This window comes from Muntiacus reevesi, chromosome 2 (genome assembly GCF_963930625.1).
Source record: "Muntiacus reevesi chromosome 2, mMunRee1.1, whole genome shotgun sequence".
Classification (NCBI taxonomy): domain Eukaryota; kingdom Metazoa; phylum Chordata; class Mammalia; order Artiodactyla; family Cervidae; genus Muntiacus; species Muntiacus reevesi.
In genome coordinates this window covers 59,448,938-59,701,515 of record NC_089250.1, presented here as the reverse complement: position 1 = coordinate 59,701,515, position 252,578 = coordinate 59,448,938, and the positions used below count along the sequence as shown (strand labels likewise).

The 252,578-nt window shown below is 47.2% G+C and overlaps 6 protein-coding genes and 1 long non-coding RNA gene across 22 annotated transcripts; 1 reads left to right on the top strand and 6 right to left on the bottom strand.

Annotated features, from left to right (window-relative positions):
- Positions 1-3,979: 3,979 nt before the first annotated feature.
- On the bottom strand, positions 3,980-18,845 carry MYLK2 (myosin light chain kinase 2). Its single transcript, XM_065921798.1, has 13 exons — positions 18,699-18,845; positions 18,502-18,601; positions 17,515-18,016; positions 15,633-15,934; positions 13,764-13,869; positions 13,111-13,204; positions 10,917-11,026; positions 10,690-10,831; positions 7,369-7,439; positions 7,118-7,246; positions 6,617-6,769; positions 6,338-6,470; positions 3,980-4,950 (listed from the first exon to the last, which is right to left on the bottom strand). The coding sequence occupies exons 2-13, from the start codon at positions 18,551-18,553 to the stop codon at positions 4,870-4,872; spliced, it is 1,875 nt and encodes a 624-aa protein (XP_065777870.1). The 5' UTR covers positions 18,554-18,601; positions 18,699-18,845; the 3' UTR covers positions 3,980-4,869.
- A 15,983-nt stretch (positions 18,846-34,828) lies between these two features.
- TPX2 (TPX2 microtubule nucleation factor) lies at positions 34,829-81,557 on the bottom strand. Of its 10 annotated transcripts, none has more exons than XM_065921790.1 (19): positions 81,293-81,557; positions 78,366-78,477; positions 70,339-70,413; positions 69,213-69,390; positions 64,113-64,232; positions 61,221-61,347; positions 57,141-57,269; positions 56,126-56,254; positions 54,290-54,411; positions 53,151-53,302; positions 51,575-51,746; positions 49,536-49,674; positions 48,667-48,883; positions 42,238-42,333; positions 40,437-40,613; positions 39,628-39,774; positions 38,051-38,162; positions 37,259-37,446; positions 34,829-35,324 (listed from the first exon to the last, which is right to left on the bottom strand). In XM_065921790.1, exons 4-19 carry the CDS (start codon positions 69,316-69,318, stop codon positions 35,214-35,216), a joined length of 2,244 nt encoding a protein of 747 aa, XP_065777862.1. In that variant the 5' UTR covers positions 69,319-69,390; positions 70,339-70,413; positions 78,366-78,477; positions 81,293-81,557; the 3' UTR covers positions 34,829-35,213. The 10 variants fall into 10 exon arrangements, with proteins under 10 accessions (XP_065777862.1, XP_065777866.1, XP_065777861.1 ...); XM_065921794.1 differs by having other exon boundaries at positions 78,433-78,477; XM_065921789.1 differs by lacking the exon at positions 70,339-70,413 and having other exon boundaries at positions 81,250-81,557.
- Positions 81,558-94,714: 13,157 nt separating this feature from the next.
- On the top strand, positions 94,715-145,243 carry BCL2L1 (BCL2 like 1). 3 transcript variants are annotated; one of them, XM_065921785.1, is made up of 3 exons: positions 94,715-94,898; positions 96,326-97,001; positions 143,588-145,243. In XM_065921785.1, the coding sequence occupies exons 2-3, from the start codon at positions 96,438-96,440 to the stop codon at positions 143,723-143,725; spliced, it is 702 nt and encodes a 233-aa protein (XP_065777857.1). In that variant the 5' UTR covers positions 94,715-94,898; positions 96,326-96,437; the 3' UTR covers positions 143,726-145,243. The 3 variants fall into 3 exon arrangements, with proteins under 3 accessions (XP_065777857.1, XP_065777856.1, XP_065777855.1); XM_065921784.1 differs by lacking the exon at positions 94,715-94,898 and adding an exon at positions 95,402-96,018 and having other exon boundaries at positions 96,308-97,001; XM_065921783.1 differs by lacking the exon at positions 94,715-94,898 and adding an exon at positions 95,404-96,018.
- An 11,293-nt stretch (positions 145,244-156,536) lies between these two features.
- On the bottom strand, positions 156,537-163,223 carry COX4I2 (cytochrome c oxidase subunit 4I2). 2 transcript variants are annotated; one of them, XM_065921787.1, is made up of 5 exons: positions 163,160-163,223; positions 161,954-162,035; positions 160,450-160,614; positions 159,507-159,536; positions 156,537-158,116 (listed from the first exon to the last, which is right to left on the bottom strand). In XM_065921787.1, the coding sequence occupies exons 2-5, from the start codon at positions 162,033-162,035 to the stop codon at positions 157,980-157,982; spliced, it is 414 nt and encodes a 137-aa protein (XP_065777859.1). In that variant the 5' UTR covers positions 163,160-163,223; the 3' UTR covers positions 156,537-157,979. The 2 variants fall into 2 exon arrangements, with proteins under 2 accessions (XP_065777859.1, XP_065777858.1); XM_065921786.1 differs by having other exon boundaries at positions 156,546-158,116; positions 159,507-159,638.
- An 18,341-nt stretch (positions 163,224-181,564) lies between these two features.
- On the bottom strand, positions 181,565-182,737 carry ID1 (inhibitor of DNA binding 1). The gene is made up of 2 exons (XM_065919744.1): positions 182,194-182,737; positions 181,565-182,023 (listed from the first exon to the last, which is right to left on the bottom strand). The coding sequence occupies exons 1-2, from the start codon at positions 182,614-182,616 to the stop codon at positions 181,982-181,984; spliced, it is 465 nt and encodes a 154-aa protein (XP_065775816.1). The 5' UTR covers positions 182,617-182,737; the 3' UTR covers positions 181,565-181,981.
- A 20,144-nt stretch (positions 182,738-202,881) lies between these two features.
- LOC136157956 (uncharacterized) lies at positions 202,882-209,524 on the bottom strand. Its single transcript, XR_010661289.1, has 3 exons — positions 209,410-209,524; positions 209,080-209,342; positions 202,882-203,889 (listed from the first exon to the last, which is right to left on the bottom strand). It is a non-coding gene; the product is annotated as an uncharacterized lncRNA (long non-coding RNA).
- Positions 209,525-213,347: 3,823 nt separating this feature from the next.
- On the bottom strand, positions 213,348-251,625 carry HM13 (histocompatibility minor 13). 4 transcript variants are annotated; one of them, XM_065921782.1, is made up of 13 exons: positions 251,333-251,625; positions 243,624-243,722; positions 238,491-238,573; positions 232,023-232,111; positions 230,141-230,226; positions 229,917-230,042; positions 229,169-229,226; positions 226,240-226,323; positions 223,287-223,323; positions 220,946-221,048; positions 216,760-216,845; positions 214,680-214,826; positions 213,348-213,772 (listed from the first exon to the last, which is right to left on the bottom strand). In XM_065921782.1, exons 1-13 carry the CDS (start codon positions 251,513-251,515, stop codon positions 213,673-213,675), a joined length of 1,281 nt encoding a protein of 426 aa, XP_065777854.1. In that variant the 5' UTR covers positions 251,516-251,625; the 3' UTR covers positions 213,348-213,672. The 4 variants fall into 4 exon arrangements, with proteins under 4 accessions (XP_065777854.1, XP_065777852.1, XP_065777853.1 ...); XM_065921780.1 differs by lacking the exon at positions 214,680-214,826; XM_065921779.1 differs by lacking the exon at positions 213,348-213,772 and having other exon boundaries at positions 214,636-214,826.
- Between the last annotated feature and the right edge of the window lie 953 nt (positions 251,626-252,578).

The following is a 252,578-nucleotide window of genomic DNA, read 5'->3' as shown; positions in this document are numbered from 1 at the left end:
CATCAGCCGGTCTCCCTGACGGTGTATTAGGTCTGCAGCTCCCTCTTCCTGTCCCCACAGTCCTTACAGCCCCTCAAGCAGTCATGCCCCAACCTCCCTCTGGCCTCTCCCTGCCTCCGGTCTCTCTCTCCCACTCAGTGATGTCCCAGACTGCAGCGATCCTTCGAAATCACAAATCTGATCATGTCCCTCTTTCATTTGAAATCCTTCCATGGCTCCCTATGGCTGGGGTTCAGCCTGGCATTTGAGGCTCCTGCCAACTTCTCCAGACTTATTTCTTGCTTCTTCATCTGCAAAAGTCCCCTGGGATGCTTCAAGACTAGCTTGTTCTCAGTTCCAAGTCTTTGGAGCTGCCTGGAACAACCCGCCTCACTCTATCTGGAAAAGGTCTGCTCCTTGTTCGCTCTCTGCTTGGCTGTCACTCCCACTGGAGAGGAGAGCATAGAAGCAAGTGTCTTCTTCCACGCCCTTCTAGCTTCACTACAATCCCCAACCTCCTGCCCCAGGGGTTCCAGAGACTGTGAACTCCCCAAAGACCGAGGCCATGACTAATTCATCTCCAGGCTCTGGCTTAAGGCCAGGCCCAGAAAAGGGTCTCAAGAAATAGCAGTGAAATTCATGTCAATGCATGGCAAAAGCCACTACAATATTGCAAAGTAATTAGCCTCCAGCTAATAAAAATAAATGAAAAAAAAAAAAAGAAATAGCAGTGAAGTGATAGGATGTGTCTGAAGTCAGGCCACCTGCTTTGCACCCTCAGCCTACTGTGTACTGGCTGGGAACCCGTGCACTTGTCCATCAGCTCCTTGTGCCTCAGTTTCCTCATCCCTGAACTGCTGAAATACACACTCACAGGGTGGGATGAAATGAGTGCACACACGGGAATCGCTTGGTACGGTGCCTGGTGCTCAGTAAATAACACCCATTAGAGTGAAGGAAGGAACAGGTGTGTGGGCAGCTGCACAAACGGATGCTTGGTCCAGGTGGGCACATCCCTTAGGACAGCCCTGGCCGCTTCACACCCTCAGGGCGGCCCTGTCACTGGCTGAATCTTTTCCCACAGCTGCCCTGCTGGGTTCCGAGGTGGCTGGTGGAATTCAAGGCCACTGGATGCCGACAGGAAAAGGCAGCGTCACCAGCCCTGGAGTAATCCAAACCAGATGTGGCCTCAGACCCATGGGGGTGGTCACTGCGGGCCTGGCCAAGGCCCAGAGGCAGGAAATAGTCTTGGAGAATGCTGCTCTCTGCTCTGCTCTCTGGGACCAGAGAGCTGGGACCAGTCGGAAGGAGCTGTCCTGTTGAGGGTGTTAACCCTTCAGAGCCCACGGTAGGGGGAGGGGTTTGCCTATGATGGTGTGCAGGAGCAGCTGGTGGCCCTGGCCCCATGGGGCAACAGAGCTGCTTGCAGAGAAGGTTACAGCATCAGCATCATGATGGGCACTGTGCAGGGGGAGCCCACAGCACAGGCACTGGGGTGGGCAGGGCACGCCAAGCAAGGGGCAGGGTCTGCCGCCCGGGACTTGCAGAACCCCAGCCCCAGCCCCGAGCTTTGGGCCTGGCTCTGGCTCCACTCCCTCCATCAGGGCAGCTCCGAGGCTGCTGGGGATGGGAGCGCTAGTGAAGGTCACGGGGCTGGATCCCAGCCTCAGACAGGCAGAGATTCAGTCCCACACCAAGGACTGCCACCCCAGCCTTCTCCTGGGTGTGCTCTGTGGCCCTGGGGGAGCAAAATCTCTCTGAACCCCCATTGTTTCCGTATTGTCAAGTCCATATCCTTTACCTCCAGGGACCAGGGGAAACCCAAAGGAGGCACCCAATGAATCAAAAAGAGCTTTCTAAGGTGTGCTCCCTGGAGGGAATAGGGACAGAAGAGGCAGTGATCAGCCCTGTTCCACGGCTCTGGGTGGATTTCCTTCCCAGGACACGTTCATTTGCTGTGTGGCCTCAGGCAGATCAGTTTCCCTCTCTGAACCTGTTTCCTCACCTGTGAAATATGGTGACTGAGCCCCCCTGTCCCTCCTCTCACTTATCACAATGGCCCTTGGGGTGGCAGAGGACAGTGGTGCTGAGGTTGTCCTCTGAACCTTTGTCCTTTGTCCTTGGTTTCATAGAAGGGGAAATGAGGCCTGTGCTGGGAGTTGGGGTCCCAGCGTTCTAGTCCCAGCTTCTCCTGTCCCTACTGAGCAGCCTGCCCATTTTGGCCTTGGTTTCCCCCGCTGGATCCCAGCCCTGGATCTCGGTGCTGGCTGGACCTCATTTCCTTACCCCTCCACTATGGCGGTGACTCATTCCTCATCATCACGCTGTGTGGCCGAGGCTCAGCCTGGGTGGGGGCCAGCACGGCTGAGAGAACGCAGAGGAAACCACAGGCCTGGCCCAGCTAGCAGGTGGCGGGCAGACAGGCAGGCAAGGGATCCACGGCCCTAGGGTCCCTGCCCATAACACATCTCCCACCAAGAGCCTAAGCCAGGCTCCCCCAGGCGCACTCCCCCCCCCCCCCCAGCCCTGAGTGCAAGCCCAGCAGGCTCAGAGCCCAGAGCCCCCCAATCCTGTCCCATGTGGCACCTGCGGCAGGGGAACTCCACACCCATCTGCTGGAACAGGGCAGGGTCGGGTGAGGACCTGGCCTTGCCCTCCTGGCCAGCATTCATGGAAGCAGGGGCTGGAAGGCTGAACGGTCAAGGTCTCCATCCAAGATTTCTCAGAGGCAGATAGTGCAGCAGTTCAGAGCAGGGGCTCTGGTTCCAGACTGTCTGGGTACAAACCCTGGCTCTGCCATGGGCTAGCCATGTGACCCTGAGCAAGTGGCATTGCCTCCCGAGGCTTGGCTGCTCTGTCAAGAGAAATGAACTTAATACAGCTGCCCACCGAGTGGGGTCGCTGGGACCAGGGTCACTTGAACACACAGCTGGGCCTGGGCCGTGCCACCCCCTGGAGCTCACTGCATGGGAGCTGCTGTTCCTGCCATTCCTGGGGAAGCCCCGCTTAGGCCTCAACTGACTCAATTGTCCTCATAGCCAGAAAGGCTGTACCCTATTAGCATCAAGCTCTCTTGCCCTCCAGCAGAGGCCTGGGGTGAGGAGGGCTGAGGCCCGTGGGTGAGACTGGAGAACAGCTCTCTCCCTACGCCTCCCAGGGGACCCCCATCGCTGCAGGCCCGAACTCCTGGCTCCACTTGGAGACTCTGCTATCTGCCTACACCTTGTTCTGGTGAGAAGCAGGGAGGATTTGTGGGCAGAGCCTTGCTGTGGGAGGTGAAATAGTCCATTTCAAGCCAGCCCTAGCTTCTGACTTGTTGAAAAGCCTTCAAGTTCCTTCTTCTCTCTAAGCCTCAGTATCCCTCTGTATAATATGAATAATATATACCTCGTGACCTCATAAATGAGTTAATAGACATACAAGCGCTTAAATAGAGTCAGACACAGTGCTGTGCTGTGCCTAGTCGCGTCTGACTCTTTATGACCCCATGGACTGTAGCCCACCAGGCTCCTCTGTCCATTGGGATTCTCCAGGCAATAATATTGGAGTGGGTTGCCATGCCCTCCTCCAGGGGATCTTCCTGACCCAGGGATCGAACCCAGGTCTCCCACATTACACGCTGATTCTTTGCTGTCTGAGCCACCAGTGAAGCCCAAGAATACTGGAGTGGGTAGCCTATCCCTTCTCCAGGAGATCTTCCCGACCCAGGAATCGAACAAAGGTCTCCTGCATTGCAGGTGGATTCTTTACCAGCTTAGCTACCTGGGAAGCCCAGACACACAGCAGTCTCCCGTAAATGTTGGCTGGTGCTGTGACCTCTCACAGAGGAGCGCATTAAGGTACAAGGCAGGCAGCCCAGATCAAGCACTGGGTGGTCTGGCTCCTGAGGCTGCATCAGTAACCACCACAACATACTCGAAGCGCTGCTAAAGTGACTGGCCCACGGCAGTGCTTCGTGAACTGTGGCCAGCTGTGACCTCACCCAGGTGCACACACATAGAGGGAAGGGGGGCCGCTTCCAACCTGTACATTTATTTACATGGCACAAGCTGACAGCAGGTTGGGGGCTGCCCGACAGCCTTCCCACTCCTCTGGGCCTGCCGACGCCATCCTCTGAGGCCGTGGGTGACCCCTGGAATGGGGGCCGGAGTGGCTGGGTTAGGCTGGCTTGGCCTTCAGGCAAGCTCGGGGGTGGTCTCCCCTGTCCCCCAGGCCTCTCCCCTCCCCCTCCACCCAGGCCCGGGCTGGGCGTCTTCTCTCTCACACAGAGTTCCTGCATGTTGGTGGTCGCGAGGAAGGTGGGCGGGGGCCGGGCCCTGCACCAGATGGTGTGTGCTAAGCCTTATCTGTTGGGAGTGGGGAGACGGGCGACTGGGGACACGGAGGCCCTCCTTCACAAAGCCTGCTCTGTCTCCCCTGGCAGCTGCGCCTCAGAAATCGGCCGTCTGCCGTCCTGCCCCACCGAGGCCTCCCACCCACAACTGCAGAAGCCCCACATGCCGGGACCCCCAGCCCTCCCACCCTAGCTAGGAGCAAGCCCAGGCCAGGGATGCCCCAGGTGAGGCCAAGCCGGGGTCACCAGAGCAGCAGTTCCAAGAAGGGGAGCCAGGCGGGAACAACAGGGCCCCTGGCGTCCGGGCTGTGCTGGGGGCCAGAGCCCTGTCTGGGGAGGCGCTAGCAGGATGGAGTCAGGCCACATCTGAGGCGGCTCACGTCGGGGAAGCAGTCACCGCGCTGGGGCGTGGGAGCCCCGAGCCTCCCAGCCTGGCGCAGCCTCGTCCTGGCCAGCCTGCCCCGGCGATCTGGCCCGTCTGCTCCGGCCTTCTGGGCTGTGTGGCCTCAGCCCTGGCCACTGCGCGGCTGCGTCCAGGCCTCAGCTGCTCCCGGGGCTCAGACCCCCAGAGCCATGAGTGCCCCCGAGCTGCTGATCTTCTTGAAGCGGTTGGCAGCGCTGACAGCAATGAAGTTTTTCTGAGGGAGGAGGGAGAGGGGTCCCCGTCAGCAGCGGGGCAGGCCGAAAGCTGTAGGACAGGCTGTGTGTCTCCCGAGGTCCCCCTCATCCCTGGAGGGCCCCTGGCCAGGGAGGCTGCAGTGCCCAAAATGGCCACAGGAGGCGCCAAGACACCACAGCCTCCAGGATGCCCTGTCTCACTCAACAGACCGGTCAGCAAACCCGAGTCCCGCTCCCCTCATGGCGGTCTGTGTGTGCATGCTAAGTTGCTCAGTCGTGTCCGACTTTGTGTGACCCCATGGGCTGTAGCCCGCCAGGCTACATGGAATTCTCCAAGCAAGAATACTGGAGTGGGTTTCCGTGCCCTCCTCCAGGGGATCTTCCTAACCCAGGGATTGAACCCGCATCTCTTATGTCTCCTGCGTTGGCAGGCAGGTTCTTTCCCACTAGCACTACCCACCTGGGAAGTGGTCCACTGGTTCCTATTTCATTCCAAGAAAAAGCCCCTCACCGTGGCTGAGTCTCTCCACGCCCTGCCTCCCCATCCTCTCAGACACCTCTCCTGCCCCTTGCTTAAGTTCCACTCAGAGGAACTGGCCTCCTACCTGTTCCTCACACTCCACAACCATGCTTCTGCCTCAGGGCCTTTGCACCAGCTGTTCCCACTGCCTGGGGACATGCCCTCCTCCGTAGCAGTCTGACTTAGCCCTCATCTCCTTCAGGTTTTTGTTCACAGGCTCCTTCTCAGTGCGCTCTCCCTGGCCACCCTATTTAGAAGCACAGCCTCTCTCCAGCACTCCTGACCATTCTTATTTTTTTCTAGTAAGTGTAAGTGCTAGTCGCTCAGTCGTGTCCAACTCTTTGTGACCCCAAGGACGGTAGCCCACCCGGCTCCTCTATCCATGGAATTCTCCAGGCAAGAATACCAGAGTGGGTTGCCATTCCCTTCTCCAGAGGATCTTTCCGACTCAGGGATCGAACCTGGGTCTTCTGCATTGCAGGCAGATTCCTCGTCTGAGCCAACAGAGCCCTTCCTTAATTCTTTTTAATAACTCCCCACCCTCTAACAAAAGTAAGTTCATGAAGACTGAAATCCTACTCTCTTTGCCCATTGCTGTGTCCCTAATGCCCAGAGATGGTAGATGGTCAAGAAACATTTGTGAAATGAAGGGAAGAAGCCTGAGATGGGGTCAGAGACTTTTTCCTGAGCCCAAGCCGTAAAAGGATGCCCCTCCCCAGGGTGGAGGGGTGGGTGGAGGGCCACCACCCAGGGCAGGAGCCAGCCCAGGACAAAGAGAGAAAAGCCAATTCTGTTTCCCGGACAGAACCGGCAGAGACGGGGTTAGTGGGGCCAGCACCCTGCCCACCCTGAATCCCTCTCTCTTCCCCGCCTCAGTCCAGTGGTACCTTCCAGCGCCTCTTCATGAGGTATTTCTTAAGCAAGATCTGGGACTTGAGGCGGCGGTTACAGCGCTTGGCCTTCTCTGCCAGATTGTTGAGCCAGGGATGGGCGAGGCACTGGGCAGCGCTCATCCGGGCCCTGTGGAGAGGGGGTGGCATGGTGAGAGGAGGCGGCAGGCCTGGGAGGCACCGCTCCCGCCGGCCTGCCAGCCCAGTTCCCACCCGGCACACGCACGCACTGGGCTTTGTACACACGGGGTTCACGTCCTGGGGGGTGAGCCTCACCGCTGGTCCTTGACGATGAGGTTGGAGACGAAGTCTTTGGCCTCCTCTGAGACAGCCTCAAAGGTTTCCTCATCAAAGTACCAGTTGCTTGATAGAACGTTGTTCAGGGTCTCTGTGTCATCGTCTCCCAGGAAGGGGGAGAGACCACTCAGCCTGGAGGGAGGCGATGGCAGGAGGCAGGGAGGTAAGATCGGGTCGGGGATGCGACAGATCCTGAGAAGCAGCACCGTGAGCTGAAAAGACCCCAGGCCTCTCAAGAGGGACAGACCTGGATTTGAATCTGGCTGGGTGACCTTGGGCAAGTCACTTCCCCTCTCTGAGCCTCACTCTTCTCATCTGTAAAACGGCCGTAATCATCTGAGCCTCCCAGGGTTACCGTGAAGAAGAGGAATGATGAGTGCACCCCCAATGCCCAGCAAACCCTGACTGAAGGAGTGGGGAGGTGGAAGCGATCTTGGCCTCAGCTGCCCGCCCATGTGCCCCGACCGCATCAACACTCACAACATATAGGTGATGACCCCCAGGCTCCACATGTCTGTCTTATCGGAGATTTGGTCGTAATTCACCACCTCAGGGGACAGGAACTCTGGGGTCCCAAAATTCACCTTCAGCTTCTCATTGGGGTTATACCTGGAGGTCAGGCCAAGAGCTCAGAGCACAACTCCCAGCCCATTCCCAGACACCTTCCCACCTTCCCCTGGCCCCAGCCACCCCACCCACCCAAGGTGGCACCCGCCCACCCAAGGTGGTACCTCCGTGCCAGGCCGAAGTCAATGATCTTCACCAAGTGGCCTGTGGTGTTGACGCACAGGATGTTCTCTGGCTGAGGAGAAGGGGGTGGCCTGGATTGACCTTTGGCCCGGCTCACCCTCCCTCTCCATCCCAGTCTATCTGAGGCCCAGGCTCCCTGGACCAGAGGCCCAGGCTGCCAGAGTGGACAGCCCCCCATCAGAGACCCTCGGATCTGCCTGTTTCAGACACAGAGGGGGATCTGGAGGCCCAAGAGGGACTCTTCTCCAGGCGTCCCTGCTCCCCACCCTCAGCGTCCAACAAAGCACCCAGTAGGTGCCCAGTCAAGACTCCTGGAATCTGGCACCCCAAGCACGGGTGAGCATGTGAGGTCACTGAAGGGCTAACCCCTCCCACGCTGGGCCTCCATCTCCTCCTCATGTAACACAAGGACACAGGACTCATCTGAGGTTGTGGGGCAGAAATGTAAGTTGTTAACGATGGCTAAAAGGCAGGTTTTGCACAAGAACCCTGATTTTCAGCACCTCCTGAAAGACTGGAAGCCCTGGCCATATGGCCACACACGGCTTGGAGGGACTTGGTGCTGACCGCTGAGATGGGCGGGAGTCCTCCAGTTCCCCCAGGGCCTCCACCTCCTGACCCAGCTGGGTTCTGAAGAACAGGGTTCTGTTCTTCACCTGGGCTTTGTGGTATCTGATCTGAGGCCCCAAACAGGAGGCTTTCTGAAGGTCCTTTCACACTGCTGCACTCAGAGCAGGATGCTAGTGACTTCAACAGCCCAACAGTGCTCCACTGAAACACGGGAAGGATGGAAAGGCCCCAAGGAGGGCTTCCTTGGTGGTCCAGTGGTCCAGTGGTCCTTGCAATGCAAGGGACACTGGTTCAACCTCTAGTCCTGGAAGATCCCACATGCCTCAGAGCAACTGAGCCCATGTGTCTCAGTTAATGAGCCCATGTTCTGGAGCCCATGAGCCGCAACTACTAAAACCCATGCACATAGAGTCTGTGTTCCACAACAAGAGAAGCCACCGCAATGAGAAGCCCTCGCTCCGTAACTGGATAGTGACCCCTGATCACTGCAACTAGAGAAAGCCCAAACGCAGCAATGAAGACCCAGCAGAGCCAAAAACAAATTTTTAAAAAGTGAAAAAATATTATTAAAAAAAAGCTCCAAGGACACAATTGGCAGGGGAAAGCAGATAGATCCAGATATCTTTTTGGAGAATGAGGACAGGGGATCTCCTGAAAAACCCTGCAGCTGGGACCCTGGGAAGGGTCTTCAGGCTGCGGTTCGCCCAGCTTACTCAATCATGAAACCATTTACTGATGAAAAACTTATTGCTATCCTGAAAAAGATCACATGTGGGATACAGAGATTTAAGTTGAACTTCTTCCCAGGACACTGCATTTTAATCAGGGACCCTGCTCTACCCCAAGGAAAATGGCTTTTACCAGAAAAGGGCAGCCTCCAATGCCATCATGCAGGCTTGAGTTCTGCTGAAAAACTCAGGAGGCACCTGCAGTCTTTCCATTCCCTCTGCCCTCCCACATCCAAACCATCAGAAATCCAGCTGACTCTATTTTCAGAATGTGTCCATCATCTGACCACTTCCCATTCCTCCCCCACTGCTGTGGGTTCCAGCCCCATCATCTCTCCTGGCTTATTATGCCCACCTCCTAAATTCCCTGCTGTCAGAATAGCCCCACTGAAACCCATTCCCTTACCCTCCGCGCTCCCTCACTTGTCAGTGGGAATGATGACAGCACACCTGACCCAAAGGGCTGTCACACACTCTAAACACATCCTGAGTGGCTCTGACCCCTAGCAAGCACAGAGGAGGGGTTAGTCCACAACAGCACCAGTAGCATCTCCTGTATCAAGCTTGAATGCTCCAGCCTTTACCTTCTTCTTCAGTTCCACCTTGTATGTCTCCCCATTACACTCACGCACTTTTTCAAAATGCTTTTAGTGGTTTAAATTGATCTAAGGGACTTCTCTGGCAGACCTGTGGTTAAAACTCGGCACTTCCACTTCAGGGACATGAGTTTGACCCCTGGTGGGGGATCCAAGATCCCACAGGTTGAGTGACACAGTCAAAAATAAAAATTAAAAAAAAATTTAACAAAAAATAAAATGACCTATTCATTGAGTCACTACGTCTGATTCCACCACCGACCCCATGGGCTCCAGGGGATGGGGTCATGTCCTCACCATCCGGAGGGTAACAACCATGCCCAGCACTGTGCACAGAGGCACAGAAGCAGGTGCTCAGAATGTATTTACCAAATGAATGAATGAAAGTACTGTCCACTTTGCCGACGGGCCTTCACCCGCCTCCATGTTCAGATTTCAACTTCTCCACTAGCCTTTCCATTGAGTCCATAAACACGAACGCCTGCCATAAGGATAGGGCTACCTGGCACTCACGGGGCTCCTGTCCACTCCGCACCACGGCCACTGACAGCTGATCAGACGTGGAGGGATTCATAAAATCTTACGGAAAAACCCAAACGAGCTTTTTTGCCCACCTGCTATGTGCAAGGTATGGAGCAAGAAGAGCATAAGTGTTCTCTCAGCACACGTCTTTGCTAGTGCCTGCCACGTGTATACTGCTGCACTGACACTGCACTTTGTTCTTGTTTTATTTGCTAAGTCGGGTCCCACTCTTTGGCGACCCCATGGCCTGTAATCTGCCAGGTTCCTCTGACAATGGGATTCTCCAGGCAAGAATACTAGAGTGGGTTGCCATTCCCTTCTCCAGGGGATCTTCCCAACCCAGGGATTGAACTCGAGTCTCCTGCTTGGCAGGCAGATTCTTCACGGCTGAGCCACCAGGGAAACCCAATACTATACTTACTGATGTGTCTTCCTGATTCCCCTTCTAGAACATAAGCTTCATGAGGGCAGGCATTTTTATCTATTTTGTTCACCACTGGGTCTCCACCACCTGGAACACTGCCTGGCATCTAGTGGGCCCTCAACACGTATTTGTGAAATAAGTGAACAAACATTAGCAGTGCCTATCAGGGGCCTACACAGAGGCAGGCGCTCCTGCAACACTGATTAGCTAGTGTTATATGTGGGGCTCACAGGACTGCAAGAGACCCTTTCAACTAGTACTACAGCAACTCCAGACTAGGAGAGGGCTGGGACCAAGTCGTTCTTGCTCTCTGATGTGTCCCCTGTTTTGATCCTTACAGCTGGAAGGACTGGATGGAGGAGGAGAAGGAGTCACGGGGGACGGAGGGATGGTTGGCTGCAGCAGCGATAGGTGGTCCGATGCCACCCCGACCCCTCCCAGGAGGCCGCCCACCCCTAGTACCTTGAGGTCCAGATGCAGAACCCTCATCTTGTGCATGAAGAGGATGCCATCGCAGATCTGCCTGACAAACACCATGGTGTCCACCTCAGTCAACTGGTAGTCCTCGTCCACAATCCTCTCGAAGAGCTCGCCGCCCTCGATGCTGTGTGCACAGACCCCTCTACAGGCTTGCCTCTGGGCCCGCCGCCCCCCCCCTCCCAGGCCCCCACCCCGCCGCCGACACTCACTACTCCATGAAGAGGACGATCTCGTGTGGGGTCTCAATGGCCGCGTAGAGCTGGATCAGGTTGCGGTGGTTCAGCTGGTTCATAACCTCAATCTCCAGCAACACCATTTCCTGGGGACCAGGAGCATCAGGGGTACCATCTGAGCATCATGCCTCCCTGCCCTCCAGCCTGTTCGGGGTGGACCTCGCCTGGACCGCTGCCCTCCCCCTCCTCGCTGGTCTCTCCGCCTCCCATCTCTCTCCCAACCCTCCAGCCTGTGTCCTTACCACACAGTCATTTCTGCTGGGACACCTTTCCTTTGCTTTGCTGGTTCTTCTCCTCCCGCTGGCTGAATCCTGGGCCCCATCCTTCCCACTCAGGCCTCCCTGCTCTACACTCTCTCCCAGGGCATTCTCAAGTCCCATGACTGGAAATTCCATCCAGATGTGACCGATTCCCAAATACATATCTCCACCCACAAGTGCTCCTTTGAACTCCAGACGCCAGTCCCTCCCCCTTGGATGCCTAATAGGCATCTCAAATCTCTCATGTCCAAAATTAAACCCTTGATACCACCCTTTCCTCACAGTTGATTTGCCTGCAGCATGTCCATCAGCAAAAGGCTGTCATTTTTAACCCCGGTGTTCAGGACAGAAAGTTAGGAGCTTTCCAGGGTTTCTCTCTTATTCTTGCTTCCTCACACCCCCTCATCCAGCCCATCAGTAAATCCTTTGACTCCACCTCCAAAGTAGATTACAAATCCAATCATTTCTCAGCTCTCCCATCACTGCCTTTCTAGTTTCAGCTGCCATTATTTGTCACTTTCAGAAAGTCTGCCAGCCAGTGGTCACATCTGTAGCTTGAAATCAACCACGGTAGGAATATTTACACCAAGGAAATTGGCAAATATTACAGATCAGATCTCTCCCTAGACCTGTTACCCCAGAGCACTGGATCACTGCCTGGACTGTTCCATTTTCCATTATTCCATTCCTTGGAATATCTCACCTTTCACACCACTTCCTCAGAGAAGCCTATTGCCACCTGATCCTATGTGAGTGGCTCCACACACCCTGTTCCTTCCTGGCTTTACTTTTCTTAACACTGTCTCTGCTGCGGACACCACACTTTTTATGTTTTGGTTTGGTTTTAGTTGTCTGTTCCTCCTCTCTAGCATGTTAGGACTTCTTTGATGCCATTTCCCTAGCACCTGGTACAGTGTACAGCACAGAAAAAGTACCCAATAATTAATCAATCAATAACTGACTCCAATTAATTTACATATCACATTTGAGCATCTCCACTGAGCCAGGTCCATGACAGAGGCCTGGGACCCAAGCCCCATTAAGTGGAAGCAACAGAGAAAGAGTCACATAGAAAATCTTTCTGATTTCCCAGCACTCCTCTGGAGCTGCTTCTCCTGCTCCTTCTGGGCTCCAGGCCTCTCTCTGCACATGCTGTCTCTGCTCCCATGGCCTTGACCTTGACTCCAGGGTTCCCACCTGCCATTTCTGATCCTCAGGCCTTTCTATCCACAGTCCCCTCTGTCTGAACATCTCTCCCCTGCCTTTCCCACTGGAAAACAGCTCCTCCTTCTTCAAAGCCTTCGTTCAGGAGACTCTTTGCTGACCTGCTGGTGGGTCAGGAGACTCCACCGTGACAACCCCTCTCCCCACCCTCCCGTCCTAGCTTTTCTAAGTTATATAGCTCTCACTGCGCCAGGCTGCTAGGCTGCCATCACCTCCTCACACACCCGACTCCCGCACTCCACATGAGTCTATGCCTCATTCATTCATTCACTCCTTGAGTGAACACTACTCTGAACCAGGCCCGGGCTGCTGTTGAGGCCTGTTTCCCTTGCTGTTCTCGGGGGGCGGGGACCCCCTGGCTTCCCTTGGGGACCTCCAGTGCACAGTATAGCATCTGGCTCAGAGCCGGTGCTCATCAGCACTTCCTGACTGGAACCAGAGGGCTTGAAGGGGAAGTCCCCAAGATAAATTCACCACCTGTGGGGTCAAGTTTATGGTCAGTGGCATCAGGCCCCTGTGGCAGTCCTCTCCGCCTGTCTATCTGTTGATCTGTGTGATTGATGTCTTTGGAGCATCAAGCTTTGTACCCCTGGCCCCTGGTGCAGATGTGTGGGTGGAGGGAGGTGAGAGGCACAGGCTCCAAGCATCCCCTCTCCCTCCCCCTCCCCACAGCCAGACCGCACTACCTTGTCTTTGGGTGTCTGTTTCTTGATGACCTTGGCTGCCAGCTTGAGACCTGTGGCCTTCTCTGTGCAGGTACAGACTGCTCCAAACTTGCCGCTGGAGAGAGAAGAGGCTGAGAGTAAGCGAGTTTCAAAGACCAAGTGAGAGGGGGGCCTGTGCTCTGCTTCCTGTGAGATGGGGGAACCCCAGCCAGCTCCAGTAGCCTCCCAAAATGTGAGCTCTACCGCAGAGACCACGGCTGAACTGCACAAGCCACAGGCTCAGGAAGGGTAGGCTCATCAAAGGACAGCCCCTGATGGGCACCTCACAGGCAGGCAAGGGCACCAGGCCCCTGGGGAGGGAGCTTCAGGACGTCTAACAAAACAGAGGATCACCTTGAAGGGGTCAGTGTGGTACCCCAAACTGAGACAGACAGGACAGTATTACGTGATTCCTATGGGAAACACCTAATGACCAATGGTGTGTTTGTGTGAGTGACTGACACACCAGCCATGTGACAGCCTGCACACAGACAAGTGAGACCACATGGAAGCAACCGTGACCGTACGGCTCACGTCTGATCAGAGTGTCTGGGCCTCCCATGGGACAGATGTAAGGCCCAGGGGCTCCATGCTCTCCCACCCTTGGGCCAGGGGCTCGGGGCCCCAGCTCTCACCCGCCCAGTGCCTCCTTGGAGTTCAGGCTAAATTGACTGTTGATGTTCCCGGGTCTCAGCTCCACAATGCGATGGGGGAAGGGGGCTGGGGGCGGCGGGCAGTCATCTGTGGAGCAGAGCAGAGCCATTTTGGTCAGTGCTTGGGCTGCTAAGGACTCACCCTGGCACCATGCCCTCCTGCCTGGCCTGGGCCCCATCCAGGGACGTTCACCAAGTGATACCTGGGGGACAGTTGCTCCAGGATAGGGGCTAGGGGCCCAGTTTCCAATGTCAGCTCTGCCACCAACATTCACCCTCCTTGGGAGGCCTCTGCCTCTGTCAGAGGGAGGCTCAGCTTCTCCCGGCACAACAGTGGGGACAGCTGATTGGACTCCTCAGACCCTCCCACACTATAAGGTATGAAGACTCCATCTCAAAGCTTTTGCATTTCCATTTATAAAAGGGCAGAGGGCGGGGGGCGGGGCGGGCGCAGTGCACAACTGTGAGCTCCCCTGGTGGCTCAAAGGATCTGTCTGCAATGCAGGAGGCCAGGGTTCAATCCCTGGGTCGGAAAGATCCCTTGGAGAAGGGAATGGCAACGCACTCCAGTATTCTGGCCTGGAGAATTCCATGGATAGAGGAGCCTGATGGGCTACGGTCCACGGGGTTGAAAAGGGTTGGGCAGGACTGAGCTGCTTTCTTTCTACTAACTTTCACTTTCAACTATAATGGTGGAGCACCATGCCAGATAGGCGTTACTGTGTCTGAAGGAGTCGAGGATGGGACCTGCCTACCACCCAGTCTAATAACACCACGAGCTCTCACCCACGGGCAGGGGTGGGCGGGGAGGAGCCGGGGATGGAGCTGTTTGGTAGGGACCTGCTGCCACCTAGTGACAATATGGGGAACAGCAGGCCCTGAACGCCGACAGGCTGAGTCACCGGGAATGGAAACCTCTTTATAAATAGCAAAAGGCCGCAGGAAAGCCGGCTGGTGATAAATCAGACGGCCCTTGGAGGTTGTTCAGGTCCGTCCCTCGAGGATGTGATTGCCGGGCCGAGTGGGCCCTGGAGGTCTGTGCCGCTGCTTGGGGGAGGAGGCAGGGCTCCTGGCTGCCGCCCAGCCGCCAGGCCCTCCCACCCTGTCTGGGTGGCACTGCGCCGCTCACCAGGCGGACTGGCAGATCTCCCAGGGCACCTCGGCCTGGAGGAGGGGGGTTGTCAGGACACGCCGGGCTCTCCTGACCCCACCTCACCCCACCCCCCCAGGCCCGCTGCACCCTTGCCCGGGCTCTTTCCCTATTCACCTACTGGCCAAGCTTGCTCATGCTCAATGGCTCCCTGCTGCTCGCTGAATAAACCGTCAGCACTTGAAGCCACTCGGGTCCTGCCCATCTCATGTGCCCAGCTTCCTTGTTCACCGCCTCCCTCCCCCCTCCATGCACACACCTGTGCTCCTCAGTTCACGACCCTCTGTGGCTCCCATGACCCTCCCTACCCGTCCAGGATGCAGTTTAAAGCCTGGCATTTGAGCCCTTTTACAGAGTAACTTCAAACCCCACTGTCCAGAGAACTGGTGGTGCTCCAACATGTCTGATTTTTTTTTTTAACTCCATTTTAGCCAATGTAGAAGAAAGTAAACAAGAGAACTCTGGAGTCAGGTTCATATCCTGTTCTAGCTGTGGGTTTGGGGTGCTCCCTTTTCTGAGCCCCCATTTCCCTGTCTCTTGAAGGGGACTAGGAACTCGGACTTCCTGGGGTTGGAACACTTTGATGAATCACCCTGGGTGAGGTGGCTCAGAAGGGTTTAGTGCTCTAAGTGAGGAGGAGATGGGGGAGACATGGGGAGCCCCTGCCCTCCTCCCTGGGCTCCAGGGCAGCCCCGGCCTACCCAAAATCTGGAAGCAGTCCTCCTCCCTGGCTGTGGGACTGAGGGCCTGCCCCACCTCCGATCTCTCCGAGGGAACGGCCTGGAATTCGATCCCCTTCGAGGTGTCCTCTTGCACCCCAGCCTGGCCAGCCTGGCCTGCAGCCTTCTCTTCTCCTTCCTTCTGGCTGCCTTCCGGGAGGTTCTTCTCTCCTTCTGCTACCTTGGCTGTCTCAGTTTCCGTGGGGCCAGGGGTCACAGGCACCCCTTCAAAGATGAGCTCTAATGTCTCATCTAGGGGCTTCTCGGCCAGTGGCTTCTCAAGGCTGAAACGTGAGAACACAGCAGGGTGACACCCTTAGCAGCCACAGCCAGCCGCCCCCCCAAACCGGCAGGCCTCCCAGAACCTCGTCTGCAATCTAGAGCTGCTACAGCCTTGCCCCCACCCCAAACACGTGGGATGGTGAATCCAAATTCACTTCATATAAAATCTGGGGGTGTTAATAATACCATAAATGTCTGTGGTGGTGGTGGTTTTTTCTTCCCGGCTATGCCATGCGACTCACAGGATCTTAGTTCCCCGACCAGCGACCAACCCATGCCCCTGCAGTGGAAGTGCAGGGCCCTAGCCACTGGACCACCGGAGAATTCCCATGTCTCTGTTGCTATCTTGAGTATCAATGCACTAAGAGATCATTAACAACTGTTAATAGGATTGCTGATTTGGTTAATCATTAGAAAGTGAAGTCGCTCAGTCGTGTCTGACTCTTTGCGACCCCATGGTCTGTAGCCTACCAGGCTCCTCCGTCCATGGAAGTTTTCCAGGCAAGAGTACTGGAGTGGGTTGCCATTTCCTCCTCCAGGGGATCTTCCCGACCCAGGGATTGAACCCGGGTCTCCCACATTTCAGGCAGACGCTTTACCGGCTGAGCCACCAGGGAAGTCCTGGTTAATCATTAGGTGTGACAATTAGGAAGGTTATGTAGCTCTAGATTCATAAATTGTGGTGATACAATTGATAACATATTAATGATATTAATTTATATTACCATATGGTTCAAACTGATATGGTAAGTGTTATTATTGTGATTTACAATAAATATATCATTAATAACCTCACTTATATCATTGGCATTCAGGTTAAGCTAATGGATTGCACCTTGAGACTGGTGCTGTATTATAGCTCTAAGAGAATAGTGGGCTTCCCTGATAGTTCCGTTGGTAAGGAATTCACCTGCAATGCAGGAGACCCCGGGTTGATTCCTGGGAAGATCCTATGAAGAAGGGAAAGGCTACCCATTCCAGTATTCTTGGGTTTCCCTTGTGGCTCAGCTGGTAAAGAATCTGTCTGCAATGCAGGAGATCAGGGTTCAATCCCTGGGTTGGAAAGATCCCATGGAGAAGGGAAAGGCTACCCACTCCAGTGTTCTGGCCTGGAGAATTCCATGGGTTGTATAGTCCATGGGACTGCAGAGTCAGACACAACTGAGTGACTTTCACTTTCACTTCACTTTTCACTTCAAGAGTATTAGTAATGATCTATCAGCCTGATTATTAGTCATATTTCCATATTATACCAATAACTGTTTTAACAAGATGAGCTATCTTTTCCTCCTGACATCTCAGTCCTGCCCTTGGTGAGACTCAAGTCCATGGGGTAAGGGGGACTCTGGACTCCAGACGCCTGGAGAAGGGTCTTTGAGGTCCTCTGCTGCCTGACACTCCAGGCTTCTGTGAACTATCACATATTTCTGATCTCTGCAGGAAGACCAGGCGGTCGGGCCAATGCCTAGGACAGAGGGAGTTGAACATCGGAACTACCCAAGCCAGCACTGAACGCGGTGACGGTGGCCGAGACAAATAGTAATCGCAGACCCCTCCCCGCTCCCAGGCAGGGGCCGTTCACCTCGAGATGGCGGCGGGGCAGCTGGGGCTGTGCAGAAAGGCGGGCGTGCCCTTCTTGCTCACTGCTTGGCCCTCTGCTACCTTCTTGTGCACCATGGCTTCTCCGGAGTCCTGGCTGCCCGGGGTCCCCTGCTCAGCCTCGGGCTCCTTGAAGCTGGCCTCGGCTGTCGCTGTCTCCTCAGGCAGGGCTGCCGGCTGCCCAGCAGAGCCCTCCGCAGGCTCTCCCTGCAGGCTTCCTTCTCCCTCAGGGCCCTGGCTGCTGGTTGAGGGTTGGGCCGAGACCCCATCCCCTTTCTCTGGGGCCGGGGCTTCAGTATCTTTCGTTGAGTGGAGGGAATCAGGTTCTTTCTTTGGTTCTGGGGGTCCAAGTTCTTTCTCTGGGTTTGGGGGACCAGCATCCTTCTCTGGATCTGGGGGCCCAGGATCCTTCTGTGGATCTGGGGGCCCAGGGTCTTTCTCTGCAGCTGGGGGTCCTTTGCCCGCTGCACCCTTTGGTGCCTCGTCTGGAAAGGAGGTGAAACATGTCAGGATTCACCCTCCTACCCCTCCTTCCCCAGCCAGGCTGGCCAGGGACCGCTTCTGGGCCCAGGTTCCCACCCAGGCCACAGTTTACAAGCACTTGTCCCGCTGAACTTCTGGGGCCATTCCACAGGCTCCCAATATGAGCTGTCTGGGCCTCGGAGGCCCTGGGTGCAAGGCTCCGGGCATCTGGTGGGCCTTGAGCCCACCCCCAACCCTTGCTGTGAGTATTCAGGCCTCATCCATGGGGACTTCACATTTTCCCAGTCTCTCCGGGGAAGGCTTCCTGTGGGCCCTTGACCCAGTCCCACCCTATCCAGAGATAATTCTGATTTTTGGGTCCTCCATGTGCCACACAAAGAAGCCTTGGGCATAGAACTCCCACTTTGAATCCAGAGCACTGGCCCAACTCTGGATTCAAACACCCCTTCCCAAGCTCCTCCCTCCACCTCTGGCCCCCGGATGGCACCTGTTGATGAGCTCGGGATTTCCAGCTCCGCTGCTCCGTTTTCCGTCGCCATGAGGTAGGGAGGCGTGTGCTTCTGCTTGTCTAACTCAAGTCTTTCCAGCTGCAGAAAGAAGAGAAAGGTGTGTCGGGGTGCTGGATGCCTCCTCCTGTCTGGCTGAGAGGAGACAGGGGCCAGCCGGCGGAGGGGAGAGAGGCACCTGGAGCAGAGAGGGGCGACCTGGTGTCTGTCTCGCAGTGGCTGCCCGGGAGCCGTCCTGGGCAGTTGTAAGGGCCGGGGCCCGGTGGGCAGAGGCGGAGGCAGGGGTGCAGGCAGAGGAGGCGGGGACGGGGGAGAGGATCTCTTACACCAGGGGCCATGCAACTCGGACTGCCACCACCTGTCACTCTTGGCCCCCATTCAGAGGACACGGCATTCTTCCCGTGGACCGACTGGGGGGAGAGTGGTGTTGGAACAAGCAGGAAGAGAAAGCAGGAGGGGGCACCTGGGGCCCTGGGGGAGCAGTCTTCTCCCAGACCTTGCCTGGTATCTCTGACTTGGGACAAGATAGATGAGGGAGCTCTCAGACAGGGCTGAAGGGCAAGACTATGCTCAGGCCAGGCTCCGGCTCTGCCAACATCTCCTGGGGTTCCCCGGAGCCTGGTTGGAACGACACAGGCCCAGGGATAGTCACCCTGATCCCAGCGCCCAGCTCTGTATCCACAAGCCCTGCGCCTGGCCTCCAGACCAGCGTGGAGCATCTTTGAGTAAGAAAAGGTCTCGGGGGCACTTGCTCAATTTGCCTGTGCGCCTGAAAGCCGTTTCTTTTGAAAATGTCTTTTTCCTGGGCTCCTGGGGAGATGGATGCTGTCCCAAGCAGCTGTGAGAGATGGTCAGTGTTTTTGCTCCCCTGAGCTGATGCAGGCCTTTCCAATGGCCCACTAGAAAGTGGGGCGTCTGGCTGGTGGAGAGTCTTCCAAGGAACCTCCACCACAGTGGTGACCCAGAGGCCACTCCAGCCCAAGGTGTTCAAGCAGATATGGGATGGGGAGAGGTACGATCCAAAGGGCCTTCCATCACCCAGGCGTGCCCAAAGCTTCTCTGCAGGCCACCTTGAGAACTAGCCCCAAGCTGAGTGTGTTGGAAATAGTTCTGGAGTGGATTCAGGACTTGGTTCAGGTCTTGACTATGGTGACCCATCCGGTCACTCCAACCCTACTCCAGGGCCCAGCTCCTCCAATGATCAAATAGAGGAAGCAACTCTTACCCTCCATTGAGACAGGGAAGGGGGGAAATGGCTTGAGAATACAGCACATCTGAACAATAGGAAGTTGTGTAGCTGTAAAAAAGATGGAAGAAGCTGTGAATGAATTGACAAGAAGCAACCTACAAAATGGGGGGACAAAAAGCAAGGTGCAGAATAGTATGTAGAGGGTGCTATCATTTGCACAAAAGGGGGTACAATTTATAATAGTGAACATAACATATCTAATATATACAATTTCCCTTTACAGGCATGAAGTTTTCTTTGACAGACTAAGAAACTGGGAGCCAGAGGTGGGAGAAAGATGTCTCCGCATTCTCTTCTACTTTTTTATTTGAACCTAAAATTATGTGAACAGATTACTATTCAAAATGAATGATGTTTTCTTAGGTGAGAAAATGTTGGGACTGTCAGTCCAAGGCTAGCAAACACCAGAGTTGGAGCCTCTTCCCCAACTTGCTGCCTTTTATTCAGCTGTCCTCCTCTTCTGACCTGGCCTCCCCTCTTCCATTTCTCTCCTTCCTAGCTGACAGCCTGCCTCTTCTAGGAAGCAAAAATACTAGCACCTATAGAGTACTCGCCACGTGTGTTGGCCCTTGTTCCAAGGGTTCCTGTGTAGACTCATTCATGTGATCTTCGGTACAGCCCACTGAGGTAGGTACCATTACAGATGGTGGAACTGAAGCACAGAGAAGTCAAGCAGCTGACCCAGAGCCATCGGGCTTGAAAGGGGCTGAGCTAGGATCTGAACCCAGGCTCCCTGAAAAGACAGGAGCTCCCATTTTTCGAGTGCCTATTAGTTTTATCCATACTGTCTTAAAACATCACCTTGGAACATAGGCAAAACACTCTCCGACATAAATCACAGCAAGATCTTCTATGACCCACCTCCCAGAATATTGGAAATAAAAGCAAAAATAAACAAATGGGACTTAATGAAAATTAAAAGCTTTTGCACAACAAAGGAAACTATAAGTAAGGTGAAAAGACAGCCCTCAGATTGGGAGAAAATAATAACAAATGAGGAAACAGACAAAGGATTAATCTCAAAAATATACAAGCAACTCCTGAAGCTCAATTCCAGAAAAATAAACGACCCAATCAAAAAATGGGCCAAAGAACTAAACAGACATTTCTCCAAAGAAGACATACAGATGGCTAACAAACACATGAAAAGATGCTCAACATCACTCATCATCAGAGAAATGCAAATCAAAACCACAATGAGGTACCATTACACGCCAGTCAGGATGGCTGCTATCCAAAAGTCTACAAGCAATAAATGCTGGAGAGGGTGTGGAGAAAAGGGAACCCTCTTACACTGTTGGTGGGAATGCAAACTAGTACAGCCACTATGGAAAACAGTGTGGAGATTTCTTAAAAAACTGGAAATAGAACTGCCATATGACCCAGCAATACCACTTCTGGGCATACACACTGAGGAATCCAGATCTGAAAGAGACACGTGCACCCCAATGTTCATCGCAGCACTGTTTATAATAGCCAGGACATGGAAGCAACCTAGATGCCCATCAGCAGATGAATGGATAAGGAAGCTGTGGTACATATACACCATGGAATATTACTCAGCCGTTAAAAAGAATTCATTTGAATCAGTTCTAATGAGATGGATGAAACTGGAGCCCATTATACAGAGTGAAGTAAGCCAGAAAGATAAAGAACATTACAGTATACTAACACATATATACGGAATTTAGATAAATGGTGGCGATAACCCTATATGCAAAACAGAAAAAGAGACACAGAAATACAGAACAGACTTTTGAACTCTGGGGGAGAACGTGAGGGTGGGATGTTTTGAAAGAACAGCATGTATATTATCTATGGTGAAACGGACCACCAGCCCAGGTGGGATACATGAGTCAGGTGCTCGGGCCTGGTGCACTGGGAGGACCCTGAGGAGTCGGGTGGGGAGGGAGGTGGGAGGGGGGATCGGGATGGGGAATACATGTAACTATATGGCTGATTCATGTCAATGTATGACAAAACCCACTGAAATGTTGTAAAGTGATTGGCCTCCAACTAATAAAATAATATTAAAAAAAAAAATAAAATAAAATAAAAGTAAAAAAAAAAAAAAACATCACCTTGATAATAACTCTGTGAAGGATCTCAACCTGTCTTCTAGGTTAAGACGGCAGAATCAAAAGAGTAACTTGCCAAAAGTCACTCTGCAAGGAAGGGAGCTGGGCCAGAAATGTGCTGCTTTATGGCTCAGAGTTCTCTTTCTTGCCTAAAATTTCCCAGACTGTGTCTCACCCTGGCTCCCTGCTGGGTACTGGTTTTATGCGCCTCCTAACATTCTGAAGGCTGAAATCTTCTTGTCTGTGCCTACAGTATGGACCCCTGGCCCTCTATTTGGTTGTCCCCACAGCATGCTCTGGTTTAGCTCGAAATGTTGGACTCCCTCCTCTGGTTCCTTCAGTTCCAGACTGATCCCACCAATGACTGTCTGAGAGCCCGAGGGCAGGGGCTGTATGATGCTCACACCTGTCCCTGGCACAAAATGCACTTGCCGATCGGTGCCTGTTGAGTAACTGAGTCCAAGGCTCTAGACCACGTTCGTGGGATTACTCCATCGTGATGGCCCTCGCTGATGTCTTCTCGTTATGACTGTGGTTATCAGTACTGATCGTTTATTGAGTGAGTGCCCATGAAGGGCCACTAAGGGCTCTGCCAGGGACTTTGCTCAGTTCGTTGGATCTTCACAAGGGGCTCTGGGGGCCAAGTGCTAGACTCTCTTAACGATGCGGAAACTGATGCTGAGAGAGGGTAAGAGGTTTGTCCCTAGAGTCACAGCTATTGAATAACTTTGAATCACCCAGATTCACATCCACAGCCACCTTTTGAGACCAAAATCCAGGCTGGGACAACATAAGGGGCTCTCACTGCTACATTTGTTACTGTTATGATTCCCAAATAATAACTCTTACCAAGTGGGCCAGGCCCCGTCCTCATTCTATCCTTACCACAGTCCTGTTGAGCAGTGGCTGAGGAGCTTGGGCAGTGATGCTCTCAGATTAATGACTAAATCTTGGGCAAATGCCTTCTCTTATCTTTCATTTATAGGACGAGCCCCTTCATCACAGGGAACTATGTACATAAAGCATTAGAACAGCGCATGGGTACTTAAATGCTATATAAACATAAGCTGTTTCATCTCCATTTCACAGATGTGACAGCAAAACTGAGTCACAGGGCAAAGTCACAAAGTTGGGTTTGAACCACCTAACACAATGCCCAGCTCATAACTACTCTGTCCCATTTCTTCTCTCCCAGGGACGGCTGGGAGCATTTAGCAAGCACGTGGAGTTAGAGTGGTTGGCCCAGTGCCTGCCGCACTGTGGGGTCTCCATCACATGGACACCCCAGGTGGAGGCTCATCTGTCCCTGAAGGGTTCTCCGCACTCGCTCCTAAGTGAGACGAGAGCCTGGCCTGCTTCTGGATCCACAGGGTTGCCTGCAGCTTGCTCGCCCGTCGACATGCCCATGCCGGGGCTGAGCTCAGCTTGGCCAGCTGCTCCCTGGGAGGCACAGGGGCGGGGCACCGGGGAAACCTCCTCCACCCGCCTGGGGGCTGCCAGAGCCCCTGCCCACCCTTAAGAAGGGGCTTTCCCACCCTGCACCAGCTGTGCAGCCACGCCCCCCCCGCCCCCGCCTCTACAGCGGCAGGACAGGAAGTGGGGTAATGCCAGGGCCAATTAAACCGGCCAGGGGAATTAAGGTCAGGAGGATGCAATTATGCCTGTTGGATTTAACAAGGCCAGGGAGAAGGTTTCTCCAGCCAGAGTTCACGGCTCCTTAGGCCTCTTGCCCTGGAAGGCTCTGCATTCCAGAAGCCTGAGCTCCCAGGCTCAACCATCCCTGGGAGAATTCCTTGGGCATGGAGGAGTTAACTCCACTCGGGCACTGCTTCCCTGGCTCCTGGAGGAAACAGATTTAGCCAAGAGGCTTTAAAAGGACCGGCTCAGAGGAGACATTTCCCGGCCTGACCCTCTGCCTGCTCGGCTGTGATGGAAAATCCAGGGAGTTGAGCAACGACCTTACTGACTCCAAAGAGAGCAGCCAACTCTCCTCACGACTTTCCCTCCAGTCCTGATATGGGAGCAACTAAGGGCTGTTTTCTTCTGCCCTCTCCCATCTAGGGTCCCTGAGCCTGGGGCTTTGGCAGTACCTCTCAGCCCCGGGACAGGCCTGATAAGGCTGCTGTCCTTACTGCAGACCCAGTCCTTTCCTCCCAGGAGGGTAAGCAGAGATCTATGGACATTCTGTGTGACCAACTAGATGTAGATTTCTGGAAGTTTAAATGACACTCACTGTTCAACCCAGAACTGTTGAGTTTTATTGCCAAGATTATTACTAGGTGCTCTACTCTGAAAGTGTTAAGTCACTCAATCCTGTTAGACTCTTTGAGACCCCATGGACCTTAGCCCCACAGACTCCTCTGTCCGTAGGATGCTCCAGGGCAAGAATACTGGAGTGGGTTGTCATGCTCTCCTCCAGGGGGTCTTCCTGACCCAAGAATGGAATCCAGGTCTCCTGCATTGTAGGCAGATTCTTCACCATCTGAGCTACTAGGGAAGCTCTACTCTGGCAAGAACTAAATTGGTCACTTTGGGGACACAGAGATGAAGGTGAGGAAAAGCTTTAGAATCACCATATAGTGCATTCTTTGGGAAAATAAAAAGACTGCAAAATTCTTCATGAAGTGGGTTCTTTTTGTTGCTAAAAATATTTGTAGAGGAAATATTTGGGGGGATATGTATGCATATATACATATATACATGCAGGTGTGGGAGGAGAGATTATTTTTATGCTTTGTCTGAATTTTGAGACATTTTTGAAATGGCTATTTGTAACTCTTAGGTGATAAATTCAAGATATCAATATAGATACAGATTTCTACAATTCAAGACAGAAAATGGTTAGAGCTACATATGAGATATGAAACACCATGGGGTCTCAGAGGTAGTTTTTGGTACTGATGACCACAAGTGACTTCTCAGCTGTGGCAGGCTTTCTCAGTGCCTAGGCCCCAGAGTTTGTTTAAAATGAAGCCTTCAAAAAAATAAATAAATAAATAAAATGAAGCCTTCTTCAAATGGGGCCCCAGGAATCTGTCTTTACAACCAGCATTTCAGGGGGGTTCATGCACTCCTGAAATTTGAGAACCCACGAGTCAGAGGGCCAACTTTGAGGCAGTCCTGAGGTAGTCAGCAGGGTACTCCCAGGACACACAACCTTTTAGCCTGGGCTGTGTTCTCAACCCTGATGCGCATGGGAAAGTCTGGAGAACTTTCATGACTTCTAAAGTCTGAGCCCCTCTTGAGCTCAAACCATTGAAGCAGCACATTTGGAGGTGGGGCTCAGAGTGTTATTTTTCAAACCTGCCTAGAAGATTCCGATGTGCTGTCAGAGTTAAAAACCACTGCTTTGAGGCTCTCCCAGAGCAAGAACTTCACCTGTTTCCCTGGAATGCTCCCACAAGCTAGGGTCTGGCAGTGCACATGGGAGGTGTTCCCTTCTGACTTGCATTGACTGCGTGCACTGCCCCAGTACCTGGGGCTCTAGGGATCAGGTGCCAGCTCAGAACAGATCAGGACCATGTCAGTCAACCTTACATCCCAAGGACTCAGTACAAAGAGTGGTGCTTCTGTTGTTAATAATAATAGCCCCTAATATTTATTGTGCGTTCACCCTGGGTCAGACGCAGATATGAACTCTTCTAATCTTCATGGTAATGTTATGAGTAGATACTATTATCAGTCCTGTTTCCAAGAGGAAACTGAGTCACAGAGGAGGAGTAACTTGCTCAAGTTTTCAGATGTGGGATTCCACTGGGACTAGAATTCAAACCCAAGCCATCAGGCTCAGAGCCCTCGCTCATCATCACTGTTCCACACCACCAAGTAAACGCCTGCTGAACAATGAATTTGTGGGTGAGTGAAGAATACTTAGATTATGTCACAACTTGGTAGCTGCGGGGCCTGACATTCAGTAGGTGCTCTGTGAATGCTGAAGAATAAATGCTCCTACTTTGGTAGGGCCCTGGGACGATGAGAAACTGAGACCGACCCCTCTTTCATGCTTTCTCCCTCTCGCCCATCCCAGCCCAACTTCTCTACAGCACAAACAGCAAAGCCAAAAATAGCCATCTAATGACGTCAGAGGAACAAGGTCATCTGAAAACTGCCCATGGCCACTGGATACCTCCCTATAGGATCATGTAGCAGGAGGGTACCCCAGGCTGGTGCAGCTGTTCCAAGAACAGGAAATGTCCCAGGAGCAGACTTGGAAGCGCCGCCTTCCAAAGACACGGCCCGTGGGGGTGGGGGACAAACACAAACACAGGAAGAAGCAAGGCTCAAGGGCAGAGTGCAGACCCTGGAGAGGAGAGGCATCGGAGTTTATCTGCAGGAGTCACTCCCGGCACACGATCCCAGGAAATGGCTCCAAAAGCGGGGAATGCATGTTCTGTCCTGGTGCACCGGTTGGCTTCCTGGCCTACCCCTGAGCTATTTATAACCCTCCAGGCCCGTCTGCTGAACTGGGTTACCACATGAGCCGGGGGTTGGTGACGAACTCTGAGAGGCTGCTGGGAGAAGAGGGTCCCATCTGGGACGGTAATGGGGGTTTCAAATAAAGGATGAGGGGTGGGCTGGGACAAAGCACCTTCTGGCTGCACTCACTTGGCACTTAGACCACGCTGGCTATCATTCAGGCCTGCTGAGGCTTGTGATTTAATTGACCGGCAGCTGCCGCATCCCGAACAGGAACGTAAGCATCCGGCTTGGTCTGAGGAGACGCCTGCTGGGTGAAACTGAGGAGAGAGAGAACCCCGCCTGCTCCCAGTCTCGGAAGCGTAGCAGGAGGTTCCCACAAGCAACATCAAGAGTTCAGTGAGGGCTCCAGCCCACAAGCTTGCTCCAAAGTCCTCAGTTGCTGGCCATGGTGGGTGACAGAAACAATCTCTTCTTTACCCATGGGGCTCTTTGATCAAGTGTCACTCGGGTCCCAAAAGAGCTAGGCCCTGTCCTCCAGGAGCTCCTGAAAATGTCCATCCATCCTCTCATGGGATGTAACTGGTGTGGTGCAAAGGGCACTTGAGGGCACAGACCTGGGTCCAAATTCTGACTCTGCCACTTACCAGCAGTGTGACTTTGGGATAGTAACTTAAACTCGGAGCCTCAGTTTTCCTCATCTGTCTTATGACTTGTTGGAAGGACATATGGAAAAGCATTCTTCCTTCCATCTTTATTCTGGTAATGGAGCCTTGGCTAAGGAGATAAACACTTAAACTCAGCAGCTCTCCCCGGTAACATGAACAGGCTGCACAAATGTGACTCTCCAGGGAGCTCAGAGGGGAGGCATGTTCCTGCTGTCCACATGGGCTCTAGGTTTGGCCTGGATACTGAGGGTCACAGGAGAGAATGGCTGCAGATTTCCTGATTCATAGGGAGCACTGAGTTGGGAGTCCTGTTGTCCACTAGGACAACACCTCCTGACACAGTGGTCCTCACCCTTGGGGGTACCTCACAGCTCTCTGCAGGGCTTGTTAAAACACAGTGTTGGGTTCCATGTCCATAGTATCTAATTCAGGGGGCTGGAGAATTTGCATTTCTAGTACCAGTGATGCTGATCTGCTGGTCTCCAGGCCAGCCTGAGGACCACCGCCCTAGAGAAAAGTTCCCTAACTCTAGTGGCTGAGCTTTCAAGCCTGCTAATTTCCACCCATTTTCCTGGGGGAAATGGGAGTAGGAGTAGGAGTGTTTTGGTATGTGTGTGAGGAAGACACAAACACTAAGACCCTGTGGTCAGTACAGCTTGGGAGATGCACCAAAAGTTGTTTAGTGAAGGTGGGAAGATACTGACAATCCCTCCCAACTCCTATGTTGCTTCACATATTAGTTTTCTATAATTGTAGTAACAAATTACGAGAGAGAAAATGGCTAATGTGCAAATAAGAGTCAAGGAGGCTACAGTGTAGACATCAACTTCCAGACCAGTGAGAATGAGATTCTACAAGCTCAACTAAATTTCTTTGCCTCTCTTGCTTATGGCTGACTAGTAGCTGCTGGCCCTGTCCTATCAGGCTGCTAGCTTTTGGTAAACTGCAGGGGCCTCTGGTGACACATACTGACAATTAATATTGAATATACAACTCAAGCAGGGTCACACTGAATCATGCTGGCCAACACAGGGATGAATAAGTGCCCAATGTGCCAGTCACCATGACGGCCCAGAGTGCTTTCTGGTCATTTTCCAGCCAGGAGCAAATTCTCATTCATGCAGCCAGAGAAAAGGTCCTTTCTAGAAACGCTGTTTTAAACTTCTAAGATGGAGAATTGAGACCCACAAAATGCAAATGACATGCTCAAGACCATAAAACCAGAAGCTGGTCTCCCAATTCCCAATCTGAGGTTCACTCCACTAAACAATTTTGTACTCCTCCAGAACTCCGTGACAATTATCTCAAATCCATCCAAGGTCCCTTTGATCACAAACATTATAAAAACTGAATTGCAGCAGAGAGAAATAGCAGAGCAGCAAGGCAAGGTGATATCCTTAAACTGCCTCTAACAATTAAAGAACCCTACATCTTGGAAAAGCCAAGGGTGGGAGGGACTTCCTTGGTGTAGTCTGTTAGAATTCATTGAGCATTCTGTGCTGTCTCTAACCAGTTCCAAGGTCAAGAGAAACATCAGAAAATATGTGTGTGTGTCAGAGGACATTATTCAGAGATTAGTCCCCTGGAGTGATCTGGGCTAGATTTCCGCTTCCAGAACAACCGTTGGAAAGTCCTCAACGAGTTAGTGCACCGGTCTCCAACATACTTCACTGAAGTTCAAATGGAAATCTAGGGGCAGGGAGCTTGCTAGAAGAGCCCTCTTGCAGTGACTGAGCAGCTGACTATAGAAAAATATAAATCTGAAAGCAGGGCTAATATGATTAAAACAAATTGCCTAGGAAAAAAATCTGAAAATATTCAAGCTGGGAAGAACCTTATTTATCTTTCTAATTCAATCTCCTCTTTGACGATATGGAAACTGAAGTGATGTGGAAACTGAGGTCCAGAAAAGTGGAGTGCCTTTTTAAAGGCCACCCACTGTGTCTGTGCCAGAAGAGAGATTATATTCCTGCCTCTACTCTTCCCAAAAGACACCATCATAGCCCAGCTAGTTAAGACAGACAAAAGCAGTCCGAAGAAAAATCTCAACAGCTTTGAGACAATCTATTGGATAAATCCGTCTTAAGACATAGAGTTCCAAAACTTTAAAACAGCATAACTAGAAGTCTCTCAATAAAGGCTTTGCTAAGGGCCAATAAACTTTTTCACTGGGTACCAGTGCCAGTAACATTGACATGTCAGCCAAAAGCTTTCCAATTTGCAAACGTGTATGCCAGAATGATGTCATTAACTATGATTTCAGGAGGGACTTACATTTCCTTTGAACATTTTAATTACAAAGATTGACTAAGTGGTTTGAAACAGCCATTTAAATTTTAGAGACAGATATAATACATTAGAGGGACAAAGAAATCTGTCTTATAAATAGCCTAGAAAAATCTTTTGCAAAACAAACATTTTCAATGGGGAGAAGTAAACTCAAGACAATGGAACAGCATGTTGCTATTACAATTGGTATTTATAGAATATGCAGTAATACAGGAAAAATATTTGAGTTGCTACTCTGAAAAAAAAATCGGAATACAAAAAATACATATAAACAGAAAACCCCTACAATGTAGAAAAAAATTTTTATAAGAGAAGATTATACGTAGAAACACCAGTGTTCAACACAGGTGATGGGACCATGGGTTTTTTCCTCCTGCCATTACCAGGTATTTTCTGAATTGTACATAATTAACAATAAATCCCAATTTTAAAAACAAAACACTGCAAAATCCAGTTGAGATTTTTGCATACAGCAAATTCAAGGAGTATGTAAGACAGTATGCTGGAACACTGTGAGTGGAGTACGTCAGCATCAGGTCAGACTCAGACTTTTCATCGCTCCTTACCGGCAAACTTGATAATGCTGCCCCAAAATGCTTTTCAAATAACAATTTATAACCACTGACTATATAATATTTGACCCACTGAAAAACACCCACCTTGGCTCCCAAAGAAGCCCTGAGAATACTGTGTGTGTGTGCTTAGTCACTTAGTCGTGTCTGACTCTTGCGACCCCATAGACTGTAGCCTGCCAGGCTCCTCTGTCCATGGAATTCTCCAGGCAAAAATACTGGAGTGAATTGCCATTTCCTTCTCCAGAATACAACCGGTGCTGAAACAAGCTGATGAACAATTCTTAGCCCGTTCACACACCTGCCTGTGAGGTTCTGGGATACTAGTCCCATAATTACTTGGGTTTTGGCAGATCAGACAGGCCAAATTTTTATTTCCCTTCTATTTAATAAAATTTTAAGAAAAAGAAAGAAGGTAATTGATGCCCTCAGGCTGGGCTTACTCTGGCAAAATAATTTCTGATAAAACCTAGGATTTTCCTAAGCCCCTCCAACCATGATTTCTTAGAGTATGTTAGCATTTGTCAAGCCCTTTCAGGAAGCTGATACCTTCGGCATGTAAGAGCCATGTTTTGACCAGAGCCCTGCCTCTTATTCTCTTGCAAGAAAGAGAATAGCAAACAGCATCAGACATTGTTTTTGATGTCAGCAAGCTTCACCACAGCACTAGAGAACAGAATGGGTATGCAGGAAGACAAAAACACGGAAAAGGTATGTCCCCAGGCTTCTTTTTTGTAGCAACTACACAGGCTTCGGTTGAATAACAAATTGTCCTGGAATTCTTGGCATTGGAGCAAACATGTCAGCTCCCTGGTTACGCCTTCGTCACTGCTCAAAGTACCACACACTTTAACCTTCCTGCTCTTTCCATAGGCCTGGGTTTGTCCTGTATCCAGGAAACTTTATATGTTGTCTAAACTGAGCATCCCAGCAGGCTGCAAGGCAGATTCAGAATGCTGGCCAGTTTCTACCTGGATCCACACCACCAAGTTGTTACTCAGCCTGCCTGTGCAGAAATAGGAGCCCGGCCATGTGGCTGACAGCTTTTTTAACTGCTACTCTCAGCAATGAGGAACTTCCCCAGCAGACAAGATTCAGAAGGGAACTGAAAAGGAAGCGCATCAAGATTTACTGGAAAGGATACACAGGTTTAACCAGATACTCAGGCCAATAAGCCCTCAAGGTTTCAGAGAAGCCAAGAGGAGCTAAAAGGCTAGGTGTTGCTGACCTGACCTCGAGCCCTTGGGACCTCAGGTCACTTGGCCAGGATGTCACACAGAACTAGACCCCACTCCAGGTCTGCCTCCACATCACTAGATTCTCCTAAGAGGGTTCATACTTTCTCCAGGGAGAAAGCTATCACAATGCCCAAGGTAGCACCTAAGTCATATCACCCAATGCAAAATACATATGAAAAGAGCAAGGTGCAGAGTGTAAATTATGACACTGTGTGGAAAAATAAGAGAGGGCAGATAGGAATACATCCATGCTGAAGCCATCTCTGCAAGGGAACAAACGTGGCAGCACCAACTATACCTCGAGTGGGGAACTAAACACCTTTGCAGCTTTCGAATTTTGAATAACGTGACATATAACCTTCAAAGAATAAATTAAAGGCAAATGCGTAATGCTATCATCTTAGTATTTAAAAATGCTCTGTGACTGTGTGTGTATACAAAAAACATTCTGGAAGAAAACACAACTGTTAATAATGGGTAACTCTCGGGGAATGGGACGAGGGACACAAAAGGAGACTTTCAGGTTTTATACAGTTTGTACTATTTTGTTTCCAAAAGGCAGTACAGTCAGCCCTCTGTATCTACAGGTTCCTTATCTGCAGATTCAACCAACCACAGATCAAAAATTAAAAAAAAAAAAAAAAAAAAAGAATTCCAGAAGTTCCAGAAAACAAAACCTGAATTTGCTGTACAGGGACAACTTTGCACATACCATTGACATTGTATTTACAACCATTTACATTGTATTAGGTCCTGTAAGTAATCTAGAGATGATTACAAGTATATGGGAGGATGTACATAGTTACACCCACTTCATATGAGACTTGAGCATCTGTGGATTTTGGTATCCACAGGTCCTGGAACCAATCCCTTGTGGATACTGAGGGATGACTGTACTACTTTCACAATTTTTACTTCACTTACTTAAAAAAAAAAAAATTGCTGTTCTTTAAGAACAGCAATCTCACCTCAAACAAGAATTTCTAAATTCCTGCAGCATTTTTTCTGTCTCCTGTTACTCAGTCACATCCTATCTTGTATGACAACTATTTGTGTACAAGACTTATCTCCATTAAATGCTGGAGCAAATAGCACTGAGGCCTGTCTACCACTTAAGCTGTACTTTCCAAGGACAAAATTCTGTGGAGAAGAACTGATAAGGAATAAAACAGTAGTCAAAATGGCAATAAAGCAATTACACAAGAACAAAATGATCAAATTCAGAGTGAACAATAATTTCATATTAATTAGCATAAAACTACCAGCAATGGGGAACCATGACCAAGTCAAAACAACACTGAAAACAAGAGTCCTTCCCAGAAAGTGTGGGAATTCCAATAATCTGCATGTGCACATGTGCTAGGAGTTTTACAAAATTGCCAAGCCAAGTATGGCCACCAGATTTCTCAGTAGAATTCAGTAAATTTTTATTAGAGGTCCAGTTCCTTGTTTAGGAAAATTCCAGGGTAGCTTGAGTATTAAAAGTGAAGCTCCCTCTTGGACAAGTCCTGAAGGAAAAAATAGAACCCAAATTTCTCTGTAAAATAAAAGCAGTTTGATTTTCAGGGAAAATGGGAGGCTTTACTAGAAAAATGAAGGTCACGTGAGGTGGTCCAAAAGAAAGGATTCAATACTAGACGGACTGTGCTGAGAAGAGATAGCCGCCCAGAAATTCTGGGAAGCAAGGGCATCTTAATTTGAAAAGCTGTTCTCTCTGAAGTAATATAATCCCTCCTTGTTATGTCTAAGAGACTGTCACACATTACCACCCTGATGCGGGTATGTCCAGAGCAGGTAATCCAGGCTGGAGCAAACGGGGTGGAAAGATCCCATAGGTCCACAATTCTTGACAACACTCTAAAATTCTCAACTTGAGGGCCAGATTTATTCTTCTAACTGAAACTGAAACAAAAAATGGACAAAATATGTGAAAAAATGATTTTAGATGGTACTATATGAACGACAGCAAACTGTTAAAGAGAACTGCTGATACACGGGAAGGAGAAAAGTCGAAAAGAACAAACACAGAGAGGGGATCAACATGACTAGAAGTAGAAAAACCAGAAAGGTGGCAAGAAACATGAACGTCCTCCTCACCCCCTGAGAATCCACGAGAGATACAAGGACTGGGGTAGAACTGGATTTTTCACAGCACAAGGCCTGGAGAACTCTCTCTCTGTTTGAGGTGGATACCTGAATGCCCTTCTCTACCCTCTCCATGTCCAATCAGTAAGCAAATCTTGTCAGTTACAGCTTGAAAACCCATTTAGAATCCATTTCTCATCACCTCCACTGCTACCACTCTAGCCCAAGCCACTACCAGTTCTCATCTAAACAACAGCAAGAACCTCCACTCCTTCCTGTTTCCAATCTCACATGCCCCCAAATCCCCATCTCAGTCTATTTTCCACACAGCAGTCAGTCAGAGAAACATTTATCACCTGACAGAAGAGGACAGTTACTTGTTTATTGTCTGTCTCCCTTCTAAAAGGTAACCTCCATAAAGTCAAGGTCTTCTATTTCTGTTCATTGCTTATATGCCCAGAGACTAGAACAATGCCAACATATATATAACTAGCATCAAATCAATCTTTTGTAAATGAACTACACAAGTTGTTACAGAACTATACACCACATATCTCTAGGAAATGAGTAAAAGAATTGCACTTTGTATCAGTCTGTGGGCCTTCAGGAGACCCAAGGATCTGCAAATCACACCACCTCACTTTGTTGCCCATCACTAAATCTGCAATGGACTGTAGATAATGCTCACCAAATGAATCAACAAAAGGAATATAAAATAGATCCAATATCATATATACTGCCTAGGACTGACTGGCCTCGGCAGAATATGGATACAGCCTTTAACTCGTGGCACAGAAGTAAGACTGGTACAGAGTAAGAGTTTATAAATGATATCAAGTCTAAATGAAAACAAACTATTTCACATGAACCTAGCAAATTCTGTGCTAACAGAATACAAGGACCACAGATGTGATTACCCTTATTTTTATCTTCAAAAAATAACATACTTTAGTTATCTACATCTCTACTAGTTTGTAAACAAGCCCAAGTAACTCAGTGGTTTACCTGTTCTACTAGAGATATATACATTAAGAAACATCTGGGAGGCACAAATGAGGAAGTTATCATCCTTACCGGACGAGACCAGATGGTCAAGGAAAGATTTATGAGAAAGAATTCATAAGGAAGAGTTTTACCAGATGAGAAAAAACACATTTGAAGAAGGCACAGTCTGTTTCGAAGGAATAACAGGCTTCCAGAGTTGTTCCTAGGAAGGAGTTAACAAACAATGGAAGGATTCTGACAAAGGACAGAAAAGAGCACTTTTCCTTTAGGGACCAAGCCTATGCTTTTAAAAGCTCCTGGACTCTCCTCTCACAGTACCCACTTCCCCAATAAGATGTGACCTCTAAAGGGGCTCGACAGATGTAGAAACATCAAATAACAAAAAATCGGGGCTATGGGGAAGGAGGGGAAAGACAAACTTTTATTCCAGTCCAGGTCACTGGAAGACTTAACACATGCACTGCTCAGCGTTCTATTATCTACAGCACCAACAAGGGAAGAAATCTGTCTGAACAGCAGCCCTGCCTGAAGCCAGCTGATGGCCACTGTGAGGTTCCCGTCAGTCAAGTCTCTTCCTCATCAGGCGGTTCATGAGGCTTCCCCACTCATAGTGATGGGCTCCTTAACTCTAAATTCATTTTGCACTGAGAAGAGGAAAGAATCTGACAAGAATCTGATGGTTCCAATTTAATCCATGACTTAAATCTCTCAGTATTTAACTATGTTTATTTTATGATTAAAATAGAAAGAGAGGTGGGATAAGGGCAATAGAAATTATACTGCGCTGATACAAAGGCTTAAATTCTAGTCAGAATTAAGGTCCATACTGAAGGTCAACCATCATACTGATGGTTCCAAAGAGTCTGGTTGAGACATACATGAGCTGAGTCTCATTATTAGCCACGATAATACAGGAAAACACAACTCTCAATGAAATCGGGAGTCCACACTTGTCAGGCATGCTCTGTCAGGCACAGGTAGGAAAAAGCCTGAAGAAATGGATTCTCTCTATGCCCCATGACAAAGACGGCTCCTGGTTTGATGGAAAAAGCAGCTCAGGTTCCCAGATGGTATCTGCAGCTCAAAGCCAAGTTTAGCACTGGAATCGGGTAGAGAACTTGGGTGAGACGGGCACCGTCAGGGGCTGGTCACTGGACTTGACTTCCACACCCTGGTATCTTCGTATTGGATTTGCTTTGTGCACCTGTAGAGAAAAATGTAATTACCATTGATAAGGATGTTAGAGAACTACACTTATGGGTGTTTTTCTTTTTCTTGAAAACATTTTGTATAGTATTGCACATCCCAGTCACTAATTAAGAGAAGGGGGGGAAAGGCAACACAGTCTAGCAGCAAAGCATTAAGAGCTCTGGAGCCCAAGTAGATTTCATTTCTATTATTTTTTAAAGATAATTTTTTTTAAAAAATGTGGGCCATTTTAAAGTCTTTATTGAATTTGTTACAATGTTGCTTCTGTTTTTCATGTTCTGGTTTTTTGGCCATGAGGCATGCGGGATCTTAGCTGTCCAACCAGGGACTGAATCCTCGCCCCCTGCACTGGAGGGCACTGGACCACCAGGGACATCCCCCGAGTAGATTTCTGTTCTGGTCTTGCTGGATTCCTCAGAGTGCACTTCCAGTCTGACTGTTCAGTACTGGGGTAGAATGGGGGTGTACTCGATTGCATCAGAGGGGAGTCACACCTTAAGAATCTGCCAGAGTAGAATCTTAATTTTACTGAGTCTTAATATTCACCAAAAGCATGGACTTTAAAGCAAACAAACAAGCAAACAAAAAACTAGGAAGTGTTGCTGGGAGAAGGCATGGTCCCATCCATTCTTAACCCTGAATCAAACCAGATTATTAAAGAGCTCTACAATATGGATAAACACAAGAGGCAGGACTCAAGCGGTGAAGAAAAGTCAAAACACTTGAGGCTGGCTTTGTGAGTGTATCTGGACTGAGGATTATATATACGTATTTTTTCATCTAACCAAGCAAATGGTAGCTTGGTTTTGTCAAGAAGCTATTCCCTTTAATATTTTGTCCCTAGAGCCTTCCTTGGCATTGTCACCTCTACCAACAGCTATATCAACTGCTCGCTTAGCTATTTTAGACAGAATCTCAATAAGTTCTGTATTTCCACAGTCATCCTTTTATTACACTAAGCATTTGAAGTTTCATCTAAAACGTTCCTCATTAATGTAGTTCATGTGGCTTGCTACCATCTGAGTGAAAGGGTCCTTATGGTGAATTAAGCTTTCTTTTTGGATAACTAATATTTAAATCATTATCTAGTGATAGGATGGAACGTCACCTGGATTATATGCACTGTAACTCCAAGGAATTTGAATCAAGAATTAGGAGGAAAATGAAAATACAGTTGTCACACAATTCCATGCCCTTCCTTACCTATATATTCTAATTGTAAAACACATTGGTTTCCTTATTACTCCTTAAGCCTTAAGGCAATAATAAAAATAAGTTAAATAAAGAGTCCTGGGACTTCCTTGGTGGTATAGTGGATAGAAGTCTCCCTGCCAATGCAGGGGACATGGGTTCAATCCCTGGTCTGGGAAGATTCCACATGCCGTGGAGCGTAACTACTGAGCCCAAGTGCTGCAACTACTGAAGCCCATGGGCCTAGAGCCCATGCTCTGCAATAAGAGAAACCACCACAATGAGAAGCCTGCTCACAGCAATGAAGACCCAGCACAACCAAAAATAATTTCTTTAAAAAGTCCTACAAATGTGTTACTGTGCACTGGCATAGCATGTGATGTTCTCTTTACGAAGAAATTCTGACTGAATCTAGGATCAAAGAGAAATGTATTTTTAAAAATAACAAGCTTGTTTATATCTCTCAACCATGATAAGTTCTGCAACTGACAGGTTGGTTCCACAAAGGGCCAAAATTATAGTATAAACTTAGGAGATCCATGGATCACAATATACACATCTTTAGCCTCGTTCACTTGTCAACTTTGTCACCACCCTTGGTTTGTATGACTTCTTGGTTTCACTCATCTTCAATGCGTCCTTGGAGGCCACCTTAGCTCTCTTCTAGAACAAGGCAACGTACAGACAAACAAAACAGATGCAATCATGGGTTAGTCAGCACTTAGGCTGCCTAGTTACCAGTTCTTTCCGTAGTCTGGCCAACTCCTCCTTCTGCTGCTCTTCCTCCTGCTGCCTGGCTTCCTCTAGCTGCTGGGCTTTCAGGGTCTCCACCTCAGCCATTCTTTTCTCCAGCTCCTGCCGCTCCTTGGCTCTCTTCTCTGTCGCCAGCTGAAAAGGTTCCTGAACTAGAGAACCAGAAAGGCCCTCTGAGTACAGAAACAGAGAAAAAATTGGTGCACAAGCACGACTTGTGGAACCCTAGCCCCATAGACCCAACAAGCATACAGAGATGCATCGCAACAGAAAGGCGGAGCTCAAAGGAAGCCCAAGCGGGAGAAAGGTGAAGTATACCACATACAAAAAGTCCTCAAATTTTCAGGGTTGTAAGGACCCCTATAAATCATCTAATTAGGAGAAAAGCAACACCCATACAGATAGTGGCTTGCTCAAAACTACACAGAGCCTGAGAGACAGATTTAGGAGAAGAATCCTACTTTTCTAGAAACGCAGCTCAGTTCTGAAAGGAATCAAATGTTTTCTATCTAAGACTAGCTTTATGGTGAAGTCCAGAAACAAGTCCTGGCTCTTCCCTCCTTACTTGCTACTCTCTGGACTGGGAAGTAAAATTGTTAAAATGTCAGCTGCCTCCACCCAGACGCTGTTCTGCTACATTCAACAAAGATCTAAGGAAGAAAGGCTAGATCTCTATACTCAAATGCTTCTGGTTGACACAGCACTGTACTGACACAACTCAGTCCTAGGAAGTCTCACAATTCTTCCCCAATCCCTCAAGAACACATAAAATACTACCGATAACGGATTTTTTTTCTCGCTTAGGAACAAAGGGCTCCTGGGAGATGACAGTGTTTGGACGAGCCTTGAAGCAAGCTGCTTCTTTCTGCTGTTTTAGTTCTTCATCCAGCTGTAAGAAAGAAAATCTGTCAGACAAGCAACCACCAACTTTCCATAACCACTACCTCAATTACTCAAGTTTGAATGTTTTTGAACTGTTTCATCTATAAAGATAGCAGGTGATTATTAATCAATACCATGCGAACACAATGACCAAAATCCAGATTGTAAAATCTAGAAAGGATAAACAATCCCATTTATTCAACATATAAAATGCACATAGAGCAGCCTATAGATGAAAAGGGATTTAGAGATTTATCAAACAATTATAAAATATGGATCTTTTCTCAATCCTGATGTGAACAATTCAACCGTTTTAAAAATGAGAGATGGAGCTATATGAATGCTATTTGTCACTATTAAGAAATTACTCTTAATCTTTTTAAGTGTGATAATAGCATTGGAGTTATGAAATTCTTTTAATCCTTACATTTTAAAGTTACACACTGAAGTATTTTTGGATAAAATGAGATGGCACCTAGGATTTGCTTCAAAATAATCTTGTATAGGCAGAAATATCCAGTATAGAGATGAGTAGGTAGAAAGTTAGATGAAATAAGATTTTCCATGTTTTGAGCACTAGAAAACAGGGTGACAGGTTCATGGAAGTTCATTATACTATTCTTTCTTTTATATACATCTGAAAAACTTAAAAAACCTTTTTATTATGGGAAATACCCCCCACATTCTATGTCATGATTGCTTTCAAAGCAACAGCCCTAAGTTCTCCTAGAGAATAGTGCCAACAAGGGGCCTAGGTTTAGTAACTTAATCAATCATATCTCTTGGGCTTCAACAGGGGAGACTTTCTACAAAGATCAAGCCAGAGCCCCTTTTGGACAGATTTCAAAATAAGACATAATATCAACACTGACAAACTTAGGAATTCAGGAGATTTTTTTCCAGACAAGGCAGAATTAGATCCCAACTAAACCAGCCAACAACCAATTAACTGTTTCAAATCACCTATCATCTATAAAGAGCAAATAGCATACTATGTTGAGAAAAAATACTCTATTGAGAATCTATTCTCACCACAGTTTCTTATCAAAGCACCAACAGAAAAAAGTGAATATTTAATGAACAAGTCTAATAGATGAAATAGGTGAGATCTTTAAGAATCTCCTGTCACAAAAAGTCTCTCATTCTCCAGATGATCACTTACAAACTTAAGCTGCAGACCAAATCCAGCTTGTAATGTCTTTCTATACAACCCTTGGGCTAAAGATGGTTTTTATATTTTTAAAGGGTTGAAACATACAACATGTGACAGAGACCATATGTAACCTATACAATGTATAATACTTAATATATGGTGCTTTATAGAAAAAGTTTTCTGACCCCTGACTATAGTGAGAGTCCCTAAAACAATCCAGTGTGTTAGTTCCCAGATGAAGCCTGGTGTAGCGGGTCTACCTACTGTAACAAACCAACAGTCAAGCAATTCACATTTTAGCTGCTCTCCGCATCCCCACCTGGTGCTTCCAAGTCTGGGCCTTCAGGGCACCTCTTCTGTCTGTCTCCAAGCAGAATGGCTCAACCTGCGTAGTATTCTTCACCTTCTTTTCTGGCAGGTTAATGGTGTCAAAGTGAGGCAAAGGATGTGCCTTGAACTTGGGCACCTAATAGAAAAGAAAATGTAAGATTTAAGATAAGGCCTTTCTAGTCAGAAAGTCACAGCTGCTCCAGAATATTTGGATGAATCTGAAAAATATGAAAGGCAAGTTTTCAAACCAGCACGGTACAGAAAACTAATAGGCTCAACAGGAAATCAAGGTTTTCCTCCCAATTTTGCCAATAACTACCAGCATGATCATGGGCAAGTCACTTAACTTCCTTGTGGTTAAGTGGTTAAGTTAACCTTCCTTCCTTCCAGAATGGTTATTTAAATTACTTGCCCTATTTATACTTCATAAGGTTCTTAGAGGTATCAAAGGAAATTAGTGATTATACGTGAAAAGTACAACATAAGGAACTTCCCTGGTGGTCCAGTGGTTAAGAACTGCCTTCCAGTGCAGGAAACACAGGGAACTAACATGTCATGGGGCAACTAGAGAGCCCACACGCTCTGGAGCACATGAACCACAACTAGAGTCCATGTGTTTCGATGAAGATCCCGCAAGGTGCAAATAAGACTCGATACAGCCAAATAAATCCAGTTTTTTAAAAGTGCAAGATAAAAAAAAAATAATAAATAAAACAAAAGGTGCAAGATAAAAGATTACCTTTGAGAGATTAAAGACTAGTATTAATATTATACTATTTATAGATATGGAACACCTACCTCTCCTTTCTGGAGTTCTTTTATTTTCTTCTCTTTCTGTAACTGACGTTCTTTGTCTCGGGAATCAAAAGAAAAAGGGCATACTTCCACAGTTCTTCCCACTGGGATCTGGGGCTTAAAAGGCATTCCAAAATATGGCACAGGTTGAGCTCTTATCACTACTGGCTCCTCCTCTTCCTAAGGGAAAAAATTGCAGTTTAGAGACAAGACTTCTCACTCTCTCGCCTCCTCTGAATGTGAAGTCAGAAGACAATATATGAAAGAAGTCATTAAGGCAAAGTCACTCAACCTCTCAAGTGTCTTAGCTTCCTTTTCTATCAAAGAGGGATACCTACCAACTCACCAACCTACTAAGTCATTTATTAACTCACAAGGGTGAGATCAACGTGAAAGCATTTGATAAATTAACACAATTACTTTTAAAAGATCTAAAATTTTTCACAGGAAGGTTGAAAAAACTAAATGAACTCAAACAGTGTGAGTAAAATGAACAGAAGAAAAGTACTAACCAAGCATATACCTTGGCCTCTTCTTTGACCCAGCCTCTAGACTCCACTAAAACATGTGACTGGGAGTATTTCCAGTTGCCAAACCCAGAATAGGACCAAGTAAGTTGACTGGGTTCAAGCTGGTAACATAAGATTACTGTGTATTCTAGTTTCAAATTAATCTATAAAAAGGTTTATGCTTGAGATATGCTATAAAATTACCCTAACTCTGGATATTTATAGATAAAAAGGGAGATGTAACAAGAAACTAGCCTGATCAATGACAGTTTATATATTCCAACTTCATGAACCATCACCACATAGTCACCTCTTTAACCCTTGGGTCAATGGAGATAGGACAGGGCAGATGTAACTACTTAGTGTGAATTTTAAAAATCCTTCACCAAATGATGACAATAGTAGGCAAAATAGAGTGTAGGTCTTAAAAAAAGACTTATTTTCCAATCCAATGGAAACAATCCTAAGTCGTTACGACCAGTTACCACTGAAAGCCAAAATGACTCATCATTGTCATTCAGTTGCTAAGCCATGTCCAACTCTGCGACCCCATGGACTGCAGCACACCAGGCTTCCCTGTCCTTCACTGTGCCCCAGAGTTTGCTTAGATTCATGTTCACCGAGTTGGTGATGCCGTCCAACCATATCATCCTCTGTTGCCCCCTTCTCCTCCTGCCCTCATCTCCCAGCACCAGGGTTTTGTCCAATGTATCAGCTCTTTGTATCAGATGGCCAAAGTATCAGAGTTTCCACTTCAGCATCAGTCCTTCCAATGAATATTCAGGGTTGATTTCCTTTAGGACTGACTGGCTTGAACTCCTTGCTGTCTAAGGGACTTTTAAGAGTCTTCTCCAGCACCATAATTCTAAAGCATCAATTCTTCGGCACTCAGCTTTCTTTATGGTCCAACTCTCACATCTGTATGTGACTACTGGAAAAACCATAGCTTTGACTAAACAGACTTTTGTTGGCAAAGAGCCTCATACACTTACTACTTTGTTCTTGGAAGAGCAAAAATAGATGATCAATCATTCATACCCATTGTTAAGACAACTCCAGGCAAGAATGACTGCCTTTGAACTCCTCTCTGTTTAAGAAAGAGTAATGCTTAGATTTGGAGACAGGCATGGTAACCCTCTCCAGTATTCTTGCCTGGAGAAACCCATGAACAGAGGAGCCTAGTGGACTACAGTCCATAGGATTGCAGAGTCGGACACAACTGAAGTGACTTAGCATGCACACAGTGCTTAAATTGATTATGCAGAAGGAGTAAAGATCCCATCCTAGGGAATCACCTCATCTTCTTTGGTGGACATTCTGATTCTGTTCTTCAGAGTAAAGGCTGGTGACTTTGGAACAGTGATTGGAAGCTCTTTCTTTTCAGGAACACCCTGAAGGGAGTAAGCAATTCAATTAGATATCCCAGAGCAATCTCAACTAGGTTATGTGATGAAATTAATACTTTTCTTAGAACTTCATGTATCAGAAATCAAAAAAGGCTAGTTGTTATTTATCCACCTAACACAGGTATGTATTAGTACTCCCAAAGGTGGATTAACATGACAGAAGATCAGCAAAAAACATAGTTTGAGTTGTATATTCAATAAAAAATGAAACTCATCAAAATCTTTTTTGGTATTCTTGAAAACCACCACAAAACAAACTAACATCAATATTTTATTGTTTCTCTCCCTTTTATACCCTAATCCCTTAAAAACAAAATCAGAAAGGATTTCCAAATGTTAACTAGGGACAGAATATGGTTCATTCTCCTAAACCTATTTCACATACAGCTCTACAATAAGAACTTATATTTTAAAATGTTACCCTCAAAAGGTGAATGGAAAAAGGCACTGGGCAAGGTCTAGCTTAATTTCCTTTTGCCAAATAACTGGACAAAGAGCAAGAAGTTACCAAAGATACACAAGAGGCTTAATCTCAAGAATTTTAGAAACTATAATCAGGCATTTTTCACCTAAAAGATTGAGTAATACACTTTAAAGATTGATTAATACCAGTGTTGGTTGGCATGTGATGAGAAGTGGGCAGTCACATACAGCTGGGTGAGGTATAGGACACAAGCTGGTACAATCTTTAGGAATTAGCTATTAAACCTTTAAATGGTCATACTCTTTCACTCAGTATTACACCCTAATATCTGATCTCTAGTTTAGTTTTTAGCTATATTTCAATATAACATTTTTAAAAAGAATAAAAACTGGTTAAATCCTTTCTTAAATTGTGGTGCATATCCACACACTAGAATATTATACAGTCATCAAAAAGAATAAAACAAATCTTTATTACTGACACAGAACAATATATATAATTCATAATATTGAGAGAGGAGGGACAAGTGGCTGAAACAAAAAATATTTTGTGTTTTTAAAATGTACATGTAGAAAGACAAATATATGCTATCACTCATATGTGGAATCAAAATTTTTTAAATAATATAAATGAACTTATTCACAAAACAGAAACAGACTCACAGATCTCAAAAATAAACTTATGGTTACCAAAGGGGAAACAGGGGCAGAGGGGTGGGGGGTGGGCAGGGATAAATTAGAAGCTTGGGATTAACACATACACTACTATATATAAAACAGAAAATCAACAAGGACCTACTATATAGCACAGAGAACTCTACTCAATATTCTAAAATAACCTATATGGGAAAAGAATCTGAAAAAAATGACTATATGTAGATAACAGAATCACTTTGCTGTATATCTGAAACTAACACACTGTAAATCAACTATACTCCAAAAAAATTTTAAGAAGTCAAATTAAAAGATACCTGCATATACACTAAAAATAAAACAAAAAATATATATAATTAATCTAAGCATAGAAAATAAAATATGAAAAGAATACCAAACTGTCAACTCTCACATCTCTTTGAGAACAGATTAAAAGAGGCTTTTAATCTCTATATTCCTTAATTCTTTTTTTTTTTTTTTTATTCCTTAATTCTTATACATTCAACTCCTTGGAAGATTTTCCTGCTTTGTGATTCCAAAACACTGCCAACATTTCAAATCCTTTCTGACTGAATTATGTGTATCATACTATGCACGTGACTCAAAACTAATGTATTTTAGAAAGCTGTTCCATAAGTATTTTCTAACTCTGCTAGAGTTTACCCTCTATCATGAATCTGGTGATCTCTAGGGCTGTTGTTCTGCATAAAGAGTATGACCAGATCAATTTTTAAAATATCTTAAAGACATCCTCAGTAACTCCTTATCTGTTACACTCACATCCATACGCTTCCCCCATCAGCTCTCTATTCCACTTCTCTAATTCTTCACTGTTATGCCATAGGCCACACTATCTATTGCCTGTACCATTCCACTAGCCCACTAACAGCTTTCAGCATCTCATCTCATTCTGCGAGTCCATCTTCTTATACAGTCAAAAGATCTGATCATGTTACTTCCTGATTTAAAATTCTTTAATGGCTCCTAATGTCTACTTACAACAGTATAACATATTCCTTAGCATGAAGGACAAGGTGCTTCATAATTTGGTACCCTGCCTGACTCTCCAGGCATGTCTCCTGTCCCTCTTTAGGCACCAGCTTCCAGCCACAATGAACTACTGGCAACTGCCAAAATTTAACACTGGTTCTCATACCACTCCAGTATTCTTGCCTGGAAAATCCCATGGACGGAGGAGTTTGGTGGGCTACGGTCCACAGGGTTGCAAAGAGTTGGAACACGACTGAGCGACTTAACTTTCAACTTTCTAACTTTATGTCCTCTCTGAAATGCTCCAGCTGCTGGGAAGTATCTAATTTTTCTTTTCAAGCCTCCACTAAAGCATCTCCTCTCTTATAAAACCCTTCAATAGATCACTCCCTGAACCTACTGATGCCACTCTCCCTTGTACATAGTCTATTATGGTACATAAAAAATTCATTGCAGGACTTCCCTGGTCGTCCAGTGGTTGAGAATCCACCTGCCAATGCAGAGGACACAGGTTTGATCTGGGATGATCCCACATGGCACTGGGTAACTAAGCCTATAGGTCACAACTAGTGATGAAGTGGAGCTCCCTAGAGCCCGTGCACCACTAGAGAAGAGCCCCCATTCACATCAACTAGAGAAAGTCTGTGCACAGCAACAATAAATAAATTTGTTTAAAAAAATCCTTCATTGCACTTGTTGATTTAAGATATTCATCTCCTCCTACTATGAGTGCTTTGAGAGTAGGGACTGTTATTCCATCAATCCCTAATACCTAACAGATCTTGGCAAGCATAAGGCATTCAGTAAATGTTTGTTGAACAAATACTGTAAGCATGAATAACAGAATTTATACCGTGGACTTGAGGACTCTTGGACTCTAATTTATACCTTGGGAGACACTTCTTAATCCCAACAATGCTGCAACTGCTCCAAACATGTTTGGAATGTCTTTCTTGGAGTGGCCTTCAAAGCCAGTTTTAGGGCCAGCCAAGGCAGTTGCTCACTCTTTAGTTTTAACTAAGCAATATTGTTTCCAGCTCTATTATTTTGGACTACTCTGGAGTTTTAGTTCTGAATGACTTTAGACCAACTTTAGACTTTAGACCAACTCCTAAAAGCTAATTAATCTTTAAAGTATCAAGACCTGGTATTGTTGAAGAGATCCAAAAAACTGCCACAACATCCAAGACAAGTGGCTTTTCCAAAGTGGTTTGTACACTATCAATCTTTGGAAAGAATACATACTCTCTCAAGGTGACTACTGCAAAGGGGAGCTTCAATCTGCTGTGAAAAGTTGTCACACACTTCCCAAAGAAAATCAGAATCACTAGTATAGTAAAATTTAATACAGAACTTATAACCAGACTGACAAAAGTTTATGAAATGGGTTTTCATCTAATGCTTACCAGAAAACAACAAAAATCTGTTGTTCTACATCCTGGACAGGTGGACACCAGCCTGGAGCTTGAACACAGCCAGGACAGGTGGAAATGGAAAGAACACTGAACAAGAAGTCAGAGGTCTGTTCTTGCCCAGCTTTCATTCCAATCTGTATAATGTGTCTTTGGTTGTTTTTCTTTTCATAAAAATAATTGAAATAAATACCTGAGAACTCATTTAGTTCTAAAATAATTCCTCATTTCCTACTTTTCCCCTCTGTCTACATCCTCCCAGCAGAGATGTGCATTTTAAAAGAAATCTCTAACAAGTAAGTCAGGAAAGAGATATTTATATGAGTGGGATCAATCCTCATATTACTTAGGGGAGAAGGAAAGGTGATTTATGAAAATCAACTTTGCAGCAATTATTTATCCATACCCCATCTCCACTGCAATCAAAGCCAATAGCGGGCTCATTCAGAAATAGAGATAAAGAAACTGGGTTTCTAGAAACAGAGAAAGCTTCTTGTTGCACTGTATTAAATTGTTTTTAGTTATAAGCTCCCTGAGGGTAGAGATACTGCCATTTGCATTCCTTTGCATTCTCTACAGCACCTACAAGAAGTAGTAATTGTTAAGGGAACATATGTTGATTAGTATTACTGTCCTTATTTGTCTATATGCCAATCTGCTCTTTCAGACTGTGAAAGCTTTGAGGATGAAGGCTGTGTCTGATTTCATTCGATTCCCAGTGTCTAACACAGGCTGATGGATTTCAGCTTGTATTGTCTCTTACACGGTTGTTCAATACCCCAGTGCCTATGCTATGCTTAGATGCTGGGGAAGCAGCAGTGAACAATACAGATAGACATGGTCCTTGCTATCTGGGAGCTCACACTCTGGTGGAGGAGAGACAAGACAATGAAAAAGTAATAAACCAAGTATTTCTTGATTTTCACAAGTGCTCTGAAGAAATCCAACAGAATATGGAGCTGAAGGAATGGGGAAGCTCTGAAAGGAAGCTGAGGGAGGGTACTTCTAAACAGGTGATAAATGGGTATAAGTGGGAAACGTGGATGGATAAAAGATACATTTAGGAAAAGCAGCCCGGGATGGGATGTAAAGGGTGAGCATGTCTCCCTAAGGCAGATATACCCCATGTGCCCTAGGACAAGTTATCAGGACTGTCCCAGAGCAATTAGGAAATTACCATGAAGCAATGTTATCTCAGGGACCATGAAAAAACAATTTTTAAAGCCTGCTGGTCTCCCCAAGTCCCTAAAATATCACTGCTAAAATTACTCACTGGCCTCACTGATACCATATCCACCTCTGTGGAGCCCCAACTCCCCACTAGATGTCGGCACCAAGTTCACATTTCACACCCTGGAGCTCAAGGCTTTCATCACTCTACCTCGGCCCAAGAGCCCTTTTCTCATCCCTGCCTCGAGGCCCACTGCTGCCCAAGCCCATCTCTCATCAGCCCCGTTGTCTCCTTGCCACCTATCAACAACTGGGAGAGCACAAGAAACACTCTAAGGACACAAGGAAAGAGAGCTTCAGCATCGAGGGGACACAGATGGAGACAAACAGTGGCAGACAGACAGCTGCACCCAGGCTCTGGAGGCACGTTCTTCTGCTTTAAATAAGAGTCCAGCAACAAAAGTTAGGACAGCTAACTTCAGTTCTGCCACCAACTTTTAAAAATGTTCCTATGGGCAAGCCACGTTCTTCCTTCAAAGAAAGCCCCCCTTTTCTAAAAAATGAAGAGAGTAGAAGGAATAAATATATCTATGACTCCTTCAATGCTTTGTTTTTTCTAGAATCCAAAAGTTGACGTCCCTGGAAATTTCAGTAGGGAAAGAGCTGAAAACAAACTCAAAACTGCACTTGCCAGAATAAACAATGATAACAGCACTGTGAGGTAGAGAAACACAGTGTTTAAGGAGATGACAGGTTCAAATCCTGGTTCTGCATACTAGACACCTCTTAGCATCTCTTTGCTAATCTGAAAAGTAGGGACAAAAACAGAACTTATTTCCTAAGAGTTGTTATGAGAAATCAATGAGACAATCTACGTAAAACGCTGCACCATGTAAGCATGCAACAGTTATTATTATTAACAACACGACTGCTTACTCTGTGTCAGACACTAAGGTCTTCATCCAGGCTCTCTAATCTATGCTGCACCTGACAAATCAAAACTCCAGGGGTGGGGCCCAGGAATCTGTTTATGTAACAAAATCCCAGAGGACTCTGAGGCCCAGTTGATTTGGCAATGACTACCCTACAGCATACCATATCAGTTCAGTAGCTTCTTATTCACCTAGTGTTTTGCTGATTCGTTTATCCAGAACTCACAACAACACATTACCCAGTACGACACTACTCTATGATCTCACTTAACTAACTCCTAATGAACTCTAGTTACCCTTCCCCACTTACCACTTCACCACAACATTTCCAAATTACAACAAACTACCAAACCAATTTCCTCAATCAGTGTTTCTAAAAATGGAGTTCAGGTAATACTGGTGATATTTAGGTAGGATGTAGATAGTTTTTTAAAAAATAATCACACATTTTCCTAAGAACCTTTCATTTTAAAAGGTACTTTCTATCTTAATACAAGAGCATGAACCTTTGAACTATACTACCTAAATTCATATCCCAGCTCTGCCATTGGCTACTTTATGATACTATACTGGACTTTCGGTTTCCTAAGAGCAAAATCCACCTCTGACAAGTCTCTTTTTCACCCAGAACTCCTAATATGATGTCCTGATCACAGTATCCAAACATGTGTGATTGGGTAGATATGTGGTTGTGAACATGACACTTCTACCAGCTCGCAGGGCTTCACCACTCTTACCACAACATCTTCCAAGATCTTAGTAGGGCAGGGCCTGGAATGAAATTCATAATGTTCCTCTTCCAATTTCTTCTTTGACTCCCGCTCCTGGATCCTTTTCTCAATTTCTAAATCAAAGCCAACAGGCTGAGTAGGTGGCTTCACAGGCGGTTTCTTAGGCAAAATGGGCCCACCTTCAAGAATTCTGGGATCAAGTTCCTGTGCTTTGAATTTGTATCTGTGAGAGTTTAAGTGATAACCATACAAAAAAATTTTTTTAATAAAATGAAAACTAAACAATAAAGTAGGCCAAAACCAGGGGGGAAAAAAAGTAATTATTAAGATTATCCATCATGTGCAACAAAATTCAACTCTCTCCATAGCCATTATCCCTGCCTCGAGAGCAAAGGAAAAACAAGACAGTCTAACATCCCCAACACTGTAAAGATTGGGGTTTCTCTTGTACTTCTTTTGAGAAAAGAAACTCCCCCTTCCCAAAAGAAGTACTAGAAGGGAGAAAGAAGGCTACAAGAGACAACCCCCAGACTTAACTCACGTTAAATTCCAGTTCTCTCCACTGGTAACAGTTGTAACAATCCCTTGGGTAGCCATAAAAGGGTGAGATTTACCTAAACCTCAAAGGCCACTCTTTACTGGAATCGTAAATTCTCCCACCCCATTCTCTGATTATTTTTTTTTTAACCAGTTTACACTCCAGGACAGCTCCCTACTCCCACTATCAATCCTTTCACCACAGAGGCAAGGCACAACCTGTAGCTCAAATACCATAATTCCCAAGGCAAAAAACAGGAACTGACCCCCTTACAGAAGTGAAAAGGAAGCAGGCAGGTTCTTGGAACTCTTCCTCAAATACTGCCAGTGGAACTTACTGTTGCTGCTTCTCAAGCTCCTCAGCTTCCAGATCTGCTGCACTTTTGCAGGTCACAGGCCGTGTACGATGTTTGGTTTGCAGCACTGGAGTCTGTGGGTCTCTGCATATTCTGACCACAGATTTGGAGGGTAATGGCACTGTAAACCAAGATCACAGACGTTTACCTAGCTAAGACCCCGTTTACCTGTAGGTGCTGACTCAGCTAGGCAGCCCAGAGATGCTAAGCCACAGAGTGGCTGGCCCCTCACACTCAGCTCAGCTCACATCAAGTCAGGCTGACAAACATTCACTATCACTCTTTATTGAGAGGTGATGATAAAGGTAGCCTGTGGGAACTCTGCTATCAACTTCGGAATCTAAAATCCCTTTGTGTCTGATGGATTTCTTATCACTGCAGAGGCCTGCACTTCCTTTCAACTGACAGTGCCAACTATTCTGCATGTTATTGACATATAAGATTTAAAATAAGGCATTTTAAAAAATGTAATAATTTCCAATATTATGAACTTCTTAAAAGCATCTATATCAAAACATCAAGACTATCCCCCACAGAAAGTCAAACGGAAAAAGTAAAAAAAGAAAAGAAAAAAGAGCTATGTCAAAGCATCAATATTAAGATCATCATCACCATTCACAGAAAATACTATTTACCTGGCCAGAAGCAACCTTGTCAATTTTCATAATTACCCAGAATGAATTTTCTAATTTAGGCCTTACCACCTAACAATTGGAGATGGAAACCAAATCTACTTATTTTAGAAATAAGCCAGGCTTCAAGTATACATATAACTATTATTGAGCTATAATAGTCCAAAATTATAAATAAAAATTACTTCTGACTGGAAGTAAAACTCAAGGACCTACATCTCAAAGGAAGAAAAATTGCAGAAAATAATTTTTCTTTCTATTTGCTAGGACTAAGATTCTAAGAGCAGAATACCAGACTCTAAGAGTCATATATATTTGCAAAGTCATGGTTAATACTTAAATTTACATTAGAATAAAAAAGACTATTTTCATGATATAAAATTTACAAATGGCTACGAGAACATAATAACATTAGGAAATGCTGTCCTTACAGGAACTAACTCATCTGTTACCTAAAATAGCACTAAACAGTGCCCAGGCAAAGGCAGGAAAAATTTAGAAACCTTCAAAGTCAAACAACCAGATTTTGCTTTATCCAGAATACTACCCTGCACTGTTAACAACTAGTTTACACCACACCTCCAATCCTCAAACTTCTTTTAGGAGTTATTTTCATAAAGATAGACATTGTTAGATTAGCTTCCTCTCATCTGTTTACCACCAAATCTACAAATTAAGCAACATTTGCACTCACTGCTCTCTTCTACTCCCCTTTCAAAGAACAATCACCCACCCATGCTAAGTATCCTTCTCCTACCTGCACATGGTCTTAACCATTGGTTAACTTTTTTCTCTCTTGTATTTCCATGCCTGGACTTCTCAGCACACAGACCTGCTCTCCCTATCTCGCACTTCCTTTGATTCTTACATTTACATACACATTCACAGCACTCACAATAATCTGTGATGACCTGTTTATCTCACTGAATTACAAACTTGATGTTGAGTAGCACCAAGTCTGTTTTGCTCACTTCTATACTGCCTACATCACACAGAGTGTCTGCTTCGTAGTAGTCAACATTTATTGAATCAATGAACAAAAAGCACACAACATTAAGTGAATAGAAAGCTTTCATTTTCTGTAGATAAGTGTGCACCTGGACACATGGCAAAGATAACCGTGATGTGTCATGCCATCTCATGTTACCTTAATTCCCCTCAGCCAGTTACTGACTGGGAGGATCAAGGTGGTTGATGGGTGTAAGGGGACAGACAGCTACGTGTTTTGAGAAATGTTCAGCTATGGGTACATTTGTGGTCTGCATACAACATATGCCATGCTTTAGTTCAAAAACTAGAATCAACTAAAGACAAATTTGTACCTAAGATGCAAGCAAAGGGAATTCTAGGGGAGGCTCCAGCCAGGTATGATACTAGAAAGAAACTTACTAATACCATCCTTCCTGTTCCTCAGGTGGTATCTGGTAGGAGTTCGTTTATGGAATGCTTCGACCTGCTGTGCAAGGGGAACATATGTAGAAGCTGTCTCATCAAATGTTCTTTTCTTTCCTTGTGACAGATTGAAAGGCATAACAACGGTGCATCCCTTAGTCACTCGGGCCTGAAAAGAAAGAATTCATTCCCTAAATGAAATGTTATGGAAGAGCTCAGATCCACCACAATCCTCAAACTCAGCAGAGGATCAAAAGGAAAAGAATCCATGGAAAGCCAAGATTCTTCTTAAGTTGTCGGTCCTTGAGCATGGGTTATAATCTGTATACTCCCATCTTTTAAAAAGGGGGAGAAAGCATCCAGCACTTAACAAATTGTCTATTCTGTACATAAGGTGATTTTTCCCAAGCATGCTCATGTTTTGAAGCAATCAAGAACAAGTTTTCTTAGAATTAGAAGTGGAGAAAAGCTGTACAGGTATCCCACCCCAAGTCATTTAAAAATTTTAACTGGGCTTCTGGATCAGCTCAGGCAGCTACCTGAATCAAATTCTCTTCTCATATCCTACCCCAAAACTGACTAATGAAGAAGTCTACTCCTTGGGTCATCAATTTTTATAAAATTAGTTTCTGACTGGAAGTAAAACTCAAGGACCTACATCTCAAAGGAAGAAGCACAACTCCAGGATTTAAGTCTGCAAAGGACTGACTTAAACAAGTAATGATGGTGGACTTCCCTGGTGGTACAGTGGATAAGAATCTTCCTGCCAATGCAGGGAACATGGGTTTGATCCCTGGTCTGGGAAGATTTCACACATTGTGGAGCAACCACAACTGAAACCTGTGCCCACTAGGGCCCAAGAGTCCCAGCTACTGAGCCCATGTACTGCAACTACTGAGGCCCATACGCCTAGAGCCTGTGCTCTGCAACAAGAGAAGTCGCTGCAATGAGCAGCTCATGCACCACAACAAAGAGTAACCCCTACTTGCCGCAACTAGATAAAGCCCACACACAATGATAAAGATCCAGTGCAAACAAAAATTAATTAATTTTTTAAAAAGAGACTAACTTACTTAAAAAAAAAATGATGATGGTAATTGCAAATGCAAGTAGAAATTCTTAGTGCTAGATTTTTTATTTAGGATTATTACTGCTTTTGTTAGTGCTCTGGTAACAAAACTGCATAGGATTTGAGTGGTCTGCCCCAATTTGACCTTCCCCATAAACCCATTATATTTTGCACAAAACTTTGCAGACACAAGATTTTTTTAAACAAATTTTTAATAGCACAAGCTGTAACAAGTCTGTACCTACAATTTGCCACATGTAATTCTATGTGTTTTATGTACATTCTCAATTCAGTTTTCACAGAATTTGATACGATGCTTCCCAGAGACAGTGATTTATTCAAGATTACACAGCTAACAGGGGGCAAAGTAAGGATTTAGATCTATTGTTAACTCAAAAACACATTTTTCTCTCAAGTACATTACTATAAGTAGTGACCATAAATACTACACCAGAATCTTCACTGAATAACTAACAAGAATATTAATTTAGTCAGTCAACTTACAGGAGATGCAGGATGCTTTCGCAGTTCCGATGTAAAGTTCACTTCCTTATACTCCTCCTGGTTTTTAGGATGTTGTTTGATCCGCTCATCTGTGCGGAAGTGGAAGTCAACTGATTTGGTAACCTGGCTCACTGATTTCTTCACAGGTTGCCCTGAGTAAAAAGTACAGTAAAACATACAGGTAACACTAAGAATACAGAACATACATGGAGTAAGTCCCTTTTTATTCAGTCCTTTGGGTATTTCTATTACCATGGATTTAACTTTATTTACTCTCTGCATATAACCCAACTTGAAACAGTCCTCAAGGACACCAATATATGTGCCTTATTCATTTAGTACTATTGAGTTTGAGGCCCTTCAGTCAGATGCAAATTGTAATAAGGTAGCAGAGGGGAGAAGAATCCCATCTCCCAGGTGTGTTCACAGCTCTGGAGACAGAGAAACTGGAATACCTTTGACAAGAAAAGCTATGAAATGACTTTAGAAACACACTTAACTAAGCATCTCTAAGAGGGAGACCCCATAAACTCCAAAGATGCTTTTCAACCCAGTAAGCAGAGCTTTACAGCTTTGACTTCACCAATATAATCATGCTAAAGCAAAGCAGAACTCTAATCCCTTCAGCTCTCTCAGGTATACTTTCTTCCCCAGCTACAAGTGGATTCACTCAACCTTCTTCTCTTCTGCCTAGGATAAAATAGGAAAAAAAAAATTGGTCTGTCCAACTGCTCTATCTTCTGTCTTAATCCTAGTTCCTTCTTTTTCCAATACAAAGACAAAGAATTAGGACGAAAAAAGAGGGAGAGATTAATTCTACTTGAGAAAATGAGGTAAGGACTCATGGAAAAGACCTCAAAAGATGGGTGTGGAAAAAAAAAAAGATGGGTGTCCCTTCTACAGTTAGAGATGGAGAGGAATGACAGCATGCTCTAAGAAAGGACCAACGTACATAAAACATTCTAGGGAATGATCACTGGGATATGAATGGTACCCATGTCCAGCTTCCTAAATAAACACATCTTTTTATGCTGACTACTGACCAAGAAAGACATTTTTGCTTTTGAGACTTTAAAAACTCTAACAAGGTTATGAGAAGCACTACCTCATAAATCAGACTCAATCAGAACCAAACTGACCTGCTCCTGAAAGAGCAAACTTTTTGAATTCTTCATTCCTTTTCCGCATCTCTACCACTTCCTGCTGCATTTTCACTCTCTTCTCCAACTCTTGCTCCTCAGTACTTTTTAGAATCTTCTGCCTAAAGGGCAAATAAGTAAAGGAGATGAGAGAGGAGAGGAGAAAAAGAAAGGTTCAATGGTAAAAAAAAAAATCTAAAGGCATTATATAGATTAGATTTTTAACCTGGGATAAAAATAACCATTAAAACCAGAAAGTATTATCCAAGAAATCATTATTAACTTAGATAACACTATAAAAAAAAGATGCAAAATTTATTCCAAAATATTGAAAAAAATTTCAGAAAAAAAGTTAAAACAGACTATAGAGGATTTTACAAAATATCCACAAATTTGACTGTATAATGATTAACTTTCATGCCACAAGAAAAACTGAAAAACCAGTAGTAATATTTTCAATAAACACAGCAAAAGGTTAATATACATAAAATATATACTATGATAAACAGAAAAGCCTTAGGAATAAAGTCAACCAAAGTTCAAATCACAACCCTGTTGTTTCATTTCCTTCCTATGTGATCTTGAGAAAACTATTTAACCTCTATGACCCTCAGTGTTCCCCAATGTAAATGGGTAATACAAATACTTGTTTTCATAGAATACTTGTGACTATTAAAAACCAGACAGTTTCTAAAATAATCGACATAGCGTAAGTTCAATTTAAAGTAGCCATTCTTAAGAAAAAACAATAACAAAGTAGTCATTCTTAGTAATGAAACATCACTAAGACCACTTACAGATAAATAAAAAGGAAACAACTTTGGAAAAGATGTTTACAGCAACAGTAATACAATCCTGTTAACAAACAAAAATTAAAATAATTTGATGCCATCAACATTATATCAGTTAAATTTGAAACAATTTTTAAAGTAAAAAATTCAATACAGGTGAGACTACAAGGAAATAAAAATGTTCAAAGTTGATGGCATTAAAAATTTACACATTCATTTCAGAAATAAAACTGACAATAAAAATCAATAGCCATAAAAAGGATCATACTCATAGACCAAGGAATTTATCTTTCCTTATCTTGAGGAGACTACTCAAAGAAAAGAATATCTCTATAAAAATGTTCACTGATTCCTTGTAACAGTGAAAAATTGAAACAGCATTTTTAACAGGAAAGAATTAATATAAAGAATGTTAACCATCTACCAAAAGGAAGGATAAATGTGAAGATTTTGTAGCAGTTACAGAAAATAAGAGTTTCATAGTGAGTGAATAAAGCAGAATCCAAAGACTGCTTATATACTGACTGTAAAAATAGGTATTTTACTTGAGTAAAGTCCAGAATAGAGCTTGACAAAGTAAATACTGTTCAATTTAGGTAACTGGCCACCTAATGTGAAGAGAGGACTCAGAGGAAAGACCCTGATGCTGGGAAAGACTGAAGACAGGAGGAAGACACAACAGAGGATGAGATGGTTGGATGGCATCACCGATTCAACGGACATGAGTTTGGGCAAGCTCTGGGAGACTGCGATGGACAGGGAGGCCTGCCAAGCTGCAGTTCGTGGGGTCGCAAAGAGTCAGACATGACTGAGCGACTGAACAAGAACCTTTACTAACTTTTTTCTTTTATATTTCTTTTACATTTAATAGTTTATTTTTTTCAATGTATAAGACGAAAGCACCCACTAGGATATAAACAATGTACCTTACCATGGTGACAGCCTTTAGAGTTTCCCAGGCTCCATGTGCTTCAAACAGACTGTAGTTGTACACATTTGTAATTTTACTCTGACTCTAAAGATGAAACTCAGGAAAGTATCATACCTTACAGGTGGGATACAAGGTGCAGTTTGTCTGCCCTTGGCTTTTTCTGGGGAAGATTCATTCTTTTCAGAAATATCTTGACAAGCATTGCCTTCTTCCTCTTCTTCTAACTTCTTTTTATTGTGAGAGCTTGAGTTGAAAAGGACAAAAAATATCTCAATCCCCTACAGCATATAAATATCTCAATCTCCTCCCCAGACCTACCACACATGGCTTAAGTTTTCTCATTCTTTAAGACAACAGCCATACTTCAACAGCCAAGATTCTTCCAACAGTGTCATCAGTTTATATATACCAATAGCTACAACAAGCAAACTTTGAGAACACCAAGAGAAGTCAGGTAAGAGTTGTCTGGTGATGGTTCAGGAAGGTGGGAAGAGATTCCAACTGCTCATCAAATGAACAAATGCAAGACAGTTTCCTTTCCAAAATTTATGTCACTTTCTTTCTTATTAACAGAACTCTAATTTTGTTTGGGGCAGCCAACATATGAAGGTAAAAGTATTGTACTTATTTCAGCAGTCTCTACTGCAACTAGAGGGGATCCAATTTACAGTTCAGTCAACTAATGTATAAACATAAGCATTACCGGAAAATATTTTACTTTCCTATTATAGATGCTACCCCTCTTTCTTCATCAGACCCTTCTCTCAAACACAGATATGATACCTAAGAGACAGAGAAGCTACCATGTGATAATGAGGCAACAAGCCCAAGGAAGAATCTAAGAAACACAGAGCAGCTATCGGGAGCGGCAAGTGTGGGGGGAAACCCACTAAGACTCAGAAATGTCATCGAACCAAAGCTAGCAGCAAACTACTTTCAGAATTCTATGAAGCAAGTAAATCACTGCTCTTTAAACTTCTCTAATTAAACTGGCTCCCATATTACCTTCAACAAAACACACTCCTAACTGACAAAAATAAGAACAAGCACCATGTGTTCTGCTTGCTATTACCATAGGAGCAAACAGGGGTAAAATCTACGCCAACTGACAGAAGCTGTGGATACTTACACTTTCATTTTTTTGGAGGGTGGAAATTCATTGATGATTACAGGAGTAGCACATCTCTTGGCTTTCATTTTTACATGATGCTTTTCTTTCTGTTCCAAATTCTTCTGAGCAGAGAGTCTGAGAGATCTTCTATGGTAGAAGAATTGACAAAACTTATCTGTAATGAATACATCTACTATATATGATGCAAAATGTGAAAATATGTCAAACTACAAAGGCTATTTGTACAAACTACAAAAATGGTATTATTTCTACTCTAAAAATCTAATGTCTTATTGATAGCTTTTGAAAATTCACCATAAAATGTTGGTACTTTAAGTGCATTGGTATTTGTAAATCAAACCTCAATAAAGTTGATTTAATTTTGTAAAAAGGCACTGGTACAACTCCCTCCTTTTGAATGAGTAAAAGTTAAAAAAAAAGATAAGGTGACTTGACCCTGTTACACAGCTAACTAGTCAGACTTGGAAGTTAGAAAGAAGATCTCCCGGAAATTTACTAAAGTGTTTATTTTCTCCTCTTTCTTTTAGTCATGACCCCCTATTTTTCTTGAAATATGTAACACATAACAGAAAGTACACAAAAACCAAGTTAATGATTACAAAGTGAAGACTCATGAAATCACCACCTAAACTAAGAAACAAAACACTGGCAGCAGGTGCTATCTTGACTTTTACAGTAATGATTACTTTGCTTTATCTTTTTTACCATATAAACATGCATTCCATAAACACAGTACGTTGGTTTGAAAAGAAAACAAAAACTTTATACATTTTTTCTGTCTTGCTTTCTGTCTCAACATTATGTTTGTGAGATTCAACCAGTTATTCATGGAGTTCTAATTCACGAATTTTCAATGGTCTATAACATTCATTATAGGAACATACCACTATTTATCCAGTCAACTGTTGATTCTCGAATATGTTTCCTGATGTACACATTGTTGTTACAAGATTGCTAGGTCACAGGACATTGGTTTATTAACTAAAGTTATTTACCAAGGTGCTTTTACCAATTTATGCTTACACTGGCAAATTTATAAGAGTCTGTATTGCTCTACATTCTCCTAAATACTTAGTACTGTTGGATGACTTAATTTCAGTCATACAAATTGGTATATATTAATTACAGAGCCTCACTGTGGTTTTAGTTTCCTTTTCCCAGGGAGATTGAGCACCTTTTCACATGTTTATTGGCCATTTGGTTATCATCTTTCATTAAGTACTAGGTTAAGTCTCTTGGTTGCTTTCTACTGCATTGTGAATCATTTTCTAACTGATTAGTAGGAATTCTTTATACACTGTGAATATGAGTCTTAAGAGTTTTAAGAGTTACAAATACTTCCCGCCAATCTAGGGGTTGACTTCTCACTCCTTTTTTTTTTGGGGGGGGGGGGGTGGTTTCTCACTCTTCATGGTATCATTTGATTAGATAGTGAGTTCAAAAACCACTTCTTCCCAAAAAGCATGTCAGTGCTTTTCTGTGTGGATTCTATTTAAGAAATCTTTCCCTATTCCAAGGTCATGAAGATATTCTCCTGTATTTCCTTACTTGAGCTGTGTTTTCACATTTAGATCTACAATTCACCTAGTACTGACTGTTTTATATGGAGTGAGATAGGTGACAACTCCCATTTTGTTCTATTTGGCTATCCATTGTCCAATCATTGTTTACTGAAGGGGGAAAAATAAAAACACCCTCTCCTCATACGCATGCAGTATCACTTTTGTATATATTGTGTCCATATATGAGAGAGTAAGCTTCTATATGATTCCATCAGGTCTCAGCATTGGGCAATATCCAAATTAATACAAAGCATTAATTATTATAGGTTTATAATATGACTTGCTATCTACAAAATACTTTAAAAGTATCTTGACTACTCTTGGACCTTTGCATTTCTATATAACTTTTAGCATCAACTTATCAATGTCCAAAATGAAAACCTTTGGGACTTTTGTAGAGATCACATTGAATCTATAGGTCGGGTAAGGAGACTTGATATTTATAGTATTGAGTCTCTCAAAGCATTAACATGGGGGCTTCTCTGGTGTCTCAGTAGTAAAGAATCTGCCTGTCAATGTAGCAGACAAGGATTCAACCCCTGACTTGGAAAGATTCCACATGTTGCAGGGCAATAAGTTCATGAGCCACAACTACTGAGCTTGTGCTCTAGAGCCCAGGAACCACAACTACTGAGTCCACGTGCTGCAACTACTGAAGCCCACGTGCCCAGAGCCCATGGTCTGCGACAAGAGAAGCCCGCACAACTAGAGTAGCCTCCACTTGCTGCGATCAGAGAAAAGCCCGAACAGCAAAGACTCAGCATAGCCAAAATAAATAAAACATGAATGTAGTATGTCCCGTCATTTATTTAGATCTTGTTTAATTTTTCTCAACACTCTCTTAAGATTTATTAGTATATATTCAAATTTTTATGAGTGCATAGAGTACCTAATTTAAAAATCTTTATCACATAGAATTTAAAACATATTAAAAATGGAGAATAATATAAAGAACCAATAGGTACTCATCATTCAGCTTTAAAAATTACCAACTTATTAAAAAAAAAAGTTTCCAACTTATAGCCAATCACATTGTCAACTTTCTTTTCATTTACCGATCTTAGATTCTGAAGCAAACCCCAAATTTCATATCTTTCACCTGCAAGTATTTTCATATTAATCTCTAAAGGGACTCATAAAAACAAAAATATGGAGAGTAATGTAGAGTACATTTATCATGCAAATCTTCTTGCATATTATTACAAAATGTACACAATATATAAAAATATGACTATTTGAGTGCACTGGAAAGTGACCAAAAGCAGGTAGAAAACAGGAACATTTATCCATGAATAGCAACGACCAAGGTTAAGAGCTACGAGTTTTCTGCCTGTGGGCACGCCCCAACCGTGGCAGCTCCAGCAGCAGAGAACTCTACTCTCACTGGTTTTAAATAACAGAAGATAGAATTCAGGCCGGTACAGGAGTTAGAAACTTGGAGGAAAGTCCTAGAAGAAAAAGAGCTACAAAAAAGGTATCACTCAAAATCTGAGCCAAAACTCTGCAAAAATTTCCTGTTACTATATATGCTAACTATGTGTATTTAGGGGAGACCAAACATGCCCAGTGAAGAAAACAGAAATTCGTGAGGTGTCCATCCTTAAAAGACAAGTGCACTAGGTAAGACTGGTGAGTTTGCTGGGTTTTTTTGATTCAGTGCATTACCCAGTGTGCATATAGTAGAACAGCACACGACTCAAGTCTTACTAGCCTGAGGTAACCGAAGCAAAAGTGAGTGAAGTCTCTCAGTCGTGCCTGACTCTTTGCGACCCTGGGGACTGTAGCCTACCAGGCTCCTCTGTCCATGGGATTCTCCAGGCAAGAATACTGGAGTGGGTTGCCATTTCCTTCTCCAGGGGATCTTCCCGACCCAGAGATTGAACTCGGGTCTCCCGCATTGCAGGCAGACGCTTTAACCTCTGAGCCCCTGGAAATTCAGAGGCAAAACTCCAGAAGTAAGAGAACCACAAAGAGGATGAAAACTTTAGCTTGAGTATAAACTCTACTTGGTTTTGGCTGACCACTAAGATCTTCAGGCATAGGGGAGACTCCAAGAAGCCAGATTTTCAAAAAAATGATATATGTAGACATATGAATGGCCAGAAACCACATGAAAATGTGATGTGATCAACATCATTAGTCATCAAGAAAATGCAAATTATAAACATAATGAAATATCAGTAAAAAGACTGCTAATACCAAGTGTTGGCCAAGATATGGAGCAACTGTTACTCTAATACTATCCTGCTTATGGAAATGGAAAATGGTATAGTCACTTTGGAAAAATTCTGGCTATTTCTTATAAACAGTTTGAATCCTGTCTCTGAAACAAATCTGCCCTGGACAAGCAACTTTAGCACCTCTGAGCCCTTATCTATAAAATAAGTATATTACCTACAACTCATTAATGTTATGAAGATTAAATAAGGTAACATGAAAAGTCTAATGTACTATGGGAAACATAACCCTTCTCTGAACATTATTAATATAACCACCACTTTTGAACACCTCTTACCTCTGAGGCTGAGCTGGATTATTTCTTGATGTCGTTCTTTTGACTTTCATAGAAGGACATTCATTTGATGGAATGGACTCTTCCACCAGATTTTCTTTTTCTGCCTGTTTGTTGTAAGTATTATCAACTGCAAGAGAACAAAAACTAGTCTGTACTCAAATCCCAAGGAAATATATGTCTATATATACATATGACTTAATATAGAATTCTAGATAGAAATATGTGTGTGTGTGTATCCCTCCTAAGCAGTGGAACCTTTTGTTCCACTGAAATCTTATGCAGAAGACCAATTTATAAAAGCTACTTTAGTTGAAGCAGAAATGAAATAACCAGGGCCCTACCTATTTACTAGCCTAAAGCACCTCAAAAAAAAGTGTCCCAAACCCCTCATGACACTGTTTTATTATTTATCTGGCTGCACCGAGTCTTAGTTGCAGCATGTGGAATTGCTGACCTTCATTGTGGCATGTGGGATCTTTAGTTGTGGCATGTGGGATCTTTAGTTGTGGCATATGAATTTTTAGTTGAAACATGTGGAATCTGGTTCCCTGACCAGGGGTCAAACCTGGGCATCCTTCACTGAGACCAGAGTCTTAGCCATCAGACCACCAAGGAAGTCCCTCTCGTGACATTTCAAAATTATAAAAATTCTGAAAGCTTCTGTGAGAAAATTAAATCACCTAAGTAAGGAAAACAGGATAAGCTGAATTCCTCATCAGCAACAAAGGATGATAAAAGATAATGGAATAATGCCTTCAAAGAAATCAAGAAAAAAATCTTTTAAACCGCAATTCTATATTAAGTCCAACTTTCAATAGTAAACAAAGGTGGAACAATGACATTTTCAGACATATGAGAACTCAAAGTTCTCTTCCTACACCTTGTTTTAGGAAGCTCCCTGGGGACGTACCCCTGCCTAATGAAGTACAAATGAAAGAATATAAAAAAGAGGACATAAGACTCAGGAAACAAGACACTAAGAAGAAACTAAGAAAAATAATGCCATTCTCAAATAAAGCAGTGTAACTTCCAAGGATCATTGTTCAATATGTAGCAAGCTCAAATGTGACAAAATTTTAAGTAATTGATCAAGTTTAAAGAATCTACCTGACCCGGATGTCAAGATCATCTTTATGTGGTCAAGGGATTGTGACAAATAACACCAAGAAGAACCAAGAAGAAATGTAGCTGCATCACAGTAACTGACCTGGCATTGAGTAATATTTACATAATCAAAATAATGTAAATATTTCTGTAGTAATCATATGACCAGACATTATAAATACAACCCCCAATTCAATTTAAAACAATAAGAATTTTAAAATGCAGCATCTAAGAAAAGGGACTGTGTATGGGGTGGGAAGAGGAAGGAGATATTTTATCAAAGGATTTTGATGTTACTATGGACATCATAAAACAGAAGCAGAAAAAAAGTGCTGAGAATCTGAGAAAGAAACAATCAAGTTGAAATTAAAATAGAGGTCTGGGGACTTCCCTGATAGTCCAGTAGTGAAGACTGTGTTCCCACTGCAAGGGGGCATGGGTGTAATCCCTGGTTGAAGAACTAAGATCCCACATGCTGTGAGGCAAAAAAAAAAACAAAAACCAGAGCTCTGAAAAGTGCTTTGTGAACACAAATAAGGGGCATCAATTGGAGGAAAAAAAAGATATTTAAGCTGGAAACTGAATGATGATAAGAATTTTTCAGTTAGATTAAGGGTAGAATAGCAGGATGGGGGAGCCTGGTGGGCTGCCATCTATGGGGTCGCACAGTGTCTGACACGACTGAAGCGACTTAGCAGCAGCAGCACTAATGAGACAGGTGAGAATGTGTACTAAGAAAGAATAAAAACACTGTGGCTGAGGAGTATGCATGAGTGGAAGCAGTGTATATGGTTTTTGGTACATGATAGTCCAAGCAGAGGTGTCCTGCTCTGGGGCTCACCGCCAACAAATAATTTTAAACTGAAAGTGGTCCAGACAAACTAGGTACCATCACATCCTCTTTCAATTCAAGAAGAGCACAAAGACCATCAAAGCAACAAAAATCTTCCACACTTCTGAGCACCTCAAGTGAAATATGTATACATGGTTATAACCTCTTACACAAGAAAGATGGATACTTGTCCAGACCCCAAATTCAATAAGATATCACCTGTGTTTGAAAGTCAGCCTAGCAACTGACACTCTGGAAACAAGTTCACTGAAAATACAGTGACTTTCTGATATGGCCCTCTGGTTAGTGCTGTGATCGGAGCGAGTTTCAGATTAACCCATAAAATTAGTTCTCAAATGTTCTAAATTGATTGTGGGGATTGCCCTATTCCATGAGCATATGAAAAAAGACTGAAATGTACACTTTAAGCAGGTGAATTGTATGACATGTGAATTATATCTAAATACAGCTACTATTTCAAAACAATCATTTCTGAGGATTTATGACCTCCTAAAAGAATACTTTTTGTTCTAATCAAACAGACAGTATTTTGTATATTTAGTAACTATTAGTTAAATGCCAATCATCTTTTAAAATCAGATACAAGACTCAAAGAATCCTTGCACAATTAGCAAGCAGTACGTTCTTCTCTCCTGCTGTTTTGTTTCCCAGCCAGACTCAGGTTAGGTTACATTAAATCTAGTCAAAAAAGAAAACAGTTATATATCTGGCAACAAAATTCTATGTTAGCTTAATTTCCCAAAGTTTGAAAAATGAAAAGAACAGCACATCATTAGTTTTCAACTCACCATGAAATGAATAAATGAATTAGCCCATTTCACCAATTAAAAACAAAGGAATACATCATTTAGGTAATTTCCCCAGGTCCCTCAGGTTCCTAGTATACTGCTCCACCATTCTGCCAAGGAGGTTTTTTCTAAGATGTTCTTTCTTACCTGGCCTCAAAGGTGTGACATCTTGATGAAGATTAGCCTTCCTCAGAGGTGTTTTGCCCTGAAAAAGCCCTCCTGTACCATCCTTCCCAGGAAATTTATTCTCCAAATTAGCCTTCTCATCTGTGAAAACGTAAAATCATGATCATCTAAACAACCAGCAAGGAAGCAAACAGAAGAGTGTCATACACTTAAAATGAGGCCTAAAGCCTCCTACTGGTACACTTAGAACTCATTTGGCAAGTACCAGCAGTTTCAGTGATTAAAAAAATTAAGTACAGATTATATAACAGAGACAGCAACTGCAAAAACTATCTAAAACTATCACTATCACTAAAACACTGAACAAAGTATTACAGAAAAGGATAAGTGCAGACTCTGCATTGTGAATAGCTCTTTATCTTTGCTTGATACATATTTAGGACCATATAATCATAAACTGGCCTTATCTACTGCCTAAATGCATCATGTTCCTTTTAAAGAAAACTGTAATCAGTGAAACTGGTGAGGCTTACAAGGGATATCTTGCAGTCTAATTAAGTTGAGGTTCTTCCTCAATTAAGGCAGTGTGGGGTGCAAGAGGATGGAATAGAGCTAGGTTCTCTCAGGGAATTATATCTTAGGTTTTGCCATGACCAAAGCCAGTACAAGCAGTGAAAAGCGTGTTCTATCAACAGCCTACTGATACAAGTTTTAGGAATGTGCTGAGTCCCACTATGAATGTATACTCTGACTATGTAAAAAGATGTGATTATCTGGAAGAAAATTATAAAGGAATGCATTAGAACTTGTGTAGACCACAACAAACTCTGGAAAATTCTGAAAGAGATGGGAATACCAGACCACCTGACCTGCCTCCTGAGAAATCTGTATGCAGGTCAGGAAGCAACAGTTAGATCTGGACAAGGAACAGACTGGTTTCAAATAGGGAAAGGAGTACATTAAGGCTGTATATTGTCACCCTGCTTAATTAACTTATATGCAGAGTACATCATGAGAAACGCTGGGTTGGATGAAGTACAAGCTGGAATCAAGATTGCCAGGAGAAATATCAATACCCCCAGATATGCAGATGACACCACACTTATGGCAGAAAGTGAAGAACTAAAGAGCCTCTTGATGAAAGTGAAAGAGGAGTGAAAAAGTTGGCTTAAAACTCAACATTCAGAAAACTAAGATCATGGCATCCGGTCCCATCACTTCAGGGCAAATAGGTGAGGAAACAGTGGAAACAGTGACAGACTTTATTTTCCTGGGCTCCAAAATCACTGCAGATGGTGACTGCAGCCATGAAATTAAAAGACGATTACTCCTTGGAAGAAAAGCTATGACCAACCTAGACAGCATATTAAAAAGCAGAGATATTACTTGCCAACAAAGGTCCGTCTAGTCAAAGCTATGGTTTTTCCAGTATTCATGTATAGATTTGAGTTGGACTATAAAGAAAGCTGAGTGCCAAAGAATTGATGCTTTTGAACCGTGGTGTTGGAGAAGACTCTTGAGGGTCCCTTGGACTGCAAGGAGATCCAACCAGTCCATCCTAAACGAAATTAATCCTGAATATTCATTAGAAGGACTGATGCTGAAGCTGAAACTTCAATACTTTGGCCACCTGATGCAAAGAGCTGACTCATTTGAAAAGACCCTGATGCTGGGAAAGATTGAAGGTGGGAGGAGAAGGGGATGACAGAGGATGAGATGGTTGGATAGCATCACTTGACTCAATGGACATGAGTGTGAGTGAACTCCGGAAGTTGGCAATGGACAGGAAGGCCTGGTGTGCTGCAGTCCATGGGGTCGCAAAGAGTCGGACACAAGTGAGCAACTGAAATGAACTGAACATTAGAACTAAGATGATTTTGAAAAAACAGTGAGATCCATTTTTTCTTCCAAAGTATATTTAAAAGTACTATTACACTAATATTTCCTTTCCTATTTTCAAGAAAAAAACTTGGGAAAAGAGAGACAGCCCAGCTATTTCCTCAGGGTTTCAGTGGACCAAGGGCATGGAGAAGACCTTCTGTACAGCAGCTGGCTTTCTTATCCACCCTTCCTCCTATACACATCCAATAGACCCACTGGATTTCATTAGAGTTCTTTTCCAAGAGAATGGCATATGCTATCACATTTGGACACTGCACTGTAAGTGTTAAGTACAGCTGCAATGGACTCATTTCTACCCCCATCACATACTGATTTCTCTTAATGAGAAAGAAAAAAATGAAGACGACCCAGCAATAACTAGCATGACACATCACTGGTCTCACATATTTCCCCAGTAATATAAAAACAGAGAACAGACTTATGGGCATGGGGAGAGGGGAGGAGAGGGTGAGATGTATGAAAACAGTCATGGAAATTTACATTACAATACGTAAAATAGATAGCCAAAGGGAATTTGCTGTGTGGCTCAGGAAACTCAAATAGGGGCTCTGTATCAACCTAGAGGGGTGGGATGGGGAAGGAGATGGTATGGAGGTTCAAAAGGGAGAAGATATATGTATACCTATGGCTGAGTCACATTGAAGTTTGACAGAAAAAAAAAAAAATTCTGTAAAGCAATTATTCTTCAGTAAAGAAAAAAAACAAACCCACATCCTTATTTGCTGACGATGTCAAAGTTTGTGTCATATCACCTGACCCAGTATCAGGGAATCCTATCTCTATGTGGAGACTGGGATCTGAGTAGCATAATCCCTCCATATAAAAATGAGCTGGAAATGGCAACCCACTCCAGTATTCTTGCCTAGAGAATTCCATGGACAGAGGATCCCCAAGGGCTACAGTTCATGGGGTCCCAAAGAGTCAGACAAGACTGAGTGACTAACACTTTCACTTTCACTGTGACTTTGGGCTGGTTCCATAAATCCTAGAAGCCTGAATTCTAACAACCAAAGCAATTTTGAGAAAGAAGAATGGAACTGGAGGAATCAACCTTCCTTACTTCAGATTATACTACAAAACTACAGTCATCAAGACAGTATGGTACAAAAAGAAATACAGACCAATGGAACAAGATAGAAAGTCTAGAAATAAACCCATGCATCTATGGGTACCTTATTTTTGACAAAGGAGGCAAAAATATACAATGGGGCAGAGACAGCCTCTTCGATAAATGGTGCTGGGAAAACTGGACAGCTACATGTCAAAGAATGAAATTAGAACACAGCCTAACACCATACACAAAGATAAACTCAAAATGGATTAAAGACCTAAATATAGGACCAGAAACTATAAAACTATGAGAGGAAAACATAGGCAGAACACTTGATGACTTAAAACAAAGCAAGATCCTCTACAACCCACCTCCTAGGATAATGGAAATAAAAACAAAAGTAAACAAGAGGGACCTGATTAAACTTAAAAGCTTTTGCACAGCAAAGAAAACTATAAGCAAAGTTATAAGCAAAGCTATAAGCAAAGTTATAAGCAAAACTATAAGAAAAGACAACCCCAGAATGGGAGAAAATAATAGCAAATGAAACAACTGACAAAGGATTAATTTCCAAAATTTACAAGCAGTTCATATAACTCAATAACAGAAAAGCAAACAACCCAATCAAAAAGTGGGGAAAAGACCTAAACAGACATTTCTCCAAAGAAGATATACAGATGGCTAACAAACACATGAAAAGATGCCCATCTTCGCTCATTATTTGAGAAATGCAAATCAAAACCACAATCAGATATCGCCTCACACCAGTCAGAATGGCCCTCATCAAAGTCTACAAACAATAAATGCTGGAGAGGGTGTGGAGAAAAGGGAACACTCTTGCACTGTTAGTGGGAATGTAAATTGATACAGCCACTATGGAAGACAGTATGGAGATTTCTTAAAAAACTAGGAATAAAACCACTATATTACCCAGCAATCCCACTCCTAGGCATATACCCTGAGGAAACCAAAATTGAAAGACACACATGTATCCCTTTGTTCATTGAAGCACTATTTACAATAGATAGAACATGGAATCAACGTAGATGTCCATCGACAGATGAATGGATAAAGAAGTTGTGATACATATACACAAAGGAATAATACTCAGCCAAAAAAAGGAACACATTTGAGTCAATTCTCATGAGGTGGATGAACCTAGAATCTATTGTACAGGGTGAAATGAGTCAGAAAGAGAAAGATAAATACTGTATTCTGAAGCATATATACGGAAATCTAGAAAAATGATAATGAATTTATTTACAGGGCAACAATGGAGAAACAAACATAGAGAATAGACTTATGAACATGGTGAGAGAGGACGAGAGGGTGAGATGTATGGAAAGAGAAACATGGAAACTTACATTACCATATATAAAATAGATAGCCAACGTGAATTTGTCGTATGGCTCAGGAAACTCAAACATGGGCTCTGTATCAACCTAGAGGGGTGGGATGGGGAGGGAGATGCGAGGGAGTTTCAAAAGGGAGGGGATATATGTATACCTATGGCTGATTCATGCTGAGATTTGACAGAAAACAGGAAAATTCTGTAAAACAATTATCCTTCAGTAAAAAATAAATTAAAAAAAAAAAAATGAGCTGGGGAGAGGTAGCAAGTGAGGTAAGTATAGTTCTAAAAGGGGAACACAAGGATCCTCATGATGTTAGAACGGTTTGATATCTTGACTGTGGTAGTAAATCAATGAACCTACGCAGGTGATAAAATTACATAGAACTTAATACACATGAAAATAAGTACAAGTGAAACTGGGGAAATCTGAGTAAGATTTGTGGAGTGTATCATTGTCAACATTCCAGCTGTAATATTATACTCTATGCTCAGTGACAATAAAGCAAGTTTTTATGTGACTGCCCTCACTACAGACATGTAGTTGAATTTCACTCAACTTTTTTCAACCAGATTTTACCATATGCTCATAAAGCTTAAATAGTCTTCATTTTTAAATGCAAAACTTTGATTTCTAGTGATAGTCCATTTCCAAAACAGTGGACATTTCAACTATTTCTATCATATCATGGATGACAAAGTCTCTAAGTGCAGAAAGGAATTTATATTTTAGTTATCTACAATCCATTCTTCTGAAAGCTGCTCAGCACAAAGCAAGTCACTAACCCTTAAAACAACTAGAAAAGCAGACACTTACCAAACCAGGAATCTATGTTTTGTGTATCTTCCTCATCAGTCAAAGATGAAAAATTGATGAAGTCCATTGGAGCATCATAGGAATAAGAGGTTGTGACTTGTGACATTGTGTCCCACCCTTGGTGCAAAACAGTAGGTTATTTCCAACGTTTGTGTCACTTTTCTCAACAGGTCACTTCCTAAGGAAATAAATGGTTCAGAAACTTGGTTGCACATTTATCTAAGGTACTGGTTCCCTATTTTGCTTTTACAATCACATGTGCAATTCTGAAAATAACCTGGGCAATATGCCTTACTTTTCAAATCACATTAAAAGTAAAGTTTACTTTTTCAGTAACTTGACACTCCTTGAGGTAAATACACTGGAATCAGAAAGAGGCCAAATTTAATGAACACCTACAATATATCATGTACTGTGCTAAGTCTTTTACATTCATTATCTTATTTTCCTCAATCTACCATTTTCTCATTTCCAGTCTCATCCACATCCAATGCACTTTCTCTTTGCCCTGAATAAACCATTTTGTGAAACACATCATAGCTATCAACCAAAATTTTAATCATTCAAAGTCCAATTCAATCATCTCTAAAATCTTTCCCAATTTTCATCTACCGTTCATTACTGTTGCCCCTCCAAAGCCATTGTGCTTTTATACCATCTAATTTTATATTAGTTAACTATGCAAATCTCTCTCCTAGTAAATGCTAAGCTCCTGTAGACAAGGATGAATTCTACTCACTTGTGTATACCTCATCCATTAAGGTGCTTAGAACAGTATCTTATACAAAGTAAAAAATCTCGACAGTGTTTTGCCAAGTACACGTTTCCTCTTTAAAAATACTTTTGTAAAAAATACTAATCCTGGGCATAAAGAGACGTATTTTTAAAAATACATGAAAAAATAAATAAATAAATAAAAAATACATAAAAGGGACAACATCCAGATTAGGTTAAAAAAAAAATGTCAAAGATGTGGGCCCATCCTTACTTCCGCATACTTTGTACAGAAGAACTGTCCTGTGTCCTTTGTCCTATGGAAACCTGTGTAGGAGTGTCAGCCCCCACTCCAACCCAATGTGGTTAAAAAAAAAATAGCTGAAAGTAATAGCCTAAAGGCTATACTCACTTGGCAAATAATTTCCCTATGAAACCCAATGAATCATTTGTCTTTATTATAGAATGACATGGACTTAAAAGTATTCTGTATCATGGAAGACAAGTAGACATCAGTTAATGACTTAAATACACATTTGCTAATTTAAGTACTTTCTTTAAGCCTTTATGAATACATGCTCATTTTTAAAAACGAGATCACAAAAACCGCTTTCATAAAAATCCACAATGCCATACTACTTCACACACCCACACAATTTCTCTCAATCTCTACACACACAACACATACACACACTTAACTTTTACTTTCTTTTTCAAATGGGATCATTGACATTTTGAATCTGCTTCACATATCGCAAGCATCTTCCATGTCAATATAGATATATCAGCAACTAATGACTGTGCCCTAATTTACTTATCCCCTATATTAGGACTGCCCCAATACTTTCACTTTAAAGATACTACTAGAAGAATATCCATGAAGCTAAGTTTCTGTATATATACTTAATTCTTCCCTGAAGACAAATTCTAAAAGACAGAATCACTGACTATTGACACATAATGTGAAAACATTTCTCAGGACAGTAATATCCCCTTGCATTACAGAGAGGTGTGCTAGTTCTCTTCCAGGTACTAATAGCCCTCAGTACTCATTTTCTCTATATTATACCACTATACCTATGCTCTGAGATAAATTATGAGATTAGGTCCGCCCAAACTCATTGTTGCTTGGTGGTTTGGCCAGCAGACTTGGGTAATTTCTCTCAGTGGACTTGGGTAATTCAGAAGGAATTTGTTCTATTTGGTTTACATAGTGAAATCAATCTACGCACCAGAGACCCTCATCTTCCCATGGTCTCCCCTATGAACTCACTGAAGCTATACCTCCACAGGTACCTTTATAACAATGCTCCAGCTGAAGTACTAAGTATAGAAATGTGACATTTTGGAGTTGGGAGGAGTTTTAAATAACACCTATATTTTTCAGTTTATAGATAAAGATTAAATAAAGCAAAATGAGGTCCTCTAGGATCATACAACAATACTACTAATGATCATGACAAAAACAAGGCACCAAAGGTGCTTACACATGCCAAGCACCATGAAATATCAATACTAAATACACACAATTTTAATACCCTCAATAATCCTCTAAAGCATCAATTATTCCCATCCTAGAAGAGGAAGCTGAAAGTAAGGGAAATTAAAAAAGACTTGCCCAATATCATAAAGTTATATAAAGGAAGAATCTGATCTAGAACTGAGGCTCCTGACTTTAGTACAATATGTTTTCTACATCATCTGCCCTCACCCTATGAATTAGAGAAGCATGCTAATGTAGTTATGGTCTATATTTGCATAGGAAACAGTACTGTATAGGAAACAGTACTGTATTTCTTTCCAAGTAGAAATAATCTTCATAGTCTTTTACCCTGAATAGAGGATTCTTTATCATCCTCAATTCTTAAGTTTTCACACTTCCCCATTTCTACTTTCATTATTCAATTTAACTCAGTAAGCTATGTGTTAGCAGTTCATACTTGCTAGGGGCCATAAATCTGGGCTTGATAATACTGGAGCTCCTTTCTCACTAATATTCAAGGATGAGACACTGTCTCATACAAAAAGTAGAAGATCTAGTCTCAGACACAAAGGAATTCAAAATCTAGACAGGAGGCCTATCAGATTTAAAAGATGTGCTGTGCTTAGTCACTCAATCGTGTCAGACTCTTCATGACCCCACGGACTACAGCCTGTCAGGCTCCTCTGTCCACGAGATTCTCCAGGCAAGAATATTGGAGTGGGTAGCCACGCCCTCCTTCAGGGAATCCTCCCAACCCAGGAATCAAACCCAGGTCTCCTGAATTGCAGGTGGATTCTTTACCATTTGAGCCACCAGGGAAGCCTAGACTTATGTTTAGACTATTAATTAGACTTAAGAGATAAGACAGTATGAATATGTAAATCATATAGTATGAACTATAAGCATAAAGAAAATTAGAGGTTAAAATGGTTTAAATCAAGCTATGATTAAATAGTTTTCATTGAACACCATCAAAACAGTAAAAAGTACTCTAAGACAGAAATCACCTCCTTGATCACCAAGTTTCCAAGTGTGGAGTAGTAGCCATGGGACACTTTGGCCAATAAGAACAAAGTAGGAATCTGCTGAGGGATTCATAAAAAAATTCATTCTTTCCTAATATAGATACACGACAGCCCTTGCTCCTCCCCTTTTCCTTCACCTTGCTTCTTGCCCTGAATGCAGATGTAATGGCTAGAGCTATAGCAGTCATCATACACACAGGAGTAAATAGCCGAGAGTAACAGATATCACTGATCAGTGGTGATCAAACATCAGCAACCACCTACCTCCAGACAATAAAACTCTTTTCATATAGGTCCTTACTAAGCAATCCCAACATGGAAATACAGAATTCTAGGCCTCTCCCTGGCATTACTTGATGTATATGACAACGGGGAAGTCACTCCACCTTTCTGCCTACCTACTTCTCATAAACAAGTAAGAAGTTATTTTGAGTACTATGATATTATCACTGCCTTTTGACCTACTGATACCTTTCCTCTTCTTGCCATATTTCTATTCAAAGGATCCTACTGAAAGATTCTCCAGCAACTGACAGTGGTTAAAATTCCTCTGCTCTAAGAAGGAAGTTTTCCTATTCTTTGAACAAACATACTAGAAAACATGGGAAAATCTTGGATTCCCATGATCTTAATGCCTAACCCAGGTCACTGGGAAGACTTCCCAGGCAGGAATGTTACAAAGACAAGTAAAGTTAGGGGGAGGGAAGAGGCAGGAATGTAATATGCAGCAATCCCACTTAGTCTTCTAAAAATCATGATTCCACCAAAGCATGCTGCTGAAAACCACCTGGAAAGAATTCAAATTTAACCTTTCACAGCCTTTTTTCTTGTTTTTAAATTTTAGAAAGTAATTTGCATTTTTCTTCGATAGATCTTGCCAAAAGTAGAAATTTATCTTATAAACATGTATCTATGCATATATAAGAATATTCACAAAGCATTGTTCATAAAAGCCAAAAAAACTGAATATGCAAATTTGACCAATAGATTAGTTGAATAAATTATGGCACAACCACATATTAAGATATTAAGTAGCTTTAATATTAAATAATGTTACATATGTGATTTCTACAGAATGAGCTCCAAGAGCTATTAAATAAGAAAAGCAAAATGTACAAGTGTGTGTTCTCATTCAGGTTAAAGAGGAAAGGGGTAATGTATACTCATGAATACCTTTATATATACATAGACTATTGCAGAAGACACAAAAGTGTTAACAGCATTTGGGACTGGGAAGAAAGCTGGGAGGTCTGGGTCAGGGGAACACTTTTCACTATATTAACTTTCTTATTCTATTATTTCAATGCATACCTTTTCAGTTTAAAGAGTTAGTTAACCAGTATTATTATCCCCCGAAATCTATGGTGACAGTCCAGAAGTCATTAAGTTCTCTGGGATTTGTATTAAATACTCTTATAATCCAGCAATAACTGTTAAACCTTTTGATTTTTGGAAATAAGGCTTCCCATTTACATGGTCTATAAACTGGTACTAACTTCACATATCCAAATGATAAAACATTTTCTTTGTTAATATTTCTGTATAAAATCCTATGTATTGACCTAATAAAAATTTTGAAAGCAAAATTAAAAATAGTTAAAAATAGCAAAGTTAAAAATAGTAATAACTATCAATTACTGAGTACTTATGACAAGTCAGACACTGTGTAGTGTTTTCAAGTATTAACTCCACTAAATTCTCAACAGTAATTCTATAAAGTGGGTGCTATTATTAATTTCACAGATGAGGAAACTGAGGCACAGAGAGATTTACTATTTGTTCATGGTCATACACATAAGTAGCAGAGCCAGGATTTGAACTCAGACAAGCCCTAAAGGAAGTGTCCTTATCCACCACACTATCCACTGCCTCTCCTATTTGCTTAAAAATAGATATTTATGTAGATAAATATCAAATGTCAAGAGTGAGAGACAATTTTATTTTTTTTCCACTTCTTTTTGTCCCCCCATTTATTTTTATTAGTTGGAGGCTAATTACTTTACAATATTGTAGTGGTTTTTGCCGTACAGTGACATGAATCAGCCATGGATATGCATGTGTTCCCCATCCTGATCCCCCCTCCCGCCTCCCTCCCCTCCCCATCCCTCTGGGTCTTCCCAGTGCACCAGCCCCGAGCACTTGTCTCATGCATCCAACCTGGACTGGCGATCTGTTTCACACTTGATAATATACATGTTTCGATGCTGTTCTCTCAGATCATCCCACCCTCGCCTTCTCCCATAGAGTCCAAAAGTCTGTTCTATACATCTGTGAAAGACAATTTTAGATAATAACTTCCAAATACTGATTGTGTACTACAGGCCAAGCACAAGCACTTTACTAGGCACTTCATATATATTATCTCATTTAAACTGTATTAACAAAACAGAAAGTAGATATCATCATCAGTTTTACAAATAAGGAACTGACTCAGTTACTCCCTGGTGGCTCAGATAGTAAAGAGCTCACCTGTAATGCAGGAGACCCAGGTTTGATCCCTGGGTCAGGAAGATCCCCTGGAGAAGGAAATGGCAACCCACTTCAGTATTCTTGCCTGGAAAATCCCATGGATGGAGGAGCCTGGCAGGTCCATGGGGTCACAAAAAATCGAACACGACTGAGCAACTTCACTCAGTTCCTCCAGGATCCAAGCTACTCCAGGATCACAAACTGGCAGGTAGTAGCACTGAGTTACAAGACTATAACTTCTTGTAACGATAGAATTAAAAAATCTGAGGTCACTATAATATACAGGGTTTTCCTATCAATATTCCTTCAAAAATGAGGAGCCTGTTAGACAAATACAAAAATAAACTATTCTCTACAGAAAAATTAAGCATTTTTAACAAGTTTTGCAAAAAGAACACTATGGTAAATTAAAAACCCTATTCTAAGTATACCAAGAAAGCTCGGAGCTGAATCTTCTCATAGACTAAAACATCACCCCTTAATTTTTTTTCCTAAGTTTTTACTCTTGCATATAAATTTTTGCTATAAACAAGATGGAGGTTTGTCTGAATCTCTCATTGGACAGTTCAGAGTAAAAGGGACTACTTAAGCATCAGAAGGAGGAATGTGCTCTGAAGTCTAGAACTGCTTTTTGATCAGTGGGGGTTAAAAGGCAAAGGGGGCTCAAACCCAAATATACCTAATGTTTATGTAGGTTAAAAATTTAAAACCAAAATACTAATTTTTAAAATGATCTCTTTTTCAAAAAATCTTCTGAGCCATCTTTTGGTCTAGTACACCTCTCTACCCCATTACCAAAAAAAAAGGAAAATAAATATATACCCATTGAGAAGTCTGACTCGCCTCAATAAAGAGTGACTGCACAAGTACATGAACAAAACGAAAAGTAACTACTGGCAACTGATAGCTTCATTACAGCGCCTCTCCCACAAATATTAGGATATGAAACCTTCAAAAACTAAAAGCCTTGTGGGAACTGAAACAGGCCAAAGCCAACTGTTTAAATGAGAGCCCCAAGCAGGGTGGAACTGGATGCCTTCCTGCACCCCTTAATCAAGATTGAATTTCTGTCAACAGGTTTCACTGAAAAAAAAAAAAAGGCACATGCGTCAACCACATTCCCCAACACAAATCAAGCTGCCGCAAGAGAATTGGCTTCACATTTCAAAATTACCTGAATCCACCAGACTTCTGCAAGCTTCAGACTTCTGCAAAACTAAACATTCTGTGTGAAGAAATAGTTCTTCCTGACCAATAATCCTATGACAGACCCGAGGAAAAGGCTTCTCCTACATTATAAACTAGTTAGGTTCCTTTTAAAACTGCCTATTGAATGCCATCCATCATATCACATAGCTTATTCTTGTTTCCAAAAAACAAAGTCTGAAAAGATACATATAATCCTTCCCCTTAAGGAACTCACAGTTAATTGTGATACAGGGTGATCTTTGCACTAACAAGGGATAAACAAACAGCACTGTGGAAGTGAAGAAAAGGGTAACAGATGAAGGAGAGTCAGACAAGGCTTGCTGGTGGAAGTGATACATAAAAGATACAGACAGACATGTAGAGTTCTGCAGGCTAAAGATGAATACTGACTTTTTCTAGCAGAAGAAATAAATGGAAAAGGAAAACACATACTGGGAAGCTTGTAATTAAGAAAGATTGTAAAAGAAGCAATGTAACTTATTTCCACATTCAACTGAAATTAACCTCCATGGCTCCCTGTCTCTCTTCACTCTCCAACCAAAAATAACCAGCCATGACAAGCTCTATAAATCAATAGGTGCAGGTTCAGAGTAGGGTGGAGGAAAGCTGGAAAAGGGTGCATTCTAAGCAAGGCTGAAATAGCAGACCAGCAGCTCCTGGGAAAAACAAAAACTTTGGTGTGATAGATGATCTCAATACCTCACAGTTCACTTGTGAACTGTCTTGCCTCGTTCTGTTGGAGGAAAATCATGAGTTAAATAAATGGTAATACAATAGAATAAATAGAGTAAGTCAAGACCTCATTAGAAGTATAGTTAAAATGGTCCCATCCCAGGCAGTGCCATTTCCCCAGGGACACCCTCTCCTATTTCCACAAGGGATAAGAGATCTTGTTACACTACCACAAGTTAGAGTTGAGTTATTTTCATCTTACCCAGGGAGAAAAGACTTACATTCTTCTTTTCTTTTTTTCCTATACATAGGATTAGCAAGAGATGGCAAATGGCAACATAATCCAGACTGCAATTTTAATTGTTAATCAAAGTCACAAACCAAGTCTGAAGAAAGTTAATGGACTTTGTGTTTCTACAATTGTTTGCTAACTTCTATGTTGAAATCAGATCTGTTTACAGAAACAGATCTATGAAGCTTCCAAAATTGGGTCAATTTAAAATCCAATGACAATCTCTCACTCTCCAAGCTCTTAGAAGTCAGCACAGGACACAAGGACATTTGTTCTAATTCATCACTGTCCAGAAATCTCGAGCAAACACACTTTTCTATCATTTTCCTTCCAAACTTTCATATTTCATTTCTGAATGATTACAAATTCAGTTCCACTTTTTTTTATTCATCCACAGAACTCTATAAAACCATAATTCACTCTTAAATGACTAATAGAACCTGGATAGAAATCAAAGATGCCATTTACCTCTAGGCCAAATAACAACTCTTACCTTTACCAAAGTGTTCTGATGTTCCAAAAGTAAGAAGCTGAGAGACTTTGTAAGGGCTGACAGTGGGGCTATAGGAGGTTACAATACTAGCCAAATCTCACTCAGTCTTATAGAGAATGATATCCCTCAAAAGGTGTCTGGTTTGGAAAGCAGACACCCCAAAAAGTGATTACCAATGAGGTGGCAAGGGGTGAGATAGACAGTGACAGGGTTAGAAGATTTTGAAAGCTAAATTTTTTTATATTACTTTGATTTTTGTACCTCGTGAATCTAAACATTAAATATTTTAGAAATGTAAAATTGTGCCTGTGTGGTGTACACTGCCAGTGGATAGGTAAATCAGCACAATTATCCTATGAGGCAATATGGTGTTTCATACAAAAGTGTTAAAAATATGCATTCTTTTTGACCAGTGATTCCACTGGGTAAAATACTACAGCAGAACCATATAACGGAATAATAGCCATTAAAATTATGTTATAGAAAATTTTAATGAAATGACAAAATTTTCATAGCCTAATTATAAAGTGGAAAAAAATGATAGTTATTAGTGCATGATTTCTTAAAACCAAATATACATTACCCACCCATCCCACATTGGAAGGAAATCTACCAAAATGCTATCCATAATTTATCTGAGAAGCAGGATAGTGGGTGACATTATTTTCTTTTCCATGTTAAATAAATTTTCTTCCAAAATGTTATGTTATAAAGATGAATGAAAATTATGTAAATAATTTTTAAGCTATTAGCACTCCCCTTATTTTTCAATGTAACACTGTGACCACAGCCTTACCTGTGGTTTAATCTGGTCAGTACCCCTGACTACAGACTTTATTCAAAGATGCAATATACTCTTTCACCTCTCCTGAAATTCTCAAGTCCAGAAAATACTTCTTTTCCAGAATCTGAAAGAAGCAGAAAGATGATGAAACAGGTTCAAGTTCTTTGTAGCAAAAAAGGTTAGCAGAGAACAGAAGGTGGTATAAAACACCAAGGATAACCATGCTTAAAACAAGAGTACTCCTGAGAGCTAAGGTCTAAATAGCATGATGCCCCCTAAACGCCAAACTCAACAGATTATTGTTTCATTAGTGTAAAAGTGTTCTTAAAGTTTTTCAGGGTATATGTGCTATGTCCCTTTGTTTTTGCTGTTACATAACTTCCACTTCAAAGCAACCTCTCCACAGCCTGAAACTGAGGAGCACTAACATCAAGGGGTCATTAGTGTGTGTCCTATTCAAATATCAGGACAAAGAGTACGCACCCTGTATATGAAAAAAAAATTTTACTACCTTTTTAAATTTAAAAAAGTAGAAAGAGCATTTTATTAAAAAAATTTCTAAAGTTTGCTCCTACATACAATTTTATACCTTTCTCACTAACCTTTAATTTCCCCCAATCAAGTTCCTTTACACAAACAAACAAAAACAGAACCCCTTCCAGTTACCTATATTTTTTTCACAAAGTACCTTGGCAGGTGATCTGTCTCAAACACAGATCTATTCACAGAATTGATTGGGTTGTTCAATGTCCCTGGAGTAAATTCTGCTTTCTACGTTTACCCATGGCAAAGAAAATTCATTTGCCAAAGGACTTTTTCATATCTCCTTCTGGGGACCTCCCTGGTGGTCCAGAGGTTGGGAATCTGCCTGTCAATGCAGGGGACCTGGGTTTAATCCCTGGTACGGAAACTAGGATGTCACATGCCATGGAGCAACTACGCCTACAAGCCACAACTACTGAAGCCTGCATGCCTTAAGGTACCCAAGAGAAAACACCCGCACACCACAACTAGGGAAATCCTAAGCACAGCAAAACGAAGAGCACATGTGCCGCAATGAAGATGCAATTCAGCCATAAACTAAGGATAAAAAAAAAAACAAAAAAACTCAAAACTTTCTTAAAAAAAAAAAACAAACCCACAAAACTCTTCTCCTCATTTCTTCCCCAACAATTCCAAAAGAATTAGGGAAAGGCTAAAGAAAAAATACACATAGGAAATACGGGAGAACTCTGACCCTCTCCTGGTGCCTATACAAGAAATAAAGGACCCTTCCACTAATCCTGTCACCTGTTGAAGCCTAACTGCAGCTACAGGACAGGCAACTTTATTAAGGTCAGAATGCACAGACTTAAGCATAAGGCTGCCCAAAATAACTATTTTATCTAAATGACTTGAAGGTTTAAACAAATTTATCAACCTAATTCCATATATTCAGTTTTTCATACCTGAAATTTTGTAGTCAATTTAAGATAACACCTTCTTGCCTTTCCAGTTCAACAGATATTGAATGGGTGGTTTCCATGCACCAAGACTGCCCTGGTTCCTAACTAACCTCTCTTTATCAAGAGCAGTTTGTGTCCCCCCTGCTTCACAAAGCTACCTTTGCTTGTTTTAAGCCTCAACAATCTCCCTTACCTCTAAACTGCCAGGGGCTGACAATACAAAAACTAGAATATGCAGATGCTATCTCGTCTTGTTCTAATTGTCACTTGTCAATTTGAATCAGACTTTTGTCCTCAAGCATACCAGAAACCCTTTGACTGTACACACACATTATCTTACACCAATCTGAGCACAGAGTATAACCTCAAAGATCAATTAGTTAAGTGAGCTGGGAGTCACAATAATTTTGATCCCAAGAGTGACAACCTAATACCGAATTGACACACCCCACAGTACAAAACCGAAACAACCAACCAAAGGGACTCAAGTTTGATTTAGGGGTGGCTTGACAGGGGGTGTGATACACTGAGGCCGCAACACAAAAATATCCTTAGTATTGCAGCAAATAGTTCGAATTTTGACATCTCATGAGACAATTTCAAAGACAGACCATAGATTATCAAGACAAGGTAAGGCTGAATCAGGGCAAACTTCAAGTGATGATCTTAAAGCGAAATCTGTAGAGCACTCCGATGCTATCTTGTCCTAAGCAGGACTGATTGAAAGTTCTTGGTACCTAAGTACTAGAAAATTGTGCGAAAAAGAAACCACTAATGAAGAAAACCGGAGAAGGAAATGGCAACCCACTCCAGTATTCTTGCCTGGAGAATCCCGTGGACAGAGGAGCCTGGTGGGCTCCCGTCTATGGGGTCACACAGAGTCGGACACGACTGAAGCGACTTAGCAGCAGCAGCAGCAGCAATGAAGAAAACAGGGAGAAAAACAATCTTACAATATTATAATCTGGTTCACTTTTTCTTTCCACTCCAATCTGTTAAATGTCTTAGGACAGGAAATTAGAAAGACAATAATACCCAGTGATGCACACAAAGGGGGAGGGCTGATAAAATCGAATGAATTTTAAATCCCCCGACAGAAAGTCAACTCCAAGTCGAATTACACGCCTTCAACTGTGTTCTCATTTCCTTTACCTTTCTATTTTACAAAATAGTTATGAGATGCAGTTGTTTCGTGGCTACACCTGTTTTCCTCCACCAAACGCCACACGTCTTGAGGACGGGCTACTGTATCACCCATTTCTAGAAATTTATCTAGATCACGGGCCTCATTTCCCTCCTATAAAAGACGGCTAAGACTAGCAGCGACTTCACTGGCTTGGGGAGAAAATTAAATGAGAAAACACCCAGTGCTGAGTCTAGTAAACGCTTATTATTGCCTGTGTGCTGGGTAACGATACGGTAATTTCATTACCCTAAGCCCACAGCCTCACCCTAATTCCTCCTTCTATTTCCCACGTTGGCCTCCGCCTCTACCTGCAAACAGCCTGCTAGACCTGGTCCCGCCGAACTTCACGGGGAAATCCTGTATGGAAGGGAGGCCGGAAGCTCAGCTCCTGCTCCGCTCCAGCTCCGCGGGTCAGGGCGTCACCCCCGCAGTACACGTCCCAGTAGCTGCGCCCTCCACGCGGAGACCTCCAGTCGCTTGAAATTAGGGTGAAGGCCGCCGGGCGCCCCAATTGCTCCTCTTTCCTCCTCACTGCTCGCCTCAGCCCAGCGCTGTCAACCGACCGCCGCGAAGATCCGCCGCGGAACTCATTCAGTACCGTTGAAAAATTTGAACGCAGACTCTGCACAAACGCACCAATCAGCGTGCCGGGAACCGGCAATCCCAGCCTTCCGGTTGGCTCCTGAGATGCTGGCGACGCCGGAAGTCAGGGTGAGGGACAAGCAAACAACCGGCCCCGAAGGCTTCTGGGAAATGTAGTGTAACTGCGAGAGCCGGTTGCAACAACTCGACAAAGGAAGTTACTGCAAAGCCCAGAATGCTCCGCTACAAACTATTTTGGGATAGGTGGTTAAAAATCCGCCTGCCGACGGAGACCTAAGAGACACGGGTTCGATCTCTGGGTTGGGAAGATCCTCTGGAGGAGGGCTTGGCAACCCACTCCAGTATTCTTGCTGGAGAATCCCATGAACAGATGAGCCTGGTGGGCTAACGTGCATAGGTCGCAAAGAGTGGGACACGACTGAAGCCACTTAGCACGCACCCTTCAATGCAACATAGACTGGCCCTTAGATACTTTGCCAACTGTGGAGTCTGTCAAACTCTTCATTCAAGTCCACGCCCGATGGATGTTAGTGCCTGAAGCCACGGTTTTTAAAGGATTGTTCTTTTCTCCTTTAATTCCACCAACATCCTTGGTTTTATTACCCTCATATTGTAGAAGAGAAAACAAAGGCTTAGAGAAATTGAGTAAACTTGTTTAAAATCACATTTTTTTGAGTGGAGAAGATGGGATTTGCATTAAGAACATCTAGTCCTATTTATCATCAATAATCACTTAGGAGGTAATAGCAGCAACAAGAACAAAAAGATCAACAGTCACACACACACACACACACCCCTCGGGATTTTGTTTTAATTAGTCTGTGGGGCTTGTGCACTGGCACTTTCAAGTGCACAGGCAATTCTCATATGCAGCCGGGATTGAGAAGCATTACTCCAAACCAGTAGTTCTCAAAGGACCAGATGATCAGTATAATTGGAAACTTATTAGAAATGTAAATTTTAGGTCCCACGTGAGACCTATTGAATCAGAAACTCTGAGAGTGGGCACAGCAATCTGTTTTCTATCAGCCCCTCAGCTGATACTGATGCCCACTGAGTTTTGAGACCCCTGCTCTAAACCAAGAGACACTGGCAAAATCTCAGGCCTCGGGACCTATTTGTGTTGACAAGAAGGGTTTGAGCCAGATGGTCTTGGCTCTGGGTTCTCCCAGGACCCCTGTTATTCCACCCAGCATTCTGTGAGGCTGAGATGCCTGCTGCAGATTCTGGCGCCGTGTTACCCGAGTGGCCCAGGAATCCTAGGTGTGGAGGGATGGTCCACTCTGTTGCTGCGTGTTACTTCCTAAAGTCATCTGCGCCCGCCTGAATATTCTCCGTCTGTAGCAAGAGCCCGGTGCATTTTCCAGGAGTGCCTTGCCCACCTAGAACGACCACACACCAAAGAACAATGTCACTGCCACGCTTTCCCACTTCACACTGTGCCTCACGCTGAGCACAGAGGCTCTGGGGCACCAAGAGCACCTTTCTCATGGCAAATATTATTAGAATTCAGATGTCCCTGTCTAAGAAAAAAGGAGATAGTCACTAAAGCATAAAATCTGGATATATTTTAACAGCTTTTAGGAGCCCTAGGAGTAATACTCATGGCAGACCATAGCCTCTGTCACAACGATGAGCTTTGGGCTCTCCAGAGAAATTTCTGGCTCCTTAAAGGTAAGTTTCACTGACTTGACCTAGTGTCTCAACATTTTCTGGTCATGGATGCTTTTGAGAAGCTAATGAACTCTCTGGATCAGTGCTGCCCCATAGAACTTTCTGTGGTAATGAAACTCTTCTACCCTGTGTGGTCCAACACAGTGACACCACATGGCTACTGAACATTCAAAATGTGGAAAAGGCAACTGCAGAAGGGAACATTTAATTTTATTTAAACTTAACCAATTTGCATTTATTTATTTATTTTTCTCTTTTTTTGTTATTTTTTTTTCTTTTATTTTCTATTTTCCAATTTGCATTTAAATATTGTATTGGACAGCTTGGGTCTAGAATTCCATGCACCCTCAAAATATGCATGTGAATATAAACACTGTACACACAGTTTGGGGGGTTTTTGGAGAAGAATGGATTGTCAAACTTGGCCTCCAACACCCCTCAGGGTTCCTCAGGGGAGGGTGGAAGGGGGGGTCCCCTTCTCAACCTGAGAAATTTCTTTTTTTAAAATACGTTTTTTTAATATATTGGATTTTGTATAATCTTAAGTTTGGGGTGGGGATAAACTAACTTTTTCTTTAAAAGGACACAAATCTGAGGAACTTTCTGGAGTGATATATATGTTCCATATCTGGATCTGATGATTACACTGATTTATAATAGGTAAAATTTGGTAAGTTGTACCTTTAAGATTCATGTATTTTACTATATGTAAATTATGCTTAGTAAAAATACATAAAAATTATTTAAAAGATCAGTGTTCATAATAAAAAAACTACAAAAGTTTTAACAAATAAGCCTAAAACTTTTACAGGAAATTTTAAAACTGAAACTTTGTTGGATAACTATAAAAATAAATAAGGCTTGGGTGTCCCTGGTGACTCAGGCTGTAAGGAATCTGCCTGCAATACAGGAGACCTGGGTTCAACCCCTGAATCGGAAAGATCCCCTGGAAAAGGGAATGTCTGCCTGCCTACTCCAGTATTCTTGCCTGGAGAATTCCATGGACAGAGGAGCCTGGTGGGCTATAATCCATGGAGGAGCAAAGAGTCAGATATGACTGGGTGACTCATGCTTTCATATACCTTATTAATGAATGGTGAGCTCTAATACTGTAAATTCTCCATATTAAAAGTTAAATGCAATTCTAATGAAAATCCAATACATGTTTGTCATGGAATTTGCCAAATTGACTTTAAAATTCACATGGAAGAAAAAAATAGAAGACTTGGCATCTGAATTTTGAAAAATAATAGGGGGAATTGCCATAAATATTAACATATTACAAAATTATAATTTTTAAAGTATCATTAATTGATTCCATGGGGATACAATCAGCAAAATCCAGTTGGGACAACTGGACAGCAAAAAGACAAAAGATATAGTTTTTTAAAAAAAAAAAAACAGAAAAAAACAAGCAAAATACAGCAAGAGTAGAGTTTTTTGGTTTGTTTTTGTTTTTCAATATTTCTAGAGATACATATAGAAATGGTGAGGATGAAATAACTCTAGAATTTGCTTCAAAATAATCTGGAGTATGCCAAGAAGAGAAGATGGGAGTATAGCTGAAACAAGGTTAGCCACAAATTGACAATTATTAAAATTGAGTAACAGGAGATTTTCCCTAGTGGTCCAGTGGCTGAAGACTCCATGCTCCCAATGCAGGGACCCCGGTTCAATCCCTGGTAAGGGAACTAGATCCCCCATGCCACAACTAAAGATGCCGCATGCTGCAATGAAGATCAAAGATCCCATTTGCCCCGACTAAGACCTAGTGCAGTCAAACAAATAAATAAAACATTTTTTAAAAACCTGACTGACAGGTTCATGATACATATAAACATGCGTGCATGTGTGCTAAGTCATTTCGTGCCTGATTCTTTGCGACCCAATGAACTATAGCCCATCAGGCCCCTCTGTCCATGGGAATTTCCGAGTTAAGAACACTGGAGTGGGTTGCCATGCCCTCCTCCAGGGGATCTTCCTGATCCAGGGGTGACAGTTGCATCTCTTATGTTTCCTGCATTGGTGGGAGAGTTCTTTACCACTAGCAACACCTGAGAAGCCCACGTATATACATATTCAAACATATGTGCATTTGAAATTTTCCACAATTTTTTAAAGTAGGATACTGGCATAGAAATTTTTTTAACAACAACAAAAGATCAGTAGAAGAATTTAAGAGTGCAGACCCATGGATATCAGAATTGAGTAAATGCTGAGTAGAATTTCAAATCAGATGGAACAAATAATGAATTTAGGACATTTGCTATTCATTTGGGGAAAATATTATGTTAGATTTTTATCCAATACTATTTACAAAAACAAACTTCAGATGAATTAAAATCCTAAAGATATAAAATTATTAAAATTTTTACAGCTTAAAAAAATGACATCATATAGGAAATTTTAAAGTAAGATAAAAGAAAAAAACTAAGACATAAAGGAAAAGACTGACCAAATCAAAACATTAAAATTCTGTTTGACAAAAGAAAAACAAACAGGGACTTCCCTCCTGGTCCAGTGGTTAAGAATCCACTTGCCAATGTACTGGACACAGGTTCAATCCCTGGTCCAGGAACTAAGATCCCACATGCCTCAAGGCAACTAAACCCCACTGAGCTCATGAGCTCTAAAGCCCCTGTTCTGCAACAAGAGAAGCCACCACAGTGAGAAGCCCTTGCACCACAACTAGAGAGTAGTAATGAAGACCCAACACAGCCATAAATAAATAAATAATAAAATTATTTTTAAAAAAAAACAATAAAATCAAATATTTCCAACACATCTAACAAAATGCAAACAAACAAACAAAAAAACCCTCCTAAGAATCAGTGATAAGAGGACAAAAGCTCAGTGGGGGTGGGAGTGGGAGGGAAGGCAATTTGTAGAAGAAATAACAAAACTGGCCATTAAAGACATGAAAAATGCTTGATCTCAGCAGTAATGCTGGAATTTAATTTTGAATTTAATTAAACAAAGAAGTATTGTCTTTCACCCATCAGATTGACCAAAATTAAAAGTGTGATGGTATCAATAATTTACAAGGTAACTCAGAAGATGGGAGAATGGATGGGTTCAGCTGTTTTAAAGGGCAACTTGGCAACATCTATTTAAAATGTCAAACATGTGTGCCCTGCAACCTAGGACTTCTATTTCTAGATTTAGTTCCAAGAGACACACTTATCAACTTTCACATGAAGACACAGTATCTGCAACATTTACTGAGCGCCTACTATGTGTCAGTCGCTGTGCTAAATGAGGGGATGCAGTAGTGAAAAGACAGACAAAAATCTCTGTCTTCAAGGAGCTGATATACTAGTGGAGAAGACAGACACTAAACAAGGTAAATAAGTAAGTAAATGATATCTCACAATAGGTGATAAATGCAAAGCTGTCTGCTCACCAGGCCCCTAAGGGTGGATGAAAAGAAGAGGAGAAACAGGGCTGGACAAAGGGAGGACAGGGCCTGCCTAGGCTTTGGCTGTTCACCGACCTCCAGGTACATGCAGGGCCATGAGCAGGGAAGGTAAACATGCTCATTTTATGTTAGAAGAGAAGGGGTATCAAAGCTGTGCTGTGTTCAGAGCCTACTAGGCAGAAGGGGCTCAGTGAATGAATGAACCAATGCCAGGAGGCTGTGTACAAGAACTTCCCAAGTCCTCCCAAATTAACAAGAGGTAAGCCTGGCCCCAGAGAGTCCTTCTGCATCCATTAATATGGAATGATGGGTCTCAAATTTCCATTACTTATGAATAGGAGACATCAAGGTCTGAAATCACCAAAAGTAGAATTTTAGACCTGAAAGAAACACAGATACATCTGGTTGGCTCTATCCACAATTTCAGTCATGACTCTTTTGACCTCATCCATGTAAAAGGTTAAGTATAAATAGGGTAGTTCAGGGACATTTGGATAAAGACCTGAAGAAGGAGGAGTAAGTTATGCAGATATCTTAAGGAAGAGTGTTCTAGGCAGAAGGAACAGCTAGTGCAAAGGCAAGAGCAGAGAGGCATGCTTTAGAAATAGCTAGAAAGTCAGGGTGGTTGATGGCGAAGGAAATGGTAATCCACTCCAGTATTCTTGCCTGGAGAATTCCATGGACAGAGGAGCCTGGCAGGCTACAGTCCATGGGTCGAAAAGAGTTGGACACGATTAAGCGACTAACACACACACACGGGGTGACTGGATCAAACAGAAAGGAGGAGAGTTTCAGGAAATGAGGCCAGAGGTATTCCCAGGCAGGATGCAGATAGTGGGCCTTAGTAAGGAAATTCATTTTTACTCTGAATAAGGTGGGAGTCCTGGGAGGGTTTTAAGCATTGATTAACTTTCTACTTCTAATGGGATAACTCTGCCTGCTATGCTGAAAACAGGGGGATGGGGAAGGAGAGCAGAAATAGGGATATCAATTAGTAGGCTGTTGCGTTGTAGTTGTGAGAAACTGGAAACCACCTAACCGTCCATTAGTAGGGGGGGCTATTTCAGTAAACTGTCTATAGGATGGAACACTAAGCCTCAGTTCAAAAAGAGTTCAATAGATCTGGACTGATAGGGAGGTATCTTTGAAGCACATTATTGAGTTAAAACACAAAGTGCTGATTGTGGGTTTGTTTGTTTTTTTCATTATGAAACCATTATGGGTTTTTTTTCTGGACCTTAAGTACTTTTTTTATTGAAGTATAATTGATCATTATGGTTTTTTTTTTTTTTACTATGCAAAACAGTGCAACACTTTACCCACAGGTGTGAAGAAGTAATAACAGCTAGCATTTACCTGGCACTTACCACATACCAGGCACTCTTTGAAGTACTTTGTGCATAACTCATTTCATCCTAACAATAACCCTGTGATGTAAGTAATGTTGTATTTCCGTCTTATAGATTGAGGAAATTGAGACTCAGAGAGTGGGAACTTCAGAGGGAAGGAGCTAAACAGGACACATCGATTGGAGATTTATCTTTAATTTTTTAAAAAGAATATATCCATGTATTATTAATATTTGTGTGCTTTGAGTTTATTATTTCTTGTAACAGAAGAGGAAAGATGTCTGCAAAGGAGAAGTGCAGGAAGCCAAGCTCTGTATTTAAAAAGTGAGAAGGAAAGACCCAACATTTTACTCCTACCCCTTCCAAATCTTCTTCATTCCATGTCTGTCACTCCCTCCACCATCCAACCAGGTCACCAGGCCAGAAATCTGGACCTGCCTTTCAGCTCAGTAGAGACCGCCTACTTCATGGAAAATAGACAACAGCTGGTCATTGGCTCTAGGTGGTGGAATAACCCTCGGACACCTCCAGGCGAGGTGGTTGTGATCACCCAGTGACACCCCCGGAGAAGTTTACAATTGTGAGCCATTGGTGACAGTCATCAGAAGGATCTGTCTTCTACAGTTCCCATCCAACCAAACACAGGGAGCTCTGTGGGCGTCCTGGTCTCTTCCTGGCTGATGTGGAATCCATTCTGGAGGAAGGATTACAGATACCTCATTGTTATTCTTCAATTGCTAAGTTGTGCCTGACTCTTTTCAACCCCGTGGACTGTAGACCGCCAGGCTCCTCTATCCTCCACTATCTCCCCGAGTTTGCTCAAATTCAGGTCTATTGAGTCAGCCCATCTTGGGTGGCCCTGCATGCCCTGGATTATAACTTCAAGTTACACAAGCCCCTTTACCATGACAAGGCTGTGATCTATGATTACACTTTGTGTGTTAGTCACTCAATCATGTACGACTCTTTGCGATCCCATGGATTGTAGCCCACCAGGCTCCTCTGTCCATGGAATTTTCCAGTCAAGAATACTGGAGTGGGTAGCCATTCCCTTCTCCAGGGGATCTTCCCTTCTCAGGGCTCAAATCTGGATCTCCTGCATTGCAGGCGGATTTACCGTCTGAGCCACAAGGGATGACACTTTGGCACACAGAAATTAAATTAGCACACAGTAATTAAAAGCAATGAAATATAGGAAACAACTAAGCATCCACCAACTGATGAATGGATAAATAAAATGTGGTAAATCCATAGAGTGGAATAGTATTCTTTAATAAAAGGAATAAAATACTGATATGTACAACAAAATAGATGAACCAGAAGCATTATACTAAATAAAAGAAGTCAGACTCAAAAGGACAAATACTGTATAATTCCATCCATATGAAATTTCCAGAATAGGCAAATTCATAGAGCAGAGGAAAATGAGTGGTGCCTTTGTATTCTTCACTTCCCTGGAGGCTCAGCTGGTAAAGAATCTGCCTGTGATGTGGGAGACCTGGGTTCGATCCCTGGGTTGAGAAGATCCCCTGAAGAAGGAAAAGGCCACCCACTCCAGTATTCCGGCCTGGATAGTCCATGGAGTCGCAAAGAGTTGGACACAACTGAGCAAATTTCACTTCACTTTCACTTTTGTATTCTTCTCCAAGTTGGAAAAGGGAAATCACTTGAAATTCCATCCTGTGCATTTGCAGTGGACCCTGGCCTAGGTCAAGGTACTTTAATATTGGAGACTTTTTCTATTTTAAAAAAACTTTCTAAATTACAAAAAAATATATATGCTTATGCATCTCTTATGTCTCCTGCACTGGCAGGTGGGTTCTTTACCACTAGCGCCACCTGGGAAGCCCATAAACATACTACCATTTGGTTAATTGTCTGCTATAATGAACAACTGGATAGTTTCCATATTTTTGCTATAACAAGTAGTACTGCTAGAAACATCCTTATACCTGCATGTCACACATGTGTTAAGAGTTATTTTAGAACATATATAAAAAAATAGAATTGCTGGGTCATAGGTTGTGGGCATCTTCAATTCTACCCTATAACAATACTTTTTTCCCCAAAGTTACTCCGTATTCTTTTTTTTTAGATTACTTATTTTTTTATTTTTGACTGTGCTGGGTCTTTGCTGCTGTGCAGCCTTTCTCTAGTTGCAATGAGCAGGGGCTACTCTCTAGTAGAGGTGTGTGGGCTTCTCATTGTGGTGGCTTCTCATTGCAGAATACGGGTTGTAGGCGCATGGGCTTCATTAGTTGTGGCACACGGGCATAGCTGCCCCATGGCATGTGGAATCTTCCCAGACCAGGGATCGAACCGATGTCCTCTGCAATGGCAGGCAGATTCTTTACCACTGGACCAACCAGGGAAGTCCCTATTCCATATTCTTGAACCATACTTGATCTTATCCAATTTTCCTCTCCCAAGGTGAGGGAGATGCTGGCAAGCAGGCAGCACCATTCCCTCCAGTTCCTGCAGTAGATTGATGGTTTGCTTTCTGAGAGTCGACTGAAAGGAGCTCTAGAAGTCAGTCAAAGGCAAGATATTTACCAAAGTTTAGGACATCATTAAAATAATCTGGACGGAGGAGACAAGATGGCAGAGTAGAAGGACTTGAGCTCACTGACTCACGAAAACACCAAAAATAAGAAGTAACTGCTGAACAGTCATCGAACAAAAAAAAGACAGTTTTTCTCATTTGCCAATCTGATGGAATTTCAGATTTGCCAATTTGATGAACGTGAAATCGTATCTTACTGAGGTTTTCATCAGCATTTTCCCTGAAAACTAGTGGGGTTGAGCATCTACCTCAATGTCTGTGGTTTATTGGCCACTCGTTTCTGTTCCTCTTTAGCATCTGCACAAGGGCTTTCTCCATTTTTCTTTTGTCTTTATCATATTGACTTCCCAGCCTTTTTTCTTATGCATGGTATTTAGAGTTGAGATGTCACAAATCTAATTTTGTGTATCTTTATCTTCATTTAACATTATAACATAAGCATCTCATCATCTAAATCTCAGCAGACGTGTTTTTATAAACAGTATTTCCCAATTTTACAAATATAGTCATGTTTAGATAATACAAAAAGTATAAAAAAGAAAATCAAATCATCCATAATTTGACTATGTAGCAATAACCACCTTTTTGCATCCTGGTATAATCTTTTCTACTATATGTTGCATGTAATGTACATTTTAAAATAAATTAGAATAATTCTCAGAATAGCTTTGTAACCTTCTTTTTTCAAACTTCTATGGTATGAGTATTTTTCCACATCATGAAGTATGGTGTGAACTTAATCTATTTAAAGCATCATTCTTTTTACTGAACTTCTCAGTTTTTCTATCCTGTGCTATAAATAACCTTGTATGAACATTTCCGTGGATAAACTTTGGTTGCACTTCATGTTTTTTCTTAAATTCAATTCCAATCAAAGATTATTTTTCAATGATCTTTCCAGAGTCTTTTTTTTTTTTTTTGATCATGTCATGCAGCATATGGGATCTCAGTTCCTTGTTCCCTGATCAGGTATTGAACCCTCGCCCCCTACATTGGAAGTGTGGAGTCTTAAATACTGGACCACCATTGAAGTCCCTCCAGAACCATTTTTAAGGATCTTAATAAATCTTGCAAAGTTTCCTTCCCCAAATGCTCTATCTCCCCCAAACATGAATCTCTTCATGTCCTTTCCGTTCAAAAAGGATGGCTGGCTCCTCCAGTGCCTATTTAGTGTTCAGCACCCTCGGAAACACATTTGCATTGTTTCCTTTGCCACCACTTCCTCCCAGCCATCTTGGTTTATTTGTAAGACACATCTGGACCCTCTTGTTAACACTCCACACCTCTGCTCAGGCAGCGCCTTCCACCTAAAATGCCCCTCAGCTACTCTGCCCTATGCTGGGCTCCCTAAGCCTCTCATAGACCTTCAGAATAAAAGTTTCCACGTTGAAATGATTGTGACACCACAGGTTTTAATAAAGGAAATCAGATCATGTGCTGTGCCAGTTTAAAACCTTTCCATGGAACATAATAAAAAGTTCAGAAATTGACACAAATACACTTGGGAATATAGACAATGGTAATGAGATATTTCAGGTGAGTTGGGAAAAGATAATGATACTGGGGTAACTGGGTAGTTATTTGGAAAAAATTTACGGATTCCTGCCTCACATCTTACACTGAAGGGAATTTATGATGGAACAAAGATTGAAATGTAAAATATGAAACCAAGTAGAAGAAAATAGAGTATTTTTATAGTATCAAACTGGAAAAAGTCTTCATAAGAATGACATAGAACCTGGAAATCACAAAGGAAAAGACTCATACATTTAATTATATAGAAAGTAAAAGTTTTCCCATGGTAATAAATAATACATTGGGAAACTATTGATAACCTATATGTAGGGGAGAAAAAAAAGGATAAACAGTCTACAAATCAATGAGAAAAAAGTTCAACAGAAAGACCAACCGAAAAAAAGGGCGAACAAAATGAACAGAGAATTCATCAGGACAAAACCTCCCCCCTTATATAAGACTCATATAAATATGAAAAGTTGCTCAACTTCACTCTTAATCAAAAGAAATGAAAAATAAAAGTTCCTCTCAGTTTTTACCTATCAGATTGGCGAAGATAAAAATGTCTGATAACACCCTGTGTAGCTCAGAATGTGAGGCAATAATCCGTCTCATGCTTCAATGGTGGGAGGACAAACTGGTGCAGATGCTATGTAGAGCATGTTGCCAATATCCATTAAAACAAAACAAAAACAAATTCATATACTCAGTTACTGGCAATTCCACTTCCAGGAATTTCTTAACAGTTAAACTCCCACATATGCAAAATAACCAATGAACAAGTTATAGCTTTATTTATAATAAGATAAGACTGGAAACTACCTAATTGTCCCTAAATAGGGGATTGGCAAGTAAATTACGGCATATCTTTATAAAGTGTTAGTCACTCAGTCGTGTCCGACTCTTCACGACCCCATGGACTGTAGCCCACTGTCCATAGACTTCTCCAGGCAAGAATATTGGAGTCAGTAGCCATTCCCTTCCCCAGGGAATCGTCCGTACCCAGCAATTGAACCTGGATCTCCTGCATTGCAGGTGGATTCTTTACCGTCTGGGTCACCAGGGAAGCCCATATCTTTATGAAGTTGTGTGTTAATTTAAAAAATTAAGGGAGAGTTATATGGGAAAAGAATCCAAAAAGAATGGATATATGTATAACTGACTTTTTTTTGCTGTACATCTGAAATAAACACAACATAGTAAATCAATTATACTTAAATATTTTAAAAATAAAACAAAAAATCAGGGTAGACTGAAAACATAGAGCTCAGCAAAAAGAAGCGAGATGTAGAAGTGTTTATAGCAAGTTACCAGTTGTGTAAAACATTTTTACATACACATTTGCTTGTGAATACAGTGACCATCTCTGAAAGACTACAGAAGAAAGGTTTAAGAGTGATGCTCTCTGAGACTTGCCTGATGGTCCAGTGATTAATTCCCTGTGCTCCCATTGCATGGAGCATGAATTCAACCCCTGGTTGGGGAACTAAGATCCCACATGTCACACAGTCAGCAGAAAAATTAATTAATTAATTGTGATGATCTCTGTGAGGGGAAGCAGGGATTAGAAAGCAGGAGTGGGAAAAGGACTTTCTATGCTCTTTGGTATATTTTTAATATCCTATTTTTAATCAATTAAATTATCACAAAATAAAACTTTTCAATGTTTAGAATCAATTCCAAATCATTCCCATGGTAAACTTCTCAACCTCCTCTCACATCGCATTTGCCTGCCCTCAGTCACAGTGCTTCTCCTTCAGTTTCTGGGACATGCCAGAAGCTTCCTGCCTCAGGACACGTTGTACAAGCCAGTTCCTCTGCTAAGGTTGATTTTCTCTACACTCCTTCAATGGGTTGGCATATTCTTACACTTCTGGTCTTGGGTTCTATGTCATTTCTTCAAAGAGGCCATCTCTGGCACCCTACTCAAACAATTAAAAAACAGTTGAAACAAAATGTCTGTTTCCCTCACTGGGCAGAGAAGGCACCCATTTTAATGGACCACCTCTTCCTTCACCCTCTTTATGACAATACCCTGATTTGTTTTCTTCAGAGCCCTAGTCACTATTTGAAATTACCTTGTTTGTTTTCTCAGTTGTTTACTGTCTCTCTCCACCTCAAGGGTTTAAGTCTCAATGAAAACATGGGTCATGTCTTGTCTTGTTCCTAACTCTCTTTTCAGCAACCGGAACAATAAATAATTGCTGAATGCATTTATGCAGCACAGACCATGGACTTCACAAACAACAACTCTAAAATCACCACAATAAATCAAGGAGGGAGGCTAGTTTATACTTTTTAGAGTTAAGGATAATTGAGGCGCGCAGCAGTTGAGTAACTTGCCAAATCGTCAAGACTAGAATCCCAAACACAAGGTTCTTAGCCACAAGGCAACGCTTTTTCGATATGCAAACTGATCGGTGGATTAAACTGACCAAAGGAATGGAAATGTGAATGTAGACATTTTCCCCCTTGTGTCCGGAATCCTCAGATCTACCGCCAAGGGGCGCTCTCGCCCAGTTCTTGACGCCAGTCCTCCAGGCGCGCACTCCCTCTGCGTCTCGGGCTCGCGCGCGCTGCCGCGGCACCGGAAGTGACAGAGCTTGCAAGTTCCCCCGGTCTCTTCAGGGAAACTGAGGCCGGCTCGTTCGGAAGAGAGAGCGCGAGCCGTCAGCCAGGTAGGCCGGCCCCAGTCCGCGGCGCGGAACTTGGCCGCGAAGAGCGCTCGCGTCCGGAAACGACCTGGCCGATGAAGGGGGTATGTGGCCCCCCACGGCTCGCGGGGCTCGCAGGTGAGAGCGCCGCCTCCCCCGTGCGTGGCAGGCGCTGTGCCCAATGGGAGCCCTCGCCGTTCTGCTTCTTTGCTACCTAGGCTCATTGATTGGCTACGCCGGGGCGGGCCGCCGGGGCGAGACCCCACCTCCCAGAAAGGTCTAGGGGGCGCCCCTGAGGGAGAGCGGTTGCCTAGCAACGGGGCGGTGGCCAGGCGGGTACCCGGCCTAGCGCGCGGAGGAAGCCGCGAGGCCGCAGCCCACCCACCCGGGGCTCTGGAGAGGTGCAACCCCGGGCCTTTAAGCCCTCCCGGGGGTGCCAAGAAGCCGAACTGGGGCTGTCCCCAGGAAAACGTAGTCTCAGTTGTGGGGGGTCTCGAGCAGGCCTCGACCCTTGTCTCTGACCCGTGGAGAAGCTCGGCGCCTCACCCTCGCCGGGTCTTTGTGCAGGGCGCCGGCGGCCATTGTGTCCGTGCGGGGAATGGAGGACCCGGCAATCCCCCACCGCCACCGCCACGACCAGGGCCTTTGGGGAATTCAAAGAAAGCCAGCGGCGTTTCTGGGGGGTCTCCGGCTTTCAGCCTCCCAGAAAGGCCCGGGGATGGCCTTTCCAAAGTCAGACCGCAGATCCAAGGCAGTGTTCCCCTCCCTCTGTTTCTCTTCGAAACCTTGAGCCCCATCGAGAAGTCCCTTCAGGATTTCTTCGGAAGCCTCACCCAGGGCTGATACTGAAATAGAAAAAAACAAAAAGACAAACTAAACCTCACACCAGCCACCTCCGAGAGAGTTCTCCTAGCTCCCAGTAGGAGGCGGAGAGCCAAGGGGCGTGCAAGAGCGAGGGGGCTGGGCTCCCGGGTGGCAGGAGGCCGCGGCTGCTGAGCGGCCGCCCTCGATCGGGGCGATGGAGGAGGAAGCAAGCGAGGGGGCCGGTTCTTGAGCTTCGTAATTCCTGTGTCGCCTCCTGAGCTCTCAGTCCGCCGGGTCGCATGATCCCTCCAGCCGGAGCTGCTTTTTTTGCCAGCCGCCGCCGCGAGGCCGGTTGACTTACCGGCATCCCCGCTGCCACCTCCTCTCCCACCTATGATACAAAAGATCTTCCGGGGGCTGCACCTGCCTAACGTCGCCTGAGACGGATTTGAATGTAGGTGGTGAGGGGGTATGGGGGTGGGGGGCAGACTGCCCATGGGAGTGACTTTTCGAGGAAGACATTTCAGAGAAAAGGGGGTGTCTGGGATAAAAGGGGAGGAAAAAAAAAGGCCGGTGTGATGATTCAGAGCCCACTGGTGCTTTCAGATTGACTTCATTGAAGTACCTGGGAAGCTAGACCCAGATCTTCCTAAGAGCGGCAAAGAACCCAGTTCGAGTACCTGGAGTGGGGAATGGGATGTTGTAGGTAAATGGCTTGCATATTCATTTTTTTTCCTCTGAAGCTCTTTCTCTCCCTTCAGAACCTTATCTTGGCTTTGGATCTTGGAAGAGAACCACTAAGCAGAGACCAGACCCAGTGAGTGAGCAGGTGTTTTGGACAATGGACTGGTGGAGCCCATCCTTATTATAAAAATGTCTCAGAGCAACCGGGAGCTGGTGGTTGACTTTCTCTCTTACAAGCTTTCCCAAAAAGGATACAGCTGGAGTCAGTTTAATGATGTGGAAGAGAACAGAACTGAGGCCCCAGAAGGGACAGAATCAGATATGGAAACCCGCAGTGCCATCAATGGCAACCCATCCTGGCACCTGGCAGATAGCCCTGCGGTGAATGGAGCCACTGGCCACAGCAGAAGCTTGGATGCCCGGGAAGTGATCCCCATGGCAGCGGTGAAGCAAGCCCTGAGGGAGGCAGGCGATGAGTTTGAACTGAGGTACCGACGGGCATTCAGCGACCTGACGTCCCAGCTCCACATCACCCCAGGGACAGCTTATCAGAGCTTTGAACAGGTAGTGAATGAACTCTTCCGGGACGGGGTGAACTGGGGTCGCATTGTGGCCTTTTTCTCCTTCGGTGGGGCACTGTGCGTGGAAAGCGTAGACAAGGAGATGCAGGTATTGGTGAGTCGGATCGCAACTTGGATGGCCACTTACCTGAATGACCACCTAGAGCCTTGGATCCAGGAGAACGGCGGCTGGGTAAGAACCACGCCCCTTGTGTATTCCTTTTCCTTGGCTTCTTGTCAAATCCCCAGCGACCTTTCCCCTGTGTCTCTTTTGTGCTGGGTGATTATTATTGTTTGTTAAGGAGACATAACTGGCCTTGTATCACAGAGGTTAACTGTTCTGAAATATAGATGACCTAGTTCTGTGAGGACCAGACATCTTCATTCTGGTCTTCCTCGTGACCCTACTCTGTCATACTTGTGTTCCAGTTTCTCTGCAGAAGATAACATAGACTGCGTATTCATTTGGCCTCAAACCTTTGAGAATGCAAAGGTAACAGATTACCCCTCACCCTGACATAATAGTTCACAACGTTAAGGGGTGATGAGTGGAATGCCTGGAGGAGAAAGTGAGTATCAGTGACCCACCAGCCCCTTTAGTCTTACTCCCTTGAGATGTCAATCCTGTCCTGGGCTTCCCTCCTCCAAATCAAGTTCCCTTTATTTCAGAGTTTGCATGGCCAGGCTTTGCATCCCTCTGGCCTGGATGGCTGAGGATTGTCTGATTTTAGGTTGTAAGCTGTGCCAGTGGGCCAGTTGTGTTTGTGCTATGCCCCATGTTTATTGGCTCTAAAGTATGCAACTTTTCTGTGTGGTTGGCTAGTTTGCGGAGCTCTTGCTGTGTCACCCATAAGCGCAGGGACTTTGCACCTCACTGCCTGGGGTTGGTTGGGGAGCTCCAGCTGTTACGCTTGTCACTTTTCTGCCACAGCCCTGGGGCCTCTTCACTGAGCACTATTTGCTGGCAATGTAAGAACCTGGTCTTTGGGGCTCCTTGGGACATTGAGATTCAGTGACAGACTTCAGAAACCAACTGACACAGGGTGAGTCCCAGCCCTGTCACATAACTAGGTATGTGACCTTGGACAGGCCAGTTTACCTTGAGCCTCAGGTTCTTCCACTAAAAAAACATGGCCAACCCTCCTTACCTTGCAGTCCTTGTAAATCTTGGAGCTGATGTGAGCACAGTGACAGGAAGTTTGCTCTAGTAGTTATTGTCAGACCCAGGTACACTTTCTGAACCCGAGTCGTGCCTCATTCCTTTGCCAGGGAAGAGAATTCCCTTGCCCTGATATCACCAAGTCAGGATGAGCTGGTGTGGAGGGACTCTTTACCTGTGGTCACTGTCAGCAGCTTTTGCTCTTCTGCAGTGAACTCAGTTGTATCTCCTCGCATATCTCCCTGCCTCAGGGAGGTGTAGGGCCTATGAGAGGTATTCATTCTGTCCATCAGAAAATTGAGCAGGCTGTGGAAAATAAGTCATCTATTGAAGGAGCTGAGGTGGAAAGAGCCACGCACCATGGACTCAGGAATGTTAAGAATGCAATTATCCAGAGGCTGGGCCTAGGGTGTGGCAGCCACTTCAGTTTACCACTGAGCAAGGGACCTCCAGGTACACCACCCCCTGTCTTATTTCCCATTTCTTTGCAACTTCATCAACTCTTCCCACTGCCAGTTCTTGTAAAAAGCAGAGTAGAGGTCAGGTGACCGGGGTGGGGCTGGGAAGGTAAAGGTGGAGGGCTTTCTTTGGCTAAGACTAACCCGACTTGAAAGCCTTTCAGTAAATGAACTCCCTGGGGGAATAAATGATTAAATAGTTCCTGTTGGTTTGTGTGATGACCTGTCTTATTCCCTCCTCCTTTGATTCTCTTTAGGGGCAAATATTTGTTTAACTTACTACAGGAGGGACAGGATTCCAGCGTTTCTGACACACCCTCTGAGGCCTAAGTAGAGACTTGGGCCTTTTGCCCCTCACTGTTATCTCTGGCTGGTGGTCCTAATACCATGTGGGTTGTGGCCAACTGTTAACAAAAGGCGATGTGGGAGAGGTTCCTGGCCTGCCAGCCAGTGTCTAAGAGGGCCACCTGGACCAAGAGTTGTTAGTCAGTCACCCAGTGTTGCGTGTAGAAAGAGGTCTTCGACACAGAAACATTGGGCAAAATCATTAGATCACCACTGGATTGACATTCCATCTTCTGCTGTCTCTTTGCCCAAGAGTTATCAGAGCCCATTGGACAGCATACCATATGTTACTTACTCTTGGTGGACAGAGGGGATGTGTGCAGAAGAGCCAGTTACGCCAGAACCATTTCTGGGCATGTGTTCTTCCCAAGGCCAGGAGGTAGAGAACTTGTGACATTGGGATCCTTTGGTTAGAAGGAACCCGCCCACTTCCTCTCAGGGACCATTCTATTTGAGCTGCACACTGGTTCCTGGAGGCTGTGCCTGGGGGATCCAAGAATGTAAGAATTATGGACCATTCCACTCTGGGATACGCTCTAAATTTAGCATCCTTGCAGGAAAGGAAAAGGAAATGAGCTTTTACAGAGTGTATCTTATGCATGAGGCATTGTATTAGGTCTTTTACTTATGCAGCCAAAATTCACTGAGCATCTTCTATGAGGCAGGCATGTGCTAGGTATTGGCTATAAGCCAGATATGGTACTTTCATGGAAATGACATGCTATTTCATATATTCCACACAATAACTTTCTAAGGTAGGTAGGTTTATTCTCAGTTTATATGTGAAGCTCCTGGTAGCTTAAATGATTGGCCACAAGTATCCATCAGCCAGTTAAGTGACTGAGTGAGAATTTACCCCAGGTGGGCGTGACTCCAAAGCCTATAATCTCTTCCCCTCCATATCACATTGTCTTAGGAGTAATAATGTGAGCCAGAGATGCTGTTCGGCCAAGCAAAACGTGCCTGTGGAGGTGTTCACTTGAGTCTATGATGCTGGCCTTATTCAGGAACTGCAGGAAGAACAGCCCCTGTGTTGGTGGTAGCAGGCTGTCAGAGGCATGTATGTAGCTTCTAGATTTTGTCACTGGTAAAACTCAATTCAGTAAAAGGATTTTGCCCAGTGAGAGTGGGCTTCTTGTTAATTTTTTGTTAAAACTTCTGGCCCTCCCGGTAGGTAAGAATTGTACGCGTAAAGGGAGAAGATGGCCTGTTCCAGGTATGTCTACTTAATTGTGGGTGATGCCCCAAGGACTGGAATTCCTCATCTGTATAGCCATACCACTGCCTACCTAGAGTCCCCTGGCAAGATGCTGAACCTGTTTGTCTCTCTTGTCCATTCATCTCTCCCACCTGTAAAATGAACTAATGATAGCCACCTGCCATAGCTTGACTCTAGTAAATGATGTAGAACAAAGGCTCTCCTGGGCCTTAATTGTATGGTGGAGGCACTTCTTTTAATGAGTGGGCTACCTGCCTCCAAAAACTGAACTTTGCCCCCAGAGTTTCTCGAGACACAAAGCCAGCTCTTGAGATACTCAGCCAGAATAGTAGAGACTGAATGTTTCTGGGGCTTTCCAATGGGAATGTGGACAGTTAGGTGGTAGGACCCAGGTGGGCCAGGCCATTTTGGGATCACTGTCCCTGGGAAACCCCGTAACTTAATGGAAACACCATTGTTGAACAGTTTTTGGGGGGTGGGGGAAGAAAACGTCGTTTGGCCTTTCCCCAGGCTGCATGGCTCTGTGGTCTTCTAGTTTCTGTAGGTTTCTTCTTGACTGTTCTGGCTTCATTGGCACTGATGTATGCTTTGCTGAAGCACCTCAGCGACCTTTGCAGATCTCAGCAGCTGTTGGCAATTCTGCGGTTTTCTTGGGGAAACCCCATTAGAAACCCCAAACGTGGAAATTTTTAGTAATCTCATTCAGGTCCCAAAGTGAGGTAGAAGTGTCTTGGGGGCTCCCCCTCAAAACACCCAGTTCTTCTGGAGGTACATTTGAAGTTGCCCTTAAAACTCCATCACCATCACAGGGTTTTCCAGGCTTCCTAGGATTGATTTCCACAGTAGCCCCACAGAGCCCTTCAGCTTCTGGTAGAAAATTACCCCAGGTTTTTTTCAGGGGCCTTCAATGGAACCTGCAGGGTTTTCTTGGTTTTTGTGTGGGCTACCGGAAGGTGCACTTGTTAGTTGTCCCTTCCCCAGCTGGTATCTGTCCTGAGGCTAGAGGTTTGAGCATCCTTCCTGGTTTCTTCCGGTGCCCTCAGCCTTCCATCACAGGGCTTTCTTTCAGCGGCCATGATTTTGTCTGGGTTTACCATGGATAGATTTAGGGGTAATTCCCAGTGAGCTGCTCTTCTGCGGAAACATAATCTCCTACTGCCTTAATTAGCAGTGCTCTGTCCCCACCCCCATCCTCCAACCTAATTCCGTGGAGTCCTCCCCAAGGACTCTCTCTTTTCTTTGAAGGAGTCAGTCTGCTCCTGGATCCGCTTCTCTTCTCTCTCCCCGGCCGACAGTCTGTCTTTCCTGTTCCCAGTTGGCAGATCTGAGTCAGACAGTCCCAATGGGTTTTTTTGTTTAGCCTGGGGACAAGAAGACCCAGGAGACCACGATCTCTGGTTTCAAATATCTGCAGGAAGAGGGGCTAAGCCTTTTTTATTGGTATAGTATAGGAGAATTTGGATAGGTAAATCGCATTGATAGAGCTTAAATTAGTGAAGACATTTCTAACACTACCATATCTCTATCAGGTTTAGGACTTTCCTGAGAGTAGAGTCCATGTCTTGTCAATACTTGTTTAATTGGCATTGAGCAGAGGCCTTAGGCATAGCAGGTATGTAATGAAAGAGAAGCCCACTAAATTTCTGAAGAAACAGACACTTACCAAACCAGAATAATAGTAATGGGAATTGCCCTTTATTTAGTTATTCATGCATTGATTCAGATAGTATTAATTGAGCTCCTATTGTGTGTCAGGCTGTCCTAGGCACTAGTGGTACAGCATTAAATAAAATTAAGTTTCTGTGTCGGGAGCTCATATTCTAATGGGGAGAAACAGACAACATGTAATTGTGTTGTTTAGTATCTAAGCTGTGTCCAATTCTTTGCAACTCTGTGGACTATAACCCTCCAGGCTCCTCTGTCAATGGTATTTCCCGGGCAAGAATACTGGAGTGGGTTGCCATTTCCTTCTCCAGGGTGTCTTCCCAACCCAGGGATCCAACCCAGATCCCCTGCATTGGCAGGCAGATTCTTTACTTCTCAGCCACCTGGGAAGCCCCAATTATATACATACGTAACATATATCAATTGATACTAAGTGCTATGAAGAAAATAAAGTACATTGAAGTACAAGGCATGCCTATCAAAGGAGATAAGGCTGCAGTTTTAAAAGAGTGCCTAGGGAAGGCATCACTGAAAGGTAATATTTGAGCCAAGACTTGAAGAAGGTAAGTTGGTGGTTGATGTGGGTGCCTTTAGAGAGTGTGTTATAAGCAGAGGGATGGACTCAGAAGGGAGTGTGCTGGCCAGACTCAGGGATGAAAGAGAAGGCCAGTGCAGCTGGAGAAGATACAGCAAGAGGGAAAGTGGTCAGAGGGGAGAGTGGGTGGGATTGAGGGGGCAGAGTAGCCAGGGGCCCAATCTCATAGCATATGACAGGCCATGATGAGGACTTCACTTTGGTTGAATGAGAGGCCAGGAAAAGATCAGGAGCAGGGATGAGTTCCACAAGTTCTGAATTCCACTGGGGAGCCCAGAGAAGAGGCTGGTGTAGCAGTCAAGTGAGAAAGAAGAGTGGCTTGAATCAGGAGATAGAGGTGGAAATGGTGAACAGGGACTGAGGAACAAGACCAAACTCACACGGCTTATTGGTGGGTCCGACCACCATGAAAGCCACGTTTTTTAACCACTTAGCAATCATAGAATCAGGTTTAAGTATGCTAGATGTTTTTTGGAGATAGTCTCTTCAAATGTGGTATCCTGAATGGTCCTTCCCTCTAGCATTCTTGCTTCTGAATAATTGTACCATGTCTGTCTACAGCCATACCACCCTGAACGCGCGCGATCTCGTCTGAATAATTGTACCGTGTCTGGATTGAGGTCCCAGATCACCTGTGTCTAGCTCTGTGACCTTGGGCCAACTTCTTGAACTCTCTGAACCTTAGGGCAGGTATTATCTGCTTCACAAAAGATCTGACGAGATCTGCCTGAGATGCATAGTGTCTGGCAGTAGTTGGTATCTTAATTCTGTCCATCTTTGCACAGAGCTTGTGTTAGAGACCTGTTCACAGAGTCTACAGTATCTGTTCTCCCTTGTTTGGACTCCACAGTGACCTTCTGGCACATCCTCCGGGCAGGCAGGCAGGCCCCGGCAGTGTTCCTGTCCTGCCAGGAGCTCTGTAGTGCTCTTTTGCCATGGTGGTCAAATGCTGGTCTTTGTTAGGATCCCAGTTCTAGTCTCAAATCTGCCTCAGCTCACTGTCTCACCTTGGCCACATCACTTCTAGGCCCCAGTTTCCCATCTGTGAGATGGAGGTTTGAAGTTGAGTCTAGGAATCCTGCTTCTCAGTGGCCCTAGGCCTTGTGGGTTCCACCACTGTGGCATATTTCATGATGGTTAAGCTGTTGGATGGCTCTTTCCAGGGATCGGACCCATGACCCCTGCAGTGGAAGCTCGGGGTCCTAACCCCTGGACCGCCAGTAATCCCCCCACCTTGCCTTTTTGATGCTTATAACCAACAACCCTGGAGGTGAGCATAGAGGAATCAGGCAGAGAAAGATAAAGTGATCTGCCCATTGGAAGAAGATGCAGGGTTTGGGCTTTCAGGTCTAGATTTGACCACTTGTGTGCTATGTGACCTGGGGCAAGTCTTTTACCTTGTAAATGACTGTACTAATGGTGCCTTATTCTGAAGATTCAGTGAGTTAATTCCTGTCTGGCTCTGCATAATGACGGTTAGTATCAGCAGCAACCAGCGGTCACATCCTAGGGTTCCTTCAATCACATCACCTGGCTTCCCATTTATTACACTGATTTTTGTATATCGTATTTTTGCAGAAAGAAACTGCCTTTGGAACCTTCTGCTATATGGTTTCACCCCTGATGAGACTCAGGCCAAGCCAGAGCTTTAAGACTGGCTCCACGCTACAGGGCTTTTTGGTCAGACTCCAGAGCTCCCCTCGGAACTAGAGGTTTTTTTCTCCCTCTTCAGGAAATGCCATTGCAGTGACTTCCATGGACTGCTTCCTGTCCCAGCCCTACAGCCGGATTCTTGCTGGCTAGAATGTGGAAATTGGAAAGTAATATCCCTAAAGGCTCTCCCCACATACAGACTCCTTTTTTGCCCATGTCTCTCCCTTTCCTCTTGTCAGTTTCTTTGTTCCCTCCCCTTTGACCCTTCGCCTGTCTTCTCTCTCTTCTCATGATCATCCCTTAGAAAATGCATTTCCACTGAGTTCTGTCACACCTTTCCACCCACCCTTGGAGGGGGGTTGTCCAAACTCCTGGATTCTCTCCTGGCTCCACACTGAGTAGCAGTTTTAGTCTTGGACTTACCCGAGAGGGACATGAAACCTGTCACTTGCGGTGCCCTAGGTCATCCATTAACCCTCAGGGGTCCCCACCCCACCCCTGCACAGGCCTGGGACTCCTCAGAGGTTTGGCAGGTAGAAATCCTACCTCCAAGAGACAATTGATAGAGGGTTCAGTGGAGCCTGCCAGCCCCTCCCCGCGGTCACCTTCCAGGAGGAAGCTAAAAGACTGAAAACCTTGTTGGACAATCATCTGAGGAATGGGAGCTAGCCTGGGAGGGAATTGGAACGTACTCAACTATGCCTCAGATCCTTTGTTCCGCTCTTGAAAGGGAAACATTCCCCTCCCTCCTCCCTGGCCACACACACGTGCCTTTGTTCCCCCGAGTCAGGCGGGGCCGGGAACACTGTGTCCTTCCAAGGAGCCTGACTGGCCTCCCCAGAGGCTGGCCTCCTGGTCAGCAGGACTGAGGTTTTTGCTCAGGAACCCCCAGCCTCATGTCCTTTCCATAGAAGAGTCTTTCTGCCAGAGGCTGAGAACTTGCCTACAAATAGCTGCCCAGGGACTTCCCTGGAACTCTTCCACAGGATGCCCGTGTCCCAGGATTATACAGTCCCTCCCTCTTATTCCACTTGGTGATTAATATTATTGTTAATGTTGCTATTAATAGCACCTAACATTTATCAAGTGCTTATTCTATGCCAGGCATTGTTCACAATGCTTTACATGTATTAACTTATTCCATTCGTAGACAATATTCTGAAGCTGTTACTATTATTATCCCTGTTTTTCAAACGAGGCAACTGAGGTACAGAGATGTTAAGCAGCTTATGCAGGGCAGCATGGTTAGTAAGTGACAAAGCCTATGAGGATAACTTCCAAGCTCCCCCTTTTAAACACTACACTGCATGCACCCCCTTCCCCAACTGAATGGTTGTTGGCATTTATCCAGTGCTTACTATGTGGCGGGGCTTTCCCCAGCTTCATTTCTGTGTTACTGTCCAACAACCTCAGCATTACTGGACAATGAGATTTGGGGGGACTCAGCTAGTAAGAAGCAGAGTTAAGATTTGAAACAACGTCTGTCTTACTCCAAGCCTGTGTTCTTTATCTCTAAACCATCTTAAAAACCCTGCAAGGTAAGTGGTGTCATCTTCATGGTAGAGTTGAGAAGACTGAGTCTCAGAGAAAAGTGGCATGCTCGGAGCCTCACAGGCTAGTACCAGGATGACCCGGGATTCAAACCTGAGGTACCTTGGGCCATGGTGGTTTTCTGCCATCTGAGTCAGGCTGTGTGCAGCGCCCAGCCGTTCCCTCAGCTCCCAGACATACCAGGCAAGGCTCGTTACAGGATGTATTGATCACTTTCTACAAAAGTTAGATAAAACTCTGCACTCATATTTGAAACTTAGCTTAATTTCTTGCTGGTGGTGCAGCACTATGTGAATCAGCTTTCCAGGCTCATCCACACATCTGAGAGAATAGTACCAGCCCTGCAGAGTAAGCAAGGCTCAAATGAGAAAGTGAAACGCAGTGGTCGTTAGTAATAATGACAGATGCTGTGTGTTGAGTACTTGCTCTGTGCCAGGTGCTATGTTTATGCCCCTGACATAATCATCCTCTTTGGTTCTCATAACTGCTTTGGCGTGAAGATGGAGAATTCAGGGCTTCAAGAGGCTCTATAACATGTCCAAAGTGATACACCTTGTAAGAGGCAGAGCTGGGTCTTGCACTCAGCTGTATCTGATACCAAAGCCTACCCTCAAACCACAGCGTCATTGTTTCTTTGCAGGCCCAGACTGGCTTATTTCACCCCGAGTACCTGGCACAGGGCCTGGGGTTGGGCACAGGCTCGGCCAGGATTTGCTCAATGAACATGAAGGGTTGTTATTATTAGATGCAGGTTAGGCTACAAACGGAGAAGGCAATGGCACCCCACTCCAGTACTCTTGCCTGGAAAATCCCATGGACGGAGGAGCCTGGTAGGTTGCAGTCCATGGGGTCGCTAGGAGTCGGATACGACTGAGCGACTTCACTTTCACTTTTCACTTTCATGCATTGGAGAAGGAAATGGCAACCCACTCTAGTATTCTTGCCTGGAGAATCCCAGGAACGGGGGAGCCTGGTGGGCTGCTGTCTATGGGGTCTCACAGAGTTGGACACGACTGAAGTGACTTAGCAGCAGGCTACAAAAATGTCTCTGTCTTTAAGGGAGCAAACTCATTTAAAGCAGTAGGAATAGACTCACAACCCTTGGTGAATGGCTCCAGGCAAACTGTGCCAAATCTGTAGTGCAGGCTTCAGAAATGGAAGAGGACAGACCCGCTGGCACATCCCACGGGTACCCGGACCTCTGCCAAACCAGCCCACTTCCACCATCAGCTACTCAGTTGGTGACTGCCCAGTGGCCTACACCCTCAGCCTGCATCATCCTGTGCACCTTCTCCCGTGCCAGCTGCACCGCCAGCTCAGACCCTCTTCTGTGCCAATAGTGGAAAGTGTCAGGAAGGAGAAAGTTCACTAGAGGCTTGAATGATAGCTTTCCTAGCAGTAGGACTTTTTGTGCAGTTCACACCAAGTCCTCAGTTTCCTCATCCATAAATTGAAAGGTAGTAATCATCCCTTAATGAAGATAGCAATGGTGATCTCTTTTACTTGGGCTTGCCTGGATCACTCTTCCCCTAAATCTGATCAGGGCTGTCTTAGCATTTAGGTCTCAACTCAAATATCACCTCTCCAGAGACCACCTGTGTTTACCTCCTTACTGTCTGTCTCCTCTTGTAAAACCTAAGCTCCCAGAGTACAGGAGTTTTGTCTCATGTTTCCTTCATCCCCAGCATCTCGCATAATGCTTGGCACAAGGGACTCAGCAAATACTTACTGAAGGAGTGAGTGACTCTAGCCCACCTAGCACGGTGCCTGAATACAGTATGCTCAGTTAGGCATCATTACTACCTCTGAGGAAGATGTGGAACGTGAAGGCTTACAGTAGGTGAAAAAATGTGGCAAGAGCAGCCTTGGTAGGTAAGAGCATTCCAGACAGAGCTGGAGGCTGAGATGTGTAGGAAGCATTTGGGCGACAGTGAGGAGACAGACTGGCAGAAGAGGGTCTGGGTTGTCATAAAGCCGGTCAGGGAGAAGGGAATGGTGACTGATGGTGGGGGCCTGTGGACAGAGGGATGGGATAGTTGACATTAGAGGTGGGCCAGTTGGGGAGAGGCCCAGCACCAGAGTGATGCAGCCAGGTCCCTAGTCATCATGGAAGACGATCCTTTGCCAACCAGGGCTCAGCAGACAGAGCTGCAGGGAGAAAAAAAGCCAGAGGCACCTGCGACCTGTGGATCAGGTAGGCTGTGCTGGTTGTTATTTTGGGGCTCTGGGCCAGGTGCAGATTCAAAGGCTTGATTGAAGCCTTTTGGCAACTCTGGTCTTAGCCGGGTAAACATCACCTGTCTTCTGCCACCTGCGGCAGCAATGCCAGGAAGGTACCCTGGGCAGGCCCAGAGGGGCCCAGCTTTCTTACTGCCCTCATGGCATAAGAAACCCCCCAGGAGAGGCCACTCCTTCCCTGCCCCACAGCTTCTTTTCCAAAGGGCTCAGGTAGCAATAAGGTACCTCCTGTCCAAGAGGCCCCTGTGGTTCCCGCCCCTGGAAGGCAGGGGTGGGGCTTTGGGAGCCGTTGACAGCTGGGCCCAGCTGGGGGGAGGGGTCAGTTTGGGAGCAGGTGCAGATTTCAAGGAGGGCGGGGCCTGAAGGGAAGTAGGGATCTTGGTAGGCTGCAAAATTTCCCTCCCATCCCCCACCCCCCAGTCACAGCTGGCTTCTCCAGGAACCTGATGACCTAGTTACAGTGCTTAGAAATTGTTAGCTTAGCTTGCAGTTCAGAGCTGTGCCAGTCTCTCGTCTCTGAGGCTTCTTGGGTCCAAAAGATACCCTGGCATTTCCCCGAGGGGCGTCCATGTGCAAGACATGCACCATGTCACGTGTGCAGACTTCTTGTCCAAGAGAGGAAAGAACCAGTCAGGCTTCTTCCCTTCTTCCCAGGTGGGCCCACCCCTCCTCAAGCCAGGAAGAAGACTCCCCTGCCCCTTCCTCCCCGCCACCCCTGCTTCTGTCTGTCTCTGAGGGGTTAGTGAGTGGCAAATGAAGGTCACAGACTTCTTCCCTGTAGGTTCGGCAGAGACTCGTGTTGCCCTAGGGATAGCTTGAGCATACCTAACCCTTGCCTCCTTACCTTTCCTCCTTGTGCTGGTGTTCAGACCTGATAAACGAGGGCGAGGAAGAGTCTGTTGGGAGCGCTTGAGGCCCCAGCCCTTCTAGGAAGCACCTGGTCTTGGTATTCTTGATGTTTGCCTCTCCTGTGCCTCCCTCGGAGAAATTCTGTCCCTGTTAGAGCCAGATTAATCTCTCTCAGCCTTAGTTTTCTCATCTTTAAAGAGGCTAAAATAATGTAGTACTTTTCTTGAAAGACTCTTTTGATCATGAAAATATGTGATAAGATACACGGAGCACTTAGCATGGAGCCTAGCACGTGTAGTTACTCAGTATGACACCCACTATTACAGCTGTTTACTAGCAGGTTGCCGTCACAGGTGATCAAGAAGTTGTGATCACAATTGGAGCTACTCTCCAAGAGCAAACTTTTAGGCTAACAGAGTACGTAGATACGCTTTGAACCAAGAGCTGGGAGATTTTAAGGTTCCTGAAGGTGGGGACTGCAGCTCCTAACCTTGTCCCTCATATCCTCCACGAGAGCCCCTATTCATGCTGTACACTGTGGGGGTTCGGCCAGTGTTGCTGACTGGGCATCTGGTAATGGGGCTTATTTTCTTCGATCTTTGCCAAGTACCTCCAGAAAGTTAGGGATCTCCTCCTCTGCTTTATTTACTGCTCTGTCCCTGGATCCTGCCACAGAACCTGAAACATAGAAGACAGGCATCTGTTGACTGAGGCAATACTTAATGAGTTGAATATTTAAAGAGCATAGGAGCATGCCTAGCACATAGTAAGTGCCTGACTTGTGTCTGAATGATTAAACAATGTTGTGGGGACTCTGGCATTTTCCAGGGTGGCCTCACTCCTTGTTTGCTGTGTGGTTGTAAGCCTGTTGCCTCATCTGCTAGAGAAAGATAACACCCACCCTGCCTCACTCTCGTGCTAGCTGAGAGGCCCAAGGAGATGATAGATGAAAAAGCACTTTGAGAACTATAAATGTTTGGTCTTGTTGCTGCTCCTTCCTTGACTGAGGTCAAACCATAACTGTCATTCATTCATTCATTCAACCACCAAGCACTTTTTGGGTGGAAGCAATATCCTAGCTCTTTGGCTTATCTAATTTCATGAATTTGGACAAATTACTTCTCTAAGCTCGGACATCTATAAAATGGCATTAATAATCATTTCACAGGATTGTTGGGAGAAAGACTAAGCCAAGCACTCTGAGCTTATTGAGGGTGGAAACTACATCCCATTCACTGCCATTAGCTACTACCAGGTTGAGTGTTTAGTGTCCAAGTTGATGAACATTCATCATCATTTGAACAGTGTATGTAAAGTGCCCTGGCACAGAGCTTGGTATGGAGTAAAAGCTCCCCAAATTCAGGGTCTTTCCTTTTCCTCTTACTGCGAAGTTTGGTCATTCCTTGATTCAGCCTTGGTTGCCTTCTGCAGTCTAATTACCCAGCAAGACCAGACCTCTGAGTAATACTCAAATGGGAAGGCGAAATGACTACTAACTCCTCACCCCTGGATGTCCTCAGCCGCCTTGGCCAGACTGCTGAGTGGGAACTCTGACTGGCCAGGATCAGTGCTGCTTAAATATAAAACGGGAAGGCACCAGTGGGCCTCACCCCACGCTCACCTCTGATTCAAAACAAGAACAACCACCCCTTGTTCTACCCACTCCCTGTCTGCTACTCAGTGAGAAAAAATTTCCCTTTGCTCACAACACCCACGTTCATATGGAACCCTAGGGATTACCATATCAAGGAAGTCCCCAGGGAGTCACTGAGAAATGGCCCTTCGGGGCAGGGTCCCCTGGGACTGAGTCCAGCAGCAGGTGCAGGCAGGAGGCCCCAGGCTGGTGGCTAAGTGATGAAACTGAGAGACAAGTAGGGCCAGACAAGAAGTCAGCCCAGAGGAAACTGCCTGCCTGTCCATGCAGGTGTCCAGGCACCTGGGAGCAGTTTCTGGCTCTGATTTAGTGGTGGAAGATAGGGTTCCACATTAGTACCCCAGGCTTCAGTATGGAGAACCCATACAAATCCAGAGCAAAGTCTACACTTGGTCCCCAGGTCAGTGTCCTTTGAACCCTTCTCAAACCCCTTCAAAGGTGAAAGAAGTGCTTCCGCTGGGCATCACAGCACCTCCTGCTGGAAGATCTTCAGGAACAATGGGATGGTAACCAGCGGCTTTTGCTATGTTTGGGGCCCTGTACTGTGCTGGGGGCTTTTGAAGAGAGTGAGATCATTTCATTATCGGAAGTATGGGCTCTGGAGTGGGACAGAGCTGAGTTTGAATCTGGGTTCTTCACATACCAGCTGTTTGATCTTTGACTCATTCTTCTTTCTGAACCTCAGTTCCCCTGTCTCAACAATGGAGACGATAATACCTGATTTGTAGGGTTTTTGTAGGATGAATTGAGATCATACATGTCGAGCTTGGCACAGATGTTATGGTAATTTTAATAATGAAAAAGTGAAAATCACTTAGTAGTGTCTGACTCTTTGTGACCCCATGGACTATAGCCCTCCAGGCGCCTCTGTCTGTGAAATTCTCTAGGCTAGAATACTGGAGTGAATAGCCATTCCCTTCTCCAGGGGATCTTCCCAACCCAGTGATCAAACCCAGGTCTCCTGCATTGCAGGCAGTTTCTTTACCATCTGAGCCACCAGGGAAGCCCAATTATAATAATAGCTAACATTTACAGAGCACTTATCCTTAAGTGTTTCATATGTACTCATTGAATTCTCAAACAATACCATTGAAGTAGGCATTCTTACTATAATTCTCGTTTTACAGAGGAGAAAAGTGAGACATAGGGGAAGTTAAGGGGTTTGTAGAAAGATGCTAGGTTGGTAAGTGGTGAAGTGGTGATTGGAACTTCCGTCTGGCTCCAGAGCCCACAGTGTTCTACTTCTGGATAAAGAGGGCCTCATCGGTGTTGCTGCTGTTACTCTTGTATCCAGCATTGTAGCTGTCTGTGGTTTTTGGTCCATCTGCTGAATTCTGAACTCAGTGAAGGCAAGAAACTCATGTTAATCACCTTGTATCCCCAGAGACCCAACATAGTACTCATTAATATTTGCCTAATGGCTGGGAATATTCCCTTTCATCATTAATCAATCAGTAGCTCTTTATCGACCATTTCCTGTATGCTAGATTTGAGCTAAATCCTGGGAGGAATGCAAAGTACAATTCTGGCCTCTGTAAACCTAATCTGGAAGATTGGGTGTGTGGGGGTGGGGAGAGCATTCCACAGCACTGTGTCATTGGGCAGAAACTTCCACACAGGAGGCAGAAACAATACAGGTGGCTTGGCGATGCTGTTTTCCAAGCTGGGATTCCCACCCCTCCCTGACTGGGCCACTCCCTCCATCTGCAGAACAAGGTGACACAGATTCTTTGCTTCTGCCCCAGAGCTGAAACTGCTCCTTCTCTTTGAGGTGGATCCTCCTCTTGAGGTGGATCAGGCAACCAATTCACCGGAGCCTAGAATGACAGGGGAATCAGATATCAGAGCTTAAGAATACCTTAAAAAATCACTTCTTCCCAAACACTGCAGGCAGAATGATCTTTTGGAAACCAAATTCAGATCTTGTCACATTCTTGCTTACAACCCTCCACCCACTTGGAATAAAACCCAGAGTCCTTACTGAGGCCTTCCTAAGGCCTCACTTTTCCCTCTCTGCACTCCTAGCTTGGGTACTCTTGCTCTTCCAGGCTTACCTGTTCCTGCCAGAGGGTCTTTGTAGTCTGGTCCGTCTGCCTGGAGTGCTCTGCCCTTGGTGTTTGCCTTGCTGGTACTTTCAGTTGACTCAGTTCACAGGTCACCCCCTCTGAGCGGTTCTCTTTAACCTTTGATCTAAAGTAGCCAAGCTTTTGTACCACTTAATTACTCTCTAGTCTTTTGCCTTCTTGTATTTTTATCACAGCACCAACCTCTGAAATTTTCTTTTTGTTTGCTTGATTTTTTGTCACCCTTCTACTAGAATATAAGCCCCATGATTACAATGACTTTAGTTTGGTCATCATTTTATCTCTAGTACCTAGAACTGTTTCTATAGGTAGTAAGCATTCAGTGAATGATTTTGGAATGAATGATTCAGCAAATGAACAAACCCAAGACTTTTTTTTCAAGACATTGTTTTTATTTTATACATGAGAAAACTGAGTTAGCCCAGAGAAAAGCTAGTAAGAATTGTGAGGTTCTTTCAAGTGAACCTTTTGAATGCTCACTAAGTGCGAAGCACTCTACTTAGTGATTCATGCATTATTTTTGTCACTCATCTGTGCCATAATAAAAGTGTTTGGGATGTTGTTTTTGTGTACCATTGTAGCATTTAAAAGAGGAATGGACCAAGTCATATTTTATTAGAACCTTACTCTGTTTTACAAAAAGTTGAAAACTTAGTTGGCAACTTAGAAAATTTATATGATCAAAGGATGAAGTAGCGAGTGGAGCCAAGGGAAAGGTGTAGATAAGATGAGGCCAGGACTAGGCTTAGTTCACAGAAGCAGATACCACTGAGTCCTTGAAACTGAGCAAAGTTTTTCTATCATTCTTTATGATTGGTAAGTAAGTTATGCACAGACTTGTGAAAACGATGGTATATTTTAAAAATCCAGTCATGTGCATAACCTTGGGATCATCCCAGACTCCATGTGATAGTCCGGGGTTTGTTGGCTCCCTCACTCCTGGGCTAAGGCGATGTGATGATCTCTTCCGCTTCCTTCACCAAAGGGGCCTGGCCAGCAGGAAGGAGCCTGGACCCAACCCTCTCTGGACCCAGTCAGCTTTGTTTCAAAGAGAGGCTTTTCCCCAGATTTATTAATTGTGATATCACCATTTGAAGAGCCAGTTCTGCCCTTGAAGTACTTCCAGTTGAATTAGAAAAGATGTTACGAACATGACAAAGATCTTGAGAAAACCAACAATAAATGCTAAACGCAAAATAAGAGCAGTACGTCACAGAAAAGCTGAGTTTTGTGCTGGGACTTACTGCAGAGACAGGGAAAAAGGGGCTGGTGCTCCACAGGACCTCAGTTGTGCAGACTGGGATGGACTCTCAAGGAGGGAGAGACCCATAGGAGTGGCAGTCTGTTTGGAGTGTGTCTGGAAGGGTCGCTTATTAAGTAATAAAGACAGAAAGGTCAGCTGAAGCCAGACTTGTAGGAGAGTCTGAGGCCCTCCTCAGCAGTCCTGGTATCCCCATATATGAGTTATTGCCAGGTGTGGATGCCCATTCTGGCCACCTGTCGGTCCGTTCCCAGGTAGCAGTGCCAGCATCTGGAATGAGAGCCAGGGCCAGATAGCACAGGAGTGAGTGTGGGGTCCTTGTCAGTGTAGCCCTTGGCCGTTGCAGGTGCATTCATTCATTTGTTGATTCAGCAGATGTTTATTGAGCACCAGTATATGCCAGACGTGTGCTAAGGGCCAGGGATGCTGTGATGAACAGGACAGTCAAGGACACTGCTTTCACAGAACTATTATATTAGCTGGGAAGCCAGCTGCCCCAAGAAACAAATAAGATGATTTCAGATGAAAATGAGACTGAGTAATGCAGTCTCAGGGAATCTAGGGAAGCAACATTAGATGAGGAGGTCAGGAAGGCCTCTCTGAGAAGGTGACTTTTGACTGGAGTGTAGATGAAGGAGAAAGCCAGCCTGAGAAGATCTGAAGCGAAGATTGTGCAAACAGAAAATCAAGGCAGTTTAAACTTGGCTCGTCCAGGCTTTGGGCCCACATATGTGTTCGGCTCTCACACTGGTGGGCCCAGTATGGGCATTGCTTTCCCTTTGTGGTATTGGTATTTCACTCTGACCCGAAGGGAATAATGGCGACCATCATTTACTGAGCACCTTTTCCCAATCAGGCACTCTATGTCCATTGTCTTGTTTATTCTCCTACCCGGCCTGTGTGATGAGTGGGCTCTTAGCCCCTGTTTCTTTTCCATGAGGAAGTTGAGGTTGAGAGAGATGAAGTTCCATGCCCAGGGTCCTGTAGCTTGGACATGGTGGAACCTGGGTTCAGCTCCACCATGGTCTGGCTCCAAACCCAGGCTTCTTTCTAGGGCTCCACCCTCGAATAAGTGAAGCATTGTTAGTTCGGGATGTGCAGAAAGCTGCTGAGCAAAAGGAGAGTTAGGGCAGTATCTCGGCATGATGGTCTTGAAGGACACCTACTATCCTGTCAGCTGTGAGGACTCTTTTTGCTCAACTGCAGGAAGATGCCTCCAGAGCCTGGGGTTACTGTTGGCCTTTGCCAGAGGCATGTTCGGGCTTAGCCAGCTGAGTAGCCTCCAGTTTCCTGCTTTTACCATCTCAGCTGCTGGTCAGGAGGTTTGGGAAGGTGACATCATCTAGCTGAATCAGCTGCTGCTTCTAGACACATTAACGGGAACTGAAAGTCATTGCCTCTTCCTTCCCACTCCGCAAGTCTCTTCAGAACAAGACTGGGGTACAGACATTCCACCTGTCTGCAGGGTGTTAGCTGAAACAGTGCTCCCCGCTTTTAAAGAGTTGAAAGGTGCATTTTCTCGGACAAAAGTGTCCTCAAGGCTTCTCAAGCTAAAGGAACTGTGCCCTCGAGGTGTAGGATTCACAGGGGGGCCCCTCTCCTCCACCTTCATTTAGCCCTGTGACTTTGACAGGAACTCCTGACCCTTCTCGTCTCCTTTGCCCAAGTCCAAGGCTCAGGTCCAGTGCTGTAGGATGGGCAGACAAATGTTATTTGTGGACTTTGACCTTAAGGCATTTAACATCAGGTCAAGGGGACAAAAGATAGCTGATATTTTAGAGCAGAGCATCCACAACACTATGATCTATTAGATATCTTCCATTGACCCAGTGACTGAAAAGGAAGAAAATAGAGAAAAAGAAAAATAATAAAAAGATGGCTCAGTGGCAGGTGAGTAGGACAATACGCTTACTTGTTCTGTGACTTTGCCTCTCTCAGCTTCACTGTTCTCATGTGTAAAATAGAAGTCACCAGGGTATGTGACTCCTTTGATCATTGGAATATTACATAACACAGGTACAGCATTCAGCAGTGCACTTAGCACCCAGGGAGTACTCAGTGAATGGTAACTCTGTAGACAGGTCCTCAAAAGAAGGCCATTGAGCAAGTTTGGGATCTGGGCTTTGGAGTCTGGTTAGGCTAGGATGGATGCTGGCTGGAAGCAGACGGCTGTAGAATCTTGACAGGTGACTTTACCTCTTAGCGCCTCCGTTTACTTCTCTGTAAAACTTGGGTACTGCTAGAACCTGCTTCACTAAGACTGTTGAGGGGGTTGATGAGGTGCTTTATTCATAAGGGAAACTGCTGAGGAAGGCCCCAGCATGTGCTGTCACTGTTTCTCATTTGGCAGGAGAACTTAGTCTGATGAAAGGCCAGCAATGGGAGGTGAGAGGGCAGAGCTCTTGCTCATTGCCTCTCCCACCTGGACAGCTCTACAGCCGCCTCCCTGCTTCTGCCCTTGTGTCCCCCCGCCCCCATCTGTTATCCAAATAGCCACCACGATTCTTTTAAAGTAGAGATCAGATCTTGTCATTCTTCAGTTCACAACCCTCCATTCTGAACCGATGAGTGACTTCATTCATGAGAATAAAAACCACCGTGTATATAGTGCAGGGCCAGTCCCCTAGACACATTCCTAACCAGAAGTAGCTCTTTCCCAGCTCCGGTGTCCCAGTGTGTATGTGCATGTGTGCAGGCACCAGTCGATGACACAGCGATGATGCTCTGCACCCTGGACATTTCATAACAGGGAAGGACATTGACCACTGCCTCGGGGTACCAGAGGTCATCTTGGCTGAGAAAACTAAGGACACTTAGGCCTTCCTCCCTTCTGAATCTGAGTCATTTCCTGAGAGATGTTGGTCATTCATTCATTTGTTCATTAATAACTATTTTTGAGTGGCTGCCATGTGTTAGGCATTGAGTAATAGGTTGAGCATACGGTATTAAACAAACCAAAGTCCCTGTATTCACTATGTGAGCAAGAGTGGGAGCATGAGGCCAGTGAGAAGCCGGGCAGGTGATGAGGGTGGTTTGTACGAGGTGGAGGCGTGGTCAGAGTGGTGAGCTGTGGTCAGTGTGTCAGTATGATTTGAAAGTCAGGTCCTGGGTACTCTTTCTGCCCCCTTCTGATGTCTATGTCAGAAGCTTTCTGTATCTCCTTTATACTTTAATAAAACTTTATTACACACACACACACAAAAAAAAAGAAGAAAAAAGAAAGTCAGGTCCGCTGGATCTACTAATGATTGGATAAGGGGTGTGTGAGAGAGAAAAGAGTTTGGGTTTTTGGCCTGAGCAACTGGAAGGAGCTTGCTGCCGTTTATTGAGAAGGCGAAGATGTCATCATGGCCAGTAGTTTCTTGCAAGGGTTGCCTGGATGCAAGGCCTTGTTTGTTTACTATTTGACTTTTGGGCAAGTGTTTACTTTACCAAGCCTGTACTTGGCATATAGTAGGGTCTCAGTAAGCGCTTTGATCATTATTATTGTGGAAGACAGGGAATCCCATGATCAAGCAGGCATCAGTTCCCACCCCACCTCCACCACCCTCTCAAGGAGCCCACCCTCCAAAAGACAGCTCAGACACCATCTGTCCAGCACAGAAAAGCCACAGGGAGACAGCTTTGGGGGGGGTGGGGGCACATTAGAGAGATGAGCCTGTCCCAAGAAACCTAATCTCATTCTCAGCAGGTGCTAATCCCAGCAGCCTCCGGTGATATCTGAGCCCAGCCCACCCAGTTCCTTGCCCACCCCCACCCTGAGTCCCAGACCCTCATCCCCTCCTCACCAACTCTGAACTGCCACCAGGATACTTTCTTACCAGATGGAGGGACTCCTAAAGGAGGAGGCGGCTACCATCCCTCCAACTGGGCGCAGTTCTTTACATGGACAGGTCATCAAGGGCTTCAGGTGCCACCTGTCTGGAGACCGCCCCCCCAACACACACAGGTGCCAGTTCCTGGGCGTGGTGCTTGATCCAGGCAGATCTAGGCTGGAGCCAGCTGGAGCCAGGGACTCCCACTGTGCCCCAGCTGCTGCCTGCCCTCCCACCGGCAGGCCAGAAACAGGCTTAACTCTTTGGACACCACACATGTAGCCAGAGCGAATGGTTGCAGTTCTGACTCCAAGTATTGCACTGTTTCAACATACCTTTTTCTTTTTTAAAAAAGAAATTTATCATAAATACAACAGAAAATATCTTATGCATGTATAAAGTTTTAGTAGGAAAATGATCACCTGTAAACTGTAACCGAGTTTAAGAAATCACACTTTTATGAATACCTCAGAAGCCCCTTTTGTGCCCCTTCAGTTACAGTCATGCCCTGCCCATTCTCCTGAGATTTGTGTTTACCATTCCCTTGCCTTTTTTTAAAGTTTTAATGTGTGTGTATGTGTGTGTGTGCTTCTGCATGCTTTTAAATTTCATTTAAGGGGGCTTCCTTGGTGGTGTAGTGGTTAAGATTCCGCATTTCCACTGCAGGGGCTGAAGGTTCAATCCCTGGTCAGGGAACTAAGATCCCGCATGCTGTGTGTTGCAGCCAAATAGAAAAAAATTTTTGAAAAAAACAAAAAAAAATTTCATTAAAATGTCATACTGTATGTATTCATCTGCAGTTTACTTTTTTCATTCAATATTATGAGAACTGCCAATGTTATGTGTATAGCTGTAGTTCATTTATTTTCATATCCCTTTGTATGATTGTGTCTCAAATTATGTATCCATTCTATAGTCAGTGGTTATTCCGGTTGTTCCCTTGTTTTTGCGATTTCAAACTGTGATTTTGAACAACATCTGTGTGTGTCTCCCCCTCACATGCACGTGTTCAAGCATCTCTCTTGGGCAGTGGTTCCTACCCCTTAGCTGCTTGTCAGAGCCAACTGGAGGGCTTGTTAAACCACAGATTGCTGGACTCCACCCCTACAGTGTTTCTGTCTGTCTGGTCTGGGGCCCTGAGAATTTACATTTCTAACAAGTTCCCAAAAGATGCTGCTGCTGCGGGTCTCGGGACCACACTGGGAAACATTGCTCTAAGGTATATACTCAGGAGTGGAATTGCTTGATGGAAGGTAATGCCCAAATGTTTCCGTATGTGTTTGTAAGAATTTATACTGCGAGCAGCAGCATGAGTTTCCATTGCTTTACATCTTAATAATGCTTGATTCGGTCAGACTTGAAAATTTTTATATAGCTGGTGGGTATGAGATGGTATCTTGGGGTTTTAATTTGCATTTCTCAGATTTCAGGTGGAGTAGAGAATCTTTCCTTACATCTATTGACCTTTCATGATTCCTCTTTTGTAAAATATCTATACAATTCTTTGCTGTTTTCTGTTGATAGGCCTTTTTCTTATGGATTTGTAGGCATTCTCTGCGTATTCTGAACATTAATCTTTTGTCTGCATGTGTTTTGAATGTAGGCTCTCAGTTTTGCATTTTGCCTTTTCACCTTATATGTGATATCTTTTGATGACTGAAATTTCTTTTTTTTTTTAAAGTCTATTGTGTTTGTTACAACACTGCTTCTGTTTTGTGTTTTGGTTTGGTTTTTTGGCCCAAAGGCATGTGGGGTCTTAGTTCCCTGACCAGGGATTGAACCTCTACCCTCTGGACTGGAAGATGAAATCTAATCACTGGACCATCAGGGAAGCCCCCTAACATGTCTTAATTTTAGTGTAGTTAAATCTCTTCTTCCACGATTTACATGTTTTGTGTTATGTTGAAGAAATTCTTCCTTAATCTGTAGTCCTATAGACAGTTCTATTTTCTCCTTAAAGTTTTGCCTTTCATATTTAAGTCTTTAATAGATCTAGAATTGACTTTCATGTCATCTTAATATTTTTGTTGGTGGAATACCTTTATTTCAGTAGGCTTTAAGCATCTATAAATCTGAATTATTTATAACTTGAGTTGTACCTAGAGCTTATTATATACACTGCATTAATATTTCATGTTGAACAAAGGTGCCCTCTTTGGGAGTTTTGATCACATTTAAAACCCTTCCATGACTTCTGTTGGCTTTCTTCAAATTTCAGATACGATAATGGTATTGCAGTTATGGAATTTTTTTTCCTTTTTTAGAAGCACATATTAAACTATCTCTCGAATTTGCTTCAGAATAATACAGGGGTAAGGGAGGGTGGGTTTTCCAGGTGGCGCTAGTGGTAAAGAACCTACCTACCAATTTAGGAGACACGGACAGGTTTGATCCCTGAGTTGGGAAAATCCCCTGGAGGAGGGCATGGCAACCCACTCCAGTATTTCTTGCCTGGAGAATGTCATGGACTGGCAGGCTACAGTCTGTGGAGTCACAGAGGTGGACACAGCTGAAACAACTTAGCATGCATGCATGCAAGGGAGAGTGGAAACGTGTGAAATCAGATTGGTATGAAGTTGATAATTGTTGAAGCTGAGTGGTGGTGGTTCATTTTATCATTCTGTCTACTTTTGTACGTGATTAAGTATTCTCATAATCAAAAGTTAAAAATATCTAAGGACTATTTCCAGGGTTACTTATGAAGTAAAGCATCTTTTCCTACATTTTATTAGCCATGTATATTTCTTCCAGAGCCAGTTGGGTCTCCATTTACTTCTAGGAGTCCCTGATAGAGTATTTTTTTACCATGCAGGCAGATTGTTAAGGAAAACAGGAGGAGAAGGAGTGGTTGGGGGCTTAGGGGAAGAAAGGTGGGAGGAGGGGGGTAGTTTTCAGGCCTGCTTGCCAGCCCTTCCCCTAGAGCCCGACTGCCCACATTCCTCCAGAACTAGGTCCCCGCTTTTTCCTTTTTTCTCCTGAGACTATCAGGGATAATTTTTACTTTAACTGGAACCTTCTTTCCCTGTTATTCTACCTGGACAAACTTAACCTAGAGGACAGAGAAACTTCATCATGGCTCCTGGTCCTTTCCTGGGGCCAAAGGGTCAGCGATGGGGGCAGCCCCAGTGTAGCTGGTCATACAGTAGTGGTGCTATTTTGGTGTCACGGGACGCAAATACCAGAATTGTCTTTTTTTCTGATAATGTGATAACTGGCCATGGAGTCTGTCTTTGGGCAGTCCCAACTGTTTCTTATGGGAGAATTCATTTCTCTCTCTTTCTCTCTTCTGTCCTCTCTCAAACCACCCTGCCCTTAACTTTTTATTAGTTTTCTTGGAATAGATAATGTATTCATGGGGTTCAAATTTTGAAAGGAACAAATGTCTCCTTCCCACTTTTTTCTCCTAGCTACCCAGTTCCCTTCCTGGGAGAGTGGACTCTGTAGACAGAAGCAATCAGATATATTTCTCCTGATATACACACAGTTATGTGCTATAAATACTGTTTGGTACCTTGATTTTCCCACTTAACAGTGTCTCTCAGAAACCATACCATATCAGTCCATCAAGAACTTTCTCATTCTTAATAGCTGCAGTGTATTCCATACACAGTACTGTCATTCACTGAACCAGTTCCTAGTGGTAGGCATTTGGGAGGCATTTTTTTAGCCCCATTAGGGGCTCTGAACAGCCCTCTATATTTGTCGTTTGGCCCACGTGTGACTACAGGGTGTCTGTGGAGGATAAATCCCTCGAAGTGCAGTTGCAGGGTCAAAGGGTGTGTGCTCTTGTGATTTTGATAGACATCACCAATGTGGACCAGTAGCAGCAGTGCCAGCTCACAGGAACATCTTACTCCTTGCATCCTCCCACCAGGGCAGTCAGGGCTTGATTCAGCATACTTACTGAATGCTTTCCCATGCCAGGCTCTAGATACAAAGATCACACTTTCGTGTATCAAGTGAAATTGTTACTATGTGCCAGACCCAGTAATACAGCCAGCCAACAAGGAACATTTTTAGATGAGAAAATTAAAGCTCGGGAAGATTTAATAGTATACTATGGTCAGTGACCCAAGCTAGTAGGTTGGTGCAAATGTAATTGCAGTTTTGGACCGTGAATTTTAAATCATTATAACTAGGCTCAAACACATCTTTATTAGTCAAAATAGGAACCATTACAATCAACACATTTTTGTCAATGAGAAATAACTTTGTTTATTCCTGTAGCGTAAAAATCCATGCTTTAGAATCAACGAACTCTTAGAAAGCGTTTTCTGCCTCCTGCTGGTTGTGGAAGCGTTTTCCCTGCAAAAAGTTGTCAAGATGCTTGAAGAAGTGGTAGTTGGTTGGTGAGAGGTCAGGTGAATATGGCAGATGAGGCAAAACGTCATAGCCCAGTTCGTTCAACCTTTGAAGCATGGTTGTGCAGCGTGCGGTTGTTGAAAAGAATTGGGTTCTTTCTGTTGACCAGTGCTGGCTGCAGTTGCAATTTTGGTGCATCTCATCGACTTTCTGACGATACTTCTCAGATGTAATAATGGTTTCACTGGCATTCAGAAAACTGTAGTGGATCAGACCAGCAGCAGAACATCAGTGACCATGACCATTTTTGGTGCAAGTTTGGCTTTGGGAAGTGCTTTGGAGCTTTTTCTCAGTCCAAGCACTGAGATAGTCATTGTCAGTTATACAAAATCCACTTTTTGTCACACATCACATTCTGATTAAGAAACGGTTTGTTGTTGTTGTGTAGCATAAGAGAAGACAACACTTCAGTGTGATGGTTTTTTTGATTTGCGGTCAGCTGATGAGGAACCTGCTTATTGAGCTTTTTCACCTTTTCAGTCTGCTTCAAATGTCAAATGACTGTAGAATGGTCAACGTTTGAGTTCTTTGGCAACTTCTTGTGTAGTTATGAGAGGATCAGCTTCAGTGATGCTCTCAGTTATCATTGTCAACTTCCGATGGTTGGCCACTGCGCTCATCATCAAGGCTCTCTTCTCCTTTGCAAAACTGCTTGAAACACTACCACACTGTACGTTTGTTAGCAGTTCCTGGATCAAATGTGTTGTTGATGTTTCGAATTGTCTCCACTGCTTTACAATCCATTTTGAACTCAAATAAGAAATTGCTCAAATTGGCTTTTTGTCTAATATTATTTCCATAGTCTAAAATGAATATAAAATAAATAGCAAGTAATAAATAAGTCTTTAGTGGTGGTGGTGGTGGTTTAGTCACTAAGTCATGTCTGACTCTTGCAACCCCATGAACTGTAGCCCACCAGGCTCCACTGTCCATGGGATTCTCCAGGCAAGAATACTGGAGTGGGTTGCCATTTCCTTCTCCAATAAGTCATTAGCAAAAAAAATAAATAAATAAAGTGAGAAATGCACGTTAAAATTATGTTTAACATAACCACATTTATTTAGAATGTATTCCAATATTAAAAGGTAAATTTCCATAATGCAAAAACCACAGTTACTTTTGCACCAACCTAATAGTAAGTTGCAGTGCTGGGATTCAAACACAGGTTTAAATTCTCTAACACTTGTGCTCTTAAATAACACCCTGACTGCCCCTCAGGGGGAATAACACATGATCTAAGAGTCTAATACAGATGAGAAATCAGACTGAGAAAGTAACTGGCCTGAAGAACACACATCCAGGAAGCTGTGGAGTCCCAGGGGGGACTCACATATGTCTGAGCTGAGGGTCTCTGGTCTGTTTTGAGCTGAGAGTTCTGTAGTTTCCAAATCTAATCAGGATTCTGTCAAGAGAATTTTCTCCATCCAGAGCTCCAGTTGCTATAGGGAGCCATAAGTCTTACTGGTTCTTGGTGTGCAGTCTCTTGGCTGGCAGAGGGGCCCATTGACATAAACCATCTATGATGAATATACTAGTGAAACATAATTACTGACGTTTATTGAGTACCTGTTATGTGCAGGATGCTGTAAAATGCACTGTGTTGTATTTTTAAACCCTGACAGTAATCTTGCTTGGGAAGCATTCTGTCCCTATTGTCTAGATTAGTGAACTGAGAGTAAGACAGGTCAGATGCTAATAAGGACAGAATCCAAGTACAATCTAGTAGACTCAGATACACTCACTCTAGTGTCCATGGATATCTCTTGACTCTCTGCCTCTTGCACTTCTCTGTATTGTTTGATGCCCTCTCAGATGGAGAATCTGGCTTCTCCACCTCACAGTGACTGCTTTAGAGGAGAGGGTCTACAGCTCCCCTCTACCTCATACTCTCCACCCCTGTCCCCACCGTTCAGGACAGGGTGTCAAAGAGTGGGCTGTAGTGTGATGCCGAGGATTGGTGAGTGGTTGTTGGCGATGGTCTCCCACTGATGTTGCCTCAGAAAGACCCCTCTCCCAATCATATAACAGGTGCGCTTTGCACACCTGTGATGTGCTCACTGCTCTCATGGGAGAGAAGAGATGTATAAAGTACAGGCGTACCTCTTATGAGACTGTAGGTACCTATAAGTAAAGATGCTGAGACTCAGAGTTTAAGTGACCAGCCAGAGTGCACAGCAAGTTAGTGTCAGATTCAGGACTCTGAGCCCTTCCACGACCTCTCAGGGAGAGCATTGTGGGCTCTGTCCTGGGTGGCCTGGAGACTCCAGGTAAACGGAGTCTGGAAGGATGGACAGGTAGGGCTAAGAAGAGAGAGGCCAAGGTGTTCAGGACAAAAGACTGAAAAGTGGAGCTGTTACACCCCTAAGATATTACAGCTGTGCCTACCACTCTCCTTCATTCTCTGGGGAAACCCGGGCTTGGGTCACAATGTAATAGCATAGGGTCATTGACTGAATTTTGTCCAGTGCTGCTTGGCATCCGTATAATATATCACAGGGGCTTCCAGATGGCTCAGCGGTAAAGAATCCACCTGCCAATGCAAGAGATGCAGGTTCGATCCCTGGGCCAGGACAATCCCCAGGAGGAGGATGTGGCAACCCACTTCAGTATTCTTGCCTGGAAAATTCCATGGACAGAGGAGCCTGGCGGGCTATAGTCCAAAGGGTCACAATGAGTCAGACACGACTGAGCAACTGAGTGCACATGCATTATCTCACTGAGCCTCTGATTGTGCCGGGAGGTGTAGAGGAGGTCTTCCTCTCAACCATGAAGGGAACTGAGTTCTTCTGACTCCAAGTCCCAAGTCCTTTCCACCATCCATGCCACCTCCACATTTCTGTAGTTGGAGAACACAAGCTCTGCAGTCAGATAGAAGGGGGCTAGAGGGGGGTTCTAACACCTTCTGTTTTGTGTCTTCTCCTTCTGTTTTGTGTCTCTATGGTCTTATGATTTGCAGGTTGAGGCAATTGCAGGTGAAGAGCATGCCCTTTAGGAGGCAGGTGTATGCTAAGGGGTCAATGACATAGGGAGACACAATAACACCAGAGTTCCTGTGGTGCTTTTTTCAACCCACTTTCAAGTCTTTGATTTACATGTGAAAAAAGTGATGTGCCCCCAGAATTACAGTAACTTGCCCAAGACTACACAGTGAGTTAATAAATTGCAACACTGGGTTAGAACTCTGGTCTCTTGTCACCAAAGAGAGCTTACTTTTTTCTTACACAATGCTGCTCCCCTACCATAATGGGGGTGGGGTGCAGTCCTGCCAGAGGAAGGCCTCGTGGGTCAGATCAAAGCACTTTGGAGCTGAAGGGAGAGCCTTAGAGATCCTCTGGTTCCTCCTCCACACTTGATAGATGAGAAGAGCGAGGCCAGGGTGCTTAACTGACTTGTCCACAGCCAGACAGGTCTGCCCACCACAGAGCAGTAATAAACCCAGCATCCTGACGCTGATTTCTTTTCTTTTCACACTACCTTGCAAAACTGGATTCCAAATTGCTTTTTTTCTATGCAAACCTAAAACCTCCATCCAACTGCCAACAGTTTACAATTAGAACAACTGTTTAGTTTGGGCAGTTTTTTCCCAAGTATAATTTCATTCTCGTTTTCTCTTTCTCTCTCAATTCTCATTAAGGGTGATATACTAGAAAGGGGAGCAGGAGGAGCTTCAGTAGATGACCTTGGTAGAAAAAAGGTAAAAATTTGATAAATTCTCTGAAAGCTAAGGAGGTCCTCAAAGCCAGGAAATAATTCAGAGGCCAGCCCTAGCCTGTCCCAGCCAGCTTACCACTTGTCCCACCCCGCTCACAACAGGCCTTCAAAAGGCCCAGCCTTCCCTTGGCAGCTGCATTGGGTGAACACCAACGGAAATCCCTGGTATTTTTCTTTGCATGACCAACCATGGAGATGTAGGTCAGGCGTTGCTGGCCTGGCAGTTATAACAGCTCTCGATCTACCCCCTGCACCTGCAGCCATGTGTGCTCAGCCCTGTGGGGGTGGGAGAAGAATGTTCCCCTATAAACAGGGGTCTGATCCTCAAGGGCCCAGGTAGATGGAGCTGGCTAGGACTTAGGAGGGTGCTGGAAGAGACCATCTGGATGTGGGGACTAGGAGGGTGTCCCTGTCTCTTTCCCTGCTCATATCTAAAGCCTGCTGTGGTTAGTAGTGGCAGGGTTGGCAGCGCTCTGCTCAGGGCAGCTTGGTGTCATCATCACTGTTGGAGGAGAATGGGAAGGTCTCATCTTCCCTCTGGGCTCAGTTGGGCCCTTAGGCCTGCACCCGAACCCTCACGCCTGTCTGGTGTTTACGGGATTGAAGCTACCACCCTTTGGGACCTAGCCTGTTTTCCTTTCTGCTCTCAGCTGTCTGGTCTCCATGGACCTTGCCTACAGGTTTATGCATGCCCGTCCCCCACGGTGCCGCCCCACGAGCCTCCTCCAGCTTGGCCTTTGTTCTCTTCAGCAGAGCTGCCAGTTCTGTGCCTGTCCAAGGGGTGAGCTTTCCTGGCCCCTCAGATAGGCTCTACTGGCCCAGCCTAGCTGTGCCCGTCCCAAGATCCAGTCTCTTCACCTGCACTCTGGAGGGCAGTGCTGTGGTTCCAAGCCAGGGAAAGGGCACCTGTGTGGCTGCTCTGAACTGGCCTCTAATTGACTGGCTGATTTCTTCCTGAGCTTTCTCCGCCAGAGACCTCATGTGTCTCCTTTATAAAGATGTGGGACCAGGATCGGTACCAATTATCTTCAAGATAACTTACAGATGATATGCAAATAAACATTAAAAAATTTTAATAGTGCTTTTATTTTATGTTGATTTTCATTTGTGGCAAATGATATTAGTTTTCTGTTTATATCAATAATAATATGTTGCCTTTTCATTCCAGTTTTTCATTTAGCAAATACTTACTGAGTGTCTGCCTATGCCAGGCACCGTTCTAACTACTGGGAGATCTGCCTTCATGGAGTTTACATTCAGAAAAGACAGGGAATGGTGGTTGGGATGGAAAGTGGCTAGGTAACACTTGGTATTTGTTTGTTTTAATAAAGAGTGATTGGGAAAGGCTTCTCTGAGGAGGAGCCATGCGAGCAGAAATCTGCGTGACCTGAGGGAGTAAACCATATGACAGTCTGTGGTAAGAACATTCTAGACAGAGGGAACAGGTGCAGAAGCCCCAAGGTAAGAAGGGTGTGCTTGGCATGTTTGAGGAAGAGCAGAGATGAGTCTGGCTAGAACAGAGTGCACAAAGGAGGGTGGTAGAAGAGAGGTTTGTGTAAGCCGTGGTGAGACACGGTGGCTCTTCCTCTGAGTGAGATGGGAGGGATAGGCAGGGGAGTGTTTTGAGCAGGCAGGTTCGGATCCTACTGCTTTTAGAGGACTCTTCTGCTGGCTCTGGTGTGAGCGACCAGAGAGGGAAGTAAGAAACGGAGAGGTCAGGAAGGATGTGGTTATAACAACACAGGCAGAAAATGATGTTGGCTCGGACAGTGGGGGTGGTAAGAAGTGGTGGAATTCTGGATAAATTTTGAATATATATTCAGGGGAATTTGCTGACAGGTCAGAGCTACAGAGGACTTAAGAGTGACTGCAAGGTGTCCCACGCTTCCGTACCTGGACAGATGAAACTGCTATCATTCAGTAAGAGGAGGAAAGATGCGGAAAGAACAAGCTGGGGAGTAGGTTAAGAATTTTCCGTACATCTAAGTGTTTAAAAAGTGAGTCAAACTTGTGGACACAGCGGGGGAAGGAGAGGGTGGGACGAATGGAGAGAGTTGCATGGAAACAAATACACTACCATATGTAAAATAGATAGGCAGTGGGAATTTGCTATATGACTCAGGGAGCTCAAAGCAGTGCTGTGTGACCACTTAGAGCCGTGGGAGGGAGGTTCAAGAGGGAGGGGACATATGTATAAAGACCTATGGCCGATTCATGTTGATATATGGCAGAAACCAGCCCAATATTGTAAAGCAATTATCTCCATTTAAAAAAAATTTTAAAAGAGTGAACTCTAATGAAAATAAAAAGTAAGTCAGTTGATAGGAAAATGTTCATAATAATCATGACACATAAGTAAAACTCAAACAGTGATAGCTGAAATTGTGGATAGAGGGGGCCAGACGTGTCTCTGCTTCCTTCCAGCCCTGAAATTCTACTTTGGTGATTTCAGATATCGAAGTCTGCCATTCATGAAGAATGGGAACTTGAGACTCAGCCTAGAATGTAATGGATGCAAAAGGAAAGCCGGGAGAGGAATCCCTTGGGCCAGGCTTCTTTTGTTAATTTGGAAGGACCTGGAACGTTCTTGTACACATCCTGGCCTCCCAGTGTTGCCTCATTCACTCACTCACTGAGCAGTTTCTGCCTAGCAGGCCCTAGACACACACAGCACAGCTCTAATGCCCCATCCCTCCCCTTATCAATAAAGCTATGCCCTTCCTCGCTGGATCTGGCTACTTCATGATCCTGCGTGTGCCTGGAGGTCAGGTGAACAAACGGCTTTGACAGCAGAAGTGGTTTTACCTCTTTTTTCCTCCCACAGGGTTCCCATAGTTATCAAGCTGAGAAAAAAATCCTCAAAGGCCTTTTACCCTGCCTATTGTAGATGAGAAACAGGGCCAGAGAAGCAAGCAACTCTCATGGTCCATATCCAATCTATTAGGAAATCCCTTCAGCTTTACTGTTAAGAAATAAATTCTGAATCTGACTCCTTTTCTCCTGGCACCATCCTGGCTAAGCCACCCTCATGTTCTTCCCAGGTGGCTGCATCAGGTCGTCACCAGTCCCTTACCCCTGCAAATCTCCACCCAGCAACCAGAGGGCCTTTGTTAAAATCAAAGTCAGATCATGTCTTTCCCCTGCTCAAAACCCTGCAGTGTTCACCCAAAGGACAGGCTCAAGTCTTTAAATGGCCTTCAAGGCCCTGCACATTCTGACCCTTGGCCACTGCCAGACCCCACGCTGTCATTCTCCCTTCATTCACTCAGCTTCAGCCACACTGACATCTTCTGTTGTTGGAGTGCCCCAAGTGTGTTGCTGCCTCGGGGTCTGGCCCTTGCTCTTCCCCTGCGTTTCCTTAGATCCTTGCAGTGCCTGTTTCCTCACTTCATTCAGGACCCTGATCAGATGTCACCTCCTAAGGAAGCTTTCCCTAACCAGGGTTTTAATTCTGCCCTCTTCAGTGTTTCTTTTTAACCCCTTCTCTCATTTAGTTTTCTTTTTAGCACTTAACCACCGTCTGACATTTGTTTATTTCCTGTCTCGTCCCATTAAATTATAAACTTAACACAGGTAGGAATTTTCTTCTAATTTAGCTGCTGTTTTATCTCTAGCATTTAACATGGTGCCTGGCATTTAGTGGGCTCTTAATAAAGATTTGTGGAATGAATGAGTGTCCAGAGCTAAGCAGGGAATCCTCCTACAGCCCCACAGGTCAACCCACAAAGGGATCATGGTCTATCTTGGAACTCAGCCAACAGCTCCACCAAAGCTACTAGGCATGACTTTTGTTTCCAAGATAATGACCAGATGGAGGGAGGGGGGTCTCTTCCAGGACTGATTTTGCAGAGCCTGGGTTAGGAGACGATAGGAAGCACAGAGCAGCCATCTGCATACTTCTCTTCTTTCCACCAAGAAACCCAGGGGGTTACCAAGGAACATGCCTCTGCCCTGGCCTCAAAATGGTCTCTGATCCAAGGCTCAAGATCCTCAGCAAGTGGAGAAGGATATGGCATCGTACTCCAGTACTCTTGCCTGGAAAATTCCATGGACGGAGAAGCCCAGTAGGCTACAGTCTGTGGGGTCGCAGAGTCGGACACGACTGAGTGACTTCACTTTCACTAAATCACAGTATACATAAAAATAAATTCAAAATAAAGATCTAAATATTTAAAAAAAAAAAAAAGAAAAGATCCTCAGCAAGTAGTAGGCATTGGGTGGGTGAGAGGGGAAGGAAGGAAGAGCTTAGTCACATCCTTCTGCCTCTGTCCTATTGCACTGGCAGACTTAACGGGCTGTGGAGTCAGACACCCTCACTGGGTAACCAGATCTCAGACAAAGTTTCCTCACCTCTCTGAGTCTTAGTTTCCTCTTTGGTAAAATGGGGACAACACCTACTTGGAAGATTTTGAGAATTCAAGTAGAGGCTAAGTCAATATGAGCTGTGGGGGTTTTTTTGTTGTTATTTGTTTGTAGCTATAAGTAATGAGACTACAATATGAGAAGCACAAGTGGGGCCATTCATTTTTAGCTGTAGAAAAACAACAGCTAATGATTATTGAGCACTTTCCATGGACCTTTTAATTCTTGCTGCTAAGGCTGTGATGACAGTATCCTCACTTTGTAGATAGTACCCTGGGCTTGCAGAGATAAAGGATCTTGCTCCAGGTCCGGCAGTCACAGAGCGGGGGTTAGAACCCACACTGTTGGACTCCAGGAGTCAAGACGCCTTGCGAGGGGGGTCCCTTTACCTCCTCAGGTCCCCGTTTCCCATTTGTTCAGTGTAGCAGTTGAACATGCTGGTGGTGGTGGTCTTCTGCAGCTTGTTGGTGCTGTGGGCATCGGCTGTGAACAGCAAACCTCCAGGTGGCCCCTCCCTCAGTATCCCGGCTACAGAATCCTCCAGCTTGCCTGACACCAGTCTCAGGCATCTTGCTATTCTGCACCTTGAGGGGGCTGGTGGACTGCAATGAAGATGAAGTGGGGAGGCTGCAGCCTGAGGGAGCCTTCCGCTCTGAGGTTTTTGGTTACAAGGCTGTATGTGAGGAGCTTCCCTGGTGGCTGCGACAGTAAAGAATCCGCCTGCAGTGCAGGAGACCTGGGTTTGATCCCTGGCTTGGGAAGATCCCCTGGAGAAGGGAATGGCTATCCAACTCCAGTATTCTTGCCTGGAGAGTCCCATGGGCGGAGGAGTCCACGGGGTCGCAAAGTGTCAGACACGACTGGGCAACTTTCACACGCTGTATGTGAGAGCATTCATATGTGGTGGGGAGCAGGGAGGGGTTGCAGGGATTTGCTCCCATCCCCAAATCCTCCAGCGCTGTTGCCTTCTGCTGTGGAATTCCAAACATTTCCGATCAGATAAAGGTGGCTGAAAATACCCGGACTTGTCTGGGCTAGTTGGAGGCGGTGCTGGGGTGAGGGGGTTGAGGCCACTGGGGCAGAGCCTGGCAAGGTCTGGCCCTCTGAGGAGCTGGCCCTGGTCACAGATATGCCCAATGCCCTTTGCCTTGGAATCTGCAGGCTGGACGGCAAGGCTCAGCAGGCTTTGAAGTGGAGGCAACAAGTCCTTCTACTCCATAATGTTGCCTCTCACCTTCCACACTAAATGCCTGGCTCTTTCGAATACCCCTGAGAGAGAACACAGGTAGTCACTTATTTGCCCATGTGTGAGTTATTTTCATCTTCCTCACGCTGCAGCACTAATGAGAGTCCTTTGAGATGATCCCCTTCATTGTACAGACGAGGAAAGTCCCAGACTTTCCCAGCATCCGAAACAGCAGAGTGGACTCACCCCCAAGCAAGCCAGTGACTGCGCTGGGACACAAAACCCACACCTGCTGACGCTCAGCCCATTGCTCTTCACAGCACGCAGCCTTGATCAGTGCCAGAGTAGGGCGGCTCTGGGCAGAAAGGAGGAGGGGATGGCTGCTTTGGACTGTGGAGTACTCGGAGGCATAGACCCCAGAAGGCAGCGGAGTTTTAGGAAGGGGGTTGGCCCTAGAGCTCAAACTTCTGTTCCTTATCAGTTGCTATCCTAGTATCTCCTTCCTGTTGTGTCAATACAGTGCAGAAGATGTCTTTTCCAGAACTTTCTCCTGAGCCTGGGAGAACTTGGTGTCTGGGGAGCCCCAGGTACCCTGCCCAAGTCACCTGGTATCTTGGGGCCTCCTCCTAGTTTTTGTAGGCGATGAAGGTGAGGCTTAAGAGAGAGGGGACTGGCCTTCTTTCCTTCCCACCAGTCAGCCTACTCAGCAGCGCCTTCTCTGGGCCTAGCACTGGACTGTCAGCCTAGGGGACAGAGCTCATGGTCAGAAATGAGCAGCTCAGCAAATGGGTGAGAGAGCTGAAGGAGACTTGGAGCAGGAGAGCAGAAGGCCTCCTTAAGGCCTGCAGGTTGAAACCTAAGAGATAAGTAGGAGAGAGCTCGGCATAGGGACCAACATGAGCAAAGATCCTGAGGCTGAACAGATTGTGGTGTGTTGAGGAGTAAGCAACCTGGCCCCAGACAAAGCTGGGGAGACCCTGCAGACCATGGAGAAAGCTCTAAGACTCAAGCTGAGCCTAACAGTAATAATTACTTAAATTACTGCAAGTCTGCTAGGTGTTACATACAGTTCTAAGTCCTTTATATGAATTACTATTGAATTTTCACAATGTTCTTGTGAAATAAGCACATCTTTAATTCCCATATTATTAATGAGGTCCAAAGCTAAACATCTTAGTCTAATTGCAAGACTTATTGGGTTCCTGCCAGCTGTTTGCTGTAGGAGCCCACCTTGGTGGAGAAAAAGAAGATAACTTGTCACCATCCTTGGCCTCATCTAGATAGCACCGCTATTTTATAAATGAGGAAGCTGATACTCAGAGAGCAGCAGGACCTGGCTCAGGGCCTTAACCTTTCTCTGCTAGCTCGTGTTACCTTCTTGGTTAGCCCTTGGAAGAGTTGGAAGAGAGCAGCAGAGGAGAGAGAACCAGAACTAAGGCCAGCCAGGACAGGCGGTAGAGGGAAAAAGGCAAAAAGTTTTCCATTAGATCAAAGGGAAAAGTTTTCCAAAAGAGCTGTTCAGAAATGAAATGATCCACACAGGACGAGGGGAGCCCCTTCTCACAAGTGTGTGTGTGTTGTTGTTTAGTCACTAAGTCTCATCTGACTCTTGCGACCCCATGGACTGTAGCCCGCCAGGCTCCTCTGTCCATGGGGTTTCCCAGGCAAGGATGCTAGAGTCGGTTGCCATTCCCTTCTCCAGGGCATCTTCCTAACCCCGGGATGGAACCCGTGTCTCCTGCATTGGCAGGAGGATTCTTTACTGCAAGTGTGTAAGCAGGCAATGCCCTGTAGATAACGCCATGGTTGTGGACCGTCTGGAGTGAAACAGATCTACTGTGTGATCAGGACGCTCCAACTTACCTTTTGTTTGTTTGTTTTCTTTTCAGTTTTATTGAAATGTATTTGACACACAGTACTGTAAAAGTTTAAGGTTTACAGCATAAAGATTTGATTTCCATACATCATGAAGTGATGGCCACAGTAAGTTTAGGGAGCATCTATCATCTCATATAGGGGGACTTCCCTGGTGGCTCAGACAGTAAAAGCATCTGCCTACAACGTGGGAGACCCGGGTTTGATTCCTGGGTCGGGAAGGTCCCCTGGAGAAGGAAATGGCAACCTACTCCAGTACTCATCTCATTATCATCTCATACAGGTACAAAATCAAGTAGAAAAAAATTTTTTTTTCTTATGAGAACTCTTAGGATTTATTCTCTTAAGAACTTTTATATGTAACATAGAGCAATGTTAATTATATTTATTATTTTGTACACTACATCCCTAGTATCAATTTATAACTGGAAGTTTCTACCTTTTGGCCACCTTGTTCCTCCCCCTTCCCCTCATCCCCCCAAACCCTGCCTCTGATAACCACAAATCTGATCTCTTTTTCTTTCTTTTTTAAAAAAATATTTATTTGGCTGCACTGGGGTATGCAGGATCTTTAGTTGTGGCATGTGGGATCTAATTCCCTGACCAGGGATTGAACCCGCCCCTCTCCCCGCAGCCCTCTGGTCCTCTACATTGGGAGCATGGAATCTTGGCCACTGGACCACCAAGGAAGTCTCTGTTTGATTTTTAAATATAATTGACCTACAACATTATGTTAGTTCCTGTTATATAGCATAGTGATTCAGTAATTCTATACAATGCAAACTGATCACCGCAATATGTGTAGTTAAGATAAGTCACCATACAAAGATGTTACGTAATTATGGACTGTATTCCCCACACTGTACATTTCATACTCATGAAGACTCATATATTTTGCAACTGAAAGTTTATATCTCTTAATCTGTCTCAGCTATTTCTTTCCTGTTCCTACCCCGCTCCCTTTGTCAGACACCTGTTTGTTCTCTGTATCTATACCTGGTTTTGTTTTATTTTGTTTTTCATTTGTTTTGGATTACAGTCCACATATAAGTGAAACTATACTGCATTTGTCTTTCTCTTTCTGACTTATTTCACTAAGCATAATACTCTCTAGGTCCCTCCATGTTGTCACAAATGGCAAGACTTCATCCTTTTTTAATGGCTAGTATTTAGTGCTGTGCATTTGTATCATATTTTCTTTATTCATTCATCTGTTGGTGGGCACTTAGGTTGCTTCCATATCTTGGCTGTTGCAAATAATGCTTCAGTGAACATAGCGGTGGGTTTATCTTTTCTAATTAACGTGTTTGTTTTCTTCACATAAATATACAGAGAGTGATATTGCTAGATTATGTGGTGTGTGTGTGTGTGCGCGCGTGCACGCTCAGTCATGTCTGACTCTGTGACCCCATGGACTGTAGCCCACCAGGCTCCTCTGTCCATGGGATTTTACAGGTGGGAATACTGGAATGGGTTGCCAAGATCCCTTCTCTCAGGGATCTTCCTGACCCAGAGATCGAACTTGCATTCCCTGAATTAGCAGGCAGGCTGGATCATACAGTAGTTCTAGTTTTAATTTTCTAAGGAATCTCCATGCTGTTTCCATAATGGTTGCACCAATTTACATTCCCACCAATAGTACATGAGGATTCCCTTTTCTCCACATCCCCATCAATGATTGTTATTTGTTGTCTTTTTGATAATAGCCATTCTGACAGGTACGAGGTGTTAGCCGATTGTGGTTTTGATTTGCCTTTTCCTAATGTTTCTTGATGTTGAACATCTTTTCATGTACCTGTTGGCTATCCGTATATCCTTGGAAAAATATCTGTTCAGATCCTCTGCCCATTTTGTAATCTGGTTATTTGGTTTTTTTGATGTTGCGTTGTATGAATTCTTTGTATATGTTGGATATTAACAGCTATATCATTTGCAGATATCTTCTGCCATTCAGTAGGTGACCTTTTAGCTTTGTTGATAATTTCCTTCTCCATGCAAAAGCTTTTTAGTCTAATGTGGTCCCATTTGTTTATTTTTGCTTTTGTTTCTTTTGCCTCTGGAGGTGTATCCAAAAAATATGTTACAAATCAAAGAACATACTGCCTGTGTTTTCTTTTAGGAATTTTATGGTTTTGGGTCTTACATTTAAGCCTTTAATCCATTTGAAATTTATCTTTGTGCATGGTGTGAGAAAATCATCCAGTTTGGTTCTTTTGCATGTAGTTGTCCATGTAAGTGTGGGTTCATTTCTGGTCTCTCTGTTCCATTGATCTATATGTCTGTTTTTTCTGCTGGTACCAAACTGTTTTGATTACTGTAGCTTTGTAGTATAGTTTCAAATCAGAGAGCATGATACTTCCAGCTTTCTTCTTTTTTCCTCAAGATTATTTTGGCTATTGGAGGTCTTTTGTATTTCCATACAAATTTTTTTATTATTTGTTCTAATTCTGTGGGAAATGTCATTAATATTTTTATAGGGATTGCACTGAATATATAGATTTGTACTCCATCTTTCTGAACCTCAACTGGGAAGTGAGGATGTTAGGGGCGTGCTTGAGCATCACATGGAAGGTTGGATGGGCATCTTTTAAGGTCACTTTTGAGTCTCTGATTCTGTTTCAAGGCTGAGCCTTGGTCCTTCTCACCCTGGACACTGGGAGAAGAATGAAAGGCTGTGGCCGTCTACTCATGAAAGATAGGAAGTTCGTACTGAAGCCTGCATACCCTGGAGCCCGTGAGCCACAACTACTGAGCTTGCATGCTGCAACACCTGAAGCCCATGCACCTAGAGCCTGTGCTTCACAGCAAGAGAAGCCACTGCAGTAGGAATCCTGTGCACTGCAACTAGAGAGTAGCCCCACTCTCTGCAACTAGAGAAAGCCCACACACAGCAATGAAGACCCAGTGCAACCAAAAATAAAATAACTAAGTAATAAATAAAAATACCTAGAAAAAAGTGAATAGGGAGTTAGTTACCAAAGATGAGATAAGGTTGAGATGAGGGGAGTTTTCAGATTTCCAGGGAATGCATGCATATGAGCAGGTAGCAGCTGCCCAGGAGCCATTAAGCCTTTGGGCTCTGGAGCCATACTGCCTGGATTCAGATCCCTGCTCTGCCATTTGTGAACTGGATGGCCTTGGGAGGTCGCGTGACCCCTCCGTGCCTGTTTCCTCATCTGTAAAATGGTGAGTAATGATAGCACTTACTTCATGGGGTTCTCATGCGGATTCAGTGAATTTACATACACAGTGAAGCTCTTAGCACCATGCCTGGTGCTTGGTAAGTGCTCAGTAAATCTCAGCCATCACTCCCTGGGAAGGAGATCGAGAGCCCCTAAATGAGCATCTGTGCCCCCAGTAAATGCTTTTCTGAATTACCTCTCTCTGCCTCCAAGACTGGTACCCTGCTTCTGAGCTGAGGAGGTGGAGAGCCTGTGCTGCACTGCTGGGCCTGATAGCTTTCTCAATTCCCTAGCGGAGGTGTTATCTCCTCCCGGCACAACCACTTCCTTTTCTGAGAAATGAGCACATCTGTCAGGCTTAGCTTCTTAGAACTAATGGAGGGGGAGGAGGCGGGGGAGGAGAGGCTGGCAGCTGACAGGGGCAGACTTAAAGAAAGATTACCAAGAAGTTTGCTGTGAGGATGCCTCCAAATAGCCCCGACAGCCCAGATGGCTGGGGCTCCCCATGCCACCCTCTTCCACCATAACACCAAGGTCACTTTGCTTCACCAAGTGCTTTCATCCCCTTTTCTCATCATCACTGCCTGTGAGGTCAAAGCAGGAGAAACTGAGGTTCAGAAGTAGAGAGGCCCGCTGTGCCACCCACCAGCTGAGGTATCAGCCCAGCTGTCTAGCCACCCATCTCTTTTTCCCTGCCCCATGGAGCCACCTCTCTGAGTTGCCTACATCCAGGCCTGTGGTCCCCAGGGTAGAGGAGAGAGGCTATGTTCCTCTCATTTTGCTGAAGCCCACACACAGCCTCCCACCTCCAGCCCCCGCCCCCCGGGAAAGCCAAGGGAAGTGGATTCCAACCACAAACCTCACTTCTTCCGAGTCTCCGCCTGCAGCTCCCTGCCGAGAGAGTGATAAGGCCTCTTCGTTTGCCCCACTGCCTACTTGCCTGCCATCTCCGTGAGATCTCCTAGCAAGGCCTCATTTGTCTATTCCGCTGGCATTTGTCAGCCTCTACTTCAGGGAAACTGAGTCCAAGAGCAGAAAGTGACTCATGGCCTGCCTGTGCAGGGCTTTGATGAGGCCGGGTAAGGTACATTCTTGATGTTCCTGGCACTTTCCCTGGGCTGCTAGGAGCCCCTTCCTCTTCTCCACCTACCTCTTTCCAGAAATAACCAAGTAGGAAGGAAGCAGTGGGCCTGGGCCCTCCAGAGTCACACTAGAGGAAGGAAGGGCCCGTCTGGCAGCGGTGCTTGTTCTCCACTAAAGCCAGGACGGAAGGGTTTCACTTTCTCTCCTGGCCTTCGTCACATCCTTTTCCTGTGGCACCCAGTTCCCCTCAGCTGGCTTGGGGCCAGAACTCATTCATTCAGCTGGTGCTTCAGGCCACCTTCCTCCTCCTGAAGGGACCCAGGTCTATAGGCCTGGCCCCAGAATATGAGCTGGTTCTTCAGTTACCCACTTGAGACAGGTCTCTCAGTATCTCTGAGCCTCGCCTACCTGAGCTCGGAGTGAGGACCTCCTTCAGTAATAGTGCGTGCACCTGGCCCGTGATGGGGCCTTGAGAACAGTTGTACTCTGTAAGTGAGCAGAGTACTGTGTAGAGGCTAGGAGCAAAGGCTCTGAGGCCAGACTGTTGGTGCAGACAGCCCAGTCATGTCCCCAGACCACTGTGTGACCTTGGGCAAGTCACGGGTTATCTGTGGGCCCACCCACTGGCCCTCAGAGCATAGAGACAGTTTAATGAACCAGTCCACAGAAAGGACCAAGGAGAGGGTCTTTCTAGGTAAGTGCTCTGGAAATGTCAGCTGCTGCTGCTGCCACTGAGGAGCCTAGTTCTCTGTGGGTGGAGACAGCAGGGACCCAAGATGGCAAGATTGGACCTCAGAATGAGCAAGAGGCCAGAACTCAGACAAATCCCAGTCCTGCCCCTTGCTGGACAGGGATTATGGGGGACACTGAAGCTGCCATCTTGACATCTATAGAATGAGGCTCCGATGAATGTTCTGAGGGCTGACTGAACGTAGTCATTCATTTGTTCATCTCAAATGGAGTCATTTAGAATGGCACCTGCTGTGTTCTAGGCACAGCACCAGCTTCTTGAGGTACAAGTGACAAAAACCACACACAGTCTAGTGGAGCAGACAGGACCAGGTGAATGTGACTGTGCATGTGCCCAGGGAATACGGCCTCCTCAGAGTAAAGTGCTTTAGCTCAGTGCCTGGAGCAGGCAAAAATTCACTTGTGTGATATAAAGGTCAGCTGCCATCATAACAGATACTGTGTTGTTTTTTTTTTTCTTTTTGGCTACACTGGGTCTTCCTTGCTTTTTCTTAGAATTTCTCTGTTGGTGGTGATCTGCGGCTGCTCTCTAGTTGCAGTGTGTGGGCTTCTCTCGTTGCGGAGCGTGGACTCCTGGGTCGCGGGCTCAGTAGCTGTGGTACCCGGGCTCATTTGCTCCGCGGCGTGTGGGATCTTCCCAGACCAGAGAGCGAACCTATGTCCCCTGCATTGGCAGGTGGATTTCTATCCACTGCACCGCCAGGGATGTCCCAGATGTTATACTGTTGTTTAGAAAGTAGGACACTATGGGCTCGAGAAGCGAAGTAACCTGCTGAAAGCCACACCGCTTGGAAGAAGCATGGAGATGTGGGAGGTGAGAGGGAAGGGTGAGTAGTGGAGAACTGACGGGGTTAAAGCAGGAAGTGCGCTCCAGCCCCTGGCAGGCCACGTGGTCCACTGGCACTTGGACCGCTGCCCAAGGACAGTGCTGTGCCAGCCTTTCTCCTGACTTCTGCAGGATTGCAGGTGGCTGCAAGGTAACCTTCATCGTGCAGTTGACTTTCTCTGGGCAGAGATCTAGCTGAAGCCAGTCTGTGCCTGTCTGGATGAGCCCCTGGCTTCAGACATGTCAGTCTTGATCCCTGCCGATACCAAGTCCCTGGACTGATACGCGAGACCACCATACAGAGGGCCTCAACCTGCAGACGCCGCTGCCTCTCCTTCTCACCTCAGGGTCTTGGCACTTGTTACTTCTGCTGAAACATGCTCTTTTTCACTCAGGATTTTTTCTTTTTTTCATTTGGCTTCACTGGATCTTAGTTGTGACACATGGGATCTAGTTCCCCAAACAGGGATCAAACCTGGGCCCCCTGTGTTGGGACTGCAGACTTAGCCACTGGACCACCAGGGAAATCTCATCACCCAAGATTTTTGATCCTCCCTTGGCCACCGCCACCTAGTTGTTCAGGACTCAGTTTAGACCCCCAGCTTCCTCCAGAGAGGCCTTCTCTGACCACTCCACCTAGGTCAGTTCACTGGTATTCTTTACCGCCTGCCCAAAACCCCATCATATCTGAACTTGTCTTGCTGCTTATTCTCTTTGCTTCTCTCTAGGACTGTGTTTCTCAACCTTACTTTCTCCTCACCACTCCCTACTAAGGAGTCTTTTTAGACATGTTTGTCTTAATTGCCCTGGCATAAGTCTGAATACCACAGCTGTGCTGTTCATCTCTTTCTATGCTGTGTCCTCACCCCGCCCCCATGGAGAATGCGTAGACTAGGGCGTAAGCTCTGAGAGCAGGGGCCTTATTTGTCCTGTTCAGTGCTGGGCCCAAGGCACAGTAGACAGAGTAGTTACGGTATGAATGAAGGTCCAGAATCTCTGGGAGCACAAAGGAGATGTTCCTGCTGGAGTTGAAGGCAGGATAAGCAGGGAAGTCTTGGAAGACAGGACTCCAAAGTAGTCACATAAGCTGCGTAGGGTTGGCTGTTTGAGGAAGGCAGAGGTGGGGAGGGTTACCAGTTAGAGGGCTCAGAGCTGGCCAAGGCTCCGGGGCCTGAAGCACTCTGGACTGTGGGGCTGCGGCCGTCCCATGCTGGTGGCCGGGACTGCTGGAGGCAGGACCTTGAAAGTGATCCCAGCCTTACTTGTCCTGGGGACCCTGATTCTTGTCTCACCACTCCGAAGGGCCCCGATGCTAGATGGTAGAGTCCAAGCTCTCCCACACACTGGCTCTTTGAAACTGTAGAGTAGGTGAGCAGGTGGGCCTTGCTGACTTGTGGGTCTCTAGCCTCGGAGTCCATGGTTCTCCCCTGGAGGTCATCGGTAGCCACCACCTATCCCCAGGGGTCCTGAAAACCCCTCCATGGATCCCATGGTAGCGGTCACAGCTACAAAGAGCAGCTTACCCCGTTTTGCCCTGCCCCACACTGAGGATGCACATGGTCCTTTAGGCTGGGTCTCCTGAAAGCCTCTGGGACATCAGAGACTGATCACCCTGCTGCCCACCTTAGATCTGACCCCCTGTCTACCACAGCAGCTCTGGCTCAAACCAGTGGGAGCCTCTGAGCACCAGTGGGGGCTTATCTCTGCTTTTCCAGACCAGGGCAGCTCCGCAATCCTGTTTGTTTATCCAGAGCAGCCGCCTGCTGAGAAAATGGCTGTGTTTGTTTCCAAGTGTGTCGTGTGAACCGTGGGCTAAATATACCCACACCACTGCTTCCCCGGCACCCGCCCTGGAACAGCACGCCCCGTTTTGCTCCTGCTCTCTCTGTGAAAGCAATCCCCAGGATCCTCTCCCCCTCCCTAGGAGGAGCTTCTGAAATGGAGATGAAGATTGGACAATTCCTAGCGCGCAGCGGATGCACGGGTGGGGGCTGGGCCGATGAGAGCTGTGTCTCCGTGGCACCGAGAGGAGAATGCTCCCTCCTCCCTGGGATGACTGTTCCTGGACAGGGAGCGCTTTGTGCCCTTGCAGGGACGGGGCCTGTTTACTCCAGCTCAGCCCAGAGCTGAAAATTTCCCGTGGCTGCCAGCCCTCGACTCAGGAAAGTTCCCATCGAGGGAGCCAGGCCTCTCCCACTTTGGCTGCAGCCCAGTGTCCCTGGTTTCTTGTGGGACATTTGGCCCCTTGGGATGATTTCTGGCCATGGCTCCCTCTCCCATGCTCCTCACAGCCCAGGACTCTCCCTCATCACAGATCAATCTTTTTTGTGGCTTCACTTGGGGCCACCTTCGCTTAGGACCAGAAAAATTTCAGTTCCTGTAAGAATTTTCTGGTCCAACAAGAAACCCATGGAGGCTAAGCAGGATGAAGGCCAAAGAGTAGGGACGCTGGCTGCTGCCACTGCCCTTCTCTTTCCGGGCTCAAGGCCCCCCCCACCCCAGCCGCCACACAGGGAATAGTCCTGCTGGAGCAGCACCCCTTGTGGCTCCCCTGCAGTGCGGGAGACCTGGGTTGGGCAGATCCCCTGGAGAAGGGAAAAGCTACCCACTCCAGTATTCTGGCCTAGAGAATTCCATGGACTGTATAGTCCGTGGGGTCGCAGAGTCGGACACAACTGAGCGACCTTCTCTTCCACAGCAGCACCCAGGCTGGGGCCAGGCGGTCCTGGGCTTTGATCCAGGCTCCGCGCCCGTTTGCTGAGTGACCGAGGCAAGGTCTTCCGACTCTATACCTCAGCTGTTTCATCTGTGACATGGGGCTCAGATCGCTACATCTGAGGATTCTGATGAAGGTGAAGGGGATGACAGTGTCTGGAACTTAGGAGGCATGTAAAACCTTTGTTCTCCTTATGTGTTTATTGACCACGGACTCTGCCAGACACTGTTTTGGGTTCTGAGTATATAGAAACAGGCAGCCTCTCTGCCTCGTCAAGCCATGACTACTGCAGGAGATCAGTCAAAGCAAAGACCCAACAGGGCAGGCTCTGCTTCCAGAAAGTGCTAAGAAGAAAAACAGAACACGGTGAGGGGATAGGCAGCAAGAGATCAGGGTGGGGGTACCACAGTAGACAAGGTGGCCAGGGAAAGCTCCTCTGAGGACATGGCGTTTGAACAGAGTTAGGAGTGAAATGAGGGAGCCTGGGGTCGAGTGCTCCAGGCCACAAGGGCTGTAGGCCCTGAGCTCAGCAGATGTTGCAGCGACAGCAGGGAGGCCAGTCTACTAGAGTGGAGCGTGCAGTGCGGAGGGGCTGGGGCCTGCTGGGCCTCACTGGCCTTGGTGAGGACTCGATTCCGTGTGTGATGGGGAGCCTTGGAGAGCTCGAGAACATGGAGTGACAGGGGCTCAGTGGTGGGGTTTCCCCCACCTGCCCGCCTTCCATCCCAATACCTTTCCCCCTTTCTAGAAGGACTCTGCTCTGGCTCACGCATCACTGCTGCCTCCCTAATGGCTTAATAAATATAGAGGGTTCTTTGAGTCAGGTTCAGTTCAGTGTGTATTACCCTCTGCTAGGTACCAGGGACATGAACGGACATGACACTGTCATTCTAAGTGCAAGGAAAAGCTGTTGGTGTGCCACACTCTGACCTATGTTTTAAAAATCTTGGCATGGAGTGAGGGGGTGTCATCAAGACTAGAAGTAGGGCCCAGCAGATAGCGTAGTGAGCAGACTGTCCAGGTGGGACATGGAGCCAACCAGAAATGGCAGACGTGGTTTGAGGGGGCCACCCAATGGCTCAGCCACTCTGGCCCAGGTAGTGTGGGCCCACGGTGTGAGTTCATGGTGGAGAAGCAAGAACACAGTCTCTGGAACCAGCCAGTGGTTCCCTCCCTGGGCAGTCAAAGCACACTGATCCTAGGTGCCAGACACCAGTTTTCGATTCTGGTTCCTCCAGAGTTGGGTGACCTGACCAACTTCCTCTGCACTCAGAGGCCAGGCTTTCTGGTCTGCCAGTGGGGAGAGGCAGCCCGCACTGCAGCATTGTTGAGAGGATTAAAGGACAAATGGGGTGCAAGGCGCCCTCATTAAAGGGTGCTCTGCCTGCCCCACAGATTGGTTCCACCCTAGGCTGGGTCATTCAGCCCGCAGCCCCTCCTGCGTGGTATCACGTGCTTCCCTCCTGACTAGCTTTGGGGCAGAGGACTCTTGCTCACCTCCTCCTGGGCCCCGGGTCATGCCCCCTGGGGTGGGGGACAAGGCCTCATGGACCCCATCCCAGTCCTGCACTGCTGTTACCCTCTCCACTCCACCCTGCTCTGCCCACCCATCAGCCTGCCCTGGTCAGAGGCTCCCTGCAGATCTGCCCTGCCCCAGAATCACTCTGGGAGTTTCCCCTGTCTCTTTTTCTCTCCCTTCCTCCCTCTCTCGCTCCTTTGCAGCAGTAGAAAGCCTGGGGCCTAGTAGTTCTGCACTGCCCTCAGGCTCAATTCCAGCTTCCTCCAAGCTTCCAGCCCACAGGTGGTCCAGCTCTCACTCACCCCTTCAGGCTCATCTCCCCTCTCCTCCTCTCCTGCTCCAGCCCCTTGGCCTCCCTCAGTTCCCTTCCCATCTCTTTCCCATCTCAGGTTCTGGAAGGACCACTTCCTAGCTGGCTGGCCTTGGACAGAACTCTTCCCCCACTTTGCACCTGTTTTCTCCGCAGTAAAATGGGTTGGTTATCCCCAGCTGAGGGTCAGGAAGAAGAGCAGCCCTTAACCCTTTATCTGGCCCAGAGGGGGCACGGACGGCTGCAGTTTTTCAACTCAGCAAGGTCATCACATGCCGACCACCCTCTTTGTCCCAGCCACATTCCTGTTTGAGAACTCAAACAGCTCCCTTCTCTTCTGTCTCCCTGCAGGACACTTTTGTGGAACTCTATGGAAACAATGCAGCAGCCGAGAGCCGGAAGGGCCAGGAGCGCTTCAACCGCTGGTTCCTGACGGGCATGACTGTGGCTGGTGTGGTTCTGCTGGGCTCGCTCTTCAGTCGGAAATGACCAGACACTGACCACCCACTCACCCACACACCCCCGTCCTCCCCCACTGCATCTCTCCGTCCAACCACCATCACCACCAGGAGAACCACTCCATGGAGCCCACAGCCACCCACACATCACAGGGTTGGGCCTCGACCTGGTCCCCCGCAATTAGTTTTCTAGAATTTACATGCTTCTGTGAGAGCCGCCTTCCTCAATTCTTGTGGCTTCAAAACCCACAAAATTCCCTAGAATCTGCCCCGGTGGAAGCTAACAGGTGTGGGGGGTTGTGACTGGGGGCCGGAGTGCCCCATCCGATTGGTGGGTCCCCTTCCGCATTTAGGGTCCCTGAGCATGCTTTCTTGCCAGGGAGCTGGAAAGTTTTCTGACCCTTTTCCCCAGAAAGAGAGACAATAGATTGCCTTCATTTTTATGTCTGTGGCCTCAGAATTGATCATTTCCTGTCTCCCCCTTCCCGGCCCTGGGTTCCCCGTTCATTCATCCCCACCCTCCCAAGAGCCACGTAGGGCCCACTTCTGACTAATTAGGGATTCAGGATGCTTGGGATAAAGAAATAAGGACCAGGACCCCCTCCCCACCTCTGACCCGGCCAAAGTCCCTCCCCCCAATCCTAGTGTCCTCTAGAGGCCTCTGGCTAGAGGCTGGCCTCACCCGAGATGGAGGGACTGTAGCTGCAGGAAGCACCCCATGCCAAAGCTGGGGTGGCCTTGCAGTTTAGCACCACCCCAGTTCTTCCCCTTCCCTGGCTCCATGACCATGACTGAGGGACCAACTGGGCCCGAGATAGGTGCCGCAGAGCTGTTTATGGCCTCAGCTGCCTCACTTCCTGCAAGAAGATAAGCCTGTGGCATCTTTGCCTTGGGCTGCTGCCCATGGTTTTCAGGGGCCGTGGCGCAGAGGTGAGGGGGAGCTACAGGGAGCAGCTGTGGGAGCCCTAGGGTCTTCCTACCTCAGGCAGGAAGGGCAGGAAGGAGAGCCTTGTGCATGGGGTGGAGCTGGGACTGGCCAGAGGGGCCAGCCCTGCCTGGCCTGAACAATTTGTGCCCCACCCCCATTCAGCCTGAACAGCCGGGCTGCCAAGGTCAGCACGGCCTGGCCAGGAGCTCTTCTGACCTCCCTCTTTCTCCTCTGCTCCACCCATGGCCTGTCTCATCCCTGGGGGTCCAGGCCTAGCCCCGGCCACCCCGGGCTCTCTGCTGTACATATTTGAAACTAGTTTTTATTCCTTGTGAAGATGATATACTATTTTTGTTAAGCGTGTCTGTATTTATGTGTGAGGAGCTGCTGGCTTGCAGTGCGTGTGCACGTGGAGAGCTGGTGCCCGGAGATCGAACAGCCTGATGCTCCCTGCACCCCCCCACCCCACCCCCCACCCTGGTCTGGGAAAGCCAGCCGGGGGTCCTGGCTCCTGAGAGGCACCTGTCCCTCCCCCAACCCCTACCCCACACTTTTTCCAGCTCTTTGAAATAGTCTGTGTGAAAGTGAAGGTGCAGTTCAGTAATAAAATGTGTTCTTCGTGAGCAAAGGGCCTGGCCTCTTGTGTGCTCCGGGAGGGGACGCTTGGCTGGCAGAAGAGGTGCAGGAGAGCTGGGTACCCGTGCTGACTCTGCTGCCCCAACCTTGGACAAGTCCCTTCTTCCTCTCTCTGGTCCTGAATTTCTCCACCTGTACACTGGGCTTTTATTGAGCACCTGCTGTGTGCTGGGCACTGGGACTGTGTGTGAACATGACAGACACAGTCCTTGCCCTCAGGGGTTGATATTCTAGTGGGAGAAACAGTTGAGTGGCCACTTGGCAAGTGTTTACTGAGCCCTGCTCTATGTAGGCACAGTCGTGAAAGAAAGTGAAAGTGTTAGTCTTGCTCAGTCCTGTCCAACTCTTTATAACTCCATGGACTGTAGCCCGCCAGGCTCCTCTGTCCATGGAATTCTCCAGGCAAGAATACTGGAGTGGGTTGCCATTCTCTTCTCCAGGGGATCTTCCTGACCCAGGGATTGAACCCAGATCTCCTGCATTGTAGGCAGATTCTCTACTGTCTCAGGCACCAGGCAGTCCCAGCCCTAGGCACTGGGAATTCTGCAGAGAACAAAGCCCCTTCCTTTATGGAGCTTCCATTCTGGTCAAGGAGACAGGGAAATGAATATGAGGATGGCTCTGACTGTTGCGGGGCAAAGGTGGAAACAGAATGACTGAGGAAGCATGGCAAGACATGAAAGACCTAGTGGGGAAGGAGATAAGAAGGGGTCAGACTGGAGATAACATTTTAAAGATAATCCCACAAGATCAGATGATGGATTGGAGAGAGCTCTAGAGAGAAAGAGAAACCATGGGTGATTCAAGGTTTTGAAATAGTGATACCATTATAATCCCAAGGTGAGGCACCCATCTGAGGCCAAGAAGTTCATAGTGAATGCTCTAACAGCATTTAATATGGAACCTGAGCTTGTCTGGGAGTCAGGGAGGGCTCCCTGGAGGAAGTGATATCAGAACCAGAGCCTGAAGCGTCTGTAAGAGTTCACCAAAAGAAGCGGGGAGGCAGGAAGAGTGGTCCTGGCGAAGAAGCAAATGCACAGGACGATCCAGAATTTTCTTCAGGCTGAAGGAAAGTTGGTGTGTCTGGTGGCTCCTGGGTCAATATGATGCTAGAGAGGTGGGATGGGGAGGACTGGATTTGATCCTGAGGGCAGTGAGAGCCAGCGGAAGGTTGTTAGAGAGTGATAAGGAAATGGCAATCCACTCCAGTGTTCTTGCCTGGAGAATCCCAGGGACGGTGGGGCCTGGTGGGCTGCCGTCTATGGGGTCGCACAGAGTCAGACACGACTGAAACGACTTTGCAGCAGCAGCAGCATAGCACTTAGACCCCAAAGCGCCCTCTGGCTGCTATGTGAAGAAGGCTCTGGAGGGAGAGCAAAGTGGAGAAGCCGTGGCTCGGTTAACGCTCCAGTTCTGAGGGTGGTCGGCCAGGTGTGTATCCTGGGTCGCCATTCCTGGTCTTTGGTCAAGTAACCTAGCCTATGTCCTAGCTTTCCCATCTGTGAAATGGGTAGGATTGCAGTACCCATCTCAAGCAATAGTGTTCAAAAGTGAATGAGAGATAACCCTACAAAGCTTGGGTGAACTGGAAGTTGAGGGGGGATGCAGCGATGACCCTGCCTTCAAGAAGAACCTCAAAAGGAAGAAGGAGGTGCTCCTCAAGGAGTTCAACGTGGCTGTGGCCGGAGATCCGGGAAGGGTCTGGAAAAAGGAGCAGGACTCCAGAGGCAGGCCCTCCAGCTAGGGAGGCGGTCTCTCCAGCTGGGGGCGGGGGGCGGGCCAGAAGGCGGGACCTGCCACGGGCGCCCCTCCCTCCCCGTCTGCTTTCAGGAGCGAGCTTGACTGCCCCCTGGTGGCTTGGGGTTTCCACCTGAAAGCCACTCCCACCCCGGATGCCTGCTCCCAGTGCTTCAGAGGACCTGTCCGTCTCCTGACTGGCCAGCTTTCCGCTGTGTCCCCCATCTTCTGCCCTGTTCACCAAGAAGGACGTCTACACTTCCAGCCTTTAGCTACCGGATTCATAGCTTTTCACGGCTCCTGGCTCAGGGTCACCATTCTCCAAAGCCTTCAGGCTTCTACATCTTTCGGCCCAGGATACGACCCTGGGCCTTAACCACTCAAGTCCCCTCTCCAGACTCTTGAGATTCTTCCAGAAACGTCTTTTTACAGAATTTTGTTGTTGTTGTTCAGTCACTAAGTCGTGTTCAACTCTTTGCAACTCCATGAACTGTAGCATGCCGGGGTCCTCTGTGCCTACTATCTCCCAGAGTTTGCTCAAATTCCTGTCCTTTGAGTCAGTGATGCTATCTAACCATCTCATCCTCTGCCACCCTCTTCTCGTTTTGCCTTCAATCTTTCCCAGCATCAAGTCTTTTCCAGTGAGTCACCTCTTGACATCAGGTGGCCAAAATATTGGAGCTTCAGCAACAGTCTTTCCAATGAATATTTAGGGTTGATTTCTTTTCGGATTGACTGATCTTGCAGTCCTAGGGACGCTCAAAAGAGCCTTCTCCAGCACCACAATTTGAAAGCATCAATTCTTTCACATAATATGTAACTATATTCTGACCCATTTTTTAACACAAAGAGTAACAGACACACTGTACCTGGTTTTTTTTCTGCCTAAATAGTTTATCTTATAGAAGTTTCCATGTTCATACATGAATCCCTGATTGTTATACAGCTTCAGCAATTAACTCATGGCAGGTTAATTCTTTTTTCTAGCTGTATTATATTCCACAAATGTTTGAACCAGACCCTGAACTCCGTGATTCCAACCTTAAACATGGTGTGAAAAGTGAAAGTGAAGTTGCTCAGTCCTATCTGACTCTTTGCAACCCTATCGACTGTAGCCCACCAGGCTTCTTTGTCCACGGGACTTTCCAGGTAAGAATACTGGAGTGGGTTGCCATTTTCTTCTCCAGGGGGTCTTCCTGACCCAAGGATTGAATTCAGGTCTTCTGCATTGCAGGCAGACTCTTTACCCTCTGAGCCACCAGGGAATCCCAAACATGGCATGGTGCACACATAAAATATTGGAACTGCACACTGAGGAAAAACTGGGAGGGATTTTGGATGTCTGTGTGGGTCCCAGGGAAAAATTCATTTCCGTATATTTTTATGATGAGAGAAATATAGCAATATAACATTTCCTAGGATATGAAGAATTAACTTTGACTAAAATATCTAAATATATTATTTAAAATATATTCCTTAAAAAACTTGATCTTGTTCCTGTGAGTGCAACATTTTTTTGGTCTAATTCATTTTTAAAAATTTTTTGCAACTTTGATATATAAGAGGTTTTATGATCAAATGGTTTACACAATTCCTGATCAAGATTAATGATGATCTCTTCAAATGCTTGGTAGTCAGTACTACAAGACTTTGTCTCCTCAAGTAGGTGATAAAAGAAAATGTTAAACTATTCCAGAACAATTGAAATTATATTTTTAATGTTCCAATTGTTCTTCCCTTTTTTAAATTGACAAATACAATCTTGTAATCTAGTGAATTTCAAATCCAAACGAACTTTTTCATTCTGGGTATTTAAGAAAATAACTGTGAGTTCTAGAACACAGGAAATGACCTAAAGCTTTCAAAGTATTTTTTTTTTAATATTTATTCATTTATTTGGCTGCACCAGGTCTTAGCTGCAGCATGTGGGATCTAGTTCCCTGATCAGGGATCAAACCTGGGCCCCCTGCATTGGGAGCTCAGAGTCTTAACCGCTGGGCCAGCAGGAAAGTCCCCAAAGTATTTTTTTAAATTATATAACTTATTAAAACTTAGCAAGACTGTACAGCACAAAGGAAGAGAAGGAAGAAAGGGAAAGAAGGAAAGGAAAGCAGATTCTAAACCAATTCACTTATGAACATGCAAGCCAAAGGTCTAAGTATAATATTAACAAATGGAATCCAACAACATATAAAAAGAATACCTCATGACCTAGTAGGGCTTATTCCAGGTAAATAAGTTTGCCTCAGTATAAGAAATCTTTCAGTGTAATTGTACTGAAGCATTAACAAAGAAAATCCTTATGGTATTTCAGTAGATATCAAAATAGTATTTTGTAAAATTCAATACCTATTTATTACTTTAAAAAATCTTTTATCAAGCTAAGAGTTGAAAGTTAGCTTTCACTTTTTTATACCCTTCTGAATTTAAGTTTAAGATGATTGTGTGTTTTGCTTGTGCAATTTTTTAAAGTTAACGAATCTTTGAGAAAAATCATCAACTTATGATCAGATTCATTACATAACGTCCAGCTCTCCATTTTTCTGTCTCCACCATCACAGCCTTTGTCATGAATCAGGGGGAAAAAAAAACCAAGAATTTTTTTCTTAATCTATAATAAATAATAGAAATGAACATATATGATCCCTACTAATTTGTCTTCTTTGATTTTTGATAGATATCCATGCACTAATGTTAGAATTCAGGGCATGTGGAGTATTAATTCCCTCCTAAGTTATTTAAACCATCCCATTTCAGTAGGTTCACACATGAATAATTAACTTGAATAATTTAATGATAAAGAGTCTTGTGAATTCTTATCAACTTAAATGGTCTTATCACAGAGTTTTAACAACTCCGTCTTGAAGTTGGAGGGAATCAATCTTAAAACACTAAGGTACCAAGAATATGGACATAAAGTTAAGAAAACAGTCTTCTAAGAGTAAAATTTTAAAGTATATAACAATGTAGTGGCCTAGTCCACTGCATTTGTCTTACATGTTTTTCATGGTTTGTAAATTTGCTGCCAAGTGGGAAATGACCAGTGCCCATGTCAGCTTGGCTTAAATTGCGCTGATGTGAAAATGCTGCCCTCAAACTTCTACCCCCTGCACCCACCCAAGGAAAAGAAAACAGCTGTGCCCCCATCCAGTTGCATTGTACAAAATAATAACAATAAACAACAACAATAATTAGGCCCTTGTCTGCAAACCATTGATGCGGTGGAACATTCCCCAACAGCTAGCTTGCCTTCACCTTTAGGAACGGCAATCTCCCCCAGGCTTCGTGCCAAGCTCCCTGTGCACCTGGAAAGCAAACTCCTCCAGTGGCTCCATGGTCTTTGTGAAGGGTCCTTGTGGAGGGTAGGCGGCGCTCTCAGATGGGTGGTCGTATGCCATGCAGGTGACCACTGCAATTAGATGTCCAAGAAGGAAGAGCCCAACCTTGGCCAGGCTCATCTCATTCTGGTGGAGCAGTAGGGATCAGAGGAGAGACGGACTATATAGCAGTTAGTAGCAAGATTATAAAGCCAGACTGCCAGGGCTAGCTGGGAGCCCTGGGACAAGGGACTTAACCTCTCTGTGCCTGAGTTTCCTCATCCGTAAAATGATAATTATACCTACCTGATGGGTGGTTATGCAGATTTCGTGCAAATTTTTATGCTTGTAAAGTGCTTAAGAAGGGTTTCTGGCTCCATAAATATTGTATAAACTTTATCAGGCTATGTTGTCAGACCTCCCACCCCTTACCACCAGTGCTCTAGGGACTGGTGAGAGGACTAGTCTTGGGGCTAAGCTCTAACCTTACCATGGATACGTTCCAAAAGCAAAGCCTAAAATAAGGATTCAGATAGGCTCGGTGGTAAAGGCTCCACCTGCCAATGCAGGAGCCAAAAGAGGCATGGGTTCGGTCCCTGGGTCAGGAAGATCCTCTGAAATAGGAAATGGCAACCCACTCCAATATACTTGCTGAGATAATCCCATAGACTTATAGTCCATGGGGTCGCAAAAAGTCAGACATGACTGAGCATGCACACTAAGTTAAGTCTAAGTAGTTTAAATGGTGATCCCAGGGCAGTGGAGACAGTGAATCAGGGGGTGATCAGGGAGGGACTTTGGAAATCAACAGAAGATGCAATGATGAGTAACCTGCCACCTCAGGCAATGGGGCTTCTCCTCAGAGGATCCACTGATAGACCCATGGAGCATTCTAAAGGCAAGAACACAAGGTATTTATATACTAACTCCCATTCCTCATCTGGCTAGGGCAGCTCCTAGATCATTTATCCTCAGTACTTGGCACTTCCTACCTGCCAAGCATACACCTATGATCAAGAAGACCCAGGTACCTGTTTCTTTAATGAAAACTGTCCACCAAAGCTGCACATGACCTTTGAGGGTGGTCTGAAGACACATGGTGGGGCACCATCACATTTACCACAACTTATGAAAAATTTGGTAGCACATCAGTTGGAAAATTCTGCTTGAGGGAGGCACCACTGGTGGTTCTCCACTTTTGCTAATCTAAACCATACTGCAGTGAACAACTTCACAGATCCATCATTTTGTACATGTACATGTGTAGTAGTATTAGTAATATTAGTCGCTCAGTTGTGTCTGACTCTTCGCGACCCCATGGATTGTAACCTGCCAGGCTCCTCTGTCCATGAGATTCTCCAGGCAAGAATACTGGAGTGGGTTGCCATGCGCTCCTCCAGGGAACCTTCCTGACCCAGGGATCGAACCCAGGTCTCCTGCATTGCAGGCAGATTCTTTACTGTCTGAGCTACCTCACGGATCCATCATTTTGCGCATGTGCATGTGTATCCACAGGCTATTTATAGAAGTAGAATTACCAGGCCTTTTGTCATCTTGATGGAGACATCTAAAACTGGCATCCTGTGAAACTGTCTTCTGAACCCTTGCCAGTATCCTTGTTAACACTCCTTGATCTTTGTCAATCTGGCTGATGGAAAAATAGTATCCCATACTTTAAAATTTCATTTTCAAGCCTCTAATTGAAGTTGACATCTTTTGATAATGTGGAAGCCATCTGTACCCCTAATGAGTTAATGAATCTACACAATGACCAACGAAGGCTGCAAATGGCACATAAAGACGGCGAGGCATCATGTGTGCCTCCTGGCAAAAGAACGTTCACGAGATACTCTTGCCAAAAAGTCAAATCTGAATCTGACCAGAGCCTCTAAATGTGACCACCCCTGAACGGAAGATACAGGGGACAGAGGAACACAGTGAGTGATACATGGGAGGGCAATCAGTAAAATGCGGCCTGGAGGACACCCCTCAGGATAGATGATGCCTTTTCTATACTTCCACTCCCAGGAAGATGGAGAGGATGCGCTTTCCTCTATTTCTCCTGCTAAGTAAAACTAAAATCCCTGGACGTTGTATATGCAACAAGCATAAGAAAACCCCGAAAGGTAAAAAGAAGGCAGGCTGGATGGGGACCTGAGAACCTGAGGAACAACACAGTGGTGAGTTCTCTGGGTTTTCTGTCTCAGAGATCCCAGACTTGGGGTTGAAGACATTGTAGCAGGCTACTCAAAAAAGCCAGTGGGCACAGAAAAGAATAACAGCCCCAACTGAAGCCAGCTCTCTCTATTCAAAGGATTAGGAGAGAAACATCCTAGCAAGATAGAAGTTTTAGATGATTGCAGCTCTACTCCAGCCAAATACCACTGGGAAAGAAGAACTTTGAAAACTATGGCCATCTACATCAACAAAGGGTGAGTGGGGACCCTAGGCTTCCACCCTGATTCAAGGTGCCCTGACTACCCACTATCAATGTGGGGTGTTGTAAGATAAGGCCAAGGGAGCAGGACTTTTCATCTCTGCTTGCCAGTTAATGAGCCCTCTCTTGCCACCCCTCCTCCCTGCAGTGTCAGTGGAGAAACACATTGGGAGCCTGGAATTCCACACCTACCTGGCAATAATGAAAGTTTTGCAATCCCATGGACTGTAGCCTGCCAGGCTCCTCTGTTCATGGGATTCTCCAAGTAAGAATACTAGAGTGGGCTGCCATGCCGTCCTCTAAGGGATCTTCCCAACCCAGGGATTGAACCTGTGTCTCCTGCATTGCAGGGGGATTCTTTACCCACTGAGCCACCTGGGAGGCTCAGATCCCAGTGTGCCCTGCCTAAACTCCTGACCTACAGAGTTGGTGAGCCCAAGGAGATGGTTGTTTCATGCTTTTAAGTTTTAAGGGGGGTTGGAATGTAGCAGTTGTAACAGACGCATCACAGGACTTGCTTTAGCCACAGGACTTTCTTTGTGTATGGTTCTGAACCTGGGCTTTCAGAGTACCATGGGTCCCCACTGTCTCTCTGCCTCCTCAGGAGTCTCTGAGTTCTGTCTGGGTGCCTGCTGGTGTCAGAACAAGGAGACACACGAATAACCCTAAACCCAAGTGTTATGGGCTGGCTTGTGTTCCTTGCAAATTCATATGTCAAAGCTCTAACTCCCAATATGTCCAGTGTGGCAGTATTTGGAGATGAAAGTGAAAGTTGCTCAGTCATGTCTGACTCTTTGCGATCCCACAAATTGTACAGTCCATGGAATTCTCCAAGCCAGAATACTGGAGTGGGTAGCCTTTCCCTTCTCCAGGGGATCTTCCCAATCCAGGGATTGAACCCAAGTCCCCTGCATTGCAGGCAGATTCTTTACCAGCTGAGCCACAAGAGAAGCTGTATTTGGGGCCTTTAAAAAGGTGATAAACTTAAATGACATCATTGGGGGAGGCCCTCACTAATCTGCCTGGTGTCCTTATAAGAAGAAGAAATCTGGGGACTTCCCTAGTGGTCCACTGGCTCAGGCTCTGCAATCCCAATGCAGGGGGCTCAGGTTCGATCCATGGTCAGGAAACTAGATCCCACATGCCTCAGCTAAGAGTTTGTATACTACAACTAAAAGGTCCCATGTGCAATAATGAAGATAAAAGATCCTACATGCTGCAAATAAGACCTGGTGCAGCCAAATAAGTAAATAAATAATTTCAAAAGAAGGAGAGGAAATCTGGACACACATGGAAACACCATGGATATGCACACAGAGGAATGACCACATGAAGACACAGTGAGAAGGAACCCATCTGCAAGCCAAGGAGAGAGGCATCCAAAGAAGCCAGTCCTACCAACGCTTCTATCTTGGACTTCTTTTCATTTTTATTTTCAGTTTTTGACCACACTGCGCAGCATGTAGGATCTTAGTTCCCCAACCAGGGATTGAACCTGCACCCCCTGCATTGGGGTCTTAACCACTGGACCACCAGGGAATTCCTCAATCTTGGACTTCTATCCTCCAGAACCATGAGAAAGTACACTTTTGCTGCTTAAGCCACCCAGTCTGCGGTTGTGTTATGGCAGCTCTAAGAAGCTAAAATACCAATGGAGAGCCTGGAACTAGACCTGGCAGATCCCAGCAGAATTTCTGCCAACACACAAGCCCAGGAAAGACAGAAATAAATGCTCAAAGTTATAAGCCACCAAGTTGTGGGGGTGTTTGTTATACAGTATTATTGTAGAGGAAAAAATGACTAGGAAAAAAAATTAAAATTTTCCCCTAGGCCCATTTTGACAATTGTCTTTATTACCCATGACATAATTCCTTAGCAATTTATTAATCTAAACAAAGTTTACCACCTGCATAGTTCAACATCTTCAGTTATGTCCAAACCGCTCCTGCTGCTAGCAAAAGGACCAAACAGTGGGGTCAAAACATTCCATCAGAAATTTCTATAGCTCTTATTCCCTTAGTCTCTGATTGGCCATGTTTATGCCAGTCCTGCCCACAGGCCAGGAGACCAGAAGGCCAGGGCTCCTGTCTGCTCCATGTCTGTATCCCCGGCATCTTTCATGATAAGTGACTAAAAGATGAATCCCTCATGCCAGACAGAACCTGGTGCCAAGGCAGTGGCCTTTCTCAGATAAAAATTAAATGGATGGGGACTTCCCTGGTGTTTCAGTGACTAGGACTCTTGTGCTCCCAATGTGGGGGGTGGGGGAGCTGGGGAGAGCATTCGATCCCTGGTCGGGAACTAGATCCCACATACTGCAGCTGAAGATCCCGCATGTTGCAGCAGAGACCTGGCACAGTCAAATAGAATAAATAAATAAAAATAAATATCAAAAAAGTCATATGGTACTTCCCTGGTGGTTCAGTGGCAAAGAATCTGCCTGCCAATGCAGGAGACATGGGATCAATCCCTGATCCAGAAAGATCCCACATGCTGAGGAGCAACCAAGCCTGTGCATGACAACTACTGATCCTGTGCTCTGGAGCTCAGCAGACGAAACTACTGAAGCCCACACACCTAGAGCCTGTACTCTGCAACAAGAGAAGCCACCAACGGTGAGAAACCCACTCACTGCACCTAGAGAGTAGTCCCCGCTTGCCACAACTAGAGAAAAGCTCCTGTAGCAACTAAGACCCAACACAGTCAAAAATAAATAAAGAAATAAGATTATTTTAAAATATAGATGTTCAAGGCTCCCCATACTCTGGCCCCCACATATTCCCTCTGCACCATCGCTTCCTGCTTTCCCCCAGATTTGTCTCTTCTGAAGAGGAAGCAGAGACTCCAAGGCTCCAGGTGAGTCTTCTGCTTCCCTGTCTCCCCTTGTCCATCTCTTCCTTCTCCTCCAACTGGCTTCTTTTATGTCTTCCATGCCATGGTCCTCACTAGCACAGGGCATTTGCACACGCTTTTCTCTGCCTAAAAGCTGATCCACCACCCCTTTCACCTAGTTTATACCTAGTCACCTTTCATATTGTAACCAAACAGGATCCCACGAGGCCTTCCCAGAGCAGATGCTGCCTGTTTCCTCCACCTGCCTTTTGTCTGTGGAAAAACTTTAGTCAAAGAGTAAATTTAATCAGAGAAGTGAGAAAATGCAGAAAGAAAACAGTCAAGCAAGACAAAATAATAATACTTTATCCATTAAACAGTCAAGGACTTTAGTCCTTCCTCAAGGACTGTAGATAATATTCTGATCCATGTCCTTTGAGCTGTTTTGCGGACACTGAAATACCCATCAGGTGGAAGAAGTTAACTCGGTGCTACCCACAAGCATGTAGACCCCAGACGAGTTGGCACTGGAAGCCTGATGATGCTGCCTCCCAATGACCTCACCACCTACCAATCAGAGCAATGTCCACAAACTGATCACACCCTGCTCACTGTCCCCTTCAGGACAGGTCACACAATCTTGAGAGCATTAGTCCACTGTGGCCCCCTTTGCCTGGAAAAGCCGTAAAACTATTTCTTCCTACTTCTCTCAAAATTCCGTCTGTGAGGTTTAATCAGGCACCAGTGTACAGGGGCTGAATTTTGGCCACAATATCTCAATATGAAGACATTTCTTCAGGGAAGCCCACCCTGACTGCTCTAAATTAGGTCAGTCCAAGTATCAGTACCACGTACCTCCCCTTTCTAGCACTCATTTGTTCTGTAATTGATTAGGGTGACAATTACAGACTTTCAGATTCATGAGAACCAGACTCATAACACTAGAATGAGGTCTCATTCACTCTGTCCCCCAGAGTCTGCATGTAGTGGATGCACCCTCCATCCGCATCCAGGGTATCACGGACGTGTGCTGCTCAGATGTCTCTCAAGAGAACCTGCTATGAGGAGGGTAGGTGTGTGACCATCTCTGGCTGCTACACTTTCAGAGCTCCTGGGTATTCCTGCCAAGGCCAGTGTCCCCCTGGGCTGCTCCTAGCCAAGGACTGAGCACAGTGGGGCTCTAGGGATGGGTCAGTTTTTCCCAATACAAGACTCCTCCTTTTTTGCTCTAAAGCTCCCTATTGGCCTGGTCAAGACTTTCCCAAAGATGTTGTGCCAGTTTTCAATGTATTGTCTCTCCATCCCAAACTCACCCCTCAGTGCCTGCTCTAAGACAATGAGCCCGACTCTGAGCATTGTGCCCTGTATAGTGAGATGCTAACTTTGCCAGTAGAGGATGCTGGAGGGGATAAACCAAGAAGAAAGGAGTCTTTTCTCTGTTCTGGGGTGTGTGTGTGTGTGTATTCCTATATAATCTGCTTTCTGCCGCAAGACCAGCCCTCTCCCTCAGCACACACCTTCTTACAATTCTCCAAGTCATTCTGCTCCAGTCACTGTGGCCTCCTTGATGTTCCACAGACAAACTAAAATCCTATCTCAAGATCTTTTCACTTGCTGTTTTGTTTTCTCATTTGCCACCTCGTCTAAGAGGCTTCGCCTCCCACCCTCCAAGCCCCTTTTAGCTCTGCCCCTTTATCCTGCCCTGTTTTGCCCCTCATAGCACTGACTCCAGTGTAACACACTGTACTGTATGGACTTATTCCCTTTTCTGTCTCCCCCGCCACAGGCGCGTGCACACACACACAAATAAAGAAGCGCCTCCTCCATGAGGCCAGAGACTGTGTGTTGTGTTCACTGCTGCATCCCCAGGGCCTGGATTAGTACCTGGCACACAGCAGATACCCAGGAAGTATTTGCTAATTGACAGAATAAAGGAGTGTCTTTACCTCTGCTCAAGCTATTCCTTCCACCTGGAATGCCTTCCCTCTCCCTCCTGCCATTCCAAGTTCCACCTATCACTAAACGCTCAACCCCAACCCTTTCTCCTCCAGGAAGGCCTCCCTGATAAGTGGGGTCCTGGCAAGGGGCTTATTGCCCCTCACTAAAGGCTCAACCCCAACCCTTTCTCCTCCAGGAAGCCCTCCCTGATGAGTGATATCCTGGCAAGGGGCTTATTGTCCCTTATTGCCCCTGGCAAGTGGCTTATTACCCCTTATTGCCAGTGGCCAATACCCCTTATTGTCCTGCCTAATCTTAAGTATAAACTAGACTTTATGGCAGGTAGAGACTGGGGGGGGGACTAAAGGCAGATGAGAGCCACCAGCTTTATTGGGGTTAAGGGAGGGGAGAGGCCTCTGGACGAGGGTGAAGCTTCAGGGGGAGCCACCGGGATTCCATGTCACTTCTTCCACTCCTTCTTCTCATAGTCCCACCGGGAGGCCAGGCCTTGCACGGGGTTGCCCTTCATGTCCAGGATGCGCTGGAGCTGCTGGGCCTTCCGCTCATCCGTCAGGGTGATGGGCTTCTTAGGGAACACTGCAGGGAAGGAACCAGGTAGGAACAGGGGCATATGGGACCCTGCCAGGCCCACCCCCTCCCACTGAGTCAGGGTGTCCAGGCACGGGGTTGAGATGCCCTGCCCTGAGGCCCCCTCCCCACTCTCTCCATCCCCCACTAGACTCCCCACTAAAGCTGCACTCCGGGTTCTGTCGCCAGCTCCTCCTTGGACTCACTGGGGGAACTGGGCGAGGTCCTTCCCCTTTCTCAGACTCAGGTTCCTCATCTACTCTGGGACCCAAAGATAGGAGGAGCACTGACTTGAAGTCTTATGGGGTCCAAATCTCAGTTCCACCATTCCCTTGCTGCGTTACCTTGAACAAGTCACTTCATCTCTGAACCCCAGTTTCCTAACCTGTCAAAAACAGATCCTGTCCACTAGGCTTGTGGAGACTGAATTTGTTAGTATTTATAATGCAATTAGCAGAATGCGGGACAGATATTAAGCTCCTAATACATGATAGCTACCATAGCTTCCCTGGTAGCTCAGTTGGTAAAGAATCTGCCTGCAGTGCAGGAGACCTAGGTTCGACCCCTGGGTCAGGAAGATCCCCTGGAGAAGGAAATGGCAACCCACTCCAGTATTCTTGCCTGGAGAATCCCACGGACAGAGGAACTGGCAGGCTACAGTCCATGGGGTCGCAAGAATCTGACACAACTTAGTGACTAAACCACCACCACCATAGTTTTAAGTACTGAGTTTGTTCCAACTTATTGGGAAGCGTCCAGGATGAAATAGTTTCTTATGCTTCCCCTCAGGAAGAAGAAGATGAGAACAGCCAGCTTTATTGGGGTTAAGGAAGGGGGAAGCATAAGAAACCATCTTCTATGCTGTTTAAGCTCTTGTATATTACAGCAGCTGAAACAATATGTTGAAAAGTTCATGGCTAGTAACAGCAATCAGTAACAACACCATTCATAACTATGTGCCTGGCACTAGCCTACAGCCCTCTCATTAAATCCTCACAAGAGGGAGGGAGGTGGGAGGGGGATTCAGGGTGGGGAACACATGTAAATCCATGGCTGATTCATGTCAATGTATGGCAAAAACCACTACAATATTGTAAAGTAATTAGCTTCCACCTAATAAAAATAAATGAAAAATAAATAAATAACTTCTCACAAGAACCCTGAGATGTAGGCACTATTATTCCCACTTTACAGATGAGGGAGTTGAGACCCAGAGAGGCAGAGTCCCTACATTCCAACCCAGGCAGCCATGCTCTGCCCTTCACCCTACATCATGCTGGAGGACTTTTCAAAAACTTTTCAGATGAGTACTAGCTTAGTTCACTTATCAAAACTTGGCTGATGGTTGTGACCACAAGGGCATGGGAGGACTGTGGCTGGGTGAGGCACTACCACTCACCGTAGACCCGCTGCCACCAAATCAGCAGACCTGTGAATCCAAAGAAGAAGAAGACACAGCCCGTCACTGTCTTCCACTCATTGGAGCGACGGTTCATCTCTGCAAAAGTCTCATGGAACTGGAGCCGGTACACTGGAGGCAGGTGGGGGGTGGGGGGGAGGGGCTTCAGATACATCCAATTCTTGGACCAACTCTTGGCCTCGGGGACCTCCAGCCACCCCACTCCCTGGAGCAGAAGCTGTCCATTCAGCAAATTCCTACTGAGGATCTACTGTGTGCAAAGCATGGCTAGGAGCTGATGATGAGGCTCGAGGCTTTCTGGGGGCACTTCTGGTGGGCAGTACTTGGTGTCACACATCCTTCCTGCTTCCGAGCGCCAGACCCCTGCTCTCCTACCCAACTCACCTGCCTCTTTCTGCTCCATCCCCCCAACACGACTCAGTGAAGCCCACAACCCTCCATGCTCTCCAGCTCCCATATCCTTCCCCATGCTGTTCCCACTGCCTGGCAGCCCCTCCCCCTCACCATCCAAGGCCAGCTAGAACAACCCTTCTCAGGAAAGCCTACCAGGATTGCATCTCTCTCTCTCCTTTGGGTTCTCACAGCCCCGTGAACACACCTCACCCAGCAGCATATCCGCTATTACAGCTTTCTGCGTTTGCATTGGTTCCCCCACTGGACTGGGAGCACCCTAGGGGCAGGAACCCTCCCCATGATTCACTTCTGTGTCCCCAGCATCACCTAGCATCAGACTGTGCTCAAACAGTTGCGTGAATTAAAAAGTGAATGAACAAAGGAATGAATTTCACCACTCAGGTATGCATTTGAGTATTTGGGGGAGTGGGTTCTGGCTGTCTTGGCCAGGGTTTCTCCCTGCTGGCTGCTCCCTAACAGGCCAGGCCCTTCTTTGCAAAATCACCCCCATCCCCACCCTGAGACCTACAGGCCACCTTCTCGGCGTGGCTCAGCTGGGTCCAGCTGCCCTTCTCCTTCTCCTTGAGGGCCTGCTGCTCAGCGTTGAGTTCCATGCAGAAGGGCTCCTCCGGCATGGGGTAGGAGCGCTGGGCATGGTAGTTAGTGTAGGGGGGCATCTTCTCCTTGCCGTGGGCTGTGGGCACAGGGAGGAGCGGAGATGAGGCTGCCCCGAGGCATCCCAGCACCAATCATAAGCTTAACAAAGAGGGTAGCACGTATTGAGCACTTAAACTGTGTGCCAGGAACCATGCTAAGGCCTTTGGGCGAGTTGACTCATTGGCTTGGTATGGCTCTGAGACAGTGATATTATTCCCATCTCACAGAGGAAGAAACTGAGTAGCTAAGGAGCTTGCTGAAATCCACAGAGAAAGAGAGAGCAGGGCCGGGGCGGCAGTTCAGCCCCTCTGGCTCCGGACCCTGTGTCCTCTGGGAAGATCTGGGGCAGGGAGGGCACAGCAGGCGAAGGCAATGGGCGGAGAAAGGCTCGGAGAGATGAACCCGGATGGCAGGTGGGAAACTGCTCTGCAAACTGCAAAGCACTAGACCTGTGCCCTTAATGAGTGGTCACGGGCATGGCTTTGGAGTCGTGGGACCCCAGTTCCACCCCACCCCAGCTCCGACACGCCCTCTTTACCTCAGTGTAGCCCACCATCTGGAAAGTGGGGATACTAAGCGATCCTGTCTCACGCTATTGTGGAAACTTCAAGATAGTGCCCGGGCCCGGGCACACATAATTTACACTGATAGATGTTGATTTCACTTCTCACTTCCATGCCTGGAAGCTCTCCCTGATAGCCTAGCCCTCGAGGGCTCCGTGTGAGTGTCCAGGACAAGGCTGGGCCCTAGAAGAGTCTCCGTAAATCTTCTTCTGTTTACTGTCACCTGGGATGCCCTCCAGGAGGGTATTGGTACCACCTTGCCCAGAGAGCGTGGGAACCGCTTTGGGAAAAAGAGTCCCAGCTCTGGGCCTGTTTGTTCATCTGAGAAAGGGAGATAATGGCACAGTGTCCACTTCGTGTGACTGCTATGAAATCCAAATGTGTTCATCTGTGCAAAACATCGATCCCAGCTCAGGGCACACAGTAAGGGTTCAATAAATGTTATCTGTCATCATTCTCTAGAGGGTCAAGAAGGCCCACCTATCTGGCTCAAGTCTCTCTTTCTTTAGGCCTCTTTCTTCTGACTGGCTTGGATGCAAAGGCCCGGAAGGTTCTGTCAGCACCCTCTGCCTCCGGACACAAAGGCCTTAGGAACCTGAGGTACAGGCGTCAGGCCCTGAGAACGCTTTGGGGAGGGGGCTGCTGTCTATTTCCTGGAGGAACGTGCCCCACCCCCCCCACCAAGGACCAGGATTATGGGAAATGGTTCAGGGCAGGCCCAGAGCAGCGTGGAAGGGACCAGGGGCAGCCTGCAGACAGGACCCCTGGCCTGAGCCTCGGAGTTCGGCAAGGGAGGGCATGTCCACGTCTTACCGGTGCTTCCTGGGCTGTGGATCCCTCGCATTCCAAGGCCCCCTTTCCTCAGGGTCAAGCTCCAGGCAGCTCTGAAGGACATCTGGGGTGTGGTTTGGGGTGAGTCCTGCCCTCACATTGCCCTCTGCCCTTCCCCTCAGGACCCAGACAGAGACGCACGGTTTACACAGGTGTGGTGACCGGGAAGGGCATGATTTCCAGGATATCAAGGTCATTTCCAGCCCCTGCCCCCTTCTAAGTTTGTATGATATGCCTATGGGGGTAGAGAGTGGTTCTAGACATTTGGAGCCCCCTCCTGGGGCTTCAATTCGCTATCTGAGAAGTGGGACAAGGCCTAATTCTTAAGCCAGGGCCTGAACAATTTGGATCTGGGAGCCTTGGTTCTGGTTCCAGCCTCAGCTCACAATGGGTGGCTAGCTTAGACAAGCTCCCTCAGCTGTTTGCCCCCCAGAGAAAACAGAGTGGGAGTCCAGGTCGGGAGGGAGCAGTTCCTGGGATAACTGTCTTGCTACAGGGCCATCTGCCAAGGTCTCCTGCAGATGGCTTGCCCCGCCACCCCCCCCCCCCCGACCCCCGCCTGCCATAATTGGTTGCCTACGTGCCTGGAAAGCCTGCTCTGCTGGACCTGGTGGGGGAGAGGGACAGGCGAGCCCAACCCCCGATCCCCAGGGAAAATCAGGATTTGGCAACCTGGGGCAGGGGGGGTTGGGGGATGGGCAGGGGGGCCTTGAAGAGGAGATTCAGAGGGGGACAAAGATCAAACTGGGTCAGAGGTAGGAAGAGAGGGCACACATCTGGGGAGAAGAGGGTATCCCACTTCCAGAAACTGAAAGGACCCCTACATCTAGAGAGCAAGAGAAGGGCACCCAGTAATTAGAGAGAGGGTAGGGTGTACCATATGTGGAAAGTGGACAGACACCCCACACCTGGAAAGGAAGGGTTACCCATCAGTGATAAGTGGATGACAGAGCCCCACCTGTGGGGACGGGGAAGGAGTAATCTACATTTGAGGAAAGAGATAGTGCCCCATACGTGGACAGAGGAAAATTCCCCTCACCCTTGAGCTGCCAGTAGCCCCCAGCCCCCAGATCCTCCTCCATAGCAGCGACCCCACAGGCCCTGACGGGGTGATGAAAGCCAGAGTCCCAGCCGCATCCCCCACCGGCCCGTTTGGGCAGCCAGGGCTCTCCCCAGCCACTCACTCACCTTGCAGCTTGGAGGGAGCCAGAATGCGACCCGGGTCTGCAGAGCAAGTAACAGAGAACAGGCTGCAGAGGGAGTGGATCTCTGGCTCCTGCCCCGGGCCCGCCCCACAGCCTTCCCCAGGGCCGCCCCCGCGTGGGAACGTCCTGCCTGCAAACGCCCAGCCCACGTCCCTAGGGGCTCCTACCCACAGCCTGGGGAGAGGGATTGCACAGTGACACTGACACCATGCCTCAATTTCCCTGCCCTTCAGGGTCAGGCCTCTGGAGACCACCAGCTGATATAGCCCTGGATCCAGCCAGCTGTGTGTCCTGGGCTGGCCCAGCCCTCTGAGTCCAGTTGTCCCAGGATTTGGATCGTCTTGCCTTCACATCTCTGCTCACTGCTGTTCTTCTACCTGGAATACTCTTGGAGGGCTTTGAGGACCCAAGTCTTGCCAGCTTTGCAGCACAGACCCAATGCTTCCTGCTGCAGAAAGCTAGAAGCATCTAGAATTTGGGGATGGCCTGTGGTATACCACCTGGCACTCATGCCCCCATTCACAATGACAGGTGAAAACCCCTCCCTTTGGGGTTCAACTCAGCCGTGTGACCTTCAACAAAAGGCTAAACCTCCCTGAGTTTCTTTGTGTAAAGATTAAATACATCAATAGAGAAGCATCAGGCACATTTATTCCAGGACTGTTTATTAAGACCTGTTAGAGCTGGCATTATTGTCTATTGTTTAAACACATGAGGATTTAGAGAGAAACAAAACTGAACACAGTCCCTGCCATTATAGGGCTTACAATCTAGTTCCAAGTAGAAAGAGGCCTGGACAAAGACCCAAAGGCAGAAAAACACAGATGTGTTCGTAGAATAGAGAGAGACCATCTTGGTCAGATTGTAATGGGCAAAGGAGAAAGTTGGAGAGAGTTTGGAACACCAAGCAGGGCTTTGGAAGTCATGGTGTGGATCTCAGATTTTATTTTAAAGATGGGAGGCCAACAAAGGTAAAATGGGGAGTGATGTGGTTATTGGAGCAGAACATGAGTTCAGTAAATGTGGCTTGGGATTGTTAGAATATTGATGCTGGACTGATGGGTGAAGGCTGTGAGTCCCTTCTGTGACCTGGGGCCAGAGCTTTCTAGGTGTCCAAGCTCTGGTCAAGTGAGGTGTGCTGAGCACCCACCATCCATCAGGGTTCCTGTAGCCCATTGAGGCCACAGAGACTCACTCTAGCTACTGCCTGGAAGAAGGGGCTTACTGCCCCAGAGGCAGATGAGCCTTGAAGAAAGAGACCCTACAGTGGGCAGGATCCAGGCCACCTCCATTCTGAGAGATGAGAAGGCAGTGTGGGAGTCTCCTGGATGTCTAAGAGACCCCAGCACCCAGGATTGGCCCTGCTTACTCCTGGGGACTGCTGCTCCCTCTTCCCCGTGATCAAGGGGATTCAGAGAACCCCAAGAGGATCACCTCACCTCTTGGATGCTGTCCAGGATGTCCTGAAGAGTAGGCCTAAGGACAAAAGAAGAGGGAAGATCCGCCTTCAGGCAACCTGGGGAGGATACACTTGGAGTCTCATCAGAACTTTCCAGGCCAGTTGCACTGGAGTGAGGGGCCGATGTGTGAGTGGCAGCGCTACTGCTGCCTCGATGGCGACCAAGCAGCCCCATTTCTGAGCCTCAGTTTCCCCAGAGCTCACAGGCCTCCCAAGAGAAGTCATCTGGAGAACTCAATCCTCTGTTCTCCTCTACCGTCTCTCACTCCCACCTCTGTGGGAACTCCGGTCTCCAGATGTGGGGTGATGCTGTGACAAAGAACATCTGTTTGGGAAGCTAGCCCCAGGGCTGAGGGTGATGGGGTGATGGCAGGCTCCAGGCGGCTCAAGGTTGACATAGGGCAGCAGGACCATCTGGGGGGTGATGTCCAGCAGTGTCTCAAGGCCTGGAACCTGGGAATAGTCAGACTCTTCCATGAAACAGATCACTCAGAGGTGTGGGGACCAGGGAGTAGGAGTCTTCCCTGGGAACCTTGGTGGGCACAAGGCAGGCTCCAGATAGAGTGTTACAGCCCACTCAGGGCAAGGGGTCCTCTCTGCAAATGCAGGCTGAGATTTCTGAAACAGCAGGAATGGGAGGAGAGAGGCCCTGCGGCTCCAACCCTCCCCAGGGGAGCCCATAGTACAGAAAGGAACAGCTCTCACTCACTTGATCAGATTCAGGGAGCCCCTGAGATTCTGCCCAGACACAAGGACCTGAGCCACGATCTCAGCATCCCATGGGTACAACCGTCTCCCCTCGCCCAATTCAGACTTCCTGCAGGACCACCTTCATTCTCCCAGCCCAGAGGAGGTACCGAGAAAGCACCCGAAGGCGAAAGTAGGAAGAGCTGTTGTGTTGGACAAAGCATCGCGGACTCGTATTCCCAGCCCCTGGGGAGCTCCTGGAGCCGTTTGAATATGGGGAGCCTGGGACGGGGAAGCACGCGGGACGAGGCCAAGGACTGGGCGCGAGATGGCGGGTAGCTGGAGCCTGAGAGTAGGAGTGGACGGAGTTTATCCATAAGGGCGGGGACTGCGAGTTAGAGGGGTGCCAGGCAAGAGCAGGGGCGGTGGCACTAAGTGGGTGGGGCCAGCTGGGCGGAGGGAGGGGCCAATGAACAGAGAGGCGTGGTCACGACAAAGAGCCGATCCCTATCCTTCGCTCCAGATGGAATGCCTGCTGACGCGCCAACTCCCAGCAGACACTGTAATTCCGGAACACTGAGGCCTTCAGGGCCCCGGGCGGCTCCGGGCAGCAGCGCAGGCTCGGAGATCATCGCTCGAAGACCCGGAGATACACCAGGAAGCAGTCCAGACAGCGCTTCTGCAACTGTGGAGAGGCGGGCAGAATCAGAACCAACGCCGAACCAGGGCTACCACGGAGACAATCGCTAGTGGCGGGTTTCCTGGTCCTAGGAAAGACCCACATGGTGCAGTCGGAAGCAGGTGAACGCCCTTGGCTGGATTTCATTGGGACCGGTGGCCTGGAAGATGGAAACCTCCTTCCGGCAGGTCTGATGTCTCTGCACCACACCTGGGGCATGAAATGCACGAAGCCCTGGATGTTCAGTTGGAAGAGCAATTCGTCTCAGAGTTGCAGGGGAGATGTTTGAGGCCGACCCCAAGGGGCCATGAGTGACAACCGGCTGTCACTCATGGCCCCTTGGCCCCACCCATAAGCGGCCTTTATTCCAGGTCCTGCCACCTGTCTTGTCTCTCACACTACTCGCCTACGCCCGTCGTCTGCCCCTCCTTTCCCGTCCTGGAGCTGCCAGTCATCCCTCCCTAGTCCCTCGGGCAGTCTTCGTGCCCACTCTTTTGGACTCTACCTCATAGGCTAGCATTCCACCGTCTCCAGCCCTGCCCCAGCCGCGGCATTTATCCCTGGCGGTGCCCGGCTCGCCTAGCTTAGCCCGCCCGCCGACCCCGCCCCTACCCTGAGGCTCGTCCTTAATCGCTCAGCCCGGGTCAGCCCCTCGGCCAGTCCGTCATTCTGGCACTGCCTTCCCAAGACTCGCTAAACCCTCGCCGTGGCTCCCGCCTTGTTTTTCGGTCATCTGCGGAAACACCCGCTCACTGCAGTCTCCGCAGCAGGCGCCAGTCACGCCCCCACCCTGTCAGTCACACAAGCCCCGCCCCTCAATGCCCCGCCTCCTTCCCCTAGATCCGCCCCCGAGGCCCTGCCAGGCCTGCCATTCCCCTCTGGTGCGCGCCCGCTCGCGCCTCGCGCCGCCTGTCCCACTGGCCCGCCCCGTTGATCCCTGGGGCCCCGCCCCCTCCAGCCTGCTCAGGTCCTTCCCCCCACCAGGTGGTCCTTGAGGTGCAAGCTGGAGACCCCACGTTCCAGGTGATCATCGCAGAAGCAGAGTAGGCGAAGGCGTTCCCCTATCGGGCACCGAGGCACTCACACTCTGGGTGCAAGAAGGGCACCCGAACTCGCCTTGAGCCAGGAGATGGGGCGTGAGGGTGGGATTTGGTCAGAACTTGCTGTTTTGGAAAAAAAATTAATTAATTAAAAAAAAAAAAAAGAATTTGCTGTTTTAGAATCCCGGGGCCTAGGATCCTGGGTCCTCATCACCACCACCTGTGAGCTGGGCAGGTGTATACAAACGACATGCAAAGGACCCTGAGGTTAATATTAGGGGCAGTGAAACTGAGCGCTTGGGAGGCCCACTGCTGGGCTTCTAGTCCCAGATCCATCCTCTGCTGGTTTCAGCCCCCTTCCTGACTGCCTCCATGGCCTTGGTTTCCACATTTCTGTAACGCCAATCACACCCAAGCTCTGCTTGGGGACCGGAGGGTGAATGCAGTGGTCTAAGTGGGGGCTTCTCTGAGAGGCACCCATGGCAGTGACAAATATAGACAGCATACTAAAAAGCAGATATTACTTTGCCAACAAAGGTCCATATGGTCAAAGCTATGGTTTTTCCAGTGGTCATGTATGGATGTGAGAGTTGGACCATAAAGAAAGCAGAGTGCCGAAGAATTGATGCTTTTGAACTGTGGTGTTGGAGAAGACTCTTGAGGGTCCTTTGGACTGCAAGGAGATCCAACCAGTCCATCCTAAATGAGATCAGTCCTGAATATTCTTTGAAAGGACTGATGCTGAAGCTGAAGTGCCAATACTTAGGCCACTTGATGTGAAGAACTGACTCACTGGAAAAGATCCTGATGATGGGAAAATTGAAGGCAGGAAGAGAAGGGGACGACAGAGGACGAGATGGTTGGATGGCATCACTGATTCGATGGACATGAATTTGAGCAAGCTCAGGGAGTTGGTGATGCACAGGGAAGCCTGGCAAGCTGCAGTCCATGGGGTCACAAAGAGTCAGACATGACTGAGTGACCGAACTAAACTGAAAGCGGGGCTTCTCTGAGAGGCACCCATGACTGTGATATATAAGCCAAGCTCTGGATGGAGCTATGGGCAGTGTGAATATTGCCTTGAGGTCCAGCCCAGTGCTCTGCTCTGACCACCAGAGAACAGTCCAACTTGGCAAAGGGCTGCAGCAGTGGGATCCTGGTGGTGCAGGGTGTCAAATCAACTCCAGGGTAGGCATTGGTCCCTTCAGATCCCAGTGGATCTGGGATCCACACTAATGTGGAATGGTCTTCAGCTTCTGATCCTGACCTTCCAGGGCCTTCTGTACCACAGGCCAAACGGAGGGTTCACAGGGCAGGGCTTAAGGGCCCTTGGCCCATGTCCTGATCTCAAACTCACCAGTCTCATGGTCATGGGGATAGGCCCCCTCATGTGGCCCAGCCTTTGTGGGGACAGCCTCTTGGTATCCTTTAGCCTCCACCACCACTCACTGGCCTTCCAGGAATCTCCTTAACCTGATTTTTAAGGTTCCCTCTGCCAAACTCCACAAATGGAGCCTCCTCATCAACTTCTCCTCTCCCTTCACACTGCAGGCATGCTGGCCTTCAGTTCTTGGAACACACTCCACTCTTGCCCACGGTGGGGCCTTTGTAACTGCGCCTCCCTCTGCCAAAATGCTCCTCTCAATTTATTCCCACTTGCATGTTTCCACGCGAGAAGACCTTATTGGAGCAACACACCTCACTTCTCACCCGCAGACTTAGACTATGGTCTACAAACAAGCATCTTGATTATTGTGGCTTTAACAGTATCTCCAATTCCACATGCTCTCTTTACAATGTGACCTGGACCCTCTTGTCATCAAATGGTGGCATCTGTATCCCCATTCCCTGAAGCTGAATGCAACTTTTTGACAGCCTTAAACATAGGACATGGTAAAAGTGATGCTGTGTGACTTCCAAAGCTGGATCATAAGATGCCATGGACTCTCTCAGGATACTCTCTTAAAACCTAGCCACCATGCCACGAGGAAGCCAAGTTAACCCACGTGGAGAGAACATATGGAGAAGTCATTTGTCTGTGGTCTGACTGCTGCCCAGCTGAGGTGCTAGTATACAGCCTTCTAGCCATGTACTTCTTCAGACAATCCCAGTCCCTAGCCACCAAGTCCCCTTCAGCCATTGCGTCTTCCCAGCTAAGGTCCCAGACATTATGGGACACCTCTGCTGTGACCTTTCTGAATTCCTGACCCACAGAATCCATTAACATCAGACAGCTGTTTTACACACTGTTTTCATGTGGCTTGTCATGCAACAGTAGTAACTGGAACCGTAGCCAAATGTTATTTGGAATCAATATTTGCTGTTCAGTTATTAACTTGTGTCTGACTCTTTGTGACCCCATGGACTGTAGCGCACCAGGCTCCTCTGTCCATAGGATTTCCCAGACAAGAATACTGGAGTAGATTGCCATTCCCTTCTCCAGGGGATCTTCCAGACCCAGGGATCAAACCCAAGTCTCCTGCATTGCAAGCAGATTCTTTACTGTGTGAGCGACCACGTTTTCTTGAATCTGTAAATTTAAGTTTTTCACCCAATTTGAGAAATTTTAAGGCATCTTAAAAATTTTTTTTTTGCATCTTTAAGGGTACAGAAATGACATGCATATTAAATCTTTTGATATTTCCCCACATGTCTGTAAGTCTGTTCAGTTTTTTCAATATTTTCTCCTCTTTAGATTGAACCACTTCTGTTGATCTAGCTTCAGGTTTATTGAGTCTTTCCTTTGTCACCTCTCTTTACTCTTGAGAATATCCTGTGCATTTTTAAGATGTGAGATATTGTATTTCTTATGTTATAAAATTGCCATTTGGTCATTTGACCCTTTTGGGATTTTTTAAGTGTAATTCAATGATTCTTTTGAAAATCATTTTGTTAAGGTATAATTGACATACAGAAAGTTACAGATATTTAATGTATATGATTTGATGAGTTTGAAGCTAAGAATGCACCCCTGAAACCTTCACCACAATAATCAAGGCCATACATTTATCCATCACCTCCAAAAGTTTCCTCCTGCCTTCCCCCCAAAAAAATATTGATTTCCTTATTGTGATAAGAGCGATTAACATAAGGTCTACCCTTTCAGCAAGTCTTTAAGTCTACAAAACAATATTAACTACAGGTCCTGCGCTGTATAGCTCTCCAGAACTTGTTGGTTTTGTGTTACGGAGGTTTTGTACCTTTTGACCAACACTGCCTGCTTTTTGGTCTTTTTAAATGTTTTTTATTCCTCTGCTGAGAACGTCTGTTTTCCCATTCATTCTAAAGTATCCATTTTCCCCTCACAGTGTACTGTTATAATAGTTGCTTTGAAGTCTCTGTCTGACAATCCCAACATCTGGGTCTTTTCATGGTTGGAATCTACTGATTGTCTTTTGCTTTGAGAATTGGTTGGATGTGCCTTACTTTGTATTGCATCCTGGACATTTTCAATATTATCTTATGAGAATCTAGGTACTGGTAAAAGCCTCTGGAATTTTTTTTTTTTTTTTTTTTTTTTTTTTTTTTTTTAGTAGCAGGCAAAATTGGATAGGTTCAGACTGCATGTTCTTTGTCACCTTCTACAGGCAGTGATTCTAGTATCAGTTTTACTTTCACAGCTTTCTTATGTGGTTTGGTTCTGCCTGATGTAAAGGTTAGTCTGGAATTTGCGCAGTGGTTTACATGGTATCAATACTCAAAAGATTTTCTCACCCTTCTGAGGGTGTCTTCCACACAGGCTCAGCTTGGGGTTGAGCCCAGGACTTGTGCTGGTTCAACACAGAATTGGAGGATTTCCTTTATCCATTCTTTCGTCGCCAGGATTATATGTACATTCTCTGGCTCCACAGGCCTGTTTTTCTGGTCCTCTGGTCAGAAATATGAAGTTCTCTCAGAATTCTAACCACCAGCACTGTCATACAATTCCTCACCACTGGGCTTACCCTCAGAGCAAAGCATCAAAAAGCCAAAAGACAAAAAAAATGAAGATTTGCCCCACACTATTTACACTCAGGGGTTCTTTTCCAAGTTCCTTTCTCCAGGGAGTGGGTTTTCTCAGACTTTTCTGTCAAAGGCATTGGAACTGTAGAGCAGAGTGGGGCTGCCCTGCAGCAGGGCTAGTTGAGAGCAATGATTAAATTAAAAAAATAAGGAGTTTCCTTATACTCTCCAGCTTCTGCAGGTCCATTTTTCCTCTTCTCTGACCAGAACGCTGGGCTTCTCTGTGGGAGTGTGTGCTGCCTATATCAGAGGTGCGGTTTCCGATTTAAAGCATCCTGACTCTAGGCAAGAAGATACAGGAAAAAAATTTACCAGGAAACTCACCTGGTAGAGCTTTTTCACTAACCTGCTTTGTGGGTTATTCCTCGAATTTTGACTTTTCACTCCAATCTGCTCTCTTTTATTTACTTTACCATGCTCTTTCTTAAGTAATTGCTTTTTAAAAAAATTTGTCCAGAGTTTTCAGTTGTAACCAGTGGGAGAGATGGGCTGTAGGAGGCTTATTTTAGCTTAGCCTTCATTCTCCCTCCTAAAGGGTGTTTTTTTTTTTTTTTTTCCTTCCTTTTGAGGTAATTTTAGACTTACAGAAGTTACAGAAATTTTAGACTTACAGAAGTTGCAAAAATAGTACCGAGTTCCCGTATGTCCTTCTCCCAGCTTTCCCTTTTGTCAACGTCTTACATAATGATAGAACCCTTATCAGAACTAAGAAATTAACCTCGGTTCACTACCATTAACTAAAGTTACAACAACAGAAGTCATTTAGGTTTCACCCGTTTGCCTATTAATGTCCTTTTTCTGTCCTGGAATTCAGTGCAGGGAGGATCCCATTCGGTTGTCATGTCTCCTTAGTCCCCTCTGATCTGTGACAGTTCCTCCATCTTTCCATCTTTTTTATGGTCTTGACACATTTGAAGAGTGCTAGCCAGCTCTTCTGTAGAATGTCCATCAGTGTGGGCTTGTCTGAGGTTTTCTTATGATCATATTGAGGTTATGCATTTTTGGGGGGAAAACACCAGAGAACTGATGTATGCTTTCCTCTGTGTGCTGCCATCCCCCAGGACTTTGCGAGGTTGATATGTTTAACTTGTAATGTCATCTTGATCACCTGTCTAGGGTAGCATCTGTTGGATTGATACTAAAATTAATATTTTACTCTTTGTAATTATTAAATACATTAAGGGAGATACTTTGAAACTGTGAAAATATCCCGTTTCTGCTTCAAGTTTGACCCATTACATTTAGCATCCTTCAGTGCATCATTAGGGCTTCCCTGGTGGCTCAGATGGTAAAGAATCTGCTCACCTTTCCAGTCAGTACTTTAAGAAATTATAGTCATGATGATGACGGTGATGAACTGGATCCCAGAAGAGTACTTGCCAGTCACGTACCTGGAACCCGTTTTTCCTCTTGGAATCTCAGCTTTCTTCTTCATAAAGTGAGATGATTATGAATCTGACCTCACTGGATTGTGGAGACATTGAAATGAGATCCTGGCAGCAAAATAGCCAGCTGAGGTATCTTGGGATGGGGCTGACGCCAGAGGACTGAGTTATGGGAGAGAGGGCTGTGAGTGCTCCTTGGGAGATGACGATATGGAGCAAGGAGGTGTTCTGCAGGCATGGGGCGGGAATGAACTTAAGAGAAATCCCTGGAATTGTCTGTGGTCAATAAGCAGTTGAGGGTACTCGTTTCTGGAGGTCAGGTAGACAGCCTGAGGAGCGTTCCCAAACTGGACCAATTTCGGGAGGAGGTGACTTCAGATGAAGGAGGCTTGAAAGATACATTGGAAGGAACTTATGCAAATTCCAGAGGCTGGACCATAGAAGAGAGGTCGAGGTGGGTGGGCAATTACTGGAGAGGCCCTGATGCCCTAGTGGGCTTTGGGGACCAAAGCAACTCTCAGTACCCACTTCCAGAGCTAGGTAGTGGGCTGCCAGGGGGTGGCAGGAGCTTGGGTGTCCCCTTCCCAATGCCAAGATATTCATAGGATTGTCCCCAAAACCCCACCCAGCATGGTGAATGGAGCTCGAGCTGAGTGTACAGTGCATACATCTATTCATCCATGCTGTCATTTATTCAACAAGTATTTACCAAGCACCGCTGTTTGCCAGGCTTTGTGCTGGGCAGTAGTCACACAGCAGAGACCAAGGCAGCCCATGGAACACCCATCCTAGAGAAAGGAGACGCAATAAACAAGGAAACAAACACACAAGATTGCTTTGGTTTTATACCATTTGGTAACAAATACTCCAAAACTTTGTGACTTAAAAACAATAGCCATTTCCTTACCTCTTACAAACTCTGTGGATCAGAAGTTAAGGCAGGACTTGTCTGGGCAACTAGGCAATTCTTCTGCTCCCTGTGGCATCGTCCGTGGTCACTCAGTGGGACCCAGCTGACCGACAGATTAGTTCGGAGGATCCAAGACAGCTTCACACAGACCTGAATGACTGGATGGCTGAGCTCCGCTAGCAGTGTCTTCAGGAGTGCCTGGGCATGGCCTTGTCAGCTGGACAGTCTCACGGCAGGTTTACCTGGCGGCTGCTCCCTCCAGAGCCAGCGCTCCAGGAGAACCAGACAGAAGCTGGCCTTTCATGATATAGCCGCTGAAGTCATGTAGCATTACTTCCTATAAAATGTTAGTGGAAACGGTCACAGAATCCCATCTAGATTCACAGGGAGGGAACAGAGACCCACCTTTTGATGGAAGGATAACAGTGGCCATTAAAAACAAAAAAATGCCACAAGGATAAGTTATTCTCAGTGCCACAAGTCCAGAGAGCTTCAGCAACTTTCCCCAGGGACAGTTATGAATATGAATGGTGCTAAGAAGGAAACAAAAAACAGGGTGAAAGGCAGAGAATGAAAGGAGATGGTGGGAAGCTAGGACCTACTGTATAGCAGAGGGAACTATATTCAATATCCTGTGATAAACCATAATGGAAAAGAATATTAAAAAATGAATGTATGTGTGGGACTGAGTCACTTTGCTGTACAACCAATACTGGCACAACTTTGTAAATCGACTATACTGAAAAAAAGAAAAGAGAGAGAGAGATGGTGGAAATTCCCTGGCAGTCCGATGATCAGGACGCTGTACTTTCACTGCCAAGGGCCCGGTGGGTTCAATCTCTGGTCAGGGAACAAAGATCCTGTAAGTGGAGTGGCCAAAAAACAGAAAGAAAGGAAGGAGGTGGCATGGTCGGGGAAGAAACGTCCTCTGAGGGGACGTTTGGGCTGAGACCTGAGTAACGAGAAGGCTTTTTGCGAGGCACAGAATTGCAGGCAGCAGGCTCTGCTCATGCAAAGGCCTCCTAGATGGGGAAGAGTAATCGGAATGTAACCAAAGTGATAGGAGGTCAGTGAGGCGGGTGCAGGAGAGCAGTAGGATGGACGCAGACAGGAGCCAGGCCTCACTGTGCCTTACGAGCCGTGGGACAGGGTTAGGATCTTATTTTAAGAGCAACTGGAAGGCACAGGAGACTTTTAAGCAGGCAAGTAATGTGTTCTGCCTACATTTTAGAATGATGTCTCTGGCTGCCATATGGAGAATGGGGTTGGAGTCGGGGGGACAATGCTAGAAGCAAGGAAACCAATGAAGAGGTTACTGCAATGTCCAGGTGAGAGATGATGGAAACCAGGGGGATGGGTGGAAATGTATGGCTTGGGGATACATTCAGGGGTTAGAATTGGCAGTACTTGGACATGGAGTGAATGTGTATGTGTGTGTGTGTGTTATCTGTGGAACAGTTTTCAAGGAGTATCCTTGTTTCTACTTTGTCCAGAATTCTAAAACCAGGCCAGAGGACAATTTTAAAGATAAATGAGTTTTGCTAATCGTCAAAATGGGAAGGAAATATGTTCTCCTCGCCCACACCCAAAATTACTTCCTCAGTTGTGATCTTAGCCTGAGAGACCAAGGTTGGGGACTCTGGGCAAGTCACTTAAGGCCTCTGGGTTTTCCTTTTCTTACCTCTTACAGTGAGTGTGTTGGGTTAAGTGGTAAGGAAGGGACCTCCAGGTTTGGACTCCTCTATTTAATCAGAATAGACTCCAGTCCAACCTAGCGGCATTTAAACTACATGCCCTGTGATGCAGCCATCTCACCACTTCACACACGGCTTCACTGGGAGACCTGCCCGAGGGCACCCAGAACAGTCCTGCTGCTAACAGCAAAAACCATGAAACAACCCACAGGTCCATCAGTAGGGGACTGGGTACATGAATCACATTACGGAATACTATATGCAGCGAGAAATGAGTGACCTAAGACCACACATCAGCATGGATGGCTCTAACGAAATTTATGTTGCATGCGAAAAGCAAGTGTAGAAAACTACACACAGTATGATTCCATGTATTTATTTTTTAGTATGATTCTATTTATATAAAAGGCAAATGATTAAATAACACAAGGTTCTGAATAGTGATAACATCTTACAAGGAGAGTGGGGATTCTACTCAGAGGGGCACTGAAAGATTTAATATTCTACTTCTTAAGCAGGGTGGCTGGTACCTAAGTGCTTACTATTGTCTTTAAACTGTATGCATTCTTGATATGTACCCTTTTGTGTGTAAAATACATTTTACAATTTTTTTTAAGGTCAAGAATTTGCCTAAAATCTCCTCCTCTTGTGGACGAGGTAATGAGGCTCGGAGGGGGCCGTCATACAGCAAACAAAGATGAGAGAATAGGGGAAAGAGTAGCTAAGGCCCTGATCAGAGCAGGAGCTGAGGGTGGTGATTTTTTGATTCGTCACCTGCTGTATACACATATACAGACATACAGTCACATGCCAGATACAGAAATAACTCTTCCAAAACACTCAAGGTTTTCCCTGGTGGCTCAAAGAATAAAGAATCTGCCTGTAGTACAGGAGAACCAGGTTGGATCCCTGGGTCAGGAAGATCCCCTGGAGAAGGAAATGGCAACCCACTTCAGTATTCTTGCCTGGAGAATCCCGTGGACAGAGGAGCCTGGTGAGCTACAGCCCATGAGATCTCAAAGAGTCGGACTTGGCCGAGAGACAACACACTTTTAAGACACTCACAGCTCTGGGTGCAGTTCCCAGACAGTCCACTAGAGGTCGCAAAGGCACCAGCTTTCGCAGCCCTCAGGACTCGCCTGATTTCTCGCGGGCGCTAGCGCATTTCCAAATCTTCCCGGGAGGGGGCGCTAGTGGTCCGAGGAAGGCTGGAGATCGGCAGGGCGCCCAGGTTTGCTGTGCACAGAGTGAATTCAGCGGCACTGGAGCGCCCTGATCCACAAAGCTCTTCCCTGCCGCTCGGAGCTCGGGGCGGGGCGGGGCGAGGTGAGGGGCGTGGGCGGGCGGGGGGCTTGGGCGAGGGTCTCATGTTGAAAAAACGAACAGCTGAGTTAGATATGGTTCTGCATCCCTTCCAGCAGCCTTACCTTCAAGCTTGAATCCTATACAGGGGAGGCTAAGTGTTGTGGGGCCTAGATTTTTGCAATCTAGGCACATCTTGCACATTTTACAAACACAGTGGCTCAGACCGTAAAGTCTACCAGCTATGCAGGAGACCTGGGTTCGATCCCTGGGTCGGGAAGATCCCTGGAGAAGGGAATGGCCACCCACTTCAGTATTTTTACCTAGAGAACTCCATGAACAGAGAAGCCTGGACAGAGAAGTCCATGGGGTTGTAAAGAATCTGAAATGACTGAGCAACTAATACTTACACTTTTACACACACACACACACACACACACACAAAACCACCTCACTGCTCGAGCTCTTTGGCTTGAAGTTTAAGCTTCAGTTTTTTCAGGGTAAATCCACCTCTGATTATGCTTATGCATATTTACTTACTGTCTGTCTTCTTCTACTAGGAATGTTTCAAGAGGGCATGGGTTTTTATTTAAATTCTTAGCTTCTGCAACCCACTCCGAGCATATGTAGAAATTTTGTAACTACAGTTGACCCTTTGAACAATGCATGGGTTAGGGACACCAACCCTATGCAGTGAAAACTTGCATAAAATTTATAGTTAGGCCATCTTATCCTGGGTTCTGTATCCATGCTTCTGCATCAGTGGTTTCATCCAACCACACATCCGTGTGGTCCTACGTGTGTGTGCTCAGTTGGGTCCGACTCTTCGCGATCCCATGCACTGTAGCCCGCCAGGCTCCTCTGTCCATGGAATTTCTCAGGCAAGAATATTGGAGTGAGTTGCCATGCTCTCCTCCAGGGCATCTTCCTGACCCAGGGATCAAACCTTCCTCTCCCGCACTGGCAGGCAGATTCTTTACCACTAGCGCCACCTGGGAAACCCAGTCCTATAATATTTACTATTGAAAAACATCCGCTTATAAGTGAACCCCAGTGCAGTTCAAACCCATGTTGTTCAAGAGCCAACTGTGTTCGCTGAATGAACCAGTTGGGGCTGGTACAGTTTTCCAGGTAGGGATGACCGAGGCCTGGCCTGGGTGGGGCTTGAAGAGTGGGTGGGCCAAGGATGATGTCACTGAAACCTCAGAACAGTGGCTGTGACAACCCATTTTAAAGGTAAGGATGCTGAGGTCCAGGGAGGTGGCAAGTGTCCATGAGACGTGGCACTGGGCCTAGAATCTGAGTCTGCCGTCTCTTGCCTGCTCTTGGCCTGCAGCCACCGCCCTCCCCATCAGCTAGCCCTTGCACAAGGCTCTGATGCAACCCTGTAAGGCCCATGGCGCCTCTCTTGGGGGCATCGCTGGGAAACCAATTTTGCAAGAGTTGGGTCAGGAAGCACCAGCCAGGGTGGGTCCCGGGAAGATAAGAACGGCCCACCCCCTTGTGTGCCTCCAGGCCTTTTGATTTCCTCTCTTCCCTTCCCTTCCCTTTCCCGGAAAGCAGAGCCTGGACCCTGGCTGGGCCATGACTCACCTCCTTTCCCTCTGGCAGCCAGGCTGGGCTCCCAGGCCTGCCTGTCATTGGAAAGCCTTGCAGCCTGTGACCTGGACAGTGGGGAGCCCTCCCTGGGCGCAGTTCCTAGACCTCAATAAGAGTAGCTGGTATGAAGAAAGGTTTCACCCTTGAGTCTTACTCTCAGGAGGCAGTGGGGCAGGGAAAGGGGCTCCAGGAGCACTCTGAGGTCTGGGTGACTCAGATTGGCAGGTATAAGGTTGGTGTTTGCCCACGAAACCCCCTTGACCCTTGTGGAGAGGGGCGTGTGCACCCAGAGGCCAGAGCCTAGTGATCCCTCAGCCACCAGGCATCCCTCAAGCAGATGTGTCCACAGTTCGGTTGGTCTCTACCGGGTTCAAGACCTGTACCCCACTGTGCCACTGTCCTCTCAGAGCCAAGTCACATGGGACCTGGCCTAGGACCTCTTAGAGGACAAGAGAGCCTGCGCAAGTTCTATTTCTCTAGGCTCTTGTTAAGATTTTTTAAAATTAAGAAAAACATAAGTTGCAAAAATTGGGATATATATTATGCCTTGCATTTTTCCAGTTTACGCATTTAAAACAAGCATACGTAATGACCTGGTGTGATTTAAATTGGAAATAAGACGAAAAAGCTAGACTGGACCTCTTGTGGGAAAAGTGCAGCCCCTCAGAAGCTAAGTTTCCAGAAAGTTTAAGTCAGAATGCCCACGTGGCCTCGTGTGGGTCACTTCACCTCTCCCTTTTCTCATCTGAAAAGTAGGACTAGCAGTGGGTTTACACACCTAACGGGCTCATGAGTCAATCCCCTTGGTGAGGGCTTTACACCAACACGTACCCTAGAGTCTACACGGCGCCAGTCCTGGTGCCAAGCTTTCCATCTGCAGCCCTTCAATGGATCCCTGAGGTTGAGGTTCCAGAGCCCATTTCCCAGATGAGAAAGTGGAGGCTAAGACAGGTGAAGCCTCCAGGGAAGGGCCTCCCTTCCCAGCCTTCTCCTTCCCAGCCTGGGAAGCCTCCAGGCTGCTTCAGAGGCTGTGTTCTACCAGCCTACCTACTAAAACGTTTATCTTCCCATTACTATTGTGCTGCTGTCATTGCTATTATTAAAATGAGTATATGACAGCACTGCCCCATGCAGCTGTGAGTAGGATTAACCAAATTAATTTTAAGAGTTTAGTATAGTACCCGGCACATAATAAGCACTCTAAAAGTGTCTGTTAAAGAAAAAAAAAATATCCTTTAGGTCTTGGGGCCCACAGTCTTGGAGAGGCAAGGTCCAGTGTGCAAGGAACTTTGTCCCGGTTTTTCTCTGCGGCCTTCCCCCCACCCAGCTCCTGCCGCGCCCTGTCCAACACAGTTAAGGAGTTAATGATTTCCCAAGCGGCGGCCCAAAAGGAGCAGGGTCTTGTGTGCAGCACACACGCACGCACACACGTGCACACACACCCTCTAGCTCTCACAACCCCCCACCCCGCGGCGGCCCCGTCCCCCCCTCGCCCCCTCCCTGCGCGGGGCCCGAGCCTCTTATGCAAGCCGCCGGCGCCCGCCCGTTCCCAGGCCCGGCTGCAGCTGCGGGCGGAGGGGCAGGGCGGGGGCGGCTCGCTGTTTGTCTAGCGCGGCCGTGCCAAAGGCGGCGGGCCCCAGACAGCCAGGCGCCTCCGTACACCTGGGGATGCTCAGGTTAAATAGCTCCGCATTCCTCGGGCCCAGCTGATGGAAACGCTCCCAGGCCGCCGCCGAGCCGGCCTCCAGATGGGCTGGGCCTGGGCCAAAGGGGAAAAGAGGGAAACGTGGAGGCCAGAGTGTGCCTGCACGGGGGAGGAGGTGGCCCGCCTACCCCCGGCTCGGCACAGCCCCTTCCTCCCCTGGAAAAGGGCCCTGCCGCGAGGGGGTACGCGCGGGGACACGCCCACGGCCCGGTGGGTGGGCGGCTGGGAGGGGGGGCGAGGGCACACGTGTGACTCAGGACACTCCAAGGACGAACAGGCGACAATTAATAATGATAATTTACAGCTATCAAACACTGCGTGCTAAGTGCTCTATTTCATTTATTCTCTGCAGCAGTTCTGGGAAGTTGATGCTGTCAAACAGCAGCCCGTAGTGAGCTGGGTGGGCAGTAGGAAGGCACCCGATTTACCTCCAAATACTGTTCCCTTTGATAAAGTCTAGAATATGCTCGGGGAGGAGGTGGTACCTGGCTTAGTGCTCAATAGGCAGTCTTCATTGTTATTGTTATTCGCAATCCTGCTGTTAGCTCCACAAGGATCCACAAAATCCTTTATGTAAACGGCTGAGAGTAGAGTCAGGCTCATGGTGCTAGGTGCTATTTATTTTATTGACAAAATATATTAACAGTCCTTGCCCTCTCTGGGACAAGTTCTTTGCCCTTTCTGGGGCTGTTTCTCCCTGTGTAATACGTGGCAGCTGCCTGGTAGGGATACTGACTGTTGGTGTCCCCAGGGGTCTAACAATTGCCCAGAAAGTTGGTACTTAAAACTTCTGAGGAAGGGTTTGCCTATGAAAAGCTACCTACCCCTCACCGCTATCCCCAGATCAGCAGAGACCCAGGAATGCCAGCCAATCTACAGAACACATTTAGACATCCAGTGCAGTTTTGCAGTCCCCAGACACTCACACCCAACCATCAAGCCAGATCCAGGCAGAGGTGCCACCGTGCATTTCAGCAGAGCCCACAAGCCCAAACAGCTGGAGTTGGCTCACTTCTCTGCAGAACACATGCGCTCACATTTGCCCTTCTGCACACATCCCCACGTGTATCTTCATCCACACCCCCAGGCCCGCACACCAACAGATGACCCAGCCCCTCAGGGTAACTACCAGTTCACTCATGTCACACAGGCCCAGACACTCATGTGCACTCCCCCATGAGTACAAACCCACACACAGGTCCAGGCAGATAGGTCCTTGCCAAGGACACCATTTTCCAGCTCAGGAGCTGTGGACTTACTCGCCCACTCCTCCTCATTGCCCACACAGGAGCCCTGGGCTGCTGGCACAGCCTGGCCAGGGTGAGGGGGCAGAGTCCAGACCCAAGAGCAGGTGGCCCAGCAGCTGTGACTGGTCTGGTCCTGCCAACTTGCTCACCCACTTGGACAAAGCTGAAGCCCCGGGGCAGCCTGCTGGGATCCAGGGTTTGGTGGCCCAGGGGGCAGGCGCCTCCTCCTGGGGAATGGGGAATGGGGCAACTTGGCAATCTTGTCCCTGACAAGCTGAGGTTCTCACTACCCCCATTTAAGCCAACATGCAGGTCCAGTGACCCGGTTCTCCCAAGTAACCGGCTTGTTGATACTCTTCATCCCAGAGGGGGCCTTGTCAGGTTGATCTGCATTTAACAACCTCCCCAGGTGACCCAGATGGCCCCATGACCACTTTGAGAAACCCTAAAATCTGAAGGATTTAATTTTATGACACTGGGGAGCGGGGAAATGGCCAGGGATGGGGCGGGGTGGGGGGGAAGAATAGATTTTAAAGACACCGGAAACACTCATTTCAGGTCGGTAAAAGAAGCCGTCCAGATGTGGCCTTCCCGTTCCCTCCCCCACAGCAGCTGTGAAAAGGGTCAGGGGTCACCGCCAGCCCAGGTCCCTCCCAACAATCCAAGAAGTCACTGAAGCTTTATCATCATCTAAAGTATTTGTTTAATAACAACAACCAAAAAAGAAAACAACACCCCACAGAACTATTGTAAAACAATATTCTCAGTCGGTGATCATTGTAATATACAATACAAAGCAATTAATTTCCTCAGAAATCTGAGAAGCACCAAACGTGACCATTTTTTAAATGTCCGCTTTTCAAAAAATAGAAACACACGAGGGGGGACTCCCCCAAGTCTCTGGTGGCTGGTGGGTGAGGAGGGTCAGCCTGCCCTGTCAGTCCCCCAGACCCGGGCTGGATCCTGCAAGCGCCCCGGTGGCCGCCGATCGGTCTTGTTCCTCTCCAGCTCCGGCGAGGCGCCTGGAAGGACCAGAAACACTTATTCCTCTCGCCCCCTGCGGGGCTGGGGTCTGCCGGCTCCCAAGGGCGGCGCTTCAGCGACACAAGATGCGATCGTCCGCTGGAACACACGCCGCCTGTGAAAACAGAGAGAAGCGTTGTTGTTTAACGATCTACATGGGCATCCTTGAGCACCTAGGTGCTCGAAAGGATGGGGGGAGTATAGGGTCAAGCACCCCCTCCCGCTCTGAGCCTCAAGTGTCCCCTTCCGTAAAAGAAAAGTGATCTACTCCAACTCGGACCTCACCTCTGCCGCCAGGGCGCCGATTTCGCCGTTGAGAGTGCTGAGCGGAGCCCGGGCGGGGAGCCCCCGGCCCCCGGGGGTCCCGACGTGGGATTCCGAGTTGAGCTCCAACTCCAGATCCCAGATGTAGTCGATGACGTGCTGGAGAATCTCCACCCTGCTCACCTTGCGGTTCTGGGGCAGGGTGGGCACCAGCTCCTTGAGGCGCGAGTAGCAGCCGTTCATATCGTACAGTAGCACGTTCACCGGCTGCTCCTCCAGCAGGGCCGGCAGGCGCGTCCCGGGGCCGCCCGCGCAGCGCGAGATGGCCACGCTCTGCTCGGACAGGCAGCGCACCACCTCCCCCGCGCCGCCCGCCGCCTTGCCGGCCTTCAGCGCGCAGCTGGGGCCCGCGGCGGCCGCGGCGCTGCCACTGGCGACCTTCATGATACCGGCGTCGGGAGAAAACGAAGCGGACGGAGGAGGAAGAGGACGCCGGGAGTGGGGGGAAAAGTTGCGAACCCGAGAAAGACGGCAGTGCAAAAGCGCTACTCTAGTACCCCCTACCTGACTTTTATAAAGATGCCGCGCGCCTCCCCGCCCCTTCCTTGGGGGGCGGGCTCAGATGTTCAAAAACAGCCAATGGAAGGCATAGGGGCGTGGCCTGGAGGGCTTCTGGGTCCCGCCTCCTGCTCTCCTAGAGCACCCTCACCCGCGTGGAAAAGCGACTCGAGTAGCAAGACAAGAGAGAGTGGGAGGCGGGGGACAAGATGGCTAGTGGAGCCGAGGGCTGTCCAGAAGGCGAAACCGGTTATTACTGATCACGAAAAGATTCCAAGAGTCAGTTTTCTCAGGGATATGTTCTCTTTTTTTCTCCAGTCCCATTTTACAGATGAGGGAAACTGAGGTTCTGATGGAGAAGCAGCGTGGGCTTCTGGACCCTATCGGAAGATTACCTCTGGGACTCTGATCTTCCCAATATTTGAGCTGATATTTAAAGCTGACCCTCTAACACTCTGCTCCCCGCCCCCCCCCCGGGGGGGGGAGGCGTTCTTTCCCAATTCCCAGAGAACGCTGCTGGTGACTATTCCTGAGACCGGCAGTCTTACCCAGGCCCCTCAGGATGGATGCAACTAATTCTGGAAAATCTTCCTCCACGACTGGGGGCTTGGGCCCCTGGGACCTGAGCAAGAAAAAGGCACCCAGAGTGGGCTGTCTTCCCTGATTTCTCCCCTGAATTTGCAGCCCCAAATCTGCATCATTAAGTAATTAAATTTTTTTTCTCCCTTTTTGGCCTTTCCCCCCCCAAAGACCGCTGGGATCAGGGTCTCCCTCCCACGGCGCGGCAGCTGCGGAGCTCTCGTCGTCCCCCCTCCCACCCTCCCCCAACCCCCCACTCCCAGGGCTGCTCTGTGTCAGCGTCTGAACAAGCTGCTCAGACCGTTAGACGCCAGGCCCGTGACGTCACCCATTCATAAAACCCGGACGGGCTGTCAGGCTGGCGCCGTGAGGGCGGTCGCCATGGAGACGGCAAACCGGGCCTCAGCGCTCCCTAGCTACCCCCCAGCCCGGCCAGTCACCTGCAGACCTCCGGTGGGAAGCCTGGGAATGCGCTCCTCGCGGGCGCGGTCGCTGAGCAAGGGTCACTTTACCTCCCGGCCCCACACCTGGGAATCTCTCCACCAGGCCCACAGCGCGGGCGCTTGAGAGGTTTCTTCACCGCCCCCCTCCCCACCTCTCTAGTTCCCCGCTCCCGCCTGGGGAAAGACTTCGGATTCCAACTTTGCTGCTGGGTGAATTTAGCTGAGTAACCCTCTCGGGCTCTGTCTGAGCCCTAACGTCTGCCTGGTATTTCGGTAATGATAAAGGTGATGAATTATTCCGTCCGTAAGGCCAGGCACTATGTGAAGAGTTTGCTTTATCAACCTTACCCGATCCCAGCATCTTTATGTTGTTGTTGCTAAGTCGTGTCGGACTTTGTGACCCATGAGCTGTAGCCCGCCAGGCTCCTCTGCCCATGGGGTTTCTCAGGCAAGAATACTGGAGAGGACTGCCATTTCCTTCTCCAGGGGATCTTCCCCATCCAGGGATGGAACTGGGGGTCTCCTGCATGGCAGACGGATTCTTTAAGGCTGAGCCACCTTTGGTTTCTTTATACAAAGAAGGAAACTGACGCGCAAAAAGCTTCCCAGGAGCCTGAGTTGTAATGGCTGCATTATAATAACAAGGGTACTTGATTGCCATGCAGTGCCTTCCTGCCTGGGTAGGCAGTCGGCCCCAAGAACCGTGAGTAAGCTAGAAGAGGAGAAACTGAGGCTTAGAATAGCCGCCCTAAGTCACACAGCGTTAGCCAGGCTAAAATTCTGTGCTCACAAAGGAGAGGATGATGTTATGGCCCCTTTTCCCCCTGCAATTAATTCACTAAGTATCAGCAAGTTTCCTTTTCCCACTGTTTGGGGGGAGGGGCCGATAAACCTGCCCCCTGCCTCCACATCTGGAAAGCAGGAAAATTGATCCCTGAGACCAGCTTCAAAGGAGAGATCACTAATTAATTAACTGGACTCCTCCATCCACCCCCTTAACACCCTACCACCACCACCACCAAACTCTCCCAACTCCCTAGGTCTTGTTTGTGTGTGCGTGTGTGTGTGCTCAGTGATTCAGTCCTATCTAACTGTTTGTGACCCCATGGGCTGTAGCCCACCAGGCTCCTCTGTCCGTGGGGTTTTCTGGGCAAGAATACTGGACCTGGTTGCCATTTCCTACTCCAGGGCATCTTCCCGACCCAGGGATCTAACTGTGTCTCCTGCATTGGCAGGCAGATTCTTTATCACTGTGGCACCTGGAACCCCCTCTAATGATTGGAGAGAACATTTTGCTGTGCAAAAGAATTGCTAAAGAATTGGAAGGACCAACCAGAGAAAATTAGAATATTTATTCATTACCAAGTGTTTATTAATTGATCCAGCAATTCCACTTGCTGGAATCAATTCCAGAGAAACCTACACACAGGGGCACAAAGGATATCTGTTCAACATGTTTCACTGAGGTGCCACTTGCAAGGGGGGAAGTTGAAACAATGTAAATGTCCATCAACATGATATAAATTATGAATGAGGCATCAACACAGTGACCTGGCTGTGCAGCAGGTGGGAAGCATGGCTCTGAGACATTTCTAGATCCTACTGTTGGTGGAGAAAGCAAGTTTTAGACCGGGGGTCAAGGCAGGACCTCTTACTGATCCCAATTACATGTGGATCTGGAAATGAATTTAAAACAAGAGAGAAAATTATGCTATAGAAAAAAATTCAAACACAACATTGTGTGATTTCTTTTACATGAAGAATAGGCACAGTTAATCTAGAGGAAAGAAATCCGAATGGTGGCTGCCTCTGGGAGTGGAGAGTGAGAGTTGCGGGAATTTAGGGACTGTTTCTAGAGGAATAGAAATGGTCCATGGTCATACAGGTTACAGGTGTAGGTTACACAGTGTATGAGTTAGTCAAAATATTTTAAATTATATACATTTGTCCATTTCATTGTATTTAAACTCCACGTCAATAAAAGAAATATAAGAAAGTTAAAAAAAGAATACTAGGGTAGACACTAAACTATTAAGATTACCTGAGAAGGGAAGGGAAGCAATATGAAATCAAAATTTCACTGTAATCTTCACAGAGATATTTCATCCTTTTTTGAAGAAAACAAACAAACAAACAATGTTTTTGTTTGTTGTTCGTTTGTAGTGTAGCACTCGGTTCATGGGATCTTAGTTCCCCAACCAGGGCTTGATCCTGGGCCCTTGGCAGTGAGAGCGCAAGTCTTGACCACTGGACCTTCAAGGAATTCCCTAAAACAGTGTTGTTGAAGTATAACTGACATACACAAACTGCAAATATTTAAAGTGTCCAGTCTGATAAGGTCTGACATATACATAAACCCATGCATCATCACCATGTTTAGGAAAATTATATGCTTCATCACCCCCAAAAGTTTTAATCTGCCGCTTGAAATCCCTCCCTCCTGCCTCTTCCACCCAGTGCCCAAGCACTCTATAGATCAGTCTGCATTTTCTAGAATTTTATATACCCAAGTACAGTATATAATGTACACAGTATATACTCTAATTTCTTGAAGCGTTTTCAGCCTAGTTTCTTTAACTTGGCATAATTATTTTGAGAATGTTTATTCCTTCCTATTGCTGAGTAGTAAATAGGCTGTGGATATACCAAATGCTCCCCTGTTGATGAGCATTTGAGTTGTTTACAGTTTTTTGGGTTTGGTTGTTTCTAGTATAGTTGCCGCAGGCGGGAATCTTCGATGGATTTTTGTTGTATCAGTGCGGTTGCGAACTCTAGTTGTGCGAGGGCTCAGTCCTTGCCACGAGCTGCTGGCCTAGTTTCTCTGAGGCATATAGGATCTTAGTTCCCCAACCAGGGATCCAACTTGTGTTCCCTGCATTGCAAGGCGGATTCTTAACCACTGGACCACCAGGGTTTACAGTTTTCGGTTTTTGGTTAGTACAAATAAAGTGGCAATGAACTCTTATATACATGTATTTCTATGAATTGATGCTTTCATTTCTTCTAGGTAGACACTTAGTAGTGAAATGACTGGGTTACATAGAAGATATTTATTTAACTTCTTAAGAAACTGCTGGGAATTCCTTGGCAGTCCAGTGATTAGGACTCCACAGTTTTACTGCTGAGGGCATGAGTTCAGTCCCCGGTCCAGGAACTAAGATCCCGCAATCCTTGGAGCCAAAAAAGAAAAGAAAAGACACTGCTAAACTCTTTTCCACAGTTGTTGCATCATTTTACATTCCCATCAGTATCCCATTCCATTTATTTTCCCTCCATGTCTTCTCTGACAATTGTATGCTTGTCCAAGAGAATGGCTAATAAAAGCTAAAAGCCATTCCGAAAGATAAGTTGTGGTGTCCCACTGTGGTATTAATTTGTATTTTCCTAATGACTAAAGATATTGAGCATCTTTTCATTCGTCTATATGCTATCCATTATCTCCTTTGATGAAGCTATTCATTTCTTTTGCTCATAAAAATACTTTTTAGCTAATTGTAGATTCACATGAAGTTGTAAGAAATAACAGAGACACCTTGTATCCTTTACCCAGTTTCCCTAATGGGAAACTTGCCTACCTACACTACAATATCACAACAAGATTTCACCTGATTTCTGGTTTTACCTGATTTACATGCACTGCAGCCATGAAATTAAAAGATGCTTGCTCCTTGGAAGAAACGTTATGACCAACCTAGATAGCATATTAAAATGCAGAGACATTACTTTGCCAACAAAAGTCCGTCTAGTCAAAGCTATGGTTTTTCCAGTAGTCATGTATGGATGTGAGAGTTGGACCATAAAGAAAGCTGAGCACTGAAGAATTGATGCTTTTGAACTGTGGTGTTGGAGAAAACTCTTGAGAGCCCCTTGAACTGCAAGGAGAGCCAATCAGTCAGTCCTGAATATTCATTGGAAGGACTGATGCTGAAGCTGAAACTCCAATACTTTGGCCATCTCATGCGAAGAGTTGACTCATTGGAAAAGATCCTGATGCTGGGAAAGATTGAAAGCCAGAGGAGAGGGGTATGACAGAGGATGAGATGGTTGGATGGCATCACCAACTCAATGGACATGAGTTTGAGTAAGCTCCTGGAGTTGCTGATGGACAGGGAAGCCTGGTGTATTGCAGTCCATGGGGTCGCAAAGAGTCTAACATGATTGAGTAACTGGACTGAACTGAACATGCACTAATGTGTGTGTATTTAGTTCTGTGCATTTTTATTAACATGTGTAGACTTGTGTGATCACCACCAGGGTGAATACACAGAGCAGTTCCATCATAAGGCTCCCTCATGCCACCCTTTCATCTTTTGTCCGTTTCTTTTAATTTGGTTGTTTTTTTTTTTTTCATATTGTAGACTTTTGAGACTTCTTCATAAATTTTGAACACAGATCATTTGTCAGATAAATGATTTATGAATGTTTTCTCCAGTGTGTGTCTAGGTTTTTTTATCCTCTTAATAATGTTTTTGGAAGAGTAGAAGTTTTAAATTTGATGAAGTTCAATTTATCAATTTTTAATTTTATGAGTCATGCATTTTTGTCATATTTTTAAAAAATCTCTGCCTAACCCAAGATCACAAAGCTCTTCTTTTTTGTTTTCCCAGAAGTTTTATAGCTTTAGGTCTATGACCCATTACACCAGGTATTTCTTATATATGGCTTCCCTGGTGGCACAGATGGTAAAGAAACTCCTGCAATGTGAGAGACCCGGGTGCTATCCCTGGGTCGGGAAGATCCCCTGGAGAAGGAAATGGCAACCCACTTCAGTATTCTTGCCTGGAGAATTCCATGGACAGAGGAGCCTGTCAGCTTACAGTCCATAGGGTTGCAAAGAGTTGGACATGACTAAGTGATTATCACTTGCACATATATGATATTTTTTTGGTTGAGGTGGGTCTTGCTTGTGGCATGTGGGCTTAGTTGCCTCATGGCATATAGGACCTTAGTTCCTTGACCAGGGATTGAACCCATGTCCCCTGCATTGGAAGGTGGATTCTAAACCACTGGACCACCAGGGAAGTCCCCTTGAATATATTTTTAAACAGAAGTGTATTCATGTACTACTTTATGTAAGAAAAAAGCAAACTCCAAATGTTTAGTATACCTCCTTCTGACCTGACTGCTGATTAGGACGAGGTAGACTCTCAAAGATCCTTTGCTGGCAAACAGAGGAGAGTAAGTCAAGAGACCATTAGGACTCCCAATATTTAAGTGTACCTCACATTCACAAGCGTCCACCTCCTGCCAGGTCCTGTGTAAGCTGTATCAAGACTATATTATGCAAATTGCCTGCTATGTGCATTAGCCACACAAAGAAAGGATGAGTCCTATTTTGGAGGAAATAGGGGAGCTTCCTAAAGGAGATGACTTATCCTCTAGGCACTTTATGACGGAAAAGCACAAGGAGATAAGGCCTGAATGAAGACGTGTAAGGGGCCTGTAAAGGTCTGATCATTTGAGGAGAGACAGTTGGCTACAGAATAGTGTAAAGGGCTAGGGCTTGGGGTTCAACAGTTCAAGATTTAAATCCTTGTTATACTGTGTGACCTGGACCAAGACATTTCACCTCTCTGAGCCTTTGCTTCCTCATTGACAAAATGATAGAAGTTCCTAACTCCTTAGCCTATTTCTAGGAGTTACTGAGATTAAGCTTTGCAAAGCTCCTACTGTGGTCTTGGCACAGAGCAGATACTCACCATACAGTAGACAGTAATAGCATCTTTTCAAGTCTAGGTCTGGCCCTCTGGGAACCGTTTGGTTGTAATTATGCTCCCAATTTTTTTTTTTTTTTTAATGTTTTGTTCATGCTAAAGGGCATGTGGTATCTTAGTTCCCTGACCAGGGATCGAACCCATGCCTCCTGCATTGTAAGTGTGGAATCTTAACTGCTGGACCGCCAGGGAAGTCCTAGCTCCCAGCAGTTTTTAGTGAACTCTGAAAGGTGGGATTTCCAATCCCCTGAAATGTTCCCTTCACTATGCTCCCTTAAAACTTGCCAATTGAAATCATGACACTCCCCTATACACACACCTAAGCCTGTGGGAGCAAAAAAATCTGGCTTCATTTCACTCCAGAAAATTTTCAGTACTTCCAGACTTTAGTTTTTATCTCCGGCATTTTTAAGGTCTAACAAGGAGTTGGAATAAAGACTGCTTGTTTATATTTTTGTCAAATGGGCATTTTTTTGTCCCTCTCCTTGGTAGTGTGAATTAGGGGAGTATTTGCCTCCCAACCCCACTACCAAGCCAGCTCAGGAAAACAGACCCAGACCACTCTTTTGGCCAGAAAGTTTGGAGGACGCATTAAATGACCCCCCAGAGTCCCACCCCAGGGTTCCACTACTAGTCCTTCAGTTCAGATCAGTTGCTCCGTCGTGTCTGACTCTTTGAGACTCCATGGACTGCAGCACGCCAGGCTTTCCTGTCCATCATCAGTTCCTGGAGCTTGCTCAAACTCATGTCCATCGAGTCAGTGATGCCATCCAACCATCTTATCCTCTGTCATCCCCTTCTCCTCCTGCCTTCAATCTTTCCCAGAATCAGGGTCTTTTCAAATAAGTCAGTTCTTAGCATCAAGTGGCCAAAGTATTGGAGCTTCATCTTCAACAACAGTCCTTCCAATGAATAATCAGGACTGATTTCCTTTAAGATTGACTGATTTGATCTCCTTGCAGTCCAAGAGACTCTCAAGAGTCTTCTCCAGCACCACAGTTCAAAAGCATCAATTCTTCAGTGCTAGGTTTTCTTTATGGTCCAACTCTCACATCCATACATGACTACTGGAAAAACCATAGATGAGACTAGATGGACTTTTGTTGGCAATGTCTCTGCTTTTTAATATGCTGTCTAGGTTGATCATGGCTTTTCTTCCAAGGAGCAAGTGTCTTTTAATTTCATGGCTGCGGTCACCATCTGCAGTGCTTTTGGAGGCCCCCAAAATAAAGTCTGTCATTAGTCCCTCAGAAAGCCCTTACACACCTCTGAGTTTCACAGCTGTTGTGAATATAGTACTCCATTTCACAGATGGGAATACTGGGGCCCAGAGAGGAGAAGGGCCCAGCCCTTCACACCTTGAAATCTTGGGTCTTCCATTGATAAACTGTGCCTCAGTTTCCCCAAGTGTAAACTGGACCTAACCCTTATTTGTCTCTGTGGAGCGGTTATGAGAATGAAACAAGCTATTCCAGGAAGCGATGAATGGCGAGGTCTTTGGTTATTATGTCTCTGTCACCACGGCTCCTTTTCTGCCCTTATTATCCTTCCTCTGGCTTCCGGGGCTCAAGGCAAATGGCTCCCATTTCTTAAGTGCTCACTCTGGGTCAGGCCTGGTTCCAAGTTTAACCTAAGATAGGGAGCTCAGGAGGGCAGGGACCACAGCTGTCATCGTCACTGCTGTAACCCAAAGCAGAGCGCAGTGCCTGGCACACAGGAGGCACTCCATGAGTATTTGTTGATGAGAGAAAAACGAGTCATGATTTAGTGATACTATAGTGATACTAGGTCCCCTTTACAGCTGAGGTCACTGGGGACCAGAGAAGTTGAGTGCTTTGGATCACACATCTGGGATGTGGCATTGAATCTAAGTGGTCTGGTTCCTAAAAGAGTCGCTGTGAGGGGCTGAGGGTCTTGTGTGCATGCGTGTCTACACTGCATGTGTGTCTACACTGCAGGATTTGTGTACATGTCCGGCACATTCCCCACTGCCCCTCCTGGGAGTCTTGGCCTTGTAGGCTCCAGGGCGGTCCTGCCTGAACCACGTGACCCGCTCTGGCCCTGGCCCGGCAGCTGTTCCCCAGATGTGCCCACAGCGCAGTCTTCCAGCCGCCAGGCCGGCGCCTCTGGGCTGGGGCTGCCGGAGCTGCGGGGGAGAGACCTTTGGCTCTGGTTGTCCCCACCCCCCCGTAATGGGAGACTACAAGCGTCCCCTGCATGCTCTGCCCCCAGAACTGTGTGCTCAGCCAACACTCCTCTCTGCCCATCACACTGAGAAGAGAATCCAAGCGCAGGCCCTGACAGCACCCCCAGCCCCACCAACCGTACCTCTTGCCCCTCGCTTCGTCTCACCAGCCCCAGGGCCTCCTTTACTACCTACTGTGGTCCTGCCTCAGGGCCTTTCCCTCTGCCTTGAAGGCCCATCTAGATCTTTATGAGACTGCTCGGTCGGTCAGATGTCTCCTCTTCAGAGACCTTTTTAAAGCCTCCCTGGGCTATTCACTTTCTTTTCCATTCTCCTGGTCTTCATCACTCATGGAACTTATTACCATCTGAAATGATCATCGTTTTCTTGGTAATTGTCCATCTTCTCCACACCCTTTCCGGGCTGTGAGCTCCTTCAGTCACTGCTAGGTCCCCGGAGCTGAGCAGAGGGCCTGACTCAGAGAGGGGGAGTGACTTGCCCAAGGTCACACAGCATAGTACTTAGAATAGAGTAATATCTGTCGAATGAATGAATGGATACCTTATGGTCCTCAGTTACCTCGTGTGCAAAATGGAGACAAAAGTTGAACTTAATCCACAAGGTTATAACACATCAGTTGGAAAGCATTCAGAAATGGGAGCCAGAACACAGTTTTGTGTCTTTCCAGGGCCCTCAAGTTTTCAACCCTCTAAACCAGCAGGAGACTGTGGATGGGGGCATGAGGGTGTGGGGACTTCAAGCTATCTGTCCCTAATAGCTGTGGAAACCTCTGCCAAGTCCCTTTCCCATTCTGGACCTACGTTTCCACATCTATAACATGAGGCCTGTTGCCACCCCTCCATCCTAGAGGTTTTGTGCTGGACCCCTGGGTCATGTTTGAGAGTACAGGGGTCCAGGCTTGAGTTCACCTTTTGCTTTTCATCCTGTTTTCCAAAGAGGCCTCAGAACAAGGAACAGGCGGCTGGAGCCTTCCAGTCTGGGCCCCTCCCTGGGTCCCCTGCAGTTGAGGAGTGAGGTGGGGCCTTCCTGTGGCCTGACAAAGGACCACTGCTGCCCTGGGGTCTTAGGACCAAAGGGAGGGACAGAGTCAGGTCCCAGGGACCTCCCATCTTAGGTCACTCAGCACAGGCCAAGCCTGCAGAGCTGCACAGATACACTGATACACACACACAGAATGACAAACACAGAGCATGGGTGCAAACTGACACCATGACTGACACATTGACAGGAACACCTCAACACACAACCAGCAGAGCAACCTGCCAAATGCACAGCACAGTACCACATGATAAGAACAATCAGCACGCTGACCTCAGAGCACACAACCAACACCCAAATCTGTACAACCAACACATCAGTGAACACACAGAGACCGAGGAGGCAACACACCGAAACACCCAATTGTCACACCTAGCAGAACCACACCAAAACAACGCACTGCAACAGCACCCTCAACAGCACAACCCAGACATACACCCTACACTGCAACACACATTCACCAAACACAACAGACACTCACACCCAGATCAGTACTGCTCACTTCAAGATGCTGACACAGCTCCCACAGTGCCCACGTCTTACAGAAAACACTCAAATGCAAATCCACAAGCTGGCTCCCCCAGGCACTGATTCCCATGCCCGACCAGCACCACCTTCACCAGGTCAAAGACCCCATACTGCCTCCCACCACTCCTAAAATCTTTTTTTTTTTAATTTGACTGCACCAGGTCTCAGTTGAGGCACGTGGGATCTTTAGGTGCAGCATGCAGGATCTTTTTAGTCGTGGCATGTGAATTCTCAGTTGTGGCAGCTCATGGGATCGAGTTCCCTGATCGAACCTGGGCCCCCTGCCTTGGGAGCATGGAGTCTTAACCACTGAACCACCAAGTCCCCCAAAGTCTTTTAAATTGTATTTATTTATTTATTTGGCTGCACCGGGTGGCTTAAGGGATCTTAATTCCCCAAACAGGGGTTGAATCTGCGTCCTTGGCAATGAAAGCTTGGAGTCCTAAACACTGGAAAGAAAGTGTTAATCGCTCAGTTGTGTCCAACTCTTTGCAACCCCATGGACTGTAGTCTGCCAGGCTGCTCTGTCCATGGACTTCTCCAGGCAAGAATACTGGAGTGGGTCGCCATTCCCTTCTCCAGAAGATCTTTCTGACCCAGTGATCGAACCCCGGTCTCCTGCATTGCAGGCAGATTCTTTACCGTCTGAGCCACCAAGAAGTGAAGTGGACTGCCAGGGGAATTCCCCCATAGTCTTTTTAGATGTAGATACCTCTCCTAACAGCACTTGCCAGGTAGCTCAGTCGGTATAGAATCTGCCTGCAATGCAGGAGACACAGATTCAATCTCTGGATTGGGAAGATCCCTTGCAGCAAAGCATGACAACCCACTCCAGCATTCTTGCCTGGAGAATCCCATCAACAGATGAGCCTGATGGGCTACAGTCCATTGGGTGGCAAAGAGTCAGACATGACTGAAGCCACTCTGCATGCAGGCACCTCCTGCAACACACACATATATACACAGACACTTCAGTATTGTACATAAACCCCGAGGACACACAAACACTCAACCATGCCTACCCAGTGCTCAGGAACTCATGCCTCAGAATGTAGAACTGGGCTCTGCCCGGGGCAGAGCAGATGCATGAGAGCTGGTCTGATCCTGGCAGCCATAGAAGCTGATGCCACCCGCCAGGGATGCCCCAAGTCAGGGCACCGTCTGCAGAGCTTGCAGAGACCACCACTCCTGCTGCAAGGCCCAGCAGGCCCATGGAGGTGGAAGCAGGGAGACTGGGCAAGGGTCTTCTGGTGCTGGGCTTTAGTAAGTTCCCCCTATGCCCACTGGGGCTACACTGGTGGCCCCGAGCTCCCCTTCCCAGAAGCAGAAATCCTCACTCTTGCCTGGTGCCTAACAGAGGGCCCTCCCTTGACTCACCTGCCCCAACACCTGGTGCCCCCTCCTACCCTGGGGCCCGGAACCCGGAAACAGCTGAGGGTGTGTCTCTTAGGGCCTGCCCAGGTGCCTCCCCACCCCAAAAGCCTGAAGCAGTTCCACCCTCTCCACTCACCCCAACCCTAAGTACCCTCTGACTGCACCCTTGCCTCAGGTCATGGGTGGGGCTATACACCTCAAATACTGTGACTCAGGTCAATCTCTCAGGTCTTTTAAAAAGTCTCATTAGTTTTTGCTGATGCAAAAGCAGAACTGTTCTGGTTAAAAAGAAGTTGACATCTCAGAAACACTTAAGGGAGAAAGGGGCCCTTTTCCTAAGTGAAAAGAGACCTGGATTCGCATCTTTGTCTACTGCTTATAAGCTATGAGCCTGTACGTCACTTCATTTTTTTCTGTGTCTCAGTTTCCCGATCTTTGAAACTGGGGACAGTAGGAGCTCCCCTCTCTATGAGGATTCAATGAGTTAAGTCACACAAAGAGCTTAGAACAGTGCCTGGCAAAGTTGGCATTCAGTAGACACTAGTTATTATTATTATCACCAACTCAATGGACATGAATTTGAACAAACTCCAGGAGATAGTGGAGGACAGAGGAGCTTGGTGCTGCAGTCCATTGGGTCGCATGAAATGCCAACCACTCATTCTGTAATTGGCACACACCAACTCTAGGCACAGCACTGAAAGAACAAGGTGCAAGTTGATGCCATCAGGGAGCCAGGTGGCTGGTTCCTGGCTGCTGTGTCCACATGCTGGGGACCCAGATGCCACCAGTAAGTTAACTACTGCCCTTCCAAGGGGGGCACTTTGGAGAGGAATGAACCTTCCAGGAGCGCTCTCCGGAGCACTTACAGGGTCCTCGCAGCCTGCTCAATGGCCCTGCAAACCTGATCCCTGCCTGGGGATCAGGCAGACACCCCCCAGTTCCCAGGACTGTGATGGGGAAGCACAAAGTGCTGTGGAAGGCGTGGCCTGGGAGATACCCCAGTCAACTAAGGGAGATCAAGGAGGACTTCTTGTAGGAAGAAGTAATATGCCTGCTGAGATGGAAAAAAGTGAGGAAGAGCGAGGCAGAGGCTCCTGAGCCTGAACATCTGTACATCTGGGATGTACACAGGAGACAACTGCCACATCAAATTGCAAAAACTTCAAAGTCTGATAACGTAAATTGGTGAGGGTGTGGGAAAACAAAAATCCTCAACCGCCGCTGGTATGTAAACTGGTATGATCACTCAGTTTGGCAATATTGAGTAAAAGTGAACATGGGAACTCCCTATGACCCAGCAGTTACTCCCACGGACATACTCTGAAAATCCTGCCCTCGAGATGCCAAAGGCATGGGGCAGGAACATGGCAGCTATGCCGACAACAGAGCAGATTGAAAACTACCCACCCATTCAACAACAGGAGAACAGGGAAATGAAATAATGGTGGAGTGGTGGTTGTTCAATTGCTAAGTCGTGTCAGACTGTTTGCAACCCCATGGACTGCAGCACACCAGGTTCCTCTGTTCTCCACAATCTCTTGGAGTTTGCTCAAATTCATTCCCATTGAGTGGAGTGGTAGACATTCATTAATAGGAATGAACTAGACCTGTAAGTATGCTGCTGGATACCTGCAAAAATATGATGCTGCTTAGGGGGAAATGCAGAAGGATTTTTTAAGTATAAATTTTAAAAGCCACAAACAACGTTAATAAATTTCTGTGTATTAAAAGTATAAGAGGGCTTCCCTGGTGGTAGAGTGGTTAAGAATCCACCGGCCAATGCAGGGACACGGGTTTGATCCCTGGTTCAGGAAGATCCCACACGCCCTGGAGTAACTAAACTGTGCACTGCAACTACTGCAGCCCCCACGCCTACAGCCTGTGCCTCATGACAAGAGAAGCCACTGTAATGGGAAGCCCGGCAGGGCAAGGAAAGAGTAGCCCCTGCTTGTGGCAACTAGAGAAAGCCCAGGTACAGGACAGCCAGAAGACCCAGAGCGGCCAAAAATAATAAATCTTAAAAAAATATACATGGCCTGGAAGAAACATGGCCACTTTGTGATGCTAACTGGGAAGTGGAGAGGGTGGCAAGCAGTCTTGGAGAAAAGGGCAGGGGCACTGACTACAGGGGGAAAGCTGGCAGCATCTGTAAAGTTTTATTCTTTAAAGAATACGGGAGGGGGAATTCCCTGGCATAGGACTCCACGTTTTCACTGGAGGGGACGCGGGTTCCATCCCAGGTCAGATCTTGCATGCCGTGGAATGGAGGGGGGAAACAAACTAAAAGAAGATGTGAGGGGAAACAAAGACAGCAAACTGCTGGGTTGTTAGCTCCAGGTGGTGGGAATAAGGTACTGGGAATACAAATCGCTATATTTCTCCGTCATTTCTACACCGCACTAGGTAAAATGTTAGGCAAACAAGAAGGGAAAAAGGCATTTCCAGGCAGGAGGGCCAGTCCAGTTAAAGGTTGGGGGCTGGAGGTGGAGAGTTGCGCGGGGGACCCCAGGCGTCCAGGGTTGGCGGGAGGTCAGCAAGGAGTGCTTTGCAAAGAGGCGGGGTGCCCGAGCGCCCTTCATCTCCGCAGCCCCGGCAGTGACTTCGGGGTGAGCCGGAGGGGAGAGGCGCCGCACCCCAGCTTTTGTTGGGGCGCGCACCTGCCTGAAAGAGGGCGACCCGCCCCTTGGGGCCGCCTGGCGGCAGGACCCGCCGCGCCGGGCAGATGGGCCGCCCGCTTCCTGCGCTCGCCGGGTGGGAACAGACCCGGCGGGCGGGCGGGGGCGCCGGGAGCCGCGCACAGATGGGCGGGGGCCGGGGCGGCGGCAGATGGGTGCGAGGCCGGCCTGGGCCCGGAGACAAAGGCTAAGGGCAGATGTTCGCGGCCAGATGTTCGCGGGAGAGGGGGGCTACTCTGGGAAAAATCGACTTGCCTTCCCGCCTCCCTCCCCCCAAGGCGGCTCCGGGCGGGCGGCGGGCGAGGTGAAGCTGGTATAGCCACCCGCAGGGGCAGCTGGGAAGCGGGGAGCCCACGACAGGGTCTAAGGGGCTCTCTGGGGGAAGCATTTTACCCCTAGCGTCCCCCCACCCCCCACCCCGAAAGTTCTACCTTCTTTCTGCAAAGTACCAGTAAGACAGCTCAGGAATTGGGCTGAACTCCCCTCCCCCCGCCATGTGACCTCCTTCCTCAGGCCTCCGGTATTAGGGGGCGAGGTGTCAGCACACACCCCTGTCTGCATCACCACACGTCCACCGTCATCATCAAGAAGAAGGGAAGTGAAAGTCGCTCAGTCACAGGCGGATTCTTCACCAACTGAGCTATCAGGGAAGCCTAACAAAAATACCCCATGGACTATACAGTCCATGGAATTTTCCAGGCCAGAATACTGGAGTGGGTAGCATTTCCCTTTTTCAGGGGATCTTCCCAACCCAGGGATCAAACCCAGGTCTCCCGCATTGCGGGTGGATTCTTTACTAGCTGAGCCACAAGGGAAGCCCAAGAATACTGGAGTGGGTAGCCTATCCCTTCTCCAGCGGATCTTCCCGACCCCTGGATCCAACCGGGTCTCCTGCATTGCAGGCAGATTCTTTACCAACTGAGCTATCAGGGAAGCCCCGTCATCATCCTCTCGGCAGCAATGCTGGTTGATATTTATTAAGCACTTATCAGGGTTTGAAATCATTCAGTTCAGTTCAGTTCAGTTGCTCAGTCATGTCCGACTCTTTGCGACCCCATGGACTGCAGCACTCCAGGCTTCCCTATCCATCACCAACTCCTGGAGCTTGCTCAAACTCAGTCCATCCAGTCGGTGATGCCATCCAACCATCTCATCCTCTCTCATCCCCCTCTCCTCCCACCTTCAATCTTTCCCAGCATCAGGATCTTTTCTAATGAGTCAATTCTTCTCATCACGGGGCCAAAGTATTGAAGTTTGAGCTTCAGCATCACTCCTTCCAATGAATATTCAGGACTGATTTCCTTTAGGATTGACTAGTTGGATCTCCTTGCAGTCCAAGGGACTCTCAAGAGTCTTTTTCAACACCACAGTTCAAAAGCATCAATTCTTCGGTGCTCAGCTTTCTTTATAGTCCAACTCTCACATCCTTACATGACTACTGGAAAAACCATAGCTTTGACTAGGTGGACCTTTGTTGGCAAAGTAATGTCTCTGCTTTTTAATATGCTGTCTAGTTTGGTCATAGCTTTTCTTCCAAGGAGCAAGCGTCTTTTAATTTCATAGCTTCAGTCACCATCTGCAGTGATTTTGGAGCCCCCGAAAATAAAGTCTCTCACTGTTTTCATTGTTTTCCCATCTATTTGCCCTGAAGTGATGGGACCGGATGTCATGATCTTAGTTTTCTGAATGTTGAGTTTTAAGCCAACTTTTTCACTCTCCTCTTTCATTTTCTTTTCTTTTCTTTTTCTCCTCTTTCATTTTCATCAAGAGGCTCTTTAGTTCTTCTTTGTTTTCTGCCATAAAAGGGTGGTGTCGTCTGTGTATCTGAGGTTGTTGATATCTGTCCCGGCAATCTTGATTCCAGCTTGTGCTTCATCCAGCTTGGCATTTCGCATGAGGTAGTCTGTATAAATGTTAAATAAGCAGGGTGACAATATACAGCCTTGACGTATTCCTTTCCTGATTTGATACCAATATGTTGTCCCATGTCCAGTTCTAACTGTTGCTTCTTGACCTGCATGCAGATTTCTCAGGAGCTCATTTAATTCTCACAGCCACTCTGAGTAGAGATTCTCTAACCATCAACTCCAGTTGAGGGATGATGAACACAGAGGTCCTGAATGACTGGTGACTTGGTGACGGTCGAAGAAGAATTTAGCAAGGTTAGGGTTGAAGTCTGGGTTTCTCAAAGCCTATGGGTTCCCATGTATCATGCCTCCTTTACCCTCCTTTGTGCTGAGTTCTTTACCAACCTCATTTCTCCATTTAATCAACATTTGTGAAGCACCTACTGCACCTCTGGCTCTGGGCCCACACTGGGATTTTAGAGTGAACAGAACAGAGGGAAGTCACTATCCTGCGGAGTTTATATTTAGGGGATAAGGGCACACAGAGAGCAGGGTAAATGCAGTATATATTATCTCTTCTGATGATAAATATTATGGAGGAAAATAAGTCAGGAAAGGGAGGGGGAGGTTAGGGAGGGCCGGGGTTGGGATAGGTTGCAATCTCAGGGGCTGGCAAAAGTCTTCTCTGGGAAGGTGGGTAGCTCAGTAAAGAACTGGTTCTCGTACTTCCTTCCGCTATTGGGGACAAAATGTTCCAGGCAGAAGTCAAAATCAGTGCAAAGGTCCTGAGGCAGAAAGGTGCCTGGTATGTTCAAGAGGCTAATATGACTCTGGCTGAGTGAGCAAGGAGAAGGCTGCTAGAAGGTGAAGGTCATGGAGATATGGGGGCAGAGGCATAGCTTGATCTCAGAGGCCACAGTGAGGAGTTTGGTGAGGCAAGATCCTGGGATGGTTTTGAGCAGAGGAGGATGGTGGTCTGACTTCTTGAGCAGAATCTTAAAGACTATGATCCAGCTTCTGTAAGCTTCCTATCTCTGTACTGCAGGGTGGCCGCTGCTCATCTCCACCCTTGTGTTTCTCTGTTTGGATGACAGCAGTTGGTTTAGATCAGAGTTTCTTAATTTGAGGCTCCTAGATGGGTTTCATTGTTGGGTAAATTTACTGTATTTTTTTTGTGGGGAAAGATCCACAGCTTTTAACACATTGCCAAAGGGGTCTGTGAGGAATATAAAGTGTTCATAGCTGTCTTGTTCATAAGAGCACCCAATTGGAAACAATTTAAAAATCCATCAAAAGGAGAATAGCTAACTGCACTGTGAAATGCTATTGGGCTCTGGGAAATCATGAGACAGCACTTCCACTTTCAGGAATGTATACTAAGGACAAACTCAATGTGTGAAATGAGGTATGTCCAGGAAGAAGAGTCAACTGGAAAAAAAACCCATTTGTCCATCACTAGGGGATTGAATAAAGACCATTCTCTCCATATAACAGAATACATACATGCAGCTGTGAAAAAATGAGAAAGCTGCCTTTATCCTGAAATATTAAGGTCTCCTAGTACTTTCTTAAGTGGAAAAACAAAACAAGTTGTAAAGTAGTATGCAAAGACTGCCACCATTTTTGTTTTAAAAGAAGGGAAAATAAAATATTCATATTTGCATGTAACTCACTAGGAAACTGCCTCTGGGGTGCAAAGGGAGATGTTTCTACTTTTTAAATTGTGTACCATGAGCATTCATTACCTATTTAAAAATGAAATAAAATTAAAATGTAAAAGGAGAGGACTTTCCTGGCAGTCCAGTGGTTAAGACTCTGTGCTTCCACTATAGTGGGCATGGGTTTAATCCCTAGTCAGGGAACTAAGATCCAACATTCTGAACAGTGTGGCCAAAAAAAAAAAAAAAAAAAAAAAATGTAAAAGGGAAAGGTTTGCACCCAGAAAAGATTAAGGGAGAGTGCTTTGTCTCTGGGGCTTCCTCCCCGTCTGAGATTGTGTGTTATGTGGTTAGGAGACATCTGTGAACAACCTGAGAAACTCAGCCGGACCTGTGACAGGACCTGAGACTCACTCAGAGTCACGGCCACCTGGAGGTGGGACCCAGGGCTTGGAGGTGGGAAATACCCTGTCAGTGGGCTGAGGGCTCCAAAATAGGAGCATTTATAGAATTTACTTTTTTTTTAAACAAGTATGAAAGTGTTGATCACTCAGTCGTGCCTGACTCTTTGTGACCCCATGGACTATAACTGGTAGCCCACCAGGCTCCTCTGTCCGTGGAATTCTTCAGGCAAGAATACTGGAGTGGATTGCCATTCCCTTCTCTAGGGGATCTTCCCAAGCCAGGGATCAAACTCGGGTCTCCTGCATTACAGGCAGACTCTTCATCATCTGAGCCATCAAGAAAGCTTTTATTTAACAACTTTATTGAGATATAATTCACATATCATACAATTTACCCATTTAAAGTATATAACTGGGGGCTTCCCTTGTGGCTCAGTGGTAAAGAATCTGCCTGCTAAGGCAGGAGACAAGGATTCGATCCCTGATCTGGGAAGATCCCACGTGGTGTGGAGCAGCTAAGCCCGTGTGCCACAACTATTGACCCCGTGCTTTAGAGTCTGGGAGCCACAATTACTGAGCCCACGTGCCTCAACTACTGAAACCTGGGTGCCCTAGAGCCCATGCTTTGCAACAAGAGAAGCCACGGCAATGAGAAGCCCAAGTGAGCACCCCAACTAAATAGTAGACCCCACTCTCCACGACTAGAGGAAAGCAACGAAGAATGCAGCTACGAAAACCCATTGCAGCCTACAATAAATAAAGTAGAATTACAGAGTGTGTAACTCAATGGTTTTTAGTATATCATAGAGTTGTGCAGTGATCACCACAATTAATTTTATAACATCTTCATTATCCCCAAAGAAATCTATTGGCAAGTCACTTCCCATTCCCCCCACTACCTCTCAGACCCTGGCAGCCAATAATCCACCTTCTGTCTCTATAGATTTGCCTGTCCTGGCTATTTCCTATCAATGGAATCATACAAATGTAGTCTTTTGTGACTGGTCTCTTTTATGCAGCATAACATTTTCAAGCTTTCCCTAGAATATACTTTTAAGTGCCCAGAGAGGGACTTTCCTGATGGTCCAGTGGTTAAGACTCTAAGCTTCCACTGCAGGAGCCATAGATTCGATTCCAGGGTCCCTCATTTTGCTCAGTGCTGCCAAAGATAAATAAATAAAATAAAATGCCCAGTTACTCCAGCAGACTGTATAGGGGTTGTCTCTGGGGTTGGGATGTGGGATCAGGTCTCCGACTCAGGTTGAAAGTGGACCTTCGTCTTTCTCTGACATGTACTTCTACATGATTTGTTTTTTCATAATAATGTATTTCTTGTATTAAGGCTGGTTAAAATAATAGTTCAGTGGAAGGACGGATGCTGAAGCTGAAGCTTCAATACTTTCGCCACCTGATGTGAAGAGTCAACTCATTGGATGCTGGTAAAGATGGAAGGCAAAAGGAGAAGAGGTTGGCAGAGGATGAGACGGTTAGATAGCATCACTGACTTGAATGTGAGCAAACTGTGGGAGAGTGGAGGATGGGAGAGCCTGGCATACTGCAGTCCGTGAGGTCACAAAGAGTTGGACACAACTTAGGGACTGAACAACAAAAATGATATTTAGGTGGTGCAAAAATAATTGCAGTTATGGACAACGAATTTTAAATCATTATAACTAGGCTCAAACACATCTTTATTAATCAAAACAGGAACCTTTACAATCAACACATTTTTGCCAACTAGAAATAAATTTGCTTATTCCTGTAGCATAAAAATCTATGCTTCAAAATTCAACAAACTCTTGGAAAGCATCTTTTGCACCCTGCTGGTTGTGGAAGTGTATTTCCTGCAAAAAGTTGTCAAGATGCTTGAAGAAGTAGTAGTTGGTTGGCCAAGGTCAGGTGAATATAGTGGATGAGGCAAAACTTCGTAGCCCAATTCCTTCAACTTTTGGTTGTGCGACCTTTGGTCAAGTGTTGTCATGGAGAAGAACTGGGCCCTTTCTGTTGACTGATATCAGCTGCAGTTTTTGGTGATTTCATTGATTTGCTGAGCATGCTTCTCAGATATAATGGTTTCACCGGGATTCAGAAAGCTGCAGCGGATCAGACCAGCAGCAGCAAACAGTGACCATGACCATTTTTTGGTGCACGTTTGGCTTTGGGAAGTGCTTTGGAGCTTCTCTGTCCAACCACTGAGCTGATCATTGCTGGCTGTGGTATACAGTTCACTTTTCATCACAGGTCACAATCCCAACTGAGAAATGGTTTGTTGTTGCTGCATAGAATAAGAGAAGATGACACTTCAAAATGATGATTTTTTTTTTGATTTGCAGTCAGCTCATGAGGCACCCACTTACCAAGTCTTTCACCTTTCCAATTTACTTTAAATGCCGAACAACCGTAGGATGGCTGACACTAAGTTGGCAACTTGTGGTGTAATTGTAAGATGATCAGCTTCGATGAGTGCTCTCAATTGCTTGTTGTCACCTTCTGATGGCCAGCCACTGCACTCCTCATCTTCAAGCCTCTCATCTCCTTTGCAAAACTTCTTGAATCACTATTGCACTGTGCATTCCTGGGCCAGATGTGTTGTTGGTGTTGCCAATTGTCTCTGCTGCTTTACGACCCATTTTGTACTCAAATAAGAAAATTGCTCGAATTTGCTTTTTGTCTAATATCATTTCCATAGTCTGAAATAAATAAAAACAAACAGTAATAAGTTATTAGCAAAAAACTAAGTGAGAAATGTGTATTAAGATGATGTATAACATAACCACATTTATTGAAAATGTATTTCAATATCAAATGGAAAATTTCAATAATGCATAAACTGCAATTTGTTTGCACCAACCTAAATAATACATATTCATTATAGAGAAGTTGGACATATAGTTCAACTTAAGCAAAATAGAGTCATCCTTAATTCTGTCTTTCTACCTGTAAATACATAGAGACATTCCTTCTGAATGTTTAAGGAAGTGGGGATGGGATCTGGGCAGGGTACAGGAGAGGCAGTTTCTGCACCGGGGAGCAGTAACTGGGGGGTGGGAAGGAGGTGCTGTGGTCCAGGGATTTCTAGGATTCTGCTTACAGAGGCAGTGATTTTGATTTTCTGTTACTTGCTCTGAATGCCCTCCTCCTCCTTGCCCCAGCCTCTATTACTGAAAGGTGGAATTATGCGTTTATTTGAGGAAATAATTTATTCATGAGCATTTTGTAGTAGATGCTCAAGAGAAAGTAAAATATAATGAAACCGACTCCATGATCCAGAATATAAAGCTGTGCGTTTTGTTTCTCAGTTATGTCACTCATGCAGGCCTCAGCTATTAATCACCTACCCTGTGCCAGGCTCTGGCCAAGTCTTGGGGAGACATAGATGAATAATATTCCCTTCCTAGTTTCCCTAGGGACATTCATGTGGCCTTTGCCAGGATCACTATCTAAGTCAATAATTGTGATGCTAATGATGATGGTGATGATCTAAAGTAGTGGTTAGGATTTTAGGCTCTGGGGTGAGGCAAACTTGAAACATGGCTTTGTGGCTTTGGGAAGTGTGGTGCTCCTAGCACGAAGCCCATCTTCCTGGGCCTGGGTGTCCTCTTCTATAAGTGGATCTTAGCTGTGCTACCCGCGGGATTGCGATGCACTGTGACAGTACTGCAATATGCTTCATCTTGCCTGGTCTCACGTAAAGAGGTAGTGATCACTGAGCGTTTATCATTGACTCCGCTCTTGACTTGTCTGCATTTCACTTCACACCATTCCCAACGGAATCCTTCCAGTCACACCGTGACTTGAGTCCCACCACCTCCATGTTGCAGATGAGGTAACTGAGGATGCAGTCAGCTAAGGGGGTGATGCGGACTTGAGTTCTTTCACTGTCTGACTCCCAGGTCCAGGGGGCCAATGGACTGGGGGCTGGGAGCAAGAGGCGCTTCTCCTCCACTCTCTCCCACACTTCCCTGGGAAAATCCAACAGGTGGTGGGGCCTCTGCACTGGGGACCATTGTGCAGGAGCCTGGGAGGATCGGAGGGCCCAGTGTGTGTCTGGGAGAAGATGGATGCCTTCATTACCATGTGAATCCTGGGAAACTGCCTCCCTGGCTGGGTGGTGGGTGGGCGTGGGCCGCGGGGGGTGGGTGGGGGGAGCTGGGTGTTCTCAGGCCTGGACCACACAGTGACTGGGAAGGGAGTCCTTATGGAATCCTGAGGGACCCATTAAGAAAACAGATAATGGGATTTCCCCTCTTGTTTAATTTCTTATTTTAGGACATCTCCATCCTGTGAGGCTTAAAAGAGACACAGATTGAACACAAAATGTTGTTTTTAAGGAAGGAAAAAACTCTCCCAACCCCTCCCCCCCCCCCCCCAGTTGCAACTTTCCCACTGATTGTGCTGCATATTTAGGTCTCAACACTTAGAGTTGGAGCCTTTCACAGAGTGCACACGGGTCAGCATCTCCATGGGGGCATTTCCCAGCGCCCGTCCCTGAATAGCTCTTTCATTCATGGAAAATATGTCCTGGGGGAATCCAGGGTGATTAGCAAATATTAATAGTTGCTGAGCAAATTGGGAGAAGCAGGTTTTAGACTTAAAAATCAAGGTGTTGTCAGTTTTTTTTTTTTTTTTTAAACATTTTAAATTGAAGAATAATTGTGTTGGTGTCTGCCATGCATCAATATGGATCAGCCATAGGTGTACATATGTTCCCCAAGGTGTTGTCAGTTTGACTGGAGCAGAAAGGACTGGTCAGCGTTTGCATAGAAGGTAGGTAGTAGAGAGGTAATCAGAACCACAAGGGCACCGAGTGACCTGGTGTCCCCATTTTACAGATGAGGAAGCGGAGGCTTCGGAGGGGCCCAGGCAGAGGGGTGCACAGACCATTGCAGGAAAGCTGGAGTACACGCGGACTCATGTACACGGGCAGAGAGCAAGTGGAGCAGCACAGGTTCCCCAGCTTGAAACAGCAGAGCCTTTCCCCGAGCCCCTTCCCACCGCAAACGCTGCCACAGTTGCATGGAATCACGTTCTTTCTCTCACACACACACCAGGGCAGGTGCTGGCTCATAAGTGTTCTCACAAACACACACTCTTGCAAATGGGCAAGATACATCCAGATGTGTGAGCACGACTTCACCACCGCCACGCAGAAATACATCTGCAGCCCTGTCTTATGTAAGGTTTCCGTGCCCTCACGCTTACTCACACACTTATACAAACCCCAAACTCATACAGATTCCACAAGAAAACACACTTTCTCTTTCTCACACGTGTAGTTGCACAGAGAACCTCTAAGGCAGGAAGGGGCCCGGCCCCTCCCCTGGACTCTGCACCACAGCAGCTAGCTCTGCAGCCTTGAGCCCAGGTTTTTTCTACTTCCTCCCATCCCTCCTCCCCCGACCACCTACCACCTTTGACACATATGTCTCTACCTCCTCTCCCCTCCCCACTCCAGGGCCCCCAGGGTGTTGCGGGGGGCAACTCAGGTCTTAGCAGCAAGAGAGGTGCCTACTTTCCGGGCACAGACAAGTGGAGAGGCCCTGAATTCTGCGCCCAGGGGCTCAGCCTTCTCTGTGTCCCCTCTGCCATCACCCTCCTCCCCCAACGCTTCGTCCCAGGAGGGCAAGGGGCCAGGCCCTGCCACCGCTTTGTAGAGGGCAGGGTGCCGTGGGGAGGAAGGGCCCATTACAGACCCCGGAGCGGCTCATCCGCCTCACAAGGATCTGCCTTCACATGCAGATGACCTGTTTGCCTCACCTGGTCTGCCTTAAAATGACAAAGAGGTTGGAGGCTGTCTGGGTATTACAGGTATTACAGCTGACCAAAATAAGAAGAGGAAGGTTGTTAACTATGGTAACACAATAGGTATCAAAATAGATTGCACTGTAGATATGATTTGTGTTAAAAAATACATACTACAAAAAAGTCTGAAATTTATGTTTAGCTGTTAACAGTAATCTCTGGGTGGCAGGAAAATGCTGTTTTATTTTCCCATTTTTAAACATATATGTTAATTTTCTACAAAGCATGGATGCAACTTCTGGATAATAAAAGTTTTTAAATTAAATTGATGCTTTTGAACTGTGGCGTTGGAGAAGACTCTTGAGAGTCCCTTGGACTGCAAGGAGATTCAACCAGTCCATCCTAAAGGAAATCAGTTCTGAATATTCATTGGAAGGAGTGATGCTGAAGCTGAAACTCCAATACTTTGGCCACCTGATGCAAAGAACTGACTCATTAGAAAAGACCCTGATGCCAAGAAAGATTGAAGGTGGGAGGAGAAGGGGATGACAGAGGATGAGATGGTTTGATGGCATCACCAACTTGATGGACATGAGTTTGAGTAAACTCTGGGAGTTGGTGATGGACAGAGAAGCCTGGCTTGCTGCAGTCATGGGGTCGCAGAGTTGGATATGACTGAGTGACTGAACTGATCTATTTGTTTCATTTATTTTTTGTCATGCTGGATCTTCATTGCTGCGCTCTGGCTTTTCTCTAGTTGTGGCGAGTGGAGGCTCTTCTCCAGTTGCGCAGGTTTCTCATTGCAATGGCTTCCTTGTTGCCGAGCACAGGCTCTGGGGTGTAGTAGTTGAAGTTGTGGCACACGGGCTTAGTTGCTCCACAGCATGTGGGATCTTCCTAAATTAGGTAATGTCTCCTGCATTGGCAGGTGGATTCTTTATCACAGAGCCACCAGGGAAGCCCAATAAAAGGTTTTTATAAATGAATATTGAATGACATGAAAAATGACAAGGGAGTGGTGTCCTCAAGTGACTTCAGGAGTCTTTTTTTTTTTTTTAATTGTTTATTTATTTGTGCTGGGTCTTAGTTGCAGAATGTGGACTCTTTAGTTGCAGTATGCAAACTCTTAGTTGCAGCATATGGGATCTAGTTCTCTGACCAGGGATTGAACTCAGGCCCCCTGCATTGGGAGCTTGGAGTCTTAGCCACTGGACTACCAGGGAAGTCCCGACTTCAGGGCTCTTGATTGCTATGTGGGGAGCTTCCTTCTCTGTGCCCTTATTTCCTCATCCCTACGATGGAGACTCAGCACATGGAGGGTGTGAACACTTGGGATGGTGCTTGGCACAGAAGTGCTCGATAATGGCAGCTGCTGTTCTTCTTCTTCCAGGAAGGTTTCTGTTAACATTTCCCAGAACAGATTGGACACCATCTGGCTGCCTGCAAGGATGGGTGTGCACAAGTTCCCTAGGCTGGTTCACGTACAAGTTCACCTACATATAGGTTTGCCCATGCACTTACGTGTCCCTCGAGCACTGAGGTCCACACATTGCACGAGGAGACTGCACGCCCATGGGGTATCAGGGACAAGCACTGTGCTTGCAGACAAGATCACAGGTCCTTGCTTCTGATCGCTGGGGAGGAGGCAATGCTGTTTCAGTTTTCTACCCCAGCATGTTCATCCCTTGCTTCCTTTCAGCTCAGAGCTGCTGGGAATTTAGGCTTCTTCCCAGCATTGGCCTAGACTCAGGGCTCCTTTAGGGGTCTTAGGACATTTGTAAGGTTGGGAGTAGTATGGGCTGAACAACTTCCAAGGAAGAGGAAGGTGGTAAGAAGTGTTGGGACACGTGGGTTCATGGTCCTGCCATGTTGCTGAGGAATATCTATGATTGTCCACCTTCTGGAATGCTTTGAGTTCTTACATCTTTCTTATTCATCTGCCCCCATGGCCCTTGCCCTTTAATAACTCACAGCATTATCATTACTGTCCTGGAGCCCCACCCCTGGCCTCCAGGCCTTCCCCAATCTAATGTTTAGAAAGGACTATGTCACCCCCCTGCTCAGAATCCTTCCTTGGCTCCCACTGCCTCCAGGATAAGGCCTACGCTCTGTGGCCTGGCCTTGTGGGATCTGCTCACCTTTCCTTATACCGCAGTCTTTCCCATTCTGCCGGCCTCTTCCCTCTTCTCAGACTGGGATCTTCTCCTTGGATTGGGATCCTCTCCTGGAAACAGCAATGAAAGCTAAATGAGCTTCCTTTCCTCCTTCCTTTGCCAGAAGGGGGCTTCCCTGTGGCTCAGATGGTAAAGCATCTGCCTGCAATGCCGGAGACCCAGGTTCGATTCCTCGGTCGGGAAGATACCCTGAAGAAGGAAATGGCAACCCACTCTGGTACTCTTGCCTGGAAAACTCCTCGGTCGGGAAGATACCCTGAAGAAGGAAATGGCAACCCACTCTGGTACTCTTGCCTGGAAAACTCCATGGACTGTCTCCCACAGGGGGGAGTCGCAAAGAGTTGGACACGACTGGGTGACTTTCACTTTGCTAGATGGAGATAATAGCTGATATTTCTTTTTTTTTTTTTTTTTTGCTGGGGATGGATGTAGTTTTACTTTCAGTTGTATTTGGTTTTGAAAAACTCAAGATTTGGAAAATACAAAGCATACAAAAGATTACAAGCTACCCAGACCTTAATATCTTTCTTGCCCTCAAATTTCCTCCAATTAGTATCTCTTTTTACACATCTTAAAGACTCTTCCATAAATGTCATCTATTGAAGATCTGCTGTGTGCTTTCCTGGATTATTTCACTTAAATCCTCACAGCCACCTGTGGGCAGACTGAGGCTCAGAGACCAGAGCCTCATGGTTGATAAGCAGTAGATCCGAGAAAATGTATGTCCATTTATGAGGTGCTTTCTATGTGCCCTAGGATTGTCCCAGAGCTGGGACATTCAGCGAGTCATTCAACAAATACTGAGTGCCACTCTTTTAGGTCACTGGGCTAGGTTACCTCCGGTGGGGAGGAGGGCAGAGGCTTAGCCTTCCCAGAGTTTATATCTCAGTGGAGATGGCCTGTCGCTGTTGCCCGCTTTTTCTGAGTAAGAAAACCAAGGAACAGACGCGAAAGAAACAGACCTGAGGTCATACAGTGGTAAGAAAAGAGCCGGGATAAGCAGACTTACTTTACTACTGGGAAAACTGGGGCACAGAGAGAGAAACAGACTCGCCTAAGCAAACCCGGCAGGCGGCAGAGCCGGGATTCCCAGGCTCACAAGGTCTCGGCCTTCCCGGCACCTCCCCTCGGGGGGCGGGGCCACCTCGGGCCCCGCCCCGCCGCTCGCGCCTGCCTTCCTGGCAGCCCTTGCGGCTGTTTCCTGCCCGCGTAGCTGGGCGGGCGGGCGGCCGGCCCATCTGGCGGCCCCCACGGGGAGGCGCGGGGAGGCGGCCCAGACTCGCTGGAGCCAGGCGCCGGCCTGGGCCCCCATGCCCGCCTGGAGAGCCCAGGTGTGGCCGCGGCGGGGGTGGGGGTGGTGCCTTCCTTCCCGCTCGGCCCTTCCTGACGCACCCGGGCAGGATGCTGCCTCCTTCCCAACCTCCGCCTCCCACGACCTGGCCTGGAACGGGGAGGGAACGCTAGCGGTGGGAGAGCGGGCTGGGCAGGGAGCAGCAGGCCCCGCCTCTGGTCTCCACTCCTTAGGAGACCTCGGGCAAGTCTGGCCCTTTTTTTGGCGTGGGTGGGAGGGGTGTAGAGAGCACTCGGTTTTCCCATTTGTGTGAGAACGGCTGAACTCTGACCGGATCGCCCAGGATCCTGCCTTGCCACTCAGGGTCCGACTCCAGACAGGCTGTGGGAGCGGGAGGCACCTCTCCTGCCTGAGGATGATCATTGACTTGACATTATCCATTCGTTCAGCCATTTAAAGTCTGTCCGCCTGATCACAACGTCAGCTGGGGAGCCTGCGCTTGACCCGTGTTCCCTGCCCTGCCCAGCGGCTTGACCTGCGCCCAACTCATACCAGGTGCTGAAGCCCCAAAAGGGCATGTCAAGGCTTTACCCCCTCCCCGCAAACTGGAGCCACCCCTCAAATTGGAGCCACCCTTCCAAATTGGAGCTTACTCATTTGACAGCTGAGCAAACACGACAGAGTGGGCAGCCAGCCCTGCTGTCGATGCTGACCCTCTTCTCCATCGCCACTCCAAGACAGGGAACCCGGAATTGAGCATCCTGTTAGCTCAATTTGTGTTAGCAGCACCTGCGGTGAACATCCCCCAAACCCGGCATCCTAGGTTCAAATCCCTCTGGGGCCCTTAATGTCTACTTCCATTTCTTTTATCTGTAAAAATGATGACACCTCCCTTACAGGGGTGTTATAACCATTACATGAATATTTCTAAAATAAAATAGGTTATCATAATGCTAGACATGTTAAATATAGATGAAATAGTGTCCTGGAGCTCTCCGCAGGGCTGGCCTCCCTCTTCCCCTACAGTAGCCCCCTCCTACTCAACCGTAGTCAGGAGAGAGGGAGGCCACTGAGGGACACCTAACAAATCAGGGCCGAACTTGGGGGTTTTGGAGCTGTTTCCCAAGAATCCACTCCCACCCGCGGGGTGAGGCTGGCAGTAGGCCCACCCAGGGCCCTGCCCAGCCACCCACCCCTGCCTCTCCAGCGTGCAGACCCGATCCGTGCCCGGCCTGGTGCCATTTTTCCATGGGACTCTGGCTGTGGCAGTTCACATCTGGAGTCTAGACTCGGAGGCTCTGCGGGCCGGGCCTACCGCCCGGGCTGGGCCACCACTGCCCACTGTTTGCTCAGCTGAAGCTGGTTAATTGGAATTAGAGTGGCCTCTGCGGTGCCGGCTGGCCGGGCGGGCCCTGGATGGCCGCTGCCGAGGTCTGTGGAGCATCTGGCGGGGCCGGGATGGTCATTAGGTGGCAGGCGCCCGGCGCCACTGCCACCTCAGCCTCTGCCGGGGGCCGGCGGTGACTCAATGAGGGCTTTGTAGGCTATGGACCGCAGAACCAACCGTGCTGTGTGCCTGGGCTGCCTGCCCCATCTGCCGCCCTCAGAGAGGCCTTGTTCCAGGACCACACGGCCTCCCCTCTGGAGGCGGCAGAGATCCGAGAAGCCCCTGAAACGGACCCTCTTGGCTGGGGGAAGCTTTTGAAATTTCTCCTCCTTCCTTTCCAGAAAGCCCAGAGAAGTTGATAGTGACTCAGGCCCAGGGGTCTGCTGCAGAGGAGTTGCAAAGTCCTCAGGAACTCTGGAATTTGATTCAGATTGCTCAAGGTCAAATCCCTGTCTAGGGGTAGGTAAGCTGCCTCATTTCTCTCACTTGTACATGGGGCTAATATTACAGATGGAGAGTATGAGAATTAAGTAAATCCTGTATTGAGGTGCTTGGTACATTCAGCAGCTCCCATTATCTGCTCCCACTTGTTCTTAAGCTCCAAACTGGAAGCACTGTCATTTTCAGCCTTTAAACCTGGAAGCTTAGGCAGAGATCTCTGGGCTGTTGAAAGTCTGAGTCTCAGGCCAGTGGCCACCCTCCCTGACCTTAGTTTCTCCACCCAGTGACCCCATACTAGGCAGGTAAATGAAGGCTGTGCTCACCCCTTGCCTGGTCCACTTGGGGTTCTCCTTCAGGCCAGGGCTGCTGTCTTTGGCAAACTGTGGAGAAACCCTGGCTCTGGGATCTCTGGTTCTCGTGCCTGGATGGCCTCCCAGAAGCCCCCTCCCCAGCCTCTCCAGGGGCGCTCGGGATGGCTTCGAGAATCAGGATCCTTCTGGCTTTGCAGCAGTCATTTTGGGAAGAACCCCAGGAACAGGCAGAAGGGGAGTGGTGGGTCCTCCATGTCTAGGGTGACCTAGAGTCCCAGTGCTCCCCAGCTGAAGCCATGTGAACGTTGAAATCACAGAGGATGGCTTCTGCCAGTGTGGGAATAAAATCCACTCTTTCCTGGGGCCCACGTGGCCCTGCTGCTTCCCTGGCTTCACATATAATGGCCCTCTTGCTGAGTCAGGTTAGCCTTCTGATACCACAGCCTCTTCCCCGCAGACCTTTCCTCCAGAAGATGATGCAGCCAGTACCTGTCTGACACCCTCACTGCCCCCAAGTACTGGGAGGAGCGTGGCAGAACCGGATGGCTGGGGACAGGGCTCAAGGGCCCCCTCTGCTGGTCAGAGGGCATCTGGGGGTGCTAAGCTGGCACCTTGGCCACCCGCCGGGTGGGGAGCCACGATGGAGGGACTGGAAGGTCAGGGCCTCACTGCAGGCTGCGACAGTCCACGGCCCCAGGAAGGGGCTTACATGAAAGTCTCTGGGTGGGAGGGTGAGAAGCAGGAAACCCACTCTAAGGTATTGGGTGAGAACTTTCTCGAAGCACAGTGGCCTGCCCAGGCAACGGGATGAGTTTTTAATTTGAGGCAAAGTCAGTCCACAATACAAAAGTCTAAAAATCAGACCCACTTTTCCCACCTGGCACCCAAGGGTTGGGGGGGTGGGGACAGTTGGGGGCTTCCTTTGCAGGCAGGAGACGGGGAGGAGCAGAGGAAGGCCAGAGAAGGGGGAGAGGGAACCAGGCCCCGGAGGCCCTGCTGGAGGGAGCCTGCTGCCCCTGCCCCTCTCTGGGAGCTGCCTGCCCCAGCGGCAGGCCCGCGCTGTGCGGGCCAGTGTGTGGCCAGTCCACCCGGGTGTCCAGCCCTTGCAGGGTCAGGCACCAGCTCCATCACTTCTCCTTCTTCTCCAGCCCCTTCGATGTGGTCGCCTCTGTTCCCTCTCTGGTTTCTGTCACTGCTGCTGGATCCTTAGGATTTGACTCCTCATAACTGACCAGAAAAACAAGACATAACAACAAGGACGACACATTTAGAGGAGGGAAGGGCAGAATCTTTGTGCCCACCTCCCACCATCGCAGGAAAACCCTGGGCACACATATCCTTGGCCCAGCACGTTCCAGGACTTGGCCTGGCCCTGCCGTGCGCCCTCCTCAGACCGGCTGCTGGGTTCCACTTTCTCTGTGCCTGGTGGTGCCAAGGGCAGTGGCAAGTGGAGGAGAGGTTGGGCTTGTGCAGACCCATTTTAAGCTTCCTGGACCTTCCACTGGGGAAAGAGTGGGGAAAAAGAGGGGCAGCCAGGATGAGGCTACAGGACGAAGGGCTGCCTCCCAGGGCACATGATAGGAGTCAAAAAGCTTAGCCCCAGGGGCGTGGGCGGGCGGGCAGGGGGGCTGCTCTACTGACAAGTGGCAAGGTGCCACTCTTGCAGGCAGGCGCCCTGGCTTAGCTCTTCCTCTGGGCTCCACTTACTGAGCAAGTGAGTTCATGCCAAGGACAATGCTCACATTTCCTTACCACATCAACCCCGTGAGGCAGGTATGTGCCCACTTCTATATGAACAAAGAGAGGTTCCAAAAGGGGAAAGTGAAGGTTATATACTTGCCCCAGGTTATATATATACAGAGAGCGATAACAGTGTCCACTGCTGTGTGACCAGGGCTGCTGACTCCCAATCTCAGGTGAGCCCCACAGTACCGGTGAGGCCGCTGGGGTCCTGGGGCCCTGCTCCCCCACCCCTCAGCTGGGCGCTGTGACTGCCTGGTGGTGGTGGAGCTGCCTCTTGCTGCCTGCCCCGGCAATGCTCCCTGCCCCGTACACTGGAGCAGGGGGGTCTGCCCTACCTTGGGCCCCGGGGCAGTGGGGGGAAGTGGGCAGGTGGGCACCCGCTGGGTATTACATGGCGCTGGGATTCTGCGGGCGCCGGCGGCGAGGGCCAGCTAGCTTCTGCTGCATGGAGTCCGCCAGGCTGGCTGGGGAGCCCGAGACTGTGGGGAAGTGGGTGAGCCTCGGGGTGTGAGGCAGGATTTCCGCTGAGGACTCGTAGCTGTGTGAGAGACAGACAGAGACAGAAAAAAAGAGATGGAGAGGAAAAGACTAACAAGGACAGAGATTTCTCTTCCAGGGAGCAGAAGTGGGTCTTACTTTTATCTATCTCTGCACTTTCGAACTCTGTGGAAAGAAGTCAGTGTTACTTGGAGGATAAAAAAGAAAAGATGCACCTATACAGGGAGAGACTCTGCAAAAGAACAAGGATGCCCTAGATGTATACGTATGTGTCCCGGGTGGCGCTAGTGGTAAAGAACCTGCCTGCCAATGCAGGAGACATAAGCGCCATAGGTTCCATCTCTGGGTTGGGAAGATCCATGGAGAAGGGAAAGGCAACCCACTCCAGTAGTCTTGCCTGGAGAATCCCATGGTCAGAGCCTGGCGGGCTACAGTCCATGGGGTCGCAAAGAGCTGGACACAGCTGAGAGACTGAGCACACACGCAGATGTTTTGCTGCTGTGGAGACATCTCTCAGACACACCCTGGTGTGAAAAATCAGGACGCAGAATGCTCCAAGAATGCCACCACCTGCATGAGAATGTGTATACACATACATGCTTTCAGGTGCAGAGATATCTCTGAATGTCCAGGGACAGAGTTCGCTTTGTGGGTGGCTGGGGTATGAGGGGGTTGGTTGTCCAGCTCATGCTATGGAATTTTGAACTATGTGAATGTGTTATCATTTAAAAAGAAGTAAATGAATAAAAAAGGGATAGTGCCACTAAAGGGGAAAGTAAAACCAAAGGTAAGGTGGAGAATTAGGGAGAGAGATGGGCAGAAGAGAAGAGAGACTATTTGCTTCTTCACCTCAATCTAAACACCTCCTGGGGGGTGGGGGGCAGAAAAGTGGGGTACCCACATGGGCAAACTTTTACAGAAACCAAGCACCAAGTGGGTGACGGCTGGCACCCTCAGTCCTGGCTGGGGAGGGCACCCCGATTGGGCGCCAGGGGCTGAGACCGGCTGAGCGCGGAGGGTGAGGGCAGGGACCTGCTCAGGGCTCAGGCCGCACTCCTGCCCCCAGACCTGCCACCTGCTTCACCCCCAGCCTTGCCTGAGTCCACAGGGCTTTGCCAGGTCAGGAACCCTGGGCAGGCAGGCTGGGAGCCTGGGGCGCTGAGGCAGGGCAGGGAGGGCAGGGGCAGGTACGGGGGAGGGGTGAGTCACAGGCTCCCCCACAGGCAGCCAGGTGTGCAGAAAGCTCTGGCAGGCACTCGAGGGACAACCTGGAGGCCAGGCAGGTGGAGCTGGTGGAAGGCCCCCGAGTGGGCAGTTTCAGCTGCAGCTGGCAGCTATTTCTGGGTCCCTGGCGGGCGGGGCTGGTGCTGCTGGGGTGGAGACACCTGTCGGAGTCACGCAGGCCTGGGGGTCAGGGTGGGGCTGATCACGGGTGTGGCAGGTGTGTGGCCACAGGGAAGGGGCATGTGTGTGACTAAGACAGAGAGAAAGCAGCCGGCTCTGGGTTACAGCCACAGCGGCAACTGGACATAGGCTGACGCTTGACTTCTCATCGGGCACTTCCATCACACTAGAGGCTGGGGGCCTGTATCACTCACGTGTGGACACTGAGGCTGGGGGCAGGGGAAGACCTGCCTGAAGTCACATGGCAGCAGGGTCGGGATGGGAACCCAGGGCTCCCGACATCGGGGCAGCCTGGGGTGGGGAGGCTACACCAGCCAGTCCCTTCTCATGACTCAGCTGGCATCTGGTGTGGGGGCTGCCTTGAAAGCCCCAAGGCTGTTCCCACCCCTGGCTACTGGCCCACAGAAGGGTTCTGCTGGTGCCCATGGGCCTGGCACCCATGTGCTGATGCAAAGGGCAAGGCTGGTGGTGTGAACAGCGTTCCCCCGGAGGCATGTACCCACAGTCCCCACAGGCTCCGCCAGCAGCCTGCAGTGTTAGGCAGACCGCTGCTCCCCGCCCCCTCTTACCTGAACATTTCGGTCACTTCTCCCTTGGCCAGTGCCACCAGAACAGGAAAGCCGATACACGCAGGGACCAGGTACAGGAGGGCAGGCTGTGAGAGAACAAAGGCTGGTGAGGCAACACTGGGCAGGGCACCCGCTCAGGACCGGGCCCATCACCCCAACTCTCTGCTGGGTGTGACTCAGGGACAGGTTCACGAAGCAAGTCAGTGCCTGGGCCTACACTGGGGCTCCTGACTTCCCTGGGAGAAGCAGCAAGAAGCCCAAAGAAACTCGATCATGCAGGGCTTTCAGGGTGCCCTGGAGTCTGGCTGGCAGCATCCCAACTGCCCAGGACACCAGGTTCCTGGTGAGCTGGTCCTACTCCCAGAGACCCTGACTGCCTAGGTCTGGGGCTGGACGTCTGCACTTTTAACAACGCTCCAGGAGATGCTGTTATAATGACAACGATGATGACATAGCCGCTATGGATGGAGCACCTGCTGCGGCCTGGGATCAAGGTCACCCAGCTGGTCAGGGCCCAGAGCCTGTGAGGAGACTCCTGGTGAAGCTGGGTTTGGAGGACAGGGCAATTATACCAGCCGGCCCTGTTCCCGGACCACCTACTGTGTGCATTCAACACAGGCTCTGGAGAGTACTTCAGTCGATCTCCATACCCCCATGACCCTCCTCCTTGTGTAGAAGCGGAAGGCTCATGCTTTGGGAGTGGGGAGGGGGCAGCTCAGGCCTTGGAGAGCCTAAGTGGTAAACTGGGGGTTGAACTCGGGTACCCCCAGACTCCAAAGCCATTCTTCCGCTCACGGTGTCTGAAAGCTGGACCTCACGCTACTTCTCAGCCCTCCATGGCCCCTACTGCTCCCAGTGGCCTGACATCCTCAAGAGATGTGACCCCTGCTTCCTTCTCCAACCTCACCCGCCCTGCTCTGCACTGGCCACGTTGGTCTCATTTCGATCCTCTTTGTCACCTGTAGTCACAGGATCTTGGCACGTGCCATTTCTAGGATGCTCTTCCCATCTGTGCCTACTTTCCTTCTCCTTCAGACTTCAGCTCAGCAGTCACTTCTGTGGGAAAGCCTTCGCTTGCATTGAGTCAGGCCCTCTTGCTGCACACTCTTGGGCCCCCTGCATTTCTTCACGGCATTCTCCAGCAACTTGGAATGAAACATCCCTGGGCCGTTACAGTCTGGAGATTGCCTCCTGTTAGGCTGTTAACTCCACGAGGGCAGGCTCCACAGCTGTTTTCTTCACTGCTGTCTTCCTAGTACTCAGAAGAGGGCCTGGTAAATACTAAGCCAATGGCTCCCTCACAAAATTCAGAGGGTGTCCTGGAGATGATTCAGGTGAGGGTGAAGAAGACATCGTACCTAAAGCCAAGCCTTGTTCCTAAATCCAGGCCAGCCCCTGGCTAGAGGACAGGGCTCCACAGTCCCCGGAGGCTGACCATCAGGCCATTTTCGGACTCCTGCCATGGATGGGCTGTGAACTACCCCACTTCACACAGATTATCCTTGAACCTAATTACACCCTGAGCATTTCGATCTGAGTTTTATAGATGATGCTACTGAGGTTCAGACAGAGGGAAATGACCTACCTGCCTGCAGTCACACAGGGTGTGTAAGTGGCTGAGCTGGGATTTAAACTCGGGCAGCTGAGCTTCTTCCCCTGCATCAAGTCTTTGCTATGAGATCGGCCTTGGGCCAGGAACGACAGAAATCACGACAAAAGCCTGCATCAAGACTCAAGAGGGGCAGCCAAAGCAGTACTCAGGGAAAAGTTTATAACTCTAAGTGCATTTATGAGAAAGACTAGAAATAAACAATGTAAGTTTTCAAATCAGGAAGCCCAAAGGAGGAAAAGAATGAAGGCAAAGCAAAAATTAATGAAATAAAACAAATACAAACTTACTAAAATTTAATTTCTGAAAAGTAGAACACTTAAGAGATGACGAAATTGAGGATTGGAGGAGGAAAAAGGATCTGCCCTAAATCACACGGTTGGTCAGGATAGAGACATGGATTCCTCTGTCACTAAGTCCACTGTCTTTTCTTCATCAAGGCCAGGCTGGGCAAAATAGAGGGCTTCCTGGGAGGAAGGTGGGTAGATATTTGGCCCCACCAAGGTCTACCTCACTTAAGAGCCAACAGCAATTGAGGTGCTCTTTTGGGAAGAAGTGTTTGCTTAGTATCAGAGGGATACAAACCTATTCTTTTCTTTCCTCTCAGGCACCAGGGACCCACTCCAAAGAAAATCAGTGTTAAGGAGAGGATGGGATGTATAGCTTGGGGCAGTGAGCTGGGGATCAGGACTCCTGGGTCTCCATCGGGCCTCGGCTTTACCCTGTGACCACAAATAGGCCATTTTCCTGTCTGGGCTTTCCTATCCATCTGTACAGTGAGGGCACCTGATCATATTAATGACCTTTCTTGGAGGTTGCTAGTCCTGGCTTGGAGTACATTTCTGATAGAGGTTAAAAAACATATAGGCAGAGGTGACCCCCTCGATAGGGAATTGCTGGCAGAGGGACTGCGTATGTCTTGGTGAGGGAGGAGGAGCTCAAAGAACAGGTTCCCCTTGTGTCCAGATCCCACCTCAAAGAAGATTTTCAGGGAAATACACATGTGGATGATCAGGGAGAATAGCCGAGCTGCTGTTAGGCAGTAGGGTCGGCTTGTGGTCAGGAGTCTAGGGCTCCAGCCAGGGCCCAGCTTGACTTGCTGTGTCACGCAGGGAAGGCTCCTTTTCTCTCATGTCGAGGATCACCTCTCCCACCTCTGCCCCCAGCCTGTGTGAGAGCTCCCAGTGAAGCCTTCTCTGAGTCTAAGGCAGAAGGAAAGCCTGCCACCTGGTGGCCACCCAGGGGACAGCTCTGGGCTTGGAATCTGCTGGGGCTGACAGCTGAAGCCACCCCCAAAGAGGAGGCCCAAGTACGCTGCGCCTTCCTTGCCAAGTGCATGTCCCTCTCAGCTTGCACAGCTCCTGAGGTCATCTGGAGCAGATGTGAATGAAAGGGGCTTCCTCACTGGTTCTTGGTTTCTCTACTGATGGGGACCTTGAACTTTCTGTATAGTATTACTATCAATTTCACAGTGTCTCTAAGGACTCAATGAGTTAATGAGTGAAAGGGTTTAGCACAGTGCCTGGCAAACTAACAGATTAACTGGGTCAGCAGCTTTTGTGATTAATTCAAAGGTGGCTTCTTTGTGGCCGGTGCCCAGGGAAGGGAGAAAGGGAGGAGGAAGGGGGGAGGAGGAAGGGAGCTCAGCAATACCTATTGGGTCAGACGTGGCTCTGAGCACTTCACTTATATTAACTCATTTCACCCTCAAACAACCCCAAGGTGGCTACAATTATTTATCCTCATTTTCTGTTTTCATGAATCAATGAGGAATCCTAAGTCTAACTTCAGACAGTAGAGCCTGGATTCCCACCAGGGCTCTCTTAAGACTCCACTCCACACAGCCTTTCCCATGACTGGGGGTTCATAACCTGGGTTGGTCTTCATGTGACACAGGTTTGAATCCTGGTTCCACCACACTTTCCACGGAGCACCTGAACTGCAGCTCCTCATCTGTTCACAGGACCCTCACGAAGCACCAAGCAGAGCCTGGCACAAAGGAAGTGCTCTGATTTCCAGCAGAGAGCACCCTGTCTGTCGGCTTTCCCCTCCCCGACTCCTCCTCTCCAGGTCACATTGACAGCTCCCAGCCTGGTCCACTTGGCAGTTCAGCACCCATCTAGGAGAAGGCAGAGCCTGGCTGGCTTGGGGAGTGATGGGAGGGAGATCCTAACATCCTATCACTTGCCTGGGGAGCAGGCAATGGGCTGAGACCGCAACAAACACCCACCCGATTCCGTTCTGTCTGCCACCACTACTGAGGCTGAGAAGCCACAGCTGGGGCCACGCAACATGATGTGGCCCAGGAGATGTGGGCAAAAATCTGCTGAGAGGGCTCTGAGAAAGGTTTTGCCTTCCTTGAAGGCTCCGCTGGCATCCTTCCTCCTCCCCCTTCTCACCACTAGCGTGCATGTGCTACCTGAAGCCGGGCTGTCATCTTGCAACAACTATGGGTGAAAGTTCAAGAGAAGCACAGATACGCCTGCTCTGCACCACTGGATCGCCTGCATATGTGACACGGGAGTCCCGGTGACCTGCAGTGAAAGCACTCCCGGTACACAGAGGGGTCGTGCTCACCTGGGCGTGCTTGAAGATGTGCATGATGAAAATGGTAAGGCCCAGGCCGAAGATGTAGGCTGCAAAGCTGGTGTAGAAGTAGGTGTGGGTGTTCTTCTTCAAGCTTCAGCAACGGCATGGGGAGACAGAGGAGGAAGGTGAGACACAAGCACTGCAGAGCCACATGCCCTCTTAGGAGAGGATCTGGGGAGACCCCGGAAGCTGTGTGGGGCTGAGGTTATGGGCTGGGGGGTGTGGAGATAGGCGTGTACTCTGGTTCTGCCCCATCTAAGCGTCTTTGGACCAGTCACTTTCCTTCCCTCAGCCTCAGTTTAATCATCTGCAAAATGGGAATGCCACGTACCATCTCCCCAATGGTTGCTGAACATCAAATGCTATAACCGAGAACAGTGGCTATGAAGCTCAGGTCAGCATAAAAATCACCCAGACAGCATGTTAAAAAATAAAGAATTGTGTGGGAGTTCCCTGGAGGCCTAGCGGTTAGGATTCCAGGCTTTCAACGCCATGGCCTGGGTTCAACCCCTGGTCAGGGAACTGAGATCCCACAAGCTGAGCAGCGTGGTCAAAAAAACAAAAACAAAAACCCTCAAAAACAGAACTGAGTGCTAGGCCTAGTTCCCAGGGAGTCTGATCTAATAGGTATGGGGATCTGCATTTTGGTATTTGTGTGTGTGTGTTTTTGGTATTTTATAACTTTATTTTTGGCTTTTTAAAAATATGTAGTTGATTTATAATATCATGTTAGTTTCAGGTATATAACACTGTGATTCAGATATACATAAATTCTTCAGATTTTCTTCCCTTATAGGTGATTACAAAGTATTAAGTACAGTTTCTTGTGGTAAAGAGTAGGTCCCTGCTGGTTTGGGGCTCATGTTTTGAGGAACACAGATCAGAAACTGTAAAGCTAAGTTCTTACTTTTAAGTGCAGTGGAGCTAACAGTTCAGTAACCCATCATGGATACTAAGAAGATGCTGATTACAAGGATAAAATGCCAGTGGCTTCCTGGGTAATTCACTGAAGATCAGCTTCAGAAGAGCTGACCCACAAGCATCCTGGCATTGCCATCACTTGATGCCCTTTCACAATGCCAGCTCAGGACCTTTGTGTGTGTCCAGCAACATGAAGGAGGAATGAAGGAGGACTGACTCCCTCCCCTTTGCCCTGGCGACTTCTGAGCTGGGAGCCGCAGTCCACTGAGAACAGTCCTGCTATGCAGCCCGGAGTGCAAGAGGGAACAGTGCACAGATTCTGGAACAAGCTCCCAAGGACCTGCAGGACAAGGATTCTTCCTTGGAGGGTGCTGCCAGCTGAACCTGGTTCTCTAGCAAATGGCCTGGAGACTCCTACAGGTTTCTCTCTGTATGACTTCTGAAAACCGAGCGGTAGAGCAGCCAGCACAGATGTGTTTCTACTTAAGAGACCGGTGAGGTCTCTTCCAAAGGCTCCACAGTGGCCCTACCCAAACAACGCAGAGCGACGTGAGCAGGGGCAAAGTTCAGTTCTGCCTGCAGCCTGCATTTCCATGATGCTGGCAATGGGTTTCTCACTACCACTTTCAACATTATTACTGTTTTTGCAACTACTGGACATAAGGAGATTAAGAAACAGTCCATAAACCAGCTCAAAATTAAGCATATACATGCAGAAAGCCTTCCTCTAGGAAGACTGAGCGCCAACTACTGGTGGCAGGCCCAGCTCTGCCCAGGTGCATTCACCCACCTGAAAAGGTGTGACCTTTTCTGAGTTTCAAGTGGTGGCTCAGCTTGGCCCCCTTCCCTCTCCCTTGTACTCACTTTCTACAAGGGAATGAAGAATGTCTGAGGAAGGAGAGGGTGGGGAGCAGCGAGAGCAGCTGGGATATGGTGACCTGACCCGTGGCTGATAAAAGTTGGTGGCAATCAGGACTGCACCTGCTGCCGGATGTCCTGGGAGCCACCGAGGCCAGCTTGTCTCAGCACTCCCTCCACACTGTCCCCATCAGCCCCAGGCAGGAGCGACCACTATCTTCAGGATGAGAAACCTTGCCTGCAAAGGTCAATTTCCTTGCCAAGACCACTGAGAGAGAAAGCACTCTGGGTGCCACCAGGACCTTCTGGGATTCCATCTCAGCCTATGAGTCACACCTTCCCCACCCTCTCCAGGCTCTGGGCACTTAGAACCTCAGAATGTACAACGCAGATAAAATCAGAATTGTTCTGGCTGCTGTTGGGTGGAGGGTCTGGGACCTGAGTTACCCTCTTTGGGCTCCTCCGAACTGAGGAACCCCAGAGAACCTCCTGCTGTGAGGGGAGGGCCTCACTTGTGGAACCTGAGGACTAGAGTTCCTAAGTGGCTTACCTGATGTCGAAACGCAGCAGCAAGGCAATGAAGATTCCTGCGGGGAGAAAACCAGGGTTAGATGGAGCTAGGGAAGAAGCATACAACTGACAACTGGGTCCCCAGCCACAGAGCAATCATCAGGGGACAAGGTGTGGCTGAGACTGCCAACTGCTGGCAGAAATCGTTTCTCTACCCTCAGTCCACCTGGATAGATGGGGGACACTCACTGGAAGAGGCAACAAGTGGCCAACTGTCCCAGGTAGACTGCTTTGGCCTGGGACCACACTGACTAGCACCTCACAGCAGCATTTGCTGTACCACCCTGGGCCCAACCAAACACTTACAGGATGCCTAAACACCAGGTGCTGTAGGCAATACAGTGGGAAGCAAAACCTGGGGGCGGGGTATGCTGATCAAATATTAACAAAGACCAGTGTGAGACTGTAACTGTGAAAGGGTGCTCCTGTGTCATGGGAAGGTCTATCATGGGATGAGACCCAGGCTGGGGGTCGTGGGTGGGGAGGAAAGAGGGCTTTTTTGAGGAAGTGACACTTGCCAGGGAGAGGGAAGAGCATGTGCAAAGGTCTTGAGGAAACAGGGCCCAGGAGGCGTGGCAGGGCAGGCTGCAGCCCAGAGCAGGAGATGCTGGGAGCTGGATCTGCCATGCGGGGCCCCGTGGGGGTGAGAGGAGTTGGGTCTTTATTCTAGGAGTAAGGGGACACTCCTGGAAGTGTTCTAAGTGGGAGGATAACATAAAAGATTTTGAAAAAGACCCCTGTGGCAGTTGTTTGGTTGGTGGGAGAGTGCAGAAGCAGACACTAGGAGGCTCTACAGGAGCTCAGGTGGGGACGGTGAACTCTGTCCACCACTGCACTCCTATTTGCACTCTGAAATCTGGCCCAGTCACCCCAGAAACCTGAGTCCCTGAGACACAGCCACCCAGTCCAGCCTCTGTATGTTGCACACACATGGCCATCACTGTGTCTGTCCTTGACTTGTCTTTGGACTCGGACACAGCAGGGCTGAACCTCATTTGGTTGAGAGAAAGCTCTTAGGAACCAAACATTCTGTGCTGATTAGAAGCACTGACTGGCAACATGTGATTCATTTCAAAGAAGAAAATGATTCCGTCCCCATCGAAGACTCTACAGTTGGGAGCTGGTGGGTGGTGAGAACAGACAAATGCTGCCTTTCTGGAAACAAAACTAGGAATTCAGTGGCCCCTGGCAGCTGAATTCTGCAACTGCTCTTTAACTAATCCGCGGGCCAGAGCTCCCAAGAGCTTCTACTCGTAATACTGCATTTGACCTTAAAATAACACCCCACAACCTATTCTTCCTTCAAGATTATCCCTGAGGCTCTGTGAGGATGCAATAACTCACACCAACTGTGACTGCTGGAAGACTTCCGATACATACAGGGATTTGTGGATACTCAGAGATGTCCTGTGCAGGCCTGGAGCCCAGAAGCACTCAACAAGGAAACTTGGGGAAGTCTGCGGGTGCCTGGGACAGACCCTGCTCTGCAGGGCGAACCAAATCCATTTCTTCATCCCTGATAGAGCTTCTTCCCTGCCTCCCAGCACCACGTGCTATGGGAACATCTGGATTCAAGACCACGGCCCTAGACAAGTCTCTCTCAACCTGTTTCCTCACCAGCAAAATGGAAACACTCTCTACCTCAACAGGCTGCTAAAGGTAGCAAAGACGATACATAAAAAAACACAGCATACTGCTTGGCAAACAACAGGTGCCTGACAAATGATGGCTCCAGGATTATGATCTTACTCCTGTTGTTACTATCATAAAAGTAGTTTTGACAATATCACCTTTCTTTGCAGTCAGATAGACCTGGTCTGAGTCCTGGCCCTCTTGCTGGCTAGTGTGTGAATTGACGTTAAGTCCCTTCACTGCTGAGCCTCAGTTCGCTCACTGGTATGAGAGAAAGCCTCTGCTTCACCACCATACGTATCAGAAAAGGAAAGTGTCACACAGAAGTGCCTGTTCACTCCCACTCACTAGCAGGATGGCTATTACTTCCTACACTGGAAAACAAACTGGCTTTTAATTTGTTCCCAGCTTTCTTCTTTTAAGCAAACACCAGCGGTGCTTCTAACCCTGACTCTGAGTCTCTGTGACTAGGGAATCAGAATGCCATTTGGTGTGCAGCACCCGTCACTGGGCCTAGGCCTTGCAGGCACACAGTGTCCACGTCTCAGCCATTTCAGCTGCCCTGAGAGGCAGCTCAGCTTTGCCCAGAGTTTCTTGACCGGCAGTTTGGGCTGCAGGCCCCCAGGATGTGTGCCCATGCTCGGGCCCATACACAGGGGTCCCTGTGCCCATGTCCACAGGTGTGCTGACTAGCACCCACACATACAATGGACTCAGAGGCCAGGTCGTGTGGTCAAGCAGGTGCAGGCCACTGGTCCCTCTGCTAAAACTGCAGACACGGGAGCACAGCTGTGTGCCCCGTGTCCACACACAGTGCATGCTTTCCCTGGTGTCCTCCCAGCGCTGGGGAAAGGGGGGCCAAGGAGACCGTGGCAGTTCTAGCACACCTGTGTCACCTGTAAACACTGGGAACGGTGTGTGTACGTGCAAGTGTGAGGGGTTCAGATTCCTTTAAGACTGTCATCGAAAAAAAAAAAAAGACTGTCATCGAATGTGCTTATATTTCAGTCTGTCATATACATTTATTTCTGCAGCTCTCGAGTAATATCTGTTCACCCAACCAGAAGCTCCACGAGGGCAGTCTTGCTCACCACTGTCCCTCCAAGGTCCAGCCCACACTGGTGCTCCATGTGTGCTGAGGTGGACCCCCTTTCAGCAAACCCTGGGCAGGTGGTGATGGGGGAATCGCACAGCCTAACCCTTCCTCCTTCCCTCTCCTGGTGAGTGAGGCTGTGTCTCACAGGATGACTCCTTCTCCATGGAATCCCCTTCCACTTTGGCCCCTGCCCTGGCCCCGTCACCTGGAATGACGATGTCTCCGAGTCCCAGCATGGCAAAGTTGTCCGCTTCCAGGCCCTTCTCCAGCAGGTCCTGGGGAAACACCACTGGAGGGGGAGGCAGGGATGTGAGGAGCTGGTGAGAGCCCAGCTCATGTACTCCTAGCCTCCGCCTCTGGTGTATGGAACTCACACACTTGCATTGCTGGGTGGGAGGATGGGAATGGGGAGTCAAGAGAATGCTGATGGGCTGAAGGGTGGTGTGTCCATCTGGAATCACAGCTGGTTAGAGCAGTAAGAATCTAGAATCATCCAGGCTAAAGGTTTAATGCCTTTACTAAGCTGTAACTCACATGTCATACAATTTCAATGCCTTTTAATAGCCAGGACTCTTTGGTTAAATGGGACTGACCCCAAAGCCTAGCATATAATAAATGAAAGGGCCCACATGGTGCTGGCATCTAATAGGCTTTCCGTCTCACCAAAAGTGTGGACAGACCCTTGTTTTGAAGAAGAGCTTGGACCACACATTTTGTGCATCTGTTGATGAGGAGGAGGCTACAAACCTACAAATCCCTTGCTTACAGCCCCTTACTCAGAAATCCTGCTGGCCAGCTTGTTTGGATAAATACAGATTGAGGAAAATGCCTACCTGTATGTCCAGTTATGGCAAGGGGCAGCTGTAACTGGATTTCATCCAGACAGCCTTGGAGCAGAAGTTCACCAGTTATGGTGTGGGCTTCAGGGTCAGACTGTATGGGTCTGAATCCTGGCTCTGCTGTGTGACTTTGGAGTTTACTTAACTACTCTGGGCCTTAACTGTCTCACCTGTAAAATGGGTATAACAACCAAACTGACCCCATAGCCTTGCAGTGAAGATTAGGTTATTTGAACACATTATTAACTTTAACTATTACGTCTTTACTAACCCAGTCCTGCTTCTGTATGAGGCTGTCCTCCCAGGTGATGAATCAAGTGTGGCACAACGCTAAGACAGTCAGGACAAGCTGGTCACCGAATTCCTGACTTCCCTTCAGCTAGGGGTGGTCACATGACCCAGCTCTGGCCAATGGCATGTAGACAGAGGTAAGACGGGTGGGTTCTGGGCCAAGATGGTGCTTCCCCAATGAATCGTACCAAGGTCCTTCCCTGTCCACTTTTTCCTGCCTTGAACACAGTCACAGCTGACTTACAGCTCTCCTTGTCTGATCCTCCTAAACCTGCCATCATTCAATCCTGAGTGGCAGATCTGGAAACCAGGGCCCACAGAGGTGAGGCCTCCCCACTCAGGACACACAGCCAGCACGTATCAGATCTGGGATCCAAATCCAGGCTTTCTGACTTCACTAACTGTCCACTTAACCACTCTGCTGGACTACTCCTAGCAGTAGAGGGCAACAAGCTTTCTCCTCAAGACAAAAACCCCAATTCCAAACACCAGAAACCAGAGGGGACTGTCACTTCCCTGTCCAGAGTCTTCCAATGGCTCATCCACCGCCCACTGGGCAGCAGCTGGGCTCCCTGACATGCCATCTCGGCTTCCTCAAACCTGGCCTCTTTGCTGCTGCTCCCCTGAAGTCACCATACTCCCTCTCTGATTTTCCGCTCCCTCCATGCATTCTTCTGCTTGCAACCCTGGCCTGAAGCTGTTCTCTTTTTCAAATGCCCCTACTGCTCCTTCACGCTTGTGAAACACATATTCATTCTTTGGAACCCAGGAAAGCTTTCCTGACCCGTTGGCTGGGTTCATCCATCACAGTGTGTGAGGCACAGTTGCTCTTCTGGCTTGGCCAGCATCTGTTCTCTTGCTCTGCACGACTGCCCTCACCTTAGACCCTTGGTTCTGGGAGGCTGCCAACTCAAAACACTGCCCCCAAGCACTGGAGAAGGCGGTGACCCTGTCCTCTGTACCACTCCCAGTGGGAGAGCCTAGTTCCTGGGCCTGGAGAGGCCCCATGGGTTCATCCAAGCCAAAGCTGGGAGGAACTTTCCTCTGGGGTCATTGAGCCGCGACCCTGCACAGCATCTAGGAGCAGCCGTGTGACCAGGAGCCTCTCTCCAGCTCACGGAGGGGACCCATGTGCAGCTGTGGAGTCAGACCATGAGGACTGCAGTTGTTGCTTCTCTCAGGGCAGGCTCCACCCTGACTGCCCAACAGTATCCCCCTTCTTCCTTCCATCATGCCCGATGGATTCCGTCCTCCTCTTTGGGTCTCACGATGCCGGAGTGATTCTTGATCAGTCTAAGGCTTAAACTCCAAGTTCATCATGCTTTTCTCATCCCCCCCTGATGAGAAACAATGAACTTGGGCCTGTGACCTAATTCTGGCCTGTGAAATATGAGAGAGGCTGCAGGGAGATTCAGGGAAAAACACCCTCTCTGATGAGAGGGAGACATAAAGTTCCCCTTTTCTGTCCCTAAACTTTCTGAGAATGGTGGGGTGGAGGGCTGAGGTGACCCTGGCTCTTGGCGATGCCACTGATGGTCATAAACCCAACTCTAGATGCTCCGCCACTGGGCTTGTTGCGTGTGAAATGACATTTCCACATTACAGATGTCTGTAGGTGAGGTTTCTAATATTTATAACAATGGATACACTGAAGAACACAACCAGGGAAGTGTGAGGGGAGTGGGGCAGACAACACCTGCTGGTTATGTGTTACAGGGATCCAGGGAGGGGGCTCCAGGTCTTGGTGTGGGGGTGTCCTCTGGAGGCCCCTGCCTGCCCTGCCACAGGCTGTTTCAGACACCGCTCTCTATGACCAGGTGGCCAGAGGATGGCTGTGTGGGAACACAGCTGACAAATCAAAGAGGAGAAGGAAACCAGGCCCTAGAACCGGGGAACTTGGAGAAGGAACAGCTGAGGGAGGGTATTAACTGCATCAGGGACCATGCGGGAATGGGCCACCAGGGTGGGGGCAGACGGGCTCCCCATGGTGGGGTGCTCACTTACATTTTATTGGTGCCTCAAAGGACTTTGCCACTGTCACCATCACATTGGTGCCAAATACCTAAAAGGAGAAGAGTGGAGTCTGGAGGGAAGTGCGGGCAGATGGGAAGGAATGGCTGTGTGTGGCTTCTCAACGAGGGGCTGCCTGCGATGGGCGGGAGAGGGACAGGGAGCCAAGAAGGGCTCCAGAGCAGATGTAAAGTTGAGAGGAGGCGGCCACCGACATGGCCAAATGGACACTTCCTGGGGCTGCTTGTCTGGGCAGCAATGAGGGGCAATTCCAAGGAGTTGGGAAAGGATCTCTGATGCCCTGGCTGGGCTGTCAGGTCAGGGCTCCGTGCTTCCCGAGAGAGGAAGCCCTCCAGCACCACCCCGTCAGGGCTGCCTCTCAGAGCGAGGGTGGCAGGTCCCTGAGCCCAGCGCCGTCTCTGTCCTCAAGGACAGCGTCTTGCTCAACAGCGTCCACTCATCTGCTTTAACCACCCCTGCCTCAGCTGTTCTGAGCCTCAACTCGCTTGCTGGAAAGACAAGGGATAAGCAATCCCCTGCTGGGCTCACTGTGAGGGAGAGAGGGTGGCTGGAAGGCACAGGGCAAAGAAAGGTGAGCTCTCGGCAAGCGGGGATGGGGCTCTGCTCTGTCATCGACTTCACGGCTGAGGGCACTACCCCAGGAAGGACCTGAGCTGGGCCTTACTTGTAGGTCAAGTGGCTGCCCTCCACTGGACCTCCTGCGCATCCCTGCCCGACTCACCCAGAAGATGTCGTAGATGAAGAGCCCGCCCAGCAAGATGCAGCCAGTGCTGACGTTGTTCAGGTGCAGGAGTTCTACCCCGTTAAGGGAGAAGGCCAGGCCGAAGAGGTTGTTGGCAATCCAGTGCTGGGGGAAGGCGAGAGTGAGGCCACCTCACCGGTCACCACCTTGTCCCTCCAGCGCTCCACCACCCCCCTGCAACTGCCTGGGCCCTGGCTACTCACCTTCCTCAACAGGTACCAGACGCCAACGATGCTGCTCAGGCCCAGGCACACCAGGTCCTTGGTGTCAAACTCATAATTGATGATCTCTGGGCAGAGAGGCCGGGTAAGTCCACTCCCCGGGGCGGGGCTGCCCCTCCCACCTGTCAGCCCCTGGACGGAGGAGGGCATGGCTGTGGGCTCCGTCAGAGACCCACAGGCTGGGGGTGCTCACTGGAGCCCTCCCCAACCCCAGACCCTCCAATTTCCTAGAGGACGGAACGGAGGCCCAGAGACAACCCAGACTTGATGCAGGGTCAGTGGGAGGTGGTCCATGGTGCTGGAAGCCCATGCTCTGCACTAGCAGCTGGGCGGCCTCAGGGGAGGCAGCTCCCTCTCCGAGTTTGTTTCTTCATCTGTAACAAGGGGATCATGGGGCTTCCCTGGTGGTCCCCAGGGGTTAAGACGCCACCCTTCCATTGCAGGGGGCGTGGGCTTGATCCCTGGTTGGGGAAGTTCCATATGCCAAGAGGTGCGACCAAAAAAATAAACACAAAACAAAAAAATTGGGGTCACAGCACTTCCCTGATAGGACTGCCATGGGGAGCAAGTGAGGTGGTCCTTACAAAGCACTCAGCACAGAGCCGGCATACAGGGGGTGCTCAACTAATGCTGACTGCACTGAGCCCAAGGCCCTTGCAAGGTCCCAGTTCATTCAGGAATCTTTCTACTCTGCCGCCAAAGGAGTCAAGAAGGTTGCTGGTAGCCCTGTGTCACCAGTAGAGGAGGAAGCAGGTGAGAGAGGGAGGCCTGGAGAAGTGGCAGGTGGGAGGCCCCGAGGCTGTTCTGTTGGGGAGCCTGTGGCAGACACCCTGATGTTAGACCCCTTCTCCATCACCTCCGAGTGTCCTAATGAGGAAGCCCAGAGAGGTGGTGGAGCGTGCCCAGGGTCACAGAGCACAGGCTTTCCTTTCAGATTCCAGACTGCAGTGGACTGCTGGTTGGCCCCAACCGTTGTTCTCCTCTCTGTGGTAACAATACCCTGATGATTTTCAACTGGAAACGAGGCTGCCTAGCTCTCAGCCACATTTTCCAGCTTCCCTTGCAGCTAAATGGGCCTGCGGAACAGTTGCCTCTACGTCCTTTGAGACAGCCTGCGAAGCAATGGTATGCTAGCCTGGGCCCGTTGATCTGAGTGCGGCAGAGCACAAGACGGGTGAAAACCTCCACGTCACTGACTGGACACAGATGCCTACAGATGCACAAAGGAATCATATAAAATCGCTGCTCTCCAGGGACAAGGCAGAATGTGCACATCCCCATCAAGTGTGACATTCACAAGCTCAGACATGTACACAAGAGAGAAACACCTTCCACCTGTCCAAGCTGTTGATAATCCTGTTACAGCAGTTGAACCCACACCCTAACTAACTCACAGGACCCAGGCTTTCCCCAATTTCCTGTGGCTTTCATTTTTTTCAAGAGCCGTGGAACCCCCTTTTCAAATCTTAGCTAGGGAAGTAATCACACTACAAACAGACATGATAAAAATAGCTTCAGGAGCCAACTGTTTACCGTTTACTGAGCCAGGCGCTGTGCTGAATGCTTTCCACTCATCACTTACTCACAGTCCTAACAACATGCTTATAAGGGAGGTACTACATTATGATGTGCATTTTACAGATGAAAAAACAAAATAAAACCAAAAAAGCCCAACAAAACCACCCAGAGCTTAGAGAGATAACAGTGTGCACTCAGCAGCAGAGTGGGGATGACATCCCAGAGCCCGCCTTGCCCATCACTTGCTGTACCGGGGAATCCCAGTATCGGAGAGACAGAGGGGAGGGGCGGGGAGCGGGAAGACACCCAAGGTACGGCCAAGGCAGGGGATGGCGGCAGCACTGACCTTCCTTGTTCTCCCCAGAGCCCTGTGTGAACAGCAGCTGGTATTGTCGGTTTGGGAAGTTGGCTGGAAAAAACTTATTCATGAAAGGGCTGAAAGGAAAGACAAAGCAGGTTGGCAAACAGAGCCCCTGTGGGGGTCCCACAATCCCAGACATCTGTTTACAAGCTGTTATCTCCCAACAACCTCACAGCTGCCCTGAGAGGTAGGTGTTATTGTGCCCATCGTAGAGATGTGAAAACAGAGGCCCTCAGAGGGCAAGCGACTGCCCAGGGTTACATGGGAAGTCAGTATCTTGAGCTGAGACCTGAACCTAGGTCTCTCTGATTCCGGCTTCCATGCAGCCTCTTAGTTATCATCCAAAAACACAAAAGAGGCAGACTTTCACATAAAACAGTTTTTAGGAGAGCAATGGATTCCAAAATCTGGTTTATCCACAACCTGTATGAGAGTCCCCTGTCAAGAATGCATATTCTGGCTTAAGCCTGCATAGGGTAAGTCCTTACTCTTCAAGGAGACCCACTGAGTCTAGGCAGACAGCAGAGCTGAATTAAGGGACCGACTAGTAGCCCGATGAGATCTGACTCCTTAACAATGAGAATGCCTGGGTCCATGTTGCTGAGGAGGCTGGAAGGCCTGCAGCTGAGAGGCCCATTAACCACAAATGGCCCTAGATAAACCACATCCTCCTTGCCAGCTCCCTGCCCAGCCAGAGGCAGTGGACCCAGCCTGGTCCACAGTAAAGCCATGATGCACAAACTGTGGGCAGACTCATAAGGGAAATGAGATGCGTAGCCGTCTCTCCTGGGCTCAAAGCAGAGAGGTAGATGGTGAGGTGGCGTGAGTTTTGTTGTTGATTCTAGAAGCAAAAAGGTAAACCCTCTGTTCCAATTTCTCAGAAGTCTGTTTATTTCAAACACAATCCAGGTGTGTGCAGTGTGACAAATCAAAGCTGCAGTGTTCCTTTGCATTCTGAAGGTACTGGAGACTTCCCATTAAAATGGCTATCTAATTACTCTGTCACAGGTAGCCTCTTGTGTGTGTCCTTGGAACTCAGTGACTCTGAGACCCTTTGGACTGTCGCCCCAGGCTCCCCTGCCCATGGGATTTTTCAGGCAAGAATACTGGAGTGGGTTGCCACTTCCTTCCCCAAGGGATCTTCCTGACTCAGGGATTAACCCCCCCCCCCAAAAAAAAACCCTTATAAGTGTCTGAAACTACCTTAATATGTCTTTTAAACCCTGCAAAAATCTAGCACACTTAAGCAGTTAGTAGACCCGAAGCAAGCCTGAGTTGACTAGGAAGTATACTGTATTCTTCTTGAGGGGATTTGTTTTGACCATTTCCTTTAATTATCAGTTTCCCAGAACACTTAGAGATGTTGGCAAGCAGCAATTCCTTCTAGATGATTCCTTAACTATTATATAAACTGTGCCAACACAGACAAAGCGGAAACAGTATAAGCTGAATTACTGTCACCTCTTATTTGAGTAATAACCATGGTGTCAGCTTCATAATACAAATAAAAGGAATTAAACATGGGAAGAAAAAAGAATGCATATTCCTGGATTCCCTTCCAGATCTATTAAGTCAGATGACCTGATGGTCACCCCACTCCACGATTTTCCAGGCCTGGGATTTTTACAAACTCAGCTGGACTTGATGAGTGAGATGAATCACAGCCCCTTGGGTGAGCGGGCTCACATTCACTCCTTCCACAGGGCCTGTTTGTGGCTCAGGATGGGCTTGGCCTCATCTCTGGAAGCATTCTGATTACTCAGCATGGTTTACTTCCTGGCCTGGCAGGGAGCAGAGACTTTCTTTTCTGGATCGCCTTCAGAGCAGGAACAGAAAACCAGGGCTTTTGGCTCAGCCTGGGTCTGGATACTAAGCAGTATCGTGGAGTAGACACAAACCGGGGTGGCCCAGCCCTGACACCTGCTCTGCCACGTGAGGCCCTGGGCTCACTTCAGTGGGTCAGTCTCTCTGCTGAATATGGGGATAATACCACCTGATTCAAAGAGCTGCTGTGAAAGTAGGCGAGAAGGAGAGGGAGAAGTTTAGCTCAGCGCTAGATCCTCAACAGGGGTCATAAGAACTCAAAGTCTATCACTGTAGGTGGTTGACCTTGAAAGCATTCAGTAACACCAGATCAGACTGATGACTTATGAAGCAGGCAAATCCACAATGGTGCTCCCAGCTACAGGAAAATGGACCCAGGCCAAAGGGTACCCAGCGCACAGTAAAGGCAGGGAAAAGGGAGCTCTCTAAGACCCTGGAGCTTGGAGGAAGAAAATGTGGATGAAGAACTATCTCTGGGCCTTAGTTTCCACTTGACACACAGCCAATCCCTCCCCGTCTACAGAGCTGTGGCATGAATGACAAGGCTTTGTCATTATGCAGACACGACTGATACAAGATGCAATTGGGAGTGGGTTTCCACAAACAGGCTCTTGAGCAGCTGGGAGGCAGCAGCTGGGAGGGATGAGGATGGAAGCCACTTTCAGCTCAGTTCGCTGAATCACGTTTCAGGAGTATGAAGCCAGAGGGTGTGTGGAGAGGCAGAGAGAAGGCCGGAGGAGCTAAGCCCTTCACTCCAGCCTGGCGTGCACCTCAGGAGCCCGACCAGCAGAGGGCAAGGGGTTGAGAGCATGGATTCTGGAGCCAGGTTTCCTGGATTCAAATCCTGGCCCTGCCATTGAGCTGTGTGACCTTGGCAAAGTTACTTAACTGTTCTCTGCAACTGTCTCCTCATTTGGAACACTGTAACAATACCTTTCTCATTGGATCATTAAGAGGATTGATTACCTGAATGCTTGGCACCCTATAAGCTTAACTGCAGCTTCAACTCTAAGTATGACGTCTCTAGACAGATGTCTTTGTTATCCCAAGAAGAGGGGCTGCTGGATAACACGAGGCAAGAGACAAGCAGCCTGGCTGGTGTGAGCCTGCCTTAAGGGGAGGGATCCTGAGAGGCAGCTGGTAAATGCTTGTTGAACACCTCTGAATGCAGGTTTTTGTAGAAGGCAGAGACTCACTCCTTCCAGCCCTCGAAGGCTCACGTCAAGCCTAAAGGTCACTGCTTTCTGCTGGGAAACCACATCCTACTGCCCTTCTCCCCTGGGGGTGAAGGCAAAGGGCAAACTGCTGAGTGGCCTCTCCCTCCTGGGGTTGCAGATCGTGGTCTTAAGGACCTTTCTCTGTAAAGGTCAGCTGGGTAGGATATGAGCTCAGAGGTGGTAAAAATAAGCTGCACAGTTCCCTTGGCAGGAAGGGTACTGGCACAGGCTTGAGTCTTGGTCGCTGCAGAGGGTGAAGCCAGGCTGTGGGTCCTCGCTTCACTGTGACACCCCAGGCTGTGGTTCCTTCCCTGGGAGGCTCACGGCAGCTGGGGAAGAGGAAGGAATCCCACAAATGCCCCCACCTGGACTCCGTTGCTTGGGGCTCAGCCCCTATAGCCTCTCAGCAGACAGACCCCTCCTATGCCGGTCCTCAGGAAACCACAGGCCCATCAGAGAGAGCGCGCCCGGGCCCCATCTTTAAGCTTTCTCTTCTCCTTCATTTTTGCCAAAACTACAAAAAATACCTGGTTGCACAGTTAGACCTGTGCTCAAAACCACTCTGCTCCTGAAAGCTGTGACGCTCTCTCAGCCTCAGTTTTCCTGTCTTGAACCTGCAGTCCTTGTTTGGATCCTGAGGAAGGTCTGACTATGTCTGGGGATACATACAAACAAGCAGCCAAAATTTTAACGATACTGTAGACTTCTCGGAGAAAATACTTAAGAAAACTCCATTCAAAGGAAGGTAAATTTAATTCTCAGATCAACTATCTAAAGAGCATGATTAAATTATGCCCTCCCCCTTTTCTGCGAAAATTATTTTTATCTGATTCAGTTCTTTTCCCTGTACATTTTATAGTAAGGCTTTCTTTCATCCCATTCATCCCAGTTTTTTCAGTCTGGATCAATTTCTTTTTCAGAGGATAGCTTGGACCCTGAATGGTGAGTACCCCTTATGCCCATGGCCAGTCATCATTTTCACAAGGCCTCATCTTCCCAAGTCACACTGTGTGCTCTAAATCGTCTCAAGAAAATGAGTCACTGACAGATTTTACCACGTGCAGTTGTAGTGGCTTTAGTTCTATTTTCTGCTAATAATTTCTATCAATAAAAATTATGAATTGGTTAAAAGATAGACAACTCTTTCTTGGTTAATCCATGAGAAATTTTGGACAATGTTTCTCGGTTACTGTCCTAAAAGGAAAATAGGAAGATCTAGGGTGTCAAAATGACACAGGTTCAAAATACCCTGCTGGGCAGGTGGCTGGTGATCTCTCTTGTAGGGCTGTTGAGATAAAGTGAAATAATCAACTCCTCAGCACCTGGTCAAACAAAATATATTTGGTTCTTTCATGCTAAGGCAGTGGTTGGGCTGTGGTAAGGACTCTCACAGATGCTGTGGGGGTGGGATGCGCTAGAACTGGGGGGCTCCTAACCAGCATGGGATTCCCTGGTAAGTCAGCTGGTAAAGAATCCACCTGCAATGCAGCAGAGCCTGGTCCGATTCCTGGGTTGGGAAGATCTGGAGAAGGGATAGGCTACCCACTGCAGTATTCTTGGGCTTCCTGGTGCTCAGACAGTAAAGAACCCACCTGCAATGCGGGATCAAACCTGGGTTTGATCCCTGGGTTAGGAAGATCCTCTGGAGAAGGGCACAGCAACCCATTCCAGTATTCTTTCCTGGAGAATCCCCATGGACAGATGAGCCTGGTGGGCTACAGCCAGGGGTCGCAGAGTTGGACACAACTGAGTTACTGGCACAACCAGCATGGGAAATGACCTTCCTCACCTTGTCCACCAGGAGAGGAGAGGTCTGTTCATCGAGGAAGGGTGACTAGGTCTGCCACTATCTTGCTGGGCTCGTCAGTCAGGATCTTCAGAAGGACTGGGGGGGTTGGGGGTGGAGTGTGGCCCTAGAACACGGCCTTGTGGGTGAAGGTGGGTGAAGTTGAAGACAACACTGACCTCAGTCCCATGTGGCTGTGTGACTCGAGCCAGCTGCTCTCACCCTCGGTGGGCTCTGGACATACCCTCTTGCTCTGGGCATGTCACAGACATGCTCACTTGAACGTTCCCACGCCCCTCCAAGGAGCTACTCCCCGTATCTCCATTTTATAGGTGAAGAAACTGATGCTCAGAGAGCTTGAGTAACTTGAGCCTTGGTTCCAGGTCTGACTGCCTCTTGGGCCCACATTCTTGACTCCCAGGTCCTGCCTCAAGGAACCAGGCCAAACTCCAACTCCCAGGGCTTCCCTGAGGATCCTGCTCTTCCTCTCTGACTGCTCTGGGAAGGTCCTGACTGCACCTACAATATGCACAGACCTTCTGGCTCCTGGCCTGCCCTCTCCCTCCTACACCCTCATTCGGGGTTCCTACCCTTCAGGGCTGCGTTCAAGTTGCGTTCCTGCCTTCCAGGAACTTTTCCTGGTCTGCTGACCACCTCCGTGGTTGTCAGCCTGAGGCTGTACCTCTTCAAGGGGCCAGATGGAAGCAGGCTGGGGTGATTGTGCAGTCACAGCCAGGGGCTGGGCTGGGGGCACCACTCCCATTGGGTAAGTGCCCCACCCGAGGACTCCCGGCTTAGTTCCTTTATCCCCACTGAACAGACACAGCACGTGATGATCTGAGCAGGGTGGCAGTGAAGAGGATGGGCTCTGCGGCCACAGAAACTCAGATTTGAATCTTTGCTCTGCTGCTTATCAGCTGTGTCATCCTAGCAAATTTCTTAACGTCTCTGAGCTTCAGTTTCTGAATGTGTCATAGGATTAAAAGCAACAGATTACAGTGATAACAACAATGGCTAATAGCTACTGAACATACTGAGTGTCAGATACTGTCCTAAAAGTTTCTACATGACCGATGAGAAAGGTATGATCATTTTCCTTCACATTCAGGTGAGGAAATTGAGGACAGAGAGATTAAGTAACCTGCCCAAAGTCACAGGGCTATTAAGTGGCAGAGTCTGGATTCCAAGTCAGGTAGTCAAATTCCAGAGCCTGTGCTCCTAACTGCTCTCAATACTGCCTTGCTCTCTTAGGAGGTGAGACCACAAGAAGCCAGCTTCACGCGTGCGCAGCAGCCACGACACCCAGCAGGTGGCACCGGCATCACTCATCTCAGTACTGTGACAACTACCACGACATTACTGTTCACAGATAATTTTCCCAACAACCGTGGTGGCGAACACCCACCGGACCGTCTTATCCTTCCTTGGAAAAAAACCGTGGCCCAGAGAGGCTCTGGTTCTCATGCAGGGTCACCCACAGTATAACACGGGGGAAAAGTTCCCTTGGGTTTTTACAGCCAGGATTCAAACCTGGCTCTGAATGACGCCAAAGGTCACGTTCTCATCCGAGACCCTGTACTGGCTCTTGAGAAAGCTGCTTCAAAGGTCGCAGAGATGCCTTCTGACCTGATGGTGTGGGACAGGGCCAGGATTCCCAGCACGAAGAAATACATGGACAGCAAGAGGTTGATGTACTCCTGGGAGAATATCTGAGGCAGAGATACAAAGAGAAACAGGACGTCAGGGTTGTCGGAGGCTATGAGGAAACCAGACTCCCTGCTTTTCTTCTGGAGATGGTCTCCCCACTCTGGAGTTGGGGAACAGTGTCAAGAAGAATCTCAAATGGTACTGGGAAGTGTGGGGGCTTCCAGTTTCTCTGGCAATGGGAAAAAGGGAAGCACCCTCAAGCCCTCAGATATGCCTCCCCAAGTGGTCGCTAAGAGTCGGACACAACTGAGCGACTGAACTGAACTGACTGAAGGAGCCTGCAGGTCTGCCCTTGGTGGTTCCACTTGGAGACAGGGAACGGGGGGGGGGGGGGCGGGGGTGTGTGTGTGTGTCTGTGTTTATGTGTGTCTGTGTGTGTGTGTGTGTGTGTGTGGCAGTCACAGGGGAGGGGAGCCTGATGTTCAAAGTCCCAAGAGAGCCGTTTGAACCCCAGAACAAACTCTTCCAAGCTTCCTCCTCTCTGCTCAAAAGCTGAGGGAGCCTGTGGGTGGCCACCCAGTTATGAGTTATCTGCACCCTGCTCACTCTCCATCCTCTCCTGGGCCACCTCTCCCACAATGCTGCCTGAAGCTCTGACTCCTGACAGATGCTTTAGGGTCTTATTTTGGGTGAACCTGAGGAACGTTCTCTCTCACAGGGCTCCAGAGCCAGTGGTCACATGTTGTTAACTCTGGACTTTGGGAAGGCTGCGCTATATGGCTCCACGGTCACAGTATCGTATCGTCTTTTGTTATTGTGAGGCCCTCTTACTGGGGGGGAAATAATGTGCTGCGGGGTGGAACACGGGGCCACTGACCACTCTCAAACGAGGCTGTTCTTGGATCTGTTTAAACGCCTGTCTGATCACCTTGCTCCCCTGCTTAACACCTCTCAGCAGCTTCCCTGCTCGAGTCCACATCCTCTCCTTGGCTTCTCATGTCCTCGTGGTGACCACCGCGGGCCTCCGTGGCTGCAGCTCGCACCACACTGGCCTTGGTGTGGTATGTTCCCACCTGTGGGCGGCCCAGGCACGTGCCCCTCTGTCTGGGAAGCTCTCTTCTCCTCACTTGGGCTTCTGAGCAGCTTTCCTCGACATGACCTTCATTAATTCAGCTCATGTTTACCGTCTGCTACGTGCCGCACACCGTGCTCAGCATTGGAATAGACAGAAAAGCCCCTGCTCTCACAGAGTTCAGGCGCCAGAGAGGGAGAATCTCAAAAGAGATGAACGTGCAACACACCGTCAGGTGGAGATGGATGCTAAGAAAAGCACAGCAGTGCGAGCAGAGTGGGGTGGGACTGTCATTCAGGGGGCCCAGGAAAGCCTCCGACGCTTCACTTAGGAGCAGACCTGAAGGAAGTACGGGAGCGGCTGTGAGCATGTCTGCGGGAAGAGCCCTGGAGGCAGAGGGAAGGGTGGGTGCACAGGTCCTGAGGGGGCCTTGTGTTCCCGTGTGCGGGGAGCAGTGAGGGTCTGTAGGCCTGGAGCTGAGCGAGGAAGGAGAGCGTCAGGAGACGAGGCTGGGATGGTAGGAGGGAGACGGAACCTGCAGAGCTGTGAACAAGGCTTTAGCTTCGTCTGGGTAAGACGCGCTGGTGAGGCAGGGCTGAGGGCGAGGCTGTGACCTGGTCTGATGGCCTGAGAGGATCTCTCTGCAGCGGTGTGGAAGGCACACCCCACAGGGCCGAGGTCCGAGGTGACAGCCCAGCCAGGAGGGCACTGCGTGTGGGAGGATGGAAGACATGACGAGAGGGGTCAGACTCCAGATCTCTGGGCTAGAGAAGCAGGATGTGCCCAGGGCTGCGGGCTGTGGAGGGGAGGGCATGTCTAGGGTCCCCGGCTGAGCAGCGAGGCAGGTAAGGGGCTGCTGTCTGAGGTGGCGGCTTGGGCAGGGGCAGGTCCTTGCGAGCTGTTCTGGCGCTACAAGCCTTGACTCCACAGCGCTTCCCAAGGCTCTCACCGCATGTTTATCTACTGATTGCTAGACTGGTGTCTGTCTCCACCACTTCAAGCTCCTAGGGGGCAGGGGTGGGCCAGCTGCTTTCCCCACTGCAGTGTCCCGCACCCAGCACAGCACCCGGCGTGAGTTCTCAACAGAGACTTGTAGACGGACTGAACAGGCCACAGGGCGAACGCTCCTACCGGCACAGGCATGTGGGCCGAGTTAACTCGCAAGGATGTGCTACCCCCTCACACAGTGCTCTTTTAACAAGGGCCCGGGGAAAAAACTTCCTTTTGCTCATGTCTCTGAGCTTCTGGTCAGCTTGACTGTGTGGACTACGAATTGTGCGCCAATTCTGAACTTGTGCTTCGGCTGCTGGAAAGTCAGGGCTATACCCGTGTCAGGGGCACTTCTGGCAGGAGTACAAGTCTGCAGAGTCTAGAGCATAGGGTCTGGGTAGGGTCCTCACCCAAAGCTTCCTTGCTTTCTACTATTTTATCCTTTTTTCTCCTTTACCTCAATTTCTTCCTTTATTTTCCTTATGCTATTGGATTTAATTTTCGTAAGCTGCCTCAAAGCAATCAGGTTTAAATGAGGTGCAATAAGGCAAATTTTATGATCTTGAGAAATGCAACAAACTCCGGTGCCCTAACCAGGAGAGGAGGAAAGGGGCCGAAGGAGAGAGTGAGAGCCACTGTTATGCAAACCACATCCAGTGGTCAGCCTGGAGTTTGGGAAGAAACTGGTGCCTGTGTTATCCAGGCAGCTGCCTTTCAGAAATCACAACATGACACTCTGGTGACTCGGCGGGGATGGACACTGTGTCCTCTGGCACAAGGCAGGCTGGGGCTTACCTGCCTGGAGAGGAGGACAAGCTGAGCAACAGGTGTCTGGAGCCTTAAATAAAAATGTTCATACCCTCTGCTGCCAGGAATTTCTTTCTGGGGAATCGAGTGTAAGGAATCAATCCTAAATACTGAAAATATTAGATGGTCCCGAGGCAAAGGCCTGGGTGTGTATTCCTAGCACTTAGTACAGTAGAGACTTGAGAAATAGCTGCCAAAAGCCAAGTCGGATGCACCGTGCTCATGTACACGGAGTCACGGAGAGACGGCAAGGGTACAGGGGAGAAGGGAAAGGAACACGGTGCTCCGTATGGAGACGAGACTCTCTCCAAAGACACACAGATACACCCAGACCATACATCTTTGAAAAAGACACATGTCCAAGGACACAAATGCATGAGGGCAGGTGCGTCTGGTGAAGGGAAGTGAAGGTGGAAAATGGAGATGGGTGTCAGGGGTGAAGAAAACAAGGCGGGCGGCCTGGCGTGGCTGATGGCGGTGTGCTGTGAACTGAAGCAAGTGAGAAATCCACCTCTTCTCCCGAGGTCCGGGAAGAAAGGAAAAAAACAGTGAACACCTAATGTTATCCGATGCCTTCTTACTAACAAGAGTAAAAATCATAACTACGTTTTCTGCGTGAAGCGAGGGGGGTGCTGTCAGCCAGCCGTGGCGTACCTGCCTGGGAGGGATATTCTGAAATCATTAAAAGGGGTGGTTCTGATCCAATAACGAGGGACGATGGAACGGGAAGCAGGCGTTTTTGACTCACCCACAGACTGGTAAAAGTAAAGGATTTTGATGCTGCTCGGGGTAGGTGGGAGCACAGGGAAGCCAGCACACTTGTAACCGTCAGAGGGCACGTAAACTGGTAAAATCAGAGGGATGTGGCACCATTTGTTCTGATTACCACATGGAGATGCTGTGTGAGCTGGCAGCCCTACTGCAGATACACCCGACAACATGTGACCGTGCCGAGAGGCGCCCGCAACGATGCCCACGGCTGCAGGGCTGGGGCTTCCCACCGCTGGATGCCCCCTCAGGGTGCATCCGCGAAACAGAACCACAAGCAGCTGTTACAGAGAACGAGGCAGATCTGACGGTGCTCAGACAAAAATATCTCCCTGGTAAGAACTGTATGTTTGATGTATATATAGTTGTTTGAAAATTTTTACATAATTGTAGATCTATGCATAATGGAGTAACTCATAAGAAACTATGCTGGGGAGAGTATTATGGTTTACTTGCATCTTCTCTTAAATTGAAAAAAAAATTTTTTTTAAACTACATACATGTATTTTTATAATGTAAATGAAAAGGGATCCTTAAGGAAGGACTTTCCTCGTGGTCCAATGGCTAGGACTTTGCACTTCCACTGCAGGGAGCACAGGTTCAATCCCTGGTCAGGGAACTAGAACCATGCACAGGCCATGAAGGGTAGCAAAGAAAAAAAAAGTTACCCCTGAAAAATTTTCAATGACCAGGAAAAAAGGGCCTGTACTGTGTTATTTTTAAAAAGAAGTTATAAAATGACTATAATTACGTTAAAAATATGCTTATGAAGAGTCTGAAAGGAGATATGCCAAGGTGTTAATGGTGATGACCTGTATATTTTTCTCCTCAGTTTTCTGCATAACTTACTTTTGCCATCAGAAAACAGTACACGTTCTTCTAAGATAAAAAGTTTGCGAGTTTGCGGTACATGAGAAAATGCTTATGAGGTTATCAATGTGAAGTGAGGGAAGCAGCTGCAGGACTGAGCACGCCACGTGGTCACAGCTACGGGGGACCATGCAGAGGAAGGACACACCTCCAAAGGGGCTCTGTGACTGTCTCTGGCAGGGGGGGTTTGGATGGCTGCTGTTTTCCCCTTTTTACTTTTCTGTGCTTTCCAGGTTTTCAACACTGAGCCTGTGTAACTTTTATTGGGAAAATAAACCTCGATAGATTAAAAAAAAAAAAAGAAAAGCAATTAGTATAGTAGAGGTATGTCCGAGACACAGCTATACCCCACCCCAACATGGAGAGTACAATGAAATCAAAACAGAACAGAACAGAAAGCTCCACGGAGAAGGGAACTAAAGACTGGTGGGAAGGAGCCCCCCGGCATCACAGCAGGGAAGTGGGTCGAGGGGTGAATTGTTATTACTTTTCTTGCTCTTTATTTTCTAGAAATGAACATGCATGTCTCCTGTGATGGGAAAAACAGAACAAAATAAAATAAAGTTATTTAAACCAAATGACACACCAGGTGACAGAGGACTTACTTTGAAAAAGAGGTAGAGTCCCAAGAGGGTGCAGCTGGCGATGATGGGGAAGCGGGCAGCGTCCCGACTGGTGATGGTCTCGGGCATGTCCGAGGCGTTCTAGATGAAAGAAAGGCCACGCTGAGAGAGGGGACTGGTTCTGGCCTCCAAGGGTTGGAAGCTGGTGGGAACCCGGTGCCACAACAGCTCATTCATCTCCCCACTTTCTGCCTGGTCACGGAGGTGCCTCAGGGGTCCCCATGTTTTCCCAACACAAGGCTTTGCTAGTGCTGTTCCCTCTGCCACGGCTACTGTCTATCCACCCTGGGGCAGGATGCTCTGATCCCACTGACTTGCTATTGAAGAGACTGGGACCCCGACAGGGACAGTCCCGGGAAGACCCAGTGCATGTGTGGCAGAGGCAGTGGGTACCTAACAACTGGAAGAGAAAACAGTGGACACTGGTGACAGGAGAGCAGTCCTAGGCCTCATGAGGACAACTTCCAGTTTTCTTACAGGTTAGCTGAGGAGTAAATATGGTCAATCTTTTATCCAGTAGGTAGTGAATATTATAAGTGGAAATAGACCAACAACAAACCAAAACTAACAATGGCTAAAACTGAGCATTGGGAAGACAACAACTGCAAGGAGAAGCAAATCTTGATGAAACTCAAACTCAAGAAGTATGACTGGGAAAATGAATCTGGTCAGAGTACAAGCCACAATTAAACTCACAATGGCAGATAAAAGAGTGAGCAGGAATGGGATCTGGGTATAGAGCTGACAGAGGATAAATATCTACATGAAACAACTGCGTGCAAGCAAAATCACTTCAGTACTATTAAAATGGAAAAAAAAATGGAAAATGGAATTAACAGTACAACACAGAAAGTTAAATCAGCTCCATGGAATTCATGACAAAAAGAGTTTCTAATGAAAATCTATATTGGTGTAATTCTGGCTGTTGTTTAGTCGTTCAGCCGTGTTTGACTCTGCATCCCCATGAACTGTAGCCCAGCAGGCTCCTCTGACATGGGATTTTCCAGGCAAGAATTCTGAAGTGTGTTGCCATTTCCTTCTCCAATAATTCTGGTTTAAATTCATATTAAAAAAATTTTAAATATAAATCTAAAAGTCAAAAGCTTTCAGGACCATGAGGCTCTCCATCCACTTCTGTGCTCACAGTCCACAAGGACCCAGCGACCGTCCCTGCATGACGATGCACCTGGAGTGACTGCTCTAACAATGACTTGCTGGGTGACTCAGGCAGATCGTGCGCTCTCTGAGTCTCAGTTCACTCATCTGTCAAACAGAACAACGCTATCTATAGCTTTACTTACCTCTAAAAGGGCCAAGAGGCTTAAATCAAATGAGATGTCAAAGAACCTGGCAAACTAAAGTACTGTGGCTGTAAGGAGCTGTGATTATCAGGGAGGGGCAAGTGGAGAGGCCCTAAGCCAAACTCCAATACAGCCGGGGCTGTATTCAGAGGGAGATCCTCCCCTCTGAAAGGACCAGGTAGCTGTGTGAGTCACTCTCTGGCAGCTCCGCTAGGAGCAGATGAGCAATAATGACACGGAGAAGCAGGCCCATCTTCCTTCCTTCCTCCCAGCCCTTGGTTTCTGCATTTGGCAGTACTGTGCAGTAGGGTGTGGATAAGTTCACGGCCCTTTCGGTGGACCGCCACAGAGTCACTGCATTTCTGTGTAGCAGCAGGGTGGGCACAAAATTAAATGACCTTAAAGTGTTCACAGAAGGGTCAGCCAAGACCTTGACACGTAAACAGAATATCCCCGCGTAGCGTGACCCGTGGTAGAACTGCCGCCATACGTGGCATGAGTACCCAGTGGTGGAGGGAGGGCTCTGACGTCAGCGGGCCCAGCCCCACTGCCAGCTCTGCTTCTCAGCGGTGGGACCTTGGGCAAGTTATTTTCTTTCTCAGAGCCTCAATTTCCTCAGCTGTAAAATGGGTTGCCAGGATTCAATGATTTTTGCATTGGAAGTACTTGGTGTTGTGCCTTGAGCTTCCCACCACTTGTACAAATTGCATTATTATTATGTACAAAGGAGTCACACGAAAGTGGACAGGACACTACTTCTGCAAGGAAGCAGGGAGTGTCAGGGTGGTTAGAGCAGATATTACTTAAGCAAAGCTGTGAAGGCCAAGCACAGAGTCTGGCATGCAGTAGGAGCCAGATAAATGCTGAATGAGTTGAGGAGTCTGCTTTGTGTACAAGCAGCGTTTACGGGCAAGGGACCTGCAGACGCAGGCCACGTGGTGTGAAAGGACCCACAGACTCTGGCATCACCTGCAAACCGGTGTCACTGCTCGTTTCCACACATTCACGTCAATTCAGCCCAGGATCCTGGGTGGGAAGAGGCTTAATATTACCTGATGGCAAAGCAGGTTGGACAGATGCTCCACCACACGGTCAAATCTGGCCTTCTGCATGTGACTGTTAGAAATACCCCACGTGCAATGTTGAGTCAGCACAGAAGACTTGAAATCTGACTGACCAGGACAGTAACACTGACAACATTTACTGAGGGCTTTCTAGGTGCCAAGCATTCTAGGTGCTTGACATGATTTCATCCTCACAATAGCCCCAGGCAGCAGGTACTTTTAATACCTCCATTTTACAGATAAGGAAACCGAGGCTCAGAGAGGTGATATAACTTGCTTTAAGGTCACACAGCTGCCCAAGTGGCAGAGCCAGGAGGCATGCTGAGGCAGTCTGGTTCCAGAGCGCAAACTCTTGGCTATTACCCCCTAGATGTCCTCTGCCTTTCCTATCTGGAAATTTCTGCTGGAAAGTTATGTCAAGATGCTCAGGGGGCCTGTGACTTTTCTGAGGAACAGAATCCTGACAGCAACAGAACCTTTGTAGTTATAAGTATACTAGAAGTTGGCTGGATTCGCCACTGATTCAATTTGGGTTTTTAAACTAGATGTTCGTATGCAAATACAATGGCTCCTGGGGTGGGTGTGAGTGGCTGGGAGCTGACACAAAGAGCAGAAATAAATTTAGCTTTCAGTGACACTCTGGATGCTTAGTTATCAGGGTGGAAGCAAAAGCGGCAAGGGAAGAAGGATGCCAACTTCATTCAAGTCATTGGCTCTGCTGGAGCTCTGGGAGTTCTGCTTCCAGGCCATGCCCTACAAAGGATCTGGGATTCATGGACCATTCTGTCATCCCAGGTCTCCTCTCCTCACTGCATGTGCACTTACTCACCCAAGCATCTCCCAAACTACCCCCACCCCAGTCCTTCACCCTCCACTGCCGTCTCCACGAGCTCCACTTCACCAGCCCCTTCCCGCCTGCCTTCTCCTTTATCAGGAGCTCTTTCTAAAGGACCTGATCACATTGCACAACAGCTCAGAAACCTCTGGAGAACGGACTACCAAGCAGCCATTAAATGAGAATCAAGGTCACTGCGGGTGGGAGTATCAACTGGTACAACCTCTGCACTAGATAACTTGATGAAATCCATCGAAATTAAACATGCATAGAGCCTCTGACCCAGCAAATCGATTTCAAGGAATTTACCCTACAAATACACAGAGAAGCATGAAGTAACAAATGTGTAATGAGATTAATTTCAGCATGGCTTATGATAGCAGATTGACACAATAACTGACTAGCGGAGGACTCCAAATCAGGGGTCCTCATACCTGAGCACATGTCAGAATTGGCAGTAGGGCCTGTGAACAGATACGTGTTTCTAACAAGTTTCCAGGTGCTGCTGCTGCTGCTGGTACAGGGATTACACTTTGAGAATCATGGTTGTGGGGTACAGGGGGACATCATACAGCTATCAAAAAACATAACTTCTCCATGTGTGCTGGTGTGTTAGATTTGAAGCATATAAGTGGTCGAAACAGCAAGGTGCAAAGAAGAGTGTGTCTACAACAAAATGTGGACTTCCCCAGTAACAAATCTGCTTGGAATGCAGGAGATGCGCCAGGAGCCCTGGGTTCGATCCCTAGGTTGGGAAGATTCCCTGGAAAAGGAAACGGCAACCCACTCCAGTATTCTTGCCTGGAGAATCCCATGGAGAGAGAAGCCTGGTGGGCTACAGTCCATTGGGTCTCAAAGAGTCGGACACCACTGAGCGACTAAACAACGGAAACAACAAAGGGCAACAGTTATACAACAAAGATGGGAGGAAGTGTGAGCTTATTTGCTTGCAGAGGCACAGACACCTCTCGATGGATATCCAAGAAAGAGGTAGTAGCGGATGCCTCTGGGGAGGGAAACTGGGCAGCTGGGGTGGGAGGGAGATTTTGCTCAGTCCTTCTGGAATTCTGTACCACAAGTGTGCGTAACCTACCCCTCCCCGCCATAAAACAACAAGATAAGTCTACATGTACCGACATAGGAGAATGACTGAGACATACTGCTTTGGAGAAAAAAAAAGAATCAGGTTTCAGAGCAGTATACACTGCAAAATCCCATTTTTTATAAAAATAAATTTACATATGTGTACACAGATGAGCACGTACATGTCTGTATACGCACAGAAAAAGGCGGGGAAGGATGCACAGACCAAACAAACTGGGTTACTTCCAAGGAAGTGGTATGGGGCGAGATTTCCTTCATGCTTCTGTGTTGCCTGAACTTTTACAAACACAAAACATGTAGTGGCTATGAAGATTAGCTGTCGCGTTGCCTTCGGGATTCCATACCTCAGAAAGGCTGCAGGTTCCTGCAGAATCTTCCTGTTATCTCACCCCAGCACCTGTACTGGACTCGCATCAAACTGCTCACCGCCTCCCAGAACATGCCTGTGGTCCTACATCTCCCTCTCCTGTCCTGCCCGCTGAGCTTTTGCCCACCCTGGCAAAGATCATGGCTGCCTCCTGGAGCAGTTGGCTGGTCACACAGCTATTTCTCGTTGGGGACTGAGCTCTGTGAGGGCAAGGCTTGGCCTCTTCGTCTGGCACTCCTGGTAGTCAGCCCAGGGCCTGGCATAGAGCAGGAGCCCAGTCCAGCTGGCTGGGGGGCTCCTCGGAGTTACCAGCCAAAGGCCTTTGAATCGATCTGATGGGTAGCTGTTCTTGGGACCTGCTCCCTTTTGGGAACACAGGTCTCAGACAGGGATAGGCATTGCTCTTGGATGGCTGTGCCAATGGCTACTTCCTCCCAACACACTCCTGGACGCTTCACCTTCTCCTCCCACGATTTCACAACTCTCTCTGTCACGGACAACTTGGCTCCAGGGAGAATTTTGTCCTCACATGCCCTCTCTCAGCTGGCAGTGGGGGTCCAACACTAGTGAGAAATCAAAATTCCTGGGCCCCCAAGCTAACTTTTCTTTCCTTGTCAAATGATCATGGAAACATGACTCAGGGTAGAAAATGGGAGTCATTTGGCCTCTCCTCTCCCCAGGCCAAAATGCCACTTGTATGATGCAGGCAACTGCACCCAGGAGAGAGCCCAGGACTAGGAACACCTGGTTCTGCCCCTAACTGGCAGAGAAATCATTTCTCTGCCTCTCAGTTTCTCTCTACCATGGTGATAATAAAACTGGCTCTGCCTGCCTCAGTCAGTAGCTGAGAGACTCAGAGTGAAGGCTTGTAAGCTTTAGGATACCCTGGCAGCTGGAGGCTACTAATGGTCAAGCTGTTTGTAATTCCATATCGTCTTCCAATCCCCCTGTCTCTCAGGAGATGCTGGGGAGAGGTATTTAGATGCTACAGTAGATCTAAAGTTCTTTTCTATTCTTACCCTCGGCTCCAGCCACTCCAGACCTTCCACCAACTCCAAAAAACTGCCATGTGCAGCTACTTCCCTAGTTTTCTTTGCTTCAAATGTCTTCTGGCTGAAATTCAACCTCTACATGAAGGCTCGAGCCCACCTCCAGCACAAGGCTGCCCTGCCCAGCTCCAGGCGTGCTCAATATTCTCCCTAAACCCTGCAGTACTACTTGTATTACAATCTCAGATCTAGTTATTCCCCACTCATCCAGACACCTAAACTCCTTGGTGATAGGGCTCTGACCCACTCATCTTTGCAGCATCCCTCTGTCCTGGACAACAGTGGAGGTTCAGGAAATTCTGTTGTTTGGAAGGTGTTTTCTAAAGAGATTAGTAATTCATGTGTAGAAGGCGCTATGGAGAATTACTCAAGTTTGGGGAGCCCCTCACATCAAGTGCCTAGCTCATTCCACACTGCCCTTCACCTCCTTTGTCCTGATCTATTTCGGAATTTCTCCCTGCACCAAGTGTTTGCCTGTATGGCACAACAGGGAGGCTGAAAGCCACCTGAACTCTGCTTAGAAGAGGCAGAAGAGTAAGGCAAATGGGGCCACCTAAGCCCTGCCTGACCAATCCCCCCTGCATCTGACCTAGAGGGAACCAGCAGCAAGTTCTCCCATCTTGGGAAAATAAAGGTGGCAGGCCCCAGCCACTGCTCAAGTTGGGTAATGTTTCAAGAACCTGGGTTTGAGCAGTTTCAAAAGCAGCAGCTGTTTTGTGGGTCTGCCCTCCTTGGGTAAGAGAGCTTCCGCTAAGGTTCAACTTCAGGTTTGGGTGGGGGAGGAGCAGCAGGGAGCCACAGATCAGGAGCTGGTGGAGGATGACTGACAGGCTGACAGGAAGTGAGAAGCCATTGGTGCAACAGGCTAGAGAGAGCTTCGGATAGAGAAGGAGGATGGGAGGGAGGACGTCTGGAGGTGGAAGGCCCTGGGATCCTCTTAGGTATACAACAGGACAGATGTTGAAGGCCAGGGATGGAGTCTGGCCCAGTCTTACAAGAAAGGCCAATGGCAGCTCAGCAACTCAGCTGAGTTACTCCAATTTGGTGGAAGGACTGTCTTAAGGGGCATGAAGAGAGGAACTACTTTGAGGTAGGGTCAGGGTCTGGGGTGGGAACAGGGTTAGGAATAGGGTCTGGGCTCAGGCTAGGATAGGTCCAGACTTGGGTGTTAGGCAGGGAAGAGGAAACCAGCAAACTTGGGGTCTATGACTGGTTAAAAAAGAGAGGCACCAAAGTGCCAAGTACTGAGGAGCTGGCTGACTGGAACTGGTTCCAGAAAGTGATACAAAAAACTGGGGCCTGAGCTGGGGTTCTAGGAGTTAATATTTCTTAGTTTTTTTTTTTTTTTTGAGGTGGGGCAAGGGCCCAATCTATACTCTATGGGTCACAGATTCCAGCGGGACAGGTGTGAGAGCCTAGGGATGAGCCTGGGTTCCAGAACTTACCCGGGGAGGCGGGTAGGGTGAGGAATGACAAGAGACTGTACCATTCAGGAGGTGTTAGGACCAGCGCCCCGGCAGGTACAGAAGGATGCTGACCCAGAGCCTGGGATGCGGTGTGTCCCACATGGAATGAGCAGCCAGAGGCGAGGGTGAAGCTGGTCTGGCTGGGACCAGCAGGCTCAAAACAGTGCTCGAATCATAGTGTGACGGTCTGCCAACAGGGCTTCCAGCACGACGCATAGAGAGAGGGACGCGTCAAGGTCCGAAAGGGGATGGAAACCAGTCCCTATTTGAGGAAGGTGTCAGTTCGGGCACCTGGTTCGCGGATGGGTGCCCACATCCTGAGGCACCTAAGGTCAGCCCCGGGATGTGGCCTGGGGTGGGGAAGCCGTGGTGGGCGATATTGGGAAGGGTGAGTTTCCGGACAGAGGAGGTGTCTGTCCCGTCTAAGGCGGGGGTGGGGGGAGGGTCCGTGTCAGTCGTGTCAGGGTGGGAGGTGGACAGCACCCGGTTTTGTCGCGGACCCTACCTTGCCGCGGGCGCAGCGCACGGAACGCAGGGCGCCGAAGAAGATGGGCAGTAGCGCCATGAGCAGGAGGCTCCCGTAGGCCAGCGCGATGCCCTCTGGCGTGGAAGGCGGCCTCGTTGTGCCGTTGGTTGGGCCGCCTGCCTCGGCGCTGCCGTTATGCGGGTCGCTGACGGCAGAGTCCATGGCGAAGCTGCGCTCGGGGTCCGACTCCAGCTCCGGCCGCTGCAGCGGAGACGCAGAGGGAAAGATCCGGCGCTCTGGGGAAAGCCACGTTCTCCTAAAGAAACAGGAAGTGACGTGCTTCCCTCGCCGGCCCGCGCCGCGCACGCGTGCGCGTTCATGTCTCCACGCCCGCGCGCCCTCTAGCGGCGGCGGAGGGCCAGGAGGCCGGTTGCTAAGCAACTTGCTGGTAGTAGGGAAAAGAGCTCTGGACCACTGCAGTGGGCATCCACTCCGAGGGAGACCTGAGGACCCCATTCCCCATTCCCAGTCAATCTCCTTAATCCCGGGATGTCCTACTCCCCGAAATTCCTAATGAATAACAATTTGTTTACACATGCATGCATTCATCCAATATTTAATCATCCCCTCATTCCTTAAATACTGAGTATCCCATTATATTATAGGCACTGTCCTAGGCTCTGGAGATACAGAAGGGAACAAAACAGGCAAAAGTCAGCCCCTGCCCTCATGAAACTTGCATTTTAGTGTGATGGGAGGGGGTGTTGGGAGGAATAAAATGAATAAAAATAAAACAATAGATAGGATATTACTGTGTAGTTATATGTTATATAGCATGTTAAGAGAGATTAATAATTTATAGAGACCTCTCTCTCTAGGAATCTAGTGAACTTTTGTATATGGCTTGGGCCAGAGTGGTTCCAGCCAGTTCCAGGGGACAAAGGGGACATCAGCTTGCTTTGCTGATGGCCAGGCCTGTGGGGGTCTCAGTGTCAATGTGTGTTCAGGGGTGAGGAGAGGGTGTGGGTAGGAGTGACTCGAGCTTGGGTGCATGCCTGGGCTGTCTGGGGTTCCTGGCTCTGCTTCTGACGCCCTAGTTAAGAGCTGGAGAAAGTAGGTGGCAGATAAACTGAAGAGTTGCACCCTGCAGGCACCGAGCACTGGAGAAACTCTGGACCAAGCAGTGGGAAAAGAGTATGCTCTCCAGGAACCCAGGAAGTAAGCCAACCTCGAGCCAGGAAGGGAAGGTCTATCCTCTTCCATTATTCCTCTAGTACACTTTACT

Coding starts and splice junctions, on each gene's coding strand:
- MYLK2 (XM_065921798.1), bottom strand. CDS start 18,553: ATGGCGACGGAAAACGGAGCAGCGGAGCTGGAAATCCCGAGCTCATCA. Junction 15,935..17,514: donor TGCCCCGCCGCCATCTCGAG/GTGAACGGCCCC, acceptor CTCACGTTTCAG/CCTTGAGAAGCCACTGGCCG. Junction 13,870..15,632: donor GGACTGCTTCCAGATTTTGG/GTAGGCCGGGGC, acceptor TCTGCTCCACAG/ATGACTGCCCGCCGCCCCCA.
- HM13 (XM_065921782.1), bottom strand. CDS start 251,515: ATGGACTCTGCCGTCAGCGACCCGCATAACGGCAGCGCCGAGGCAGGC. Junction 238,574..243,623: donor GACTCTACCTCTTTTTCAAA/GTAAGTCCTCTG, acceptor TCTCTGCCTCAG/ATATTCTCCCAGGAGTACAT. Junction 221,049..223,286: donor CTGCTGCGTTTCGACATCAG/GTAAGCCACTTA, acceptor CCGTTGCTGAAG/CTTGAAGAAGAACACCCACA.
- COX4I2 (XM_065921786.1), bottom strand. CDS start 162,035: ATGTCCTTCAGAGCTGCCTGGAGCTTGACCCTGAGGAAAGGGGGCCTT. Junction 160,615..161,953: donor CCACAGCCCAGGAAGCACCG/GTAAGACGTGGA, acceptor CTGTGCCCACAG/CCCACGGCAAGGAGAAGATG. Junction 159,639..160,449: donor CCACGCCGAGAAGGTGGCCT/GTAGGTCTCAGG, acceptor ACCTGCCTCCAG/TGTACCGGCTCCAGTTCCAT.
- BCL2L1 (XM_065921785.1), top strand. CDS start 96,438: ATGTCTCAGAGCAACCGGGAGCTGGTGGTTGACTTTCTCTCTTACAAG. Junction 97,002..143,587: donor TCCAGGAGAACGGCGGCTGG/GTAAGAACCACG, acceptor GTCTCCCTGCAG/GACACTTTTGTGGAACTCTA.
- ID1 (XM_065919744.1), bottom strand. CDS start 182,616: ATGAAGGTCGCCAGTGGCAGCGCCGCGGCCGCCGCGGGCCCCAGCTGC. Junction 182,024..182,193: donor TCGGCGCCCTGGCGGCAGAG/GTGAGGTCCGAG, acceptor CTGTTTTCACAG/GCGGCGTGTGTTCCAGCGGA.
- TPX2 (XM_065921789.1), bottom strand. CDS start 69,318: ATGTCACAAGTCACAACCTCTTATTCCTATGATGCTCCAATGGACTTC. Junction 64,233..69,212: donor AAACATAGATTCCTGGTTTG/GTAAGTGTCTGC, acceptor ACGTTTTCACAG/ATGAGAAGGCTAATTTGGAG. Junction 57,270..61,220: donor AATCCAGCTCAGCCTCAGAG/GTAAGAGGTGTT, acceptor CTTCTACCATAG/AAGATCTCTCAGACTCTCTG.